At 45.5% G+C, this 256,145-nt stretch overlaps 2 protein-coding genes across 2 annotated transcripts; one reads left to right on the top strand and one right to left on the bottom strand.

Moving 5' to 3' along the window:
* Positions 1–25,413: 25,413 nt before the first annotated feature.
* WDR75 (WD repeat domain 75) lies at positions 25,414–50,721 on the bottom strand. Its single transcript, XM_056861478.1, has 21 exons — positions 50,636–50,721; positions 48,335–48,464; positions 48,085–48,150; positions 46,417–46,516; positions 44,597–44,721; positions 44,163–44,233; positions 43,486–43,602; positions 42,468–42,556; positions 41,686–41,844; positions 40,499–40,558; positions 40,288–40,403; positions 39,512–39,687; positions 38,440–38,603; positions 36,877–37,057; positions 33,524–33,618; positions 31,482–31,577; positions 29,857–30,026; positions 29,503–29,562; positions 27,710–27,850; positions 26,327–26,418; positions 25,414–25,642 (listed from the first exon to the last, which is right to left on the bottom strand). Exons 1-21 carry the CDS (start codon positions 50,719–50,721, stop codon positions 25,432–25,434), a joined length of 2,505 nt encoding a protein of 834 aa, XP_056717456.1. The 3' UTR covers positions 25,414–25,431.
* Positions 50,722–109,877: 59,156 nt separating this feature from the next.
* COL5A2 (collagen type V alpha 2 chain) lies at positions 109,878–255,836 on the top strand. The gene is made up of 54 exons (XM_056861227.1): positions 109,878–109,977; positions 176,582–176,809; positions 177,961–177,974; positions 181,548–181,580; positions 183,766–183,798; positions 184,731–184,784; positions 189,177–189,284; positions 193,662–193,739; positions 195,406–195,450; positions 198,205–198,258; positions 198,520–198,573; positions 201,111–201,164; positions 202,836–202,889; positions 202,989–203,042; positions 203,752–203,796; positions 206,432–206,485; positions 207,465–207,509; positions 209,972–210,025; positions 214,143–214,241; positions 215,247–215,291; positions 215,744–215,842; positions 216,219–216,272; positions 219,281–219,388; positions 220,298–220,351; positions 221,438–221,536; positions 223,265–223,318; positions 226,977–227,075; positions 227,181–227,234; positions 227,339–227,392; positions 227,496–227,549; positions 230,141–230,194; positions 230,815–230,859; positions 231,821–231,919; positions 233,177–233,284; positions 233,395–233,448; positions 234,500–234,553; positions 234,643–234,696; positions 235,713–235,766; positions 236,872–236,979; positions 237,798–237,851; positions 238,062–238,115; positions 240,326–240,487; positions 242,420–242,527; positions 242,757–242,864; positions 243,233–243,286; positions 244,225–244,332; positions 246,746–246,799; positions 247,219–247,326; positions 249,691–249,744; positions 250,200–250,307; positions 251,858–252,149; positions 252,696–252,883; positions 254,914–255,153; positions 255,677–255,836. Exons 1-54 carry the CDS (start codon positions 109,878–109,880, stop codon positions 255,821–255,823), a joined length of 4,503 nt encoding a protein of 1,500 aa, XP_056717205.1. The 3' UTR covers positions 255,824–255,836.
* The last annotated feature ends 309 nt before the right edge of the window (positions 255,837–256,145 follow it).

The raw sequence follows: 256,145 nt of genomic DNA, 5'->3' as shown, positions 1-256,145 counted from the left end.
ATAAGACTGATCCAGAAATGACGGATCGCCCAACGTCCCCCATCCCAGCGCCGCGCCGTTCCCAGCAAAATCGATCGCGGCTGAGCTACCTCCAGGACTTTGTGTGCTCCTAGTGCACAGTGAGGGTCGCTCGGACTTAGGGGGGAGGGGTGTTGTGTATGTATATAGTTGGGGAGTAATCAAGGGAGACTTAGGAGCTTGAGTTCTGCACGAAGGATCCTAAACCCTGCTCACCCTATTGGTCAAGCAAACGGATCCTATTGGCCCTAAGCCAACATGTCCCATTGGTCGCCGAGAGGGTATTCCCCCCTAACACGGATCGGGGGGGGGGAGTGGCCGCAGGCAGCCAGGGGGGCATATAAGCAGGGCACGTTCAGTGTGTGTTCTGTGCTGAAATCAAATAAAGCTGTGTTGTTGAACTCCGTCTCTGATCTCGTGAATCCTTCCCACGCGGACTTAACAATAATGCCTGTCGAAAACAGCCCGATCGCTTGCCTAACATGTTTTCCACAAAGTTCTTGGTATTGCCAATGATTACTTACTGAACTGCACCAGATCTAGGTTATTGACCTAGCGAGGAAAATGCTGTGTTTGCAGGGAAAACGTTATCTGAATTCTAATTTTAGGTTTATATGGGTTGGTTATTCCAGATGTTCAAGGTGGGTTACAACATGTTCGAAATAAGCAATGTATTTTAAAGAATGTATTTAACTGAACGTGTAAAGCCTGTCCCCTTATGAAGGCTTGTGGTGGGTTAGAAGAAGAAGAGTTGGTTTTTATACCCTGCTTTTCTCTACCTTTAAGGAGTCTCAAAGTGACTTACAATCTCCTTCCCTTCCTCTTCCCACCACAGACACCTTGTGAGGTAGACAAGGCTGAGAGAGTTTGGAGAGAAATGTGACTAGCCCAAGGTCACCCAGCAGGTCTCATGTGGAGGAATGGGGAAACCCATCTAGTTCACCAGATTAGAGTCCACCGATCGTGTGGAGGAGTGGGGAATCAAACTTGGTTCTCCAGATTAGAGTCCACAGCTCCTAACCACTACAGAAGAAGAAGAAGAGTTGGTTTTTATCTGCCAAATTTCTCTACCACTTAAGGGAGAATCAAACCGGCTTACAATCACCTTCCCTTCCCCGCCCCACAACAGACACCCTGTGAGGTAGGTGGGGCTGAGAGAGCTCTATGAGAGCTTTGACTGGCTGTGACTGGCCCAAGGTCACCCAGCTGGCTTAATGTGGGGAAACAAATCCAGTTCACCAGATTAGCATCTGCTGCTCATGTGGAGTAATGGGGGATCAAACCCGGTTCTCCAGATCAGAGTCCACCGCTCCAAACCACAGCTCTTAACCACTACACCACAGAAGAAGAAAGAAGGAAGAAGAAGAAGAAGAAGAAGAAGAAGAAGAAGAAGAAGAAGAAGAAGAAGAAGAAGAAGAAGAAGAAGAAGAAGAAGAAGAAGAAGAAGAAGAAGAAGACCAATCTCCCCTTAGAACCCAATCATGCAGTTCAAAAGCATGGAGTACAATCTGGTCCCACCCACATGCATCATTCTGGACCTGCACATGTAGGATGGGATCTGTGACAGGCTATGGTCTGTAGCAGTCCAAGGAACATATCTTTCATATATCAAGCAACGGACTGCTACAGACTACAGCCTGTCACACATTCTTTTTTTCTGCATTTGAAGGGCAACTGCTACTTGAGAGTGTATAGCTTTAACAAGTTTTATGAGCTTCACTCCTTTGTTTATTGAATTGCTAATGCTGTGCTTGGTTGAGAATGTGTATTGGCAAATCTAGCCAAGTTGTTCAAAGAGCCATTGCCTTGTTGTTTCCTTGTTACTTTGTTCAACGTGAAGGTATATTGTTTTTTTCCTCCGTCAGTAGGCTTCCAGCTCTGGATTGGGGAATGCCTGGAGATTTGGGAGGGGGGCAGAGCATGAGGAGGACGGGGTTTGGGCAGGGGAGGGACTTCAATGCCATAGAGTCCAATGGCCAAAGCGGCCATTTTCTCCAGGTGAACTGATCTCTGTCGGCTGGAGATCAGTTGTAATAGCAGGAGATCTCCAGCTAGTACCTGGAGGTTGAATGTGGAGGCAGCACAAGACTCAAAGGTAAATAAAGAGAAAATGTACAAAAATGCCTATTGCAGAATCAATGTCAAAATTTACTATAATATCAATAGAGCAAACAGCAAAGCAAACAGAACATACACTCACAGGTGACGCGTGTACATCCACGGCTGCAAATGCCTCTCAAGGCTTAAAACTGAAAAAAAACCACAACTGGTAAGAAAATGCATAAGGAAACAAATACTGTGCATAGAACAGCCCTAAGGGGCTTGATTTTTACAATTGTGGCAAGCCCCTTAGGGCTGTTCTATGCACAGTATTTGTTTCCTTATACATTTTCTTACCAGTTGTGGTTTTTTTCAGTTTTAAGCCCTGCGAGGCATTTGCAGCCGTGGATGTACACGCGTCACCTGTGAGTGTATGTTCTGTTTGCTTTGTTGTTTGCTCTATTGATATTATAGTAAATTTTGACATTGATTCTGCAATAGGCATTTTTGTACATTTTCTCTTTATTTACCTTTGAGCCTCGTGCTGCCTCCATATTCAGTACCTGGAGGTTGGCAACCCTAGGAATTCTGGTTGTGCTGCCCAAGTCAATTTATAAGTTTCTGGGTTGGGTGAGTTCCAACCACAGCAATGGCTGTGTCCCCCCCCCCCCTCTGAGAAAAGGGTTGGAACAGGGCTCAACAGGGACTCCTGCTTTCAGGGAGTGAATTACGGAAAGCGATGCAGCTTCCTCTCAGTCTAAGCTAGACGTTGCGTTGTTGTCACAACTATAGCAATAATTCATAAGGGATTTCCTTGTTCCTTGTGTCGACATATTGTACAATGAGGTTGTCCAATCTTTTGTGCATCTAGTGTAGGGTTTCCTATTCGGACCAACCTAGCAGAAATCTCTCCCAGCCCTGCTGCTGGAGATGCTGAAGACTGATCCTGGAGCCAGCGTGGTATAGTGGTTAAGAGTGGTGGACTCTGATCTGGAGAACTGGGTTTGATTCGCTATTCCTCCACATGAGCGGCGGAATCTAATCTCATGAACCGGGTTGGTTTCCCCATTCCTACACATGAAGCCAGCTGGGTGACCTTGGACTAGTCACGGTTCTCTCTGAACTCTCTCAGCCCCAACTACCTCACAAGGATTCTGTTGTGGGGAGCGGAAGGGAAGGTGATTGTAAGCCAGTTTGATTCTCCTTAAAAGGTAGAGAATGTCAGCATATAAAACCCAACTCTTCTTCTTCTAATTCAAAGCATGTACTCTTACTTCTTCAATAATCTCATCTACTGGATCGTTACTCATCAATGTCATTGGATTTGAAAAACGTAGCATGGTAGAAAAACCTCTATTGAGAGAACCTATATGTTTTCCACACTACACAAAGAAGACAAATGGCTATTAGATATTGCATTATTTTGATTTTGTAATTCTGCTTCTGTGGTTTAGCATGACAGATCACATTTTTCATAACTTCCCTAACCCATACCATAATTTGCCTTTTCAAACCCATGACCCTGTTGATTTATAACTTTAGTTTGGTGTTCAGTTAAAGTAATTCCAAAAAGCGCTAGGATTGTGCAAAATGATTTTTTTTTTGGTTTAGATTTTTCATATTGGTTTCTTAATTTCTAGTCTATATCTTGGTTAGGGTAATCAAGCTTTTTTCTGCTTAAGTGCTTCCATCCTTTCTATAACAGATTTATTTTGTGATCTGGGAGTCGTGGTTGCAACCAGCGCTGCCAAGAGCCGCCATCGGTCCCCCAGACAAAAATTCTATTTCCCCCTCCCATGACCCTGATTCGAAAGAAATATCATAACAACACAAATCACTTTGCTTTCTGCTACATTGAATAGAGTAATATTGCAGGAAATGTTAAAGGGAAAGGGACAGGATTATTAAAGAACAGGTTTTATTTCACATCAATTGAGAGATCCAAAAGCACTATTGTGTATTCTTATTGCTGCTTCTGGATCTCCCATTGGCTACCACTCTACCTCCATAAGAAAAGCCTTGCTGGATCAGGCCCAGGCCCATCAAGTCCAGCAGTTGGTTCACACACTGGCCAACCAGGTGCCTCTAGGAAGCCCACAAACAAGACGACTGCAGCAGCATTTATCCTGCCCGTGTTCCTCAGCACCCAATATAATAGGCCTGCTCCTCTGGTACTGGAGAGAATAGGTATGCATCATGACTAGTGTCCATTTTGACTACTAGCCACGGATAGCCCTCTCCTCCATGAACATGTCCTCTCCCCTCTTAAAGCCTTCCAAGTTGGGAGCCATCACCACATCCTGGGGCAGGGAGTTCCACAATTTAACTATGTGTTGATCTGGTGCCTAGGAAGTTCAGTAAAGTTCCATCTTGTTTCCCATGTAATTCATAATCTACATGAAACTGCTGGGAGATGCTATCTAGAGATGTGGCATACAGATTCACCCATACGCTGATGACATACCGCTCTTATCTCTCTTTTCCCATCTCATTCCAAGCAGGTGTGTGGAAACCCTTAATTGGTCCTCAGAGGCAGGCCTGATGTGGGCAGACACAGCGAAACTTTATCCAGATAAGAAGCAAGAACTGTTGGCTGAACGAAGAGCCCAATCAAAATTAGGTTTCCAGTTGGTCCAGAACGGGATTGTACTCCCTTTGAAGGATGAAGCCTGTATTATGGGATTGTTTCCAGAGCCAACTATGCTGCTTGAAAAGCAGGTTATGTGAGTGGCCAGGAGTATGTTTTAGCAGCTGGGGATCGTTTTCTAGTTCCAGATGTTCCTGGAAAGGTCAGATCTAACCATGGTCATACTTTCCTTGGAACAAGGATAAGGATAATACAGCCTACATGGAACTGCCTTTGAAAAAATATTTGGCAAACGTAAGCTGGTTAAAAAGTATATGAATGCAAAGGTTGTATTTGTTGTCGCCAAACCTCCATTTAATCGGCCTCTCTCTTTTCCTTTGAGCCTTGTTGGTGAGCTCAGCTTTTCTCTGCCGGCCACAGGGAGCTCCGACAACAATCTTTGGCCCATCTCCAATGCAAAGGTTAAGAGCCAGCGTGGAAAGGTCACAATCAGACATAGTTCTGCATAATCTCATCCTGCTGTATCGAAACAAGGACCTTTCCTTAGAGAGAGAGAAGCCCTCGATCATTAATCAGGACCTCCCGGTAATTACTCAAAGTTTATTTAGTCAAAAAATGATCAAGCCGCATTAACATTCCTGCTAGCAAAGACCTGGACTTAGGCTCCAATTAGACATTGCAGCTTTTAACAAATCGGGCCCAGGTTCCTTTCTAGGGTTGCCAACTTCCAGGTAATAGCTGGAGATTACAACTGACCTCCAGCTGATAGAGATCAGTTCCCCTGGAGAAAATGGCCGCTTTGGCCATTGGACTCTATGGTATTGAAGTCCCTCCCCTCCCCAAACCCTGCCCTCCTCAGGCTCCACCCCAAAAACCTCCTACTGGTGAAGAGGGGGGACCTGGCAATCCTATTCCTTTCTCAGAACAGAGTCGCATTCCTTGTGGTCTCAAAGGAGCTGAATACTTAGGGTTGCCAGCTCCGGGTAGGGAAATACCTGGAGTTTTTTGGGGCGGAGCCTGAAGAGGGCAGTGTTTGAGGAAGGGAGCGACTTCAATGCCATAGAGTCCAATTGCCAAAGCGGCCATTAAAGAGAATCAAACTGGCTTACAATCTCCTTCCCTTCTTCTCCCCACAACAGACACCTAGCGAGGTAGGTGGGGCTGAGAGAGTTCGAAGAGAACTGTGACTAGCCCAAGGTCACCCAGCTGGCTTCATGTGGAGGAGCAGGGAATCAAACCCAGTTCTCCAGATCAGAGTACACTGCTCCTAACCACTACACCACACTGGCTCAAGAAGCTATGGGCAATGGCAAAGATTCCCACTGCGAACACTCTGCTTTGTTCCCACTTCATAGGATTAGGGGCGGCCCCTTTAACTTACTAGGAAAGTTCTCGGTGGGCTGCCGCCCTGGCCAGGGGTGAGTGTGAAACCACTGGCTGCCCACATCTGTAGCTTGCTGAGCAAACCCCATGGTATTCCAACATCCCGCTTGGCTCAGGTTGCTCTACATGGGCTGTTTTAACGTCCAAATCCGCCCCTGCACTGAATTCAACCCAAGGTAACCATAAGTGGAATGGCCCTAAAAGAAAATTACAAGAGATCGCTTTGTGTGTGTGTGTGTTTTAAGGAACCAATGGACCAGAAATTTAGAATTCGCGACCATCTGGCATAAGGAAAGGAGAAATGAATAGAGCCCGAAATGTTCAGTGATTTGTTATACATTTATGGGAGGGGGGTGAATTATGGACATAAACGTCCTGGCATGGTGTCTAAAAATATTGTGTCTGGCAAGCTGACCAAAGCCTGGGAACAGCTTTTGCCAATTAGCTGATTCTGCCCTTTCAGCATTCGGTTTGCTGCGTGTGCATTTCACGTCCGCCCAGCAGGAACCCGAGTCGCGAGTCTTGCAGTTTGTGCACGCCTGCGCGGGCGCCTGCATCCCTAGAAAGCCGGCAGCTTCTTCGCCCTCCTCACTCAGCGTCGTGTGCTTATCGAAGTTTTTTTTAAAACTTCCGTTTTCATTTGTATCGAACATAAATCTAATTCAGAAATTACAGCCTGTTCTCTAGCTACACATACAAGATTATTTTTTAAATTATTCTTACAACTAAAAAAAACAAACTTTTCTCTATCATACCTACATTCTTATTCTTCTACTCTTCAAACCCACAAATCATCAATTGGTTCTTTTCCGTATTATGAAAAAAGTCCATAAATGGTTTCCAATTCTCTACAAACTTAGATAAGTTATTTTCTGTAATCAAAGCAGTCAGTTTGGCCATTTCCACTAATTCCATCTTCTTGACAAGCCATTCTTCTATTGTAGGTATGCTTATCGAAAAGTCTGTCGACTTGGCTCAGGTTTACTGTTAAGAGGCATGCGTTTCTTTTGCTCATACGGTAACATGTTTAGAGAGATTCACAGACTGCATTTTAGTCTTAAGAACATAAGAACATAGGAAAGGCCCTGCTGGATCAGACCAAGTCCCATCGGGTCCAGCAGTCTGTTCGCACCGTGGCCAACCAGGTGCTTCCAAAAAGCCCACAAACAAGACGACTGCAGCAGCATTGTCCTGCCAATGTACGTAATATAATAGGCATGCTCCTCTGATTCTGGAGAGAATAAGTATGTGTCATGACTAGCATCCATTTTGACTACTAGCAATGAATAGCCCTCTCTTCCATGAACATGTCCACTCCAGTCTTAAAGCCTTCCAAGTTGGCAGCCATCACCACATCCTGGGGCAGGGAGTTCCATTTACCTATGCGTTGTGTGAAGAAATACTTCCTTTGATCTGTTTTGAATCTCTCACCTTCCAGCTTCAGGAGATGACCCCGCGTTCTAGTATTATGAGAGGGAGAAAAAGCTTCTCCCTGTCCACTGTCTCCATACCATGCACAATTTTATAGACCTCTATCATGTCTCCCCTTAACCGCCTTCTTTCCAAGCTAAACAGCCCTAATTCTGGAAACAGAGTCTACTGTGGACCTGGATTCCTTTGCAGTTCCAGCCAGCAAATGTAAAAACTGGTGGTGGTGGGAAGTGCCCTCAAGTCACAGCTGACTTATGGCAACCCTGCAGGGTTTTCAAGGCAAGAGACGTTCAGAGGTGGTTTGCCATTGCCTGCCTCTGCTTGGGTTGAGAGAGTTCAGAGAGAGCTGTGACTAGCCCAAGCAGGCTTCTTGTGGAGGAGTGGGGAAATATAACCTGGTTCTCCAGATTAGAGTCCGCTAATCTTAACCACTACACCACACTGGCTCTCTACCATAGCAAAACAGTGCAAAGAGAATTCCCTCTCTCTGGAGATTTCCTGAGATTACAACTGTCTCCAGATGAAAGGGATCAGTTCCCCTGGATAAAATTGCTGCTCTGGAGGGTGGAATCTATGGCATTATTTCCTGCTGAGTTCCCTCCCCAATCCCTGATTTCCCCAGGCTCCACCTCCAAAATCTCCAAGAATTTCCCATCTTAGAGTTGGCAACCCTACATGTTTTAAGCTGAAGGCTACCAACCTGGTTTCACCTTATAAAAATTGCTCCCTAGCACAGAGGATGAATGCTTCATTCATTCCTTTTAAGTATCAAAGATGTATGCAAACCATTTTGACAGGCTAATAAAAGCGAAACTATGTGGTCACTTGAGCATGGTATGGTGGTTAAGAGTGGTGGATTCTAGTCTAGAGAACCGGATTTGATTCCCCGCTCTTCCACATGAGCAGCAGAGGCTAATCTGGTGAAATGGGTTCGGTTCCCCCACACCTACACATGAAGCCAACTAGGTGACCTTGGGCCAGTCACAGTTTTCTTAGAGCTCTCTCAGCTCCACCTACCTCAAAAGGTCTCTGTTGTGGGTAGAGGAAGGGAAGGAGATTGTAAACCAGTCTGAGACTCCTTAATGGTAGAGACAATCAGCATATAAAAACCAACTCCTCCTCCTCCTCCTCCTCCTCCTCCTCCTCCTCCTTCTTCTTCTTCTTCATCACCATCATCATCAGTATCGTGGTCAAACTTTGGGAGGAATGACAACATAAATACCTTCAAAGTTCCAAAATGTTACTTTTCTTATTCAAAACAAGGGCTTTTCTAGGTCCAAGGTCATAGTATTTAAGGATACGCTCTGTTGACACTGCAGAAGGAAATGGATCCCAGGAAAATCTGCTCCTCTAGCAATGCTCGGCTTCATCACAATTACTCACAAAGATTTATTCTATGCAGATGCTGGCAGGTGTGCCTGATTTCTGTAGAGCATCAAGCCTTTTAAAAAAAAGATTTGTAGTCAGCGCTGTTCAATGCACGCTTGCCAATTAAATTACTAATTATTTGTAACAGTTGCTGAGACATTGTAGAGTCTTTTTCTTTCTTTTTCGCAGTGAAATCACTGCCACTTTATGGGAACCCTGTAGGGTTTTCCAGGCAAGAGACTTCAGAAGTGGTGTGCCATTGCCTAGGGCTGCCAACCTCCGGGTACTAGCTGGAGGTCTCCTGCTATTACCACTGATCTCCAGCCGATAGAGATCAGTTCACCTGGAGAAAAATGGCTGCTTTGGCAATTGGACTCTATGGCGCTGAAGTCCCTCCCCTACCCCAAACCTTGCCCTCCTCAGGCTCCGCCCCAAAAAGCCTGAGGAGGGTGGGGTTTGGGGAGGGGAAGGACTTCAGTGCCATACAGTCCAATTGCCAAAGCGGCCATTTTCTTCAGGTGAACTGATCTCTATCGGCTGGAGATCAGTTGTAATAGCAGGAGACCTCCAGCTGCTACCTGGAGGTCTGCAACCTTATGTATTGATAATGTCTTATTACTCCAAAAGGATCTGGAAATAGGGTTGCCAGGTCCCTCTTTGCCACCATTGGGAGGTTTTTGGGGCGGAGCCTGAGGAGAGCAGGGTTTGGGGAGGGACCTCACTTCTATAGAGTCCAATGGCCAATGCAGCCATTTCCTCCAGGGGAACGGATCTCTATCGGCTGGAGATCAGTTGTAATAGCAGGAGATATCCAGCTAATACCTGGAGGTTGGCAACCCTAGGCAACCTATACTTGGTTCCAAAACTTAGGTATAGGTGCAGAGGTGTTTATTTGGTTTGCTTAATACCTGGAGGCTGGCAACCTTATCTGGAAATGTATGCGGGACAAGTAATATATATCTATACAAATTGTTTAAATGCACGTGGAAATGACATATGTTTTGTGTGATACATTGTTTCATGAAATACAGGGAAGCTAACTCTTGCAATCAGACTTAACAAACTTCTTCGAGAAATTTGGTTGACAATCGGTTTCATTTCCCTTAAGCATTCGCTTTACCGTGGCCTAGTTGCTTGAATCTTTGGCACAGGGAAGTCGCTACCATGACAGAGCTGGAGTGAGATAAGTTCAGTTATCACATGAATATCACACTGGATAAGAAACCAAAAGGACAGAACAGGATTGTGAAGTTCAGCGGTGCGAATTATAACCTCAGGGGAAGGGTGGTGTTGGAAGACAACGGGGTTGCCACGTCCCTCTTTGCCATGGGCGAGAGGTTTTGGGGGCGGAGCCTGAGGAAGGTGGGGTTTGGGGAGGGACTTCAGGCTGGGAGGGACTTCAGGTGGCGAAGGTAGACCAGGCAACCTTATTGACAACCTCCAGGTGGTGGCTGGAGATAGGGTTGTCAGGTTCCTCTTCACTACCGGCAGGAGGTTTTGGGGGGCAGAGCCTGAGGAGGGCAGGGTTTGGGGAGGGGACTTCAGTGCCACAGAGTCCAATTGCCAAAGTGCCCATTTTCTCCAGGGGAACTGATCGCTGTCACCTGGAGATCAGCTGTAATAGCAGGAGATCGCCAGCTAGTACCTGGAGGTTGGCAACCCTAGCTGGAGATCTCCTGTCAGGGGAACCCTGCAGCATCACATCTCTGCTGAGCTCCATCCCCAGACTTGCTAGCTGATGAAATGGCGCACCGGTTAATGGAGTCTCTCCCAGAGGTGGCTTGCTTCGTCAGAGTGACTTCACCCACTGCGCTTTTGCATCCAACGCATGTTTGGGCGGGGAGGGAAAACGAGAAAGTACTCCTCAGTTGTCAGGGAAAGGCCTGGAAGCCCTCCCTGGTCACAGGATTCTTAAGTGCTCTCTATGAACCGCTATTGAATGACTCATAACCACGGAAGACCTTGTGGCGTCTCCTGAACGGCCTCGTTGAGCTCGTGTAACAATCTAGTGGGATTTTTAAAAAACCCAATCTCCACAAAGACAGTTGATCAAGTCTAGTTTTGAATCCCATTGGGAGTCGTTGCGATTGAGGGTTGCCTTCCTCCAGGTAATCTGGGTAAAGATAATGGTATCAAGCTCAAAATAGTATGCAAAAGTGATGTATTATTTACAAGTGCAGATATTATACAAAAATACAAAGAATGTGTAGCATATAGCTACTCAAAGAAGGCAAATAAATTTCAAAGGTAAGTACAATGACTAGTGAAATACTTTCAAAGGTAAGTACAATGACTTGTTCATTTTTCTTTACAGAATGAAATAATGGAGCTTGCGAACGACGTAGGCATGCCTCTGCTGGAGCATTTTCCGGATGCTTTGAACGCTTTTGCCATCCAAAGACAGCTTCATCAGCCGGTAGCCTCAAAATGTTGCTCCTTCACAAATTTCTTATTATTCACAATATTTGTATAATCAAAGTCTTATTCTTATATGCACCAGGATGGCTGCCAAAATAAAGTTCCAGGCTTTCTTCCAGGCAGGAGGTTTTGGGGTAGGGTTGCCAACCTCCAGGTATTAGCTGGAGATCTGCTATGACAACTGATCTCCAGCCAATAGAGATCAGTACACCTGGAGAAAATGGCAGCTGTGTAGGGTTTCCAGCTCCGGGTTGGGAAATACTGTAGTGGTCCCAATGAGGAGTTGTGGGCTTCGTCTGCCCCACCTCTAGGGTTGCCAGGTTCCTCTTCGCCACCGCCAGGAGGCTTTTGGGGTGGAGCCTGAGGAAGGCAGGGTTTGGGGAAGGAGAGGGACTTCAACGCCATAGAGTCCAATTGCCAAAGCGGCCATTTTCTCCATGGGAACTGATCTCCATCGGCTGGAGATCAGTTGTTGCGATGGGCAACAAGGCAGGAAAATGGCAGCCACAAAACTTTAATTTTTGTGTGTGATGGCATCGTTTAGCCATTTCTGCTATTTTTGGTTACCCACCTGGAATAACTTTTAAAACAGCAATGCCCTTCCTTATGTGGAATTCCTTAACCGTCCGTATGTTTATGTTAAGTCTCCTCTGGTACTTATAAATAGTGCTGTAGGAAGGTTTTACCCTTAAATTTGAGTCCAGGAGAAACATGTCCTTGTCTACATTTCGACCGTGACAGCAGTTTTGAAATGTGCACAAAACACACATCTAAAATGTCATTCATCTTTGAGGCAAAGGTAGGTTGGCTGGATGGAAGGAAGTCGGGGCTCTTGGTCCTTTTTAAAAAGTGAGTAGAAGAGGAATTTTGGCAAGTGCAGGACTTTAAAAAAAGCTGAGTCTGCTGAAATTATATTCTAGAGAACCATCTAAAATCCAGACGCCTTCCACTCCTTGGCACCTGGTCCCCTTAGGTTGGGGTTCCCAACCTTTTTAAGCCAGTGGGAACCTTTGTGGGTACTCCTCCACTTGAGCGGCGGACTCTAATCTGATGAACCGGGTTTGTTTCCCTGCTCCTCCGCATGAAGCCGGCTGGGTGACATTGGGCTAGTCACAGTTCGAACTCTCTCAGCCCCACCTACCTCCCAGGGTATCTGTGGTGGAGAGAGGAAGGGAAGGAGATTGTAAGCCAGTCTGAGACTCCTTAAAGAGAGAGAAAATCGGGGTATAAAAACCAACTCCTCTTCTCGTGAACTCCTCAGTCTGGTGCAGAGGGTTGGTTTCCCCACTCCGACACATGAAGCCAGCTGGGTGACCTTGGGCTAGTCACAGCTCTCTTCGAGCTCTCTCAGCCCCACCTGCCTCACAGGGTGTCTGTTGTGGGGAGGGGAAGGGAAGGAGATTGTAAGCCGGTTTGATTCTTCCTTAGGTGGTAGAGAAATTAGGCATATAAAACCCAACTCCTCCTCCTCTTCTTCTTCTTCTTCAGAATTCTGACACAAGGTGGTGGGTGAAACCACCATAGGAGGTGGGGCCACACACAAAGGAAGCCTAAGCGCGGGGGAGAGGTGGAGTAATTTTTTTTTAAATACACTGGGATAGAGGAATGAGAGAGAATAAGACCAACGCTGTGAAACATTATTTTAATTTGCACAGACAATCAGATTTCAAATCGTCGATCGGAAGCTCTGCTGGGCAGGATCCTCACCTGGCCCCCACTCACTTTCTAAAAACACTTGGTGGGCACCAGGAAAGGTGTGCGAGAGTGCCATGGTGCCCACGTTGGGGACCCCTGCCTTATATGAAAGTTGTCATGTCCAGATAGGGTTGCTGAAGTGCCTGGATGTCTTATAGAGTCCAATAATAGACAACAAGGAGGAGGTTAAAGTTAAACCCAACAGTTCTTTATTTATGTGTGTGCACGTATGAATACATAGTGTTCTATACCAGCCCTTATATCTGGGCATTACATTGCCAACCTCCAGGTACTAGCTGGAGATCTCCTGCTATTACAACTGATCTCCAGCCGATAGGGATCAGTTCACCTGGAGAAAATGGCCGCTTTGGCAATCAGACTCTATGGCACTAAAGTCCCTCCCCTCCCCAAACCCTGCCTTCTTTAGGCTCTGCCCCCCAAACCTCCCACCGGTGGCGAAGAGGGACCTGCCCATCCTATGTCCAGACCTTGAGTTGGGTTCTGTATATTTAAGGGTTGCATAAAAAAAATCGTTTTGTCAGGCACAGCTTATCATGTTGCATGGCACGAGTCTTCTATGCAGACAATACTTTTTTAGTTGATTATGAAATAATATTTCACAAACTTTTTAAACTTTCTTCGGGGCCTAGCTTGGTGATGTTATTTCAGGAATCATGGACATTAAGCACCGGAAAAAAATTACTTTTTCAGGAACTTCCCACAATGGCAGATCCCTGGGATTAATGCTGGAGCCTGGTGGTTTCATCATCAGCTTGCAGTCTGGGGGAAATGCTGTATGAGGAACGATGACTGCATGTCTGCAGGGTGGGTGATGACTCCCAGGTTAATGTAAGAGAGGACCAAGACAGCTTCCAGTCGAAGAGAACGCATTTCGGGAGTGTCGTTAGTTAAAACAGGGAGGTGCTTTGTGACTAGTTAATTGCTCAACCAATGCCAAAATTGTCTCTAAGAAGTCAGGCTGAACGTCAACAATGGTCGCTTTAGCCTCCTTTATTCCCTGTTTCAGCCAGGATTCAGCCAGGATTGAACGCATGCGTTGTCGCCGAACGTGCGTTCGATCCTGGCTAAATCCTGGCTGAAACAGAGAATAAAGGAGGCTAAAGCGCCCATGCGTTTTTGCCCAACATTATGCACACTTGTCCTCTCACTGGCAGCCTTTAAGCAGAGGCTGGACGGACACTTGTCAGGGATGCTCTAGGCTGATCCTGCATTGAGCAGGGGGTTGGACTAGGTGGCCTCTATTGCCCCTTTAGAGTTGCCAGGTCTGGGTTGGGAAATACCTGGAGATTTTGGGGGTGGAGCCTGAGGAGGGCTGGGTTTGGGGAGGGGTGGGACGTCAATGCCATAGAGTCTAATTGCCAAAGTGGCCATTTTCTCTAGGTGAACTGAGTTATATCGGCTGGTGGATCAGTTGTAATAGCAGATCTCCAGCCACCACTTGGATTTTGGCACCCCTAGGCCCCTTCCAACTCTATGATTCTATGGTCTTTTATGCATGGGCACTTTGACTTACTTTCTCCGCTGGTCCGACTCGGTTTTTCATTGGAGTTATGCGTGTGTTTTCGGTCCCTTAGAGATGACCTCGCACCCAGCCTGCACAAAGTCTGGGTCTTCCTGATCCTGTTGTAATGCTATTCTTTGATCTCCACTGAGATCAGCCCAAGTCAAATTGTCCCCATTTCTATGCATAAGCCAAAGCACGGGAGAGGGGACATGGGGTGTGTGTGTGTGATGTTTTTCTCACAGTAAGCACTACAGCCAACTACAAAGCAGCGTTTCCAAGGGGCGGGGACTCAGACACTTCCGGATTTCTGCTAGTGATTCTGCAGGACTCCGGAAACCCCAGGACTTTCTCCAGGGCAAACAACAACATACATAGCAATTTTAGGATTTGGAATCGGAACAGAAAAGTGTGGGTCAAGAGGCCCTCGAACCCCAGGTAAAACTCCCATGCTATGAGATCTCTAGCCACCACCTGGAGGTCAGGAACCCTATTTAGGACACTAAACTAAACAGTTTTGGAAATGTATTTTTACAAAGAAAGTGGACCCAAATCCTCATACATGCCAAGTACATGCCTGCATGGTGTAGTGGTTAAGAGCAGTGGTTTGGAGCAGTGGACTGTAATCTGGAGAACTGGGTTTGATTCCCCGCTCCTCCACATGAGCGGTGGAGGCTAACCTGGTGAACTGCATTTGTTTCCCCGCTTCTCCACACGAAGCCAGCTGGGTGACCTTGGGCTAGTCACAGTTCAATTAAGAGCTCACTCAGCCCCACCTCCCTCACAGGGTATCTGTTGTGGGGAGGGGAAGACGATCAAACTGGTTTGATTCTTCCTTAAGTGGTAGAGAAAGTCGGCATGTACAAACCAACTCTTCTTCTCCTTAAAAAGATTGCTGAATGGCGCTAGAGAAAAACACACAGGCATCTTTATGCATTATGTGGTCTCCCAACAATGTGAAGATTTTGGGCCTTTCCAAATTATCAGTGTTTTTTGTGTGTTTCCCACTAAAATATCAAACCCACTCAAGCAACTTAGCCTTGTGATAGCTTGTGAGCCAAAAAGGGAACTCCCCAACCACAAGACTTTCTTCAATATCTGAGGGAGAAACAATATGGGACACATAGCAATATGGGAGAAAGAAGCTACTCAAAACGCCATTATAGTTCTGTCACAAGTTTGTGAGAGGAGGGGGAAAGACAGGTGAACATGGTTGTGCTAGATGAGAATTCTTTATATTGTGATTTATCCTTAATGAAATGGAGATTTAATATGAAACTGGACACGTGCCAAAGGAAAGATCTTGGTATGCAAGAAGTTTTTTTTTTAATGTCTTTATTACACTACTAGGAAAAGAACAAACATGCTCCTCCTATCGGTTCTTGTACGGTAGGTTATCCGGGCTGTGTGACCATGGTCTTGGTATCTTCTTTCCTGACATTTCGCCACGGTCACACAGCCCGGATAACCTACCAGAACCGATGAACTCTGACCGTGAAAGCCTTCGACAATATTATGCACCTCCTAACTTACAGCTATTCATTTTTGGTCACAAAAGGAGGGGTTTTTTTTGTTCATCAATTGGTCTTAGACTGGAGTAAGTCTGCATAGAATCGCATCGTAATCTACTCACCCCCAGTAAACCCCCCTTTTATGAAAGCATGGTGTTTCAGAGTTGCAATCCTGTTCCTTTGGAAAATGCCTAAATCTTGGGGCAACAACTGAATGTGAAATAGACACCCCCACCCCAGAAAGTCACGACTCCTGTGTTAATCAATACTTTTGAAAGAAACTGAACACGTTGATGAGTTTATTTTCAGTTCTTAATACTTTGTGGAACATCTTCAGTTTTGTGTGTGTTGAAAATCTGTATAATATAAAAACTCTGCTCATGGAATATTTATATACATACACAAATACATTAAAAAAACAACAATGTGAATGAAGCAGAACTGTTTAAACTGGAGTGGCTAGAAAGACAACAGTCTCACAATCGAGCCAAAGATCTGGAACATAATCAAATGATGGGCAATCCTCAGGTGAAATCTCAAACCAGTCTTGAATTTTTAGAGGGGTGTAAAGGGTTACTTTGCCCTTACTTGGATAGCCCAGGCTATCCCAATCTTACTAGTTCTTTGAAGCTTAGCGTGATGGCCCTGGTTAGTATTTGCTTGGGAGACCACTAGGAAAGTCCAGGGGTGCTACATGAAGGCAGGCCATGTCAAACCACTTCTGGATGTCTTTTGCCTTGAAAAATGCTATGGGGTTGCCATAGTTGGCTGTGACTTGATGGCCCTTTCCACCATCAAGCCTAGGGGAGGGGCTGTGGCTCAGTGGTAGAGCATCTGCTTGGCATGCAGAAGGTCCCAGGTTCAATCCCCGGCGTCTCCAGTTAAAGGGACTAGGCAAGTAGGTGATGTGAAAGACCTCTGCCTGAGACCCTGGAGAGCCGCTGCCGGTCTGAGTAGACAAGACTGACTTTGATGGACCAAGGGTCTGATTCAGTAGAAGGCAGCTTCATGTGTCCACCACCAAAGGGTTACTTTAGTACCAACACTGGGGATAAATAGCTTGCAAATTCCTCAGCGTTCCAGTCAGAACGTTTTAGTACAAAATATATCATTACATAGCATTTAGAGATTACTGTGTGTACTCACGCTGAGATTCCCATTGGTTTACAAAGTTCTTTCTTCATACAAAGTTATACATTGATCAAGCGCAATCTCATTTAAAAGATGACTTTTGGCTTTTGTAAGTATTAAAGGAGATTAGTTCTGTACAAATTCCAACGGAAATATTTTAAGACTGCCTGCCTAAATCTCCTGGCCCATTGCCTCCGGATAAAAGGGGGCATTCTTATTTAAGGGAAACATTTAGAGCCATTCTGGGTGACTATTTATAAAGCACCTTTGCAACTCTAAATGAAAAGGGCTCTGCCTAATGCCTTAGGTGTATTAAGATTAAGAAAGAGAGAAGGAAGCTAACTGAAAATGGTGTCAAGTGATATAACATAAAGATAGACTAAGCAAAGGAAGGACTCGTGAATTGTTTGCTCAACTTGAGTTTGTGGTTGACCAGGAAGATAAAAATTAGAGAGGAGAGAGGTTTTTAAATGTAAGACCGATGAGTAATAGCGAATGCCCGATCTCATCAGAGTAGCCTGATAAGGCAGTGAACTGATGGACATCAGCTTTATTCTGAAGAGTTGACCATTCATGTAGAAGTCTATTTATGTGGAAAAATATACTTCTAGCCTTGAAAGCATTTTCTAGATAACAGAGTGGCTCCTGCCATCTAGAGGTCAACCTCCTCTGATCTAGACATTTCTGGAATAATAAAGAATTAGATCACGAAGAGCCCTGACATAGATGGACCAAACTAGCCTGATCTCATCCGATCTTGGGAATTAAGCAGGGTTGGCTCTGGTTATCCTCGGATGGGAGATCACCAAGGCAATCCAGGGTCTCTACGCAGAGGCAGGCAATGGCAAACCACCTCTGAACATCTCTTGCCTTGAAAACCCCTTTAGGGGGGTCACCATAAGTTGACTCCGACTTGACGGCCTTTTTCCACCATCACCACCAAACATACTAATTCTAATTATTCAGTCATTTGTTTCCAGAAGGTTGGGGTAGCACCCCTGGTTCAAAGTAAGTTAGAATTGCTTGGCTTCTTTGGAGGCTGAAGTTGGTTCCCAGTTCCTTATTCACACTTTCTAATTGCTTCTTTGTTAATCCACTGACAAATATTGAGAACAATTTAAAAGCTCTGCACCCCAAAATAAGGTTTGGAAGAAGAGTTGGTTTTTATACCCAGATTTTCTCTACCTTAAGGAGCCTCAAACCTGGCTTACAATTGCCTTCTCTTCCCCTCCCCACAACAGACACCTTGTGAGGTAGGTGGGGTTGAGAGAGTTTGGAGAGAACGTTGACTGGCCCAAGGTCACCCAGCAAGCTTCATGTGGATGAGTGGGGAAACCAACTAGTTCACCAGATCAGAGTAGGGTTGCAAATCTCCAGGTACTGATATGCCTGGATTACCTCCAATTGTCCCAATAAAGCAATTCAGGAGAGGTTAGCAGAATAAACTATTCTTTTATTGGACCAATAAACAGAAGCGGATGCAAATTGCCCTTAATGAGGCACAGGACAATTCACATAGAGAACAAAGAAAGACAACATCTTTTATAGACTTAGAATAGAGGGCAGGTATTAGGGTTACGTATAACATAAGGACTAATACACAATAGAATAGTATACAGGGTGATTAGCATACCCTATTAGCATGGTCTTGAGGCGTTTACATGGATGGCTACATGATCTGCTAATGAAGAAACGAAACTTAACATTCTTATCTGACACGGCTGGTGTCTTAAATCACTTGCTTAGGCCTCATTAAGGTGGTTAGCCGTACCAGGCTAGTGAAGATGAGCTCACTGGCACCTTCCAGCAATAGCTACATGATCACACATTGGTGAATCTGAACTAAAGATTAATACTTTACCCCTTATACATGGGGCATTTGCCTTTACATATGTGTACATAAGCATATATCTGTGTCTGATGCTAGCCCTTATAGCTGAGCATAGCACCTTATAAGCGTGTGAGTGTACATACATAGAAAAGAACATATATTTCCCTATAAACCCCTTTTTGACTATATATTACTCTTCCAACACACTTGACACTGAGAGACCCTGTCCTTCAGTGTTACTCCTCTGAAGATGCCTGCCACAGCTGCTGGCGAAATGTCAGGAAAGAAAATACCAAGACCACGGTTACACAGCCCGGATAACCTACGAGAACCAATTATTTCATGAAATAGGAAATACCGGATTCCTCTCCGCGGTGGACGGGATCACAATTATTGGACTTTATTGTGGTATAGGAAGATATAACCATTGCACTGTTTTGACCACCTTGTGGTTTGGAGTTGTTTATCCACAGTTATGAACTGTTGAAATCTTATATTTAAGTAATATTGTAATAGGCGTAGAGTGTAACTGTATTGTTTTGATTGAATATATTTTGATATTGGATTCGTTTGGTCATGAGTGCTGCTGTTTTGGTTAACCTTGGATGATCGGCACAAGCATTAATTTTTGATTTACCACCTGGAGGTTGGCAACCCTATCTGTGCCCCAAAATAAAGGTTGGACCACCACACATCATACACGCCTACGTTCAGGGGACTCTGCCCTCCAAGGGGAGGTAGGCTGGTCCCGGGTCCAAAGCCCAGTTCTTGTGTTAATTGGGAACCAGCTTCAGCTGCGTTGGCATCTTTCAAATGGAACTCAGTTTTATGCTTCCTGCCTCAGTGCTGCAGTTTGCAAGTTTTTCTCAGCGTGCTGCTCAGCACAACTCCCAGGCACGCAACAAGGCTATAACCTCCTATAACCCTGCCCCAACGTCCTGTGAGGAACTGGAAAGTACCAGTGGTGGCTAGGTCTTGCTCTCAGCAACACCCAACACTCACACCCTTAAGACAAACAGAAAGGAAGGGAGAAGACAGCACTGTGGCTCTTAGAAGGAAGCAGCAGGGGACTGGCGCTCAGATGCAGTAGTCCAGTCTCTTGGGGGGTGGGACTATAACTAGGGTTGCCAACCTACTGGTACTAGCTGGAGATCTCCCGCTATTACAACTGATCTCCAGCCGACAGAGATCAGTTCACCTGGAGAAAATGGCTGCTATGGCCATTGGACTCTATGGCATTGAAGTCCCTCCCCTCCCTCCTCAGGCTCTGCCCCAAAAACCTCCCATTGATGGCGAGGAGGGACCTGGCAACCCTAACTATAACCGGAGCGTTCTGCAAGGATTTATGGAGGCTTGGATTGAGGAAAACTGTAGCCATTGCCCTCTTAAGTCAAGCAGAAGCTTTTGAAACAAAATGAGTCCGGGTACTTTAAAAAGAGGGTAGAGTCTGCCCGGACCTGGATGTAGGGTTGCCAACCTCCAGGTACTAGCTGGAGATCTCCTGCTGTTACAGCTGATCTCCAGCCGATAGAGATCAGTTCACCTGGAGAAAATGGCCACTTTGGCAATTGGACTCTATGGCACTGAAGTCCCTCCCCAGAACCCGCTCTCCTCAGGCTCCGCCCCAAATCTCCAGGTATTTCCCAACCCAGAGCTGGAAACCCTATTCACTGCTGATTTTTAGGTGTCAGGCAAAGAACGTTTTGATCTTTGTCTGGTTTAGGGTTGCCAACTTCCCAGTACTAGCTGGAGATCTCCTGCTATTACAACTGATCAGCCGTTAAGAGATCAGTTCCCCTGGAGAAAATGGCCGCGTTGGCAATTGGACTCTATGGCATTGAAGCCCCTCCCCAAACCCCACCCTCCTCAGGCTCCACCCCCTCAATCTTCAAGTATTTCCCATCTCGGAGCTGGCAACCCTAGAAAAGGCTAGAAAGCTAATTATGTACGTCTTTCCTGACCTTTAGAAGTCGCTTCGCTCTCTCCCCGCTTTCCCCCCTCATTTTCTGAATGCCCCTAGAAACAGCATCCGGAAAATGCGGGGCGAGAGCAAAATGACTTCTAAAGAACGGAAAAGACATGCATAATGAAAAGGGAACCCCCCCTCCCCAAATAGTCATGTGTGTGTGTGTGTGATCATGATGGAAACAACCCATGAATTTCAAGCTGAATGATTGCAAACTAATATTAGATCTTTGAACTTACAGTAGAAATATAACTTATCATTATATCATACTTATTGATTCAAACCACCTGAGAATCCATCTTCACATAGGGATGAATAGAATTTGTATAATTTGTATTTGTATAATTTGTATAATTTTGGTGATTTGTATAATTTAATCATCTAGCTTATCACTAGGGTTGCCAACCTCTAGATGGTGGCTGGAGATCTCCTGCTATTACAACTAATCTCCAGCCGATAGAGATCAGTTCCCCTGGAGAAAATGGCCCCTTTGGCAATTGGACTCTATGGCACTGAAGGCCCTCCCCTCCTCAAACCCCACTCTCCTCAGGCTCCGCCCCAAAAACCTCTCGCTGGTGGTGAAGAGGGACTTGGCAACCCTACTTATCACATATTGCTTGTACTTGTATTTACTATTGAATTCTGTAACTTTTTCTAAGTTATGTTTCCAATTATATATTATGTTTCCAATTATATATTATATGTTTCCAATTATATATTATGTTTACTGTGTTATCTTCAAAGGAATCCTCGACATGAGCCCTCTTCCACTTCATTTGTAGTCATCTCAGTTCTGTTTGTCTATGTTTTGTTTTTATTATTATATAGTAAAAGGGATAAAACAAGAATCAACCGATAAATAAAAGGACTAAGCGACACGTGGCCTTTCAGCAAAACAGTGCTTCTAAGATATACTAAGCGACATTTCAGTCAGACATTTGGAAAGGTATTGCTTAGATCAAACCGTACCCTCAAAAGGCACTTTTGTTCATGGAAAGGGAGGGGGCTCCACTTATAATAGATTTCCTTTTCTGCTGCCCCCCACCCCCCCATAGACTCCCTACTTTTCCAGAGTGTCTCTCAGCTCTCAGGAGCAGCTGGTTAGGGGCTTCAGCAAGAAGGGCAAGATGGAAAATCCTCCTCCAGAGCACAACTCCTGTGAGTTAGGACTGAAGGTGTCGATGTTTCATTTCTTAAATGCATGTGATGTTTGAGGGGAGGAGAAGAGCACAGAATCATTTTTTTCCAGAGCCAGTTTAAACAAAAAAGGGTGTCCCTCTTGCCGTTGCAGGCTGCCCATTTTTGAGCAACCGCATCATTCCTTACCATCCCACTAAGCAAAGTCTGAAGACTTCTTCAAGCCTAGAGTGAGAGACCCTAGGCATTATACCCCACTAGGGTTGCCAGGTCCCTCTTCGCCAACCCTATACCCCACAATATGGCATTACGTGTGTGTGTAAAGTGCTATCAAGTTGCAGCCAACTTATGGTGACCCCTTATGCGGTTTTCAAGGCAAGAGTCTAACAGAGGTGGTTTGCCATTGCCTTCCTCTGCATAGCAACCCTGGTATTCCTTGGTGGTCTCCCATCCAAAAACGAACCAAGGCTGACTCTGCTTAGTTTCCAGGATGTGACGAGATCAGGCTAGACTGGGCCCTACATAGGGTCGCCAGGTCCTTCTTCGCCACCGGCGGGAGGTTTTTGGGGTGGAGCCTGAGGAGGCCGGGGTTTGAGGAAGGGAGGGACTTCATTGAGTCCAGTGGCCAAAGCGGTCATTTTCTCCAGGTGAACTGATCTCTATCGGCTGGAGATCGGTTGTAATAGCAGGAGATCTCCAGCTACTGAACCCATGAAAATCTTGATGAGGATTCTCCCTATTCATTGTAAACACCCACATGCATGCTTGCGCCAGCGATGTGGTAAAATCCAGGGCCTCCGCTCATCGCAAAGACTTTGAAACTGCATTTCATAAAGGGGGGGTCATCCAAACAAACCCTTCTATTGTGTAGCTGGTGAAGGGACTGAAGCGAGGCAGGCGTGTGCTGGAAAAACAAGTCGATATAGCGAGAGCCATCCTGCAATTAGTTCGAACACAACAGACCCCACCCAGTGCTGTTTCCATCAGCAAACTTGTTAGACGTCCCAGAGTCACTGACGTGATGCCGTTCTCTTAATTGTAATCCCCGTGACAGGCAGCCAGATGGGAAGGTTGCACTAAAGCCCAGGATTTCTTGAGCCTGGGAATTAATTGAAATAACATCACCAGTCCAACTTGTTTCATTGGCTTCTAATGCACAAGAGCAGCACTGGAATTAAATTTGTTATTTTCACTGCAAGAGGCTTGACCGGTTAATAAATGAGCCAGCGTGGCGTAGCGGTTAGAGCAGGGGTGTCAAACATAAGGCCCACGGGCCGGATCTGGCCCCTTGAGAGCTTTTATTCGGCCCACGAGCCAACTGAGGCAGCCCCTCCCCCGTCCCAATCTGGGCTGGCGAGGCATGGCTCAGTCCAAGTGACATTTATGTTATATCCGGCCCTTGTAACAACCGAGTTTGACAATCCTGGGTTAGAGTGCCAGAGCAGGATCTGAAAGACCCAGGTTCGAATCCCTGGTCTGCCAGGGAACTTGCTGGGCCAGTCACACGCTCTCAGCCTTTACCTTGCAGGGCTGTTGTGAGGATAAAATGGCAAAGAGAATGAGGTAAGCTGCTTTGGGTCCCTGTCGAGGAGAAAGGTGGGGTATAGTGAAGGAAGTAAATAGAATAAAACAAACATGCTTGCTGAAGAGTGGAAGGACAGGTGGGCTTAGAGCCGGGGTGTTGAACTCAATTGTTACGAAGGTTGAATAGGACATCAATGTCACTTGGTTGGGTCGGGCCGGGTAACAGCACTGTTTCAAGCAAGAAGCTGGCTGTATATAAATGTACTCATGGTATGCTTAAATAATCTGACACTGGAAACATTTTCTGTGGAGCGGTTTTGAGTTAGCTGCTGCCCCCGGTGCTTTTAAGCCACCTCTTACCTTGTGACCTACCTGACCTCTGCGGTCTGCATTTGACAACAGTGGACAGGCTTGGAGTCTTATCTTTCCAATTCCGCCTCAAGCATTTCTGGACATTTTAAGAATGCAGATTAATGGGTAAGTTTATTACATTCTTCTGCCTTTCTTAGCAGGCAGTTTCCTCATGTGTTTGTGTTAAGTGCTGTCAAGTCGCTTCCAACTCATGGTGACCCTATGAATCCATGTCCTCCAAAACGTCCTATCCTTAACAGCCTTGCTCAGGTCTTGCAAACTGAGGGTTGTGGCTTCCTTCATAGAGTCAATCTATCTCTTGTTGGGTCTTCCTCTTTTCTGGCCGCCTTCAACTTTTCCTAGCATGATGGTCTTTTCCAGTGACTCGTCTTCTCATAATGTGACCAAAGTACGACAGCCTCAGTTTAGTCATTTTAGCTTCTAGGGTCACTTCAGGCTTGATTTGATCTATAACCCACTGATTTTTTTGGGGGGCAGTCCACGGTACCAGTAACACTCTCCTCCAACACCACATTTCAAAGGAATCTACTTTCTTCCTATCAGCTTTCTTCATTGTCCAGCTTTCACACCCATACATAGTAATAGGGAATACGATGGCATGAATTAACTCTTGGTGGCCAGTGACACATCCTTTCACTTAAGAATCTTTTCTAGCTCCTTCATGGCTGCCCTTCCCAGTCTCAGTCTCTTTCTGATTTCTTGGCTGCAGTCTCCCTTTTGGTTGAGAATGCAGCCAAGGAATAGAAAGTCTTGAACAATTTCAATTTCCTCATTGTCAACCTTAAAATTCAATAATTCTCCTGTAGTCAGTTTCCTCATACTAAAGTTTTAAACCAGGGGTGTAGAGCTCATTTGTTACGAGAGCCAGAAATGAAATAAATATCACTTGGTCGGGCCAGTCCATGGGTTCCATAAAATGTAATGCCAGGAACCGGAGATACAAACTTTATCAAAGACATACGCAAAGCCAATTAATGATATTATTTTTTACATAAAATAACATGCTTAAAACAATAATGCTCTTTTATTTAACCGTTTTTGATAACAGCCACCGCGGGGCTGGGGGGTCGGCTGCCTCATGGGCTGGATAAGAGCTCTCAAGGGGCCGAATCCGGCCCACGAGCCTTATGTTTGACACCCCTGTTTTAAACTGATTTTTTAGGGGGGAGGGGAATCTGCTTCTAAAGCAACTTTAAAAGATTAACACTTGGTGGTCTGTTCTGGCCAACCGTCGGGACCTTGCTCAAAATCTAAATTCGGAAGTACTCAGCTCAAAATCAAACCTCGTTTTCCCCACAAGACCAGCTCCATGCAGGCCTACTAAAATATCACCGAAATAACTGCCTCGAATAACTCTCTGCAGGAATACATGATGAATTTGTAACAGAAGATCGCTGATGCATCCTTGAAAACACTGTTTTATTAGCAAAAAATGAAATCTGATTAAATTCTTGGTAACCAATATAAAAACCGGAAGTGCCTAGAAATGTTGTCTGTTTAGAGGGCTGATACCCAGCTGAAGTCCAGTTTTCTTAATTTACGGAGCTCTTTTTCCTGAGCTTTGGACAACTTTGGGGCAATGTCCCCCAGACTCTCCGCTGCCTCTGGCGCCTGGCCGTGAATGTCACTAACTGCCCCCTCCTCTTCAGATTCATTCTCTCCGCTGTCGCTTTCCATTTCCACTTCACCAGGAAGTTCATCGGCATTGCTGGAAAAAACAAAAGAAAGAACAGACAGTAAATAAAAATGTGTGAGGTGCGGTAACAGCCATTTCTTGCTTATTTATTGTGCATCTTGGCGATAACAGAGATGATCCTGTGAGGCACTTTAGTGTTTCAGACAACACTTGGGGCGAATTTAATGAACGCCCCCCCATTAAAATCTGAAAGCTCCACGGGACATGCAAAAAAGAGAAAGGCCCTTGGAGGGTTATAGCCACCCCCCTCTTCCCATTGTGACCTCCCAAAGTCAAGGTGGACAAAAGACCTCAAATCCAGCTGCCACCAGCCAAGGAAATTAGTTCGCTACTGCTATCCAAAACCAGGGACCCACATTTTCTGAAGTATAGTTTTGTTTACAGTCTGCCAGGATGGAACAGCACTGCACACAAACTGTGGGTACGCAGTAAGACACAATACTGGGCACAGCCTAGCTCAGGGGTGTCAAACATACAGCCCGCTGGCTGGATCTGCGGCCCATGAGCCAGCCGAGGCAGCTACCCCCCTACTCCACTCTTGATCTGGGCAGGTGAGGCATGGCCCCAGCCCGACCAAGTGACATTTATGTTATATGTGGCCCTTGCAACAAATGAATTCAACACTCCTGGCCCCGAAAAAGGATTCGTTTAAAAACAACGCAACTTTTTTTGAGAACCGCTTGGCTGGTTTCTTACCTGTCATTTGCTTTGGACACCAGCAGCGAGTTGATAAAAATAGGGCACAGGTAAGAAGCGGATGGCAAGACGTGGGCTGGGGTGTGAAGCAGCTAAAGGAAGGGAGGAAAAAAGAGAAGAGGCTCACCAAAATGGAAATTCTGTCAAGGGGGTCCCATTCAGTATTTATAATTTCCCAGGATGCATTGTGTGTTTATGGGCTGCAACGCCAAAAGAGCTTTTTAGCCACTGAGGCGGCCTGTCCAGCTGCCCTTCACTAGAGAGGAAAAGACTGAACAGTAATAATTAATGGCCAAGTGACTTCAGATTCCATTAAGGGAATAGATGCTGTCAGGTAGTAGATGCTCTCCTTTGGGGGGTTTTAAGCAGAGGCTTGATGGCCATCTGTCAGCGATGCTGATTCTGTGAACTTAGGCAGATCATGAGAGGGAGGGCAGGAAGGGTTGCACCAGTGTTTGGCTCTCGTGGCCCTTTCTGAATGTCCAGAGTAATGCCACCATTCTGAGGTCAGAAAGCAATTTCCCTCCAGGCCAGAGATACTGAAGGGTTTTTTTGGGGGCCATCTTCTGGGCATGAAGTAGGGGTCACTGGGGGTGTGGGGGGGGAGTATTTGTGAATTTCCTGATTTGTGCAGGGGGTTGGACTAGATGACCCTGGTGGTCCCTTCCAACTCCATGATTCTATTCTATGATTCCAGGGGCAGGCAATAACAAAAGTGCTCGGTTTGGCTGTGTGGAATATACAATGGATCAGTTGACCGGAGTTTTTAGACAGTCGGATGATTTTATTGTTAATTATTTACTTGAGGGTAAAGATGCCATTATTTCCTACTCAGTGGCAAAGTTTTGTTATGTAGCCACTAAAATGTGGAGATCTCTGGTTGGGGTAACAAGATTGTAACCTTGTTCTCTATCGATTAATTTCAGGGCTTTTTATCTGCTGGTCAAATGACCGTGAAACTGTGAAAACTGTATCTTTGTTGGCTTCCAGGCCCGATTAAAAACACTTCTAACCCTGACAGGTCTGGCCCCCTGGATACCCCAAGAACCCCTTTTCTGCCATAGGAATGTATCCACTCTTCCTCGGCGGCCCCGCTCTGGACTCAGCAGCAATCAGAGGTACGGAGGTAGTATCTGGGACAGAGGCTTTCCTGCAGTGGCTCCTCCCTCCCAGGGAATCTGGCTTTGCTCCACCTCGCTCAGCCTATTTGCAGATCAGGAAAAGGCATTTTTTTAATTTCACAAGGCTTTTTAGAGGGATCTAGTTATCCTTTCTATAGATTGTCTGCAGCTTATGTTGTTCCCTGCTCTGGTGAAGTAGGATATAACTATTTTACTAAGCAAGCAAACAAACAAAAAACCCCCAGAAGGTTCGTTCTCTTACTTCTTTGACGGCAGGCGAATCTTGCGCCAAGGTCTTTGGGGCAGGGGCCCTCCCACCTTCGGCGGCCTCTTTCGTCTGTTGCTGGTGCTTCCCCAGAAGAAGGTAAAATGGAGTCACGGGGAGGCTCTCCTCCACGGCCAGCTAAGAAGCGACGTACAAACACAGGGAACAAACAGAACCGGCACTTTAAATATAGGCTCTTCAAAAAGTATTAGGGAAAAAAATTATTTACCAATATTTTCAACTACAGGTAGAGTATCCCATAACGGGACTGATCTGAAAACTGATCCTGCCTCACTGAAATGCTTCCCCTCCCGACCCTGGCAACGGCTGGTCTCAACAAGTGTGCTAAGGCCAAACATCCCAATGTATTTATTTTCATGGAACACCACTTGTGCGTGCCTATGTACCAGTAAAACTCAGCATGGATCTTTTAATTTTCCAAATCTGAGCAGGATAACCATTACGTACTATAGGCCTCCCCTCCAACAGGAAATTAATCAACTGGAATGAGAAGAAGCTGAAATGTGCGCTGGTCCATCCGTGTTTTGAGAAGCCGACACAGAGGACTTTAACATAAGTAACACGTATTCTGATAATGTAACCGGTTTATGTTTATATTATTGTTTTAGATATTTTATAAATGTGTTTTAAACTTATATGGATATACATGTTATGTTTTATTCATCAGATCCCACCCCCCAGAAGAAACGTATACGAACTGCGTCGGGGCAACTTAATTATTAAATATTTTCCCCTTAAACCAATTGCTGCTTTTTTTCTCCGTTTGGTTTGGCCCTCTTTTGTTTTGTTTTCTTTAACAAAGAAAGCAAAATTGCTGACAAAGTCATACACGTTGCTGCTTCTTTGACTGGGAGTCCCGGAGAAGTCCCTGACCAGAGTCAACTGTGTGGGTAAAAGTTCTGCTTTCGTATGCGTGAAAACACATGAAACTGCCTTGTCCTGAATCAGACCCTTGGTCCATCAAGGTCAGTATCGTCTACTCAGACCGGCAGCAGCTCTCCAGGGTCTCGGGGGGGGGGGAGGAGATCTTTCATGTCACCTGCTGCTTGGTTCTTTCAACCGGAGATGCTGGGGGTTGAACCGGGAACCTTTTGCAAAGCAGGCGCTCTACCACTGAGCCACAGCCCCTCCCCAACATTGGTCCATCAAGGTCGTTATTGTCTGCTCAGACTGGCAGTGGCTCTCCATAGTCTCAGGTGGAGGCCTTTCACATCTCCTATTGTCTGGTTTGTTTAACTGGGGATTGGACCTGGGACCTTCTGCACACAAGGCAGAGATGCTCCACCACTGAGCCACAGCCCCTCTTCGCGTCTCTGATCTCTCCCTCCAACTCCAAGTCCCTGCACCACACAACATGAAGAGTCCCCCTAGCCTCTACGGCAACGTTTTAATTGTTTTTAGACCCAACACTTTAAAATCGAAAACAGCTCAGGTTAACCCTCTCAAAATGGATCCCCTGGTTCTTTTCGCTGTGCTGTCAGCTCTTCTTTTTAAAACTTTATTTCTTCACAACTCAAAGTGGCAAATAACTTATCTTATTCTACAAACCTTTTTAAAATACGTGGAAAAGGAGGCATCACGAAGTAAACGATGCCCACGAAACTATCGTATGATTTCCATTTAAGTTCTGCTAAGTGAATACAACAAATGGTATGATTTCTGTAAAATGTACTGATGTATAATATTGGAACATATATTGAAATCAAGTATTGAAACATATCTTGACTCCATGATGTTTAACCTACTATCAGCTCTTCTAAAAGCCATACCTGCCTGCTGGAAGGAGTCAGCCTCTCTTCTGGGGTCTTTGTGCTAAAGGTCATCAATTCCTAGACATCCAGAATGAACAAAACCAAGATTACAATGCAACAGACCTCCCAACAGATTTCAATCCATCTTGAAAAGAAAATGACACGCATACCAAACTTTCACTGCCAGGCCAATCACAGGTATGGAGAGGGATGGAGAGTGGGGAATCAAACCCGGTTTTCCAGATCAGAGTCCGCTGCTCCTAACCACTACACCCTGCTGGGCCTCAGAAATGTCTGCCTCTTGCTGTGATGATAAATGGGGGTCATGGTAGCACGATGAAAAGGCCGACAGTTCATTTATTCTTAACTTACCTGCGTTTCAGTCAGAAAGTAGAACTGCGAAAGGCTGAGCCACTGATATTTTTCTGAGGTAATACGCTCGGGCGCATCTCTCGGCACAAAGACCGCCCACTGAACCCGGCCTCGACAGAGTTGTTTCCGGATATACAAAGGGCGTGGCTCGCTTGGTTTAAACACGAACACTGAGGAGAGAAGGGTAGTTAAAAAAAAAAATCGATTGTAAATCTAAACAAGCCTCCACTACAACCTCCCCGCACCCTGGGCAAATTTTGGGGGTGAAGGAGAAAATCATGCTCTGTGGGCGGAAATGCTCTGTTGGCTCGAAGCTATGTGCTTTGAGGGTGTCCCCATCTAAGGTGTCTCGCATTTCCACCTCACTTCTTTGTAGCCCAACAGTAAATTGTTCAGCCTCTACGGCTCATTTCAGGATCCAGCGGTGGGGTTGCATCTCGGCATAGTTTGAGCGCAGAAAGTCCCAGGTTCCATCGCCGGCACCTCCAGTTACAAGGCTCTGCCAGCTTTCTCTGCCCAAGACTTGGGGCGCTTTCACACATGTGGAATGACACACTTTCAATCCACTCTCGCTGAACTCTGCAGCTGGATTTTACTGTGCAAAATGGCAAAACCCACTTGCAAACCATTGTTAAAGTGCATTGAAAGTGGGCTGAAAGTGCATTATTTGGCGTGTGTGAAAGTGCACTAGGAGATGTGGTCCCATTCAGAATAGATAACAGCTGGACTAGATGTCCCCAATGGGGTGCCCATGGGTACCATGGTGCCCGACACCTTTCCTGGCAGCGGTAAAGTGTTTTTAGAAAGTGGGTGGGGCCAGAGGGGGGGCGCTGTCCAGCAGGGCTTCTGATTGGGTGTGCAGATTAAAATGACACAGTTTCAGTGGCAGTAGCCACACACTGTTGTTTTTATTCTCTCTCTCACTCCTCTTTCCCAGTATATTAAAAAAAATTAATCTTCTTGTCCCTTGAACTTGGGCTTCTTCTGTGTGTGTTTGTGTGCCTCTGCTTTCCATGACAGGCAGCATAGTGTAGCGGTTAGGAGTGAGGGTTTGATCCCTCAGTCCTTCACATGAGCGGTGGACTCTAATCTGGTGAACTGGGGGGGGGGTTGATTTCCCCACTCCTCCACATGAGAGGCAGATTCTAATCTGGTGAACCAGGTTGGTTTCCCCACTCCTCCACATGAAGCCAGCTGGGTGACCTTGGGCCAGTCACAGTTCTTGCTGAACTCTCTCAACCCCACCTACCTCACAAGGTGCCTGTTGTGGGGAGGGTTAGACAAAAAGGTAGACAAAATTGGGGTATAAAAGCCAATTCTTCTTCTTTATGGCTGCGTCCACCACACTATGTCAGAATTCCAAAGGTACCCACCGGCTTTAAAAGGCTGGGAACCCCTGAGCTAGAAAAAAATGACACCCAGAGCGTCCTACGGGTGGATGTCCAACTGTGGGAAGAGCGAGGCAATCGGATTCAGATGGTAACAGTTCCCATTTTCTATTTTTAAAAGTGCTGTTTTAAGTGGCTTTCTGCTCTAAGGAAATAAAAATATTTTCCTAGGCTGTACGTATATGCAGCAGCGGGCCCATCGTCTTTGACGCAAATGAAAGGGGCCTTTGTACTCACGGTCCGAGTATTCCGAGAGGCATGAAATCGCAGCGATGTTTTCGGACAGGCTGTCCGGTTGCAGAACCAGGACGTTTAACTGGGCGCTCCATTCCACTGAAGGACAAAAACAACCGGGTATGAACCGGGAGCCAGAGACTCAAGCGAACATTTTACTAGAAAGGAGGGCAAAATACAGGAGACGCTCGCGGAAATGTTAACTGTAGTGGTAGCTATGATATCACTACTCTTTTCTTGCCGAGTTTGCAAGTTAACTGAGAGGTCAAGCACTTTCCAACTGCCAATGAACTTTGTTTGCTTAAAGCTGCTTTCATCTTGAACAGCTAATTTAAACCAGGGGTGTCAAACATAAGGCCCGCAGGCTGGATCCGGACCCTTGAGAGCTCTTATCTGGCCCGCGAGCCAGCCGAGGTAATCACCCACCCATCCACTCTCGATCTGGGATGGCGAGGCATGGCCCGGCCCGACCAAGTGGCATTTATGTCATATCCGGCCCTCGTAAGAATAGAGTTCGACACCCCTGATTTAAACAGTTACATAAGTTAGATTAATTGCTTTTTAATAGGAGTTATGAGTTGAGATTGGTCTTATCTTGCTATATCAGATGTAAGTCATATGCACATGCTGATTGGCTTATTTGCACGTGTTGATTATCTCATATTTAGTTATGAACCAGTTATCTAGATAAGAACATAAGAAAGGCCCTGCTGGATCAGACCAAGGCCCATCAAGTCCAGCAGTCTGTTCACACAGTGCCCAACCAGGTGCCTCTAGGAAGCCACAAACAAGACGACTGCAGCAGCACCATCCTGCCTGTGTTACACAGCACCCAAGATAATAGGCATGCTCCTCTGATCCTGGAGAGAATAGGTATGCAGCATGACTAGTATCCATTTTAACTAATAGCCATGAATACCCCTTTCCTCCATGAATATGTCCACTCCCCTGTTAAAGCCTTCCAACATGACTATGATTTAGGGAAAGATTGATATTTTCCTATAAATATGCACTCCTGTGACAAGCAAATCAGATTCGTCTGGATGGAAGTCTCAGAAGAACACCAGGTGAGATAACTTGGGCTTTTTGATAATCCCTAAAAGCAGTGAGGCCCTGACCTGGATGGGCCAGGCTAGCCCGATCTCGTCAGATTTCAGAAGCTAAGCAGGGTCAGCCCTGGTTATTATTTGGATGGGAGACCACCAAGGAATACCAGGGTTGCTGTGCAGAGGAAGGCACTGGCAAACCACCTCTGTTAGTCTCTTGCCATGAAAATCCCATAAGGGGTCGCCATAAGTTGGCTGCGACTTGACGGCACTTTACACACACACACAAAAGCAGTGAGACAAAAGTTGAAACCTGATTTGTTTTTAAAACTATTGCTTACTTTAATATGATTCAGCAGCACTAGGAACTGTGATAATTTCAGCATTTATCTTATTGGTAATTAATTGTAGGGTTAACTTTTTCGTGCCTGGATATTTTTTTTCTGTCTTGCTCAATAAAAATAATATTTTTCTCTCAAAAAAAAAGATAAATGTTTCTACAGGTGTTCTGTCTGGTTTGCTGGTTAATAGTTCAAAAAATCTGAACTCAACCCCCTTTCTCCTTTGCATTATCAGAATTAAAGGTAGTTAATCACCTTTAACGGATATATCCTGGAGAACTCTTGACGCTAAACAATTTTGCACATGTAAAACCTTTAAAAAATTTTCATATAGGTCCTTTAATAGGATGCAGGAGGGAATCTCTGGTTGTAAAACTGGGAGCCCAAGTCAATTCTTTCAGATAAACTGCTGTTAAAAGAGGAGTTGAACAGCATTCACTAATATATTCTAGAACAAAAACTTGTATCAGGTCCCTGATGATAAAAATGGTTTCTATGCAAAACCATCCTAAACATCACCAAAATACGTCTCCCACAACACACGACAGCTGGCAAGCGAATAATAAAAATTAGAAGCATTTAGTGTTTTGCTGAAATACGACCAATTTTTAGGAAGGAAGAACGAAAAACCTACACAAAGAAAACCAAATAGTCTTACGTGAACAGCTCAGCAGGTTCCAGCAACACAAAAACCCATTATTGGTTGTTCCGAGCAGGTATTTGGAGCAACTTAGCTTCCCGAAGCAGAGGTTTCTGGAAAAATGAATGGCAAAGAAAGTTCTAAGTCGTGTCTGCTATGAAACATCATTGCAAAAATCACCATCTGGGGTCCCTTTTTAGATCCAAATGGCCAGAGCAGGTCATTCTGCAGTGACCTTTCTCCAGCAGGAAAAGGCCGTGGCTCAGTGGTAGAGTGACCGTTTGGCATGCAGAAGGTGCCCGGTTCAATCCCTGCCAATTAAAAAGAATAAGATGGTAGGAGATGCAAAAGACCTCAGCCTGAGACAACTGGAGAAACGCTGACAGTCAGTAGACAATATTGACCCTGATGGAGCATGTGCTATTATATTGCCCATTTTATAAGGACATATGAAGCCGCCTTATAATGAATCAGACCCTTGATCCATCAAAGTCAGTCTTGTCTACTCAGACAGGCAGTGGCTCCCCAGGGTCTCAGCCAGAGGTCTTTCACGTCACCTACTTGCCCAGTCCCTTTAACTGGAGATGCCAGGGATTAAACCTGGGACCTTCTGCATGCCAAGCTGAGGCTCTGCCACTGAGCTACAGTTCCTCTGTGTATCTGACCCCTATTCTATCTAATTTAATTCATGCCACAGTATCCCCTATTACTATGTATGGCTGTGAAACCTTGACAATGAAAACAGCTGACTTTCCCAGTGCTGAGGAAGAGGAGGTCTCAAGAGAGGCCGATGGGCAAGCCAGTGACTCCTGCAGCAGCCAACAACAACCTGGCTGGGATGGCCTGGATCAAGGGCCAACCGGCACCTTGCCAAGAGACAGCTCAGCAGAGACGTCCCATGGAGGCAGGGAAGAGAGCGGGAAGCCTGGAACAGAAGGCAGAAGAGGGACAGGAAGCAGAAGGAAAAACCAGCCGCGTGGATGAGCCCACGGGAGAGCTGCTCCAGCATCCGATCACCTTCGAGAAGGGGGATGGAATGTGGGAGGGAAGCACGGGTGGAGGAAAAAGAGCAGGCAGAGCGAAGGGTACCTCTGCCTGGTAGGGTGGCAGAGGGGTTTAGGCTCTATCTCTGGGAGAGAAGAGAGCGTTGTTAGACCTGTCTCTGGTGATAAGCAGTCCTCCTACCCTTTAGTCTGACTCTGGGGAAAGGGCAGGCCGGTGTGGGTGGAATACTGTTTGTGAGAGAGGATCCAACCTCATGGCTGCTCAGCCACTAGGCCTGTTTGTGCCTGAAAAGATTAAAGGAAAGCCTAACTACTCTCTGAAGTCATAAACAGTTTAAACTTTTGGGTCTCGGCCAGGTTTGTCTACCTGGAGACCTGTGCTGCTGGTTTGTTCCTTTGAAACCAACTTGCACATAAATAAATCTTCTCAGTTGGGTATGTACTAATCCAGCCTCAGTGATCTCCATAATCGCCTCGTGCACCACAGAATTTACCTCACGGCAGCGAACCTAAAGCCTACGCGCTCGCTACCTGTAGAATACCTGGAAACTGAAAGGAAGGTTGATTGTTCAAAACAAACCGAGATCCCAAAAATCTTAGGAGGCTGTGCGCGTTCCCTCAGAAGGGAAAAAAGGCTTGTCACAATGGGGAAGGCAATGAAAGGCAGTTAGGGCAGGGCCAACTTGGCCCTTGTGGGATCTAGGTTAGAACATATGTCCTTATATTCTATCCTTAGGGTTGCCAGGTCCCTCTTTGCCACCGGCGGGAGGTTTATGGGGGTGGAGAGTGAGCAGGGCAGGGGTTTGGGGAGGGACATCAGTGCCATAGAGTCCAATGGCCAAAGCGGCCATTTTCTCCAGGGGAACTGATCTCTATCGGCTGGAGATCAGTTGTAATAGCAGGAGATCTCCAGCCAGTACCTGGAGGTTGGCAACCCTATCTAACCCAGATCCCAAAGATCTTAGAACTAAGATCCTTTCGGGATCTAGGTTAGAACGTATGTTCTTATGTTCTAACCTAAATCCCGAAAATCTTAGGAGGCTGTGGGTGTCCCCTCAGAAGGGAAAAAAAGGCTTGTCACACTGGGGAAGGCAATGGAAGGCAGTAAGGGCAGGGAGGGGGAACTTTTAAGAGGCCGGGAAGGAGAGAGGAGGTGTGGGCCTTCGCCAAAGACCACACTCCTAGGGAGGAAGAGGGCGGACTTGGGTGCTGTAACCCTTCCTCCTACCCATTCTAACCCCATTCTGGGGCTTAGGGAGCCCCCAAAGAGGTAGTGGAGCAGTGAAGCAAAAGGTGGCGGTTCTGGCAAGGGAGGCCCTTTACAGACAAAGGAAGTGGAAGGATTGACCTTTATGTTGAGGCAAATTGGAAATTCAAGAGTTACTGACAGCTTGGCGCCATAGTTAAGACGGGCAGATTTGGAGAACCGGGTTCGATTCCCCTCTCCTCCACATGAAGCCTGCTGGGTGACCCGGGGCCAGTCACAGTTCTCCCTGGAATCTCTCAGCCCCACCTACTTAACAAAGGGGTCTGTTGTGGGGAGAGGAGATTGTAAGCCGGTTTGGGTCTTCTCAAAGGTAGAGAAAAGGTGGGATATAAAATCCAACTCTTCTTCTTCTTCAACGCTTCCTTGTCCCGTCGAGCACCCTTTGCCTTTCTTCCACTATCACAAGCAGCTGCACAGGTAGACTTTGGGACAGGTTCCGTTTTATGACCACACGGTTCTCCGAGTGCATAATTTCCCTCCTCCATCTCAGACAAATGTTTACTCTACAAGTATGGGCTTAACCGGGATCGAGAGAGACGTCCCAGAGACAAACGGAAGAGCGATAAGCTTCCTACCAAACTGTTGTGGCATAATCCGCTTTACGGTATCTCTGGTGGGCACAAGTGTCAAAGGGCGACAAAAATTTCCATGCCTTCCGGAGGTTCTTTGCCTTCCAGACAGGAGAACAAGGTGCCAGGAATTCAGGTAGGGTGGGATTGGGTCTTAAGTCTTTTGGGGGGCAATTGCTGGGCTGTTTGAAGGATGACAAAGGAGGCCGTTCTGTCAAGACTCAGCATGGGATGTTTTAGACACCGAGTCAAGGGAAGGCTCCAAAGATGGCGACCAGCATTCTGCTGTGTTATGTTCTCCTGCCAGAGTTTTAGAGATTTAGCTATTTCCCGACTCCAGAGATCAGTTCCCCTGGAGGAAATGACTCTTTGGAGGATGGACTCGATATACTCGAGTCTAATCTCTCCTCTTCTCAAACCTCACCCTCCTCAGGCTCCTCCCCTCCCAAATCTTCTGGAATTTGCCAATCTGGAGCTGGCAACCCTATAAAAGAGTCAAGTCTGAAAGCAGAAAAGCTCCTGGTGACGCACCGTATTGTTCCTGGAGGGTGGCAAAAAGTGGATTTCAGATCCCACGTTTCGGAGTCCCACACGGTGACTATTGCTTCGAAGCTAACTGCGAGCAAAGAGCCGTCCTCGGAGAAGCAGCAATTTGTTGCCTGGTAGTTGTGATAGCTTCCTACGAAATCACAGGTCCAGCTGGTGCTCCGGCCTGTTAAGAGAAAAACGCTCACCTTTGCAACAGGCTGAAATGTGTTTTGTGACAAGCGGGGAGAAATGAAACGGCACAAGAGCAGATCTGATCAGATTAAGACCCAGGTGGTATGTTAGAATCATAGAATTGGAAGGGACCACCAGGGTCATCTAGTACAACCCCCAATGCAAGGAATTCACAACCACCTCCCCCCCACACCCCCAGTGACCCCTACTCAATGCCCAGAAGATGGCCAAGGTGCCCTCCCTTTCATCATCTGCCTAAGGTCATAGAATCAGCACTGCTGACAGATGGCCATCTAGCCTCTGCGTAAAAACCTCCAGGAAAGGAGCACTTACCACCTCCTGAGGAAGCCTGTTCCACTGAGGAACCGCTCTAACGGTTAGAAAATTCTTCCTAAAGTCTAGATGGAAACTCTTTTGATTTAATTTCAACCTGTTGGTTCTGGTCCGACCTTCTAGGGCAACAGAAAGCAACTCGGCACCCTCCTCCATATGACAACCCTTCAAGTACCTGAAGATGGTTATCATATCACCCCTCAGTCTTCTCCTCTTCAGGCTAAACATACCCAGCTCCTTCAACCTTTCCTCATAGGACTTGGTCTCCAGACCCCTCACCATCTTTGTTGCCCTCCTCTGGACATGTTCCAGCTTGTCTACATCCTCTTTAAATTGTGGTGCCCAAAACTTGACACAATACTCTAGGTGAGGTCTAACCAGAGCAAAGTAAAGCGATACCATCACTTCGAGTGATCTGGGCACTATACTTCTGATGTTCTTGAAAACTTTAATAAAATGAAAGGAGCCTTTTAAAAAATCATTTACTTGTTTACACTGAGCATTTACACCTGGCCCTGCCCACATTCTGAAAACACTTGACAGGGACTAGGAAAGGTGTCGGTGGGTGCCAGGGCGCCCACAGGCACCATGGTGGGGACCACTGCTCTAGGATGAGAGACAGAAACAACGGCGTCCCTTTCCATGACCTCTAGAATCTTCACAAAGGCCACCTTCACCAGAGCCAGTGTGTGGTAGTGGTTAAAGAGCTGTGGACTCGGATGTGATTCTCCGATCCTCCACATGAAACCCACTGGGTGACCTTGGGCCAGTCACAGTTCTCTCTGAGCTCTCTCAGTACCACCTACCTCACAAGCTGTCTGTTGTGGGGAGAGGAAGGGAAGGCAATGGTAAGCCGGTTTGATTCTCCTTAAAAGGTAGAGAATATCGGCATATAAAAACAACTCTTCTTCTTCCTCAAAGATAGCTTTGAAAAGTATCCAAATTGCAATATACAGTACGGAAGGACAGAACCCGCTCCCCTCCGGCTTCTGATTGGCAAAGTCATGAAACTGGATCCCAGAGGAACAAACCCACGCTTACTTTCCTCGTCGTTTTCAGCCAGCAGTACCCAGACTTTAAACCTTCCATCATTGCCGGCCGTTACAACGGTCGAGGGGGTGCTGTCGGGTTCCTCTGTGCCACGGAAGCACAACGCTGTGACATGATCCTCGTGCGGTGTATTTATTCGGGTGTTCAGCGTAAAGCTATGGCGAAGGGAGAAAAGAAAAAAGGAACGTTTTCATGAGAGCAAGGGTGACTTGTCTCTGTAGTCCATGTATGTAATTTCAGACATGGGCATCGGAATGGATTCCCTGCACAGAGCAGGGGTTGGAGCAGATGGCCTCTAAGGCCCCCCTTGGACTCCAGGACTGTGCACCTAATGGACACTTTACTTTCCCCTTTATCTCCAACATGTGTTTATCAAGTGGGAACTACAGCCTAAAATTATCGCTGAACAGTATGGGTTCATTATGTTGTACTGCTAAGCATTTTTAATTGTTCAGGTTGTTCCATCGCTGACCTAAGAGTGGCAGTCCTCAAACAGCGAAGCTTCAAGGGGAGGTTTCAACATGGGATTGCTGAACCTGAGTTCATTCACAAGTTTGGAACAATGGATCCCCCCCATCCTAGAGCTGAATAGGGACATAGAATTCTTATCTCATTACAGAGGCTAATTTCCTGCTCCTAAGCATTTCCCCTCTGCTCCACTCAAGCCAATTACAATGTGCAATGTACCTTTGCATCCTGCGTTCCTTCTTTGCAACACTCCTCCCACCCTCTGATGGAGATACAAAGACTCAAGAGATCTCCCGTCCAACTCTTATCTGACAAAGGGGGCTTTGACTTTTGAATGCTTTCCTCGGCAATTAGGTCGAAATTATTCTGGCCCTGGCCACTTTCTAAAAACACTTGCCGGGCACCAGGAAAGGTGTCGGTGGGCATTGTGGCGCCCATGTTAGGGACTGGGGTTGCCAGGTGGATGGTTTTGGCAGGCAATGTCTACGCAAATGTATCAAAAAGGATCTCAGGACGGACTGGGGCTCTGACATGTAAGGGATACAGGACCAAGACAGCTTTTGGCTGATTTGTTAGGCAACATAAGCACGAGTACCTTTGCTTCTGCTCATCGTAAGCCCAGAGCTTCATCTGTGCCTCAAGTTCGCCACCCTTCTCCTCGCGCTGTTCCACGGTGGCCAGCCAGCTGCCGGCGGAATCGAACGCTGCCTTCACCAGCTCGACCTGGTTCAGGCCATACTGGTGAATGTACTCCTGCTGCACGATATCCAGCTGCAGAATTTTAAGAGGTAAAATAAGCTTCCAGCCTCAGACACAGGGAAGATCTCGTGGAGGTTACAGTGAGAAATAAAACAAAACATGAGGGGGAAAAACAAGAACATAAGAAAGGCCATGCTGGATCAGACCAAGGTCCATGAAGTTCAGCAGTCTGTTTGCACAGTGGCCTATCAGGTGCCTCCAGGAAGCCCACAAACAAGACAACTGGAGAAGCACCATCCTGCCAGGGTACCACAGCACCTAATCTAATAGGCATGCTCCTCTGATCCTGGAGAGAATAGGTATGCATCATGACTAGTATCCATTTGGACTAGTAACCACGAATACTCCTCTCCTCCAGGATCATGTCCACTCCCCTCTTAAAGCCTTCCAAGTTGACAGCCATCACCACATCCTGGGGCAGGGAGTTCCACCAATTTAACTATGTTTTATGTGAAGAAATACATCCTCTTATCTGTTTTTAATTTCATTCCCACTACCAAAACGTCCTGCTGGCACTCAGCCGTCTTTACCACCCCACCCACATCTCTGGAAATGGCCCCACCCTCAAAGTGGCACACGCAATGCACGATTGGGATCATTCGCCTAACTTACGCTGTACAGCTGCTTGTCATTTTGCAGGGAATAGAACTGCAGATGACCCGGTTTGCCGTTCAGAACCAAAGCATTTGTTCTGGGGTCCACCATCAAGCCCGTCTTGACGTCACTGCCTGAAAGGAGAAAGACAGGTCCGAGGAGGAACGTCGTTTCTTCTGCCAAGACGACCCCCCTGCCATGTGTTCCAATTGTGTTTTTAAAAACGTACCTTTGATTAATCCTTGAATTATTGTGGAGACTCTCAAGCTGCTGTGTATGATGGTTATTTCTGTATGTATCAGAATAAAAAAAGAGTTAACAAGAATGAAGGGTTACAAAAGACAAAACCTTCAGTAGGAAGACTGTGCCTAGATGTGAAACGTTTAAAAAGGTTGATATAACAACATAAGAACAGCCATGCTGGATCAAGTCCAGGAGTCTGTTCAAACAACAACCAACCAGGTGCCTCTAGAAAGCCCACAAACAAGACGACTGCAGTAGCATTGTCCTGCCTGCGTTCCACAGCACCTAATATAACAGGCATGCTCCTCGGATCCTGGAGAGAACAGGTGTGCATCATGACTAGTATTCATATCAGAAAAGCCCTGCTGGAACAGACCAAGGTCCATCGAATCCAGCAGTCTGTTCACACAATGGCCAACCAGGTGCCTCTAGGAAGCCCACAAACAAGGTGATTGCAGCAGCATTGTCCTGCCTGGTTCTTGTAGGTTATCCGGGCTGTGTAACCGTGGTCTTGGAATTTTCTTTCCTGACGTTTCGCCAGCAGCTGTGGCAGGCATCTTCAGAGTAGTACTGAAGGACAGTGTCGAGACACTGTCCTTCAGTGTTACTACTCTGAAGATGCCTGCCACAGCTGCTGGCGAAACGTCAGGAAAGAAAATTCCAAGACCACGGTTACACAGCCCGGATAACCTACAAGAACCAATGAACTCTGACCGTGAAAGCCTTCGACAATATTGTCCTGCCTGTTTTCCACAGCACCTAATATAGTAGGCATGCTCCTCTGATACTGTGGAGAATAAGTATGCATCATGACAAACATTCCTTTTGACTATTAGCCCTGGATAGCCCTATCCTCCACGAACATGTCCAATCAACTCTTAAAGCCTTCCACGTTGAAAGCCATCACCACATCCTAAGGCAGGGAGTTCCACGTGTTGTGTGAAGAAATACTTCTTTTACCTGTTTTGAATCTCTCACCCTCCAGCTTCAGCAGACCCTGCGTACCGGTAGTACGAGCTAAGAGGAGCCGTGTTTGCTCGGATACAAATACTTGATCCAACCGGTTTGTAATATTCTTTACATAACGAAGCTTTGTACGAGCTCTTAAAAAAACACACAGACACACAAGCAGCAGGCGATTTTCAGAACCGGAGGAAAACAAACTGCCCTTACTGTTATCTGAATGCGAGGTACAATAGAATGTTCCGTCGGGCGAGGCAGAAATATTCTGGATAGTGGCTCCCAAACGAGGCAAAAACTCCTTCTTCGAGTCCGATCCGTCTCGCCACTGGACGAGTACTGATTCAACCCCACCGCTCAGAAGGCTGGTTCCTGCGCACCCGAACAAAATAAACGCGCTGTATGAACAATTCAACACACAAAGATGTATTTCATGTGTTCCTCAACATACATAAATAGTATCGCAAAGTTTGTCACGTAATGTTATTTTCTGCATTAAAAAAAAGAAATGCTACATAGGCCTTTTGCTTGTGGAAGGGGGGGCTGATTCCCCCATCCCTCAACTCTTGCCCCAGGGACATAGCATGGGAGGGGGAACCGGAGTAAGACAGTAGAATGGGAGAAAACTGCACCCCGCCCCCCAGCAGAAAATTCAGGAAATATTCAAGCCATGGAAATCCACATGCCAAAGTAACCCCACCCTATGAGAACAGCTACACAAACCTTCATAATTATCTTTCTTTTTACTACCTTGTGTAATTTATTCTACTTTTAACTGTCACTTGCAGCGGACTGAACTTGGCTCCCTCTGAACTCTGGGATTTCTCTTGTCCTTGAAATTTCACTGCCAGCCCACACAGATTTCAAATTCAGAGGGTCTGATTCAGTATAAGGCAGCTTCATGTGTTCATGAGTCCTTCGGACGCTAAGACCTGCCCTAAGGCCACCTGGTGAGTTCGTGGCTGAGGGGCGATTGGAACCAGGGACTTCCTTACCTTCTACAGAGAAAGCGAGATCCATCACTTCGTCATGATGCCAGTGTAGTGTGGAGAACGTGTACTCTCTCTTGTGATGGAAGTTTCTCCTATTGAGGGGCAAGAACCGTCATTTAAGGATGAAGCATTCCAAGATCTGCTGTATACTGCATTGGTCAGGCCACACCTGGAGTATTGTGTGCAAAGAATGACATGATATCTAGAGCCAATGTTCACTTGTGGGATTCAAATGCCTCCCGACTCTTCCGCAACTAGTCACAGGTTAACACCTTTGTGCGTAACTGGGATTCAAGTGGCTATCAGAGGAAAATTCAGCGCCGTTTCTTTTACTACTAGCTAAGAGAACAAGCTGAAGGTGTTGCAATATAGTCCTACTGCCAATGCTACGTCACGTAGCTCTGCAAACTGCCTGGATACCTGTGTGGTTCCTCAGCGGAGGTTTTTAAGCACATATGAAGAAGGAGAAGGAAGAAGAGTTGGTCTTTATATGCCGACTTTCTCTACCACTTAAGGGAGACTCAAACTGGCTTACAATTGCCTTCCCTTCCCCACAACAGATACCCCGTGAGGTAGGTGGGGCTGAGAGAGCTCTGAGAGCTGTGACTAGCCCAACGTCACCCAGCTGCCTTCATGCGTAGGAGTGGGGAAACCAGCCTGGTTCCCCAGATTAGACTCCGCCGCTCATGTGCAGGAGTGGGGAATCAAACCCGGCTCTCCAGATGAGTCCACCGCTCCAAACCACTGCTCTTAACCACTACACCAGGCAGGATATAAATGCTTAAATAAATAAATAAAGCTGCTCTACAGAATGGCTGGAAATGATCATGGCCTACCTCTGGCCATAGCCTTTGTCCACTGGACTCAAAAGGCAATTTTGCAAGGTGCTTCGGGGGCGCACGTGTCAATGTTGCGCTCCTACATGGCAGATGCTTTTGATTACTGCAAAGCACGCTGTCCTGTGGTTATCGTGGCTGACACCTGTCGGCACCTGCACCGCGACAAAAACGTTTGGCCTTACCACAGCCGAATCTTGCCGTCTTTGTGTCCGCTGGCTATGCAGTCTTCCTTCGGGTGGCAGGCCACGCATGTGAAGAAGTTGTTGGCTCCTTTGCTGCATTTTGCGCTCAGAGGAAAGCTTCAGAAAGAGAATGGAGGCTGTCGTTAGTTCAGCTGCCAGGGAAAGATTCGCAGATCTCTACCAGTGCCAAATGCAGCCCCAGGGAATCTCACCTCAAGAGAATGAGTCATATTTGACAACATAAAGGAGATTTATTGAAACAAACTTTTTAAAAACAAACAAACGAACACGTGTCTCACAACTTCCTGTCAGGGGCTTGCAGTTCAGGGGGTGCTGGGTCTAGAAACGGTGCAGACTAACATCTGGGCCCTGAACTCGTCCATTTGATTACCGGTATGTAGACCAGGGTGGTTGAACTAAATTGTTATGAGGGCCGGATGAGACATAAATGTCACTTGGTCGGGCAGGGCCAGGCCTCGCGAGCCCAGATTCAGTGGTGGTGGGATGGCTGCCTCGCGGGCCTTATGTTTGACAACCCCTGATGTGGCCAACGCATCAGAAATTAGTGGAGGAGGCTAACATTTCTGTAAAAACCCAGACATTCTTGGCAACCACCGCTACCTAGGCAGCATGCTCCCACATTCCACGATGCCATTAGCTGGTGCTTCTTTCCTTACCTGTGGATCCTTTTCCTCTTGAAGAAATAAACAAAGAGGTGGAGGCCCCAGACGGATGCCACGTATTCACCCTGTCGGCGAAAAAGCACAGTGTAACATTTAGTATTTGCTGCAGTAAGTTTGAGCAAGCTTTTTCCTTTCTTGCTCCCCCCCCCCATTTCCCTTCAGCCCAACTCTTCCTTCTCCCCATTTCCTGAAAGGTTTGCCCTAGAGGTATGTGTGTGGGGAATTCTTCTGCCAATTCCACCTTCTAGCCGTCATGACGCTTGCCAAGTGGTCCCTAAGAATCCTGAGCATCAAAAGTGGCTTTTTGGCAGGTGATAAATCTGCCAAGATTTCTTCCATCAACTTGCTCCAATTGCAGTTCTTTGGGACCCAACCTGCTATCTACGTATTATTATTACAGTGTGTAAAAACATGGAAGGTGAGCATACTTCTCTTCCAAAGGCAGTGCAATTGGGAGACTGGCTGATGCCCTCCAAAACCAATTCCAGCTCGTCAGCATTTATTTCCTGACCAGGTGTCTTCGGCAGTTTCACTGAAACGAGCTGAAATGACCCTGGTGAAAGAAGGATTTCTTGTTAATAAGAAGGGGCCGTGCATTTTATCCACAAAAATATTATACGTGCAGAGACAGGAGACAATGCTTGTATTCTATAAAACGGGAATGGTTTTCAAGCTCCTACTGGAAATAGGTTTTTATATGCCGATTTTCTCTACCTTTTAAGGAGAATCAAACTGGTTTACAATCTCGTTCTTTCATCTCCCCACAACAGACACCTTGTGAGGCAGGTGGGGCTGAGAGAGTTTGGCGAGAACTGTGACTAGCCCAAGGTCACCCAGTTGGCTTCATGTGGAGGAGTGGGGAAACCAACCTGGTTCACCAGTTTAGAGTCCGCCGCTCCTAACCACTACACCACGCTGGCTCTCCAGTACCCCCTTCTTTCCCCATCCGAACTCCACAAGTTATCATTAAGAGCTGTGGTCTCTGTTATGAGGTAAACGTCGGGACCCATCTTTTCACTGTTGTATGCCTAAGATCGCCCATTCCCACACCTTGCTAGTAGCGCCAAATTTCTGGGTGGTGTAGGGGGAAAAAACTTTTTAAAAATACATTTATAAGCAAGCAGCATAGTCACAATTTCAGATGCTTTCTTGTAATTTGACACCTTGGGACTAGGGGAGGCGGCTGTCTCAGCTGGCTCATGGGCCGGATAAGAGCCCTCAAGGGGCCCACGGGCCTTATCTTTGACACCCCTGATCTAAATAGTCTGGTGACAGCCCCTGGCTGGTTATGAAGATGTTAGTGCTAAGTAAGTGAGGGAAAAAATTCGCACTCATGGTTAACTGGAAACATTTTTTAAATGTTATCGTAAGCCACCTTTAACCATGAGGAAAGGCAGGGTATAAATGTTTTAATAAATAAACAAAAGCAAATTACAATTCCTTTAAAAATTCCACGGCAAACCGGTATAAGAAGCTGCCTAGCCGGCGGCTACTCCCCCCGGAACGCCCCCCTGCGCCGGTGTGGCCTCTCTACGCCATGGCCTGTGCCATGGAGGCCGCACCGCCATAGGGGCGAGGCGCGGTACCACGGCGCTCGGACGCTGGCAGGACTGGTCTTGCCGCCAGCGTAAGAGGGTGTAATTCATGTGTTATTCTTTTCTTTGCACAATGGTTTTAGTTTGACTATCCTTAGAAGAATGAATGCAGGTATCTGCACAGATTTGACATCCTGGTGATAAGATTATTTTGATACATCAGTCGCTGTATTCCACTCTTTAACATTTTTCAGACAGGACAGCATTTGGAAGGACTGAGCTTTGGGCTGAGAATGGTTAAAAATTACACCCATATCTGCCCATGATACATTTTCACCTGCTGCTATATTAGTTTTACTTATCTAGTTCACTTATACCCCATCTTTCTCCCTAACGGGAACCCTCAGCAGCTTACATTGTTCTCTTCCCCTTTGTTTTATCCCCACAACAACGCTGAGAGGTAGGTTAGGTGGACAGAGCGTGACTGACCCAAGGCCATCAAGCGAGCGTCAATGGTAGAATGGGGATTCGATCCCAGTCCGACTCTAACCACTACACCACATGTTACGCAAACTATTTCCACTATGACACTATCCTCTTCACCTCCCCTTTTCTTGCAAGGGGGAAAAAGATACAGAAACCATTCCCTGGTTATTTTCTTTTAAAGTGTAAAGATCCGTAACAGCACAAAACAGAAGGAAATTACGCCATACCGAGTCGTTCATCATTGTCCTTTGGAACGATAACAAACGCTGAACCCTCAAAACTTGCAACCGCATAGAATGCAAAGAGTTTGTGCCCAACCACAAATGTCTGAAAGAGAACACACACATTTTAACATCTGTTAAGAGTCAACTTAAAACCAAGCTGAATGCCAACATGGCTGAGAAAAATAATAATCTATTGTGCATAAAAAAACTTCCACTAACAGAGAATCAGCTCCTGGGGAATTGGGCTCTTACTGAACTCCATTAGTGGTGAAATAACACTAGCCTCAGCTATGAAACCTTGACAACAAATACCGTCCACTTTATACCTGAAACAGCACGTCACAGACAAGAAAATGAGACCCTCTGCTTTTTGAAATATTCCACATATGGTTTATGCTAAATTTTAACAAGCTAACGGCTGATATATCTGTGGATTCGGACAGATAGGCGACCTTAAACTTGTCTTTTGTGGGGCAAAATTAAATACCCTCGAATATCATTCCAGGATTATTACTAATTTTGCATGCCATTCTTTTTCATATACCTCGTAAATATATTTATAGAATTAATTCTTCATTTTGGGAATTTGTGTGGGGGTCTTTACTGCCTTGGATTTCTTTAAAGGGGATGCAACTCTTATTCAATGAAGGGGGATTTGGATTCCCTGATCTTAGGTTATATCATCAGGTACACTTGTTAATTGTACTATTTATTGGGAACACTCCTCGCAGTTGGGACTGTCCATCTTGGGTTCTTTTGGAGGCTTCTTGTCTCATGCCCATGGGGAGGTGCCGTGGCTCAGTGGTAGAGCCTCTGCTTGGCATGCAAAAGGTCCCAGTTTCAGTCTCTGGCATCTCCAGTTAAAGGGACTAGGCAGGTAGATGATGTGAATGACCTCTGCCTGAGGCCCTGGAGAGCTGTTGCCGGTCTGAGTAGACAATACTGACTTTGACGGACCAAGGTATAAGGCAGCTTCATGTGTTTCATGTGCCCCTCTCTAAGTAGAATGCATTAGCGTCTACTTATGCTAGAATGGATTCTATTCCTCTTGCAATTTCTGCAGCTAGACAATTACGGTGCATAAAGTCACAACTGCCAGTCTGTGTAGATTGTGTAGACAATATTGACTTTGATGGACCAAGGGTATGATTCAGTATAAGGCAGCTTCATGTGTTCACAATATCAATTTGATCAATTTCACATGCTAAATTAACATTATGGGCCAGTCTAGACCTAAAAATTGAATTAAATTTTTAAAAATATATCCCCTTTTTCTTATTTTATCAGTTGCTGGATTTTGAGGCCCCCCCTTCCTGTTCTTTTCCGTTATTTTTGCAAAGAATAAATTAATTTAAAAAAATTAACCAAACTGCAATGGAACAACATCATGTTCTGCAAAACACCCACTCTGCCTTCTGTGCCCACATGGAATGCGGTCAATTATATCTCGGAAGCTGGCATGGGGGATAGGAGACGATTTACCCACCTAATACCAGCCCTTATTTTATGTCACGCCCCCTCCAAACCTTGCCATTAGAGCTTTTTCTTGCAAATTGAAAGTTCTGGATCGCGACAACTCTTTTCGCACGGAAAAAAAAAATCCACTGTCCAAAACAAGAAGACCGTGACTGCATTTACCAGGATGCACCTTTTTTCCAGTCATTAACTAACCTTAATGAGAATTCCATCCAGAAAATCCCAAAGCTTTATGGTGCCATCTAGAGACCAAGAGTAGAGCTGCAGAGGGGAATTAAAAAAAAAGTGATGCATAACATCCTATTTTGTTTTACTGTTTTACTGAGGGCTGCAACAAATAAATATCTTAAATAAATAAAAAAGTAAAAATACTCATAGGTCCTTCACAAGTTTTTACCACTGAAAGTGAGAACAATTATTCCAATTTATAGATATTGTAATCAACCTGGAGATGATTTTGGGGATTCAACTGGACTCCAGTCACAAGGTTGCTGTGACCCTGTAAGACATGCAGACATTCTTCCGTAGCGGTACTGTAGACTTTTATGTAGTCGCCTGAAGCACACAAAAGGTATCTGTACAGCAACGAAATAAAGATATTAATTATAATTATTTTTAAAACACCTTCAGTACTCGATGCTGACAAACAGTATTAAAAAAAATTATTGAGGGATTAAGACAAATCTATTTCTAGTTTCCGTCTTGCCATTAGGAAGAATTTTCTGACAGTCGGAGTGGTTCCTCAGTGGAACAGGCTTCCTCGGAAAATAGTGAGCTCTCCTTCCCTGGAGGTTTTTAAGCAGAGGCTAGGTGGCCATCTGTCAGCAGTGCTGATTCTATGACATTAAGTAGATGATGAGAGGAAGGGTAGGAAGGGTTGTGCCAGCATTTGGCTCTCATGGCCCTTTCTTACATGCCCAGACTAGTGCCAATTGTCACTTTGGGGTCAGGAAGCAATTTTCCTCCAGGCCAAATCGGCCAGGGATCCTGAAGGGTTTTTTTTTGGGTGGTGGTGGTGGCATCTTCTGGGCATGGAATAGGGGTCACTGGGTGTGTGTGGGAGGAGGCAGTTGTGAATTTCCTGCATTGTGCAGGGGGTTGGACTAGATGACCCTGGTGGTCCCTTCCAACTCTGTGATTCTAACTGCTAAGTGGCAATGTCAATATGGGGATCCAAACTGGAGTACAACATTTTCTTCTCCTTCATTTTATCCCCCCAACAACCCTGCGAGGTGAGTAAAGCTGAAAGTGACTGGCCCAAGGTTACCCAGCAAACTTCCATGGCATGAGTGGAGATTCGAACCTGCATTTCCCAGATCCCAGACTATACTCAGATCTTGCGAGCTCTGGCCTCTGATTTAGACTTACCAACCCCCAGGTGCTCTCCCAGAATTACAGCTGATCTCCATATGACAGAGAAAACGGCAGATTTAGAGGAGGAACACTATAGCATTATACCCTAATGCTGACCCTCCCCAGATGTCACCTCCAAATCTCCAGGAATTTCTTCACCCTGGAGTTGGCAACCCCACCAGTGGCAATTGATTATACTGAGCCTGGGTAAGCAAAGCAAGACGCATGTATGCCCAAGCTACAGCCTGCTTAAGCAAAGCCAGACACATGTACCCAAGAAAGAGCATGGGTAAGAAAAAAAAAAACACATACTACAGGAGAATTACACAAATTTAGGGTTGGCAATGAGGAAATTGAAATTGTTGAAGACTTTCTATTCCTTGGCTCCATCGTCAACCAAAAGGGAGGCTGCAGCCAAGAAACCAGATGGAGACTGGGAAGGGCAGCCATGAAGGAGCTAGGAAAGGTTTTGAAGTGTTAGGATGTGTCGCTGGCCACCAAGATCAGGTTAATTCATAACCATCGTATTCCCGATTACTATGTACGGGTGTGAAAGCTGGACACTGAAGAAAGCTGATGGGAAGAAAGTAGATTCCTTTGAAATGTGGTGCTGGAGGAGAGTGTTATGGATACCCTGGACCACCAAAAAGACAAATCAGTGGGTTCTAGATCAAATCAAGCCTGAACTGACCCTAGAAGCTAAAATGACTCAACTGAGGCTATTGTACTTTGGTCATTGGAAAGGACAACCATGCTAGGAAAAGTTGAAGGCAGCAGGAAAAGAGGAAGACCCAACAAGAGATGGACTGACTCAATAAAGGAAGCCACAGACCTCAGTTGGCAAGATCTGAGCAAGGCTGTCAAAGATAGGACGTTTTGGAGGACTTTCATTCATAGGGTCGCCATGAGTCGGAGGCGACTTGACGGCACTTAACACAAACACAGTGAGTCAAAGCAACCTCCGCATTCTTCTCTGTTTGTGTGTCACGTACAGTTTACTCAGAGAGGGTTACAGACAGGCAACTGTTGTATGAACTCCAGCGTGGTGTAGTGGTTAAGAGCGATGGTTTCTGATCTGGACTCTGATCTGGAGAGCCCGGTTCGATTCCCCACTCCTCCCCATAAGCGGTGGAGGATAATCTGGGGAACTGGAATGGTTTCCCCACTCCTCCACATGAAGCCAGCTGGGTGACCTTGGGCTAGTCACAGCTCTCTCAGCCCCACCTACCTCACAGGGTGTCTGTTGTGGGGAGGGAAGGTGATCGACTTGCCGGCACTGAACACACACAGAAGGAAACGAAGCAGAGGCAGACACGTGCCGCCTCCCCCATGCTGGCAGCCAGCCGGACGGACCCCCCCCCCCAGCCAGGCGCTCCCCGCCCCCGCCACTCACCTGCCGTCGGCGGAGAAAACGGCGCGGCTCCGGCTCAGCGAGCTGCCCCCGCAGCGCACCACGCGCAGCTGCTCCTCCACCACCATCGCTCCCTTCCGGCTCCGGCCGCGGTCGCCGGAAGCGCCGCTCTAGCCGCCCACTTCCGGCAACTCTACCAGCCCTTTTCCACTGTCGACTCCTGCCTCCCTCGAACGCCATAGAGCTCCGGGGGGGAAAGAAAGGCTGTGAGTCCCCGACGCTTCCGGTTGACGGTTGAACCGCCTCTACGCGAACGCCGAGGGGCACGTGACCGAAGGGGCTGGGCGGGGCTTCACTAGGCCTTTATAAGGCCAGGTTGCGGCGTCGTCTCTGGCAGTCGCGCGGCGGGGTGGGGGAATCAGGGGGAGTTTTGTTTGCGGTTCTTCGGGTGGGTAGGCCTGAAATAAAAGGGAAAATAGTAAAGTATATTTAGGGTTGGGTTTCGTGTGCTACTAAAAAAACAAAAAAGGTGTTGCTGAAAAGAGCAACAGTCTAGGGGGCCTTCAAGACTAGCAAAATTACTGGCAGGGTAGCAGCTTCTGTGGGTCTCGGCTCACCTCTTCAGCTATAGAAAAGAGCAAGAATTCAGTATGGCCTTAAAGACTAACAAAATTAAGGCAGGGTGTTGGAGCTTTTGTGTGTCTCAGCTCACCTCTTCAGATAACAAAAGAGCTAGAGTTCAGTATGGCCTTAGAGACTAGCAAAATTTCTGGGAGGGTAGGAGCTTCCAGGGGTCTCAGCTCACCTCTTCAGATATAGAAAAGAGCAAGAATTCAGTATGGCCTTAAAGACTAGCAAAATATCTGGGAGGATAGGAGCTTTCATGGGTCTCAGCTCACCTCTTCAGATATAGAAAAGAGCAAGAGTCCAGTAGGGCCTTAAAGATGAATAACATTTCTGGCTGGGTAGGAGCTTTTGTGGGTCTCAGCTCACCTCTTCAGATAACAAAAGAGCTAGAGTTCAGTATGGCCTTAGAGACTAGCAAAATTTCTGGCAGCGTAGGAGCTTTTGTGGGTCACCTCACCTCTTCAGCTATAGAAAAGAGCAAGAATTCAGTATGGCCTTAAAGACTAACAAAACCTCTGGGAGGGTAGGAGCTTTTGTGGGTCTCAGCTCACCACTTCAGATAACAAAAGAGCTAGAGTCCAGTATGGCCTTAAAGACGAATAACATTTCTGGCTGGGTAGGAGCTTTTGTGGGTCTCAGCTCACCTCTTCAGATAACAAAAGAGCTAGCGTTCAGTAGCACCTTCAAGACTAACAAAATTTCTGGGAGGGTAGGATCTTTGTGGGTCTCAGCTCTCTTCAGATATAGAAAAGAGCAAGAGAGTCCAATAGGGCCTTAAAGACCAATAAAAATTCTGGCAGTGTAGGAGCTTTCGTGAGTCATAGCTCACTTCAGATAAGAAAGGGGGTGTGGGTGCGTGCATGCACACGCAACTAATGTTTTCCAGACTGGATGGCTCATGCATATTAACATATCTTTCTAAATGCTTCTATGGTAGAATTATTAAGCCTTTTCTTTCTTTCTTGGCTAAGCTTTTTTTTCTTATCTCCCTTTTGTTTTAAAATAAAGTGCCCCCTTCCTCCAAAATCAACCACATGAGGTTGTGCTGAAGAAAGAGGTGGAGCTGAGGGCAGGCCTGGTATTTTAGGGCCTTGCTACAACCTCTTACTTGTGTGAGGGGAAATCGGGACCATTGCAAAACCGTATTTTGCTTTATTTTCATATTTATTATCCATGCCATTAAACAAACTGCAGAGTTGCTGTGGTTGTGGGGGGGTTCTTTTCTTTGTGTGTGCTTGCTCAGTTAAATATGGCAACCAAAAGACTGTGTCCATGATCCGACTGCAGGGCACCGTTGACCACACTGGGAGATTTATTGACTTTGTGGTCAGGTGGGCAGGAAGGGCCCATGGCGCGTGTGTCTTCACGCAGTCTGATTTCTGCAGGGCCATGGACAAGGGTGTGTTTGTTCCTGGAAATCCAACCATTAACATGGGTAGACTGTCAGTTTAAGCACTGATCGCGGATGGTGCCTACCCCAAGCGCAGATGGCTAATGAAGCCTTATTTGAGGCCAGCCAACAGAAGGGAGAGGGTATTTAACTGTGCCATCTGCTGTGCTAGAAATGTCATGGAGCGGGCATTTGGACACCTCAAGGCACGTTGGCGTTGTTTGTATGGGCTGCTGTGTTTTGCTCAGTGTAATGCAAACCCAGTCATAGCCGCTTGTGTCACGCTACACAACATCTGTGAATGGAAGGGCCACGAGTTTAGATGTGGTTTTCCAGGCCAAAGGCACATAACAGCTGTGGCGGAGGCACCAGACGTGGTGGTGCGTTGGCTCAATGAGAACTACAATCCAAACGATGAACGTCTCCTTAACATGGGGAAGGAAGTTAGGGAGGTGATAATGACACACATTTTCAGAACCCACCAGGAATGAATCACGTTGTCAGTGTTACCTTGCTTTGCTGTTCCACCGGTGATTGATTGGGCATTGTTTTTTACTGTTGCTGCTCCAATAAAACCATTGTTCAGTTGCATCACCTTTTTGTTTTTTGGTTATTTTTATAACCTTCCACTGGAATGAAGTTATTCTCTCATAGCAAACTACTCTCTCTTAGTTTGAAAAGGTCAATAAATTAGCTATCTTGCAAGTGTTAATTGCTGATGGTCTGTGAGAGAAGGGGACGAAGTTTAGGGGAGAACCTAGAGCGTTGTTTCAGTATGTGCTTTCCATGGGAATGGTCCTTTTCAAAATCACCATAACCTCTAGATATACGTGGTCTGTGTGAAAAGGAGACTAGAAACACCTCTGCCCCTCACCCCACCCATGGTCTTTCCTAACAACCGAAGCAGACTTACGGTTCTTTGGCTTATTAGGCATTTCCCAACCACGTTTTCTCTCATACATCAGAAATTAATGTTCAGAAATCAAATATGCAGAACAACTGTTTATTATATACTGAAGAGTTACAAACCATTGTGATTTAACGAGAAACGTAACCATAAACTGTTTAATATTCAAGTAAGGCGCAACTTTTAACTATTACTTAAATAAACCATATTCTCAGCACAGATTATCGTCCTCTTCCAAAAACATGCTGCTCTAAACGTCGCAATCGCTCTTCCAGTTGGTTAACTGCAGATTGTGGAGAGAAAAGATAAAGGGTGACTCAATAGGAACAGGAGTGCGAGCAATACTCAGCTATGGTGGTTGAAGCGTTACATGGGCGTCGTCTTTCCACTTTCACTGGCATGGCTGGGGCATGGGCAGAGGCATCACGAGGACATGATGTGGGGAGGAGCCATTGATTTCACAGGGAGGTGCGTTCAATCCCCAATATCTATGGAGGCAGAGCTATGGTGGAATAAGGGAGGGGCTCCCCAGATGTTTGGGGGGGAGGTCAACAAATCATCTTCATGTACCTGAAATACAACCTTAACATGTACTTGGAAATGTTACCAGTTTATTAACATTTTGAAAGGGGCATAACAACCAAATTCTCTCCTCAACTCCCATGACCTTTTCTGCTCCTCCGACAGGCTTCCTCTCCTTACGTTTTCCACCCATCCTTCCACATTTTCCTTCAGCTCACCACCGCAAGAGTTGGCAAGTTTTGTTATAATTAGGGCGGAAGTAAGAAGAAGCCCTGTCGGATGGAACTGTAGATGACTTCTGTTGAGTAACTTATGTTTAATGTTTCCTGACAACTCTACAAAAACTTCAGTAACTAGTATGCAGTGTGTAACAAATCTAAAAAGGAGGCTAGGAATACAGTATAAAACCACTGCTATCAGACTGCCCTTTTACTTATCTATGGTTAGAGCACATTTGGAATACTGTGAACAGTTCTGGTCCCCACACTCAGAAAAGGATCTTGCAGAGGTTGATAAGATGTGGAAAAAAGGGACCAAAATTATTTTTGAAATACAGCGGCCGATGTTAACCTTGGATAGACGGCAGATAATGGAATAGAGGCCTGGCTTTGGCTGCACATAAGAAACACTCTTCCCTGAGGAGTGAAGTGTCACAATCCACCTTTGCTTCCCAGATAATAATCCATTGGACTGGTTTAAGATGAGAGCTGGAGGTCAACACCAGAGGTTACGGCCCAAGAAGCATAATTAAGGCAATGCTGCATCAGACCAAGGTCCATCAAGGACAGCAGTATGCACTCTCATTGGCCAACGAGTTGTTTCTTGGGATAGAGCAGATGCAACTATCACAATGTCCTTGAGTGCAGACAATGGCCTGCTGTAAACAGTGGGGGTTAGCAACTGTGGGCATGTAGAAATGTATTTTGATCTTAGTAGCTCAAGACAAATAAATACTAGCAAGAAGGAAAACTTGCCCCAAAGAATCATGGGAATTGTTATGAGACCACAGGCAGGTAGGATGGGAAATGCGCTTCAGTTGCTGTCGAAATTCCTTCCCCTCGAGTGCTTACTGCTTGCCCATGGGGGCACAGCCACAACAGGACAAGTTCAGGGGGAGAAAGAGCCCCTCATCACCCACCCATGCTTAATGCATACATGAACGGATCCAGCGTTCCTCCAGGGCCTGCATGAGATCCAAATAAACCCCGAGTTCTCTTGTGGGTGATGGAGATTCGTCTGGTTCTGGAAACGAGCAAATGCAACATTGGTAATCCACTTGTCCTCAGTGGAGGAATGCATTGGCCACCCCAGAGTCATGCCTGGCCAAAAAGTGGTTGCACAACAACCGTGATGGGCAACATGGGTTTATCACAAACCTTCGGGGCACATCATGCACCAGTTGTGCATGGACGACGACTTCCTTCCTGAACCTCACATGCTGCTCACCCTCAGGGGAAGATGGCACCGGAAAAATGCCATCTTCCCCAGATGGCACATCTTCTAGGCGTAAAAAAAAACTTTTCCGCCCTGCAATATAAAAACCAAGTTTTCAGTGCTAACACAATGCCCTTTGTCAGTTATCTAAACTCTTTGTATGCTCAGAAGTATGCGTAAAAGCATCTCCACAGAGAATTATTCCATGAGATTTTTTTTTGACATTGAGAACTTGGATTTTTTTCACAAGCCTCAAACTATCCTTATTTTAATGTAAAAATGGTCTATTACAAATTTGCATTGTAACATACATAAACGGTGCCATGTGGTGTCGCTAGAGTATCATGTCAGCTACTTAGAATATTAGTATTACATGCCTAAAAGGATGACTTACTAGACCCTGCGGTGTGTCTGCTGACGTAATGGGATGAAGTAATCTCTTTTCTGGGGAAACTTTAAATGTTCCCATGTAGCAGACCTCTCTCAGGATGTTTTTCTATAATATCTTTTTTCTGGACTGGGTATATTTAGTTATCAGCCAAATGCTATAATCCTCTGTGGGTGGATGGTAAACTTGATAGATATGACAAATATAAGCTGGACTAAAATTCATACTGCAAAAAATTTGCAGTCTTTCCCCTCAGAAAAACCTTGGAAAAATAATTTGGGAGCCCTTTGTAAACCACACTCTAATTTAATAAATGTTTAAAATATCCTGAATTGCTGTTTTCCAAGCTACTTAATATTTCCTATAGCAAAGGTATGACTGGGATAGGGAAAAATGCTGCTGTTGTGTCTGGAAAAGGTTCTGTATTTGGGATGAAAGAAAAAGTTTTATAACTTATTTTTTAAAGAACATGCAGTTGATACGTCATAGTTACATTAAGCATATTTGCAAAGCTTTCCATAGCGCTTAAATATGAAAGGAAAATATCAGTGGTTCTTTTTACTGGAAAGGAACCATCTAATTCCTAGTGGTCACCCTAGAGAGAAATGTCATGGTTGAAAGTTATTTTTAATGGAAGGACTGGGGGACTGTTTGTTGTGTTCCTGATTAGTACTCTAGTATAGGGCTTCTTAAACTTTTCCCACTCGCGTCCCCTTTTCGCTCAAGAAATTTTTATGCGACCCCGGGTATATAGGTATATAAAATAGGTATACAAACCAAACATTTACTGATAATAAATGATAAAGAAATTTATTTTAAAACAATTCTTCGGTATACATATAACTTTACCATTTATTAAAGACGAAAGCAAATTTGCATACTAATGGGATGGATCCAAAAGATCTGCAGCCATCCGTCAAGGCCCAGGTGCCAGCCCCAGCCGGACAACCTTGCGTACACACCAGCCCAGTACACAATGCTGTGTCCGCAGATCCAGATGTGTACAAGCCAGGACCCATAAAATTTCCTTACTGGCTCCTGATTTCTTCTCTGGTTTCTGACACCCCCCCCCACCAGCTACACACCCCCAGCCAACTTTCTCAACCCTTTCCTCCCACTGCCAATTCCTTCACTGATCTTTTTCCTTCCACACATACTACTCCCCCTACTACTACTCCCTTTCCCCACATAGACAGCAGCTCCTCTGGGGGAGTTTATCCCCTCCCCATGTTCTGAAGGTGTCTGATTTTTCTGCAAACCTGGGTGATCCTCCAAGTTTGGAGAAAAGCCTCCCTTCGGTCAATGTGGCTCCAATCTGTGGATTTAAGTATCCGCAGATGGGGCCACACTTGGATATAAGGATATATAAGTGGGGGTCTGCGAAACTCGTGGGAATCCCATGTGCCCCCCCCATCATCATCACCGCTGCCCCGGGCCCAGCAAAGCTCCCAGCCTCTGCTGTGGAGCCACTGCAGCTTCCTTTTCCCCCAACTTCACTAGGTTTCCTGCCCCCCTCGCCAACCTGCCCGCAGCCTCCTTGCCTTAATGGTAATTTTAAAAAATGTGGGGATTTAACCCCCCCAAATAAAGACACACACACACACACACACACACACACACACACACACACACACACACACATATATATATATATATATATATATATATGTTTACCCCCGAGTCTGCAGGAAAACCTGTTGGGGGTCAGTCTGCCCCCTATTTGCAGATTTAAGTATCTGCAGGGAGGGGGCAGAGTTGGGAATTAGATATGTAGATGATGTATCTCTGTAGATGGAACATCAGGCTGGGAACAATAGTCTGTTTAAGAAAAGCTCAACATGATGCATGTTTAATGGGATTTATTGAAGTCTGATCTGTGATCTCTGAAGTCTCATTCAAAACAGAAATCAGAAGCTACTCATTCCCTCCCTAATGGAAGTTCGAGCGAGATAAGGAATGCCCATAAGAAAAAATATACTTGAATTAAATAAAGCCAGCGTTCCTAAAAATCTGTAAAAATCAATCCCACACACACACACACAAATAGGTCTTTTTTTTTGTAAGCATGTGTGAGTCATGCCATTTTCATCCACATTCTCCCACTGAGTTAGCAGGCCTGGACCACAGTTTAAAGTTCGTAAAATCCATCCCCCTAGCTTCTTTAGAGTAATTTTCAAAGTTCCTCCATGAAGTCACTGTTGCTAATGAGGTGAAAATGGAAATAAAACTTACATGGCAGAGCGATGTTGACTTTCACAAGGCCCAGTTCTCTGTAGCTAGAAAGAAAAATCATTCAGAAACTTTCCGAAAAATGAGCTGGCATTTTATTTACTCATTTATTTGCTTAATTTGCGAAAGCCAGGGTCAGGGTTGCTCACGTAACAATACATATACAGTAAAATGTCATAAACTTATAAAAGAAAATGAGTTGTTGGTCCATGGCTAACCTTAGAGAGAAGTTTCTATTTCAACCCCAAATAACACACAACTCAACTTTAGAAGAAATAGTTATGGAAGTCAATGGCCACAACTTGGTTATTAACTATTAACAGCTGTAGAACATCAACGCTGCAAACAGGCTGGATCCATGAAGCTCAGCCGACCCCAATGTGGCAGAAGTGAACCCTACTCCAGCAGTCCCGCTGAGAGTAGCTAGAGATGACATTCTCAGGAATCACCTGGGCGTGAGCCACTTGGTGATTCCCTTGCCACCTGGGAAGAGGCCACTCCGATATCCCTCCGAATTGGGCTTGTCTTACCCTGTGCCTCTCCCCCAAATCCCTTATTGGTATCCCCCAAGGCAGAGGAAAAGGGGCTCGCAGGCCCCTTTCCTCTCAAATGAATCCATCCAATGCACACCCCCACCCAAAAGCAGGGAGATCCCATGGATTTGCCTGCTTCTGCCAACACTCTACAGCTGTAGCCATTCCTTAAGGCCCTGCCAAACACTGGACAGCCATAGGTCTGTGCCCCACTCCGACCAATGCACCCCATTGCTCCTAAACGGCCCGCAGTCAGAAAGAAATATCCCAGTGGTGCAAAACCACATCCCCAAATTCCACGACCGTCTGGCCTTGGTCGGCTTACGCCTGGCGACATCCACTTTCTTTGGGGTAGCAGTCCCCCACCAAAAATGCTGTTCTAGCATGTCAGACCAGAAAATTAGTGTCTTGCACCAGCGGGTTGCCATAACCCTTAAATCATAACATGCCACCTCCGACAGTTTCTTTCCTTTTCGGAAGGCCAAGTCATTTTCCCCCAACTGGATCACCAGTGCGTCTGGAGGCCCATATCTGCCCAGCGCATGCCTCTACGATCCATCCAGTATGTCTGCAGTGAATGTCCGAGGCCCAAGTTTCTGCCCCATCCAGATCCTCTGGCATATAGTCCAGCCCAATGGATGATACTGTGGCCACAAATCCATATTCACCTCTGCTGTATTGCTGCAACTCAAAACAGGTTAACATGCATGCAAATGGGGCCTAATGTAACCTTAATAGGCTGTCGACCTCCATCGGCCAATGCCCTGTATTCGTGTGCCTGCTAGGCCCAACCCAGCTGCCACCATTGCTGCCCGAATGCAGAACGAGTGAACCCCAAACTTGTCTGCTGGCAAACCAATGTTTTTCAACCCTTACCTGAAGTCCTGCACAAATTGAAAACAGGTCAAAAATATTCCGTACCTGTGCATCAGTAGCGTCCCCTTTTGTGCAGGCCGAATTCTCAGGTACTGACTCAAGGCTTTTACTGGGCAAGGGGAACCTCTCCTTGCTGACCATAGGCACAAACTGGCTCCTTTTCCTGACTGGTCTGTTTTAGAATGCCGGAGAAATACACGTAGCACCCCCTTGGCTACGGACACATCCTCGATCTGCACAGCCTAACCAGTATGCTTGAAGCCTCCAAGCAAAAATGGGGGAATTAGAGTGCATGGTTTTAAGAGAAAACATAGATATAATGAGCATTACAGAAACCTGGTGGAGGGGAGAGAACCAGTGGGATACAGTCATCCCTGGTTACAAACTGTATAGAAATGACAGGGGAGGGCGTATTGGAGGGGGTATTGCTATGTATATCAAGGAAGGCATAGTGTCTAATAAGCTAGAGACCATAAAAAGGGCAGACTCGTCCACAGAATCCTTACGGGTGACAATTCCGGGCCCCAAAGGAGATTTAGTACTGGGGACGTTCTATCGGCCCTCTGACCAAATGGCTCAGGGTGATCTTGAGATGGAGAATGGAATTAGGGAAGCATGTAAAGGTAATGAAGTAGTAATAATGGGAGACTTCAACTTCCCTCATATTGATTGGATAAATGTATGCTCCAGTCAAGCCAAAGAGATAAAAAATTTAGACATCCTAAATGACTGTGCCCTCGAACAGTTGGTCATGGACGCAACCAGAGGGGAGGCAATCCTGGATTTAATACTCTGTGGTGCTGCCAGTGACTTAGTGCGGGATGTGGATGTAGTTGAGCCAGTTGCCAATAGTGATCACAATGGCATCAAATTTAATTTATATGCAAGTGGGAAAGTGACTGGGAAATCTCACACAATTACCTTTGACTTTAAAAGAGGGAACTTCTCTAAAACGAGAAAACTGGTAAAGTGGAAGTTGAAAGGAACAGTTAGGATGGTTAAATCTCTTGAAAGGGCTTGGGGGTTACTCATGTCCACATTACTAGAGGCTCAGCTAGCTTGTATACCACAGGTCAGGAAAGGTAGTAATAAGTCCAAGATGTCACCACCATGGCTAACGGGTAAGGTGAAGGAAGCAATTAGAGAAAAAAAGTCTTCTTCAGAGACTGGAAGGTTTGTCCAAACGAGGCGAACAGAAGCAAACACAAACTTGCACAAAGGAAATGCAAGCAGATAATTAGAAATGCAAAAAAGGATTTTGAGGGGCATATTGCTAAACACATCAAAACAAATAATAAGAAATTCTTTTAAGTATATTAGGAGTAGGAAACCAGCTAGGGAAGCGGTTGGACCATTGGATGACAATGGGAGTAAAGGAACTCTAAGGGAGGATAAAGCGATTGCTGAAAAACGAAATGAATTCTTCTCATCTGTCATCACTGTTGAAGATACAGGGCAGATTCTTTCTCCTGAACAGAGATTTTGGAGAGGGGAAAATGAGGAACTGAGACAAATAGTGGTAACGAGGCAGGAAGTCCTAGAACGTCTAGACAAACTGCAGACTAACAAGTCACAGGGACCAGACAGTATTCATCCTAGAGTTCTTCAAGAACTCAAATGGGAAATTGCTGAACTTCTAACAAAGATATGTAATATGTCCCTTCGATCAGCCTCTGTACCAGAGGACTGGAGAATGGCCAATGTAACACCCATTTATAAAAAAGGTTCCAGGGGGGACCCAGGAAATTACAGGCCAGTTCCGGGTAAATTAGTTCTGTTACCCGTCTGTTCCGGGTAAATTAGTGGAAAGCATTATTAAAGATAGAATTGTCAAGCATATAGAAGGGCAAGGTCTGCTGGGCAAAACCCAACATGGCTTCTGTAAGGGTAGGTCCTGTCTCACGAACCTATTAGAGTTTTTTTGAAAGCGTCAGTAGGCATGTGGACAGGAATGAGCCTGTGGATATTGTGTATATGGATTTCCAAAAAGCTTTCCACAAAGTCCCCCACCAAAGACTGCTAAGCAAACTTCATAGTCACAGGATAAGAGGACAAGTCCTCTTATAGATTAAGAGCTGGTGAAAAATAGGAAGCAGAGAGTAGGAATCAATGGTCAGTTCTCCCAACGGCGGGATGTGAGCAGTGGGGTGCCTCAGGGATCTGTGTTAGGACTGGTGCTTTTCAACCTGTTCATCAATGACCTGGAGTTGGGGTTAAACAGTGAAGCAGCCAAGTTTGCAGATGACACCAAATTATTTAGGATGGTTAAAACAAAATCGGACTGTGAAGAGCTCCAGAAGGATCTCTGCATACTGGAAGAATGGGTATTAAAATGACAAATGAGATTCAATGTGAGTAAGTGTAAAGTGATGCATATTGGGGCAAAAAATAGTAAAGATCACACATCTCCCAACGGCGCATTTGAGTGTGACATAAGGCTATTCCCGGGCCTGCGGATGAGATGGAAGCGTTCAGGCAGGGTGGAGGAGGGTTCTTTTAAGGTCAACCTACTACCTTATAAAAACATGCTTCAAATTTCCATCAACAAAACAACTGGCGTGCTGCCCTTTTCCAGATAGTTCTGTATCATCTGACCGTCTGAGTCTTCCACACAAAATGTTTTCCCATTAAATCTTCACCGTTGGCAGTCATGCCACCAGCCCTGATTATAAAACCACCCCAACTCCGGTAAAGTAAACAGTCGCCCTACTTTTTATATACTGAAACATGTAATCTTAGCTACTGCCACAGACAGGGTCGTGTTTCTGGAAATTGGCTTGCTGTGGGAATTCCTTCATCCACAAATGTTGATAGCTGTTCAAATCCTTCCTCTTTAACCAGCTAGGCAATCCCACATAGAAGCAGATGGGAGAGACTTGGAGGAATGGAAGGTGTAAAGAAGGAAGTTTTTTTAAAAATAGGCATTTGTTACATTAATGAAAATGTCACAAAGCAGTAAAACAGCGTGCCACCCTCTGGATTGTCTTGTAAGGACATTAGGCAGGCAGCAGGAAAGGCGGCTGTTAGGGTTGCCAGCCTCCAGGTACTAGCTGGAGATCTCCCGCTATTGCAACTGATCTCTAGCGGATCTGGTGAAGTGGGTTTGAATCCCCACTCCTCCACATGAAGCCTTCTGGCTGACCTTGGGCTAGTCACAGTTCTCTCCAAACTCTCAGCCTCATCTCTCTTACAAGATGTCTGTTGTGGAGAGAGGAAAGGAAGGTGATTGTAAGCTAGTTTGAGACTCCTTAAAGGTAGAAAAAATCGGGGTATAAAAACCAACTCTTTTCCTTTTATGTCAGTATGATCATGGTGGACATTGCAGGTATTGATGGGTCTATTCCCTTTTAGTTTTTTATTGTTTTATTAAATTTTACTATTTATCAGATGGTCTATACACATTAAATAAGTTTTAACAGTTTGTAATGGTATTATATTTCTAGTCTGCCCTCTCTGGCCGAAACCAGGCTCAAGAGTCTCAAGCCGTCTGTTCTCCAGTTTAGAGGCCGCCTCTCTTAACCACAACAGCGCACAAGCATTGTCTAATAGATGTTGTTTTAGTCCATTATAAGTCTGTGCTGCTCATGGGTCCATGTATACAACTGGTGTCTCTCCCCATTCCGCACTGGTGGAGCTTCTTCCTATCACAAAGCGAAATGGCTGGGCCCCAAGATGGTCCTAGAATAAAGTGTGTAGAGTAAACTTGCAGTGTGCCCTGAGTCTTTAGCACCATTGGGGATCATGCAAATTGCAAATAGCTTTTGTGTAGGGAGTTACCCAAGAGTCAAAAATGGGAGGGGGGGAATGAAGAAGAAGAGTTTGTTTTTATATGCCGACTTTCTCTACCACTTAAGGGAGAATCAAACTGGCTGGCAATCACCCTCCCCTCCCCACAACAGACACCCTGTGAGGTAGGTGGGGCTGAGAGAGTGTGACTAGCCCAAGGTAACCCAGCTGGCTTCGTGTGTAGGAGTGGGGAATCGAGACCAGTTCGCCCGATTAAAGTCTGCCGCTCAAGTGGAGGAGTGGGGAATCAATCTTGGTTTTCCGGATCAGGGTCCACCTCTCCACACCACCACTCTTTACCACTGTCCCGAGACCGACCCCAGTTGGGTTGGTCCGGGCCTCGACGAGCCTCCCCAGCTCCCTCCCACACTCACTTCGGCAGAGGAAGAAGGAGGGAAGACTAAGAAAAGCGGTGCCAGGGCCGACGCCCCCTCACCGGCAAGTTTTGTCTCCTCTGTAGGAGCCGGGGAAGGAACGATGCCCACCCTGAAGAAGCCCTGTGGCGTCCGGCGCAGTGAAGGGACTGCAGGAGGAAGATGCGCCAAAGCGCGGCCCCAGCCAGGCCCCGCGGACCAGCTGAGAGGCGGGCAGGCGCGTGCAGGGCGAGGTAGAGCATGCGCGGCGTGTGCAGGGGAAATGGGAGGAGTGGGTCAGGGAGAAGCCTTGCCCATGCCCTAATAAGGACTCGGGGGTGGTGCCAAGGGGGAGGGAACCTCGGGCCCAGCCTATATAAAGGGCAGTTGAGCGGAGGCCGAGGAGGAGAATTGCCACAGGCTCCTTGGCTGCGCAAGGGGGAAGCTGGGACCCTGGCATCCTCTGGGGGAGAGAGTTAGTTCCCACTCTCTCTGAGTGGACTGAGGCCGAGGAAGCTCCCTTGGCCCCGACCCATCAGTGCAACGGAAGAGAAAGGGGCAGGGTTCGCGGAGTCTGGTCCACAACCACACTGGCTCTCATGTCTACGCCCACTCCACGTTTGCTTCCCCCTCTAGATTTTCCTTGTGGCAAAGGAGTGCTGAATCAAGGTCAGTGAGCCCAGCCCTGCCGGGGAGGGCGGGATATAAGAGTGATAAATAAAAATAAAATAAATAATTTCCTGAGAACTTCAGAACAGACTTTAAAGGACGAAGAACACAAAACCAGTCGAAGGAGCTAGCTAGTTTAAGGCACTTTGGGAAAGTTCTGCTGCTTTTCGTGGAGTCTAAGAGAGACCCAAGGGTGGAAGTCACAGCTTAGCTTCCTAGCAACGGCTCAACGTTGTAAATTAAAATGCATATTTGGATAGCACATTCCACGCTAGTGGTTACTGCTCTGTCCACCCCCCAGTACATTTATTTAGTAGCTGTCTGGAGAAGCTATACAAGTACTGTGGAAGTTAGATGTGCAATTTGAGAATTTCCTATGGAAAGATACATTATAATTTCCATCGTGTTAATAGACAGTAGAGAGAGAGAAAATTACTCCAACAGGTTCTGGACAAAGAAAATGCTTTATCCTGCAAAAAAATCTCAGGAAACAAGATGTATACAAAGCAAGGTCGCTATACCGGGGTGGGTGGATATCTAGCCTTTCAGTGAACCTATAAAAAAAAAAACCAACCATATTGCTTGATCTTTTGGGCACCAGTACCATTTAACTGCTGGCGTCCTGCAGATTTAGAAAATTTCTTGGTTTGACATGTGTTCTATCCGAAAAACCACCAGGAGGCTCTGCAGCATCTCTTCAGTGGAGCCAGAGAATTAAATGTGCGCTTCATTTCAAACTGTTCTGTGTTTTCGGCGAAAGCCTTCATTTCTTCATATCTGCATCCTTTCTTTCACTTCTTCTGCAGAGAATTTATTGTCTTTTTTGGGTGAGTTGTGTAGATTAGAATCACCGGGCCATCTTTTAATTTTTTCTCTGGCAAATGTGATGTCTTTAAAAAAACAACATTCTGTTAACTGAATCACAATAAACAATATGAAATCTCATATGACAGAAGCGATAACAACAAGAGCAACACCTCCAAAATGCAAAGTTTAAAAAGGCGAGGAGAAGTTGGTCTTTGTATGCCGACTTTCTCTACCATTTAAGGCAGAATCAAACCGGCTTACAATCTCCCTTCCCCTCCCCACAACAAGACACCCTGTGAGGTAGGTGTGGCTGAGAGAGCTTTAAGAGAGCTGTGACTAACCCAAGGTCACCCAGCTGGCTTCATGTGGAGGAGTGGGGAATCAAATCCGGTTGTGCAGATCAGAATCTACCACTCCAAACCACCGGTCTTAACCACTATGCCATGCTGGCTCCCAGTTGCCCAGTTATGGAAGGTGATGGGGTGGTGTCAGGTGGATATCTGGGCCGAGTGAGGGTGTCTATAAGCAGGCTCACACCACAAATTGTTCCAATAGTATAAAAGCACAATGGCTTAATAGACTTTTTCAGGCTGTTCACCAATACAAGCACTAAGTAAACTAATACACAATCCAATTCAGAAATTGTGTAATGATGAAACAATAAAAGGATGATACAATTTAAATCAGTGGGTTCTAGACTGAACCAAACCTGACCAAACTGATGCTATTGTACTTTGGTCACATTATGAGAAGACAAAGAGTCACATGAAGCTGCCTTATACTGAATCAGACCCTTGGTCCATCAAAGTCAGTATTCTCTACTCAGACCGGCAGCGGCTCTGCAGGGTCTCAGATAGAGGTCTTTGCCATCACCTACTTGCCTAGTCCCTTTAACTGGAGATGCTGAGGATTGAACTCGGGACCTTCTGCATGCCAAGCACATGCTCTACCACTAAGCCACAGCCCCTCTCCACAGTCACTGGAAAAGACAATAATACTAGGAAAAATGGAAGGCAGCAGGAAAAGAGGAAGATCCAACAAAAGATGGATTGACTTTTGCTAACGACTCTGTTTGCAAGACCTGAACAAGGCTATTAATGATAGGATGTTTTGGAGGTTGGTATTGCATAGGGTTGCCATATGTTTTTAGCGTGTTTTGCCCATTTTTCGGTGGATACTGTTTTAGTGAGAATCCGGAAAATAAAGGCAAAATGCGCAGTAACGCGTTGGGAGAGCGAGGCAACTTCTGACCGTCGGGAAAGGCATGCTTAATCAAAACAAAGGCTGGAGCAGTCGGCGGGGGTGACCTCGAGGAAACAGCCCTGCATAAATGGCCATAGAGTTGGAAGGAATCATATAGGCCATCTAGTCCCACCTCCTGCTTAATGCAGGACCAGCTTGGAGCATTTTTTAAAAAATACCCTCTACTAATTGCTGTTATACAACAGATGTTTGAAATCCTCAGTGACCTCTTTTACTCCCTTGAGAAATGAGAGGTGATCTTAGATTTATGTCAGTACCAATCACTTTGCGCACAGAATGGATGATTCCCAACTTCACTTTGGATTAAGAATTAACCTGGTGATTATTTACCTGTTTTGGGAGCGCAGTGCATTGTTCAGTATGGGAAAAAAAATGAAAATGTGTTGCCCTAGGGAAGGATTAATTTGATAAAGATGATGAAGCGATAATCTGTTTGAAGTTCCTCTGGAATCTGCCACACCTAAGTTTATACACCATGAACGATGAAAGGGAATTGCCTATGATTATGTTCCAAATCTGCGGTTATACCAGTGCTGACTTCCTAAAGACAAAGCACATATGCTTTGTTGCCGTTAGTTCTAAAATCCAGTTAGTTTTCTGATTCCACAAATGCATATTGGCATAAAGAAACATTTAAATAAACCTCAGTTGGAAATACTAAGAATATCCCTTCTCTTTTATAGGAGTTTAAATTAGAAGAAAAACCTCATTGCGATTGAAAAGACCTCATTGCGATTGAAAAGTGACATGTGTTTTTTGTATATGCATTTTATTTTTTATCATCATCATTATTTATTACAATTTCTAGCCTGCCCTCCCTGGCCAAAGCCAGGCTCAACAATAAAATCAGCATATAAAAGAATAATGAATAATTTAAGTAAATTATATATCGTATGCTAAGAACAGATGAGTTAATATTTGAAATAAACTATTTGTAGTTATCACTTAAAATGTATAGAATATCTTGGAGAAACAATATTGATAGCATAATATAGATACTTAAGAAATGTAGCGGTTGTTACGGCATTAATAAAAAGCTTTTCCTGTATTTCGAGGTAGACATAAATGCAAGTTCAGGTCCGATGGTGTTCACCTATCCGAATGGGGAATGGATGTATGGCTTCATAATGTTCGACAGGGCCTAAAAGATTGGCTATAGCTATAGCTGCATTGGAGGTAGCAGGTCTGGTCCGTGGGGCCTCGCCCTGCTCTTTGGCAGAAAGCATGGGACTGGTTTTAGTTTGGGGAAAAGGTGGACTTCGTGCCCCCTTTCCCTGCATTTCGGGGATCCCAATAAGGGATTTTGAGGGAGGCTGAGATTGGGTCACGCCCAGCTCGGGGGCTGTGCAAGGAGCCTCCTCTCAAGTGGCAGGGGACACCAAGTGGCTCATGCCCAGGTATTATCCCCAAGGACTGCCATCCCGGGCTACTGTCAGCAGGCTTGCTAGAGTAGAAGGTTTACATCGGGGTTTAACGCATGGCCAATTTGTCTCGCCTTTGCGCCTTAAAAGTAGTGAATTCCTGTGGTCTAAACGCATGACCGTCCAAGGGCAGCGCATCGGACCCCCACCTTAGGCGCGATTTAAGCAGAAAAAAAACGGGTTAAGCAATCCCTGGTTTCTAGCGATCTTTTCAGTGCTAAACCGCTATTTTTTTTTTTATTTCGCTACATTACCGGAATGACTAGCTCGCTACTAACCTTTTGTTCAAGCTCCCAGCCCTGACAAACAGCTGTAATGCGGATGAGCAAGGGCGGGGCAGGTGCGAGCCGCGCTGTTGGCTAGGAAGGGAAGTGATGTTTATTTACAGTGTATAAAACACTCCCGGCAATAGCTTCCCGATTACAATACATCCAGCATATATTCCAACAATGAGCTTTACATGCTACTCACTTATATACATATCTACACCCAGATATCTATCAGGCCATATCTGGTTTACTCCAGCTCATACTGCTGCTTCCAGGCTCTTGCAGCCTCTTGCATCAGCACAGATCCTACTTATCTGACAGGTATTTGACAGCTTTACTGACCAGCTGTCTGTCACAATATTATGACATGCTTGTATTTCTGACAGAACGACCCATTCTTACGAATAAACAAAGGGCCATACTGTTCGGGTCTGACTGCCAAAAAGATTTTCGTAGCCCTCACAGGGCAAGGGCCCTTGCTCTGTGCACCCCGCGAGCAGAACAGAGCACCCCTCCCCTTATAATAATGCAAAGCTCCCTCCTTGATAAAGTGACATCACCTAGGCTCAAGGCATTATCAGATTTGTCCCTCTGTGATCCCACAACCAATTTTCCAATCCTCATAGCACCATAAAAGGCAACAGTTAAGGCAGCCTCGAAGAGGGAAACTTCAAAAGGCGACCAACATACCCTCTCCAGACAACCCAGCAGCTCTCCCCAAATGTCCGTGAAGATAGGCCTATGAGTGTCGGGCCGGGGCGAGGACACCTGCCAGCCTTCTATCACCAGTCGTGCAATAAATGAAGCACACGGGTCAATGTGCCCTTGGACCTTACTAAAAAGTGACACTGCTGCCATGTGTACCCTCATGGTTTTGGTTGCACAATCTTTTTCTTTTAGATGGGCCAGATATTGTAAGTCCATGCATTCTGTTGTTGGCCAGTCCTCGTTTCCACCATTCTCCGCTGCAAATGCCAAAAAACTTGAAGCCGCTGCTGAATAGGAACGTAAAGTCACTGGTGCCAAAGAGTCATCCCTTGGGTTGTTTCGCCAAGGGCCCATAAGTCTTTCAGAAACTGCTCTGAGAGGGCATTCACTCCAGGGGCCAAGGCGCGAAATCTCGTCCTGGAGGCAAGACAAAGGATTCGCTATGTCATTTTCCACTCCAGGAACATGGTGTGCTGTCTAGTCTGACAAGCAGACTAGAACAAAGTGCCTGACTAAGCGCATGGCCCTCTCTGATTTTGATGCCTGCCTATTATTGATAATCTGGACAACAGCCTGGTTATCACACCAGAAATGCACTTGTCTATTCCTGAAGTTATCTGCTCAAATTGTCACCCAACACCAATATTGGAAACAATTCCAAAAACATGAGATCCTTTGTAACACTTGTTCCTTTCCAGTGTCCCAGCCATTACTTTGAACACCACCAACCGTCAAAGTATATTCCAAACCCTACACACCCTGATGCATCCAATTTCATCTGCAAGTCCTTTCTGAGGTCCAATGGCTCCTGCCAGATCGTGAAACCATTGAAATTTTCTAAAAAGGTTAACCAGGTCCTCAGATCCTCTTTTAAACCTCTGGTCAAATGGATCCGATGATGAGGTGCCTTGACCTCCGACGTGGCCCTAGCCAGGTGCTTGCAGAAGGCCCTGCCTGGGGAAACCACTCTGCAAGCGAAGTTAAGGTGCTCTATGTCAGATTCCAAACTGAAGAGATTGGGCTGAAAAATGCTAAAATTACAAATATATGAATTTTAATAAGGTGCACAATCAAGTTAAAAACATAAGGCCTCTAGCACAGGCAAGATTTTCACATTCAATATATACAAACATAAACACCTGCGATGTACAATCTTACATTGACTGAAGTAGGATCCAAAGAGGGCCAAATGTGTTTTGGCCTGAAAAGGCCTTCCTCAGTGGTTAGTCATAGAGTTATCATCTAGCACACATCCTAATAATATAATTGTGTCATAATAAACAGTAAAAAATGTACAAAAGCCCTTCTAGTATAATGAAGCTCCCTGTAGGTTTATTTATTCTTTATATACTAGAACATGGCTTCCATGTCTGACCTTCTGTTACATGCTGGGATCTTGAGGATATGTATACATCAAGCAGTGTATTAGGTCTGCTCTGTGGCAAATTGCATTTCCCGCAGTGTGCATTTGCTCTTATTGAGTAAAAGAGAAATCAAAGCAATAAGGGCCAATAACTTTTCTTCCGGCAGTCATGACGTGCCTGCCACAGAGTCAATTTCGATCCCTGGGAAAACCAACCGAGTGGTCAGACTCTGTTTTTTTGTGCACCAAGGGGACTCCCAATTCCCTGAACGAGTCCACAAAAGCCGACATTCAGCCCAAGCGGAACTGCTTGCCGGGCCAACGAAAAGGACACCGTGCAAGTAATGGGTAGTCTGGGTGAAACCTGTCCTCTCTTTTACTGCCCATTCCAAAAACAAACTAAATGTTTCAAAAGCCGCACAGGACACAACAACCCATGGGCATGGCTTTGTCAAAATGAAAGGATCCTTGAAAACTGAAACCCAATAAACAGAAATCTGAAGGATGAACTGGAAACAGCCGGATTGCTGACTGTATGTCGCATTTTGACATCAATGCCCCGTGTCCACAGGAACGTACTATGCCCACCGCATAGTCAAAAGATGCATACTTGACAGAGCAAAGCTCTGTTGGTACGGCCTCACTCACCAATGACCTTTTATGGTACGATAAATGGTGAATCATTCTGAACTCACCCAACGTTTTCTTAGGCACTACACCTAAAGGGGATACTCTTAAATTTGGGAAAGGGGGCCACTTGAAAGGGCCCACAAAAACAAAGTTTTAAATTCTTTTTAGCTTAGGCTGTGCTGTATTGTTCTCTTTATGTTACCAGAACATAATCACCTTCCATAGACCTTTGTTTGCATCTCCAAACAGGAGTATTTTAATAGACCTACAAAACGCGCAGATGGGACTCATTTGCAAATAAATTACTTACTTTGGAAGGAGTGTTCTGTTCTACTTCAAAGACATTCAGGTGTGATCATTCAGTTTACCTTTACTTAGAAGTAGCTGGATAAATCCTAGTTTGTATTCAGACCCCTGGGATCTGCCATTTAAAGATAAGCCTTGCTTCCTGTTGTAATAAATGTTTCTAGGCATCTTTACTTTCACTGTCAATATTTCCAAGCGAGCCGTTGTTTTATGAACCTCTGCCATCTGAATGCAAGCTTTTAAGCATATTTTCCATTCTGGAAATTGTAGGATTCCATACTTCTTCTAAATCCTCTATGCTTTTATCATTTTGATAATAAGTCAATTTAATCAAAACATAGGGCTCTTTTACTTTATTGAACCAACTAAATCCAGTGAGTTTTTCCCTTTCCAACATCTAGCAAAATTTACTCTTGCTATTGTTAACGTGTGGAGGAATATATCGAGATGTTTCTTGTGCATGGTCGGTAAACAGTTTAATAAAATTGTTTCTGGTTTTTTATTTTATTTCCAGACCTTTGGATATAATATTAATCACTTTCCCCCCCAATAAACTGTAGCTCTGATACATTCCCACCACAAATGATTAAAAAATCTGCCTTGTCCAGTTTACAGAACCAACATTTACTTGCATCCTCATTTAAATTCTTCATTTCCTGTAGTCTACAGGAGATAAATGCCACATATAGACCATTTTACATAGATTTTCTAGAAATGATAAACTTATTCACTGAAGGTTTAAATTTTACAATATGAACAGCCCTCCGTCTTTTCTGTTCCCCTCGTTTTTGCTATTTCCTCATCCCTGATCCTCACCTCCAGCTGAGATGAATCAGAGTTAGAACTCTGCAGCTCGGCGATCCAGTCCTGCCCAATGCCTCTCCACTGCTTGCATGTTCATGGGAGGACTTCTGTGCCTGCCCAACTGAGAGTTTGCAGCTGAAGTAGAGGACACGCCGTTTCCCATCCTCCCACATCTGCATTAGCACAGCCTCCAAACCAATACGAGAGGCATCCGTCTGTACAATAAAAACGAGGGGAATCTCCATTGTCAGTGAGAGCCAAGAAACGTATGCACCGTCAATATGATAACCACTGTAAAACTTGCTAAGTGTGGACATAGCCCATGTGAGTGACATAATGATCAATTAGATAAACAATAAATTATTTTCTCTGCCACTAGACGTGGATTTAGGCGAGCCAAGATAACAGGAATCTGGCTCTAGGTTCCTGATAAATGGAATAGAATGAGACGTAATGGGGAAAGTCCTCCAGTTCTGGGGCACCAAAGTACATAGGTGCCGGGCACCAGGTGTTTTCCTGTATCAGCTCGATAACAAGGCCATTGGTGGTGTTTGAAAATGGATGGCTGTAAAAGCAACTCTGAGTTTGTGAAAGGTAATGCTAGATAGATTAAAAAAACTCTGATATGATCCCTCTTAGGTCGTTCATGCATGGGAGTTGTACCTGAGGTTTGTTGCTCGCTGGACCCACACTTTCCTGTTGGGAGTCTATGCACCAGCAGTCTCCAAGCTCGAATCAAGAAGCATTTCAGTCCCTGCCCCTTGAAATGGTGCTTTGTAATTGGCTGTAGTGACAGAAAAGTCCGCCCCCTGAAACCAAATGGCTGCATTAAAAAGCATTTTAAGAACAAAAGCAAAAAAAGCGGGGAGAAACCCAACCCTCATTTTAAAAAGACTTTCGTTTGCTCAGAAAGAACTCCGAGGAAGCAGGAAGCATTTTAATGCCCACCCGTTGACACACTGCTTTGTGATTGGATGTAGTTCTGTCTGTGAGAGAAACTAAGCTTACATGTCCTGTGCTTTGCCTTATGCTTATGCTCCCTAGGCTGAGCTCAGGGGAGAAGAATTGGGTTAACAGAGGGATGGGAAGTCCTGGGATTTGTGAGGGCTGGCAGCTAGGTGATCTCTAATAAACGGAAAATTCATGCAGAACTCCAGGGAGCAACTGAGACAGACCAGGAGCGAACATGAGTGAAAGTACCCATGCATAAACAACCTTAATCAATCTTAAACCATGGGTAAAATAAGGAGCTGGATGCGCTATGTCTGTCTGACACAGTTTCAAAACTGAACATTCACTTGAGATTTAGAACTGTCCAGAGGGCTAGCCTGGGATTCAGCCAATAACAAATAATGATAAAGGATTGTATTATAACCTGCACCTCAGGAAGTGCCATTGTGCATCAAACCGTGCCTTAAAAGTCAGCTTGTTGGAAAATACTTCAGTTTTTCTCCAATACTTGATTAAGGCCACATGTACTCCGGCCCTAATTGAAGGAAGGCTGAGTTTGGCCCGCATCAAGGCATCTGGAGTACCCCTAGGCACAACTAGGATCTTTTTTATTTTGGAATTTTGGACAGCCTCCAGGGTTGTAACTAATCCATCATCCCAGCTTCAGGTTTCTGTTCCAAATAGTAGTTGGGCTATAGTCTTCCTCCAAAACAATTTCAGGGGAGCCACCAGTAAAAAATGACAGTAACCCTAATTGTTTTCCAGACTAAAGATTTCATTATCAGCTGGGCATTCCAAAAAAGGGTTTCACTGAATGTTGCCCCAAGATACTTAAAACAGGTACACTGATTGGAACGCAGTGTATGAACCACCGGGATTTATGGAGCTTCTTCCCCAAACCCATCACCTTAGTCTTGGCCCAATTAATGCTTAAAGCAGGTGTGTTGAAATAATTTGTTGCATCCCTACGGCTACGACGCAGGAAGCTTCGGTCTTAATAACCACATAACAATGTAAGTAGTAACAAAACTTTATATATGGTTTAAAGAGAATATTTTTTAAGTGGAATGTAATCAGCCACAACTTTTAACTTTACAACAAAAGTTATGAAACATTGGCTTTAGCATATGGGCTGGAATCCTGTACATCAGCCGGCCTGATGCGGCCTGATGTGCTGCCCCACCCAAAGGGACGATATTACCAGGGATCACCAGGGCATGTGCCTCTTGGTGATCCCCTGCCGCCTAGGAAGTAGCATACTGTGATCCACCCTCACGCTGGGCCTTGTGGCCTGCCACTTCTTAATCCCTTATTGGGACCCCAACCATGGTAAAGGAAGGTTTGCAGACCACCTTATCCAAAATGATCCAGCCCAAATGCTTCCTCCCGCCAAAAAGCAGGGTGGTTGGGGCCATGCCCCCCCACCTGCTCTCGCCAATACCTCATAGCTGCAGCCATGCCGATAGGCCCTGCTGAATGCTAAATAACCAGAGATCGTTACCCCATTCCTACAGGTGTACCCCATCCCGTTGGAACAATGCCAGCTGCTTAAATGAAATAACCTAGTGGGGAAAAATCGCTCCCCCCAAGTTAAGGACTGTCCGCCTGATTGCTGTGATAGCCTTTCGTCTTGCCAAGTCAACCTTACTTGGGTTAAACGCCCCCCTCCAACAACGTCGTTCCAACATGTCGGACCAGAAGAGCAATGTCGTAGAAAATAGTTCTGCCAATGTCTGGAAACCTGCTATGGCCGCTTCAGATAAATTTTTTCCCTTCCGCTGGGTCAAGTCGTTTTCCCCCAGGTGGACAACCAGTGCATCGGGAATGCCATGCCTCTGGGCCGCTGCTAGCAGTTTTGGGAGCAATGCCATCCAGAGCATGCCCCCCTGCCCCATCCAGAAAATACACAATTCTTCGTCAAGGCCCAAATTGTGGCCCTAGCGAGATGCCAATGCGTACCTCCTGGCCCAACGTACAATGCTGTGGCCCATCATCCATATCCGTTTTCTGCGCCCGGCTGTAACTTAAAGGACAAACAGTTAATATACCCCAAGGTGGGGTCGGATATAACCCCTGTATGCACCGGAGCGCCACCTGCCGATGTCCTGGTTCCACTCAGCTGGCAGCCCCCACTCTGCTGCCTCCGTGGACAAATGGGCTCCAAATTCCAAGGCGGGCAGACCCATACACTCCAGGCCCCTGCGGAACACCTGCACAAATTGGTAGTGGGTTAGGAATGACGAAGTTAAGGATCTCTTAACCTGGTTTCAATATTATAAAATAAAATTGGTTTTCTTTCAAGACCAGAAAACAGGATTTTCTAAAAGTAAATCCCTTTTTCAAAAACTTATATTGGATACAAATGATCACTTAATATCTAAGATGTACAAGTTATTGCTGGAACGTTACTGTGAGCAAGAGCGAATAAAACCTACAATGGTCAGTTGGGCACAGATGTTAGGTCATGATATAATGTTACATAAATTGGAAAGAGTTTGGTCCCGAGATATGAAATCCATATTTTCTCAATCATTAAGAGAGAATATTTATAAAATGATGTAACGTTGGTATTTAACACCGAAAAAACTTGCAATGACCTACAAATCACTGTCACCGAAATGTTGGAAATGTAATAAGGAAACAGGTTCATTTCATCATATGTGGTGGACCTGTGAAAAAGCTAGAAAAAAATTGGGATATGATATATAATGAAATCAGGATGATTCTACAGAACAACGTCCCTAAAACACGTGAAATGATGTTATTGAGTATGGTACCAGATGTTATACTTACCCAAAGAAAACAGAGTTGCACTTACCTGTAACTGCTGTTCATTGATGTCTTCGGTGCAGACACACATGTGGGACTGTGCCTGTGCGCAGGCCTGCCGCCGGAAAAAACTTATTAGCCTTAAGCCTCAGACTGGGGGTGCCCCTCCCACCGCAGGCGGGGCCGGCCTTCGCGCCAGAATCGCCCGCATGCTGCTGGGCGGGGCATCCCCCTCCCTCCTCAGTTCCTTGCCCGCCGCCGACCAAAGCCAAAGCAGGTAAGAAAGATGAACATGTACTAATATCTCTTATCTCCTTATCTATTTTCTTTTCTTTTCTTTTCTTCTTTTTTTTTAGGTCGACAGCGGGGTTGGATGGGAGGGATGTGTGTCTGCACCGAAGACATCAATGAACAGCAGTTACAGGTAAGTGCAACTCTGTTTTCATCTTCTGTCTTCGGTGCAGCCCCACATGTGAGGAGGTGGGGTCGACTATGAGAATAACGACTGAAGAACTGCTCTGCCCACTGCTGCATCCTTTTTGGCTTGCAGATCGAGTGCGTAGTGCTTCACAAATGTGTCCTCACTCGCCCACGTAGCTGCTTTACAGATCTCACCAATTGGGATCCTTCTGTGGAGAGCGGCAGACGAACCTTGTGCCCTAGTGGAATGAGCCCTGATCTCTAGGGGACATGGGAGTTGTGCTTGAGAGTAGGCAATCTTGATGGCAGAGACCACCCATCATGCTATGGATTGGGCAGATGCTGGGGAGCCCTTCTTGGGGCCTTGATAACAGACAAACAGTGTCTTGGACTTCCTAAAATGTTTAGTTCTGTCAATGTAATAAAGAACGGCTCTTTTCAAATCCAGTGTGTGGAGTGTCTTTTCAGCCCGGGAAGTTGGGAAGGGAAAAAAGACTGGCAGGATCAAATCCTGAGCCAAGTGGAAAGCAGAGATGACTTTAGGTCTGAACCTGATACTGGGGTGAAGGACGACCTTGTCTGAGTAGATTCTGAGGAAAGGGTCATCCATACGCAAAGCCGCCAACTCTCCCACTCTTCTAGTAGAGGTGACCGCAATCAGGAAAGCTACCTTTGCGGATAGGAAGGAGAGATGAACCTGGCCTAAGGGTTCAAAGGGGTTCAACAAAAGCTTTGCTAAAACCAATGACAACGACCATTGTGGGGTCAACTTGGGAGTTGGAGGAAACAAGTTAGTAAGGCCCTTTAAGAACTGCTTGGACAAGGGGTGAGAAAAGGTAGTATAGCCCTCTACCCTGTCATGGAAGGCTGAAATGGCTGCGAGATGGACCCGCACCAAGGAGACTGAGAGGCCTCTCGTGGTCAACTCTAAAAGATAGTCGAGAACCTTAGGGAGTGGGCACAGAAAAGGTGAATAACCCTTAGATTCTGACCATGTCCGAAATCTTTCCCATTTTATATCGTAAGAGTAACGTGTCGAGGGTCTCCGAGCCTGCAGGATGACTTCTTGAACCGATTGGGAAAGGCCTATATGAGAGTGGGACGTACCCTCCATGCTGTAAGATGGAGTTGCTCCACGTCGTGGTGGGACAGGTCCCCCCATCGAAGGAGATCTGGATAGTAAGGCAGGGTCCTGAAATTTCCCTTGGCTAGGTGTGTTAGCTGGGTAAACCAGATTTGACGCGGCCACCGAGGGGCTATTAAGATGCAGTCGGTGTTGTCCGCTATCAATTTTCCCAAGACTCTCGCTAGAAGAGGAAAAGGAGGGAAGGCATAGAACAGGGAGTTGGTCCAGGTGATTTGGAAGGCATCTCCCAATGAATCCGGATCTCTCCCTGCCAGAGAGCAAAATCTCTCTGCCTTCTTGTTGTCTCTGGTGGCAAAAAGGTCGACCTGAGGGAAACCCCAGGATTGGAAAATGGGCTGTAGGAAAACGTCCTGTATTTCCCACTCGTGATTGGTAAGAAATTCCCTGCTGAGGGAGTCTGCTCACGTGTTGTGTATGCCAGCTATGTGAATGGCTCGTAGGTGTATGTCGTTTGCTAGGGCTAGCCCCCAGACCCTCTGGGATGGAGCCTGTCCCCACTTGCTTGTTGACGTAGAACACCGTACAGGAATTGTCTGACTGCAGGAGTGTTCTGGAGCCACGAAGGATATCTGTAAAGAAGGTAAGTACGTAACGTACAGCTCTTAATTCCAGCATGTTAATATGCAGAGAGGATTCCCTAACGCTCCATCTTCCCTGGATGGAGTGGTCACCACAGTGTCCCCCCCAGCCCTCCAAGGAGGCATCAGTCGTGAGGGTAAACTCAGGAGTCCAATAGCCCAGGGGTACACCCTTCAACAGGTTAGGTTCAGAGAGCCACCATTGTAGCGACCTAAGAATTGTTCTCGGGACCGAGAGTCTATGCCACTTGGAGTGACGGGAGAAATCATATGCCCTTATGAATCAATTTTGTAAATCTCTCGTGTAGACAAGCGAAGGGGGTGGTCGACGCCAAGAGTCCCAACAGTCTCTGGATAGAGACCACGGGTTGATGTCTGCACCTCATGAAGTGGTGAGTCAGACTCTTGATGGCCAGTACCCTCTCGTGGGGGAGGAAAGCTCTACCTGCGGAGGAGTCTAATACTGCTCCAATGAACTGGGCTTTTGGGGAGGGATCCAACCTAGACTTTTTCAGGTTGACCTTAAGGCCCAGCTTGACACAAGTGTTCAGAACCAACTGTAAATTGATGGAAAGGGCATCTGGGTCTGTGGCCGTGAGGAGCCAGTCGTCGAGGTAAGGGTAGATAGTACAACCCTGGTTCCTAAAATGAGACATAACCACTGCAATACATTTCGTGAAGGCCCTGGGGGCTGTAGCAAGACCAAATGGGAGGACAGAGTATTGGAAAAATTCGGAACCATAGCAGAACATGAGGAATTTTCTATGGTCAGGGTGGATGGATATGTGAAAATATGCGTCCTTGAGGTCTAGGAATGCAAACCAGGTGTCAGGTGTGATAAGCTCCATAACAGAGGGTAAGGAGACCATCCTGAATTTTGAAATCCTTAAACATTTATTTAACAACCTGAGGTCACTAATGGGTCTGGACCCTCCATCTTTCTTCTCTACCATGAAAATACGTGAGAAGAAGCCAGAACATGGTGGGATAACTCTTTGGACTGCACCCTTTTGGAGGAGTTCCTCAAGTTGGGGCGCGAACTCAGGAAACGGGTTATCGCCTGCCAACAAGGCAGGGGAACAAACTGGGGTAAACTTGAATTCAAGGAGATAGCCTTCAGAAATAACTTTTAGAACCCAGGAGTCTGAGCATATAGTACTCCAGGCCTCCTGGAACTTAGCCAGCCTGTCCAGGAAAGGCAGTTCCTCTGGGCAGGTCTGGGGAGATAGTCAGAATTTTTGACCAGATTGCCTCTGGTCCTTGTGCTGCACATTGGGGTTGGGCCGTGGTTTGAAGGGCTGTTTGCGCTGGCTCTGTTGTCCGGACTGATGAAACTTTCCGAGTAGGATACGGCTGGAAACGTTGGTATCTGGGGAAGGAGGACGAGCTGAAGGTCTGCTGTCTGAACTGGGTCCTCTCCCGTTGCTGGAACTGGAAGGGTTGGGCTACTCCCAGGGATCTAGCCGTCTGGCGATCTTTCTTCAGGTTGGTGAGGAACTCATTGGTGGAGGACGCGAAGAGGGTGGTACCTTCAAAGGGGAGGTCCTCAATGATGGATCTTGTGTCCAATGGGAGAGCTGTGAAGCGGAGCCATGCATGTCGCCTCAGAGTAATGGCCGAAGCCATGGTTCTGGCTGCTACATCCGCAGCGTGCTTGCCTGCATTTATCTCTTGCCTTGATAAACGAGTAGCCTCAGACTGGATGAGGCGTAGGGCATTTCTGGACTCTTCCAGAAGACGTTCGATGTGAGGGGCTGACTTTTCCCATAGGAAGAGTTGTTACCCCCCCATAATGGTTTGGTAATTAGCAATACGGAAGCTTAGGGCTGAAGAGGTGTAGGTTCTTCTCCCTAGTTGATCTAAGCGCATGCTCTCTTTGTCTGCTGGTGTGGAATGCAGGCCTTGTCTTTGCTTGGATTGCATTTCGCTTGCTACTATGGAGGAAGGAGGGGGGTGAACCAGGAGAAACTCAGCTGCTTCCGGCATCTATCCTGTAGAGATTTTCAATCTTCTTTGAAGACATGGGAGTCTGAGGCTTAAGGCTAATAAGTTTTTTCTGGCGGCAGGCCTGCGCGCAGGCGCAGTCCCACATGTGGGGCTGCACCGAAGACAGAAGATGAACATTTTTGATATACGCCACCACTGCAGCAAGATCGGTACATGCAACTAAATGGAAAATGGCGGAAATACCAGATAAAAAAGATTGGATACAAAAGATGCGGGAACTGATGGAAATGGCGAAACTTACAGCATTAATAAATAAAGACAATGCACAATTTTTGGAGGAATGGGAGGCATGGAAAACTTACTGTGAAAATGAATTGGCTTCCTGTCCTGAAAACCTCCAGACTAACAAAGACTACAGTCCACAATAGCCATGCAGATTAGCTTTGGATTTCACACATTAACAGATCACTTCAGGATACATTAGCACATTATCTTGATACTTACAGGACAATGATTAGCACATTACCTTTGATACTTTTTGCAGGACAATGATTCAGCTCAAACCCAACCCCTTTCTGACTATATATTACTCTTCCTACACACTTGACACTGAGAGACCCTGTCCTTCAGTGTTACTCCTCTGAAGATGCCTGCCACAGCTGCTGGCGAAACGTCAGGAAAGAAAATACCAAGACCACGGTCACACAGCCTGGATAACCTACAAGAATCAAATGGGGATGTTTAAAGGTTATTCGTTGATCTAATCCTTGTGTTTTTTTTTATAAACTTTTTATTATCAGGTAATAGGTAAGTTTATAACAATCAATTATATGCTTCAAAGGAATATAAGTATAATCTAAGTGAGTTATGTATTGATAGTATTCTATTATGTAATGGGTTTATGAAGTGATAGTATTTTACCATACAATATGATATGGGGATTTGTATTGACATGCAAAAGAGTATTACATTTATTATCAGATGGGAAGGGGTGAGGGGAGGTCAACTGTTGCTTAATTTAAATTTACAATGTATCATCAACAATGTTATTTACTTTTAAAAAAAAATGTTGATAGAATTTTCTTAAATTGTTGAAAAATTGGATTAAGATATTGAGAAAATAATAAAAAATTTCAAAAAAAAATATTTGTATGCTTAAAGGACAGTCTGAACCGGTCCTAGTTCCACATACATTGTGGGGCTCACAGTGCATATCACAAACGGCTTTTCACACTCACGAGAACTTTAAAGCAATATGTTGTGCGTTTTTTTTTAAATTTTATTTTAAGGAATGAAAATCGCATTGGATGTCCACTGGCCCATCTGCGTACCTAAATGAAGGACTCTTATGGCCGTTGTTTTCTATAGTATTCAGCTCTGGCTATAATCATAATACTTAAGGAAAACTCCCAACACAAAATGCCTGGCCTGCAATAGCTATAATTACCCAACTAGCATTTACTGGACACATGTCCATGTTACTGTGTAATTGTGAAAATCGAGCATGGTTATTAGTGCTGGCTGAATTGGAACAGCGGCGAAAAAATATGATTCATTTTCAGGACACGCCCTTTCCCCCCCTGAAGCAATGAGAATTATCTGGTATAGGAATGCAGTCCTAAACAGTTATACCTTTAATAACTGTATTGAAATCAATAGGATTAGAAGGGTATAACTGCCCTCTTAAACACCCGTTGTGTTATTTCAGCAAAGGGTATTCTTTTCTACTGACAGCTGAGAGATTTTCCAATCCCCCCCTATATGATCAGGAGAAAGCAAAATTATTTATATCACTCAGATATTTCTAGACTGCTATTCCATGCCGTTTTTCTGTTGCAAGACACAAATATACAGATGTATAAAATAGAGAAAATTCAGCAGAGCAAGTTACCATCAAGAGAAGGAGGCTGACAGCTGAGCTCTACAGCAAAGAAACCATAAATGCTAACATACATTTTAAATTCGTCATGTTTAAGTGTTTGCCTGGACTGAAACATTTTCTTTTAAATTTTTTATTTTAATACATAGTAATAGACATGAAAACTTACAGAAAATAAATCTAATTCAGAAAATACAAAAAGATTACAAAAAGAAAGACAAATAGATATGCTAGACCAGGGATGTCAAACATGCGGCCCCCGGGCCGGATCCGGCCCCCGGAGGGCTTTTGTCCGGCCCGCGAGCCGAGGCTGCCCAGCCCCCACTCCCCCTCTCTTTATTGGGTTTACAGGGTCCCCGCTCTGCTAGCCAGCGACCCTCCCCCACCCCATTCCGGGCTCAGCAAAGCTGCTCCAGCCTCGCTCATGCAGCCAGCAACCTCCCCCCGTCATTTCTGGGCTCAGCGAGGCCCCTCAGCCCTCTTGCGCCCACCCATCTCCATACCTTTCCGGGTGCATTGAGGCCCCTTGGCCCTCGTGCGCCCACTCACCCACCCATCTCCCCCTGTACCTTTCCAGGTGCAGCAGACACCTTGTGAGGTAGGTGGGGCTGAGAGAGTTCTGAAAAAACTGTGCCTAGCCCAAGGTCACCCAGCAGGATTCATGTGGGGGAGTGGGGAATTGAACCCAGTTCTCCAGATTAGAGTCGCTCATGTAGAGGAGTGGGGAATCAAACCCAGTTCTCCAGGTTAGAGTCTGCCTCTCTTAACCGCTACACCACGCTGGCTGTCAATATGGTTATGTTACAGGATAAACTATTTTAACCTGTGAAAGCTGATCCCCCCCACCCCTAAAATGGTTTAATGGGTTATTATGATTCAGCATTTAGGATTGTGTATGAGTGCCACAAGATGTTTCCCCATGTTTTGCGTTAGAATTTTTATTTTAATGTCTTCACTGCCTGTTCCAACCAGAAGCATTTCTGTGGAATTTAGCAAAGATTAGATCTGGTTAATAATGAGTCATTAGTGTAACAATTGGAACAAGTACACATACCATTTTATCAACAGATAATCTTTCGGAAACTAAGGGATCAAATTCGGATCCCAGAACATCCAGTTCATTAACCTTTAAAGAGTAGAAATTTCCATCAGCTTTTGGATCTGACAGATCAGCCCACCATACCTAATTGGTTTGTGTGTGTGTGGTGCAATGCCACAATATCTGTAACTGCACTCGATTTTCAGTTTCCATTTTTGGTTTGAACTGCTATAATTTTTCACCTTTTGTAAAAAGCATGTGTGTGTGTGTTGTCAAGTCGCTTCCGACTCATAGCGACCCTATGAATCAATGTTCTCCAAAATGTCCTATCTTTGACAGCCTTGCTCAGGTCTTGCAAATTTAGGGCTGTGGCTTCCTTTATTGAGTCGATCCATCTCTTGCTGGGTCTTTCTCTTTTCCTGCTGCCCTCAACTTTTCCTAGCATGATGGTCTTTTCCAGTGACTCTTGTCGTCTCATGACATGACCAAAATACGACAACCTCAGTTTAGTCATTTTAGCTTCGAGGGTCAGTTCAGGCTTGATTTGATCTATAGCCCACTGATTGGTTTTTTTGGGCAGTCCAGGGTATCTGTAACACTCTCCTCCAACACCACATTTCAAAGGAATTTACTTTCTTCCTATCAGCTTTCTTCACTGTCTCGCTTTCACACCCATACATAGTAATAGAGAATATGATGGCATGAATTAACTTAATTAAAGATACATGTCTTTTACTGGCTTATGCTGTATCAATAAATCTGAATCTGACTTACAATGTAAATAAAACAACAATTATTTAAAAACGCACATAAAATACTACAATTGAAAATCTCAGTTAGGATGGCCAATAAATTAAAACTAAATTAGTCAACTGCAGTCCTAAATAAAACGGTCTTTAACTGCCTCCCGAAGTTTGGAAGTGAGGGGACCAGCTACATCTCCCTGGGGAAGGTTGTTTCATAATTGTGGGGCTGCCGCTGAAAATGCCCTGTCGTATGTACCCACCAGACTAGCTTCTTTGCTTGGTGGGGCAGTTAGGAGGGCCTCTCATAGTCCTCGGTTGGGGAATGCCTGTGCATGACATTTCCCCCAAAATGTTTGGTAGACCGGGAAAAAAGTTGTACGCGGGAATGTGTTTTCTATAGAAATAAATGGAAACTACTACTCGGTTGACTAATCTTGAGCACACGTGGCATAGCTGTTATTAAAGAATCCAAGGGCGAAAACGCATGGTCACTTTATCCTCCTTTAATCCCAGTTTCATCCAGGATTCAGCCAGGATCGAATGCATGCGTTTCACCTAATGTGGGTTTGATCCTGACTAAAACAGGGATTAAAGGAGGATGAAGCGACCATGCGTTTTCGCCCCAAGTAACTTTGTCATTGAGTGAAAGGAACTCAACCTGAACAAAATTTCTTTCTCAATCTCTGTTTTTCAACTGAGCTTTGCATTGAGTTGCAGCGTTCAGATTAAAGACTAATAGGAAACTGAATGCGCGAGGGCATCTTTCGGATGGAAACGGCAAACTCATTCTGCCGGTCTTTCTCTCTAAAGCCTCCACTTGAAGCCAGCTGAGTGACCTTGGTCTAATCACAGCTCTCTTAAAGCTCTCCCAGCCCCACCTCCCTCACAGGGTGTCTGTTGTGGGGAGGGGAAGGGAAGGGAAGGTGATTGTAAGCTGGTTTGATTCTTCCTTAAGTGGTAGAGAAAGTCGGCATATAAAAACCAAGTCCTCCTCTTCTTCTTCTCCGTCTCCCCCCCCCAAAAATCTCCCCAAGTATTTCTCAACCCGGAGCTGGCAACCCAGCTGATCTTACCTGTTTGCAGGGTGGCACCTTCAGAAGGCTTTCACAGAGGAGCACGGAAGAGGCAGGAATGTATCATGTTAAAGCATGTATTCCTCTGCTAGAACAGTTTATTCTGCATGCTTTCTTCAGGAGGGGGGGGGTGTAACGCAGTGTCCTAATGCATTCTGCAGGATGCCTGTCCTGCATTGTTTGCTCTAAACTAGATCACCATGTAGATAATTTGCACTGGTGTTTAAAAAAAAAAACCTCCAGCAATGCTGTCTGTATTCCGTTTGCTGCACGGCCTACTGCATTTCCAACAGCTGCCTGTCCAGATTTTTGGCGAACTCTACCTCCACGGGCAAAGTAGTCAGTTATTTCCTTCCCTGAGCTGAAAACCTCAAGTGCCCCACTAAAGCATGAAAGCAGGCGGGTTTGCCTTGGGCCTCAGCCATGTCTTCTGTGGCACACTTTCAAACCCGCAAAATGCTTTTTCAAGCGCTCTGTCACCGGCTCCCAAAGGAACTCCTTCAGTCTGGAATGGAAACAAAAATCACCGGACAGCTTCCTCGGCCGCGTTAACATATCACACAGCTGCTTCCTCACGTTATACACAGGAGAAGAAGAAGAGTTGTTTTTTTATATGCCAACTTTCTCTACCACTTAAGGAAGAGTCAAACCAGCTTACAATCGCCTTCCCTTCCCCTCCCACAACAAACACCCTGTGAGGTAGGTGGGGCTGAGAGTTCAGAGAGAACTGTGACTAGACCAAGGTCACCCAGCTGGCTTCATGTGGATGAGTTGGGAATCAAACCCAGCTCACCAGATTAGCCTCCGCCGCTCATGTGGAGGAGTGGGGGACCTGTTTTTGGCCCTCCAGAGGAATTGGCTGGCCACTGTGAGAAAGGATGCTGGACTGGATGGACCGCTGGTCTGATCCAGCAGGGCTCTTCTTATGTTCTTAAATAAGGATGTATTTAAGCCTGGCTTTTCTCAGATGCAAGCCACAGTAGCCAGCAATTCTATCAAACGATTCTCAAGGAGATCGAACGCAGCCTGCCAATATTGGCTTGGAAGTTGCCCGCACTACTCTTTTCACTTAATTATTTGAATATTTATCCCCTGCTTCCCTCCTTACAATCGACACCCAAAGCAGTTTGTGTGTGTTAAGTGCCATCAAGTAGCTTCCGACTCAGGGCGACTCTATGAATCAATGTCCTCCAAAATGTCCTATCTTTGACAGCCTTGCTCAGATCTTGCAAATTGAGGGCTGTGGCTTCCTTTATTGAGTCAATCCATCTCTTGTTGGGTCTTCCTCTTTTCTTGCTGCCCTCAACTTTTCCTAGCATGGCTGTCTTTTCCAGTGACTCTCGTCTTCTCATAATATGATAAAGTACAACAGCCTCAGTTTAGACATTTTAGCTTCTAAAAGCAGTTTACAACTATATTTTCTCCTCTTCCATTGTATCCTCACAGCAACAACCCTATGAGATAGGTTAGGCTGAGGGAAACTGACTGGCCCAAGTGAATTCACCTAGTGAATTTCTTAGCAGTGTGGAGATTTGAACCCGGGTCTCTCATAACTTTGCCTGATGCTCTAATCACTGGACCATGTTGGCTACCTTCTGGTCACAGGTGGGATGGAGACACTTTCTACCTGCACTGTTAGACGACTGCTGTGGTTCTCATGGCAGCTGTCCCCAGTTCTATGGCTGGGGCAGTGAGCCCAAGAAGAATGGAGCTCAGGGGCCACTCCTGAGGCGGTCCTGCTCCACTTCCTCCAGGGTTGCCAACCTCCAGGTGGTAGAGCAAGCCAAAACAAACACCTCTGCACTGATACCAATGGTAAGGAAGATAGTGCAGGAATTCTTAGGCAATGATAAATACAAATCCAACTACTGAAACATCAAAGTGTATTCAGTGCATATAAAAGTGAAAAGGACTAACAAATATTTACAAAAATATTTTCTGATAATCCACAAAGGTACACTGATCCAAGGAAAACTCTTGTGCTGGTTGCATGAACTCAGCAAACATGTAGAAAGATAGTAGTAGCTAGGAAGACGATTGTTTCTTTCTTCATCAGTTCTGTTCCTGTATCAAATATTATTAATTAAAAATATATCTAGATATAATTTCTATGATGTATGTAAAAGATCACAATATTAAGAGTCAATGTACTTACAATTAGCTTCATTCAACATGCACATCAATATATCCAAATAATTTTACTCCTTCCCATTCGGAATAGATTCTCCAACTATATCACTTGCAATAACTGTATTCCATAATGAATTTCATATCTCAAAGATATAGTTGTACAGACATCTTTGCAAAGTTGACCGTTCCCAATGGGATACAACGACTATACAGTCGGCTGCTAGTTACATACACTTAAATGAGTTGCAGGTGACGCATGTTTCAGTTTCTTAAAGCAACAGTGTCAAAGCACGATAGATCATTTTCAACATTTAATCCATGGGGTTCTAGAGAATGAAATAAATTAATAAAGTAAGCCTCTTTCTGTCTCAAAAGACGTTCGTTGTTACTTTTATCAAAACAATTTACCCTTGAGACGCCAAACCACAAAGAAACGAAGTTCATTCTCATTATGGCGAGCTTTGAGAAAGTGATCAACTACGGGAGCAGAATAAATCCCCGCTCTAATTCTGGATTTGTGCTCTAAAATTCTGGTTTTTATAGGACGAATACTGGAACCAACATAAATCAATTGGCAGGAGCAAATTAAACAATAAACGCAAAATTTGGTATTGCAATTGGAAAAACTATTTAACTTAAATGTAAAGTTGCTATCTGTTAGTTTAAACTCTTTTACTTCCAATACTAAATTACACGCGAGGCATTTATTACATCGGTAGTGGCCTTTGATGTTTGTATCATTTTCATTGTTATAAATTATGTCAGTATGAACCAACTTGTTACGAATGGACAAGGTTCTGCTGTAACCTATTTTGGGGATTTGTTGGCAACCTGGAACATTGGAAAGAAGGTGCCAATGATCGCGGATGATGGCGGTAATATGACTGGAAAGGTGATTGAAACTAAAAGCAAAAGTGGACGGTTTGTAACATCTCCTTTTTGTTTGCTATTGTAAAGAAATTCTTCCCTATTTCTTATATCAGTTCTGCATCTAGCTTGTTCAACGATACGGGTGGGATAGCCTCGGTCCCTTAAAGATGACGTCAATGCCTGTGCTGCTGAAGAGTAGTCTTTTTCTGTAGTGTTATTTCTTTTTAGCCTAATAAATTGGCTATATGGTAGATTGTCCCGAAGATGTTTAGGATGATGGGAATTGTATTGCAATAAAGCATTACGGTCAGAAGGTTTTTTATACGATTAGACTCTCAACTTACTAAAAGTATCACGGTATACTATGGTGTCAAGAAGCGGCAACTGGGAAGGATCGTTGACTCCTGTGAAGCGTATGGAGGCTCGTGAATTTAACCAGTTTAGGAACGAATCAAAATCAAAATCTTTAGTTACAAAATAAATCATGTCATCTATATAACGTCTGTACCTGAGTATCTGACCAGAGTAAGGATTGTTATTGTATATATGTGATCTTTCGAATTCAGCCATAAAAATATTAGCAATGGTAGGCGCTATAGCAGAGCCCATCGCAATACCATATTTCTGTAAGTAGATGTTGTCTTCAAACCGGAAAAAATTATTGTAAAAAACTAATTTAAGCAATTGCATGAGAAATTCTGTGGGGGGATTAGGATCTATTCTAGACCTTAATAATGAATAAATAATATTTAAAGATTCCTCTAGTGGCACATTTGTATATAGCGAGGTGACATCTATAGTTGCTAACATACAGTCCTGGCGAATATCCAAGTTTTCAACATACCTAATAAAGTCCCTGGTGTCTTGTAGAAATGATGGAGTGTCTACTGAAAACTGCCGGAGAAAGTGATCAAGATATTTAGCTACCGGCTCCAACAGGCTACCTGACGCCGATACAATGGGGCGGCCAGGTGGAATGAGCCCTGGTTTATGGATTTTTGGAAGTATATATAGAATGGGCATAAGTGTATATCTATTAATAAGGAATTCAGCTGTAGATTTCATGACTTGATTAGTGGGGTCATGAATAAGTAATTGGTAATAAGTAGTTTGATTAAGTTGTCGCATGGCCTCAACGATATAATGTTCACGGTCCTGAAGCACCGTAGCTCCGCCCTTGTCAGCTGGTTTGATAATTAAAGAGGGATCGTTAGCTAAACTATCTAAGGCTACTTTTTGTTCCCTGGTAAGATTGTGTACTTGGTATTCTACTCTGTTCTACTTTTTTATGTCCCTCATGATAGCTGTGTGAAACGCCGTGATCATGGGATTATTGGTTGATGGATTAAATTTAGATTTGGAACGAAAAGGATTGTCACTAGAAAATGGGGTTTTGAAGTAGTCTTTCAATTTAATGATACGCATCATTTTGTATACATCAACCTCTGTTTGGAAGGAGGAATATGATGGTGTTAACACATATCCCAATCCTAAATTTAACACTGACAATTCTACAGGTGTAAGTACTCGAGACGAGAGGTTGACCACTAGGTATTCTTTTTCTTGTTGTAGGGGCGTTTCTCGGAAAAACTTGGTCTGTAGTTTTTAGGACGTAGACCATAACCCCTACTGGAAATAGAGCTGGCTGCTGAATCCCTATAAGATTCTCCCTCGGTAGAATAATCTTTGTTTCTGTTATAAGATTTCTTTTTGAACCACTCTCTAGGTTTTCTAATTTTTCTCTTTGTTCATTAGAATAATACCAAGTATACGCTTTCTTATTAGCGTAATCATCAACATCTCTTTTGTATTTATTAGCTTTATACATCTTAACGTCATCACTGAACGCTTTCAATTCATTGGCCGTTTTAGAAGGGGGGCTGTATGGCATTATATCCCATTGAAGTCTCTCCCCTCCCAAAACCCCGCCTTCCTCATGCTCCACCCCCAAATCTGCAGGTATTACCCATCCTGGAACTGGCAACCCTAACCTCCTCCTACCCCCTGTGCTACATCAAATTTTGCATGATGTGTGTGCAGAATTAAAAAGCTTCCAGGGCCATTCCTGGATTTCTCCTCAACACCCATGTGTGCAGAGCAATTAATCTGTTCCCCCCTCCCACTTCACCCCCCCATAGTGAATGCATGGAAGGAAACTGGCCAGAGAAATGGAAACTGCATCTTGCTTTTATTAAAAAAATCCTCATCTGGCACCCCCCTCCAAAGAAGGAAAAAATAGTCAAGCTGGTTTTAAAAAAGCTGTCTGTTGGCAACTCTACTAAAGTGTCTGGAACACCTCGTAGGCGGCTTGGAGTATTTCCCGTTTCATTTCCCTGGCTGATAGTGTTTGGTGGCGGTGGGGAGATTTTCCTCTCCAAAATGTCTTAATGGGGGGGACATTCACCTTTGGGGTGTTTAAATGCCTTTGTTTACCTTTCTAGAACTGATTTGGTGGTGTTTTCTCTCCTTATGATTATGCTGTTTTGTTGTCTTTGGGAATAGGGTAAAGGAAAAAAAAAAGATAAAACAGATAAAGTCCCCTGTGCAAGCACCAGATCATTACTGACCCATGGGGTGATGTCACATCACGACTTTTACTAGGCAGACTTTGTTTATGGAGTGGCTTGCCATTGCCTTCCCCAGTCTTCTACACTTGACCCCCAGCAAGCCAGGTACTCATTTGACCGACTTCGGAAGGATGGAAGGCTGAGTCGACCTTGAGCCGGCTACCTGAAACCCACTTCTGTTGGGATCGAACTCACATTGTGAGCAGAGCTTTTGATTGCAGTACTGTAGCTTACCACTCTGCGCCGCAGGGGTATAGAGAGACTCACATAAGAACATAAGAAAGGCCCTGCTGGATCAGACCAAGGCCCATCAAGTCCAGCAGTCTGTTCACACAGTGGCCAACTAGGGGCCTCTAGGAAGCCCACAAACAAGAAGACTGCAGCAGCACCATCCTGCCTGTGTTCCACAGCACCCAAAATAATAGGCATGCTCCTCTGATACTAGAGAGAATAGGTATGCAGTATGACCAGTATCCATTCTAACTAATAGCCATAAATACCCCTCTCCTCCATGAATATGTCCACTCCCCTCTTAAAGCCCTCCAAGCCGGCAGCCATCACCACATCCTGGGGCAGGGAGTTCCACAATTTAACTATGCGTTGTGTTAAAAAATATTTCCTTTTATCTGTTTTGAATCTCTCGCCCTCCAGCTGTAGCAGATGACCCCGTGTTCTAATATTATGGAAGAGGGAGAAAAACCTCTCCATGTCCACTCTCTCCAAACCATGCATAATTTTATAGACCTCTATCATGTCTCCCCTCCTCCGCCTTCTTTCCAAGCTAAACAGCCCTAAGCGTCTTAACCGCTCCCCATAGGACAGTTGCTCTAGTCCCCTAATCATTTTGGTTGCTCTTTTCTGCACCTTCTCAAGCTCTGTAATATCCTTTTTTAGGTGTGGTGACCAGAACTGTACATGGTATTCCAAGTGCGGTCTCACCATGTGGTGCATGGCACAAAGTCGGTGTTTTGATGTTAGCGAAAGGAAAGGCAGACCAGAAAGATCTGCCCTTGTTCTGACACTCAACCTATCATGAAGCAGTAGCAGAAGACTCACGTAGAGTAGGAACATCCCTTTTTTTGGCATAGTGTAGGGTTGCCAACTCTGGGTTGGGAAATTCCAGGAGATTTGGTAGTGGAGCCTGAGAAATGCAGGATCTGAGGAGGGTGTTATGCAGGTTTTATGAAGTTAGAATGGTGATATAGTTATTTGAACATTTCCATCACTACGGAGTCCTAAGCTCTTGTTTGCTCACACAACAAATCTCAGGATGGGATTGTCAGCGAACAAGGATTTGTTCAAAATAAATTTTGGTCCACAATGAATGAAAACAATTGCCATGTCAGGAAGTCGAAAGTGAGAGCAGTCTAAGCAGAGTGGAAATTGCCTGTTTTATTTTCCGCCTAGCAAAACTGCAGCTGCTCTGCCTTTCTGAGCTTGCAGAGTACATCAGCAGAAGCTTAGAAATGCAGGAAAAGATGAATAGGGTAGATCATTACTGTGGGGTCAGAAAATCCGCTGCTGGAAGAAAAAGCAAATGGTGATCATACAAGGGTGGTATAAGCTGTCAAATGGCAGCTGTGGATTACACGTGAAGCCGTAAAGCAGAGAGAGGAGTAAAGAGAATGCAGTCTGTGTTTTTACTTTGCCATAAAAAGACTATTCTTGGATTTACATGTAATAGGTCTTGGAATGCAGTACAATCCCCAACCGGTATGAAAATTATATTCTAGAAGCCAGATGCTTTCATAAGGAAGACGTAGTTTTCCAGTCTGTCTCAGCAGTAGGAATAAGTAGTAGGAATAAGACTCCAGCCTGTTTTAAGCAGCCATAATCACATGTACTCTAACTATAAATATTATATCTAATAGTGGGGAGGGGCTGTACTGGTTGGGGATTGTACTGCATTCCAAGACCTATTACATGTAAATCCAGTGATTGGGGCCATGAACAGTCAACATTGGCTCTTCTACCGGTAGTCTTAAGGTTGAGAAAGTTTGTGATCCAACTAAGAGCACACCACAAATGTCTTCTAGTTGCATTACACTGCCCTTACAACAACAACAAGAAGAATTGGTTTTTATACCCTGCTTTTCTCTACCTTTAAGGAGTCTCAAAGTGGTTTACAATCACCTTTCTTTCTCCTCCTCGCAACAGGCACCTTGTGAGGTAAGTGGGGCTGAGACAGTTCGGAGAAAACTGACTAGCACAAGGTCAACCAGCAGACTTCATGTGTAGAAGTGGGGAAACCAACCCAGTCCACCAAATTAGAATCTGCCGCTCATGTGGAGGAGCAGGGAATCAAACCCAGTTCTCTAGATTAGAGTCCGCTACTTTTAACCATGACACCACACTTGCTCTCTACATCATTGCTTTCCATTCTCTTCATTCACAGATATCTCCATCTCATTACTGCTTTTCAGAGAAATTATCTCCCTCACAACTATCAATGATGTCAACTTTTTGAAGGATTTTTATCTCTTGCAGTTAGTAAACTGGGAAGAATCAAGTTGGCCATCTGCCTTTTGCTGTTCTTGGAATACATGTGTTATGTCTGCCCGCAGGCCCATTAACACAACTTACGGTGTCCATGTATTGATAAGGCGGTTAAAAGGTGTTGTGTGTGTGTGTGTGTGTGTGTTAAGTGCCGTCAAGTCGCTTCCGACTCATGGCGACCCTATGAATGAAAGTCCTCCAAAATGTCCTATCTTTGACAGCCTTGCTCAGATCTTGCAAACTGAAGGCTGTGGCTTCCTTTATTGAGTCAATCCATCTCTTGTTGGGTCTTCCTCTTTTCCTGCTGCCCTCAACGTTTCCTATCATGACGGTCTTTTCCAGTGACTCTTGTCATCTCATGACGTGACCAAAATACCAGTTTAGTCATTTTAGCTTCTAGGGTCAGTTCAGGCTTGATTTGATCTATAACCCACTGATTTGTCTTTTTGGAGGTCCAGGGTATCCGTAACACTCTCCTCCAACACCACATTTCAAAGGAATCTTATTTTCTTCCTATCAGCTTTCTTCACTGTCCAGCTTTCAAGGTGCTGTGTCTTCCTTTATTTGAACTGAAATGGGATGGGGAGGAGGCAAGCATTCACACATGCACCCATCCCCAGAGCAGGCAGTGTCCAGACTCTGGGGGGCAGGATTGAAATGGGCCTGGTGGATGGTAAGAAGGAACCTACCTCTTATCCTCTAGAATACCAACTTTGAATGGAGGCAGGTGATGCTCTATATCCACAGTTTCTTTGGTCTTATCATAGAGACTATGGTCAAGTCATAGAGTGTCACCATAATCTTTTCTCCAACTGGACAAGGGATGGGCTAATGGCCGGAGATTGCCCGCCACTTCCAGGAAAATGGGAGCCCTAGACGTGATGGCACAGAGCCTGCTCCGCAAAGCTGTCATTTCCTCCAGAGGAACTGATTTATATGGCCTAGAGATCTGATCTCTATGGTCTAGAGAACAGTTTTGGGAGAACTCCAGGCCCCATGTTTGGATAACCCTAATTTTGTATTGAAATTAAACTGCTCCCAGACTTAAGTCTGTCATAGATTAAGCCCATGCATGACATGTTCTGAGAAAATGGGGTATTTGTGTGATGCAGAGAGGCAGCGGACACTCCCCTAGCACTGCTTGATGAACAGTTTTGCCTTTGAGTCCAAGTAAGGGTGAGTTAATGTATCACTGGGTTCAGATGAGGAAACACTCATGCCTATAAATGCAACTTTCCCCCCTGGAAAACAGAAAAAAGAATGTTAAAGGAGCTACTGTCTGAACCAAATTTAGACAGTTGTCAGTCCAGGATTACACTAATGTTTCTTATTGATGCATTAAAATGACTTTCAGTGCAATTGTGAGTGGGGGAATAGTTGGGTCGGTCCCGGGGATGGTGTAACTGCGCCGTCTCCTGAGCAGCTTGCTGGCCCAAAATTACAGATAAATTACAGATAGGGTTGTGCAAAATTCTGGGTTCAGGTTTATTGGGCCCGTTTTTGCCCAGTAAACCCGAAAAAAAGCCAAATACCCATACTGGTAAATATGGGTATTTGGCTTATTTCCGGGTTTAATGAAAAAATTCGGGCCCATTTACGGGGATTTTTTAAAGCTCCTGTGGGTGCATTTTTCAAGGCAGAGCCCCTAAATTCACAGCGTAGTTTGAAAGGACACTCCTTGCATGACCCCTGAAGTTTGGTAAAGATTGGGTCAGGGGGTCTGATTTTATGGGGTCCAGAAGGGGTCGCTCCCTCCATAGAGGAACATTGTGAACTTTGCAGTGTTTCTATGCTGCAAACTTGGGGACTCTACCTCCCAAAACTCCTCCCCCAGCCAAACCTGAAAAGCCGAATAATTATTTGGCTTATTTGAGAATTGCCTATTCAGCTCAGCTAATTCCCTTGGGGTTTTTTCCCTGGTAAAGCCAAACACCGAAATTAGCCGTAACTGATTTTCGGGTTTATTTTTGACTCGGGTTTACCGATATGCACAAGCCTAATTACCGGTTAAAAAAATAATTTTTGAAAAACCCTGTGAAACTCCTCCCTAGAGTTTCACAGAGCTGCACCTGCCTTTTTGCTGGTGCAAGTTTTCACCTGCTAAAGGGGGCGTTCCTGGTACGAAAGGGCCTTGGGACCTGACTAAAGTCAGCCCTGCCCCAGGAACACCCCCTTTGGCACCAGTGTGAGCTCTTGCGCCGGCAAAACGCTGCTGGCAAGGCTGCACTGTGCCCGTGACTTGTGATGCCATGCTGCCCCCCCGAGACAGCGTAAGTGTGCTTGCAGCAACGTAAGTGCCAGTACATGCAAGCGGCATGTACACTGCTGAAGAGTCACACCAACTTCTTAAGAGCTTTCACCTCCCACTTCGGGATTGCTCTGCCCGACATCTACAATTGATTTCTAAAAAATTCTTTACTGAATACCTTAGCTTCACAAAGTTACTATTCATCAAGAATGTAATTTGGCTTATTTGTTAATACACTTAAAGTCAGCTACTGGCCATTTTTAAGGGGAAGATTTCGTTTTAGACACTTGAAACAGAATTCACATGCTCAGCACTAAACTGCTCTAACTTTCACACTTGCAGTGCATGGGATTGGAACTGTTTTTCATCCCTTTTGAAGCATTTTCACATTGCCGTATACAATTAATTTACTTCTGAGCCATCAACTGCATTCACCGAGGGATTTAGAAGCTGGGCGTCCCGGCATACAGGTGCTCCAAGAAATCCTTCTGCCATCTGTCAAAACTGGCAGCCCTCCTTCACTCAACTGCCAGTTATGTTTCCCCCGTGTTGTTCTGGTCCGTAGTATGCCGATGAGCTCATACAAGCTTGGAACTGTGTCTTTTCACAGGACTCTGGTTTCTCAGCAGAAACCATCCATCATGTGGGAGTTAATAGAGCTTCTTTCCTTGGCTTCTTTTCAGCTCTGTTTGCCATTTCTCGCAGTGCATATCCTACGCTGTCACAGGCAATTGGGATATACTTTTGGAAGCGACCGTTGTTTTATTGAAAAATCAGCTGTGTTGCAGAGCGGAGATGCTGCTATTGAAAAGCAATTGTCATATAAATGTCTTTGATCAGTTCTGTGCAGTTCCTGGATAATCTTCTCTGCCTGTACTTGGACTGTGGGCGCACAGCATCAGCGCCAGATACGTTTTTCAGTCTGGCTGGCCTACGGCGTCCTCTGCATAGCATGAGACTTGGGTTTCCAGCTGCGGAAATACCTGGAGATTTTGGGGGTGGAGCCTGGGGTGGATGGGGTTTGGGGAAGGGAGGGACTTCAGCAGGGTACAATGCCATAGAGCCCGCCTTCCAAAGCAGCCATTTTCTCCAGGGGACCTGATCTCTATTGCCTGGGGAGCAGTAGTAATTCTGCTTGATGATCAGGGGTCTGGAGACCAAGTAGGCCACCGGTGGGAGTTTTTTTTTGGATGGAGCCTGAGGAGGGTGGGGTTTAAGGAGGGGAGGGACTTAAATGCCAAAGAGTCCAATTACCAAAGTGGCCATTTTCTCCAGGTGGCTGATCTCTATCGGCTGGAGATCAGTTGTCATAGCAGGAGATCTCCAGCTAGTACCTGGAGGATGGCAACCCTAAGACCAAGCCCTGTGAGGAAAGGCTGAGGGAGTTGGGAATGTTTAGTCTGGAGAAGAGGAGGTTGATGGGGGACATGATTGCTCTCTTTAAGTATTTGAAGGACTGTCACTTAGAGGAGAGCAGGGAGCTGTTCTACTTGGCAGCAGAGGGGAGGACTCACAATAATGGGTTTAAATTGCAGGAAGAAAGGTACTGGCTGGCTATTAGAATTTTTTTTTTCCAGTAAAAGTTGTTCGACAGTGGAATCAGCTCCTAGGGAGATGGCGAGCTCCCCCTCACTGGCAGTATTTAAGCAGAGACTGGACAATCACTTGTCAGGGATGCTCTAGGCTGATCCTGCATTAAGCAGGGGGTTGGACTAGATGGCCTCCAACTCTATGATTCTGAGATCTCCAGGTATCACCTGGAGGTTGGCAACCCTACATGCCACTCAAGGGTTGCCACAGATGAGACCAAGACAAATGGTGGGCCCTCCGTGGCCCATTTGTGTGGGCCTTTCATGGTGAATCAAAATATGGAGTCAAATGACACATGTGGATGGTGGACATGATTGACTCCCCTGGCATTTTTCTTTTTCTTGTTTGCCATTTAGAAAGCAGCCGTGTATTTTCCCCGTGTTTTCTGGATGCTGGCTAAACATGAATCCAGAAAACGCAGGGAGAGCGAAGAGACCTCTGAGGGTCAGAAAGTGCAAGCATAAGCAAAAGGGGATGGGCCGTGGCTCAGTGATAGAGCATCTACTTGGCATGCAGAAGGTCCCAGGTTCAATCCCCAGCATCTCCAGTTAAAGGGACTAGGCAGGTAGGTGATGTGAAAGACCTCTGCCTGAGACCCTGGAGAGCCGCTGCCGGTCTGAGTAGACAATACTGACTTTGATGGACCAAGGGTCTGATTCAGTATAAGGCAGCTTCATGTGTTCATGTGTTCATAAAATGGCCATTGCCTCTTGCTTTTGACATGTAGACTGAGCCAGTCTGATCTGAGGCCAAGCCCGCAACCCTATCCTTCTTTCTCCATGCTTTCTGACTGTAAGTCAGCCTGTTATAATTTTTGGAACCTTCTCTCATTTTGTTAGCTGTGAAAACCCTTTCTTTTTTTAGTCTTTTTCTCGAACTAAGCAAGTCGATTTCAGCGAGCCGCAGTTAATGAGATGTGCTAACGTTCAAAAGGTAGCCCAAAGCTTGTTCATATGGTTTCCGTCAGAGATATTTCAGCTCATTATGATCGTTTTCTCAGACGTTTCTTCAGATGAGGGATACCTAGCCAGTGAGTCAGTACCTCACCACATTTGGCCTTTTCGGTTCCTTTCAGCCATCAGGGGCTGACTGTATTTTATTCAGACTGCGCAAAATGTTAAAAATTTTAATCAAGGGAGCACAGTCTGAAAAGTGACTCATCCCCCAGTAGTCTGGGATTCGGTTTTGCTGATGTCACTTTAGACCCAGCATCCCAAACGGTTGTGATAAATCAAAGATGATAACTTTGGCTTTGTTAAGCTAAAATAATATTTTATAATGGAATAGGCGGGGAGCATTTTTGCGAGTGAGCTACTGCACTTTGCCTCACAATCCTTTCACCCTTTCAACGATAAATGCCTCTCTTTGAATAGCTTTCCTTCTTTCCCTACAGAGGAGAGCTCGCTGCAGATTGTGCTCCTGCTTCTGAAGCAAATGCCGAGGAGAAAATGCTGCGGTTCGGAATAGATTTGACACGAGGGAGGCTCCTGGCAGGATTTAGGGTGGATTCTGCTTTGCTTCTGATTTAATTTCATACGAGGCAGAGTTCATTGGTCTGAATGGCAGCGCAGAGTAGCCTCTAACAAATGCCGGAGACTTTCCCCCACGGTTAAATTGCCAGAACTGCCCACACATCTGGGACAAAGGAAGAAGAGCTTCCAGGGCATAGAATGTAATTTCCTGGCAGGCTGGGCTCCAGTGCTTCTCATTTTAGAAACGAAGCACTGCTTTTAGCTAGTTATAAATTGTGGGTTTTCCAACCGGCTCCAAGAAAAGTCATCTAAATCGCCAATATCCTTTGAGCTTTCTATCAGATACGGATGTAAATTTTATCTTATCTTTTGTTTTAGGTAACATTGGGTAACTGGACCAAAGTGGCATGGTTGATATGAAAGGGAGGAGATGCTGCAAAATGGGGGGGGCAGGTCCCCCAGTATTGGCCCCCTGGTTCCCACCGCCGCTTCATAGGCCACCAAGGGGGGGGGATGGGTGTGCTCACTGGTGTTGTGCTGACAAGTGATGTCACTTCCGGCACAAAACCGGAAGTCACATCATCACGCCAGGGCTGGCGCTCTAGGACTCAGCCAAAACTCTATGGTTTGAACTCAAAGTGAATCCATTAAGTTGTGGTGACACCAGTGCACCTGTCACTGCCTCCCCCATTTTTTCCTGTCTCCCGATTTCTCGATTAGTATTATTGTTATTGTTGTTATTAAAATACCAGCACCATATGGTGAACCATTAGGGCTGACAGGTCCCTCTTCGCCAGCGGCGGGAGATTTTTGTGTGTGGAGCCTAAGGAAGGATGGGTTTGGGATGGGGAGGGACTTCAAGGCCATAAAGTCCAATGGCCAAAACAGCGATTTTCTCCGGGTGAAGTGATCTCCATCAGCTGGAGATCAGTTGTAATAGCAGGAGATCTCCAGCTAGTACCTGGAGGCTGGCAACCGTAATTGGGACGAGAGCAGGCAGCTCTACTTGCTGATTTCTCAAGAAGTTATCCCAGCGCTGGGAAAGTGTTGAAAGGAGAATGAAGCACCTGTGAATTATGCCCTGATTTGTATGCTGAACAATATGGCTTCTTGGCTGACCAGGAGTAATCACAAAGACATCAGTCAGCGCCAGATGAAATGGGGAACGTTTTGAAAAATGATGAATCTTAAAAACAAAACAAAAAACTCCAAGAGATCTTTCAAGACAGGACCTTTGAGGAATGATATATTTAAAGTTAAATTAAAAGCACACAACTCCTGAAATAAAGTATCATCTGTCTACCTGAATTTTGCGTTCTAGGTTTTCTTCCATTCTCCTTTGTAATTTTGAGCAACCTTCTTTTGACTCCAACTCAGCAATTTCACATATTGTAGACAGCTCGAAGGGCAACCGCGTTCCTGTTCGTAGAGTCTGAACCCTCTGCCAAAGACAACATTCATCGGCTTCTCTATAATTTACCATCCCACCGAAAGGCTTCCTGCAGTTATACAGCGGGTGAGTGAAGTGCTGCTCATTCTTTGGTCCTCCTCTTACAACGTACCCTTGCACTGAATTTCTCTTTGCTTTTGTGACACTTCTCGGTTTATTCACACCACAGCAGAGAAATGTGAATCATATCATCCTCAAAAAGTAAGATGTTCATTTCCTCTCCCAGTGTATTGTGGGGTCCACACAGCTAGACTTTCCCCTAACACCAGCATGGTGCAGTGGTTAAGACCGGTGGTTTGGAGCGGTGGACTCTAATCTGGAGTTTTGATTCTCTTCTCCTCCACATGAGCGGCGGAGGCTAATCTGGTGAACTGGATTGGTTTCCCCACTCCTCCACACAAAGCCAGCTGGGTGACCTTGGGCTAGTCACAGCTCTCTCAGCCCCACCTACCTCACAGGGTTTCTGTTGTGAGAAGGGGAAGGGAAGGTGCTTGTAAGCCGGTTTGATTCTCCTGTAAGTGGTAGAGAAAGTCGGCATATCAAAACCAACTCTTCTTCTTTTTCTGCAGAATCAAAACTACCCTGAGATAAGAGAGCCATGAAATAGTACCGTTAATAGCACCTCTGGCCCCTCCCCCGAAGAGTTCTCGTTCAGAGTTGTCTGGCAGATGGGAAATTCAACCTGTACAGCGGCCCGGAGATGCGGCAGCAGGCAAGAGTTTCAGCAGTCAAAGTTATGCAGCTTTTGAAGATGCCAAAGTTTTCCTAGGGGGGGAAATAACAGCTGCATCTGAGAAACATTACTTGGGTTTAAAGACCCATGATGCAGACAAATTTACAGAATTCCAACGCTCTCCCTTCCCCCCTTCCACCAGCAAAACGTGCAGAGGAGACCAGGAAACGTGTTTCTTCCATGCTTCTCTTCCAGTATCTGCAGTGCAAATTCTTAGCAACCGGTGTGCCTGATTATCAAAACAGTTAAAAATCCAGTGTTGTCTCTTGGTGGGCTCTGGGCAGCTGCCAACGTTCCAGTTATACGAGAGATGGAAACAAGTCTCTTCAACGGCTGGAGTTCTCTCCCCTTGATCATTGTCTGAACTTTTCTTCAGTGGTTGTAGCATGTTAGGAAAAAAAAACTCTGAAATCAGTACCGACATATATGTTTATACTCTACTGACAAAACAGATGGGTCAGCTGCTACTGGATTTATTTTTAGTTGTATGAACCCAAGAGAAAAGTAAAGAAGAAGAGTTGCTTTTTTTAATGCTGACTTTCTCTACTACTTAAGGAAGAATCAAACCGGCTTACAATCACCTTCCCTTCTCCTCCCCACAGCACACACCCTGTGAGGTAGGTGGGGCTGAGAGAGCTCTAAGAGAGCTGTGACCAGCTCAAGGTCACCCAGCTGGCTTCATGTAGAGGAGTGGGGAAACCAACCCAGTTCACCAGATTAGCGTTTGCCGCTTCAAAGAATTGCTCTTAACCACTACACCATGCTGGCTCTCAATGCAATGTTTCATATGAAAAATAAAGGTTGTTTATTGTGGGAACTGCATGGCGCTCACTGTACTTGCAGAGGGAATTCTGTAGACAGTGGGAATCTTTGAACAGAGGACTGAAATATGGGATATATTGTAGCTCACTTTCTGCTATCACAGCATTTCAATAAAGCGTTCTAGCAAAACTTCTCGATCAGTCCCAGATGCCTATAAAATATTTCTCCAGAAGGCAGGAAGAGAAGAAGAAAAGTTGGTTTTTATACCCCACTTTTCTGCACCTTTAATCATAGAAGGGACCACCAGGGTCATCTAGTCCAGCTCTCTGCACAATGCAGGAAATTCACAACTACCTCCCCCCCCACACACAGTGACCCCTACTCCATGCCCAGAAGATGGCCAAGATGCCCTCCCTCTCATGAACTGCCTAAGAATCAGCATATTCTGCAGAGAATAATTGCCAAGAGCAGTTAAACTGAGCACTTGTGTGGTGAAGTGGCAGACTAGGGCCTGGGAGACTCAGGTTTGAATCTCCTCTCTGCCATGGAAGCTCACTGGATGTCCTTGGGCCAGACATATACTATCAGCCTAACATACCTCAACCAAGGAAGAAGAAGAGTTGCTTTTTAGATGTCGACTTTCTCTACCACTTAAGGAAGAATCAAACCGGCTTACAATCACCTCCCCCTCCCCATAATAGACACCCTGTGAGGTAGGTGGGGCGGAGAGAGTGTGACTAGCCCAAGGTCACCCAGCTGGCTTCCTGTGTAGGAGTGGGGAAACCAACCCAGTTCACCAGATTAGAGTCCACCACTCCTGTGGAGGAGTGGGGAAACAAATCCAGTTCACCAGATTAGCGTCCACCGCTCATGTGGAGGAGTGGGGAATCAAACCCGGTTCTCCAGATCAGAGTCCACTGCTCCAAACCACTGCTCTTAACCACTACACCATGCTGGCTGTCGTGGAGCACTCCTATGGGGTGTCTACTCAGAAGTAAGCGCACGTGGGAGGTGGTTGATAAATTTTTATCAAGTGCGTCCAGTATTTGTTGAAACAGTCTGGCAACTCTGGACTTGAATTAAGAGATCACTGGTTCAAAGCAACGTGACTTAAGAAGAAATATCTACCTTAATGATAAAATAAAAAGGAGATCGAAATCCAAGACAACAAACAATATCCCAAGCAATATTTCATTTAATCATGTCCTCCAGAGAGGGCAGTCGGAGCTCTTGTGCTCAAATGGAGGGACGCAAATGAAGAACATATTTTTCAGACACTCCATTCTGTGAATCCAATATCCTTGCCGTTGTCTCGCAGCAAAGTTCTGAATTGTAATTCTCAAGCGTTCCTTTTGAAGGTATCGCAAACATTCCTTTCTGGGGCAAGGACCATGAGGTCAAGGAGAGTAATAATTCTGAGGAAACTGCTGACTTTCCCCATGAAGTTGATTCACAATCCCCGGGAGCCTGGTTTTACCTACTCTGGTATCTTGCAGAGTTCCAGGTGTTTTCTTGTGTCAGAGTGGTGGCAAATGTGGCAGAACTGGACCTGCAGGTCTTCTGTCTCTGGCTTCTACAAAGCCTCTGTTCTTCCCTTACCAGATTCTGTTCTGAACGAATCTTGCTTCCAAGCCTTAGTCCTCAATGAGCCAACACACTTGGTATAAAGGAAAATCTGAAGCAAATTGTAGCAATTGCCCTGTGGCAATTAGAAGACTTCATGAAATTTGTGAAATTTCTCTGCATTCTGCTAGTGAAGCTTGTGTGTTTAAGCAGCCTCATACATACCTAAGTGCTATCTAGTCTCAACCGGCTTGGGGCGATGCCAGCGAGGGGCTTTCGAGGCCAGTGAGAAGCAGAGGTGGTCTGTCATTGCCTTCCTCTGCAGAGCCTTCTTTGGTGGTCTCCCATGCAAGTACCGACCCTGCTTAGTTTCTGAGATCTGAGAAGCAGAGGTGGTTTGCCATTGCCTTCCTCTGCAGAACCTTCCTTGGTGGTCTCCAACCAAATACCAACCCTGCTTACTTTCTGAGATCTGATGATACTGAGCTATACCATGTCACCTTCCCTCCCAAGCAGCTTCATACATGGGGTATGTCCGCGATGGGTCCCTCCTCAGGCAATGGGTCCCTCCTCCAGCAGCCAGCCCGTAGCCAGCCTGAAACGCCACCACGCCAACCAGCAAGCCTGCCGATCAGCTGACTGTCGGGTGGACTAGGGGAGGGCAGGGCCGCAGTGAACGCTGACCTGGGGAAGCAGCCCACGTGGGTGTGAGGGCTGGAGCAAGCCCCACGGCAGCCCTTTTATGGCTTGGGGAGGGGAGGAGCTGGGGACGGGACCAAGGGAGAGGACTGGGTGGAAACTAAAAAGTCAGACATGAGTGGAGGCCGGGGAGGAGAGCCACAGTTCAGGCTGCCTACCGGAAAGCCTAGAACCCTGGCAGCGTCTAAGGGAGAGGACAGCTCAGACTCTTCCTTAGAGTGGCCTGAGGCTGAAGAAACTCCTCTGGCTCAGCTTCTCAGAAGGGCCTGAGGGGCTGAACCGGCAGAACCTCGAGGCGCCGGGTCACAAGATAAAATTGGGGTTTATGCCTGAAATGCAGTAGGTGTCCTGAACATACTCCTACCTCCCTTTCCTGCAGTCTTCAGGGGAGGCGTCATACTACATTCTGTTTTACATCTCACTTGAAAATGAGAACAGGCATCAAAATACTAGGGGTATGCATATTGATATACCAAAAAAACAAACAAAAAAAAAACAAACCTTTTTGGTAATTTGGGTTTTCTTCTTTTTACCAGTATGGAGAAAAGGCGGTAATAAAGGGAGCTGAAATGGCGGATACCGAACAATGCTGAATTTTTCTGAATTTTTCAAAGAAAATAAACTTCTGGGTTTTATAAACCTGAAAAATACTGAAATAACTGGTGCATGCCCCTACAAAATATAGCCAGTCACACACACACCAACTTTTATTGTGAGGTCTCAAAGTTCCAGGCAGATCTTTAGTCTTCCTTGGCCTTCAAGGGAAAGACTTTGTCGAAGCCCCTCACAAAAGATTCCTTAGTAGACACGTGGTAAAGACCTCTTATGGTTCAGAAACTGGCTTAACGAAAGGAAACCGAAAGGAAGACTAAATGTTCTCATAATGGAGGAGTGTAATCTCAGTTACCAGTAAGATTTGTACTGGGACCAGTGCTGTAATGTGTCCTGACCTACCAAATAAAGGCCTCAAAGATATTCACAAAATAATCAGGCGTCCCATAAAGAAAACAACTTACTTTACTGACATCTCTGAAAACCTCAGCAGAGAAGGCAACTGAACAGAATCAGCCAGCCAACGACGATAACTGAGTGCAAAGAAATAATTAAGATAATAAATACTCTGCAGGTCGCTGAGAGATGGCCTCTACATTCAGCCTATTTCTGAGCCTTCGGCGGCCGGGGATGCCTTCGGTGCCCGCTGATTTCTGAGCCTTCGGTGCCCGCTGCGGCACCTCCGAAGCCGTTCCCCGGCCGCACAAAAGGCTTTAAAAAGCCTTTTGGAGGCTTTTAATTTTTTAAATGGGGCATTTTGCCCCACTGAGAACAGCGAGGCTGCACCAGCAACAAGCTGGCGCACCAGCGCTATTCTCCCCATTGGCATACCCGGGCCCAAAGGGGACAGGAAACTGCCTACTGGCAGCTCTGCCCCCAGCACGCCCCAGGAACACCCCCCGGGATGCTGCCGTGGGGCTTTGCGCTGGTGGGATGCCGGCAGAAGGCCCTGCTGGAGTCCCTGGAAGGCGCTGCCACAGCAGTGCCGGGAGACTGGTGTCTGGGTCCCTCGCTGGCATCCATGCCAACCTGGACAGCATAAGCGGCACATCCTCTGTAGAGGTGAGCTTCCACCAAAACAAGAATGAGGGGTACATGGTGAAGCTTAGTCCAAATTACTCAGCACGGATGGATTAAGCATAGGACACAAATTCAGAGCTGTTCTCAGAATGCATTCACTTCTCTAAGCAACCAAGAGGACCCTCATGGAATAAAGACACTTATTACCATTGGAGGCACTAAGGGCCAAATCCGGACAATAGAGAATCCTTCTACATGGTGAGAAGCAGATGACACACCTTACATTCCACATCCCGCCACTGCCTTCAGCACCAGTAAGGATCCACACATGGGCATCTTTGGCATTTAAGAACACCCTGTGTGTGTGTTAAGTGCCATCAAGTCGTTTCCGACTCATGGCGACCTTATGAATCCATGTCCTCCAAAATGTCCTATTTTTAACAGCCTTGTTCAGGTCTTGCAAATTGAGTACTGTGGCTTCCTTTATAGCGTCAATCCATCCCTTGTCTGGGTCTTCCTCTTTTCCTGCTGCCTTCAACTTTTCCTAGCATGATTGTCTTCACCAGTGACCTTGTCTTCTCATAATGTGACCAAAGTACGACAGCCTCAGTTAAGTCATTTTAGGTTCTAGGGCCAATTCAGGCTTGATTTGATGTAGAACCCACTGATTTGTGTTTTTGGCAGTTCACGGTATCTGTAACACTCTCCTCTCACACCATATTTCAAAGGAATCTGTTTTCTTCCCATCAGCTTTCTTCATTGCCCACCTTTCTCACCCCTACATAGTAATAGGGAATCCGCTTCCCCTACTGGGGAGTTCACGGAGGGGAACCAGCCAGCATGTAGCCCCTACTTCTAATACCAGTGGGCATTGTACTTTGCACAGTCACCCACATACATAGAGTGACTGTGTATACAGCTGGACTTTAATCAAGGGTTTAATATTGCATAGGGTGCGAAGGGCAGCCATGAAGGAGCTAGAAAAGATTCTTAAGTGTAAGGATGTGTCACTGGCAACCAAGATCAAGTTAATTCATGCCATCGTATTCTCTTGTCATGGGCAGGTCATTACCTACTGGGAGTGTAGACTTACACGGGTGCACAAAGTGAAGCAGCGTTTATTTAGACTAACTGTTACTTTGCTATAGGATGTGACATCAATAATGATTTACTGAGGGCCTACATTTAGCTCCATACTTTATGGTTGTGTCAGTGGGGGAGGCATATTTGAGAGTGGTCAGTGAACACTGTAATTGGAGTAATTTTATGTATTTTTCTTCAATCAGACAACGAAGGGAAGAATGGGTACCGAACACAGACCGAGTTTATAGTGATGAAAGTGGAAGGCAGGAAGTAATTTGCAAAGGGAAAGGGATGTAACCAACATTGCTCATTTTGGGAAAACAGGAATTGGGCAGAAAGCCAGAATAAGGTTTGAATCTAAGAGCTAACTTTTGACTAGTTATATATCAGCGTCCTGCATTAGTTTTGGTGAATTCGCCAATGGAAGGATAGCTCAGCCTAACAACATTACATAGAATTGCAAAGTGTTATAAAATAAAAAGCAGATTTATTAAAAAAAGAATTATTTCGTTTCCTTTCTAATCCTCCATTTTCTTTCCGCATTCTCTCCCCCCCCCACCCCGTTTTAAAGTGTTTTACGTTGTTTGGGATTGAATACCCATGCAATGCAGAATTTTATATGCTAATACGAGAGCTAGATTTGTCACCAGTGATTGGAGAGAGCACTTCAAAGCCTCAAATCGGGAAGGGAAGGGAGAGAGAAGAAGGATAGCCCAGAAGAAGAAGAAGAGTTGGGTTTTATACCATGATTTTCTCTACCTTTTAAGGAATCTCAAACCAGTTTACAATCACCTTCCCTTACTATCTCCTCAGCAGATACCTTGTGAGGTAGGTGGGGCTGAGAGAGTTCAGAGAGAGCTGTGACTAGACCAAGGTCACCCAGCGGGCTTCATGCAGAGGAGTGGGGAAACCAACCCAGTTCACCAGATCAGAGTCCGCCACTCATGTGGAGAAGTGGAGAATCAAACCCCGGCTCAACAGATTAGAGTCTGACGCTCATGTGGAAGAGTGGGGAATCAAGCCCAGTTCTCCAACTGCACCCGTTGAGTCTGCCGTCTGCTGGGCGGCTCCCTTCACCCTGTGATCACCCTGAGACTGCCCTTCCGAGACAGAAGCATTCCCAACCTTCCCCTCCTTGCTCTGAGGTTGCTGGGGGAGGCCCTCAATGACGGCCAGCATTGCAGAATTAATTCTATGGCAGATCTAAGTGATGGGTTGTAGCTTTGTCTGGTCCCGCCTGGTAACTGGTGGGGGAGCCACTTACCAGTGGTGTGGGGGAGATCTAGGCTGGTGAAGTCACTTTCAGCATGCACCAGAAGTGACATCATTGCATAGCCGTGACGCGGGATGCTATGGTGTTTGGGCAACAGCTCGGTTGACACCCTTTTTACCATAGAGTTTTTCCTCAAATACAAAAACATCCTGTACCGCCAGTAAATCCCCCCCACCAGCCAGCTGATCAGTGGCAGGGGGTGGCAGGTGGGGTTTACCCCAGCCCCTAGCGGGGACCGGACACCCTTATTGACAGCCACAGCGTTAATACATGTGTAACAGTATCTCTGTACTTCATTTCTATAAACTCAAAGAAGGAACCTGGGGAGCCTGTATTTTTGGATGAGCTCTGATGGTGCATGATGCTGTGGTGTAGTCAGCGTGGTGTAGTGGTTAAGAGCAGTGGTTTGGAGCGGTGGACTCCGATCTGGAGAACCGGGTTTGGTTCCCCACTCTTCCACATGAGCGGCGGACGCTAATCTGGTGAACCGGGTTGGTTTCCCCACTCCTCCATGGAGCCAGCTGGATGACCTTGGGCTAGTCACACTCTCTCAGTCCCACCTACCTCGTAGTGTGTGTATTGTGGGGAGTGGAAGGCTATTGTAAGCTGGTTTGATTCTTCCTTAAGTGGTAGAGAAAGTTGGCATATAAAAACCAACTCTTCTTCTTCTACACCTCTGCCACTTCAGCTGCCGTTACCAGATTCACAGCAGAAGAATCAGCTTTGTCGAAAAACGGTGTGACCTGTGGCGTCCTTCTGTGTTCTTTCTCTGCTTCTTTGCGCTGTACGCTGTCTGCATCATTTAAGGCACCCTTTCCCCTCGTATTGTAGAGAAATCCTTCTGGGAGTCCAGGTATATTGTCCAGTCACTAAGTCTGTGTGCTGAAGCCAGTTTGTAAACTGGATTGCCGACCTAGCACCAACTTGGGGAGTGCCGATAGCCGGCCACCTAAACCCAAACCCTGTTGGGCTTTGTTTCCACATGTACTACCTTCTCCCCCTCATCAGTAAACCCCGAGCATGCAACTGAAGTCACAGAAACTGTAGCTGGATGAAAATGGCCGCAACAACTTTATTGGTTACAGCAACAAAGTATTGGCATGGCATAGGGGCATGATACATGGATATGGGCCAGTCCATGCACTGGCCGCTGGTAAATTTTACTCCCAGCCCTTTCACAATTTTTTGCACTTTCCTTTTGAACAAACAAGTCAGAAATGAAAAATAGTGTTGTAAAAAGCAAGGTATGAACGAAAACAATAACACCAGGCTAAAGAATGGAACAGTATATAACAAAATACACAAAATACTGCAATGTATAGCAATCTATATAGTGTCTAAACAAACATACAGACAAACATTACAGTCCAACCTCACACAGGGGTGAGTAAGACAGAGAAATCCAACAAGACGTGAAGAATACTGGTAGTCAGGTAAGTGTGGATGCTGAACAATGATCCAAAATGGATCAAAAAGGTCCAAAAAAGATCAAAGAAGGAAATGGTTGTTCAGGATACACACATTAGAAGTTCGTTTCTGCCAAAGGTTTCATCAGTCATTTGATCTCAGAAGAGTCTATAAATATTCAATAACATTCATTCCACATTGGTCATTGGACAAAGCATCATTAACTTCAGGGCACTTTCCCTCAGCCCAAATAATGCACTTTCAATCCTCTTTCAATGCACTTTGAAAGTGGATTTTACTGTGTGAACTGGCAAAATCTCTTCCGCTTGGGAAGGGGGTGCAGTGAAAGTGGACTGAAAGTGCATTATTTGGGTGGTGTGAAAGTGCCTATAGCCATGATTAGCTACAGGGATATTGCAACCCACATCAAAAATAAAGAAAACATAGTTGCACTTACCTGTAACTGGTGTTCATCTAGGTCCTCGTGCAGTCACACATGATATTCCATTTGAAATATCTCTTCAGTTTCATTTGAAAGGTGTTTTAATGGTGCAGTCCTGGTTGAAACCGTGCTTTCCATTGTATCTCTTTTCCCCTTCCATGCTGCTCTTAGAAAAACAATAGGATATCACTGAATGTTAGGGTTGGGAATTACCTGGAGATTTGGGGGGTGTAGCCTGAGGAGGGTGGGGTTTGGGGAGGGGAGGGACTTCAATGGTGTATAATGCCATTGAGTCCTCCTTCAAAGTAGGGTTGTCAGCTCCAGGTGAACTGATCTCTATCGGCTGGAGATCAGTTGTAATAAAAAGAGATTACCAGCTAGTACCTGGAGGTTGGCAACCCTATCAGGGTAATGCTGATCGCCACTTTGGGATCAGGAGCAACTTTCCTCCAGGCCAGATTGGCCAGGGATCCTAGAGGTTTTTTTGCCATCTTCTGGGCATGGATTTGGGGCCACTGTGGGTGTCGGTGGGGTGAGGTAGTTGTGCATGTCTTGCATTGTGCAGGGGGTTGGACTAGATGACCCTGGTGGTCCCTTCCAACTCTACGATTCTATGATTCTAAGACCTTTTCCTGAACAAGAGCTGCCAGAAAAAGGAGGGGACCTTCCCCTCTTCCCTACAAAAACAGAAAAGAAAGATCTGTGCATGTCAAAGTGAAGCTCGCCCTGATTCGATTGTTTACCATCAATCACGCTATTCCTTCCCAGGGACTGGATGATTGTGAGCCTGAAGGAGCTGAAAAGGGGCAGGAAAAAGAAGTGGAGGCAGCATTCTTCCTATTTAAAGCTGCCTCGCTTGGAGGAAAGAGGGAAAAAAAGAGGCATCGCAGACTGTGCAGCGGTCTAGGGCTGGGAAAAGAAAGAGAGACAGACACAGCTGGGAGAACTTGCTGAGTTTTTGTCCCAAGTGGAGAGAGGCAAAGAAGAGGCGTCTTCATGGTGTTCAGATAACTTTTCCGTGGCTTTTTTTTGGGTGTGTCTTCACTTTTTCCTGGCCTAAGAGGAGGGGATGCTTGTCTGACATTTAGACATGATGGCAACCTGGTCCCGGAGGAGAACGTTTGTCTTTCTTCTGGCTTTCCTGGGACATTTGGGAAGGATAGGAGCCCAACAAGAGGAAGACTTTGAAGGGGGTGAGTTGTTTTCTTTGTAGTGCCGGAGCATCGCTCGTGAAAGTGGATCGGGGAGCCCCAGGGGATGCCTAGTGATTTGTATGCTTCAATGCTAAGAAATAGAGTTGGGGCTGTGTGTGGGAGGGTGAGGCAGAGAAGGGGCTTTGGAAACGGAGCAGAAGAAAGAAAAGGGGAGGGGGAGATGTAGTAACAAACTGGAGATTTTTTATTATTATTATTATTTTGCCTTCTGCGTATTGTTCTGCAAATTCAGAAGACCAGAGAAGAACAATGAACTGTAGGGGAAGAAGAGAAGAAGAAAAAAAACCACCCTCTGTAGCAATAAATCCCGTTGTTTGGCATGGTTTGCTGGTGTGAGAGAGTGGAAAGTTTGCAACAAAAGAAAGTGCCGGAGACGAAAAGCTGAAAGGCAAGCTCTTGGAGCTGGAGTCTAGCCTGGACGGTCTGAGCTGAGAGAGAAAGGGAGAAGTAAACACAAGCGCTTTGGAAGGGTGGAGTCCTTTTTGCACTGCCCCAAAGACATTAATTGGGTTCTGTTCTTTGGGGGATTGCGTCCCAACTTCCTTCGCTTTTTTGGAGCGCTGCTTTCTCTGTCCTCCTCTCTCTTCTCTCCCCCCACCCCGTACCCAGGCTTGATGGAATCCAGACTTCTCCCTCTGGCATTCCCTTTCCTCCACCCTTCTGCCTGTTATCTGGGCGCAGTGGTATTGTGTTCCTTGATGTCTGAGGACAGGAAGTCAAGCCTTGCGGCTGTCTTCGTGGCATGTCGGTCGATTCCCGTTAGCCAGCATGTGGACTGTCCATTAATATCCATTCGGATCCAGGAAAGGGGGGAGGGAGGGCGGGAGAGGGGAGGGGGCTTGAGGGTAACACCCAGCCCGTTCCAGATGTCTTCATTTGCTCTGGCCAGGCTGAAAGTCATATGGAACAGCAAGAGTCTTCCTTCCGTGGACTGGTGTTAGCATAAGAACGTAAGAAAGGCCCTGCTGGATCAGACCAACACCCACTGAGTCCAGCAGTCTGTTCACACAGTGGCCAACCAGATGCCTCTAGGAAGCCTGCAAACAAGACGACTGCAGCAGCATCGTCCTGCCTGTGTTCCAAAGCATTTACTATAATAGGCATGCTCCTCTGATCTTGGAGAGAATAGGTATGCATCATGACTAATATCCATTTTGACTAGTAGCCATGAACAGCCCTCTCCTCCATGAACAGGTCCACTCCCCTCTTAAAGCCTTCCAAGTTGGCAGCCATCACCACATCCTGGGGCAGGGAGTTCCACTATTTATGAGTTGTGTGAAGAAAGATTTCCTTTCATCTGTTTTGAATCTCTCACCCTCCAGCTTCAGCAGATGACCCCACGTTCTGGTATCATGAGAGAGGGTGAAAACCTTCTCCCTGTCCCCACTCTCCATAGCATGCATAATTTTATAGATCTCTATCATGTCTCCCCTCAGCTGCCTTCTTTCCAAGCTAAACAGTCCTAAGCGTTTTAACTGCTCCTTATAGGGCAGTTGCTCTAGTCCCCTGGTCGTTTCGGTTGCTCTTTTCTGCACCTTCTCAAGCTCTGCAGTATCCTTTTTTAGGTGTGGTGACCAGAACTGGACACAGTAGTCCAAGTGTGGTCTCACCAGAGATTTAATCATGATGGGTTAAATCTAGGGTTGCCAGGTCCCTCTTCACTACCGGTGGGAGGTTTTTGGGGCGGAGCCTGAGGAGGGCAGAGTTTGGGGAGGGACTTCAATGCCATAGAGTCCAATTGCCAAAGCGCCATTTTCTCCAGGTGAACTGATCTCTGTCGGCTGGAGATCAGTTGAAATAGCAGGAGATCTCATGCTACTACCAGGTGGTTGGCAACCCTAGTTAAATCTATGATTTAAGCATGATGGGTAGCCGTGTTAGTCTGTCTGTAGCCGTAGAAAAGAGAAAGAGTCCAGTAGCACCTTAAAGGCTAACACAATTTCTGACGTTTGATTTAAAATATAGTACAGGTTAATCGCAAGTAATGGCGGGATCCTCCCCGAAGAGAACTGGGCTGGGTTGGGCTTTCTAAAAAATGTTTTTTGGCGCATTTTTGTCTCTCTGCAAGCTGCAAAGAAATGCTGAGAAATGCAGCCTGCTCAACGCACGCCAGGTCAAAGTGACTGTAAAGGAAAACGAGAATGTGTCCATCCCCCCCCCCCCCACACACACACTGTTCTCATCTTTGTGCAAGAAGACCCGTAGAGGGTGTGCTTTTATGTAATCTGGAATGTGTGTTTCGCACCAGGCTTGCTTCAGATAGCTCGGTTTGGAAATGGGAAGACGGGACCCGACCGTGGAAACACAATGTCAGTTTATGGAAAGAAGGAAATGGGATCTGGAGCGCAAGAATGCCGTGCAAAGTAAATAAAAGAAAGCATGCGGCCAGTGGGGTGTCTTGAAGGGTTAGGTTAGTACATGTCAGTTGTCGGGTTGTTTCTGTTAATGGAAACCCCGGGGCGAGCCAGTAACCTTGTGACATGGATTCCAGTGGAACTTATGTGCAGAGAGATTTCTAACTGAGCAAATAACATGGGTTATTTGACAGGGCAGAATTTGTGTTATTTTGTGGCATGGTTGTAGGTTGTGCGCTCGGTTGTTCTCTCCTCTCCTGAGCAGTTTCCTTAAGTTCTTAGAATCACAGAGTTGGAAGGGACCACCAGGGCCATCTAGGCCCAAGCCCCCTGCACAATGCAGGACATTCACAACTACCTCCCCCCAAACCCTCAGTGACCCCTACTCCATGCCCAGAAGATGGGAAGGGGGACCCTCCAAGATCTCAGGCCTGGGGGAAAATTGCTTGCTGACCCCAAAGTGGTGACTGGCATTTCCCTGGGCATGTAATTCCTCCTGCCCTCCCTCTCACGGAGGGATAATATTAGTTCACGATCTTTCATACCCTATTCTAATCTCTTAGAACATAACTCACTGTTAAATGGGGGGTTATGCTATAGAATCATAGAGCTGGAAGGGAGCACATGGGTCATCTAGTCCACCCCCCTGCACAATGCAGGAAATTCACAACTGCCTCCCCCCCCACACCCCCAGTGACCTCTATTCCATGCCCAGAAGATAGCAAAAAAGAAACCTCCAGGATCCCTGTCCAAACTGGCCTGAAGGAAAATTGCTTCCTGACCCTAAAGTGGCATTACCCTGGGCCTGTAAGAAAGGACCACGAGAGCCAAGCACCAGCTCAGCCCTTCCTGCCCTCCCTCTCATGATCTGCCTACGTCCACAGAATCAGCACTGCTGGCAGGCGGCCGTCTTGTTGTGTTTGAAGCGGCTCAGGCTAATTCTGTGACTCCCAGTAGGCACAGCTGCAGGGCCAGATGCAGGTTGTGGGGGCCCTGGACAAGCTGTGCCCTGGTACCCCCATCTGCCCAACACCAGGGACCCATTGATGCCCTCCTTTTAACCCCACACCTGCATGCCTCACCCCACCCCACATTTGCATGCCTTTGCATGTAAGTCCTGCAAATCCGCTCACTGTCCTTGTCTCTGTTGCCTGCGCCAAGAGGAGGAAGAAGAAGAGTTGTTTTTTATATGCTGACTTTCAAGAATGTACTATATCTTATTACTAACAGTTATTCCTCAGGGTTATATCCTCGGAGAAGAAGTAGAAGAGTTGGTTTTTATATGCTGACTTTCTCTACCACTTAAGGGAGACTCAAACCGGCTCGCAATCACCTTCCCTTCCCCTCCCCACAACAGACACCCTGTGAGTAGGTGGGGCTGAGAGAGCTCCAAGAGAGCTGTGACTAGCCCAAGGTCACCCAGCTGGCTTCGTGTGTAGGAGTGGGGAATCAAACCCGGTTCTCCAGATTAGAGTGTGCCGCTCATGTGGAGGAGTGGGGAATCAAACCCGGTTCTCCAGATTAAAGCCCACCGCTGCAAACCATTAGTCTTAACCACTCTACCACGCTGGCTTTCCCGTTGCCACCCAGAGTGCCCCCCTGTGCACATGCCATTCCTCAGTGACTCTAGGCAGTTGGGGAGCACAGGTACAGACAGGTAGCCGGGGAGGGGTGTGAGTGAAGGTCCGCAGCAGAAGTCCTGGGCCCTGGCAGCTGCCCCCGCCTCAGAGTATGCTGACGCTGGCCCTGTACAGCTGTCTCCTCGCTTTCCATAGGGATGCCAGCTGTTTTTTAGGGGAGGGGATGATTATCCAAGGATGTGATTCACTGTTCACACAGCATCAGTTTCATGGTTGGTCATAATGCCTTTATGTAATGTGGGATTGTGCCCACCTGCCAAAGCATGGGGGCATTGAACAGCCAACTGCTGGGAGCTGACTATTTCTTCCCTGGCCACTCCTAACAGGAACCTCTGTTGTGTGTGGGGGGCAGCCACGGAGACAGTTAGTGTGATAATCTGAGAGTATATTTGAGCCAGGATCTCACTGGAAATTCGAATTCCTTAAGCCTTTTTCCTGACCTGGCCTGGATAGCCCAGGCTAGCCGATCTCATCAGATCTCGGAAGCTAAGCAGGGTCAGCGGTGGGTTAGTATTTAGATGGGAGACCGGCAAGGAAGTCCAGGGTCATGAGGCAGAGGCAGGCAATGGCAAACCACCTCTGAATGTCTCTTGTCTTGAAAATCCTAGGGCAGGGGCGACGAACTCATTTGTTACAAGGGTTGGATATGACATAAATGTCACTTGGTAGGGCCGGGCCATGCCTCGCCAGCCCAAATTGAGACTGGGGGCATGGCTGGTTCACGGGCGAGAGAAGAGCTCTCAAAGTGCCGGATCCAGCCCATGGGCCGTATGTTTGACACCCTTGCCCTACAGGGGGTCTCTATAAGTTGGCTGTGACTTGTCAGTGCTTTCCATCACCACCAAGCTTCGTTCCTGACTCACAGATTGGCAGCTCCAGCTAGTACCTGGAGGTTGGCAACCCTAGTTGCCAGGCAATGCTCATTAACTGGCAGAAGGGTTGTGGGAGGGGGTCAGCATCCTGGGGGAAAGAATTAAAAAGAAAAATAAAGCCTTGCCTACTTGCAGGAAGTTCCCTAGAGCTACTTGGAAGTGACAAGGGTAGCTCTGGGAATTGCCAGACACTATAGTCAGAACTTACTGTAAGTAGACAAGGTCTTATTTTTAATTTTCTTTTTGCCAAGAATGATCGTGTCCATCCCCCAACTGGACCGCAAGCGGGCAAATGGGAACCCTAGGGTATGACCAGGAAGACCCAGGTTCAAAACCCTGCTTGCCACAAAATTTAACTTGGTTGCCTTGAACCAGTCATTCTCTCTCAGTCTAAGCTACCTCACAGGATAAAATGGACAAGTGTTGTTGCCAGGTCCCTCTTCACCACCGGCGGGCGGTTTTTGGGGCGGAGCTTGAGGGTGGGGTTTAGGGAGGGGAGGGACTTCAATGCTATAGAGTCCAATGGCCAAAGTGGCCATTTTCTCCAAGGGAACTGATCTCTATCGGTTAGAGATTAGTTGTAATAGCAGGAGATCTCTAGCTATTACCTGGAGGTTGGCAGCCCTATGGACAAGGGATAGGGGTGCTAGCCTCCAGGTGGGACCTGGGGATCCTCTGGAATTACAGCTGATCTCCAGACTAGAGAGATCAGTTCCCCTGGAGAAAATGGATGCTTTGGAGGGTTGAGTCGATAGCATTACACCTCACTGAGTTCCTTGTCCTCCCTAGTCTCCATCCCCAAATCTGCAGGAGTTTCCCAACCTGGATCTGGCAAATCTACCTCCCCCCATCCCCCGCTGATGGCTAGGGGGGACTTGCAACCCTAACAAGGGAGATCCTTGTACACCACCTTGGAGGAAAGGCTGGATAAAAATACAGTCAATTTTTTAAAAGCTACAGCTTGGAACCCAGATAAACTGGAACTTTTCCTATGTCGCAGCCAGGTTACGGACTCCCCACTATAGAGAGAATACAGAAATACCACTGAGAAATTTGGCCAACCGTTGCACCAGATGATGGCTTCTACTGATGATTTCCAGACTTGACAAAGAGAAGAGGGAGTTGGAAAAAGATGCAGTTCCTGCTTTCTCAGACAATAACTCTTCTGTCTGATCTTTTCCCCCATGGAAAATCATGCTGCAACTAGGAATGCATTTGTAAATGTGCAAGAAACAAGGGTTGAACCGACATGTTGGGTAAATGGTTGGTTCGATTAACTAACCCCGCAATGAACTATATCATAGGTCCCATATCTGTGTCCTATTCCCTGCCCAGAAGAAGAAGGCTTACAACTTGTACAGGTATACACAGGGTTCAGTCTTCCCTTCCTTCCACATCCTGCCAAGGTAGAGGCCTTCCATCTCTAGACATTTCTGTTAATTGTTGCTGTGGCAGAACCTCTGATGGCTTTGGTCCATGTAGCCAGAGAGGGAGAAATTAACCTGCTTCCTGCTAGTTGCTCTATGTAGCACTTCTTCACATGCACTCAGTAGACATGTTCATGGAGGAGAGGGATATTCATGGCTACTAGTAAAAATTGATACTAGTCATGGTAAAGGTAAAGGTCCCCTGTGCAAGCACCGGGTCATTCCTGACCCATGGGGCGACATCACATCCCAACATTTCCTAGGTAGACTTTGTTTACGGGGTGGTTTGCCAGTGTCTTCCCAGGTCATCTTCCCTTTACCTCCAGAGAGCCGGGTACTCCTTTTACTGACCTTGAAAGGATGGAAGGCTGAGTCAACCTCGAGGCGGCTACCTGAAACCAACTTCCATTGGGATTGAACTCAGGTTGTGAGCAGAGCTTGGACTGCAGTACTGCAGCTTACCACTCTGCGCCACGGGGCTCCTCACTAGCCATGATGCATACCTATTATCTCCAGAATCACAGGAGCATGCCTGTTATATTAGGTGCTGTGGAACACAGGCAGGATGCTGCTGCTAGTGGGTGGGTAAGGTACTTGGATGGATGGAATTAGCTGATCCTCTCGTTGACTCACTAGGAGGGTTCTCACCACTTTTTGAGGCCGCTGATGCACACCAGGCCAAAGTCTAGGTTTGCCAAAGTCCAAATGGGGCCTAAAGATCTCCCAGATCTCTGGGCTACAAAGCTCAGTTCCCCTTGAGACTATGGCTGCTTTGGAGGGTGGACTCTACTGTGCTATACCCTGCTGAGTCCCCCCCCCGGCCCTACCCTCAAATCTCCAGGCATTTCCCAACCTGGAGTTGGCAACCCAATCAAAATCTGTATGAGATAAAATGTTAGAGCAGTCCGACGGGTTGATAATTTGTTTTCCTTCGACAACCACCTTTAAAAAAAAAGAGAAGTAGTGGGTTCAGTGGTTAAGAGCGGTGGTTTGGAGCAGTGGCCTCTGATTCCCCACTCCTCCACATGAGCGGCGGACGCTAATCTGGTGGACTGGATTTGTTTCCCCACTCCTACACATGAAGCCAGCTGGGTGACCTTGGGCAAGTTACAGTTCTCTTAGAGCTCTCTCAGCCCCACCTACCTCACAGAGTGTCTGTTGTGGGGAGGGGAAGGTGATTGTAAGCTGGTTTGATGCTTCCTTAAGTGGTAGAGAAAGTCGGCATATAAAAACCAACTCTTCTACTTCTTCTCCGAGGATATAACCCTGAGGAATAACTGTTAGTAATAAGATATAGTACATTCTTGTGTGAACTGCAGGTGGGGGCAGGGAATTTTTTTTATATATCTGGAGGATATTCAGTCGTGCGAGGGTCCACTTGCAAATCTGAAGTGGTACAGTCCACACACTGGCTTACTGCTTCATCAGCTCTTCCTCAGAACCAGGTGTAAAAGTTTTCTCTTTTCACTGTATCCGTCATGCACCAATAGTCTAGGACAGTGATGGCGAACCTTTTAGAGAGCGAGTGCCCAAACTGCAACCCCAAACCCACTTATTTATCGCAAAGTGCCAACACGGCAATTTAATCTGAATACTGAGGTTTTAGTTTAGAAAAAACAACACATACATTATTAACATCTTTTGCCTTAAAAGAAAAACACAATAACAGAGCTTTCAATGATACAAACAACGTTTTATTGAAAGGTAAAAGTTTGCATTTGGCATGCTTTTGAACAATTAATGTTTGTTCAAAGCCCCTAAGCTGGGCAGCGGGGAGTCCAGGGAAGGCAGACGCGACGGCTGCTCAACTTACCTGCGCGTGCCCACAGAGAGGGCTCGGTGTGCCAAGTCCAGCACGCGTGCCATAGGTTAGCCAACGCGGGTCTAGGAAGAACTTTCCCTACAGTTATGACCTGTGCAGAGAAAGGAGGGCACAAGACAGTGAGAGATTTCACCGCAAGTGAACATTTCTGGAAGACCATGAACCATTGGAAAAGAAGAAATTGTAACGCAGTAACTGAACGAGAGTATATTGGCTTGGAATATGGTGGCTTTCCTCTAAAGCACTGGTTCCCAACTGGGTGTCCATGGACCCCCAGGGGTCTGCGAGAACTAAATTAAGGTCCGCGAAACAAAGTTATAAACCCATAATTTAATATTTTCAATTAAAAGTTCTCTATTATAAAAAATATATATTCAAATATTATTCTAAGTTTAATGTTTAACTAACAGTTATGATTAAAGTTTATTTTCAAATTCTCGGAATTTTTATTTTGAACCTTGGGGTCCCTGCACCGAACAAAAAAGTCCTAGTGGTCCCTGGTCAAAAAAAGGTTGGGAACCACTGCTCTAAAGGAACATGGGGTGGGTTTTCATGGGCTACCCTTTCCCACTGCAGACCCTGAATTTGCCCCGCATACTGTTCCTGGGGGATTCCAGTTCCCTGGAGCCTCATTTTGGGATGCAGTTGAAGGAACGAGGTATAGAACGATTGCTCCACAGTCCAGTCCCACTCGTGGATATTTGACTGCAACATCCAAGCTATCATTCCAAGCAGTGTGAATTCCTCTTTAAAGTCCAGGAGAACTAAAAGAATTAGGGAACTGCTGCTAGAAAACGTTCTTGCAAAGCATCACGTGAGCCAGCGTGGTGTGGTGATTAAGAGCAGCGGACTCTAATCTGGAGAACTGGGTTTGATTCCCCTCTCCTCCACATGCAGCCTGCTCGGTGACCTTGGGCTAGTCACAGTTCTCTCAGAATTCTCTCAGCCCCACCTACCTCACAAGGTACCTGTTGTGTGTGTGTGTGTGGGGGGGATGGAATTTATAAGCCGCTTTGAGACTCCATTCGGCCGAGAAAAGCAGGGTGTAAAAACCAACTCCTCCTCCTCCTCTTCACTGCAGTACCTGATAGGAGTCGTTTTCCAGGAACTCCAGTGGACAGAGAAGCTGTTTCCAGTCATCCATATATCTGCGCCACTTGGTGTTTTGGAAGGACTATTTAAGCGCTAACCTTTGCGAAGCATCTCCTTAAACGCTCCCCCCCCGCTTATTAATATTGGCATAATGATGTGTACGTTAACAATAGTTGGTGAAATCTCATCCCAACACAAAAACGATGACTGCAACATTACGCGGATCGAAATAGATAAAAGGGGAGATTGTGAAAAGGCTGCACGAAAGGCAAATGCGATCTTGGGCTGTATCAACAGAAGTATAGTGTCCAGATCACGCAAAGTGATGGTATCGCTTTGCTCTGGTTAGACCTCACCTAGAGTATTGTGTTCAGTTTTGGACACCGCAGTTTAAGAAAGATGTAGATAAGCTGGAACGTGTCCAGAGGAGGGCAACAAAGATGGTGAGGGATCTGGAGACCAAGTCCAATGAGGAAAGGTTGAAGGAGCTGGGTATGTTTAGCCTGAAGAGGAGAAGACTGAGGGGTGATATGATAGCCATCTTCAAGTACTTGAAGGGTGGTCATATAGAGGATAGTGCCAAGTTGTTTTCTGTTGCTCCAGAAGGTCAGAGCAGAACCAACAGGTTGAAATTAAATTAAAAGAGTTTCTGTCTAGACATTAAGAAGAATTTTCTAACAGTTGGAGCGGTTCCTCAGTGGAACAGGCTTCCTCAGGAGGTGGTGAGCTCTCCTTCCCTGGAGGTTTTAAAGAAGAGGTTAGATGGCCATCTGTCAGCAATGCTGACTCTAGGACCTTAAGCAGATGATGAGAGGGAGGGCATCTTGGCTGTCTTCTGGGCATGGAGTAGGGGTCACTGTGTGTGTGTGTAGGGAGGTAGTTGTGAATTTCCTGAATTGTGCAGGGGGTTGGATTAGATGACCCTGGTGGTCCCTTCCAACTCTATGATTCTTTGAAAGCTTCTTCGTGCTGTTTTCGCGCCGAAATGGGTATGAAATCTGGTTAAGAGAAGCATAAGCCATGCATTAAATATCTTGCTGTGTCCTTTAATAGGACTGGGAAAAGATTAAAGGTCACGTCTAGGTCAAGTGAAACCTCACTCAGTATCCTGAAAAGATAAGGGGGCATTATGGAAAAATGCAGCCTTGCTGTGTTCAAAAGACTGTAAGCTCTAATCAGATGCCAGGAAGGATGAAGGAGGGGCGTGCCAGATGTGGCTATAGGACATACTATAAAGAATTCGCCCTGTAAAAGAAACCCAGATGGTTAAAATAAGCAGATGGTGTCCCACATATTGAGGCAGGCGAAATTCTGGGATCTCTTCCTGATATCACTCGAATCTCCGAAGCTGGCACAAACAATTCTGCCTCTGCCAACTTTCTCAACAGCTGGAGAGGAGCCAGCTTTCTCACTTTTTCTGACCAATCAGGCAACAGAACAGGGGGGACTGCCCATAAATGCCCATGATGCAGCAGTGAACGCTGTTAAATATGTTGGAGTATGTGCAATCCGACAGTACCATCAGATTGTAACGCATTTTCTTACTATCAGTTTAGCAATATGGTTTGATAGGGATTTCCATTTTTATAAATTGTCGGGTGTTCCCTTGTCTGGCAAGGGAACACAAAAAAAGTGTGAAGGATCTCTTATAGTGTGACCCTCTGAATGAACTTTTTGCGTATATGTGATGCTTTGTGGCACAAATAGTATTGCACTGAAGATCATGTTGTGTACTTGGATAATGGAAGCAGAGGAGCTTTACGGCCCACCTTATTGCCACTGTGGTGCACTTTAAGGCTCTCCTGGCAGATTCCCTCATGTTATTTGCAGCGCCATTTGATTCCCTTGACAAGTTCAGCTGTGTCCCATTGAGTTCTGTGTAAAAGGGAAGGGGAAAATGGGCAGGTAAAGCTGTGCCAGGGGCAACTGTGGCATCTAAATGGGACTTGGGTCTCAGTATTGTAGAGAGTAGAGACAACATAGTGTAGTAGTAAAGGTGTCGGACTAGGACCTGGGAAACCCGGGTTTGAATTGCCACTATGCCATGAAATAGAGTTGTTTTTTATATGCCGACTTTCTCTACCACTTAAGGCAGAATCAAACCGGCTTACAATCACCTTTCCTCCCCCTCCTACAACAGACACTCTGTGAGGTAGGTGGGGCTGACAGAGCTCTAAGAGAGCTGTGACTAGTCCAAGGTCACCCAGCTGGCTTCATGTGTAGGAGTGGGGAAACCAACCCAGTTCACCAGATTAGTCTCCACTGCTCATGTGGAGGAGTGAGGAAGTAACCCTGGTTCCCCAGATCAGAGTCCACTGCTCCAAACCACCGTTCTTAGCCACTACACCATGCTGGCTTTGGAAAACTTGTTGGGTGACCTTGGACAAGTCTCACACTCTCAGCCCTCACTGTGGCAAGTATTTAGATGGAAGACTTCCAAGGAATACCAGGGGTGTGATGTGGAGGCAGGTAATAACAAACCACCTCTGAACATCTCTTGCCTTGAAACCCCTACCGCAGGGGTGGGGAACCTTTTTTCTGCCAAGGGCCATTTGGATATTTATAACGTCATTTGCGGGCCATACAAAATTATCAACTTAAAAATTAGCTGACCAAGCCCCAAGCAGGCAGCTGCCCGAGATGACCCCCCCCCCCCGCTCGCGGGCAAGCAGGCAGGCATCCAAGCAACCGGTGGTGCACTCGCCCACCTTGTGGCACAGGATGATCTGTTGCACCGGCTGGGCATAGCTGTCCAGCTGCACGCCAGAGTTGCTCCTGCTCCGCATGGTCGGGGCCAGATTCTACAGCCGGCTCCCGCTTCCTCCGCCGGCAGGGATGAAATCAGGACACACTGGCTAAGAACTCACCCCACCCCCCATGCATTCTGGCCCTGCCCCCTTTAGCCCCTCCATTGTCGCCACTTCCACCCCCAGCCCTCTTATAGTACAGAGGGAATACGTTTCTCCACGGCCTGGGTGGGAAAGGGTTAACACAGTTTCTTGGGTGGTCCTAGCAACTCCATAGCTAACGACTCTTCTGCAAGGGGGGAAAAGGGTTCAATTTCTTGGCAAAACAAACTCACATCTGCCTTGAATGAGGCTATTCCTGTCCACAGGAGGGGGCGGATCACCAGTCTTAGATCCTTCTGAGCTAGAGATCTGCCAGGACCCATGAAGGGCCAGACCAAATGATTTTGCGGGCTTTAAACAGCCCCGCGCCTGACGTTCCCCACCCTTGCCCTACCAGATCGCCACAAATCAGCTGTGACTTGACGGCAACCCCCCCAAACTATGAAGAAAGGATCTATTCTGCTAGTTGCAGTGAAGTGCTTTTCTAGTGCCCTTTCACATGTAACAAAGTCCTCGGTGACCACCACATGGCCACCAAAAGAACTTTGAATTAGACATGCACTGGGAGATCCATGCTTGGAGTTTATGTCCCTGACATGTGCAGGCCCCATTCGGATTGGGACCGTAGTACAAAGGGACAGGTCTTCTTGCCTGTACCATTTGCCTAACCCTGGGGGGGTTACTATTTGCCCCGTTGAGGAAAGGTATGCATGCATGCAAGTTTCTCCAGTGACTGAATGCTGGCTTCCTGGGGTTATCTCAGGTGGGCAAATCCCATAATACCTTCGTCCAATTCTAATTGATCTTCCACATGCTTGGGATTTACGTTCCAAGCACAGAACCTGTCTGTCAAAAGTCCACATGGGGATCATGGGGATTTAGTAATGTACAAATTTTCTGTCACTGGATCCAGTTGTTAGTCTTCTGAGGTCTTTTATGCATGGGTACTTTCACTCACATTTGCCCTTGGAGTTATGCATGAGTTTTCCCTCCGTTAGAGATGACCTCGCTGCCAGCCCTCACAATGTCCGGGTCTTCTCATTCTTCTGTTAACCTGACTCTTCCATCTTCCCTGAGCAAAGTCCAGGTGAAATCCCCATGCATAAGGCAAAGCGCAGGACACACAAGCTTGGTTTTGCTCATGGCCAGTTACAAAGCAGCATGTCCAGAGGGGAGGATTGAAATGCTTCCTGCTTCCTTCTTCCTCTGAGCTCTTTCTGAGCAAAAGAAAAGCTTTTTAAAACTGAGGCTTGGATTTCTCCTCCCCCCTTTCAGATTGCTCTGTTTTTGTTGTTTTTCTTCCTAATTTTTTTATTATGTGGCAAGTGGGTTTGGGGGGAATTTTCTCTCACAGTAAGCTCTACACAGGAAAAGACAATCATGCTAGGAAAAGTTGAGGGCAGCAGGAAAAGAGGAAGACCCAACAAGAGACAGATTGGCTCAGTAAAGGAAGCCACAGCCCTCAGTTTGCAAGATCTGAGCAAGGCTGTCAAAGATAGGACAGTTTGGAGGACACTGATTCATAGGGTCGCCATGAGTCTGAAGTGACTTGACGGCACGTAACACACACACGCAAGATCTACAAAGTAAGCCTATTACAAAGCAGCATTTCAAGGGGCGGGGACTTGATTTGAGCTTGGAGACTGCTGGTGCATAGACTCCTAACAGGAAAGTGTGGGTCCAGCGAGCAACAAACCTTAGGTAAAACTCCCATGCATAAACAACCTTAGTATATAATCTCCATCCATATTTTCCTTGCACGATACACAATAGCGGATGGGAGAATAATTGATACCCTTACCCTTCTTCAGATCCATGCCACAGCTTAGTTAATGGGAATGGAATTCCTTTATATTCCTTTCCGATTTCATGCTCTCGATGAACATACCGTTTTATTAGCATGAAATTGTGCTGGGCCTTGCGACAGTATTTCAAAACGCACTGTTTCGTTTTTGCATTCTTTCCTGTACAAAAACTGGAAAAACCAAAAGGCTGCCAAAAGGCAGCTATGCGGCTGTGCATTTACCTAGGAAAACTCAGCTCAGAGGTAGCATCTGGTTTTAAGCGGGACCCGCCCAAATTTCCAGCTGAGCTAACTGAGCTACACGAGGTTAAACGGCTTAGCCATGATAGGGATTAGGAGCTTTAGAGCTGCTTGTTTTCTCTCTCTTGGATGCCTGAATGATTGGACCACACAGGAATTGTTGCTTTGTGAGACATTGTATGCGGTGGATTGTCTGAAGGCGGGAATAATACAGATTGGCCAAGCCCCCAACACTGAGCCTTTCTCTTCCTTTACCTGGTGGCATTGGAGAGGAATCTTTGTGGGGGCCTCCGTTACGTCTTCCATTATTTTCCCTGGTTCTAGAATCACCGGAGAGAGCCAGCATGGTGCAGTGGTTAAAGTGTTGGACTAGGATCTTGGAAACCCACTCTGCCATGGAAACTTGCTGGGTGACCTTGGGCCAGTCATATACCTTCAGCCTCGACCCTGGCAAGTATTTGGATGGCAGTCCTCCCAAGGAATGGGTGACCTTGGGCTAGTCTCAGCTCTCTCCGAACTCTCTCAGCCCTACTAGGTGTCTGTTGTGGGAAGGGGAGGGGAAGGTGATTGAAAGCTGGTTTGATTTTTCCTTAAGTGGTAGAGAAAGTCGGCATATAAAAACCTCTTCTTCTTCTTCTTCTTCTTCTTCTTCTTCTTCTTCTTCTTCTTCTTCTTCTTCTTCTTCTTCTTCTTCCTCCTCCTCCTCCTCCTCCTCCTCCTCCTCCTCCTCCTCCTCCTCCTCCTCCTCCTCTTCTTCTTCTTCTTCTTCTTCTTCTTCTTCTTCTTCTTCTAAATAGCACTTCCAAGATATTCTTTTTTTTTAATCGTCAGTATTCTTTCATCTGGGAGTTTAAATGCTTCTCATGCTCTTAAACATGCCAGGTGACAGATTTTAAAAAAACAGACGTACCTGTCTCCAATTCATCTTTCAAAAGCATTTTCTCTTTTCCAGCTTTGGACGTGTGTGTGTGTGTGGGGGGGGGGAACAGAGGGGTTGCTTTATCCTGCTATGTTTCCACATCTCTTGAATGGTATCTTAGAGATGCCATTTCCTGTAGTGGCACACTGGTCATGAGACTTCGCAATCAAAGCGCTACATATGTTCGGTTAACAATATCTTGAGGCATGCACATTAAGTGTTACTGAAGCGCAAGCATTTTGCTATGTGCTCCAGGCTGTGATGGATAATTAATGTTCCTCAAGTACAGCGTGTCATGTCTTTAATGTGAACTGTTATTTTAAGAAAGCAAGTTATCTTGCTCGGTGATTTTCCAAAGCAAACTTCTAAAACCAGTCATTGAGCTTCTTTGTCTGATGTTTTCCCCTTCCCACAATAGGCACCTTGTGAGGTAGGTGGGGCTGAGAGAGTTCCAAGAGAACTGTGACTGGCCCAAGGTCACCCAGCAGGCTTCGTGTGGAGGAGTGGGGAAGCCAACCCGGTTCATCAGATTAGAGCCCGCCGCTCATGAGGAGGAGCGGGGAATCCAACCCGGTTCTCCAGATTAGAGTCCACCGCTCTTAACCACTATACCACGCTGGTTCTCAAGCTGGGCCTGTCCATCTAACACAGTGGTTCCCAACCTTTTTTTGACCAGGGACCACTAGGACTTTTTTGTTCGGTGCAGGGACCCCAAGGTTCAAAATAAAAATTCTGGGAATTTGAAAATAAACTTTAATCATAACTGTTAGTTAAACATTAAACTTAGAATAATATTTGAATATATATTTTTATAATAGAGAACTTTTAATTGAAAATATTAATGTATTATGGGTTTATAACTTTGTTTCGTGGACCTTAATTTAGTTCTCGCGGACCCCTGGGGGTCCACGGACCCCTGGTTGGGAACCAGTGATCTAACAGGAGGATTGGAGTCACTGGCTCTCTGTAGGCAGTACTGGGCTAGATAGACAAATGGTTGTAAGGCTGTTTCGTGAGTTTATATGTAGAAACCTCTGTGCTGCAGAATGTTTAGTTTTGTTTAGTTTCTCTGAAAAGAGAAACAAGAGGCATGAATTTGCTATGACCTTGCAGTCCAATACTAGAGGAATTTCTCAGTGAAGGTTAATGCTTCGGTTAAATTTCCTCATTTTCGGGACTATGTTTACCTTAACAAACAGACGCATTTGAAAAAGGCTTACCCCATGGGCTGCTTTCAATGTTAGAACTTCCCATGTGGGAACTGTGGGTCATTTCAGCTGTTCTTCTGGTTGGACTTTTGCCCAACCAGGGGTTCTAGCCAGAAGATCGCCTTGTCACAAAAAATATAGTTGATTAAGAAGAAGAGCTGGTTTTTATATGCCGACGTTCCCTACCACTTAAGGAAGAATCAAACCAGCTTTCAATCTCCTTCCCTTCCCCTCCCCACAACAGACACCCTGTGAGGGAGGTGGGGCTGAGAGTGTGACTAGCCCAAGGTCACCCAGCTGGCTTCGTGTGGAGGAGTGAGGAAACAAATCCAGTTCACCAGATTAGCGACTCCTGCTCATGTGGAGGAGTGGGGAATCAAACCCGGTTCTCCAGATCAGAGTCCACTGCTCCAAACCACCGCTCTTTACCACTAAAATGTAGTTTAGGTTGTTTGCATGTGTTTTCTTTCTCCTTCTTACTCTTGTGTTTGGTTGTGGAAGATCCTGAAGAGTGAAGCTTGGATCCTAAGCACCAAGGATGCAGTTGCACCAGAGAAAGGCCAGTTCTGCACCTTTCCCTTCTAGGCTTCCCAACTCCAGGCTGGGTAATTCCTGGAGATTGGGGGGGAGGGGTAGAGCCTGGAGAGAGGGTAGGGTTTGAGGAAAGGTATATTGCCATAGACTCCACTCTCCAAAGTAACCATTTTCTCCAGGGGAACCGATCTCTGTTGTCTGGAGTTCAGTAGTAATTCCAGGAGATCTCCAGGCTGCTACCTAATAAAAGCAGATTTCATTAATATTTTTGTTTGCGCCTTCCACTTTTCTGAGTGGCGAGTAGTTCCAGGGCCAGCACTTAATTTGCCTGGGTTCCCTTTGGAGGAGATTGGTAGCATTTTTATGATACTTGTTTGGGGCGTCAGCATGGTGTAGCGGTTAAGAGCAGTGGACTCTAACCTGGAGAACCGAGTTTGATTCCTCGCTCCTCCACATGAGCAGCAGACTCTAATCAGGTGAACCTGGTTCGAGTCCCCACTCCTCCACACGAAGCCTGCTGGGTGACCTTGGGCCAGTCACAGTTCTCTCCGAACTCTCTCAGCCCCACCTACCTCACAAGGTGTCTGTTGTGGGGAGGGGAACAGAAGGCGATAGTAAGCCGCTTTGAGGCTCCTTAAAGGTAGAGAAAAGCGGGGGGTATAAAAACCAACTCTTCTCTTTCTTCTGCTTCTTCACAGAGCAGGTGGCTAAAGTTACCCAGACGGCAATCTTTTAGTTTCCCAGGTAGATTTCCCAGCTTCATGTGTATGTTCTCTGACTTTTTCATCTTGCAATCTCAAGATTTCTTCTAACTATTGCCAGTGGCTTGCATTTTGGTTCCAAACATTCCAACGTGGCCTCATATTCATATGAAACTGATGACAACTCTGTTTTGGATATACCATGGGAGATGACAGTTCTTGTAAAATATGTTTTCCTTTCCTTTGTGAACTGTCATATCCTTTGATTAAGAGCAAAAGGTAGCATGTGATACAAAGGCTCCAATATGATATACACACAACACAAAATGAAAAGGGGATGGAAGAGGGAAACAAAGCAGATTTAAGTGCTCGCTCTCTGATAATAATAATTCCCAAATAGGGTTACCATCTCCAGGTGGTGGCTGGAGATCTCCTGCTGTTACAACTGATCTCCAGGTGACAGAGATCAGTTCTTCTGTAGAAAATGGCTGCTTTGGAAGGTGGATTCCCCTATCCAGACCCCACCCTCCTCAGGCTCCACCCCCAAAATCTCCAGGTATTTCCCAACCCGGAGCTGGCAACTCTATTTGCAAATGACCAGATTGAATGGCTCTGCAGAAGTAGAAGAAGAAGACTTGGTTTTTATATGCCAACTTTCTCTACCACTTAAGGAAGAATCAAACCAGCTTACAGTCACCTTCCCTTCCCTTTCCCACAGCAGACACCCTGTGAGGTAGGATGGGCTGAGAGAGTGTGACTAGCCTGAGGTCACCCAGCTGGCTTTACGTAGAGGAGTGGGGAGGCAAGGGAGAGACATCTGTGAAACAAGGAAGCCTGGTGGCCATTGAATAGGGTTTCCCACTAATGGCAAGAGATCTCCAGGCAATTGTGTCCTTTGCCTGCCAATGCTCTGCTGATCGACAGGCGGAAACTGGGGCCAAAAGGATGATTGTCTTGGGGAGGAAAATAAAAAATAAAAATAAGGCCTTGGCTACTTCCCGGCTGTTCTGACCATAGAATTCCTGATGATTCTTCAAGCTACTCAGAAGTGTTTAAAAAGGCTTGGGATTTACACACACTCACTAAAGAAAGATAGGCAGATATTCTAACCAGGAGCAGAAGTGTAAATCTTTTGCAAAATAATTTCATAAACATCCGCTTTATAAATACACCCGGTGCCATTCAAACGTTCCTTTTTATGATGTGATCCTGCATGACTTGGATTGTATTTGAATGATGTAATATGGGGGGTGTTACCATATAGTGTGGGTCATGCCTGTGCAATTAGCATTTGCAGCACCAACTTTTGTGGGGGGGGGGGGAAGACAGGAGATCTGCTCTGCCATGTTGGATTCTGTGTGAACGACACAGCAGCCACTTAATAGGACCAGATCAAAGACACACACACCCCTCCTCCTCTTGTAGCTTCCTTGGACATTTGATATGGTTGTGTCACTTTTACCAAAGCGGTCAGAAACAGTAACTTAATTCAAGCGTAGTGCTTTCCTGGTGTCAACTATGACACTTCCCCCCTTTTTAAGAGTTTTCTTGAAAGCCTTTCATTCGGATAACTTCTTACATGCCTTATCTTAAAAAAAATATTTAAAAAAACACACACACATCAAAATTAAATTAATAAGAAGTTAATGCTTGGAGTTCTCAGTGGCCCATATTGTAAGCTCCTGACCCTTCGAACCAGAAATCACCACAGAGTCGTATAGAATCCAAGCAGATGGCTTTTACTGGTCAAAAAGGCAATACAGTGCATACAGGGAACTATGGCAGCTATGAGAGTCTTACTAGCCAAACGATAATATAAGGCAGTAAATGGCGGGAGATTATACAACATCAGCATACACAGACAGAGGCAACTTTCCCAGGAGCAGTATTCCCAGGCCTTGGTATGTGTGGTCAGCCTTGAGGCTAGACAGTACAGTACCGACACAGAAACAATACTGAAACCGAGATAGCAGCCTGACATCCTGCTCCCCTTAAGGCCCCCTCCCAGTCGGCAAGGGGGATGGTCTGTCCGTGAAAGGCATCAATTAGTTTGGGGGCGGAGACATCTCGTGCACGAACCCACTCGTCGAGGGCAGGGGGGAAGTGCTTCCAACGGACCAAGTACTGTAGGTTGCCATGGTGAACACGGGAGTCAAGGATTTTGGAGACTTTGAAGTGCTCTTCCCCCCCCACCATAATGGGCTGTTCGGGGGGCGGATCGGGATGCCATTGTGGAGAGGCCGTATGGGGCTTCAGGAGGCTAATGTGGAAAACGGGATGCACACGCCTCAGAGTCTTCGGGAGAGCTAATTCCACCGTGACAGGATTTATGACCCGTGTGATTGGGAAAGGGCCAATGAATTTAGCATTGAGTTTAAGGCACGGACGGGTGGAACGTAGGTTTTTGGTGGAAAGATAGACCAATTTACCCACTCGCAGTTCGCCCCCGGGGGAACGATGCTTATCAGCTTGTGCTTTGTATTTGCGCTTGGCTCGGTCGAGATTGCTAACGAGCCAAGGCCAAGTGGTACGGAGGGTGTGTGCCCAGGAAGCAACGTCAGGATCTCCCTCCCCCTCCACATTATTTTTGGGCGTAACAGGACCGAAATCCTGTCCATACACTGCATAGAATGGGCTAAAACCTGTAGATTGATGTACAGCATTATTGTAGGCATATTCTGCAAAAGGTAACAGTTCTACCCAGTTATCTTGGTGGTAGTTTACATAACAGCGTAAATAACATTCAAGGACAGCATTTACACGTTCAGTTTGACCATCGGTTTGAGGATGGTATGCAGTAGACAATCCTTGTTCAACCCCCACCAACTTGAGGAATGCTTTCCAAAACTTGGAAACAAAGCCACTGCCGCGGTCACAGATTATTTTGCGCGGAAACGAATGTAATTTGAAGATATGTGTAACGAAGAGGCGGGCCATTTTTTGAGCAGAGGGGATCCCTGCGCATGGAACTAAATGGATTTGCTTGGAAAACAAATCAGTAACAACCCATAACACAGTTTTTCCCCCGCTGAGAGGGAGATCAGTCATAAAGTCCATAGCAATCACTTCCCATGGTCTGGTGGGTGTTTCTAGAGGTTGCAGTAGCCCCGGGGGTTTGCCTTGTGATCGCTTCACTGTGGCGCAAACAGGGCAGCTGCGAATAAAAGAGTCAACGTCGGAACGCATTCCCCCCCACCAAAATTGTCTGCGCAATAAGTGGAGAGTTTTTAGGAATCCAAAGTGTCCAGCTGTTTTTACTCCATGAGCTAAGTGTAAGACTTCTTTTCGAAGTGCCTTGGGTACATACAATTTAGAGTCTTTGTACCATGAGCCTCCTTGTTCTATTACCCCAGGGGGTAGGGTGTGAGTGGAGCGTTCAGAGAGGCAGTGGTTCCGAAGGGTATTTAAAAAGGATTCGGAGATGGGAACCTTGGTGGGAACCCCCCCCCCCCGGCTATAGTAGTCTGAGGACCCGCTATGGGGGTAGTGCTTACGTGCGGTGGTGCGCAGATTGTAGGCGGTAGGGCAGCCGGTGGGGTTGGAGGAGTGGAACCGTCGGTTCGTTGTTGTTGCGAGGGCGGTTGGGTAGCCGCTCGGGTTGGAGGTGCTGGAGAACTGGATCTGGGGTGCTGTTGCTGAGATCGGGTTTGCACGGCCAGTACAGGAAGGGTTCCCCTTTGCGTAGGGGTGAACAGAGAGTCAGTTGGTCTCTCGAGTTTTACCGGGTATTGTGGCAACCGGGAGAGGGCATCTGCGAGAACGTTTTGTTTCCCAGGAACATGTTTTAGGACGAAACGAAACTGAGCGAAGAATTCAGCCCAACGTTGTTGTTTTGCTGATAGTTTGTGGGACCCCGTGAGGGCAGCTAGATTCTTGTGATCGGTCCAAACCTCGAAGGGGATATTGGACCCCTCTAAGAATTGTCTCCATAGAGTCAGGGCATGGTGAACGGCCGCTGCCTCTTTTTCCCAAATGGGCCAGTTCAATTGTGCGTGCGCAAATTTTCTCGAAAAGTAAGCGCACGGGTGAAGGAGGCCATCCGGACCTTTTTGGAGGAGGGCCCCTCCCATAGCTACATCGGAGGCATCGACTTGCACAATAAACATTTGGTTTGGGTCCGGGTGCTGTAGTACGGGTTCGGATGTGAAGAGGCGTTTGAGAGCCACAAACGCGGCTTGGCATTGATCAGTCCACAGGATTTTTGCGGAGGGTAAGGTAGCTGTGTTTGCTTTCCCTTTGGTTTTTAGTAGATCAGTAATGGGTAGGGCCACTTGTGCGAAGTTAGGAATGAATCCTCAATAAAAGTTTGCAAATCCCAAAAACTGTTGCACTTGCTTGCGGTTGGTGGGAGGATTCCAATCGAGAACGGCTTGGACTTTGACAGGGTCCATGCGAAGACCTTGGTGGGAGATTATGTATCCTAAAAATGTGAGCTGGCTTTGATGAAACTCGCATTTAGCCAGTTTTGCAAAGAGTTGGTGGTCGCGCAGGCGCTGCAGAACTTCTCGAACTAGAGTTACATGCTCTTCCATGGTTTTTGAATAAATAAGAATGTCGTCTAAGTAAACCACCACCCCGCGATACAGCAAGTCATGAAGGATTTCGTTGATGAGTTGCATAAAGACCCCCGGGGCCCCTTTCAATCCGAACGGCATCACGAGGAATTCATACATACCGAAACAGCTAGAGAAGGCAGTGAGGTGCTCATCTCCTTCGCGGATGCGGACTCGGTAGTAGGCTTCCACCAAGTCCAACTTGGAGAACACCCGGCCCTCCTGTAATTGTCCCAAAATATCAGATATTAATGGGATAGGATAGGCGTTGGTTTGGGTAACCGCATTGAGTTTTCTGAAGTCAATGCATAAACGAAGGTCGCCCTCTTTTTTCCGGACAAAAAACGCGGGGGCCGAGTTTGGGGCATTCGATGGGCGAATGAACCCTCTGGCGAGGTTTTTGTCAAGGAAGTCCCGGAGAACAGTGCGCTCGGAAGCGCTCATAGGGTAAATCTTACTTTTGGTTAAGGTGCAGTCCTTGACCACCTCAATTGTACAGTCGGAGGCCCGGTGGGGGGGTAAGGTATCACATTCTTTAAGGTCGAAGACATCCGCAAAGTCTCGATACACATTAGGTAGGACTGGAAGTGCTGGGACATCGGAGGCCAGTGCTGGTACGGGCGGATATAATAATGCAAAGTTCTGCCGGTGCTGATTGCACATGGGGCTGGCGAAGGAGATAGTGTTTGTTTCCCAGTTAATACTGGGACTATGTCCTTTAATCCAGTTAATACCCAAGACCACTTCAAAACGGATAGGGGCTATAGTGAAGTCTATTTGCTCCCAGTGGGAGCCAATTCCCATTGCTACCCCTACGGTGCGGTGATCAACTGGACCCCCCTGGAAATGGCTCCCGTCCATTTGGGCAAATTGGACGGGGGTGGGTAGAGCCTCAGATTCGGCTCTGAGTGCAGCAAAAGTGGCTTCGCTTATGAGAGTGCGACAGCAACCGGAGTCGATTAGTGCTTTGACGGGTAGTTGTGGGCCACCGTTAGTGTGTTGTAAAACTGCATCTACGTAGACGGTGGAGTCCACTTCTTTGATTTTGGTAGGAGCATTCGGTTTAACAGGAGGATCCTGAGAGGTCTGTGGAGACGCTCCATTCACCACAGACCGGAGCCGTTTTTTGATAAGTCGAGGGGAGATTCCAGGTTTAAGGCTAGAGAATTCCAAGGATTTTCCTCATCCGAAGAGGGAAAGTTGTCCCCCAATGGGGCACTTGTAATCCGAGACCCGGAGGGGTCGTTGGTAGTAGGCAGGGAGGCTGGGTCTCCGGCATGGAGTGCAGAGGGTGTGGGTCTTCCCGGAGCTGCGCTGCGGGTGGCCGCGGTGCCTCTGCGTGGTGGACGACCTCTGGCGCGGGTCGTCGTGCTGGGACGAAATAATTCATGGCGGTGCGGGCAAACAGCTGCAAAGTGGCCCATTTCTCCGCAAGTAAGACAGGCACCCCTCTGAAATCGGACTTCACGTTCCTGGGGCGGACGTGGAGGATTTCGTGGGACGGGCGGTGGTGCCTTGGATTGCGGCTTTTGGGTGCCTTTTTCCTTGTGCTTTTGACGGACTAGGGAAATAAAGCGTCGGCGGCTTTCCACTTCCTCGGCCAATAGAATCCAGTCTTCAAGGGTATCGGGATCGCCCCGCATGTATGACCAGTTCAGAACGTCAGGGTGCAAGGCTTCCCTGAAATGATGAATTAGAGTGGTTTCGGGCCAGCCTACAATTTTGCTTGCCAGTCGTTGAAATTCATCGGCAAATTCTCGAACTGTAGCAGAGCCTTGTTTGAGTTGTAAGAGTTCCGTTTTGGCTCTTTCCCCCAGGAAGGGGTCTTCAAACCTCTTTCTTAGAGCAGTCATGAAGTTGTTGAGGGAACGAATAGCTCGAGAGCGGGTGTCAAACTGGAGGACCATCCAGTCAGCTGCTTTATCTGTCAGAAGGGAAGCTACATAACGCACCCGGCTATCTTCCGTGGGGAAAAGTTGTCCTTGTTCTCGCATATAACTGTCCACTTGATGCAAGAAACAAGGCAAAGTCTCGAGAGATCCGTCGTACGTAGTCCTCAATTTAAGTTGCTTCCAAGGGCCGGGCGCAGGTTGGGCCGGTTGCACGGGTGGTCCGGGCGGAGGAACAACGGGAGCTCCGGGAGGCAAGGGTGGAGCAGGCACATTAGCGGGTGGTTGGGGTGGCTGGATGGGCACCCCCTGACCCGGTATCGGAACAGGCTGTGCTTGGGCTATCAGGGTTTGTTGTAATTGCCTGTTATCCTGAAGCATACGTTCCATTAGTTCTTGGAGTTGATCAACACGGTCGGAGAGCTCCCGATTCTGGGCTCGTAAGAGGTGAACCTCCTCACTTGGGCCACCAGTGAGATGAGGCTTACTGGTCCGGAAGCTCGTGGCCCATTGAGAGCTATCTCCATAAAGATCCTCGTCTTCAGACTCTCCTGAGTCTAGACGTCGGTCAGCCAAACGGCGTGCGCGTTGGGTCGCGCGCGACGGGACAAACGCCGGGTAAAAAGACAGACCTGATAGCCCTTGTACAGTGCCCTTGGGGCGCGTATCCGTTCTCGCCCGATCCCTCACCCTTGCTGCTGCCGCCTTGGCTGCGTCAGCAGCCTCTCTCTCTCTGGCGACCTTAGCCGCTTCGGCGGCATCCTTATCCGCAAGAACTTTGGCGTTCTCGAGTCTTAGGGCAGCCTCCGCCGTAATGCGCGGTAAAAGTTCTGTTTCCAGGAGTGAGAGTATGGGGTCGGACTCCCCGCCCAGCAAGGGTTGTATTCGAACCGCCAGTGCAGGTGCATCGGCTCCAAAAGTCGAGGTCAAAGCCTGCGCCAAGGTGGCGACCGGGGTGTCCTTTGTACATTCCACAAGGAGAAGAGCAGTGTGAATAGCGATTCGCTTGGCTTCAGCCTGACAGCTGGCCGCATCCGGGATCAGGGAAAAACCCTCCGGCGGGGCTCCTGCCATGATAGAACTAGAGGAAAGAGTCTCTCGAGAAATAAGATTATCCAAAAGTCCAGTTAGTACTTGTAAATCTTCAGTTTCCAACCGGGCATCGTCCAGTAATTGATCCAAGACCTGAAGATCTAAACGAGTATCAGTATCCTCCGACGTCAACATCCAGAGAGTCCCTTTAAGAGATTGCCACTGCTCCTGTACCAGTTCCCTCAAGCGGCAAACCTCTAGGGTAGTTCTGAAGAGTTCAGCGACTATGTCCTGTAACAGGGTGGGATCCTTCCGAGAGGAATCCAGGATAGTAGGTCACTCGGAGAGCTTCTCAGCTCCCATCCAAGCGGCAGGCGAACCCCCCTGGGCTCCAGCCTGACTAGTAGTATAATAAAGAAGATGAAAGATAGCTGCCATAATGTAAGCTCCTGACCCTTCGAACCAGAAATCACCACAGAGTCGTATAGAATCCAAGCAGATGGCTTTTACTGGTCAAAAAGGCAATACAGTGCATACAGGGAACTATGGCAGCTATGAGAGTCTTACTAGCCGAACGATAATATAAGGCAGTAAATGGCGGGAGATTATACAACATCAGCATACACAGACAGAGGCAACTTTCCCAGGAGCAGTATTCCCAGGCCTTGGTATGTATGGTCGGCCTTGAGGCTAGACAGTACAGTACCGACACAGAAACAATACTGAAACCGAGATAGCAGCCTGACACATATGGCCGCAGAATATGCTCAGTGGTAGCCATAGCTTCATTGGTCATGTTGTCTCTGGGTTGGTAGGTTCTCACCTTGGCTTTTTGCCATGTAACGTGGTACCTTGGCAGTGATTATGCAAAGGATTTAGAGGTTGTTTGCCATCTCCTGTCCCTGGGTAGTGACCCTGGACTTCCTTGGTGGTCTCTCTAACCAGGGCCAACCCTGGTTAGCTTCCAAGATCTGACGAGATCAGGCTAGCTTGGGCCATCAAGGTCAGGGCATAATTAAGTGCTGTCAAGTCGAAGGTGATTTATGGTGACCCTGTAAGGTTTTCAAGGCAAGAGACAAACGGAGATGGTTTGCCATTGCCTTCCTCTGCATAGCAACCCTGGACTTCCCTCGTGGTCTCCCATCCAAATACTAACCAGGGCCAACACTGCTTAACTTCCAAGTTCTGACGAGATCAGGTTAGCCTGGGCCAACCAGGACAGGGCAGGACACACTCAAAATCAGTCATGATCACCTGATCGACATGACTGACTTGGAAATATATGTGCTAATATTTATTGTATATTATAACCTTACTACAATATATAACTCTTTGGCAAAGTGAATTGACTGAAATATGATTCCCATCATATATAGCAGCCATACGATAATACATTTTTGGCCTTAATTGTGAGCGTGTTCTGTGGAATTTCCTATTACATTTTGTGAAAGCTATGCCGAAATTACAAAGTTCTGGAATTTCTATCTCATTTTCAAAAGTGCACCCTGTGTTGAAGCTTCTCACAGCTTTTAGAGTCTGGAAAGGACAAGAGATTCAAATATTAAGATAAAGGGGAACCATCATTAGATTTATGCTGTGGATTGGATGGGAATATTTTCATCACTGCTCCGATGAATTTGCTGACCAACATATAGGCCAAATGCCCCTATTTTCGGATATAGTGGGAAAGTATTGGGTCTATTTGTGAAACCCTGACATTGTTGATATTTTTGCACCACACTAATGTTTCCTTGGTCCATGAAGCTTGGAATGATTCAGTTGTATATGCTGCCTTAATTAATTTTCATCTCAGGGGTACACAAACATGGGCCATAATGATTGTTTTCAGATGGGTGGATGGTAGGGTTGCCAGGTCCCTCTTCAACACTGGCAGGAGGTTTTGGGGGCGGAGCCTGAGGAGGGTGGGGTTTGGAAAAGGTCCAGGTGGACCCACTCTGTCTACTGACTGGGTTTGTCTCAGGCAGAGCAGATTTCTGCATGGATATGATTAGTTAAATGGAGATCCCAAGACTGAACCTGGGAATTTTGGCAAGAAAGTAATGCTCCCTTATTGTGCTTTGTCTCCTTCCCATTAACGATGTTAAGATGATGGTCCAGTGTGTGGTTGTAAAGTGCCATCAAGCGTGTAATGTGCCATCAAGTGTGTAAATTGCCATTAAGTCACAGCTGACTTATGGCGACCTCATAGGGTTTTCAAGGCGATGAACAGAGGTGTTTTGCCATCACCTGCCACTTCATAGCAATCCTGGATTTCATTGCTGATCATCCTGACCCTGCTTAGCTTCTGAGATCAGATGAGATCAGGCTAGCCTGGACCATCCAGGTCAGGGCAAAACGATGGTCCTCTATTAGTGAAATCTTACCACACTGTGGACGACCATCAAAATAAATGCTGCACATAGCCAGTGAAAGGAAAGGAGGAACACAAAATGTCAGCCTTGAGTGTTGACTCACAAAATCTCGACAGCTCAGCTGGTCCCACAACAGCCTGTTTTGTTTTTTAGGTAAGGGGGGGGGAATTTGGCCACGGCGATTTGTTCCAGGAGATCATTAAATTGCCTGTTCTAAATGTTGGCCTCTGCCAGACTTCTCTTATATAGACTTCAGTTTCCTTTCTGAGTGGAGAGGCATCTGGTCCTACTCAGCTCCAACTGCGGTATCCTTCCTCCACGTCAGCAGGGCAGGCTTCCAGCTTCAACTAGTCAATGTCAGCGGTATGCTGCTCGCAGGCTTTTTGTTTAAACATACCAGTGGGGCTGGGTGGAAAAGAACGCTTCAGAACTCCACGCTCCTGAAACGGAGTTCAGCCTCAGATGTTACCTCATGAGGGACTCACGCACCTGCTGATGCTGTGAGAGGTGCAAGGTCCGCGCGGGGAACCACTGGTGTGCAACTCAGAGGCAATGGATGCAGGAGCTCCGCTGCAGATAATGCAAAATACAGGCTGTCCGCAAGCTACCTGTGTCGGGTTTCTCTACACTAGATAACCAGTGCCCTCACCTGCATGGCCCAGGCTAGCCCAATCTCATTAGATACTGGAAACTAAGCAGGGTTGACCCGGGTTAGCACTTGGATGGGAGACCACCAAGGAAGTCCAGGAGTGCTACGCAGAGGCAGGCAATGGCAAACCACCTCTGTTTGTCTCTTGCCTTGAAAACCCCATAAGGGGTTGCCATAAGTCACATGCAACTTGAAGGCATTTCACATGCGCGCACACACACACAGTCTAGGAGCATGCCTATTATATTGGGTGCTGTGGAGCACAGGCCGGGTAATGCTGCAGTCATGTTGCTTGTGTGCTTCCTAGAGGCACCTGGTTGGCCACTGTGTGAACAGACTGCTGGACTTGATGGGTCTGATCCAGCATAGCGTTTCTTATGTTCTTATTTTATAACTGATATATATGTAGCCTGTATCCAGCCCCTGTGTTTTTAACAACTTTACTGTGTGCACCTTGAAATAAATGTAATTATTTTGCTATATTGCTTAGTTTGTAGCTCAACCTTTTAAGCTTTGTATACTTACACGTCCACCTGAGGACTGTAGTTCATCATGTACCTGGATGGGAGACCACTAAGGAAGTCCAGAGCACTACGTGGAGGCAAGCCATGGCAAACCATCTGTGTTATCTCTTTCCTTGAAAACCCTATGGGGTCACCATAAAGTTGGCTGCGACTTGACAGCACTTTCCTTCACCACCACCAGATAAAAAATATGAAATTCTAATCTACATACAGTTTAGAGAACTACAAAGCAGTTACAATCTGTTTCGAGTATGGTTTAATCTAGATTTGAAATCTCTCTTGTAACCACATGAAAAGGGAGACGGATGTCTCAGTTAAAGATTGCCCCAAGCCTTGGAAAATGTGTCTCAAAGTCCTGTACTATTATGTTCCTCAAGAAGATCTAATATCAGTGCTGTTTGTTCTCATCTGTATGCCTGTCCACATTTATTCTTCACCGTTCACTTCCAGGCCCATTAAGTTTCTCACCTGGATGAACTTTCACCCTTTGCTTAATACGCTGTACAGGGTTGAGATGAGACTGGTGATGTTTCATAGGCACGGTCTTCCCACATAGTGGGGGAAATGCAGTACTCCAGAGCAGTGGTTCCCACCTACAGTATTGTGTTCACACCTAGAGTATTGTGTTCATTTTTGGGCACTGCAATTCAAGAAGGATGTAGACAAGCTGGAACGTGTCCAGAGCAGGGCAACAAAGATGGTGAGGGGTCTGGAGACTAAGTCCTATGAAGAAAGGTTGAAGGAGCTGGGTATGTTTAGCCTGAAGAGGAGAAGACTGAGAGGGGATATGATAACCATCTTCAAGGACTTGAGGGGCTGTCATAGAGAGGAGGGTGCCGAGTTGTTTTCTGTTTCTCCAGCAGGTCGGACCAGAACCAACAGGTTGAAATTAAATCAAAAGAGTTTCCATCTAGACATTAAGAAGAATTTTCTAACAGTTAGAGCAGTTCCTCAGCGGAACAGGCTCCCTCGGAAGGTGGTGAGCTCTCCTTCCCTGGACTGTTTTAAGAGGCTAGATGGCCATCTGTCAGCAATGCTGATTCTATGACCTTGGGCAGATCATGAGATGGAGGGCATCTTGACCATCTTCTGGGCATGGAGTATGGGTCACTGGGGGTGTGGCGGGGGGAGGTAGTTGTGAATTTCCTGCATTGTGCAGGGGGTTGGACTAGATGACCCTGGTGGTCCTTTCCAACTCTATGATTCTATGAACTGTGGTCCACGGAGCATTTGATTCTTCGCAAAACATCTCCTGGTGCTACGTGAAGAGATTGGAAAGAAAAATACTACTGTCATTCGGTTTAGTATATAGGTGCTAGGTGAAAATTAGTGCTCCGTTATGAATTTCTCTCCTCTCTCCATGATGAATTTCCCCATGACTCAAAATGTTTGGGAACTGCTGCTCTAGAGAGTCCAAGCAGAAGGGTTGCCAGGTGGCTTGGAATGGCAATCCCATCACTTCCAGTTTACCTTGAAATGCTGGCTGGAGATCAGTTGTAATAGCAGGACATCTCCTGCTACCACCTGGAGGTTGGGAGCCCTAGTAACAAACGAGTTCGACCCCTGCTATTGTAATGCCCAGATATAAGGGCTGGTTTAGAACACTATGTATTCATACGCACACACATGGAAGCTTTGGGAACGTTGGCATCCACAACTATAAGAGGCCAACAGATTACATTGCTTGCCTGGTACGGCCTTTCACCAGTAGAGAAAACAGTGTCTTTGAATTACCTTCATCTTTAGGAATGTGGTTTCTAGTTACTAAGATCACAAGACCTAGCACTTGCTTAGAGACGCCTCCAGGCAATATCTATAGGCTATTCTAATTAGAGTGTAGACACCTAATGTGCATTGGTGCTTTTGTGTATCAATCTGCTTGTCAGCAGCCATGGGCCTGCCCCATGCGAATGCATAAATGATACTAAGCTTCCTTTGTTTCTCTGGTGAGCAACTCTGCATCTTATTTGTGGGTTATTTCACCCCAGGTCTGTGTTTAGCTAAACAAGGAACTGTTGCCTTTAGCCTCCTCCTAGTTGTCTTTATTGGACTCTATAAGACAACCAGGCACTTCACTATACACAGTGGCATAGACTGCAGTCCCTGTCTTCCACCCGGAAAATGTACCACTACCATCAGTTCAATATGCTAGACAGATGACCTAAGAGAGAGCCTTCTTGGTTATATCACTTAAAAACTCCTTCCCTACGGATGTTTGTCTGCCCTTTTCTATCCCTGTTTTCTGCCAGCAGGTCAAGACATTTCTTGTTCTACCTGCTGCTTGCTCATTGATCCCTCCTTCCTGCGTTACTTACTTTATTTATTATTTATTCAAAACATTGAATAAATGCTTTCTATCTCTCTGCCTTACAGAACTCAAGGCAGCTTGTAATATAAACAGAGGAACCCCCTCCCACAAACAAAAATGCATTAAAAGCCTTGAATTAAAATCACAATTTGCAAACTGCCAATAGGTTGAACAAACTAAATTAATCAAATGCTGCCCTGAATAAAACCATCTTAAGCTGTCTCCTAAAGATCAAAAGTCAGTGTGTGGTGCGGGGAGGTGCACCTTCCTGGGAAGGTTGTTCCATAACTGTGGGGCTGCCACTGAAAAGACCGTCTCTTGCATTTCCCCAGACAAGCTTCTTTGGTTAATGGAACAGTCAAGGCGGCCTCTCCCCGTGATCATAATTCCCAGGTAGGAATGTATGGAATAAACACTTCTTCAAACAGCCTAGTCTATGGTTGCCAGCTCCGGTTTGGGAAATACCTGGAGATTTGGGGGGTGGAGCCCGAGGAAGGCAGGGTTTGGAGAGGGGAGGGACTTCAATGCCATAGAGTCCAATTGCCAAAGTGGCCATTTCCTCCAGGTTAACTGATCGCTATCTGGTGGAGAGCAGTTGTAACCCCTTGGAGGCTGGGAAACCTAGCCTAGTCCAAAGCCATGTGGGGCTTTAAAGGAGAAACACCAAGACCTTGAATGGGGCTCAGGAGCGGATTGGTAGCCTGTGTAATTGCTGTAATGTTGGGGTCACATGCTCCTGGTAGCTGACCCTGAGCAGTAGTCTAGCTGCAACGTTATCTAAGAACTGCAGCTTCTGCACACTCTTCAAGGGTAGCCCCAAGCAGAGCGCATTGCAGTAGTCCAGTCTAGATATAACTAAAGCGTAGATCACTGTGGCTAGATCTGACTGAACCAGGAACAGGCACAGCTGACGCAGTAGCTGAAGTTTTATGTTTTCATTGAATTGAATTTATGTTTACATTTGCTGTTTGGGGTTTTATATTTAGTATGTTTTTAGCTGTTTAATGACATATTTTTATTATGCTTTTTCTAATTTTTTACTTGCCTTGGTGGCCCTGATCAGGCAGAAAGGTGGGATATAAATGTAAATAAATACAATTAATGTGTTGCTGCACCCAGGAGACAAAATTCCTTCGTAACTAGGGATGTTTGAACATCTGCCGATTTGGCTCACATTCTGTTCAGCGGTCACAAACAGGAAGGTTTTTTCAACAGTCAGTTTGGCTGTTCACAAAACAGTTCAAGCCAGTACCAGCCAGACAGTACAATACAGCAAACGCACTAGAACAGTGAAATATTTTGCACAGAGAAATACACCAAGATGCCTCCCTATTGTGTTTTTCAGTGCTTTGGCCAATGTCCACACACACCCCGCCCCAAAAAAGCGGGGTATTTATTAGAATATTTGTATTCCTCCTTATCCCTTCAGATTCAAGGCAGCTAACAAAGCAGCGAATGCTGCAAGAACCCAAAACCATCATCAGTATCTGTGTGCGCGTGTAAAGTGCCGTCAAATCGCAGCCGACTTATCGACTGCCCCAAAAACCTCTCGCCGGTGGTGAAGAGGGACCTGGCAACCCTATGCAAAGTGTGCAACATATACAAAAAAGAAAAGAAAAGAGCAGAACAGAACGCAGAATGGAGACTTGCGTGGAACAGAAGTATTGGGGAAAAAAACATGCCTTTTGGAAAGGATTAACTTTCAAATAAAAAAAAAGCGTGAGGTCCACTTTGAAAGATTACGGAGCAACGTGTTTATACTGTTTTGCGTGATTGTTTTCTGTTTGGAGTAATTCGAGGCACGTCGAATTCTCCCCTTGCGGCCAAGTTCCTAGACATATGTAACAAAAGGCTGCTAAGAAAGACAACTCAGCGTTGTGCCATCTGGTTCGAATAAAGAACACTGGGGTTTCTAGTAGGCTCTGTTTATGTGGAGAAAATACACAGAGATTGTAATATCTGACACAGCTGCCAGTGGCTTCTGTTAATAATAATAATAATAATTATTATTATTATTAATAATAATTTTTATTTGCGGCTAGTATGCCAGATAAAACACGTAAAGCAGAAACTGACCATTAGATGTTTACAACCAAGGCCAACAAAATTAGGAATCACCTAATAATCATAACAACAACAAGACTATCTTCTAATGTCTGCATTCATCTAAAATTTAATAAACAGTATCCCTTGTTCCAGCCAAAATTGTGTGGACTGCAGGGAGTCCCAAGTCTTCCAACGGGAGGACATACTGCAAAGAAACACAACCAATTGGGGGGTTACTCCACTCCATTACGTGTACCTGGGAGAGCCAGCATGGTGTAGTGGTTAAGGATGGTGGACTCTAATCTGGAGAAATGGGTTTGATTCCCCACACCTCCGCATGAAGCCAGCTGGGTGACCTTGGGCTAATCACAGTTCTCTTAGAGCTCTCTCCGCCTCACCTTCCTCACAAGGCATCTGAGGAAGGGAAGGAGATTGTAAGCCGGTCTGATTATCCTTTAAAAAGGTAGAGAAAATAGGCATATGAAAACCAACTCCTCCTCCTCCTCCTCCTCTTCTTCTGCTTCTAACTACATGCAACACTACTCCATGTTTTTAGGATGTGTCACACTGTCTCCTAAGAGCTGTGGTGTCCCACATTCTCACAGATGTGGAGGAGGGGAACCCCTAACTATTGATGAGATATGCCGTATACAGCCAATTTTCCAGAAGTCCGGTCGTCTAAATGCAGTTGACGGATTTTTGGGGAAGCTTAAGGAAAAGGGTTCGCCACTGGGAAAAGGCAGATTGCTAGAGCATCTTGTGTGATGTCATAGCCCTTTGCTGATCGCTATGGAAATACATGTGCAATCAATTAAAGATTCGTCGCCAGCAAGAGAAAAAGAACATTCCAAAATGGAAAGCTCGAGCAAAATAGACACCAAAGGCAACGTTCAGTGTTGATGATCGCAAGTACATTTAGATGATGTAACTGAATTGAATTACTGTCGATGCCCGGTGGCTCGCTATTGGAAGAGAGTCCCGTCGATCTGGTGCATGCGGAGCCTCGGCTACCAGCCGCCCATTAGGAAATTAGAAGCATGACTGGAGGAGGCAGCTAGTGCCAAAGAATAGCTGTTATTAAGACCATATTTTAGTGTTTTCGTACATTTATGAAACTTCCAGGGAACAGTACATTGAATCCAGCCAATGTGGAGAAACATGTTCCTTCTCGAGGCACACATCATGCATACAATAATGAAGCAATGGCGACAGATCCCCTCTCATTAATGGGAACAGTTTTCACAGTTCTAATGCAAATTTGGAGGGAAACCCTCTTAAATCCTTTTTTTATGAGTACATGACTTAGCATCGTTCTGTTAAGGGAAAACAAGTTGTACAATTAGAACAGCGGCGCATAGGCTGTAATTTATTTATTTTTATTTATTTGCTGGATTTATATCCCACCCTCTGTCCTGGCCAAGGCCGGGCTTGGGGCGGGTAGCAACAACAACATATCATAAAAGTACAATAAAATACAATAAAACATTCAAATTCATATGATATTAATTAAAATCAAACAATGTTCAATTTAAGACACAGTTTAAAATAGGGCAGATGGCACTCAAATTTGGCCCACAGGGTAGGGTTGCCAGGTCCCTCTTCTCCACCGGTGGGAGGTTTTTGGGGCGGAGCCTGAGGAGGACAGGGTTTGGGGAGGGGAGGGACTTCGATGCCATAGAGTCCAATGGCCAAAGTGGCCATTTTCTCCAGGGGAACTTATCTCTATCAGCTGGGGATTAGTTGTAATAGCAGGGGATCTCCAGCTAGTACCCTGGAGGTTGGCAACCCTAGCCAGGGCAAAAAAAGCCTTGGCCTTGGTTGAGGACCGCCAAACACTTCTCCTGCCAGGGACCACTAGTAAGTTGGTATCTGCTGAGCATAGTGCTTTCTGAGGGCGTATCGGGAAATTAGGATTGTCTGCTCTTGGTTGGGAAATTCCTAGAGGTTTGGAGGGTGGAACTTGGGCTGGGGGGGGGGCGTTGAGGAGAGGAGGGACCTCAGCTGAGTAGATTACCGCAGAGCCCCCACCCTCCAAGTGAGTCATTTTCTCCTGGGGAAATGATCTCTGTTGTCCAGGAGTTCTCCAGGCCCCACCAGGGAGCTGGACTTTCTGGCTTCTCCTTCATGCTGCAGGCTATTGAACCCCTAATTTTTTTCCTGTGGGTCACTGGACCCTCTGGAACAACAAAGGGAGAAATGGCAGTATGAGTGGGAGGGAAGAACTGGTGGGATCACTCCCCCCTCCAAAAACCTAAATGGGTTTTTGGGATGAATATATGTCAGTGTTGTTTCCCAAGGAGCGGATGCAGAATCTGATTTTAAACTCCCGTCTTTATTCACCCATTTATTTAAAACATTTGTCAGCTGCCTTTCAACCTTACGGAACTGAAGGTGGCTTACAGTGTCACCAAAGCAGCGTAAAAGAAGTCTTACTTGTTGTAGACTTTTCGGATTCTCTGGCTGTTAATGCATGGCTAGGTCGTCATTTGTTTGTCCCTGTTCTGTTGCATGCTTTTTGATCCCACGGTCAAAAAACTGAGCACATGGGTCAATGAAGAAGGGGCGCCCGAAGGAGCTGCCGCCTCTCTGCCTCTGATGGTGGGGCTTCGTGCACTCCTCCACCCCGCCAAGCACTTGCTATTAAAGTGAGTATTTTAAGTCAGGACAATCCCAGTGGATTATAAACCAGGTAAAGTTTATAATCCAGGTAAAGTTTATAAAGTTTCGCAAGGCATGTGGGTTGGTGCCGCAGGAGGGAGACGACCGTGAGTTTGGCCAACAGAGATTGGCTACTTTCGCAGGAGACTCAGAAGACAAAACAGCCATGCATTTTCACCCTCTGTTAACCTTTTAATTGATGCATTTATTTAAAACTTGTTTGCCTACTTTTTTTTCTGGGGTAGCTATCGATAATAGTGAAAGCAACCGCTTTGAATAACACCATGAAGCGACTGCTGTAACTCAGTTACCTACTTCCCTGTATATTTAAAGAGTCAGAACCATCCTGGTATATTCAAGCAGGCCTTTCTACAATCTGGCACTGCTGTGGTTGTAGTTGTGTAGCTGTCGTACAAGCTTATTTATGGTGACCCTGGAGAGTTTTCAGGGCAAGAGACCAACGGAGATGGTTTGCTATTGCCTGCCTCTGCATAGCGACCCTGGACTTCCTTGGTGGTCTCCCATCCAAGTACTAACCAGGGCTGGCCCTGCTTAGCTTTCAAGAACTGGCTAGCCTGGGCCATCCAGGTCAGGAACCCCTCCTCATTAGCTTCCCTTTAAAAAAGATCTGATAGTATGTATAACTAGCCACTTAATTTATTTCTATTCAGGGAGGATTTTGGTGTGGTTAGGGGGGTGGACTCTAATCTGGAGAATCGGGTTTGATTCCCCACTCCTCTACATAAGTGGTGGGCTTTAATCTGGTGAACTGCACTGGTTTCCCCACTCCTCCCCATGAAGCCTGCTGGGTGACCTTGGGCCAGGCACAGTTCTTTCCAAACTCTCTCAGCCCCACCTACCTCACAATGTGTCTATAGTGGGGAGAGGAAGGGAAGGCAATTGTAAACCGGTTTTGGACTCCTTAAAAGGTAGAGAAAATTGTGATACACAAACCAACTCTTCTTCTTCCTCCTCCTCTTCCTCCTCCTGCCTCTGAATACCTTCAGAAGATTCCCCTCAGTAAGGGAAACACTGATAATTTTCATTAGGGGCTTCCTCACCTGAGTCCACAAGATTTTTTAACCCAGGAGGGATAAGGATCTAAGCTGTATATGTAGGCCTTCATGAACACCAGAACCCTGTCAACAAAATTCTGGGAAACGCAAATGAAACTGCCCATTTAAAAGAAAAAAAGAACTAAATGCTGCTTAAAACGCCTCTATACCTGATCTAAGAGCCAATGTGGTATAGTGGTTAAGAGTGGCGGAATCTATCTTTAAACTGTTTAGACACTTCTCCGGAAGCCTGGTGATGGGTCACTTTTTTGGTGGGTGGTGGGTCAAAAGGATATTTTGAATTTTGTAATTTTGCAATTTTGATTGTATTAAGTAGATCATATAATTGATATTCTTTTGTATTTTTTATTACTGTATTTGTTTGTTTTGTTCTATGTGTTTATGTTACTATGTGTGTGTGTGTGTGTGTGTGTGTGTGTGTGTGTGTGTGTATATATATATATATATATATATATATATATATATATATATATATATATATATATATATATATATATAAAAGAGTGGCGGAATCTAATCTGGAGAACTGGGTTCAATTCCCTGTTCCTCCACATAAAGCTTGCTGGGTGACCTTGGGCCAGTCACAGTTCTCTCTGAACTCTCTCAGCTCATGCGGAGGCAGGCAATGGCAAACCACTTCTGAACGTTTTGTGCCTTGCAAACCCTACGGGGTCGCCATAAGTCAGCTGTGAATGGATGGCACTTGGCACACTGCTAATAGCCAATTCCCTATCTCTCTGAAACTCCACCCCTGGCATTATCTTTACAATTATTTGTTTAGAATATTTATACACCCGCCTTTCTCCTGAGCATCTCAGGACTCAGGGCAGGTCCCACAATCGTCATTGAGCTGGATGTGATTCAGCTGATTAGAGGGTAGCGAGGAAGTATTTCTTCTTGTCTCTGATCGCTTTCCAATTCCTTCTGTGACATCTTCTGCCAGAGTCTGCCCAACTTCTTTGCCCACAGTGGTCCGGATAACTCCCAGGCCTTTTCAATGCCTCCAGCTCTGTTATAAACTGGTTTCCTTTCTGTGGGTGGAAGAGGCTGCCCAGAGTGAGGGGGGAATCTATTCCCTCAAGGAACCTAGCATTCCTGGAAGGGTAGCAAGAGGTATCACAGGTCCTATAATAGAAGAGGAGGAGGAGGAGGAGGAAGAGTTGGTTTTTATATGCCGACTTTCTCTATCGCTTAAGGGAGACTCAAAACAGCTTACAATCACCTTCTCTTCCCCTCCCCACATCGGATACCCTGTGAAGTAGGTGGAGCTGAGAGAGCTCTAAGAGAACTGTGACTAGCCCAAGGTCACCCAGCTGGCTTTGTGTGTAGGAGTGGGGAAACCAACCCGGTTCACCAGATTAGCGCCCGCCGCTCATGTGGAGGAGCGGGGAATCAAACCCAATTCTCCAGATCAGAGTCCACCGCTCCAAATCTCTTAACCACTACACCACGCTGGCATAATTAAATACCCAAAGGTTAAGAGAAAAACCAGCAGCCAAGGTAAAGGCTATACCAATACAAAATATGTATATATTTATTAGAAGCTAAAATCAATAACATATATAAGGCCCTGCAATAGCCTGCCGAACCAACATGTTCATGTAAACATACAACACAAATAGACAAAAATAAAATCACAGAAATATACTTTGACCAAACACGTTTGGGCCAAATGGCCTTCTTCAGTGGTCAAAACAATCACATTTCCAGACTAAAAATATCCATGACTTTCTAAAAAGTCTTTATGACTGTAGGTATGTTGTGTTCTGAAAAAATAAAAATAAAAAGATATAAAATATTAATTAAACACTTATCCTGTACGTGTGTGTGCGTTAAGTGCCGTCAAGTCGCCTCCGACTCATGGCTACCCTATGAATCAAAGTCCTCTAAAAGGTCCTATCCTTAACAGCCTCGCTCACGTCTTGCAAATTGAGGGCCGTGGCTTCCTTTATTGAGTCAATCCTTCTCTTGTTGGGTCTTCCTCTTTTCCTGCTGCCCTCAACTTTTCCTATCATGATTGCCTTCTCCAGTGACTCCTGTATGCATAACTGCATAAATGTAGAAGGAGGTGAAACTATTGGAAACTTCACATATCGCCCTAGGCTTTGGGAAATGGATTTTGGGGTGGAATCGCTCCTTGGGGCCTCTGCGCATCTCCAGAAACCACTTTGACCTGAGCAGTTGCAGCACAAATTGTACACCAAGCCGCCTGCAGTCTCACAACATTTTAACTAATATTTGCATCTCCAACTATCTTGGCATCACATCAGGTGTTGCATTTCAGGTTGCCGTCCATCCAGAAGCCTCAAAGGGCCCGCTTACGGAGGTCTGAAAATGCGGCCTGGAGTTCTTTTTATTTAAAGAAGAGCGTTGAAAGAAATGGTTTAATTTTCAGGTTAAATTCATCCCTGTGGCCCTTTGCTCTTTCTTTGCTTTTTGGGGAAAATACCCAATGAATGTAGCATGTGCTTCTTCAAATACAAGGGGGGAAAACCTTTCCTAAGAGAATAATTTGAGGAACTCTTGTTAATGGCTTCATCCTTTTTATCTTAATTTTTCCTTCTTTTATTTTCTTGCCGTATTAAGCTCTGCAAGTAGGGTTGCCAACCTCCAGGTCGTAGCTGGAGATCTGCTATTACAACTGATCTCCAGCCGACAGAGATCCGTTCACCTGGAGAAAATGGCCACTTTGGCAATTGGACTCTATGGCATTGAAGTCCCTCCCCTCTAAGGTTGCCAGGTCCCTCTTTGCCACCGGCGGGAGATTTTGGGGGCAGAGTCTGAGGAGAGCGGGGTTTTGGGAGGGGAGGGGCTTCAATGCCATAGAGTTCAATTGCCAAAGCGGCCATTTCTCTCCAGGTGATCTGATCTCTATCGGCTGGAGATCAGTTGTATTAGCAGGAGATCTCCTGCTACTACCTGGCAGTTGGCAACCCTACTCCCCTCCCAAACCCCACCCTCCTCAGGCTCCCCCCCAAAAACCTCCCGCCAGTGGCGAAGAGGGACCTGGCCACCCTATCTGCAAGTGAGGCTCTGTACAGCACCTAGGTTGCTGAGGCACTTGTAAAAATATTGTTAGTGTTACGATGATTTTCATGCCATGCATGTTAAATCGCCATGTGTTTTTCAAGACTTTCAAGCCTGAAAACTCATTGCAAAACAAGTAATTTAGGTCAAGAAAAGTCATGGTGTCTCATTACTGGACTGCAGGGTTCCTCCAGGAGAAAAGCAACAGAGGATATTTTGAAGCGGGAGAGGAAGTCCAGTTGACTTCAAGCATGAATCTGAGTATGTCCTCTGGGCTCCGGCTTAGTTTTAAACACTTCAGTTTGCTAATACTTTTGATGCCTTTTTGTACACAACAGGAAAGTGTGTTAATATTACAGCGGTGTATGGCATATATTCTGAAATGGTCGGGCCTTGCAAAAGGTAACAGGAGACCACACGAATCCTCTGCCGTGGATTTCTACATCTGTGGCCATATTAGGAGATTGGAACCAAATGTCTGCCTGTGCTTCAGCTGTCCGAAATGGAAGCTACCCAGCATTGGCTTCATGGCTCAAAGGACAAAATTGTTCAGAACAAATTGAGTTTGTTCCAATCCCACAATTAATAGGGTTGCCAACCTCCAGGCCGTGCAAAATCCCTAAGGAAAATAATTCTCAGTACACAGCCACTATGAACCTGAGTGTATTCAATATGTCAGATTCTACCACATAAACATCAACGTGTACAAGTCTTTACATACGTTACCAATTGTAAAAAATAAGTTTTTTAAACTTGACTCTTGGGTTTAGAACGCATAATACAAGGTGACCCTGTAATACAGAAAACACCTCTGGTAACTAATAAACCCCCCAGGGAAAAATGTCCATACGTCCGGCAGCAAAATCCTTCATGCTGTAATGAAAAGATGCACTCGATGTTGCGGTCAGCTGGTCGGCGCTGGCCAGTTGCGCTGCTTGAATCTCGCGACTGCTGAATTGACTGGCAAGCTTGAATCTCGCGGCTGCTGGATCAGCTAGCGTTGTTTTTGCTGGCTGCTAATGCTATGCGTTATAAGTTGTAATATTTGCACATAGAAATTACAAGATCCCAGTTGTTTCTTGTTTCGCGTTGAAGTTCAGCTTGCTTCCTCAGATTGTGCAATTTATTCTGACTGCAGATTTGCTGTTCATAAGAATGACTCCGAGTCTGTTGTGGGGAGGGGAAGGCGATTGTAAGCCGGTTTGATTCTTCCTTATGGAGTAGAGAAACTCCGCATATAAAAACCAACTCTTTTTCTCTTGTTCTCTAAGCAGCCATGACAATGACAACTTCAAACCTAATTGGTAGGACTGGGGTCCAGTTTTATGGAGCATACTTCTCAAAAGAGCAAAGATAGTTTCTTCCTCCTTGGAAATATACTTCGGATTCCGTGAAGACATATTTTAAATCTAGTGTGGTGTAGTGGTTAAGGTGTCAGACTAGGATCTGGGAGACCCAGGTTCGAATCTCCACTCTGCCATGGAAACTTGCTGGTTGACCTTGGGCCAGCCCCATACTTAGGGTCGACAGCTCTGGGTTGGATACCTGGAGATTTTGGGGGCAGAGCCTGAGGAGGGCGGGGTTTGGGGTGGGATTTCAGTGGCATAGAGTCCAGTTGCCAAAGCGGCCATTGTCTCCAGGGGAACTGATCTCTATAGGCTGGAAGTCAGTTGTAGTAGCGGGAGATCTCCAGCTACTTCCTAGAGGTTGGCAACCCTAAACTTTCTTCCTGTGATGTATTGTAGGAACGTGGCCTGAAAGTGGCAGACTTACAACTCCAGAGAAATAAGTAGGGTTGCCAGGTCCCTCTTCGCCACCGGTGGGAGGTTTTTGGGGCGGAGCCTGAGGACGGCGGGGTTTGGGGAGGGACTTCATTGCCCTAGTGGCCATTTTCTCCAGATGGTCTGATCTCTATCAGCTGGAGCTCAGTTGTAATAGCAGGAGATCTCCAGCTAATACCTGGAGGTTGGAAACCCTAGAAATAAAAATGATAAGTTTTGAATCCCTAAATGTATAATAAATCCACTAGAAACACTGCTGGGTTATGTGCGTGGTTGCAGTTCTTAAACCGAAGAGCATTCTGAATCCTATAATTTTAGGTTGGAAAATTCTGAGAAAAACAAGCGTAGCAGCTTTTCATATGGTCAGGGCTTCTATGATCTTTTTTGTGTGTGAAAAAAAAATGAAACACTGCAAGAAAACCACAATTCCTCCTTTGCCTGTCAAATGCTTTACAAGAAGGAGGACTAGCAACTGTGGGTGGATGCGGCAGGAAACTGCCACTTATATCCCAAAGAACAGCACTTTTATTCTTCAGAAATAGAAGCGCAACGTGGCACAAAGACCTGTTTGTATCGCACGGCCGGCATATTTGCTGGAGGAGGGGACAATTGACACAATGGGCTTATCTGAGGAAGGGGCAAACATTCTTTAAACAGGAACCCGAGCACTAAAATGCATAGTGGTTTTGAAGCTGCAAAAAATAATTCAGTATGGCATGTGAATGATACCCCCCTACCCACACTTAAAACCATTCTTCATGTAAAAAGTGAAAACGACAGGATATTTTTTCTCCAAGCAGTTGACAATACATAGGGTTGCCAACCGCCAGGTGGTGGCTGGCGATCTCCTGCTATTACAACTGATCTCCAGCTGATAGAGATCAGTTCACCTGGCCACTTTGGCCATTGGACTCTGGCATTGAACTCCCTCCCCAAACCTCGCCCTCCTCAGGCTCCACCCCAAAAACCTCCCACCGGTGGTGAAGAGGGACCTGGCAACCCTAGCTGTAATAGCAGCAGATCTCCAGCCACCACCTGGAGGTTGGCAACCTTATTACTACCCTAGGTGACAAACCCAGCACAGTTCTACAATAGAAAAGGAGACTGGAAATAGGGTGCCGGGGGGGAGGGAGTCTTACCTTTTTTACTTTCTTTTTTCCAAAACAGTTTTGTGTAATTAAGGACCCACAGATGTTTCCCTGGTAAGCCAGATGTGCATGGCTAAGTGACTTCATACTTTTGTCACTCTCCACGGCCACTTCATTTATAAACTCGGTTGTCACATGGCCTCCATGCTGGCTTTTATATATAGCGATCCTATTAGAATAAAAATCTGGCTTGTGCGCTTTAATTGCCCCTGTTCTGCAAAATATCAAAATAAATGAGTTCATGCGCGGGGCGACATGGCAGAAATGCTCTGGAATGTCTCAGTGGAAGAACTAGGGAGGATTTTTTTTAAAAAAGCAAGCCACAGTGAGCATTAATTTCTGAACTGCAATGCATCAGTTACAACTCATTATAATACAAGGACTCCTATTTTGCTTTGATTCTGTCAACTTCTTAATGGGCGTGATGTCGCCTTTGGAAGACAAGTCAGCAAAAACAGTCTAAACCAGATCCTCTGCAAACTGTGCAAAAATTGCAATGGACATTTTAACTTGTTTGTAGGGTTGCCAACCTCCAGGTGGTGGCTGGAGATCTCCCGCTACTACAACTGATCTCCAGGTGACAGAGGTCAGTTCCCCTGGAGAAAATGGCTGCTTCGTAGGGTTGCCAGGTCCCTATTTGCCACTGGTGGGAGGTTTTGGGGGCTGAGCCTAAGGAGGGCACAGTTTGGGGAGGGGAGGGCCTTCAATGTCATAAGAGTCCAATTGCCAAAGTGGCCATTTTCTCCAGGTGAACTGATCTCTATCAGCTGGAGATCAGTTGTAATACCAGGAGATCTCCAGCTATTTCCTGGAGGTTGGCAAACCTACTGCTTTGGCAATTGGACTCTACGGCATTGAAGTCCCTCTCCTCCAAATCCTGCCCTTCTCAGGCTCAGCCCCCCCCCCCAAAAAAAAAATCCCCAGGTATTTCCCAACCCAGAGCTGGCCACCTTACTTGTTTGTCTTGTTTGTCTTCCTACTTCATGGAGTGCCTATGCAGCTTTCAGTGTAGGGTTGCCAGCTCCGTGTGTTCTGCACATGCATGTAAGCAAACATGCACGGCACAATTCCGGCACTTCTGGGTTTACCCCGAAAGTGCACGAATTGCACAGGGTTCCTTCCAAAACCTCTATGCAAATCACAGAGTTTTTTTTTGGGGGGGGGTGCTAGAGCATGGCTGGCACTTATGGGGTGAACCCAGAAGTACTATAATTGCGCCACACGCGCACTGTACATGCGGAGGGCCCCCCTCTTTAACTGGCCTACTTTCGCCTGCCAGCCAGCCGAGGGGCAGCAGGAAATCCTGTGAGTTGGTAAGCAATTGGCCACCATCACCAGGCAGTTGGGAACTACATATCCATCACATGAACACATACACATGAAGCTGCCTTATACTGAATCACATCCTTGATCCATCAAAGTCAGTATTGTCTATTCAGACCAACAGCGGCTCTCCAGGGTCTCAGGCTGAGGTCTTTCACATCAACTACCTGCCTAGTCCCTTTAACTGGAGATACCAGGGATTGAACCTGGGACCTTCTGAATGCCAGGCAAATGCTCTACTACTGAGCCACAGCCCCTCACTGTCCCTCATAACAAATGAGTTTGACAACCTGGATCTCGGTTAAAAGTGGGACCCAAGTCTCTATAAGGTTAAAGAACACCACTTTGTGATGTCTGTTTTATTACTTTCTGGTATTTCTTTTTCTTTTATTGATTGGCGATTTGGTTTATTTTTAAAGCTGTGCCAGCTCAGCTTTTAAATTTTTGTCATGATGATAATGGGGCTGCTAATGACCAATCAACTTACGTTGTGTGGTTTTGTCTGCCACCCCTTGGGGTGGATACCCTTGTGATCCGTAATAACATTTTAAAGTAAATCCAGTATACTACATTACATGGATTGTTCACAGTGTAGAAAAGGGTTTCACTAAGCAAAGAGTTACATCATTTAAGAAATGAGATTATGCAGGGTTGGATCCAACCTGCTTTGGTGCTGGTGAAAAAAGGAGACGGGCGTCTCCTTTGCCGACTTGTTTATGCCGGGATCAAGGGACCGGCATGGCTAAAATCCATGTGGGACTACGATTGTAATATGGAGAAGAATTGGTTGAGGCTGTGTAAAAGGGCTACCAGGATCCAACTCATAGGTCGCTTATGCATGGGAGTTTTACCTGAGGTTCGTTGCTCGCTGGACCCACACTTTCTCGCGAAGCTATGCACCAGCAGTCTCCAAGCTCAAAACAAGAAGCTGGTGATTCCTCACCCCTTGAAATGCCGCTTTGTAATTGGCTGTAGTGCTCACAAGTCCCCCTCCCCCAGAAACCCAAGTGCCCGGTCAAAAAGCATTTTCAAAAACAAAACGGAGCTCCCTGAAAGGAATGGGAGCGGGAGGGGGAGAAACCAAGCCTCGTTTCTAAATGCCTTTCTTCTGCATAGAAAGAAATCCCAGGAAGCATTTGAATCCCCGCCTCTTGACATGCTGCTTTGTAATTGGCTGTAGTTCTTTCTGTAAGAGAAACGTCCCTCCCCCAAGCTTCCATGTCCCACACTTTGCCTTATGCATCGGGATTTCGCCCAGGCTGAGCTCAGGGGAGATGGAAGAGTTGGGTTAATAGGGAGACGGGAAGTCCCGGGATTTGTGAGGGCTGGCAGTGAGGTCATCTCTAATGGACGGAAAACTCATGCATAACTCCAAGGAACAACTGAGACAGACTGAGGATGAACATGAGTGAAAGTACCCACTCGTAAACAACCATGTTCTCTGCTGGATTTCAGCCACTACCTATGCTAGTTTAGTTTAGTGGCAATGACGGGTGGTATTTGTTTACCGTACATATACTATAGAAACAGAAAATACCCTGCTTTACTTGTTAAGCTGTCACTGTTCAATGCAGATGTCATGTACTCACACAAAAAACAGACCCTTCAGTTAACTGCTGCAGAAAACAAATGTTCAGGTTAAACCTTCGGTGCCTGCCCGAAAAAATAAAATTAATGCCAGATGTAGCCAATGAGAAAGTACAAGAGGCTGCCCACAGAGGTTATTACCAAGTTGGTTAACATTAAAAAAAAAGAAATTGATTTCTTAAAGAGATAGAGAATGTCATTGGAACATTCATTCTTCATGGGAGGTAAGGTTGCCAACCTCCAGGTGGTGGCTGGAGATCTCCCACTGTTACAACTGATCTCCAAGCGACAGAAGCAGTTCACCTGGAGAAAAGGACGATTTTAGAAGCTGGATTCTATGGCACTGAAGTCCCCCTTCCCCATTGAAGCCCCCCTGCCCCCCTCAGGCTCCACCCCCAATATCTCCAGGCATTTTCCAACCTGGAGCTGGCAACCCTAATGGGAAGGGAGACCCTGTGCCCACAAGGGAAACTTGAACAAGGGCCCATCACAGAGAAAGCCCTGCATGTTTGGTAGAGTGCCTCCAGCGATTAAATTTATTTTCTTGACTAATTTGAATACACAATTCTGAGACAAATTTCTTTTGCCATCTCTGAAAATGGAACCTGTTCAAAAGAGGAGAATATTGACCATATTTTTGCAGCATACAAACCTTTCTTTGCACACCGTCTGTTTTCAGGTTCTTTGGTTTGTGCGTGTGCACACACATGCGCACGAACAAACACACACAAGTTCAAATTCCATCCCCCAGAATCCTGTTTATTCAGTGTTTTCCGAGTATATCATTCCTGGAGTGAGAACTTGTTGGTAAGATGTAGGAATTGTTGCTGCCAATTTTTGAGAGCACTGAAAGGAGGATTCTTATTCCAGAAGAGCTGACATAGCTTTACCTATAATAGAGCAACCCAAGACATCTGTTTTCAATAAGATTTTTGTTATCCTTACTTTGCGGCTTAGATCGTGATGTTATTTTTCTCTGCCCTTTCACGTATAACATTTAGAGACAATTCAAATGTTGGGGAGGGGGAATAAGGGGACATGCCATTGGTTACTTGAGACTTCTACTATTTCAAAATGAAGAGGGGAGATCACTTGTTAAGAACCTCACTCACGTCACAAACTCCCTGCATGAAGAAAACTTGGCAATTTATGCATGGGAGTTTTACCTGAGGTTCATTGCTCGCCGGACCCGCACTTTCCTGTTGGGAATCTATGCACCAGCAGTCTCCAAGGTCAAACCAAGTCCCCGCCCCTTGAAATGCTTTGTAACTGGCTTACTTTGTAGTGCTTACTGTGCGAGAAAAATCCCCCCTCGATCCAATTGCCACATAAAAAAGCATTTTAAGAACAACAACATAAAAAACGGAGCTATTTGAAAGGGGGGAGGAGAAATCCAAGCCTGGGTTTTAAAAAGATTTTCTTCTGCTCAGAAAGAGCTCCGAGGAAGCAGGAAGTATTTCAGTCCCCGCCTCTGGACATGCTGCTTTGTAATTGCTGTGAGGGAAACCAAACTTGCGTGCCCAGCACTTTGCCTTAAGCATGGGGATTTCACCCAGGCTTTGCTCAGGGAAGATGGAAGAGTCAGGTTAACAGAGGAATGGGAAGACCTGGACATTGCGAGGGCTGGCCGCAAGGTCATCTCTAATGCGTGGAATACTCATGCATAACTCCAAGGAACAACCATGACAGACCAGGGGCAAAAATGAGTGAAAGTTCCCATGCATAAACAACCTTGGTTTCTAGCCTACTCTAACAAGGTAGCATTGAACGTGCAGATGTGTTCAGCATCAGGAATCATTAGAAATGTATGATTTTCTATTTCTGATCCTATTTCCTCAGTGGAACAGGCTTCCTTGGGAGGTGGTGGGCTCTCCTTTGGAGGTTTTAAGCAGAGGCTAGATGGCTATCAGACAGCCATGCTGATTATGTGAATTTAGGCAGAACATGAGAAGGAGGGCAGGAAGGGTTGCATCAGTGTTGGGAAATACCTGGAGATTTTGGAGGCGGAGCCTGAGGAGGACAGGATTTGGAGAGGGGAAGGACTTCAATGCCATAGAGTCCAATTGCCAAAGTGGCCATTTTCTCCAGGGGAACTGATCTCTTATCGGCTGGAGATCAGTTGTAGTAGCGGGAGATCTCCAGCCACCACCTGGAGGTTTGGCAAACAAACAGCAGAGTCGGATAATAAACACACAAAATAGTAACAATGCAAAAAACGGTGTAATGCAAATCTAGTGGTCCAAATATACAAAACATACAAGCCCGTAGCAGTGACTGCTACAGGCTTGTATGTTTTGTATATTTGGACCACTGGATTTGCATTACACCGTTTTTTGCATTGTTACTATTCTGTGTGTTTATTAGCCGATTCTGCTGTTTGTTTGCCATACCTCCCATTACAGCAGGCTAATCTTTATTTTTAGTGTTGACCACTTGGCGGTTGGCAACCCTCTTGACTGCACTTTCCACACACACCCCACAGTGGTCCCTCTCTTTTCCAAACCCACCCCAGGCTCCACCCCCAAATCTCCAGGAATTTCCCAACTCAGAGTTCATAACCTTATACCACACGCTCCTTCAAAGGTACAACGTGGAATGGTTTTGATTCACCTTTGATGGAAGCAACTAACGAATGTCGCTGATTGGCAGCTAGTGGTGATATATATGGCAGGGAGTTCTAACGTGATGTGTGTTGTTTTATGTTTTTCAACTAGGTTTTTAAAGTTTTACTGTCTATGGGCACCATGCCCCGCTGACCTCTTTCTTGGTGCCTGCCAAGTGTTTTTAGAAAGTGGGTGAGAACGGGGGGGGGGGGGGGCGGGTTTGCCCAGCAGGGCTTCTGATTGGCCACTAGAGATTTGATTGACTGTGCAGATTTTTTAAAAATGTGATAGACGACAAGCTGTGCGTAAATTAGAAAATACTTCTAAACAATATGCTCATTTTAAAAGATGTCCAATTAAACAGAGCTACTGCCTGAAGATTTTGAAGATTTGCTATTAGTTCTGTGTAATTGCCCAGGCAGCAGGAAAAGAGGAAGACCCAACAAGAGATGGATTGACTCAATAAAGGAAGCCACAGCCTTCAATTTGCAAGATCTGAGCAAGGCTGTCAAAGATAGGACATTTTGGAGGACTTTCATTCATAGGGTCGCCATGAGTCGGAAGCGACACACACACAATTTCCCTCCCTGACACATTGTGTCTGGCTCCACCTCCTGCTGCAGCCATTTTGTGGTTGCTGCCACCACCCTGTGTCAGAATTCCAAAGGTGACCACAGGCTCAAAAAGGTTGGGGACCCCTGGACCATTATATTACATAAGTCCCCTTGGGCATTATGGAAAAGTGGGATATAAATATTTTAAAATCAGTTAAAGGCTCAGTCTGCCTCTAACCTCTTGACTTTCAGTGGGTTCTGGGTTCCAGGTTCCCCCCCAAAAATTGGGGGGTAATTTGAGGAGATGCAAAGTCTTCATTGACTTGTAAACGCAACAGAAACTTTGCTGTAATAAAAAAAAATCAGGAAGTAATAAAACCAGTTTGAGATTCAGCTGCAGCAATAAAACCAAGAACATGAATGATTTTTTCTTTTTATTATCTATCTATCTATCTATCTATCTATCTATCTATCTATCTATCTATCTATCTATCTATCTATCTATCTATCTATCTATCTATCTATCTATCTATCTATCTATCTATCGACTTTGCCCCCAAATCGTTTTATAATTTCAGAGTTGACAACTGGCTTTCAACACCTGAATACCAGTTAGCATTCCTCTTCTTTTAGGATTACCGTTTCTAGGACACAGGAAATGAAAGAAAGGTTTTTACTGGAGGCCACAGGGCACAGATTATTTACATGTGGCTCCTTGCTTTGGGATCGGATATTATTAACTTCTGCACTGCTTCGAGCAGAGAGTTGACATGAAGCAGCTTTATCTGAATCACAATTCGGGGGAGGACGCAGGCCTCGAAACAAATCAGCAGTCGCCATCTCCAGCTACAATGTGTTTGGCAGTTCGTCCACCACCTGCATCCTCTTCACGAAAGGCGGTGTTTTGTCTGCCGCGAGCACGTGATACAGAGTTTAATCCTTTTGAAAGCCGTGGGACAGATTTCTTGCAGGACGTGTGAGCCGTTGTGACTCTTCGCCATATGTTAAGTAATGGAGTTCTTTCTACTGTTGTTTGTGGGTTTTTTAAAATAGCTGCAAGAAACGTTCCCTGTATTCTGGCTGCACATTTTCTGTTATGTCATCTGTTTAAGCAATTAAGATCGTTCCAGCGAAAGAAACTTCTTTTTGAATAGTTCTGCAGCGGACGGTTCCATTTTGAGGTCTTCAGAGACACCAGGAGCTTAATAAGAATTTTTCTATTGTCAAGCTTTTTGTGCAGTTTTTCAAAGCTATCAAAGGCCTTGGAGATCTCTGAATTTGCTTTCCAGTTGGAAGAACCGGAGCCTTTTATGCAGGGATGTTCCCCCTGTGGTCACCCCCTCCGACTGCTTCAGGGCTTCCTTTTGATTATGCATGCCTTCCCGCCCTTCAGAGGTCGCCTTGCTTTCCCTACGCGATTTGCCTGTGTTTTTTCAGATCCTGATTTGGCCAGAAACCCCCCAAAAACCTCCTGCCAGTGGAGAGGGGGGGAAGTGGCAACTAGAGTAGCCAGGTCCCTCTTTGCCTCTTAGCCAGGTCCCTCTTTGCAGGAGAGTTTTGGGGTGGAGCCTGAGAAGGGCAAGGTTTAGGGAGGGGAGGGGCTTCAATGCCATAGAGTCCAATTGCCAAAGCAGCCACTTTCTCCAAGTGAACTGATCTCTATCGACTGGAGATCAGTTGTAATATCAGGAGATCTCCAGCCACCACCTGGAGGCTGGCAAACCTAGTGGCAACCCTACTAGGAAACAATAGTGAACAGCCTTTGAATGGAAAAACTGATTGCAACCCTCCACTGAGTAACCTGGAAATTACGTTGGCCACGTCCCGCAAAGCAGAGGGACCTGGCAACCCTACCCTTAGGGTTGACATGTCCCTCTTCTCCACTCGCAGGAGGTTTTTGGGGCAAAGTCTGAGGAGGGACTTCAATGTCATAGAGTCCAATGGCCAAAGCGGCCATTTCCTCCAGGTTAACTGATGTCTATCGGCTGGAGATCAGATGTAATAGCAGGAGATCTCCAGCTAGTTCCTGGAGGTTGGCAACCCTTCCTACCCTGCACGCATGAACGGTTGGTGCCCAGTAGCATTTTACATATTCTTGAACAGAGCCAGCATGGTGTAGGGGTTAAGAGCGGTGGTTTGGAGCGGTAGAGTCTGTTCTGGAGAACTAGGTTTGATTCCCCATCCTCCACATGAGCGGCGAGGCTAATCTGATGAACTGGATTTGTTTCCCCACTCCTTCACATAAAGCCAGCTGGGTGACCTTGCGCTAGTCACACACTCTCAGCCTCACCTACCTCACAGGGTGTGTGTTGTGGGGAGGGGAAGGTGATTGTAAGCTAGTTTGATTCTCCCGTAAGTGGTAGAGAAAGTCGGCATATAAAAACCAACTCTCCTCCTCCTCCTCCTCCTCCTCCTCCTTCTGTGCCAAGTCCCCTCTGGCCAACAGAGGGGAGGAGGGGGTAGGGCTTCCAGATTGAGAAACTCCTGGAGATTTGGGGATGGAGCCTGGGGAGGACAGGGACCTCAGTGGGGTACAGTGCGATAGACTCCACCCTCCAAATAGGGTTGCCAGGTCCCTCTTCACCACCAGTGGGAAGTTAGCAGGAGATCTCTAGCTAGTACCTGGAGGTTGGCAACCCTACCTCCCGAGCATCCATTTTCTCCAGGGGAACTGATCTCTGCAGTCTGGAGATGAGCTGTAATTCCAGGGGATCCCCAGGTCCCACCTGGAGGCTGGCATCCCTGCATTCAGCCCTGTGGAGTTGTTCTCCTTGATACCATTTTAGCAGTCGGAGTCCAGCTGCTGGCCAGATTGAAATCTAAACATGCTGACTGTGAGTTGGGCGAACAGGAAATGGAGAGCCCGAGTCAGTCCTGTTGGCACTGATGCTAGTTTTCCCGCAGGCCTTTCTTAATTTCCCACAGGCCCAGCCTTGCGTTAGAGGAATACTTTTGTTGTGCAGTCAGAACATTCTTCATGTGGCTTTCGAGCCAGAGCTAAAGCGGCCCTGCAATTTGCTCTTCAGCTGAGCATGCTTGGGTGTGAATCAAAACCATCTTCTCTTGAAAGGAGACAGAACTTTCCAATTAAGAGGCCATATTTTAGAAAATGCAATTGGGGTGGGGGGGGGCAGGATCAAATGATCCAGGGTCCAGTCGTAGTCTGATTTTAAACCTTCTATCTAGAGTTGCCACTTTCCAGGTGAGGCTAGAATTCTCCTGGGATTCAAGCTGATCTACACAGGCACCACCCCAAATCTCTAGGAAACTCCCATGCCAGAGTTGGCAATACTATCTCCTGGAATTACAAGGGACTAATATTCATAAGAACATAATAAAAGCCATGCTGGATCAGACCAGGGCCATCAAGTCCAGCAGACTGTTCACACAGTGGCCAACCAGGTGGCTCTAGGAAGCCCACAAACAAGACGACTGCAGCAGCACCATCCTGACTGTGTTCCACGGCACCTAAGATGATAGGTATGCTCCTCTGATCCTGGAGAGAATAGGTATACATCTAGTATCCATTTTAACTAGTAGCCATTAATACCCCTCTCCTCCATGAACATGTCCACTCCCCTCTTAAAGCCTTCAAAGTTGGTATCCATCACCACATCCTGGGGCAGGGAGTTCCACCATTTAACTCTGTGTCATGTGAAGAAATACTTCCTTTTCTCTGTTTTGAATCTCTCACCCTCCAGCTTCAGCAGATGACCTTGTGTTCTGGTATTATGAGAGAGGGAGAAAAACTTCTCTCTGTCCACTCTCGCCATACCATGCATAATTTTATAGACCTCTATCATATCTGCCCTTACTTGCCTTCTTTCTAAGCTAAACAGCCCTAAGCGTTTCAACATCTCCTCATAGGGCAGTTGCTGTAGCCCCCTGATCACGAGGATTGATGGTTTGGGTGTCCAGGTGCCCACGAGCAACCTTTGTTGTCCTCCATCACTGGTGGTCTAGCAGTCTGGGCAGCCATGACTCTTGATGGCCATGCCTCATTGAGGAAGATGCTATGATTCCTGTAGGCACAGTGCCCTGTTTCCTGCTGACACAGTTCAAAATCAGGCCAGAACCACTGGCTCATGCGTCTAGCAGGCTTTGGGCTTTTGTAAAGCTGGAGGAGCAAATATTTAGTAAGATCATTCCCAGCTGGCCCCAAACCTCTCTTGATGGTTGATCGGCAAAATGCAAATATGAATTTTGAGTTCGGAATAGGGTTGCCAAGCTATGTGTGGCAACCAGTGGAAAGAGTTGGGAGGGGGAGGGGGCTGCGACGTCATCTGTACCACTACATCGCTGGAAACCCCGGGTAGCTCTAGGAATTGCCAGAAACTGTTCTCCAAAGTGACATGGCGATGTGGACGACGGTGAGGGTTTTGCACCCCACGTTTAGAAACAATATAAACACAAAGTTGAAAATGTGGCCAATGTTTATATTTTTGAACCTCTTGAGTTCTGGTTGCTTCTGATACTTTGTAGAAGTTCTCTGAGAAAATGATTCTAAGGAGACAGAAAGAGATTCAACTGCTAGCCATTTGGGAATACGTTTCATTCTCCCCTACTGAAATCAATGGGGTTTGCAAGTGCTTAATTGTGAGGGAATTGTACTTGGTTTCACTATATCCTTATTCATCAGTTACCAGTTGTCTTTGCCTTGACCTGGATGGTCCAGGCTGGCTTGATCTCAACAGATCTTGCAAGCTAAGCAGGGTTGGCCCTGGTTAGTACTTGGAAGGGAGACAGCTAAGGAGGTTCAGGGTTGCTATGCAAAGATAGGGAATGGCAAACCACCTCTGTTAGTCTCTTGCCTTGAAAGCCCCTTAAGAGGTCTCCATAAGTCGTCTGTGACTTGAAGCACTCTACACACACATTTATAGGATGATTTGAAGGGAAGAAATCTCTTAATTCACGCAACCCGCACAGTGCTCATGGACCAAATTATATCAATGTATCTTTCATAGACTCATAGAGTTGGAAGGGACCACCAGGGTCATCAAGTCCAACCTGCTGCACAATTCAGGAAAATCACAACTACCTCTCCCCATACACCCCCAGCGACCCCTACTCCATGCCCAGAAGATGGCCAAGGTGCCCTCCCTCTCATGATGAGCCTAAGGTCATAGAATGAGCATTGCTGACAGATGGCCATCCAGCCTCTGCCTAAAAACCTCCAGGGAAGGAGAGTTTACCACCTCCCGGGGAAGCTTGTTCCACTGGGAAACCACTCAAACTGTTAGAAAAATTCTTCGTAATATCTAGATGGAAACTCTTTTAATTTCAACTGTTGGTTCTGGTCCGACCTTCTGGGGCAACAGAAAACAACTCGGCACCATCCTCTATATGACAGCCCTTCAAGTACTTGAAGATGGTTATCGTATCACCTCTCAGTCTTCTCCTCTTCAGGGTAAACATATCTTTGTCAAAGAAAACAAGTGTTCAAGTAAAGGAATCCATGGAGATATAGAAGCAGCAATATTATTTCCATATTGTTTGTTTAAGAAGAAGAAGAGTTGGTTTTTATACCCCATTTTCTCTCCCGTAAGGAGTCTCAAACCAGCTTACAATCTCCTTCCCTTCTTCTCTCCACAACAGATACCTTGTGAGGAAGGTGGGGCTGAGTGAGTTTGGAGAGAACTGGGACTGCCCCAAGGTCACCCAGCAGGCTTCATGTGGAGGAGTGGGGGAATCAACCTGGCAGACGCAGTTCTCCAGATTAGAGTCCACCGCTCAGGTGGAGGAGTTGGGAATCAAACCCGGTTCACCAGATTAAAGTCCACCGCTCTTAACCACTACACCACTCTGGCTCTCTATGCTACCTTGAACGAAAAAGATCTTAAAAGGGCTTTTCTGGGATTCTAGATGGTTACATCATTTTGGGTGAGTCCTGATCTGAATTGCCCAGGCTCCCCTGATCTCATTGATTTTGGGAGCTAATAAGGCTTGGCCCTGGTCAGTATTTAGAGGGGAGACCACCAAGGAAGTCCAGGGTTACGACGCTGCGGAAGGCAATGGCAAAGCGCCTCTTGAAAAACATATGGGATTACCATGAGTCAGCAGCGACTAGACAGCACTTTACACACAGCATGGTGTAGTGATTAAAAGCGGTGGTTTGGAGCAGTGGACTCTGATCTGGAGAACCGGGGTTGATTCCCCGCTCCTCCACATGAGCGCCGGAGGCTAATCTGGTGAACTGGATTTGTTTCCCCACTCCTCCACATGAAGCCAGCTGGGTGACCTTGGGCTAGTCACAGCTCTCTCAGCCCCACCTACCTCACAGGGTGCCTGTTGTGGGGAGGGGAAGGGCAGGTGATTGTAAGCCGGTGTGATACTCCCTTAAGTGGTAGAGAAAGTCAGCATATAAAAACCAACTCTTCTTCTTCTTCTTCTTTGCCCTTACCTCTTACCTTGGGTGTGCCTTGGGGGTCTGACAGTACTGCCAAGAGTGGGAGTGTCTCTTTTGTACAGCTGCTCGCTGTTGGGTCTCAGATCAAACCTTTCTTGTTGATTTATTTCTGCCTTTCTGGTTTGATCATCACAAAGATTAGTTCATTGGCACTATTCACTTGAACCTCAGAGAGGGGGGGAAAGTGAAATATCTTCCATTTACCTGTTTTACTTGTGCTGGTCATTGACTGTAATAAAATTTCTATTTGAAGTATCTTCCAGGCAGAGAAGCACTTCTAGAAATGGAACACATGAACACATGAAGTTGCCAGCATGGTGTAGTGGTTAAGAGCCGTGGTTTAGAAGAAGAGTTGGTTTTTATATGCCGACTTTCTCTACCACTTAAGGAAGAATCAAACCGGCTTACAATAATCTTCCCTTCCCCTCCCCACAACAGACACCCTGTGAGGTAGGTGGGGCTGACAGAGCTCTAACAGAGCTGTGAATTGCCCAAGGTCACTCAGCTGGCTTTGTGTGTAGGAGCGGGGAAACATCCACGTCACCAGATTAGCCTCCGCCGCTCATGTGGAGGAGTGGGGAATCCAACCCAGTTCTCCAGATCAGAGTCCACCGCTCCAAACCACCGCTCTTAACCACTACACCACGCTGGTTTAGAGCGGCGAACTCTGATTTGGAGAACTGGCTTTGATTCACCACTCTACATGAGTGGCGGAGGCTAATCTGGTGAAGTGGATATGTTTCTCCACTCCTTCACATGAAGCCAGCTAGGTGACCTTGTGCTAGTCACATTCTCTCAGTCCCACCTACCTAACAGGGTGTCTGTTGTGGGGAGGGGAAGGTGATTGTAAGCCAGTTTGATGCTTCCTTAACTGGTAGAAAAAGTCAATATATAAAAGCGAATTCTTCTTTTACTGAATCAGACCCTTGGTCCATCAAAGTCAGTATTGTCTACTCAGACCTGCAGCAACTCACCAGGGTCTCACGTAGAGATCTTTCACATCACCTACCTGCCTAGTCCCTTTAACTGGAGATGCCAGGGATTGAACCTGGGACCTTCTGCATGCCAAGCAGATGCTCTGCCACTGAGCCACAGCCCCTCCCTGCACATTCATTCCTTAAAATATGTTTGATTAGTAATGGACTCTTTAAGAAGAAATTATTTCAAGCTTCTTTTCCTGCCCCATCTTAAGCAATGTAGCATCTTTGGTGGTGGAAAGTGCCATCAAGTCACATCCGACTTATGGGGTTTTCAAGGCAAGAGATGGTCAGAGGTGGTTTGCCATTGCCTGCCTCTGTGTAGTGACCCTGGTCTTCCTTGGTGGTCTCCCATCCAAATACTAGCCAGGGCCAACCCTGCTTAGCTTCCGAGATCTGACGAGATGGGACTATCCAGGTCTTCTTACTTTCTTCTTATCCTCTTCTGTCTTCTCATGTGTGTGTGTGTGTGTTAAGTACCGTCAAGTCGCTTCCGACTCAATGTCCTCCAAAGTGTCCTATCCTTAACAGCCTTGCTCAGATCTTGCAAAGTGAGGGCCGTGGCTTCCTTTATCGAGTCAATCCATCTCTTGTTGGGTTTTCTTCTTTTCCTGCTGCCCTCAACTTTTCCTAGAATGATTGTCTTTTCCAGTGACTCTTGTCTTCTCATAACGTGACTAAAGTACGACAGCCTCAGTTGAGTCATTTTAGCTTCTAGGGTCAGTTCAGGCTTGATTTGATCTAGAACCCACTGATTTGTTGTTTTGGCGGTACGCGGTATCCATAAAGCTCTCCTCCAACACCACATTTCAAAGGAATATACTTTCTTTCCATCAGCTTTCCTCGTTGTCCAGCTTTCACACGTATCTTCTTACCCTCTTCTATTTCTAACAATAACTTTGTTCAGTAGGCTGGACCCATCTGTGCAGAGGTGGATTCATGTTTACTCCCAAACGCACTACATGGGACCCCCCTTTGGATTTGTCCCTAATTCATGTGTTTGTATTGCAGCCTCTTTGCATCTCTCACCTAGGGTTGCTAACCTCCAGGTGGGGCCTGGAGATCTCCCAGGGTTACAACTGGTCTCTAGGCTACAGAGATCAGTCCCCCTGGAGAAAATGGCTGCTTTGGAGGGCGGGGGTCTATGGAATGAGACCCTGCTGATGTCCCTGCACAAACCCTGAGGCTCCACCTCCAAATCGCCAGAAATTTCCCAGCCTGGAGTTGGCAACCCTACTCTCACCTCCTACTTTTTTCTTTATCTGTGTCCATGTTCGGGATGAGCCGGCGCCCCCCGCCCCCATTTTTTAAAGGATTTATTTCTGTCTGTGTATTGTTCTGGTCCTTTACTTTTTTACAGTTTCTTTTGTAGAGTTGTTTGTACTGTGTACATAAGCAGTTTCATAGGCACCATATATGGTGTTTATAATAGAATGTACGTGATTTATACAAAAACTATATGTGGTGTAGTGGTTAAGAGCTGTGGTTTGGAGCGACAGACTCTCATTTGGAGAACCGTGTTTGATTCCCCACTCCTACACACGAAGCCAGCTGGGTGACCTTGGGCTAGTCACAGCTCTCTTAGAGCTGTCTCAGCCCCACCTACCTCACAGGGTGTCTGCTGTGGAGAGTGGGGGGAGGTGATTGTAAGCCGGTTTGATTCTCCCTTAAGTGGTAGAGAAAGTCATCATATAAAAACCAACTCTTCTTCTTCTTCTTCTTCTTCTTCTTCTTCTTCTTCTTCTTCTTCTTCTTCTTCTTCTTCTTCTTCTTCTTCTTCTTCTTCTGTGTGGTGCATAATGAACTGCGCAGAAATGGCATTCCAAAGGTGTCCGTTTCCTGAGGGAAATGGGATGCAAGGGAACAGAAAATGGTGGGAAAACAGAGACTTGTGGGTTTGTTTTGCACAAAATGGAAAAAAGGGCCTGCCAAGTCAATACTGCTCTTAATGGACCAAGGGTCTGATTCAGTATCCGGCAGCTTTGTCTGTTTGTGCAGATGCAAAAACAGCAGGGGTGAAGATGCTAAAGCAGCTCCCCCCGCCTGCTTTTGGTTGCAAACAGCAGTGGAAAGGCAATTGAAGAGTAACGGAATACAGCAGACAGCAAGCAGAATCCAACCTTTGGCGACGTGAAATAATGGTTGAAGGGCTGCTGTTTCCGTGGCCGTCCTCCCTCTGAAAATAAAGGGGGTTGCAGCCTATTTTCATCTGTCAAATTTGGGAGGTTAACATAGTCTGATCCTTCTTTCTTTCTTTCTTTCTTTCTTTCTTTCTTTCTTTCTTTCTTTCTTTCTTTCTTTCTTTCTTTCTTTCTTTCTTTCTTTCTTTCTTTCTTTCTTTCTTTCTTTCTTTCTCTTCCCATTACTTTGAACATCATTTGAGAAGTGAACCTGGGAAGATAGCAGGGGTTCTTGAAACATAGAGGGAGGTTCCTTGGAGAGAAATCTCCCTTATAAGTTTCGTTTGCCAGTAATCTGACTTCAGCTCCATTCTTTGATCAGTCTGAACCCCTCCTTTCCGCCTCCTCCTCCTCTTCTTCTTCCTTCATTTTTTGTTAATCCTTAAACACTTCCAACAATGGTCTTCAGAAGGAAAGAGATATTATGAAATGTCCATTCCTCTGGGTATCCCGCCTGCATCAAGGGAGTTCCCTTTTTCCATATATGGCAAAATGATTGAGCAACTGAGATGAAAGGGAGACATTCCTTCTCTCATAATCCTAGAACACGGGGGCTTCTGCTGAAGCTGGAGGGGGAGAGATTCAAAACAGAGAAAAGGAAGTATTTCTTCACACAATGCCTAGTTAAATTGTGGAACTCCCTGCCCCAGGAGGTAGTGATGGCTGCCAACTTGGAAGGCTTTAACAGGAGAGTGGACATGTTCATGGAGGATAGGACTATCCATGGCTACTGGTAAAATGGATACTATCCTCAAAGGAGCATGCCTTTTATATGAGGGGCTGTGGAATACAGGCAGGATAGTGCTGCTGCAGCCGTCTTGTTTGTGGGCTTCCTAGAGGCACCTGGTTGGCCACGGTGTGAACAGACTGCTGGACTTGATGGACCTTGGTCTAATCCAGCATGGCCTTTCTTATGTTCTTATGAATACTAGTCATGATGGATACGTATTCTCTCCAGGATCAGGGGAGCATGCCTATGATATTAGGTGCCGTGGAGTGCAGGCAGGATGGTGCTGCTGCAGTCGTCTTGCTTGTGGGCTTCCTAGAGGCACCTGGTTGGCCACTGTGTGAACAGACTGCTGGACTCGATGGGCCTCGGTCTGATCCAGCGTGGTTTTTCTTATGTTCCATTGTGCCTTCAGGGCTCAAATGTTTTCAGTGAGAAGCTGTCGAGGGGCTTTAGGTCAAACAAGGGGGCTGCAAAATACAAGAATGTGGCGGGGGGGGGGGGAGTATTTCCTTCCAGTGGACTCAAAGGTTCTCTTGACCGCAAAGAAGTATTTTCTTGCAAAATGTCAGGATGAGTCAGAGGGATCGGGGATGTGACTCAAGGGTCATTTCATGTTGCATGCGCGGTGGCTGTTTAGATTTACTTAGGCCACGTGAAAGGCATTCTGGGTCTAGTTCAAGGACTCCCAGGTGCTTTCTTAAAGAGAGCTTCGCCCTTGTAAACCCTTTGACTTCTAAGTCGAATGAAGGCTGCAACTCTACTTTGCGCAGTGCTGTAAAAATATTGGCTGCTTTTCCAGTGCGAGAAGAAAAAAAGGAAGCACACCCCAAACTGTGTTGTGTGTACGAAATTTCATACGTGCACAAGACTGAATTTTCATTGGCGATCTCAGTCCTGATGAAACAACATGACAGTGCTATCAAGAAACTCACAAGGACAGAGAGAGAAAGAGAGAAGTGTTAAAAAGACATTATTATTACAATATCCTGCTGCTGGAGAATGTTCTCAAGAAGAGAATCCGCCCTGGGAATTCTGTTCTCCTCTCTCCTCCATTCCTCATCTGCACAGCAATTTTCACGAGCTGCGATTTAGTCATCTTGGTAAAAAGCCAGCGGGTAGGACTCCGAGGGAGTGGATGTGGATTTTCCAATGTCAAATTCGTTCACCAGCGCAAGTATAAAGGTGCCGCTGCAGGGTCTATTTTAAAACCGCAGGCACACTACTTATTTTCCTTCTGCAGAGATGAGAAGAAAATTTACTCAGAGAAATTCCTTTGGTGGGGTGTCAGAATCCAAGACAAACCTGATCCCAAATAAGTCCAAGCGAATGAAATCCTGGGGTCTTACTTTGTTAGCTGGGCGAGGATAATATCTGGGAATTAGGTGACTTTGTCTGCCATCTACTGGTTACGCATTGAATTTTTTTACATCGCTGTCAAAGTATCCACAAAGTGATTCCCTGAGACTGAGCTCACTTATTTGAATCATGAATATTAACCTTTTGCTTTCAAAAGGAGCTAATGTTGCCAGTTGTAACAGCCTCGTACGAGGGGAAATGATGAGCTCGCTCGTTTTTTTTACATACATATTTTTAATGTTTTAATTGTTCTTACACGTGACTGGTTGCTGGAACTATAAAACGTCACATACTTTGTATACCTTTATCTTGCAAGGAGAAATAAAACGGCCGCACCAGTCACTAGGAGATAAAAATAAGACCCAGGCCGATGGTGCGGAATAAAGTAAAAATTTATTACTACGTTAAAATTCCCCAAATTCTCTATGTGTGGCTACTGATCTTGTACTCTTTTTGGAAGATCACAACAAGACTAACGGATTCCTCTGAACAAGCCTCTTGGTGAAATACATAGGGAATTTTAAGGATTTAAACTGAGTAATAAAATCTATTTTTGCTTTATTCTGCACCATCAGACATTTTTTATCTTGCCTCTGTTTCTAAAGCAAAAAGGAAGATTACCACTTAACTCGACTGTACTCAAATGGTATAGTTACTTTATACACCCCTTCTGGAGTCAGCGTTGCATAGTGGTTAAGAGTGTTGGAATAAGATCTGGGAGTCCTAGGTTCAAATCCCTGGTCTGCCAGGTAGAACCATATGCTGCATGTCTGGGGAAAGAGGCTGCTGATGCCTTTCAGACAGTGTGTTATGTCAGGCGCATAAAGGAGCCGTGAGTAGCTTTCACACTATTCCAAGTATGTGTCACACAGTGGGCCTGTCTTCCTTTCATGCTGGCAACATTTCCCCCTAAGGTGTAGAGGCAAACCACACTTTTTTCAACTCATTTTAAGCCCCAAAACCTTAAACAATGAGGCTAGAAGATCAATGTTGTTTCAGGAACCAGAGAGGAGAGTGCCGGTAGGTAACAGTTAATGCCACATCTGTTTCCTTTCTCTTTGCTTTGACATTGGCAGAATAACTTTTCTTGAATTGAGACGCAAAGTTGAAATCTTCCCTCGTGCTCATGCACAATGCTTGCATGACTCTCTCCACATCTGGTTTGCATTACGAGTCAGCTGACACCGTGTCATGTTTCGTGATCTTTAAACTTCCTCGTCTTGCAGTATAGGGCCTCAGTCCAGGGAATGGTAGGGCAGCCTCAGGACTTCCTCGGGCGTTTACTATCCCTGTGAGAAGAGAATAGACCCAAGGCCTTGCATGTTCCCCTCCTCGATCTCCTCACTGCATGGGAGGAGCGAAAGCACAAGCCAGAAGATCCTGCAGTCATTCCAATCCTGGCTCTTTTCTGCTTTAACTTCCCAGAGTGAGGAGAGGATCGTGTTGAAATAACATTGGAAAATCCCTTATGTATTCCTCCTGGCGAGGAGATCGGGATGAGTGGAGAAGAGGAACGAATTCCTGCTTTGTCTCTGAGAAGAAAGTACATGGTGAACAAGCATCAGGTCCCATGGAAATTGATGAGGGGTCAAAGCATGTAACATTCTGGGTAGTGTCCATTAAAATATTTTTTGGGGAAATGTCCACCCTGGTTGCACTTTTCTTTAGAATAATGTGCAGAAAAGTAGCTCTCACCCTTTCATTTTCACCTGGTGTTAGTAAATATTGTCCCTCCAAATGTAGCCATTTACCACTAACCGTTTTGCTTCTGGGAATATTTTACATTTTCAGTTAGTTTCCTGAAGGGTAACATATATTCATGTTATGCTAGGAAAAGCTGAAGGCAGCAGGAAAAGAGGAAGACCCAACAACAGATAGATTGACTATAAAGGAAGCCACAGCCTTCAGTTTGCAAGATCTGAGCAAGGCTGTTAAAGATAGAACGTACTGGAGGACATTGATTCATAGGGTCGCCATGAGTCAGAAGCTATTTGACGGCACTTAACACATACAACATATATTCTATTTGTTCTGGATTTGAAAGGAATCTGTTTTCTCCCCTGTATATGTGAATGCTTTTGTTTGGATGCCTTGTTTGGTAAATTGTTTAAATGAATTTGTCCAAGTAATCAATTTTTGGAATTGGTGCAATCCAGTGGTTAGAAGGTAGAATGGGAGATGGAAGTCAGTCAGGGTTCCAATTCTGTTTGATCTTGTGAAATCACTGCATTTCAATTTTCCGATTGTAAAAATGCACTTATTGTTAGTAATAATAATTGTTGCAGGTGTGTGTGTTGGGGAGGGCAGAGCCAGAACTGTTGGGAACCTTGAAGCCCTGCATGCAACCAGCAATTCATATGCAATTTCCTACAAACATGTCAGGTGCACCCATGAGATGGGGCATCCGGAATCACACACTTTATATCACCTTGCATATTTAAGAAAGATGTAGACACGCTGGAACGTGTGCAGAGGAGGGCAACAAAGATGGTGAGGGGGCTGGAGACCAAGTCCTATGAGGCAAGGTTGAAGGAGCTGGGTACGTTTAGCCTGAAGAGGAGAAGATTGAGAGGGGATATGATAACCATCTTCAAATACTTGAAGGGCTGTCATATAGAGGAGGGTGCTGAGCTGTTTTCTGTTGCCCCAGAAGGTCAGACCAGAACCAGCCGGTTGAAATTAAATCAAAAGAGTTTCCATCTAGACATTAGGAAGAATTTTCTAACAGGTAGAGCGGTTCCTCAGTGGAACAGGCTTCCTCGGGAGGTGGTAAGTGCTTTTTCTCTGGAGGTTTTTAAGCAGAGGCTAGATAGCCATCTGTCACCAATGCTAATTCTATGACCCTAGGCAGATGATTAGAGGGAGGGCATCTTGGCCATCTTCTGGGCATGGAGTAGGGGTCACTGTGTGTGTGGGTGGGAGGTAGTTGTGAATTACCTGCATTACCTGTGCAGGGGGCTGGACTAGGTGACCATTGTGGCCCCTTCCAACTCTATGATTCTATGCATCTCAACATTGGCATTGTGTCTCAAACATAAGTTTTCCTTTCAGCGAGTTGTTGAATGAAAAGCCATAAAATGAAATATATTAATGTCTGACTCGAAGGACCACAAACCAATGAAACATGGCATTGCGTATAAAACCATACATATGTTTATTACAAACGAAGCTACAAAACCAAGCATGAAATGCAGAGAACCGAAACAGCAGTCCAAATACAATGGAGTGTAAAAAGAAACAAAATCCTTACTTTGGGGCAGAAGCCCCCGCTAGATGTTTGCCATAATATCAACACAGTCGATGCACGTAAAATCATTTCTATAGGTTGCGTGCTACTGGCTTTGAGGTACTCCAAGTTCCAACAAAAGAAATTAAAATAAAAGCACTGCATAGGTTTTGATTGGCTGTTCGGATAGTGACTCAATTTGTACTATATTTGCATGATTATCAACGTGTTTTGAAGAACAGAGACTTAATGATGTGGGTACCCAAACTGACTTTATTGTTAAAGTTGCTGATTGTGGATTTGGGAGCTTTCCCTCACTATACCCCCAAGGGTAAGAGCTTGAAGGAAAACTGCCATAGGTCTCTAGGACTCAGATCAAGCCCGATGGGATCTCTATGCTGGAGGTTGTAGTGGAATCCATTGCCCATTAAATGATTCCACCAGCTTAATCAGGAAACTGTTTGTATGCTCTGTTTGACCAGAATTGTGTGCTGTTTATATGACTGGATTCTCTCTCAGGAAACTTTGTAAGATTTATTTGCACACCTCATTTCTACCGCTCCATTGCCCAAGGGGTTTGGTATTTGTACGCTAAGGAAAATGGTTCATCGGTGTGCAGGAGAAAACTGTGCTGGGCCACTTGTGCAGACGAGAGCATCACAGGTACATCGGGGTGCTGTGTGCCCCCCCCCCCAGATGCTGCCCTGATTCCAATTTGAAGTACTGACTATAGGGTTTCCAGCTCTGGCCTGGGAAATTCCTGGAGATTTGGGAGCGGAGCTTGGGGAGGGCAGAGTTCAAGGAGGGGAGGGACCTCAGAGGGGATGTGATGGCAAAGAGTCCACCCTCCAAATCTACCACATTCTCCAGATGAACTGATCTCTATACTCTGGAGATCAGCTGAAATACCAGGAGAACCCTTGGCCCTACCTGAAGGATGGCAACCCTAGCTAAACAAAGTCTTTGAAATAGCACCTTATCAGTTGTGTATAAGGCTGTGCACTGATTTTTTCCAGTATTTTTTCGAGTTCAGGTTTATTAAACCTGAAAATTTTCAAAAAAAATATCCAGAAAACCCGGATTTTTCAAAAGGTTTTGGGTTAATAAACCCAAACCCAAAAAATGCCAATTTTTTTTTAGCACAGATAGGAAGGCAGCGAAGTGTTCTGTTCGCTGCCCGCATGGATCTTATTGAAGTCCTCCCTGTGCAGCTTCCTGACCACCCTGCAGAGCTCAGATTTAAAGGGGAATAGCCAAACCCAAAAAAACCGAACATCTATTCGGGTTGGTTCTTGTAGGTTATCTGGGCTGTATGACCGTGGTCTTGGTATTTTCTTTCCTGACGTTTCACCCGCAGCTGTGGCAGGCATCTTCAGAGGAGTAACACTGAAGGACAGTGTCTCTCAGTGTCAAGTCTGTAGGAAGAGTAATATATAGTCAGAAGGGGGGGTTGGGTTTGAGCTGAGTCATTGTCCTGCAAAGTATTAAAGGTAATGTGCAAATCATTGTCCTGTAAGTATCAAGATAATGTGCTAATGAGGGTGTGGTATGTTAATGTGGAACCATTGTATCCTGAAGTGATCTGTTAACGTGTGTAATCCAAGGCTAATCTGCATGGCTATTGTGGACTGTATTTGGGTTATTCGGGAAGTGGCTACCTGGCTTTGCAGAGATTCCCCTTTTCCCCATTCAGCTGAAATTAAACCCAGGAAAAGCTGAAGCGGCTTATTTTGGGTTTATTTTCAGCTCGGTAAAGCCTATATGTATAGCCCTAGCTGTGAATTGCTCCAGCAGAAAATAGCAAAAATAACACTCCATTGATAACTGGTAACCCTTCTCCAGAATGCTAAGATCACCCAATAAACCTCCTCTGCTTCAGACACTAGACTGGTTTCCACAAGTATCAGGACCTTTTGAGTTATGCTTCTAGAGTTCTGGGCTGCTTCTTTCTCAAGCAGCATCCCTCATTATTCAATTGTTCTTTTTGATTATAACCTTCCTCTACTAGGTTGCCCTTGCTTTAAACCAACCCCAAAGAATAGCAACATTCACTTTTAAATTGTTCCCCCACCCCCAGAAAATGTTCTAAATTTATTGAGCATACCCAGCATTGCAAATAAACAAATGACTTCTAAAGCATTGGTTTTTTTGGGGAGGGGGTTCACAAGCTCTTTGTATCAAATGTCATACTTATTTGTTGATTTTGGTTGTGAATAATCTGCCTTTCTCTCTGAAACTCAAGGGGAATTATGTAGTGTAAACCAAATGCAATCAACAGGATGGGACATCTGATGAACAGTACAATAGGGTTTGGGCTACAGAAATCTGAAAACGAATTTCAAACAGAGCTGAAACTACGCATGAGCCTTCAAATATGAATCCACCTCGTGTCCCAGTGAGAAAGGCGGACTATAAATAACACAAATAAATAAATAAATAAATAAATAAGTGGTGTAGAAACTACCTACTCTGCGGCATACTTATAATGATAGGTAATCGGACCAGAACCAACGGGTTGAAATTAAAAGAGTTTCTGGCTAAACATTAAGAAGAACTTTCTGACAGAGCGGTTCTTCAGTGGAACTGGCTTCCTCAGGAGGTGGTCGACTCTCCTTTGGAGGTTTTGAAGCAGAGGCTAAAGGGCCATCTGACAGCAATGCTGATTCTGTGAACTTAGGCAGATCTTGAGAGGAAGGGCAGGAAGGGTTGTGCCGGTGTTTGGCTCTCGTGGCCCTTTCTTATATTCCCAAAGTGGCCGATCGCCACTTTGGGGTCAGGAAGCAATTTTCTTCCAAGCTAGATTGGCCCAGAGATCCTGGAAGATTAGTTTTTGCCATCTTCTGGGCATGGAGTAGGGGGTCACTGGGTGTGTGTGGGGACCATTGTGAATTTCCTGCATTGTGCAGGGGGCTGGACTAGATGACCCTGTTGGGCCCTTCCAACTCTATGATTCTAGTAATACAGGAGTATAGGCCAGTCTCTATCCTTGACCAATGCAGCGTTCTAATCATTTTATGACCATGCAGTCCTGTTTACCTGAGCAAAAAGCTTTCTTGAATAATTCCCACATGAAGGCATTTACATGATTCTTCTCTGCTGTTCCCCCCCCCTTCCAGAACTTGATGTCGAAGACGTTGCCTGCACTCAGAATGGAAACGTGTACCTGAACCGGGACATATGGAAACCATCGCCATGCCAGATTTGTGTTTGCGACAGCGGAGCCATTCTGTGCGATGAGATCCAATGTCCCGACGTTTTGGAATGTGAAAGCCCCCAGGTGCCCCCTGGAGAATGCTGCCCAGTGTGCCCGAACAGTGCCCGAAATGGTTTCGAAGGTGCCATTGGTAAGAGTGCGTCGAAGTGCTAACAGAACAAGGGGTAAAAATAAATCCATAATAGCCTATTTTGGGTTGACACAATTGTCGGAATGACACCAATGCTGGGCCTCCTCCCCTGCGTTTCCCTGCTTTTTGCCCTCGTTTCCAAATTTGAAATAAAACAGGTCTCAGAAAACATAAGCAAAACATGGGAAAACAGGTGGAGAGCGAGGTGACCTCTGATGGTCGAAAACAGCATGCATAATCAACACAAAAACCCAGAGTCATTGGAGGGGCACAAAAGACCTATAATGCTTTGAACCAAATTCATTCACTTCCAGAGCCAGAAGGATGTAGTGTACTAGGGGTGGCCCCTAATCTTGAAGCTCATGTAGTGGACAAGCGGCTTCCTCTCAGGCTAAGCTAAATCACATGATTGTTGTAATGATAAAGGACAGTACCATTATGTAAACAGCCCCTGAACCCCTTGGAGGAATGATAGGGATCAAAGCTAGTAAGCAAAAACATGATCGATATATGAATGTCACCACTGGTGAAGCCCATCTTCACACTACTGATAGTGCTTTTCCTCAGTGTGGTCCCTGTGGCATACTCTCCTCTGCCTGACCTTAATACAGGGTTGCCAGATCCTTCCTGGCCTTGGGAGCTTAATCTCTGCGGGGCCGAGGAGCGGCGTGATAGCACCACTTCCGGGTTTACCCCATAAGTGCCATGCGAGCGCGGGTCTAGGATGCTCTAGCAGTTCCCTCTGAAAACTCTAGGGGGGATTTCTAGAGTGCCGCCAGCACATCTGGGGTAACCCAGAAGCGATGGTGGCGTGGCGTACATTCGTGGCACATGTAGATTGCCACCCCCCCTCCCCAGCTGGTCTACTTCTGCTCGCCAGCCAGCTAGAGGGCGGCGGTTAGCCCAATGAGTTGGCAGGCAATTGCCCATTGTCAGTGGGCAGTTGGGAACTCTATTTTAATAAGAACGGAGAGGCACAGAATCACCCTCTGCTGGCATGGCTAACGGTCACTTTGTATGTGATACCATTCTAAATAATGCGTTAATGTTGTGCTCTGTGTCACGAGACAATTCCTCTTGCATGCTGTGTGTACGAGCGGTAGGAAACTTCTGCGCTCATTGATCTTGTTGCTTTGTTCTTCTTTTTGCAGGTAGAGGAAGGAAGGTGAGTTCGATAATTTTTTATTTAGTGTCCTCTGTCAGTCCCATAAATGAGTTTCCATCCGTTATTAGATGCCCTTTACAAAGCATGGCAAAGATGCTCCAGGAGGCCGTTAAAGGTGACATAAATATCCCTCCTCTGACTTTATGTGACAGATTCACCATACTGGACAAACAAAGGCCAGAAATGTCCTAAATCTTTTTCAGTAGCTTCAAAACAATAACAGAGGCTTCTTAGAGAAAAATTGTCAGTAGCCTCCAGCGTAGGGTTACCAACCTCTAGGTGGGGCCTGGAGAACTCCCAAAATTACAACTGATCTCCAGACTACAAAGGTCAATCCCCCTGGACGAAATGGCAGCTTTGCAGGGTGGACTCTGCCGTCGCATCTCAGCTGAGCTCCACCCCCTCCCCAAATTTCACCTGCCCCAAGCTCTTCCCCCCCAAATCTCCAGGAATTTACCAAACTGGAGTTGGCAATCCTAGTCCATGGAAGTGACCGCCCCTCCCAATAGTGTAATACCTATTTATGAGTAGGGTTGCCAGCTCCAGGTAGGGAAATACCTGGAGATTTTGGGGGTGGAGCCTGTGAAGGGCGGGCTTTGGAGGGGGGAGAGACTTCAATGGGGTACAAGGCCATAAAGTCCACCTTCCAAAGCCACCATTTTCTCCAGGGGAACTGATCTCTGTTGCCTGGACATCAGTTGTACTCCCAGGAGATCTCCAGCCACCACCTGGAGTTTGCGAAAACAATCCACACAAGGCTCGGTTCTATACATATATTCAAAAGGAGATAGTCAATACAAAACGTGGTGCAAGCAATATCTATAGGTGAATGACAGTCAAACGAGAACATTATACAAAAATATCAAAAGACAAGTCAAAGAACAATATATACAACAAATCTATGTCTAATGTTTCTCTTTGAGTCTTAAAGACTTTCCAGTATAATTTCAGTCTTTGTAAGAGCTGGTCCCGAAAGTGGAAAGAATTCCTACAGATTTTCCAAGAGTCCGAGTGGGAAATCAGACTTTTATATCCACTGGCTATGTGTATATTTTGTATAATGTTCTCTTGTTTGACTGTCGCTCACCTATAGATATTGCTTGCACCACGTTTTGTATTGACTATCTCCTTTTGAATATATGTATAGAACCGAGCCTTGTGTGGATTGTTTTTGCATTGCATTACCTGGACTTTGGCAACTCTATTTATGAGGACCAACCAAAACATCATAAAATAGTGAATGCGAGTTTTTGAGTTTCCCACAACACCTCACGAGACAGGGGGTTATGTAGAGAAAAGGAACGGAGGGAGGAAAAGTTGTTTTAGGGCATGTTGGAAGATCCCAAATTCTGCCAACAACCCCAGTGAAAGGCCCAGTGCTGTGGTGATGCTAGGATTGTGCCCAACAATCTCTGTGAGTTTGAAAACTTTCTCCACATCAGCTTCCATGTTGCAGAGGGCTATCGACTCCTCCCTGCTCAAGCTAGCAGTTCAGTTATCAGGAATCCATATTTCCCAGCATTCAAAGTAAAGAGGGCTGCCCATCTAAGGATACCTTATTAAGTATGGGGAAAAGAGAATATATTAACCATAGAGAATTATATTAAAAATTAGATTATTCCAGTTTTCTAATGCTTGCTCGGAGAGTATGCACTGCCCAATTTTCGGGTATCTTTCCATTTCTGCAAACCCCAGCTTATTTTAGCAATCGAACAGTCCCTTGTTATCACAGAGCTTCTATGCTCACTCGTTTGAACGCCGCTCCTTCAGGGGCATGAAATGGAAGATACAATAACTTATCTTACTGAGATAAACTTTGTCCATGTGATCTGAAGAGAGTTGATGTACTGTTGCATATGATGTTGGGATGTCCCCAATACCGTTCTTATGGCGATCAATGGATTACCCCTGTTTTAATTAAATTATCTGCCAACGTAACAAAAATAAAATAAAACAGTCCCCTTTTTGCTGGTGGATAGGGATCCCGGAACAACACTGGCGGTGGCCAAGTATCTCTCCACCATATTTTCCTTAAAACAGTAAAGGCTCCCCATTTACCGCTCAAGACTTTTGGGTCATGGGAGCTTGAAAAGAAAAGAGGGCTAAGGCCGCCAGCTCTTCTCTCATGATTCTGACTTGTGTTTTGCTCCCATTCTGTTCTCTTGGTGCCTGCACCATTTGGAAGACTAAAGATCTTTTCCGTTTTCTTGTCAAGTGGAGGATGAATGGGCTTGTTCCTGCCAGAGTGCTCATTGACTGTTTTTAACCACGGATGCCACCGATCTCCTCTTAGCATTGTGTTTTTAAGGTGGACGTGGCTGAGAAATCAAGTCTCTCTTTATGTATAACTTTGCCACCACGATTGTTGCCACCGGTGGCGAAGAGGGACCTGGCAACCCTAGGAACTGATCTCTGTCGCCTGGAGTTCAGTTGTAATAGCAGGAGATCTCCAGCCACCTCCTGCAGGTTGGCAACCCTACACAAGACTCCTGTTTCTTTATGCTGATAGGGGGTCTTCTGGTAGGCTGTGTGTTCCCTGTGGAACAGAGTTACATTGCAAGATTCTTTTTAGAAGTGAAAAAAAGTGGCAGCAAAACTACTTGTGCTGACACCGAGACACAGGAAGTTGTACCCCTGGGCCAAATGGGCCCTTTTTTATGTAGTTGCTTTCTGATATTTGAGTAGGGTTGCCAGGTCCCCCCTTGCTACCAGAGGGAGCTTTGTTTTGATGGAGCTGGGGTGGATGGGTGATCCACGCATAACGTCACTTCTGGGTTTACCCCGGAAGTGACGGGAATGCTCTAGCACATTCCTCCAAAAACTCTATGGTTTCCATAGAGTTTTTGGAGGAATGTGCTAGAACGTCCTCATTACTTCTGGGGTAGACCCAGGAGTGACGTTAATCCCCACCTTCAGCTGGCCTGATGAGGGGTGCCCAACGGCCAGCTGAGGGGCGGTGGGCAACCCACCTTTAATTGGCGAGCAATTGCCTGCCATTACTGGGCATCTGGCAACCTTATATCTGAGGGTTTTCTAACTAATCATTAAGTGCCGTCAAGTTGCAACCAATTTGTAGTGACCACAGGCAAGAGATGTTCAGAGGTGGTTCGCCATTGCCTGCCTCTGCATAGCAACCCTGGACTTCCTTGGTAGTATCCCATCCAAGTACTGGCCAGGGCTGACCCTGTTTAGCTCCTTAGCTCTGACAAGTTAGGCAAGTCTGGGCTATTCAGGCCGTGGAAGGTTTTTTAAGCACCTTGAAAGTCCCTTTGCTTCTTAGCTCTTGTAAAGTCAACTGTGTCCTACTAGATTGTCCACGGACAAAAGAGAGAGGAAGCCACAAAAAGGATCTGCTGGGGATTGGGTGGGTCAGAGCCACGAGGGACAGTGTCAAAAGAGAGAAGGAGAAGTGGACGAGATCAAGTGGAAAAGCCAGCAGGATCCAACCCAGTTTTGTTATTTGCTTTATGTGGAATGCAAATTCCTGAAGGGCACTTTCTTAGCAAATGTTCATTAATACGATACGATATTCTGTTCTGCCATCCCAGATAACCTTTCTTCTCTATCCTGCAGGGTCAAAAAGGCGAACCTGGAATTGTGCCAGCGGTAAGTTTTTGTGTATGATTTGTTCTTTGCTTACGGGTGTGAATGTGTGTATGTATTTAATATAGTATATAACGTGACAGCTAGTCACATAGTGTGAATTTTAGCAGCATTAGATTTTTACCAGTTTCAAATAGCAGCGAGGATTCAGGATTGTCACGATATTGCTGAGCTATTTTCTGAGAAGGGATTCTGCAGAATGGAAGACGTCCTTTTATGGACGTTTTCGACAGAATAAGGGATTGTGTCTACGCAGCCCTTCTGCTTCTTGAACTGTTTCTGGAGCTACATTTCCCCTCCCTGATTCTCCTCTGAGGTAACACAAACAGCTGCACATAACCGTAGTTCCACACCTGGTAAGAGGAGACGAAGGTTGCTGTGAGGGTAAAATAAAGGAGGGGAGTACAATGTATAACACAGTGAGTTCCTTAGAGGAAGGGTGTAGTGAAAAAGTACAAAATAAATGAATAAGAGGGGCCATGGCTCAGTGGCAGAGCCTCCGCTTGGCATGCACAAAGTCCCAGGTTCAATCCCCAGCATCTCCAGTTAAAGGGACTAGGCAAGTAGGTGATGTGAAAGACCTCTGCCTGAGACCCTGGAGAGCCGCTGCCGGTCTGAGTAGACAATATTGATCTTGATGGACCAAGGGTCTGATTCAGTAGAAGACAGCTCCATGTGTTCATGTGTTTATGTGTATAAGAGAAGAACACCGATCTTGTGAAGATTTAAAGCGGTCAGTGCTTGTAAAAATCCATATTTATTGCGAAGGGTGCACTGTTCACTTAGTGATCCTCTCTAGGTGCCCACAGCCAGCTGTGTTATTCTGTTTTCCATTCCTGCGAAACACATTGCTGGAGCATTTCTTACATTATGCTGCAGAAGGTCTGGGTGCGCCGCTAAGAATGCACTCCGCAAGCTCTCTGACAACTGAGTTTGCAAGATATACGTTCAAAGAAACACTTATTTGTCACATTCATGGTTTACACTGGAAAAACCCAAAAGGGCTGAGCGTAAAGGGAGGAGGCGGGGGAAGAGATTTGGGGTTTGCTATGCCGTTTTTGGTATTAACTGAACGTGTTTTTAACTATAATTGTAAGCAGCCTCGAACCTCTGAGGAAAGGCGGGATATAAACGTTTTAATAAAATTAATTACTAAATAAACGTGTGAAGAGGCCCTAAATCTGCAGACTTCTCAAGGGACTTCTTACAAACACTCTGATGCCCTCGTACGGTTGGGTGGGGAAGTCCAAGGATGAGGAACAAATTAGGCGCACAGTGTGAGGTCCTTGTTGTGTGTGTGAGAAGGAGATTGATGTGGCATTGGGGAAGAAAAATAGACTTTTAAAAACCCCAATCATTAGCACAGGTTTTCATTTTCCCATGGCCCCTTCCAGCGCTTCTTTCTCAGAGCCAAACTAGACAGCATCGCGTCTCTGAGTCCACCACAGGGACACAATGCCATTTTAGAGCTTATTTTTGAATTTTTGAAAATGTTGCAGGGGGGACAGATCCAGCTGTGGTGTGTGGGATGGAGGGGGGCTCATATTCTCCCCCACATCATTTTCCAGCTCTTGAGAACAGCATGGGGGAAGAGGAGCCACAGTCCCCTGCAGAATCTGCCCCCCATGGCATTTGCAAAAGTTATAACTCCCATGGCAGACTCGGAGATGCAGTTTGACAGTGTGGAAGCTGTCACAGATAGACAGATTCTTGAGGACCAACACATTTGACAAGTTATTAGGGTTGCCAGGTCCCTCCTCAGAACCGGTGGGAGGTTTAGGGAGTCGGGGCTGGGGGGCTGCGACTGGCATCATCTACACAATGATGTCTCTTCTGGTTTATGCGAAAGTGCCAGCGTTGCGCTGCAGGGATGCTCTAGCACTCACGAAAAACTCTTATGGTTTCCACTATGGCTTCCATAGTTTTTTTTTTCACGAGTGCTAGAGCATCCCCCCCCCCCAGCAGGATGCTGGCACTTCCGCATAAACCGGAAGTGACGTCAATGCGTAGATGACGCCGATCGGTCCCCCTGTCTTCCCTGGGCCTGCTTCCGCCCGCTGACCAGCTGAGGGGCGGCGAGCAGCCCAGTTAATTGGTGAGCAATTACCCGCCATAACTGGGCAAATGGGAACCCTACACGTTATTGAGCCCTGGTGTGTTGTTAACGCATTCTTTCTTCTCTCTGTAGGTTACGGGTATAAGAGGACGGGCGGGACCAGCTGTAAGTAATCGCTACCTCATTGAAAAATGCCGAAGATGCTTCTAGCCCTGAGCCACATTTTTGCAGCTCCTTTAGCCTCCGTTTTCCAGATCTGTCTGCAGCAGTTGGTTATTGCTACATTCTTCTGCTACTGCAGAGCGAATGTCAACGGGATGATCATTTTTGGTTTCTACACGGGGGACCTTTCGTACAGCATGCCCGTTCTTTCTTCGTTTCTTACTGTTTGTCCTTCAACTTTTATCCGGGAAGACGTAGTTTTCTGGGAGTTTCTGTTTCTTGTGGCTTCCCCCCTTGGAAGGGTTCCAAGTGTATGTTTGGAAGGAGGAACACACATCTGGAACCCCACTGGATGCTTGAGGTTATGATAGCAGCTTATGGGAGAACTACAGTAGAAAAGGGAAAATGGGAAGTCCTTTCTGTACCCCCTTCCAATGCTCCTGCTCCTCTTGAGGTGGCTTTTCTCGGACAAAGGCAGCCGTCTGGATTTTGTTACGCATGCCTGCATGTAATTTTTTGTCCCACCTGAAAGTGGCGAATGCTGATTTAATCACAGATGATCTAAAGTTCAGTAACAGGGGAAGAATAGCTTTCCACGTGGGCTTTTAAGCACATGCAAAAGAAATATGAAAGATGGCAAAAAATAGTAAATCCTCAGTTCTTCTCATTAAATGAGCTCTGCTCCAGAGGTACCTAAATTAACCCCAAAGATGCTGGCACCCAAAGTAAATACTGAATATATATGGATTTTGACACATTAGCACACTTGTCCCCAAACCCTCTCTGAGCCCCAGCTTGCTGGGAAGGAGGGTGGGCTATAAATGTAATAAATAAATAAAAACTTTGAATGCCTCCACCTGAATTTTTAAATACAAACTGTGACTTTGCAGCATTTCAGAACAGTGTGTGAATGTATGTTCTAATTGTTGACCCAGGGCCCACCAGGATCACAGGGACCGAGAGGATCGAGAGGACCCAAAGGAAGACCTGTAAGTTGTTAAAAGATTCTGTTGGAAACCTGACTTGAAACATAGATACTGGGCATTTCCAAAAAATTTAATTTTTTTAGAGTGGCTATAATATTTTCTGCATTAGGCCTCCTCCATTTCCCCTGCAGTTATATCCTGGAACATAGTTTGTAAGCTTGTAGGTGCATTCCAACAACATGCATCCACATGTTGATTTGTGCTTGGTGATTTGTTATTTCTAAAGATGGAACCATCTTAAAAGGTGGCCCTATGGAAGCAGACTCTGGTGGTAAGGGTGCCCCTTAAGTATCCCAGAAGGCTATTCAGTGAAAAGAGAGAAGAAATCACCTAGATTACTGTGTTCAGTTTTGGGCACTGCAATCGAAGGAGGATGTAGACAAGCTGGAATGTGCCCAGAGGAGGCACCTGGTTGGCCACTGTGTGAACCGACTGCTGGACTTGATGGGCCTTGGTCTGATCCAGCAGGGCCTTTCTTATGTTCTTATGAGGGCAACAAAGATGGTGAGGGGTCTGGAGACCAAGTCCTATGAGGAAAGGTTGAAGGAGCTGGGTATGTTTAGTCTGGAGAGGAGAAGACTGAGAGGGGATATGATAACCATCTTCAAGTACTTGAAGGGCTGTCATATAGAGGAGGGTGCCGAGTTGTTTTCTGTTGCCCCAGAAGGTCAGACCAGAACCAACGGGTTGAAATTAAATCAAAAGAGTTTCCGTCTAGACATTAGGAAGAACTTTCTAACAGTTAGAGCAGTTCCTCAGTGGAACAGGCTTCCTTGGGAGGTGGTAAGCTCTCCTTCCCTGGAGGTTTTTAGGCAGAGGCTGGATGGCCATCTGTCAGCAATGCTGATTCTATGACCTTAGGTGGATCATGAGAGGGAGGGCACCTTGGCCATTTTCTGGGCATGAAGTAGGGGTCACTGGGTGTGTGTGGTTGGGAGGTAGTTGTGAATTTCCTGCATTGTACAGGGGGTGGTCCCATCCAACTCTATGATTCTATAAAATGCAGTTATGCCATATTTTTAATTATGAAAACAATTTAACTCAAAGTCTTAAGCATATATCCTTTGAATAAATCCTATGGAAATTGATTGGCCTGGTGTCAAAGTAAACCTGGTGAGGCAGTAAAAGCAGTAAGGGTCATTGCTGGTCAAGTTCTTTATAGTTTTCTCATACCTGGCAACTAAGGTTGCCACTCTCCAGGTAGTAGCTGGAGATCTCCTGGGATTACTACTGATCTCCAGCCAATAGAGATCCAGCCAATAGAGATCAGTTCCCCTGGAGAAAATGGCCACTTTGGAAGGTGGGATCTATGGCATTCTACCCTGCTGAAGTCCCTCCCCTCCCCTCCCCAAACCCTGCCCTTCTAAGGCTAATCTCTGTCACCTGGTGATCAGTTGCAATAGTTGGAGATCTCTGGCCACCACCTGGAGATTGGCAACCCTAGTTGAAGTTCATATATTGATCTGAGCAAATCAGCCAGTGACTTGGTTTGGTGCTAGGGTTGCCAGTTCAGGCTGAGAAATGCCTGGAGATTTTGGGGAGGAGCCTGAGAAGAGCCGTGTTTGGAGAGGGCAGGGACTTCAATGGGGTATAATGCTAAAAATAGTCTATCTTCCAAAGCAGCCATTTTCTCCAGGGTAACTGATCGCTTATCGTCTCGAGATCAGTTGTAATTCCAAGAGACCTCCAGCCACCACCTGGAGGTTGGCAACCCTTTTTGGGGCTGCTAATAACAGTAACATTTCCCGGATCTGTTTTAGGCATAAAGTGAACAAGGAACTAATGCAAGAACAGCGGTGCGCTCTGCTGCCACCTTGTGACTCTATTTAGCACTGACTTATTTAAAATGTGTGTTACATTGTTGGAGAAGCTGACATAAGAAACCACAAGGTTTCCAGCAATGCTGTTGTGATATAGATATAGCTATAGGTAGATAGATTTAGATATAGATATATAGATGGATGTAGAGATATAGATATAGATAGATAGATAGATAGATAGATAGATAGATAGATAGATAGATAGATATATAGTCAAAAAGGGCAAGAGTCCAGTAGCACCTTAAAGACTAACAAAAATATTTTCTGGTAGGGTATGAGCTTTCGTGAGCCACAGCTCACTTCTTCAGATACAGCTAGAATGTGAATCCATAGATAGATAGATAGATAGATAGATAGATAGATAGATAGATATATGTAGATATAGATATATGTATAGATAGAGATAGAGATAGATAGATAGACAGACAGACAGACAGACAGACATAGATGTAGATATATGTATAGATAGAGATAGACAGATAGATATAGATGTAGAGATAGATAGATAGATAGATAGATAGATAGATAGATAGATAGATAGATAGATTTGTACCAAGGACCGCCAGTGTCTTTTGCAATAAAGTTCTGTTATTTTTCATTTCACATCCAACAATGCTCTTTCTTGCAGCACGATACTAGCCCAGTTCACAAGTTGTTTCTCTATGGAGGGAGGCAACCCCTTCCAGACCCCATAAAATTGTATCCCCTTACCCACTCTTCACCAAACTTTGGGGGTCGTGCAACAAGAGTCCCTTCAAGCTACACTGTGAATTTGGGGGCTCTACCTCCAAAAATGCCCCCCCCCCGGAGCTTTAAAAAAAAAACTGTAAATGGGCCGGAATTCTTCCTGTAAACCCGGAAATAAGCCGAATACCCATATTTACCGGTATGGGTATATGACTTATTTCGGGTTTACCAAAAACAAATCGGGCCCAATAAACCCAATAACCCCTCCCTTCCCTTCAAGCTCCTGCCTAAATTTCTTCCTCCCCTTCAGGTCCTGTTGAAGAATTCTTTATTCTTCTCCTGCTCTTATGTCTTCATCCACTGACTCATGCACTCAAAGTCAGAGTTGCTGATCAGTGCCATAAATGCATGAGGCTATAAAACCCAGTCATGTTGGATTTCGCAGACAGATCCATGAAATATTCCTACTGTATTTCCTCCTCCCCATCCCCATTTTGGTTGTCTTCCAAAGCCTCTTTTGCTTTTTAATATATATGACTCATGAGAAACTCTTGTGCAAAATGATGCCAGTATAAATCTGGGATGGCGTCCTCTGGAATTCGAGAAGTCCCTCTGAATTTGTGCCAGCATAACTGAAAATAGAAACTGGTGTGTGTCTATCCCTGCCCCTGAGGATTTAGGAAAAACTGGCAAATTAGTTTGCGGGCAATCATCAAAGAAATGTGAAATCCACTGTATGCATTTCCCAAAGTGATGAATCAGCAATTTCATCTGCGACATCTTTTTTGCATATCCGTTCCATGAATTGCTAACCATTTCTCATTCCATAATAAAAAGTTCCTAGAACATGTTGTAATTCTGTTGTTGTCCTGAAGACTCTTACTGTAAATGTAAGGACTGAGAGCCTGTGTGGTATAGTGGTTAAAAGTGGTGGTTTGGAGCAGTGGCCCCCACTCACTATCTAAAAACACTTGGTGGGTGCCAAGAAAATGTCAATGGGCACCAAGGCGCCCATGAGCATCACGTTGGGGACCCCTGGTCCAGAGCAGTAAGCCAAATGAATTACCATGTAAGGGAGACAATTTCCATGTCACCTCGAAACGTTGCTGGCAGCAGTGTGGCAAACCCCCATTCGTATGATGCACTGCGATATGCCTTTCGGGTGCCTTATAGCACAGCTTCCGTGTGGCAGATGTAAGGAGCACACTGTCTTTAGATGCTGGTCCACCATTTTTTCTCGCCCTTCTAAAGGCATTTTTCTCTGCCCTTCTAAAGGCAGAGAGCAAAATATTGTAGGACAGGACATTATTGCATGGGCAACCTCAAGAATAATATGTCCATTTATGCATGTAAGGCTGCATGTAAGGCTGTTTCCTTGCGGTCACCCCGACGACTACTATGCAGCTTTGCTTTGATTATGCTTGCATTTTCCGACTGTCAGAGGTCACCTTGCTCTCCCCATGGGTTTCCCCTGCATTTTCTGGATGCTGGCTAAACACATATCCAGAAAAATGGGGAAAACACTCGGAAACACGCGGGGAGAGTCAGAGGTCACCTCACTCACCCCGTGGGTTTCCCCTGCATTTTCTGGATGCTGGCTAAACACATATCCAGAAAAGTGGGGAAAACGCTCGGAAACACGCAGGGAGGGTGAGGCAACCTCTGACGGTCGGAAAATGTAAGCATAATTGAAGCAAAGCCCCAGAGTAATGGGTGGGGTGATCGTGAGGAAACAGCCATGCATATATAACCAAACAGTGTTTTTTTTGCAGCGGTTGTACATCTGCTGACTGCCATATTTGAATTGCTTCGATTATTTGAGAATCTCTCTTCTTTATGTAGAGGTTGTGTAAGCACCTGTGTTGATTCACGTGACCTCTTCCTTTAGGGTGCCCGCGGACCTCCCGGAATCGATGGGGAACCTGGTATACCTGGACAACCTGGTGATCCCGGCCCTCCCGGGCAGCCATCCACGGGTCCCGACGGAATGACCAGAGTAAGTGACCTTCCTTACGGGTATGAGAAGAAGGCTGGTGGGCTTACAATCGAGATTGGGAACAGTTCCAGCAAAGCACCACATTCCTTACGAAAGGAAGATCAAACACACAGACAGACATAAGAGATAGACATGGTAGATTTTGATCCTGTGGGCACCTCTGGAATTCTGACCCAGCAAGGTGGGCACAGCCCCAAAATGGCTGCTGCAAAATGGCTGCTACAGGAGGTGTGGCCAGCCACAAAATGGCTACCACGGGAGGCAGAGCCAACCGCACACCCAGAGGAAGCCCAAGTGCAGGGCCAAAGAGGGGTAGTTAAAAAAATACTGGGGAAGAGGAATAAGAGAGATTGACCCTCGGTGGATCGACCCTCATAATCTAGCCTTGAATGGTTTGTCGTGTTCTACCTCTTGCTAATATGGATAACATACAGGCTCATAGGCATTTGACGGCAACATCCTCCCTCCCTAATATGTCCTACCCCCCCAAATTCACATGCTTTCTTCCGGCCTTTTCATTGTGGAGATACAAGGGGAAAGGTGCAAACAATTTTTGTTCCTATTTCCCTAAGAAGGAGGGAGGGAAAGCTACAAGTGTTCTGCAGCTGTCACTTCACTCTTTCCTGACCAACTGCATTCTTGTTTGATCTGTCCCATGTGTTTTTCCTGCCTTTTGCTTCTTTCTTTGTTGTTGTTGTTTTTTGCTCCCATTCATTTCCACAGTGATAAATGAGACCATGTTTTTAATCGGGCAAAATAGCCCATCTCTTCAAGGCCGTATGATTGTGACGATACACAGATACCATGTGGAACTGTGTGGAAGTCAGACAGGCCATTCAGAAGCAGGAAAAACCCCCGCTATTATGAAATTAATAACCAACATAAAATCTCAGCATACATTGGTCATTCTAATATAGCTATCAGTTTAAGGGTTAGAATCCAAGTAGATTATACATAGGACATTAACTCAGCCTGTGTTTTCATGACTGAGAACAGAAACTTAGTCACAGATACAGCAGTTCTTTGGTCAGTCCCTGCCAGTAAGATTTTGAGTGGCCTTTTATACAGGGACGTTTCCCCATGGTCACCCCGCTTCCTTTTGATTATGCATGGCTTTTCTGCCCATTAGAGGTCACTTCGCTCTCCACGCGCGTTTTGCCCGTGTTTTCCGGATGCCGTTTTAGCTAGAATCTGCTAAACGCGGGCAAAACGCACGGGGAGAGCGAGGCGACCTCTGATGGGGGGTTGAAAAGGCGTGCATAATCAAAAGGAAGCGGGGTGACCATGGGGAAACGTCCCTGTATAAAAGGCCACTCAAAATCTTACTGGTGTGCATAATCAAAATCAGCTCCAAAGCAGTCGGCAGGGGTGACTGCGGGGAAATTTCCCTGCATAAAAGGCCAGAGTCTTCTGCTCAGAGAACGTTTTTTATCAGCCAACATAGGTTCCAATAAATGGACATGTGCCTGTAGATGAAACCTACAGTGGAAGCTGAATGGTAAGAGATTCAGAACTGATAAAAGGAAGTATTTCTTCACACAAGGCATAGTTAAATTGTGGAACTCCCTGCCCCAGGATGTGGTGATGGCTGCCAACTTGGAAGGCTTGAAGAGGGGAGTGGACATGTTCATGGAGGAGAGGGCTATCCATGGCTCCTAGTTAAAATGGATACTAGTCATGATGCATACCTATTCTCTCCAGGATCAGAGGAGCATGCCTATTATATTTGGTGCTTTGGGACACAGACAGGATGCTGCTGCTGCAGTTGTCTTGTTTGTGGGCTTCCTAGAGGCACCAGGTTGGCCACCGTGTGAACAGACTGCTGGACTTGATGGGCCTGGGTCTGATCTAGCATGGCTTTTCGTATGTTCTTATATTCTTAAAACACGTGAACCAAAGTTTCCGTCAGGTCCGCAGAGCAAGAACAAAATCGACGATTAGAGGGAATGTTTTTGTATCTTCGTGTCACAAGTGCAGATGGGAGCACTCAATCCCAGCGATATGAGCGTCCTCACAAACTTCAGAAACTCATGATTACTGAGGCTGAAGTGCTACCTCCCTTACGATTGCAGAATATATTTCTGCCGTCCATTAAGTTTAAAGACCGCCGACTCATCGGGGAAACTTTCTGAGTCAAGAGGAGATTGGAACAGCCAGGCTGACAGCAGTTTTGCAGATTGAACTATTTACATATATTGATATTTACCTCGGACACTTGTGACTTGCATGAAATTTAATCAGCGGTAGGTTAATTATCAATTGTCCCTTTTTAATTAAGGATGAAATTATTCTCGCTCATTATTCGTGGCGTTGCCTTGAAAGAGGACAGGGCTGTGATTCCCGGGGGCGAAGAGTTTTGTTTTTGTTTTTTAAAAGGGCCCAAGATAATTTAATTCCCGCTCGTCTTTCAAACTCTTGAACGCTTGGAGCTTAATGAGAGAATAAGACATTTTCCTTTTAATTAAACTTGGCGTACCTTTGGTGGAAAAATGGATTTTGAGCGCAAATGATTAATGGAGTTTGGAATCGATGCCCTTTAAAGACAGTCTTCAAATAACTGAGTTTGTGGTATTTAACAGTGACCGAATTTAGGTGTCGGTCCAAAAGCCGTTCAAATCAATGGAAATCTTTTGGCTGATTTCAGTGTAACATTGGCGGACTGCACAAGTGAGACAGAGAGTAATGCTAAGCAGGCCTCCTCAGAGACCTGCTCCATTTTGTTCTTTGGGGCTTACTCCTAGGAAAGTGTCTTTAGGTTGGCACTGACAGAAATCTAAAATGTTGAGTATAGAATATATAGAAATGAAAAACAAAAATTCATGGGTGGGGGGGAATTGAACTGTGTGCACAGGGTTGCCAAGCCCGGGTTGGAAAATTCCTGGAGAATTTGGGTGGAGCCTGGAAAGGGCAGGGTTTGGGGAGGATAGGGACCTCAGTGGGGTACAATACCATAGAGCCCACCCTCCAAAGCAGCCATTTTCTCCAGGGGAACTGATCTCTGTCGCTTGGAGATGAGCAGTGATTCGAGGAGATCTCCAGGCCCCACCTGGCAAATGGCAACCCTATGCCTGGTCTGATATTGGTAGGGTGGCCAACCTCCAGGTGGTAGTATTCAAAATTTAACAGCTAATAAGTGCTTGCAGGAGTGTGGAATTCAAAATATAGCACTTAAACAAAATTATCCAATTCAGGAAAATTTACAATGCAAAACTTGCAGTGAGAATAATGTATTAGAACATTAGAAACAGAACCACTTCTAACACAACAATTATAACATTAGAACAATTATAACATTAGAACAAAGTGGCAATGGAAGTCCGGTATTCAAAGTTTGAAGGAGGCGTCTTACTTTTGTCGTCCTAAGAAAAAGGAAAGGCACACTCCTTCAAACTTTGAATGAAAGTTGCACGGAACAATCTAAAGGCTTGAGAAAGTCTATACGAAATGGAATTTTACCGGACTTCCATTGCCACTCAACTCATGGTTCCTGGTGCTGTATGATGTGACTGTAAAATATACCACAGACTACGAACTGAATTTAGCTGAGCTCTGCCAGCATAAGCTACAATTTGTATTTGTCTTGGAACTTTGTTCTAATGTTATAATTGTTGTGTTAGAAGTGGTTCTGTTTCTAATGTTCTAATACATTATTCTCACTGCAAGTTTTGCATTGTAAATTTTCCTGAATTGGATAATTTTGTTTAAGTGCTATATTTTGAATTCCAACCTCCAGGTGGTGGCTGGAGATCTCCCACTATTACAACTGATCTCAGGCGATAAAAATCAGTCCCCCTGGAGAAAACGGCTGCTTGGGCAATTGGACTCTATGACATTGAAACCCCTCCCCCTCCAAACCCCTCCATCCTCAGACTCCACTCCCAAAATCTCCAGGAACTTCCCCCGGAGAAAATGGCCACTTTGGCAATTGGACTCTATGGCATTGAAATCCCTCCCCTCGCCAAAGCCCACCCTCCTCAGACTCCACCCCCAAAATCTCCAGGTATTTCTCAACCCAGAGCTGGCAACCCAAGGGTAGATTGTGTTTATCTGTTGGTTATTTGTATTAGCTGTTTCTTATTTTATGGACATGGATGGATTTGCCCTAAGTTATTTTTTAGCAATAACTCGGTCTACAGTTTTATCGACTGCTGGCTTGCTTATATTGATGTGGATATTAGAATCATGTTGTATTATTGCTCATTATTCAGCGGAGAGGTACTATATGCATATTTAAAAATATTTAAAGAAATGCATAACATAGAAGTTCATCGCCTTGTTTCATATATGCCTCGCAAAAAAGTTTCACCCCCTAAATGACAACAAAAATGTGCCCACGTAGCATTTTCTCAAAGGCTAATAAAATTCTAATGTTTGCAGCCCTTCACATCTCAGATGGCAGGACTGGACGAGAAAGCCGGACTCGCCGGCCAAATGGGATTTATGCCTGGCGCTGTGGTAAGAATTCGCAGATCATTACTCAGGGCAATACCGTTTTAGAGAACAACCCTAAGCAGGTCTACTCAGAATCCTACTCAGGTCTCTTCAATGGGGCTTACTCCCAGGAAAGTGTACTTAGGAGAGCAGTTTGTAGTGGGCCTGGTGAGCCTAGGGCTTGTAGAGGACCTAGGAACCTGAAATGGGATTGACCCGAGTTTTCTTCATGATTACCTTATATACAAGCACTGACATGGGTTCCTGTTATGTTTGCTGCTAGTAATGTCAGCTGTGCAAGTATTAGCTGTGCAAGTGGAGAGACAACCTGTTTTGTAAAGGACCCCCACACACTTTGGGACAGAGTGAGGATGCTCAATTTCCTCTTGATCTGTCTGCCTGTCTTTCCTATTAGTGAACATTGATGCCTCATGTCTATATAGGGTTGCCAGTTCACTCCTCGCCACCAGTGGGAGCTTTGCGGGGTATGTGGCTGGCAGCTGTGACCGGGGTGTGCACAACCCGCAGAAAATGCCAGCGTCACTTCCAACACCGACATGCTAGCAGTCACTTCCGAAACTCTATGGTTTCCACAGTGTTTCGGAGGCGATTGCTAGAGTGTCCACATTGTGTTCCCCCTCTGCTGGCCCTCTTCTGCCCGCCAACCAGTGGAGGGACAGTGGGCAGCCTGGTGGATTGGCGGGCTTTTGCTTGCCTTCACCGGGCAGTTGGCAAGCCTACGTCTATAGATTATTCACTTTAGACTATGAATGTTTTAGGGGCTTAAAAATGGACGAAACAATAGATGAAGATTGATGGGATGGGGGAAAATGCAAGAAAAATGTATTAAGAACTGGCTCGCTCAACTGATATTTTTGCACAGTTGAGCTATTTGACTGCAGCTTGGGAACAGCTGATGCACCGAACTGCTGGGTGTTCAATCACCTCCCTCCTTTGTGTGCCCTGCCTGTATATGCGAATTGTTGTGTGGGCAGGCCTTCTGTATGGTCATTTATGCATGGAAGTTTTACCTAAGGTTTGTTGCTCACTGGATCCACACTTTCCTGTGGGGAATCTCTGCACCAGCAGTCTCCAAGCTCAAATCAAGTCCCTTAAATGCTGCTTTGTAATTGGCTTACTTGTAGAACTTACTGTGAGTGAAAATTCCCCCTCAAAACCTAATTGCCACATAAAAAAGCATTTTAAGAACAATAACAACAAAAAAACCCCAGAGCAATCTGAAAGGAGGGGGGAGAGAGAAATCCAAGCCTTGGTTTTATAAAGCTTTTCTTCTGCTCAGAAAGAGCTCCGAGGAAACAGGAAGCATTTGAATCCCCATCTCTTTACACACTGCTTTGTAATTGGCTGTGAGAGAAACCAAGCTCCTGTGTCCTGTGCTTTGCCTTATGCACGTGGATTTCACCTGGGCTGAGCTCAGGGGAGAAGCCCCAGGATTTGCGAGGGCTGGCAGCGAGGTCATCTCTAATGGATGGAAAACTCATGCATAACTCCGTGGAACAACCGATTCGGACTGGGGGTGAATGTGAGTGAAAGTACCCATGCATAAACAACCTATGAGAGAATCGGTCTGTCCTGGGATAGAATGTTTGTCCTCAGGGACATTGTACAGATTCCTGTTTGATTCACTTTCTGAACCAACCTGTGTAATAAGGGTTTGTTTCCTCTCCAGGGTCCTGTCGGTCCAAGGGGTCCCCAAGGCTTGCAAGGACAACCAGTAAGTAGTTATTTAAGACTTGTGCACCAAATTTAAAGCCTATACTAGGTTAGATCTATATCAAGAAACGTTGGGACGTCTCAGTCTCCGATATGTCACCCAGAAATAGTTTGTTTCAATAAGATTGTTTTGCCCAGTTCTCCTATTCCCCCACAAAGCACACAATTTAACTTTAACACCCATTTCATTGTGACACATGAGTTAATTTTCTCATCTGAGTGTGTCATTGATTTCATGTTCTTTTATTTATTATTATTTATTAGTTTACAAAATTTGTTTCCCACCTTTTCTGCTTTCACAAGGGCTGCCAAGGCAGGAAAGAATTTAAAACAGACATGATAAAATTACATTATTTAAAAAGATTAAAATCAACAGCCCCTCCCAAACATACATCAGTTTTGAAAGGAGTTAAAAATACATACAAAAGAGTTAAAACACGTACAAAACATAAAAACATTGGTTTGGGAGGTGGGAACACTGAGGGAATGTCAAACAAAAAATAAAAGTCTTCATCTGGTGGCAGAAGATGGCAATAAAAGGGGTCAGAAGACTCTCTCTGGGGAGAGAGTTCTGGAGCTTTGGGGCTGTAACCAAGAAGGCCCTGTCCTGGGTTGCCATTTGCCTAATCTCAGAAGGTGGGAGGTAGCCCTTGAATCAGGGCCTCCAAAGGTGACTGTAATGGTTGGGTGGATTCATATGGGATTAGGCTTTATGGTTAGGGATTGTGACCCTTATATGTATTCTTTTTCTTCAGGAGGTTTAGAGCAGCTTCTAGGCTCACATCCAGCCTAAAGCTAAGCATTGCTCAAAAGCATCACATGCTCTCAGGTCTGCTTCTCTAAACCACCCAACCAATGCAGATACCTCAAAATAGGTGCCCTGGTTTCAGACCTTCCAAACTTGTATGGAGAACAGGCAAGCCAAGACTGCAGTTTGTACTTGGGCCTTTCCCCAAAGAATATGGGAACGTTTCCTTAGAACAACATAATCTTGATGCAGGCTGTGCTTGAACTTGATTTCTTAGCTTGCATCTATTAATGGCTAGATTTGAATCTTGAGGCTCAATCATGTAACACCAAACCATGATTCGGCTTTCCATGCAAAACAAGTGAATATTTCTCTCCAGGATCAGAGGAGCATGCCTATTCTATGAGGTGCTGTGGAGCACAGGCAGGAAAATGCTGCTGCAGTCGTCTTGTTTGTGGCTTCCTAGAGGCACCTGGTTGGCCACTGTGTAAGCAGACTGCTGGACTTGATGGACCTTTGTCTGATCCAGCAGGGCCTTTCTTATGTTCTTATTTCCTTGGGACATTGAGATCATCAGCATGCAATCTGACACACATATTCAGAACACAATATTACTTTTCTAATTAAAAAAAAACTTCTTAAATCCTGTCAAATCAGTTTTCAAATGGAGAGGATGGTACATTGGGCCAGATCCGGTACAGCCTTTCTGCAGGTGTTGAGTACTTCTGCCCATGGAGTACAACTTTTGTAGTTCCCCCTCCTACATCAGCCCAAAATGCCTCCTGAAATCTTGTTCCTGGAGGTCCCCTCTCCCCCCAGGAGCAGGATTTTGGGGAAAAACATTTGGGGTTGCTGTAGTCACTCCCCCTCAGATGAAAGTCTTTGTGCCCATGGAAGTGCCTCACTGGATCCAACCTAGTGTCATGTGATATTGATATTTAGAGAGACATGATAGAGGCCTATAAAATTATGCATAGTATGGAGAGAGTGGACAGGGAGAAGCTTTTCTCCCTCTCTCATAATACCAGAATGCGGGGTCATCTGCTGAAGCTGGAGGGTGAGAGATTCAAAACACGTAAAAGGAAGTATTTCTTCACACAGCACATAGTTAAATTGTGGAACTCCCTGCCCCAGGATGTGGTGATGGCTGCCAAATTGGAAGGCTTTAAGAGGGGAGTGGACATGTTCGTGGAGGGTAGGACTATTCATGGCTGTTAGTAAAAATGGATGCTAGTCATGATGCATACCTATTTTCTCCCGTCTCAGATGGGCATGCCTATTATAGTAGGTGTGTTGGAACACAAACAGGATAATGCTGCTTCAGTCTTGTTTGTGGGCTTCCTAGAAGCACCTGGTTGGCCACTGTGTAAACAAACTGCTGGACTTAATGGGCCTTGGTCTGATCCAGCATGGCCTTTCTTATGTTCTTAAAGTCAGTGTGCACATTGAGGACATAACTCTGCACTTCAGATCTGAACTCCAGCTTGACCCCCCTCCCCATACCCATTTGCAAGGAAGTAATGCCAAAAGCATTCACCTTGCAGACGGGGATACCAGGACAAATGATCAAAACACAATTCTACTTTTCTAATTTAGAGTCAAAGCTCCCTTCATCAGACATCGTATCTGATGAAGGGAGCTTGGATTTTCAAAAGCATATACCCCCAAAATCTTGTTGGTCTCTAAGGTGCTACTGGACTAAAATCTAGCTCTTCTACGGCTGACAAACATGGCTGCCCTCTGAAACTATTAATTGCTGTACACCCTAATGCTATCAAATAGCTCTGATAACGCAAGTTTACCCTGTACCACAAATGGATAAAGTCTTTTATTAATTGTTTTATTTTAAAATTGTAAAACTGCTTATGTTCTGTTTCTCTGTTCTTTATACTATGAATGCTTAAGACTCTGTCAATCAGCAATAGAGATTTGATTGATTCACTGCTGTATCTTATTCTTTTCCTAACATTTCCCCAAATTTCTAATCTATTATGTACCCCATTTTAGGGTTCTACCGGCCCAGCAGGCCCTCCAGGTGAACATGGGGACCCGGGATCAATGGTAAGACCCCTCATATACACATTTAGCCTAATATTAAATTTTTCTGTATATAAAAAGAGTGCAAATAGAAATGTGTAGTATTCATTTAGATTATGCCTTATTTATGTAGGCTAAATCTGTGTGCCAGTCTTCCTAACAAGATGTTAACTGACCTGGCTGCTTATGCATTTTATCCAGTTGTCAATTATTGTTATTTTTTGCTGGAGTGACCCTCATTTTTGTTAATTTGCTGACTTCAGGTTGTATCATTTCTCTTTCTAGGGACCTGCTGGTGCCCGGGGCCCAGAAGGCCCTCCAGGAAAACCCGGTGAAGATGTAAGTTTTACCATTTTTGTCCTCTCAGACTAGCCGATAATATGATCTCTGGTCAAGTGTCCCATATGAGGTCACACAACACGACACTCATCTTAAAAACAATGCAAAACCAGACCCAGTTCAAACAGCCATGTCCCTGATGATAGACACCGACCAATTGAGGTCTTCTTCAGAAAGGTCTTTATCAGAGTTTGTAAAGGGTTAAAGAACCAGCAAGACAGGGATTCCTGGTCAGGGAATTCCAGATGGAGAGAACCATCACAGATAAAACTGCTGGTTCATCTCCTCATGTTAACTGTAAAAGGTTTGTTTTGCTTAAATACAGTTGTGTCTTTATGGCTTGGTAGGGTTGCCAGGTCCTCTGTTGCACCTGCAGGAGCTTCATTGTGGTGGGGCTGTGGGGGGGTGGTGATTGGTGCAATAACGTCACTTCCGGGTTTACCCCAGAAGTGACAGGGATGCTCTAGTACATTCATCCAAAAACTGTGGAAACCATAGAGTTTCCATATGGTTTCCATAGAGTTTTTGGAGGAATGTACTAGAGCGTCCCTGGTCACTTCCAGGGTAAACCCAGAAGTGACATTATTGCACCAATCACCCCCCACCAGCCCCACCACAATGAAGCTCCTGCAGGTGGCAACAGAGGACCTGGCAACCCTACCAAGCCATAAAGACACAACTGTATCGTGCTGAGAGTGTCCGCACGGGGGTGGGGTTGCTCTCCCCTTCCTGCTTCTGCCCACTGATCATCAGCTGGTCAGCAGGCAGCCCAGTTGATTGGTGGTCAATTGCCCACCACAACTGGGCAGTTGGGAACCCTACTAATATGTATTTTGTTTTTGCTGTCCAGGAAAGCTAGTAGTGCAGAAAACTTATAGCGCAATTCTAAACAGAGATTATATCCTTCAAAGCTCAATGAAATAGAAGGCTTTAAAAAGGTTAACTGTTTAGTATGCCACCATTAAACCCCCTCCAGGAAGTCCAGATCAACACTTCTCTGGCTTCCTGGTAACCAGGCATTGTCCGTGTATTTTTAAGATTGCTGCTGCATTCATAATGACTAGAATGTACGTTTTTTTAATGAAAGCTGAATTTTGTGCTAGGTAGGCAATGCCATTTTTGTGTTGTGATTCACAGAATACGCACAATGCTGAGTTGTACAAAGAATATGTCCATATTTAGTGTGTAGAGCAGAGTTTCTCAACCTTTTTACCCATGTGGAAGCCTTGCAATAATATTCATCTCTCAGGGAACCCCTACATATGATTACATATGATTTACATATGAGTAGTCTATTCATTACTATTTCTCACAGAATCCCTAACAATTTCTTGCAGAACACCAAACGATTTCTCGCAGAACCCTATGGTTCCAGGGAACTCTGGTTGAGAAACGCTGCGAGGATTGAATGCACTATTTCCCATTGCACCAAACTCTCCCTGGTTGTTACACAGTGGAAAGCTTTACAACAATATATTGTGCCCTGGATTCCAGGTGCATTTTGAACCAGAATCGTCTTAATTAATCAGTCAGGCCCCCTGGCCCTGGTAGCAGTCTTCATCCACTGCTAGGGATAAAAAGAACCCCTACTGATTGGTCCCTGACTGTGGGACCAAATTGAGAAACTTCCCATTGAAATGTTGCTGTTAACCGAATCGCCAGTTCAAAAGATGGCAGAAGTCCTTTCATTCTACAGGCCTCAAGTGTTGCAGAAATATTTATTTTATTTAAAACATTTTTATGTCACCTTTCCACCCAGTCAGGGTCCCCAAGGCAGCGAACATAAAACGATTAAAACACTTGAACAATTAAAAATGACAATGAAAATTAATTCAATAAAAACACAAACTGACAACACCAGAACTAGGTAAACAGGCTATGGCAGGGGTGTCCAACTCAATTGTTACAAGGGCCGGATGTAACATAAATGTCACTTGGTCGGGCTGGGCCATGCCCCGCCAGCCCAGATCAAGAGTGGGAGGGGTGGCTGCCTTGGCTGGCTTGCGGGCTGGATAAGAGCAGGCCTTATGTTTGACCCCCCTGGGCTATGGAGTTGCTAATTCATTAAAAATTACGTGCTCTTACAGTTATCATCAAAACATTATACTGCGTTCCTGTAGAATGGAGTGGCAAAAGAAAATCTAGGCAGATGATGAGAGGGAGGGCATCTTGGCCATCTTCTGGTCACTAGGGGTGTGGAGGGGGGAGGTAGTTGTGAATTTCCTGCATTGTGCAGGGGGTTGGACTAGATGACCCTGGTGGTCCCTTCCAACTCTATGATTCTAAGGAAAAGTATCGAGGGGCAAAGGAAGAGTTTTCCAAGGAGTAAGGCACCTTCTTATTGAATTGTAGCAACGGCTAAACATTTCAGAGGGCGGGGGGAAAGAGATCCAGGCACAGATTTATTATGTCACATGCCATCATGTTAGGATATATAATTATTGATGTATGAATGATTTCTTGTGTGTGTGTGTGTAATACATGAATATTAACATAACATTGCAAGACTTACTGAATGTGTTTCTTCTTCTTCTTAGGGTGAATCTGGCCGAGCAGGGCAGCCAGGAGAAGTTGGTTTTCCAGGATCCCCAGTACGTTCACTATCAATTATACGCCCCAAATTCTTCCGGCACTGGGAGAGTGTCCAGGAGTTAGGGTCTTGAAACTGTTTTGAAGGGAGGCGATAGAGGTAGAGGAAAAAAACCTCTTTATCTATTTTAATTTTTTCGATTTCTGACTCACCCTCCCTGGCAAAGTCAGGCTTTTTTGCTTTGTTTCCTTTAAACAAAAATTATTTGTTTGATGTAAGGCTGACCAGAGGGAGGATGTAGCACTAAACCATTTACACCATGGTAAGTTAGAGCCACCGCCTGTTCTACCGCTCCACTGAGCAAAGTTTGTTAATTTATTTATTCATTTATGTAAACTCGGCAGTTCCTTGTGGTGGTAGTTAGAAGCCTTCCTCCAATCTAAGGGGACTTCCTCCAACTTAAGTGGCTCTTCCACTGGTGGAAGGGCCACTTAAGTTGGCGGAAGCCATACTTAGGATAGAGGAAGGCTTCTCGGAGGACAGTTGGATTCCCCCTCCCCCGAAAAAAAGCATTTTTTTTAGGAATCTGAAAATTATACTAATTGGTATTATTTCCTAACGATTAGGTGCTCAATGAATTAACTAGAAATAACTCCCTTTGGTCATGTCAAAGGCATCCTTTCCTTTTGGCAATGCCATTGTTTGTACTAAATGGCCAGCTCAGGATGGAAGATTAGTAGCTCTACCGTGTAAATCCTCTTTGTGACCTTCAGTTCTAGAAATGAGTGTTTAGAAGACACGTTTAACTAAAGAGCAGTAGCCTGTCTTGTTGACAATGAAAAGTCTGTTGTCCCAGCTTATGTAAAGTGGTTTAATTAGAGTTAGTTTTTGCATGTATAGAACCATATTCAGATATTGAAGGCAACATTAGGGGACTGAATCTTGAACTGCACTTTCTCCCCCCCCCCAAGCACACACCCAAGAAGTTCACAGCCGAATAATTTAGAAATACGCGTCATTTCAAAAACACAAAATCTGCCATTTTCACGATGCTGCCGGGAATGAATTATTACACCTTGTGATAGTAGACATGGGGTACACCCCCTTGGTACTCTAGTTTGCAAGAAATATGGAAAAGAGCTTTTATTTTCAGCTACTCAAGGTGTTTGTGTTTTTATGCCGTGGCTGGGTCTGTAACGCTGGGTTTTAATTAACTATGCCAGTGCAACGTAGTGGTTTAGAGCAGCGGACTCTAAACTGGAGAACCGGGTTCGATTCCCTGCTCCTCCACATGCAGCCTGCTGGGTGACCTTGGGCCAGTCACAGTTCTCTCAGAACTCTGTCAGCCCCACCTACCTCACATGGTGTCTGTTGTGGGGAGGAGAAGATGACTATAAGCCAGTTTGAGACTCCTCCTCCTCCTCCTCCTCCTCCTCCTCCTCCTCCTCCTCCTCCTCCTCCTCCTCCTCCTCCTCCTTCTTCTTCTTCTTCTTCTTCTTCTTCTTCTTCTTCTTCTTCTTCTTCTTCTTCTTCTGTTTTATTTTGTTAGCCACCTCAGACAGGTGCCCTGGAGAGGTGGCAAAAATGTGCTCAATCAATCAATCAATCAATCAATACAGATCTGGATTCCGGGCCATTGATCCTTCATGTGATGTGAGACGTTACTTTATGAATTCAAATAGTGTGTTCTATAAGAGCTGTATCACGTTACCGGTGTGTTCTCATGTTTCAGGGTGCTCGAGGTTTCCCTGGGGCTCCAGGTCAGCCAGGTTTAAAGGGCCACAGGGTAAGTGAAAACACGGTGCATTTGTTTCTCAGTGGGTTCCATTATACCATTCGGGTGTTGGGAGCTACTTAATCTATGTATCCTTTTTTTTCTTCAAAGGGCCATAAAGGGCTTGAGGGCCCTAAAGGTGAAATTGGAGCCACTGGATCTAAGGTATTATACACTCTGCATTTTTCTTTCAACTGTTAGGGATTTGGAACTGCAAAACTTCATGAATATAGTTGCAATGAATTGTGACACCTTGTTCTGCCCATGATACATTTGATAGCCTCTCCGCTTTTTTTTAGTCTTACAGAGTAACCAAGAGCATACAAAGAACTCATCTATTTTTGTCCTCTAAATGCTCGAAGGAACAGACAGGCAATTTCTTCCTCTCATCCATCTCTTCCCCCTCCCCCTCTTTCTTTAATAAGACACCATAGAACCAGTTTCAGGAAGGGTAGCAGGAACTGTGCAAGGGAAAGAGGAATAAAACAGCCCTCCAAGGCTGAGTTACATCTTACAGTTGGCTTCTTACACTTGGAGAGCCAGAATGGTGTAGTGGTTAAGAGCGGTGGTTTGGAGTGGTGGACTCTAATCTGGAGAACCGGGTTCAATTCCCCACTCCTCCACATGAGTGGCGGAGCCTAATCTGGTGAACTGGATTTCCCCCCCACTCCTACACATGAAGCCAGCTGGGTGACCTTCAGCGAGTCTGGTTTTTGGATCAGCCTGGATATCAGATATCCGGATAAGGGATACCCAGCCCGTATTACTATTTTAAAATCAAAATTTTCCTACATGTTCGCTTACGTATCCACGGTATTCATTAGTTGAGCATACTTTCACTTAACATATGTATGCATTTCCGTTGCTTTCCTAGGGTGAACCTGGCGCATTAGGTCAGATGGGACCAACGGGACCTTTGGTGAGTGTCATTTCATATCTAACAGCTCTTTCCCGAGCTGCGTGGTGGCCAGGGACGACGCAGCCGAGGCACTGATGCAGCGCCTCCAAGGAAGTTCCCTGGCTGCCTCAAGGCTTCAAAAAACCTTTTAAAAAGGTTTTAAAAGAAAATGGGCCTTTCCCCCCACATAGCAAACAGCAATGCTGAGCGAGGTAAAACCTGATGCAGCAACGCTGTCGCTGGAGGGGGCCTTCCTGGTTTGGAGGGGCTTTGGAAACTGACTACTCTCAGCTCTGCCCCCAGGAACGCCCTCCCCCCATGCTGGCGCCGCATTTCTCTTCCGAGAAATGTCCCGGAGAGATTGTGGTGTAGGAGGGGCGGCATGCAGTTCTGTGGCCAGTGTAAGTGCCTTATTCCATGATAAGAGGCCACTTACGCTGGCGGCGGGGTCACGCCACCTCCAGAGAACTTTTGGCCCCCTACCTCAGGAATGCACTGCAAGTATATGTTAGCTTCCCCCCCCCCATTGAGAAAATAGGAAAATATAAAAGTTGAAAATAGGAAGCATCAACATTATAGTGAACCAAAATAATTTTTATTATCTTGGCTAGGAATCAGCATGTTAGTTAGGACTGACACTCATTTGCTGGAGAAGGGCCCTCTCTAGCAATGTCATTATAATACCAACAATGCGCTGACATCAGTTCTGGCATCACTGGAAGTGAATGATAGAGAGTTGCCTCAACAACGTGGTTTGTGCTGGAAGTGGCGTTGCTGCCGTTTCCTCCCCATGTCCCCCCCCCCACAGCCCACCAAGTGGCAGTCCTAGATTTAGTCCAGCTGAGAGCCAGCATGGTGTAGTGGTTAAGAGCGGTGGACTCTCATCTGGAGAACCGGGTTTGATTCCCCGTTCCGCCACACGAGTGGCGGACTCTAATCTGGTCAAAAGGGTTGGTTTCCCCGCTCCTCCACATGAAGCCAGCTGGGTGACCTTGGGTCAGTCACAGTTCTCTTAGAGCTCTCTCAGCCTCACCTGCTTCACAAGGGCCATTCACACATGGCTAGGATGTCATTGGTTTGTCCCTCTCGTGTCTCACACTTTTCTATCCTGAGTTCAAAAAATTTAATGCATGGTGAACTCCACCCTCCATCAATCCCGTAAAAGATCAGGGAGGAATGTTCTCATGTGCAGCTCTGCAGGATAGTAGGGTCTCAGGCAGAGGCCTTTCACGTCACCTACTTGCCTAGTCCCTTTAACTGGAGATGCCTAGGATTGAACCTGGGACCTTTTACATGGCAAGCAGATGCTCTACCACTAAGCTACAGCTCCTCCACTTGACTTAATGCTGAGGGTTTCAATTTTTTTTTTAAATACCAGCATGCTGGTATACCATTGTATCAGCATTAAACTCCCTCAGTTTTAGACCTCCCCCATACTCTCTGCCTTTGCAAAAAAAAAAACCCAGCAAGGCAGGCGGGCGGGTGCTGGTTCCCCTGAGCAGTGAAAGAGCTCCCATGGCAGGGGGGAGGGTTCCCACAGACCTATTCAGTGACTTGAATAGATAGGCAAATTCACCATTTGTCCCTGTGAATCACACAAAAAGAAGGAAAGAATCTCCGTGGTTGGACACACACTGCTGAAAATCACTAAAATAGACGCCTCTTTCTCTGTGCCCCCTCACTGTGTTTTTTTTTAATCCTGCCACTCCAATGGAATACTGATATATCATCATATCATCCAAAATACTATTAAAAATCACAGAGAGCCAGCGGAGGCTTCCATGGGTAAGTCATCAGCCAAATGGGGGCATGGGAGAGCGAACGTATGATCCTAGTCTCCGCTGGCACTCTATGTGATTTTTAATAATGTTTTGCGTGATATGATGATATATTGGTATTCCATCGAAGTATCAGAAAAAAAATGTGGCGAGGGGGCAGGGCACAGAGAATGAACTGACCATGGCCACCTCCATCTCCGTCTCCAATATGGCTTCCTGGGGCATTGCAGAGGGGATGGCTGAAGGATGGCTGAAAAAGTTGGAGGAGGGGTGTGGAGATAAGCTCTGAAGTAAACTTATTTTAGGGATAAAACAGGGATTGGAAAACCTGGGGAAATCGCAGAACAGAAGTGAGCTGAGCGCCAAGGGAGGGGAATGTCATGCATAATCCCCACGGAGAATTGGGACATTCGTAGGAGAATTGCAAGACAAACCAGCCATGTGTAGTCGACCCATGTCTAATTGTGGTTCCACAAGAGCCAGTGAGGAAGTCATTGTCAGTTGGATGAGCCGCCTTTCCCCACAGTGCTCAGGGCCCACCCACTGTCATGCCCTGCTGAAGATAACTGCTACCCTCCTGGTAGGCAACCTGAGCAGGCGCTAGATGATTGGGCTCGGGGGTTGGCTGGGGTAGGGTGCACTGCCAGTAGGGCGTCGGCAGGGCAATCTCCCCCATTGTGGGCGTGTTGAACATGCTGTACATCTGAAATCAGAAAAAAAAATCCCTTATCGGAAACATTTCTGGTCCCAAGCATTTCGGATAAGGGATACTTAACCTGTATTACGTACACATGAAAGGAAAAACAACAACTTTCTCACACTACCTGAGTTATAATCAAAATTCATCACTGCTTTCCATTTAACTTTGTTGGCTGCAGGGTCCCCGTGGGATGCCAGGAGAAAGAGGAAGACTTGGACCGCAGGGGACTCCAGTAAGTGGTTTTTTATATTGGGCTAACTTGTACAAATCCGGCACATCTAATCTGTATTGCTAGCTAAGCCATGCCTTGTTTTGTTTCTTAGTTTAAATGGGTACGCCTCTCAGTGGTTACTTCTCAGTGGCTACATAGGTGTTTTGCCATTTCCTGCTTTTGCGTAGCAACCCTGGATTTTCTTGGTGGTCCTCCATCCAAGTATTAAGCAGGATCAACCCTGCTTAGCTTCTGACATCTGATGAGTTCGGGCTAGCCTGGGACATCCAGGTCAGGGCATAAGCCAGTTAGGGATCATAAGAACATAAGAAAAGCCCTGCTGGATCAGACCAAGGTCCAACAAGTCCAGCAGTCTGTTCACACGGTGGCCAACCAGGTGCCTCTAGGAAGCCCACAAACAAGACGACCGCAACAGCATCCTGCCTCTGTTCCAATCCACCTAATATAATAGGCATGCTAATCTGATCCTGGAGAGAATAGATATGTATCAAGACAAATATCCATTTTTACTAGTATCTGGGGATAGCCCTCTCCTCCGTGAACATGTCCACTCCCCTCTTAGAGCCTTCCAAGGTGGCAGCCATCACCACATCCTGGGGCAGGGAGTTCCACAATTTAACTGTGCATGGTGTGAAGAAAGACTGTCTTTTATCAGTTTTGACTCTCTAACCCTCCAGCTTCAGCAGAGACCCCATGTTCTAGTATGATGACCCCACTCTCTCCAAACCATGCATAATTTTATACACCTCTATCATGTCTCCCCTTAACTGCCCTTTTCCCTGTCTTATTCCATTTACTCCTCCTAAGTCCAAGGGGAACACAACTGGCTCATCCTAGTGAAGTATAGCAAAGCTCCATCCTTGTATGTCAAGCCAAGCTCCCCCTTCAGAAAGGGCCGGACATCTGTCAGAACCCCTTCTTTAATCAACACATGATTCCCCAGAAATGTACCTTGTCTTTTGTTTTTCTTTCTTTTCAGGGAGCTCGTGGGCCACATGGTATGCCAGGAAAGCCAGGGGCATCCGTAAGTACCTCTCCATTCCCTGTCCCCCCCTTTTTGCGCCCACTTATTTGCTTTCCGTGAGCTTCAATTTCATCTGAGTTAGCCTCAAACAAATAGGGTTGCCAGCTCCAGGTTGAGAAATACCTGGAGATTTTGGGGGTGGAGCCTGAGAAGGGTGGGGTTTAGTGAGAGGAGGAACGTCAATGGGGTATAATGCCATAGCATCCAATTGAAAAAGTGGCCATTTTCTCCAGGGGAACTGTCGCCTGAAGATCAATTGTAATAGCGAGAGATCTCCAGCCACCACCTGGAGGTTGGCAGCTCTAGTGACAAATTCAATTATACACAATTCATAGTATTGTTGCTGATGTGTCCATCATGACTATTCACCAATGTTTTCTGGAAAATAAGCTGCCTAGCTCTGTTGACGCTTGGCTTCCACATGTGGCTGGGGCAGCAGGAATTTGTGGTAAAGCCAGACATGGGCAGGAGGGCTCTAGGCTAGAGGGCCCTAGAATGAAATTCATGCCACTGCTGTAAATCTTTCTAGGCAAAGACAGCAACTGCCTGTGTTATTGAAATTTAAAAAAAAATCTTTACACAAGGACCTATTTGCTCATATAATACAGTGGCTCTGCCCCAAAAATCTCTGGGTATTTCCCAACCTGGAGCTGGCAACACTAAACCCAGGGGCAAATACATCTTCACATGTCAAATGCATCTTCATATGTCCAGCTGATGTCCAACAAAATAATATGATTACTCTGGATTATTTCCAGGAACGGCTTTAGGCAAGTCCACCCACCATTAACATTCAGTGCATAAACAGTGTGCTATTTGTTTGCTACAACGATAACTTTTGCAGTACAGTAAATTTGACATCCTAAAAAAACCCTCCAAACAAGTAAACTGGAACCAAATCGGGGTGAAAGGGGAATTCTCACTATTATTAGCAAATGACTAGATCATTCTAGATTAAGTCTGACAGTTTCCATCTGTTTCTAACATTCGTCAAAGTGAATTCGGCATGACTTCTAGTTGGCTGAAACATTTGGTCTGTTCCCTGACCATGTCAGGAGGGAGCTTGAACATCCCATTCGAAACATGTACTGGCTGGATTTGGACGATATCTCAGCAAGGGAGCCAGTAAGAGGAGGTTTGCCCTGGTTGTTGGATTTACCCTTGAAACAAGCAAGAGAGAGAGAGAGAAAACTGGCAGGATGATATTCATGTTGTTACATAATTGGATGTGCAGATCTTCATAAATATATTCCGAGTGCTGTTGCGCTTGACGCTTCAGTCAATTTCGGTGCAAGGTCACAGGCCAAATTATGTTCTCCGTAATTCATAGTTTCTGGAACAGACCGCTCTCTTGCTTCTTGGCTCTCAAAAACTACCTTGCCTACAAGGCATTATTTCACCATGTGCATCTTGTTCCACAAGAGGGTGCCAAGCTTGCAAAAGGCAAAGAGAAGGAAATCATTGCAGAACGGCTGGATATCTTGCAGTTGCAGTGAATATTTATGACTGCTGTGTTCTGCGCCCCCAGGATTGTTTAGGAAATTTATTTAGCTTGCGGAAAATAAAAGGCATTACGTAGGCCTATAAAAGTATCTGTACTGTATTTTAATCATATAGGACAAATGAATCCATAGTTTCCTAGCAGGGCAATAGTTTCATTTTCTCTGGTCCCAGCTCCAGGTTGGGAAATACCTGGAGGTTTGGGGGGGTGGAGCCTGAGGAGGGCGGGGGTTGCAGAGGGGAGGGACTTCAATGCCATAGAGTCCAATTGCCGAAGTGGCCGTTTTCTCCAGAGGAACTGATCTCTGTCGCCTGGAGATCAGTTGTAATAGCAGGAGACTGGAGGCTGGCGACCCTAAGTGCAAGGCAGACCACCGTTTTTGCTGATCGGATTGGGTCACCGTACTTCTTGTCAAGTACAGCACACCTGAGGTCCATTCACACATGCAAGAATAGACCCTGTTTGAAAGTACAGCACTTGGGAGGAAATGAGATGACTTGAAAGGTTCACCAGTGGTGTCTGATCTATGATCATTTCTTCAGGTGTGCACATGGTGTGTGTGAACTGCCCCACTTATCCATGTGTCTTACAAACGCTGGACAGTAAACTCAGTCCTCATTGTTAAGAAAAGTGGAGGTTTCATTTTTAGAAAAGTAGCCATTATTGATGGACCCCCAAGCGAGAAAGCATTAATTCAGTACTTTCAAATGTTTAGCTGTAGATTTCTGTATAGGGATTCCTCAACCCTTGTGTCAAACATTCCTTCATATGGATGTGAACAGCGACTCCCTTGTGCAAACAGAGGCTTTGTAGGCATGGATTTGTATTCTATTCCCTTTTATGTACATTATGTCATTCATCTGCCTCCTGAACTAGGAAGCTGCATCCCATCAACTTTATGTTGTTTTATAAGGAGGGTAGGAATAGTTGCTCACCTACTTTCCCTGTCTCATTCTTGTAGGGTCCACTTGGTATATCTGGATCCCCAGGTTTTCCAGGGATTCCGGGCATGAAGGTAAGTGACATTTGTTTGATTCTTTTAGGGTTATATGTTATGTTCTTTTGTGTGGTGGCAGCAGAAATTGCCGTCAAGTTGCAGCCAACTTATGGCAGCCCTGTAGTATTTTCAAGGCAAGAGACTGACAGAGGTGGTTTGCCATTGTCTAACTCTGCAAGGAGCCCCGTGGCGCAGAGTGGTAAGCTGCAGTACTGCAGTCAAAAGCTCTGCTCATGTCCTGAGTTCGATCCCGACGGAAGTCGGTTTCAGGTAGCCGGCTCAAGGTTGACTCAGCCTTTCATCCTTCCAAGGTCGGTAAAATGAGCACCCAGCTTGCTCATGGGATGACTGGGGAAGGCACGGGCAAACCACCCCGCAAACAAAGTCTGCATAGTAAACGTTGGGATGTGACGTCACCCCATGGGTCAGGAATGACCCGGTGCTGGCACAGGGGACCTTTACCTTTAACTCTGCATAGTGACCCTGGAGTTCTGTGGTGGTCTCCCATCCAAGTACTAACCAGGGCCTAGATCTGATGAGATTGGGCTAGCCTGGGGCATCCAGGTCAGGGTATATTCTTTCATATCCATGTTTTATGAAAAGGAGTAGCTCATTTTTACCACTTTATTCTGTTTGGTTGACCCTAATCTTAAATAAGGGAAAGAGAAGAACAGCAACAGCAAACTTCCCACTGAAATGACTGTGGTGAACAGAAAGAACATAAGAAGAGCCCTGTTTGATCAGACCAATGGTGCATCTAGTCCAGCATCCTGTCTCACACAGTGGCCAACTAGTTCCACATTTTCATTATTTTAATCACAGTACATTCACAGTACATTCCCAAAATATCCACGGGTAGATTGCTTGAGAGCCAGCATGGTGTAGTGGTTAAGAGTGGTGTAGTGGTTAAGAGAAGCGGGTTTGATTCCTTGCTCCTCCACATGAGCAGTGGATTCTAATCTGGTGAACCGGGTTGGTTTCCCCACTCCTCCACATGAAGCTAGCTGGATGACCTTGGGCCAGTCACAGTTCTCTCTGAGCTCTCTCAGCCCCACCTACCTCACAAGGTGCCTGTTGTGGGGAGAGGAAGGGCAGGTGATTGTAAACCGCTCTGAGACTCCTTAAAAGTAGAGAAAATTAGGGTAAAAAACCAAATCTTCTTCTTGAAAAAGGAACATGCAAATACAAGCAGAGAGACAACCGACCACACGCCATTTTCAATGGAAGCAGCTAGTTTTGAAGTAACCACGACAGCATGTTTCTAAAAACTCAAAATGGATTACCAAGCAGAACAAAGTTAACTCCCCAAGAGCGTCCTTTACAAGACTTCAGCGATAATCTCTAAGCTTGGGACATTCGCCATCTGGATCAATCTGGTGGCAGCATCCCTCAGGAAACGGAAGCAGCTGGGAGCACAGTTCTTTTTAATATGGACTGGCAAAACACCTGGGTGACTCTGCTACAGAATAATGAACAGTGGAGAAATCTTAGTGTCTGGGATGTCTGCTCAGTTCTGTGGTGTCCTAAGGTGGTCTTGGTCTCAGGCCAAGTTGCTTTTACCTCCTTTCTTTTCAGAAATTAAAACAACAACAACAGCAATCATGTGCCTTAAAGGATTAGAGTAGAGAAACCGCACCCGTCTTTACAATGAGGAGGAGGTTCATTTTAATGATTTGGAAGGTTTCAAAAGTTAGTCAGAAAGCTAAAGTAAAGTCCTCTTCTTTCATTCTTGTTTGGCTGCAAAGAAGAGCCCATTCCTGAGGTGGAGGGCCGAAACTGCTCAGGAGGCAGAGTGATAAGAGGCACTTACGCTGGCGGGGGGCAGTTCCGTTGGCGCCTGGGCACTGCGGAGCTGCACGTCACTCCACCAGCAGTGTAGTCTCTCCAGGACCTAAATCCCAGAAAAGACATGCAGCGCCTGCATGGGGGGGGGGCCTTCCCAGGGGCGGAGCTGACATAAGTCAGCTTCCAAAGCCCCTCCAGGCAGCCAGGAAAAACCTGGCGCAGTCTCAGTGTTCTCAATGGGGACAAATGCCCCATTTTTGAGATTTTAAATTTAAGAAGGCTCTTCAGAGGTGCCGTGGTGGCGCCTTGGCCACACCATCCCCAGCTGCCAAAAGCCTCAGGAATGGGCTGCCCATGTGCTTACATCCACCCTCCCTTGTGGTTTTCCCCCCAGTATTGCTTTTTTCCAGTCTTCTTGGAAAAAGGGGATGATTTCTAAGGCCATTGGGAAGAGTCACAGCTATGTTCTTGTGTGCCTCCATTTCAGGTCAGGAGATCTGCTGGATTTGGATACTTTCAGGAGGGTAGCTGAGTTGGCCTGCAGTAGAAGAGCAAGATTTGAGTCAAGCAGCACCTTAGAAACCAACAAGATTTTGGGGGTATAAGCTTACGAGGTATAAGCTCCCTGCATCAGATACAACAAAGATCTGACAAAGGGAGCTTAGCCTCCTGTAAGATTATACCCGCCCAAATCTTGTTGGTAGGGTTGTGCATATCGATAAACCCGAACTGAAAAGAAACCCGAAATTAGCCGTTTTGGCAATATTTGGGTTTTGGTTTTACTGAATACCAAAACATGGGAATAAAGCCGAAACCGGATAGCTGATCGCCGAATCAGCCAAATAGATATTCAGCTTTTTTCGGCTTTAGCTTTCCCCAGGTTTTCCCTATGGGAATTTTTTTATGAGCTCTAGGGGAGGCATTTTTCGAGGAAGAGTTCCCAAATTTTCAGGGTAGCTTCAAGGGACTATCCTTGCATGAACCCCAAAGTGTGGTGAAGATTGGATCAGGGGGGTCTGATTTTATGGGGTCTGGAAAGGGTCACCCCTTCTCCATAGAGAAGCATTGTAAAGTTCTCTACTGTCCTCTTTTTTCCTCTGCTCCCTGCAACAACCCCCCTGAGGTTGTCCCCCCTGAGGAAGCCCCTGATCCTAATCTGATGCTGTAACTACTGCACCACACTGGCACCTATTGTCTGTTCCTTCCCCATCTGCACTGAGAGCTTTCTAGCACATTGAGTGAGGAATGAAGGGCTGTTCAGCTGAAGCGGCTCTGTGTTGCACTAGAGGTTGAACTGGTGAACTTTTCTCTGCCGTGATGCTTCAAGAGCCCCGTCAGAGCAAACATCTGGTAACCACGTCCTTGGAGAGAAAGAGCAGAAGGGCTGATCAGTCCAGCAGATGTTTGTGTTGTATCTGCAGTTGGCAATGCTCAGTCAAACAATAAACAGACATGAGACAATGAAGTAATTTAGAGGATTAAAAATAATCCCTCTAATGCATGGGAATGAAACAGGCCTAGGGCTCAACAAACATTTGAACGATGTGCAGAAGATAGAGGGAAAGAAAGACATTTCTGGATTTATTTATTTTTGCTTTAAACACAGGGCAAGTAATGATCCTTGTTTACACCAAGGGCACATCCAGGGCCCATAATATTCCAGCGTGGTGTAGTGGTTAAGAGGGGTGGTTTGGACCAGTGGACTCTGATCCGGAGGACCATGTTTGATTCCGCACTCTTCCACATGAAGTCAGCTGGGTGACCTTGGGCTAGTCATAGCTCTCTCAGAGCTCTCTCAGCCCCATCTACCTCACAGGGTGTCTGTTGTGGGGAGGGGAAGGGAAGGTGATTGTAAGCTGGTTTGAGTCTTCCTTAAGTGGTAGAGAAAGTCGGCATATAAAAACCAACTCTTCTTCTTCTTCTTCTTCTTCTTCTAATTAACATATAAATTGCACGTACTTATGATGAATGAAGGATTATTTTTTTAGATAATGAGGGCTGGTGTGGAGGGCTGGTTAAGAGTGTCGGACTAGTATCTAGGAAATCTGAGTTTGAAGATCCGAGAGGAGAATGATATAAGCTGCTTTGGATCCCCAGTGGGTTGGGGGTGGACCCTGAGGAGGGTGGGGTTTGGGGAAGGTAGGGACTTCAGTGCAGCATAATTCCATAGAGCCCACCTTCCAAAGTGGATTCTTTGCAGTTGAATTCAAAAGTCACCAACAGTAGAATTCATCCAGGAAGATGTGTTTAATGGAGTCCTCAGTTGCCGTAAATGTTGATTGCACTCCCTTCCAGACTCTGTAGTACAAAATGTCCAACTATCGGTTTTCTTTCTGACCTGAAAATTCAGGGTGAAGCAGGCCCAACAGGTGCACGCGGTCCAGAAGGCCCTCAGGGACAACGAGGAGAAACGGGTCTACAGGGTCCGGCAGGGTCATCTGGCCTTCCTGTAAGTCCATCAGTCCTTCCTTGATTAAAGATGTGAGCCATGAATTCCTTTATTTCTAAGTTCTCCTTGAGGCAGCTCGATCCCTCCTCCCCGTCATCTGGCTTCCTTTGTGCGTGGAATATTCAGCCACTCCCTGCAGTTCGAAGTGGTACAGCCCAGACACAGCATTACCAATATAGTGAGAACTTCAGCTAAGCTGTACACACCCAGATACATGCCTTGTTCATTTTGACTTTGCTACTAGAATTGTGTGTGTGTGTGTGTTAAGTGCTGTCAAGTCGCTTTGGACCTATGATGACCCTATGAATGTTGTCCCATCATAGGGTTTTCGAGGTAAGCGTTGGTCAGAAGTGGTTTACCATTGGCTTCTTCTGCGCAGTACTAACCAGGGTTAGCTGAAGCTTCACTGCCGTTGTCTATGAAAGATCCTCTGCCATTATCATCTTCCAGCTTGGTGTAGTGGTTAGGAGTGGTGGACTCTGATCTGGAGAACCAGGTTTGATTCCCCACTCCTCCACATGAGCGGTGGACTCTAATCGGGTGGATCGGGTTGGTTTCCCCACTCCTCCACATGAAGCCAACTGGTTGACCTTGGGCTAGTCACAGTTCTCTCTGAACTCTCTGATATTTCCATCAGTTTCCTGCCATCCCCCCGCCCCCGGCCAGCCCTGATATATATACACACGTGCACACACACACAAAAACTGTTAATTATTTACAGTACACAGATATTGTGTGTGTAGAACTTCATAGCCCATGTCTCTCTGGCTTTGGATTTTATTTACAGATAGAGGGATGGAGTTGTCTGTTCAGTATAAGCATAAATTTAAACACATACACCCCCCGAGTTTGGAAATGTTGGCAATGGATGCACAGAAACGGAACTTTCTGCACTTTTTGTTTCATTGAAAGAAATGGCATAGGAAAGGCTGAAAACATTTGTGGTGTTGTGTTTAAACCTGAACTGAAACTTGCTAATAATGATCTGCATTATGCTGTTTCTAGGGTGCTCTTGGTACAGATGGTTCCCCGGGCACAAAAGGACCATCGGTAAGTATCTTCTTCGTTTATTACATTGATGTCCCACCCTTCTTCCTAGGAACTCATCAGATCCAGACTTACTTCACTACAGCACGGTTTCTCCATTGGGTGCTTTCAGATCATATCCTAGGACCACCAATCAAATTGGTGTTGGAAAGGGCCATCAAGTCACCACTGATTCATGGTGACCTTGTTGGGTTTTCAAGGCAAGAGATGAGCAGAGGTGGTTTGTCATTGCCTGCCTTTGTTTATCCACCCTAGACTTCCTTGTTGGTGGGCGGGGTTTGGGGAGGGGAAGGACTTCAGTGCCATAGAGTCCAACTGACATAGCGAGATCTGACAAGATCGAGCTAGCCTGGGCCATTCAGGTCTGGGCCTAATTGTATTAGACATACAAATAGTTCTTTTACTATTCTGTCTTCCACTCTGAGGATCTGATCAGCCATATATCTGTTTTGTAGGGATCTCCGGGTACTTCAGGGCCACCTGGATCACCAGGCCCGCTCGGCTCCCCAGGACCACAAGGCAGTACTGGCCCTCCCGGCATTCGAGGACAAATGGTAAGGTGCCTATCATACTGGAGAGGGCAGAGATTAGCAACAAAAATTTAAACACCAATTAAATTGAAGGAATTATGAAATGACATTAGTTCAGGCCATTCTTAGGCATTCTCCCTTTAGGGGACCTAACAGAACAACAGAAACACAATTGCTAAATACACAAGTGCATTAATTTACAACTAAAAATATTATATACACCATAAATATACTAAGGCAATAGCCTTTGGCTTTGCCTATAATTTTTTTTTTTTGGCTACTGACCAGCAAGATTAGTTTATGCCCCACAGATACTGGACATCAGTCATAGAAATCATTTAATTAAGAGAAATCAGGTGTGCTTACCATTGCTGTTTTAATGGATAATATTTACTCTCAGGGAGACCCAGGAGTTCCTGGTTTCAAAGGAGAAGCAGGACCCAAAGGAGAACCTGTAAGTGTTAAAAATACGTGACCAATAACGCTTCTTTTCTTTTGTTAAAAAAAGCGTATTTCCTTTTACATGTTTTCATTTCAATTTCTGTCATTCATTTGACTTTATAATTTTCTTAGTAAAGCAAATATAAGCAAAGCAATTTTTAAACAATTAATGTTGAGGTTGCTGTTGTAGTTTTTAATGTCTTGAAGGAATCTGCCTTACTTGGAAGGGATGGGTAGACCAAAACATACAACCTCTCGAGGATTGTTGCAGAAATAGAGTTGCTAGTGCATTGTCCGACCAAAATTGAAAGGCAGAGGAGTGCTGACTTACACTTCCCCCATAACATTAAAAAAAGGATACTTTTCAGAGTAACTCAGTAAAAATATTGCATTCATTATTATAATTTGTAGCTGTATTGCATAGTTCCTTTTGCATTTCACTTTCCTTTAAGTGTTATGGAAGGCCTTGAACATAAAAAAAGAACGGATGCTTGTGGGACAAATAAAAAAATAAATACAAGACTAGGACTACATTCCTGAGCGTCCGGAAAGAAAAGAAAGTCTTGTGGAGGTCACCTTTTAAATCAGCTTCTGTAGAATTGGGTTGAACCTTCATTAATCTTACATATGGATATATTTAATAAATGTACAACAACACTGTATCACTTGTATACATGATAGTGCTTGCCATCAACAATCTAATCATGTCCTCCCATTAGTGATGATACTTAAGTTACTTCGTTTATCACCTTTCTCATTGAGACTCAAGGTGAATTACAAAAAAGCTATTCAGTAACGATCACTATAGTGCATACAATAAACAACACAATAAAACTGGAATGCACCATTAGAGGAGAGTAAAATAGATTGATTGCCAAACTGCATGATACACTTGCCACGGGGTCAGGAGAACTTGCTTTCCCTGCTGCTGCACAGCTGCTGTGGGGAACTTACACCCCCAAGCACTGGAGGGCCTTGAGGGGGGCACGTTTTGCCCCAGCATTCGATGCATGTGCAGCCCCACAAAAGGGCAAATAGCATTCCCGGGACCTAGGGTTGCCAACCTCCAGGTCCTAGTTGGCAATCTCCTGCTATTACAACTGATCTCCAGCCGATAGAGATCAGTTCACCTGGAGAAAATGGCTGCTTTGGCAATTTGACTCTATGGCATTGAAGCCCATCCCCAAATCCCGCCGTCCTCAAGCTCCTCCCCAAAACCTCCCGCTGGTGGTGAAGAGGGACCTGGCAACCCTACTGGGGCCTTTTGGGCTCAGGAGAACAGCATAGAGCAGGGGTGTTGAACTCAATTGTTACAAGGGCCAGATATGACATAAATGTCACTTGGTCAGGCTGGGCCATGCCTCGCCAGCCTAGATCAAGAGTGGCGGTGTGGCTGCCTTGGCTGGCTCGCAGGCCGGATAAGAGCTCTCAAGGGGCCAGATCCGCCCCACGGGCCTTATGTTTGACACCCCTGCAACAGAGAAAAGACAGGAGCTCCTCCTCTCCTGGAGCGGTGGTCCCCATTCGAATTTGTCCCTGCTAGAGAAGTAAGTTTCAATAGAGACTGAAAGGGTTCCTCCAACCCGACTTTTGGCTAAATATATTGTGTACCCAAATGGGCCATGCCCAGTGTTGCCAGCTCCCCACTTACCTCGGGTGGGGGCTTCTTATGTGCAGGGCTGGGTGGAGGGCTTGGTGCACCCTTCCGATGCTACTTCTGGTTTCCTAGTCCCACTGCGTGCATGCTCTGTGGAGTCAGAGCACACACACAGCAGGGCTAGCAGGAAGGCTCTCGTGGCCGTCTCCAAGCTGCAAGCCAGACCAGGACCGATCTGGCATGCAGTTTGGAAAGGGAGGCTGGAGCATTCCCTGGAGTGCACCGGGGGGGGGATCGCTCCCCTTTCTGCTTCCGCCTGCTGACCAACAGGTGGTCAGTGGGCATCCCAGTTGATTGACTGGCAATTGACCACCACAACCGGGCTGTTGGCAACCCTAGGTATGCAGAAGGCCACACTGAAAGCTTTCTGGTCCAAATCTAACATCCTATCCACTGACTATCACTTGCATCTTGGTGCTTTGGGTCAGTTCTAACTACCCACCTATAATTCCAGGACATTCTGTTGCAGATTTAAGAGTAGCAGTTCTCTTACAAAGGAATTTCAAAGGGAGATTGGAAAGAGAAACTGCTGAATTACAGTTGATATTCAAACTAAAGACAATGCATTTACCTGGACTGAATAAAGACCTTGCATTCATGGCTCATTACCGATGCTGATTTCTCCACACCCATCTCTCCCCTGGACATCACAGACTCTTCTGCATACCACACCTAATCCCATCACGCCTGCTATTCACATTATATACTGTTAACATTTACATACTAATACTTGTCTGAATTCACTCTCCTCTACTTAAAGACAGATGGATTCACATTCTAGATGTATCTGAAGAAGTGAGCTGTGGCTCACGAAAGCTCATACCCTGCCAGAAAATATTTTTGTTAGTCTTTAAGGTGCTACTGGACTCTTGCTTTTTTCTACTACCCACCTATAAACCAGTTGGAGCTGTTTTGTAGGGAATTGATGGCATGGAAAAGCTGAAGAGTCGAGTCCCGTTCTTTGCAGATGTTTTCTGTTAATTCAATATGGATATACAAGGCCCTGAGTTTCAAAAACACAGTTGAACTATTAGTTGGGTTTGTGTATACAGGAACATCTGATTTGTCAGAAGGAAAATATATGCTCATATCACACCAGTGAATTATTACAAAATAACTCTCTGGCCAGCGCTCCAGATGGACTGAATCCATGCCAGTAAACAAGGATAAAGAATGGTTGCAGAATGCTAACCGTTCAGCCATTGCTACTTCGTGAAATATTATCTAATGAAAAATACAAAAAAGAAAGCAAACTGCATTTTAAAAAATTGTTGTGATTTCTGACCTTTGTCTTGTGAACTCCGGTGCGACTGAATCATGGCCATTTGCTTTTATATGATATGCATATTATTGTTTTACTCTAGGGTCCACATGGCCCTCAGGGTCCAATTGGACCTGTGGGTGAAGAAGGAAAAAGAGGTCACCGTGGAGATCCAGGAGCGGTTGGTCCTCAAGGAACGGTGGGAGAAAGGGTAAGGGTTACAGGAAAAGCCACAATCTTACAAAGGGGGATTTCACTGGGATGCTTCAAGATGCCTGGTTGCCTGAAGCGGAAAATCCAAATGGGCCATTCTACACACGCACATGCATGGGTGCTACTGAGAGCCAGCGTGGTGTCGTGGTGAAGAGCGGTGGACTCTAATCTGGAGAACCGGGTTCCCCCTTTAATGATGTCCACAAATATGCTGCTTTGGGTGGGATAGCTCATGTTCCCCGATGTTAGGAATGGTTCTGGGCTATCCATGGTATAGCAGAGGACTGTCGTCAACTGAAACAAAATTTCTGTGAAGATTGAAATAGGAAACTATCTCCTGTGAAAGCACACATGAATAATTGATTGTATAGACCATTTTATTGAAGTGATCAAATGGGGGAGTTCGGGGTTAGGGTTCTCTGGTTTCTCAGATGGCCCCATATGGCTAAAATAAGCCAAAGAGGAGCACCATTTTGTTTGCATCATATTTTACCAAAATGGACACAGGGTTCCTGTCCTGTTTCGTTTATTTGTTTTGTTTATTTGTTTTGTTTTAATTAAGGAAGGAGTTTGAAATGTGTTTCCCCCCCTTGCTTAGTTCAACATATGAAATAATATAGCTATTTTGTAAATATATCATATTTGCTGTATGGCTTAAGTCAAAATAAACAGCCCTAAGTGTTTTAACCGGTCCTCATAGGGCAGTTGCTCTAGCCCCCTGATCATTTTGGTTGCTCCTTTCTGCACCTTCTCAAGCTCTGAAGTATCCTTTTTTAGGTGTGGTGACCAGAACTGTAATTAGCCACGATCATCACGTATCTGTCCAATTATCCGGTTGCACATGTCCTGTGTTTTGAATTGGCATGCAATTTTGTGCAGATAGATCATCTATCCTTTGGTTCTACAGGGTCCTCCCGGAAATCGTGGTTTTCCAGGTTCTGATGGCTTGCCAGGACCAAAGGTAAGTGAACACAAAGCAGGGAAACATGTGCACAGACGTTTGTAAAAATAAAAAAGGGGAAACTGATATAAGAGGCCCTTTTTTTATATGAGCTCCTGGAAATTCTTTTGCGCAATTGGTAGAACGTGTTAGTATTAAAGTTGTGCAAAAAAACAACAACGATAAATTTCAGGTTCGGATATATTGGGCCCGATTTTTTCCAGTAAACCCAGAATAAGCCAACTACCTATACTGGTAAATATGGTATTTCCAGGTTTACCAAAAAATTCAGGTGGGTCTATGGGGATTTTTTTGAACCTCCTGTGGGGTCATTTTTTGAGGTAGAGATCCCAAATTCTCAGGGAAGCTTCAAGGGACCCCCTGACCTAATCATCATCTAACTTTGGGGTTCATGCAAGGAGGGTCCCTTGAAGCTACCTTGATTATTTGGGAACTCTACCTCCAAATATGCCTCCCCCAGAGCTCATTAAATAAACTCCCATAGGGAAAAGCCTGGGGAAAGCTGAAGCCGAAAAAAGCCGAATACTTATTTGGCTGATTCGGGTATTGCTTATTCAACTTTGGGCTGATTCCCAGGTTTTGGCATTGCCGAAACGGCTAATTCCAGGTTTACTTTTGGTTTGGGTTTATCGATATGCACAACCCTAGTTAGAATGTATAGAGATTTGCTGCGCTGCATAGGGCGGCCAGCCTCCAAGTAGAACCTGGATATCTCCCAGAATTAGAACTGATTCCCAAACTCTAGCAATCAGTTTCCCTGGAGAAAATGGCTGCTTTGGAGGGTGGACTCCACTAAGGCTTTTCCCCTCCCCTAACCCCATCCTTTCCAGGCTCCAACCCCAAATCTTTAGGATTTTTCCAACATGGAGTGTGCTACCTTAGCATTGTATCAGTACACTTTCTGATTTGTTGGCTGGTCGCCTTTTATATATATTTTTAGGAAAACAGGTCAACTTGAAAGTTGTGATGGATTGTTTTGCCAGATCTGTTTTGAACATGGGTACCGGGAATAAAAGTCCAGTTATGTTAATGTGAACGTCTTAGTTTGAGAGAGCACTTCCTAATATTTCACTGCTTTCTTTGTAGGGATCTCAAGGAGAGCGTGGTCCTGCAGGGGCTTCAGGCCCAAAAGGAAGCCAGGGGGATCCTGGTCGCACTGGTGAACCTGGTCTTCCGGGTGCCAGGGTAAGGCTACAACGCCATTTGAGAACATTGTCCAGATTTAACACATGTTGTGAAGTTGTGAAAGTACTGCCGATTTCACTCACAGTGTAATCTTAAACAGAATTACACTAAACAGAATTCTAAGGGTATAACTCTGTTTAGGTTTGTATTGTGAGATGAAGAACAAAAGAGGGGGGAAATCCCAGATATTGATATCAAGCTTTCTGCACATGGAGATATTCAGAACACAGTAGTTATACTGCATTTCCCCCCCAAAAAAATATTTTGCTTAAAGGGGATACAGAAAAGAGGGGAAGGGAAAAAATAAAAATGCATGATCTTCCGAGCTTCCACATAGAATTGAATTTAAGAAATAAAAAGAGGACTTTTCCAAATATTGTATTACTCAAAACCTACACAATCTCAAGATTCTTTAAAAGGTGTATTTCATCCACTAAGCCTCTACATCGACTAAACTTGTAGAAATCTAATACCATATCTTCTATTGCATATCTTAAACAAATAAATGTATCTTGTGTACCTCTGTAATTTTTCTTTTATATTATGTTCTACCGTATAAAATAGTCTATTTGCCACCTAAATAATAGTCATAGAAAGGTTGCCATCTCAACACAAATTCATCTATTGATTTCATATTAACCAGTTGCGTTAGTTTAGCCATCAATGCAAAATCGGAAAGTTTATTGTTCCACTCTTTGATATCGGGAATTATGTTGGATTTCCAGTATTTGGCGTATACAATTCTGGCAGCTTAGGTTGCATACTGATACAGCTCTTTGTGGACAGAGTTCAATTGAGGGGGAGTAATTCCCAACAGCATATATTTGGGTTCTCATGCAAAGTTAATCTGAAACATTTTCTGTAGTGGTTGATGAATCATTCGCCAATATTTTTTACTTTTTGTACACGTCCACCACTGGTGAAAAAAGGTCTCTTCTGAGTCTGTACTGCATTTTTTAAGTTGGTAAACGTTGGAGAGCAGTAAGCAATAGCTGTAGGCTAAATACTAAGGCAATGCTTTAGAAATGTCAGCATTCACCTTTTGAATACAGGTTGAGTATCCCTTATCCAGACTGCTTGGGACCAGAAGTGGTTCGTATTTCAGATATTTCCATATTTTGCAATACGGAATTTCTGTATTTTGGAATTTTTGCATATACATAATGAGATATCTTGGGGATGGGACCGAAATTCATTTTTGTGTTAGATATGTTTTACATGCACTTTCTACACATAGCCTGAATGTAATTTTAAACAATGTTTTTAATAATTTTGTGCACAATGAACCCTCAGAAAGCAAAAGTGTAACTATCTCATCAGACTTTGGAGAAGCCGGACAGCGTGGATGTGAGTGAGATCCATGCTGCCCGGCCACTCCGAAGTCAGGAGAAGCTGGGTGGCATAGATCTACCTGCATGCTGGCTCGAAAGGTGTGGTTTTTTGGATCAGTCCAGATATCGGATATCCGGATAAGGGATAAGGGATACTCAACCTGTATATAGATTCGAGTCCAGGATCCCCTTAGAAACCAACAAGATTTTCAAGGTATGAGTTTTCGAGTGTCAGTGCTCCCTTTGCCAGATACTTGATACTTGACGAAGCATCTACTCTACTGCAGACCAACACGGCTACCTTCTGAATATCTTTTGAATATATGTGAATTTTTGCTGCATGTAGCAGCTAAGCACTAAAACTACTCTTATTTTGTAACATCTAAATGTCTTACAGGGTCTCACAGGAAATCCGGGTGTTTCAGGTCCAGAAGGCAAATCCGGTCCCTTGGTAAGTAAGTACAGAACGTGTGGGAGAATAAGGGTTCAACTTTTACAGTGCATTCCTGAGCAGAATGCCTGCGCCGGGCATAGGAGGCAACGTGGCTGTGCTGCCTCCAAAGGAGGATTTGGCCCTGCCGAAATCTCCTCCCGGCGCAAAAAATCAGTGCAAACCTCATAGGGTTGCACAGGAGATATGCTACCTAAAAGGTGGTGTATCTCACCAAAAATAAAAAGGGCATTCCTGGGCTGAAACGATTTCAGAGGCTGCCTAAAGGTGGCCTCGCCCCCATGCCTGTACCATAACATCCCGGGAATGCCTCCCGGGACGCCGTTATGCCCTGGGAATACCTCCTGGGACACCGGCGCGGCCTGTGACATTGAATGAATGAATGAATGAAACCTTTAATGGCATAAGTAATATTACAATTGTTACAGAAAGTACATAAAATATGCAGTCATTAAGTTAAAAACATAGGCCAGAAAGTTCCAAAAATAGAAATTACAAATGTTGGGCTTTTTGAACTTTCATCACATCCACTAGAAAGTTGGCAACATCTACAGTAACCTCCGGATTGGAATCATTTAATAAAAATTGACGTTTTGCTTGGGTAGATAGGAGATATTTTGAAAGAAGCCAATTTTTTAACCATTTCCCACGGGGTGTTTCATATAGAGGGCAGACCAACAGAATATGATCAATTGAGTCCAGGGAATGGGTATCACAGGGACAAGTCCTTTCCTGGATTGGTATTTGTTGATACCTTCCATATAACATCCTTGAAGGAAAGGCATTAACCCTAGCGAGAGAGAAGGCTCTGCGAAGGGGTGGGATGTCCAGAGTGTGAAAATAATGGGGAATATTGTTGGTTAAATTCTTGAGACCCAACATTGCAGGGGAACAGACCAAGGGTTGAGTGGGGAGTAACGTCTGACGCTCCATATCCAAGAAACGCTGTTTAACAATTTTAAAAATATGGGCCTCAGTAGTTAAAGCCAGGTCTTCCACAGAGATTCCAGATGATCTTATTTTAGACAGAATTAGACAATCCCAGGAGGTATTATGAAGTTCTTTTAGCAGCAGGGACATCAGAGAACCACGCTCTGTTCTAAAAAACAGTTTAAGCCAATAACGAATGGTTAGCAGCCATGCCTTGGTTTCACACAAGCTTTGACCAAGTTCAGAGGTAATAGCATAATAAGAGACACAGCGAGGGAGACCAAGAATTTTTCTAAAAAAGTTAGCTTGAATGGATTCTAAGTCCCGATTGAACGCATTGGCCCAGATAAGTACACCGTACAGAATCTGGGGTAAGATTTTGGAGTTGAATACCTTAACTGCAGTGGGGACATACTGGTTACCCTTATAAAGAAAGAAGGACATCAGTTGGTTTGAAGAGAGTCTCCCTAGTTGGCCTGTGACATTGTTCGGATGCCGCTGGAAGGCCCATCGGCATCCTGGGCCGGCACCTCTGCGGCAGCGCTTTGCGACCAGCATCTGGGCCTTTCCACTGGTGTTCAGGCCGCTAACGCTGGCATTAGCTGCCTAAATGCCGGTGTGGGGGTCCTGGATGCTGGTGCAGCGCCTTCCTGGCCTTCTAAGGGCTTTTGCTCTGGAGGCTCAGGAATGCGCTGTTAGATGAGCTTGATTCGAGTCCGGTACACCTTAGAGACCAACAAAAAAAGAATGGTAGTCTTTAAAGTGATACTGAACTTGAATCTGGCTATTATGCTGCAGACCAACATGGCTACCTGCTGAATTTTTTCAGTTGACACTTTTCATCTTGGAACATCAACTTCTCAACACTTAAGTTATACGTTTCAGAGATCACTTAACTTTTTCAATTTGCTTTTAGAATTTTCAGAGATTTGTTTGAGTTTTAGCTTAAATTCCTCTTGCGGCATTTTCTTATACCTGTTGTCTTGCAGTGCTTAGGTCGAGTTTTGTCACAGCACCAAAATATCCTATGGGAATGTTTCCCTATGTTATGTTATTTGGGGGATTAGGGGGTTGCTCACTGTCCTCTGGGCTGAGTTGCATCACACTTTCCATAATAGTCATGTTTCCATACCTTAAGGATCGCCTTCTCCCATATAAACCTACCTTTACACTCTGGTCATCTTTGGAGGCCTTGCCTTGGTTGTCCCTTCTATCTGAAGCTAGACAGGGGGCAACCCAAACTCCGAGGCCTTTTCGGTTGTGGCACCGAAATTTTGCGACTCTCACCCCAGGGAGATTTGCCTGTCTCCTTCTACCGGTGTCTTTTGCCAGCAAGTGAAGACTTTTTTTTTTCATCTTACATAACCCCAATAATGGTTATTGACCTTCCGTCTGGTGTTGTTTGTTTATGTGTTTGAATTGAATTATGTTATAATTTAAAATGTATTTTAATTGCTCATATGCTTTAATTATTTTTATGTCCGCTGCCTTGTGGACCCTGATCAAGTGGAAAGGCAGCATAAAAATGGTTTAAACAAACAAACAAATGTTTTCTGCAGTTTCAGCTCACCAATGTGCTCCAATGTGTTTCACTTATGAGGCTGGCACTGACTCATCAGGATTGATGGAAATTAATTTGGGTCCTAATTGTTTTCTCACTCTTATCTTCATTCCACACTGCTCAAGGACACCTTAACTAATTAATTTTGCTACATGTTTTGACAAGAAGCACTATACAAGACTTGTAATTAAAAGTTATAACTATTTTGTACATTGCTAAAGTGCCCCCCTAAATCCTACTCCTAACATTTAGGGTCCTGTCCAATTTTATTTTTAGCAGTAAAAGAACCATTGTTAATGAAGCTGAGCCTGCTTATTAATGTTAGGGGTCTGGGGTCACATTAGCTTTGCCGACTCCAGGTAGGGCCTGGAGTTCTCCCAGAATTGCAACCGATCACCAGATTACAGGGGAGGGGCCACGGATCAGTGATAGAGCATCTGCTTGGCATGCAGAAGGTCCCAGGGTCAATCCCCAGCCCCTCTAGCAGCCACAAGGGATAGCTCATTTGATTAGGTGCTTGGGGAAAAAGTGTTTTAACTCTCTTCCACATCATTTCCCCAATCTGAATCCCACCCACCCTGGAAGCCTTTATTGGCCCCATAAGGGAGACATACTGGTTAGGTATTGTAACACCACCACTACGTGGTTTGCCTGCTTATACCTACTAGACAATCCCTCGTCTCTCTAGAGCCTTCTTTCTAGCCAGATTAAACGCTAACCCTTCTATGGTTATGCAAGGCAGAATCGAATTTACCATATTCGGAAAGGACTTGTTCCTGCTCTTCTGGCTGCATCGACTCATTAGCTCAGGTGCTCTTGAAATGTCGTTTCTGTGAGGTTCTTAGATCATGATATATTTCTCCTCTCAATACATAAATCCAACGCCTCAGTGTCTGATATAATGCCTTTTTTAATTAAGTGACAGGGATCCCGAGGCCACATTGGCAGTGGCAAGATTTATCTCAGTCCTTACATCCCTCGAACATTAGATTTAAAACTACGCTGCTCAAGATCCATGGGTCATGGGGCTTCTAAGGGATAAAGGAAAGGAAAGGTTAGGTATTGTTCTGAAACAAATGACACATGGTTTATTCTGAGGGGGGTGTGGAAGACTACTGAGACCAAAATATTTACAATGTTCAGAGTTTAAAATTGGATATTTTATAGGGTGCGGCAGGAGAAGATGGCCGACCAGGCCCAGCGGGTTCCATAGGGATTAGAGGCCAGCCAGGGAGTATGGGTCTTCCTGGGCCGAAGGGCAGTAGTGTAAGTAACATGTCTAAAAATTGTTATTTATTTATCAAATGAGCGATATTTTGCTTTATAAGGACAGTGGTGCAAGGTAACTAGTATACACTTTTTGCAAACTAGGGGGACCCCGGAAAACCTGGAGAAGCCGGCAACGCGGGTGTCCCGGGGCAGAGAGTGAGTTTTTTCAAAATACGTTTTCCTGTATAAACAACACAGAATGTTCCTCTTGTATGTGTGTGGGTTTGCTAAATCAATTTACTTTCATTCTGTCATTTTAGGGAGCTCCTGGTAAAGATGGTGAAGTTGGCCCGGCTGGTCCAGTTGGTCCCCCTGTAAGTTGTCAAACAAAATACACTAATTCTTTCATATTACTACATTCAAAATATAAAAATGAACATAAGGTATTATATCATAAATGTATTTTTTTTTTTTTAGGGACTGGCGGGAGAAAGAGGAGAGCAAGGACCCCCTGGTCCGACAGGATTTCAGGCAAGTTGTTATCAAATGTATTCTGAATTTGATGTTTTATCCCAAGGGCTTTGGGGTACATTTTGTACTGAAACCAAACAACAGATTGATGTACCCACTGGAATAGTTTTTTTTTTTTAAATGTGGTCAAACGATCCACTTCTTGGCTGACCTTGAGTTTGTAGGAGTGCACTGGAAAGACTTGGTCCTATTTCTAGAAGATACCAAGCCTCAACCTTCGGGAAGTCCTTTATAAAAGAGCAGGGAGTTAGAAAGAATACAAGTCTGGGTTCCCTTGTGACATACCCCTTGGTTGGCAGATGGAATTAGCCAGAAGAACCCTTGACTGATCATAGTTATTGCAGTAGGGTAAAGGAAAGGAGAGCCCTGACCTGAATAGCCCAGGATAGCCCAACCTCATCAGATCTTGGAAGCTAAGCAGGATTGGCCCTGTTTAGGATGGGAGACCACCAAGGAGTACCGGGGTCACTATGGCGAGACAGGCAATGGTAAATCACCTCTGTTTGTCTGTTGCATTGAGAACTCTATGATGGATCACCACAAGTCAGCTGCGACTTTCCACTGCCACCATCGGAAGAGAAAGGGCTTCTGGATTGTTCCTAAAAAGCTGTTGAGAGCCAGACCAGACAAATGGGACACAGATGCATTGAGCTCCCATTGACCTTCTTTTCCTGATACTTTCCACCACCAACCTAGGAAGGGAGAGGGCTTCAAACCCTTTAGGATTATATATCTCACCATCAGCACCATGCATTGCCCCTAGAAAGCTGTTGAGAGCCAGACCAGACAAATGGAACATAGACGCATTGAGTTCTCATTGCTGTTCTGTTCCTGAATTTTCCTAATGTTCTTCATGGCCACTTTGGCCATTGGACTCTATGGCACTGAAGTCCCTCCCAAACCCTTCCCCCCTCAGGCTCTGCCCCAAAAATCTCCAGGTATTTTCCAACCTGGAGCTGGCAACCCTATGCCAGTGACTTTACTGGAAGAAGGCACTTAAAGAAGCTTGTAGAGCAGCTTTTTTGAGGGGAAGGACCTCTGAGACCAGAAATCTTTCATGGATCCTAATCAGCCATCTTCCATGAGTTTCCCCCTCTGATAACCACATTTCTTAGACAAATATACCTCTTTCGTTCGTGAGTAGTTTAATTTGCATTTCAGATGGCTCAGGTAAGACACGATCAATTGCAACTTTAACAACATCCATATTTTTTCTGCTAAATAAAATAGAGCTGCCAACCATGTAAAAGGTTTTCTAGATTGTACTGTTTAACTAGTTAATCAATTTAATTGGCTCTTATTTAAACAGGTCTGCATATTAACCCAAACTTCAATGAGATATTGAAGGATCTGTGTAATAATTTACAATTTAATGAACAAAAGCTGCATTCAGATAAGGGGGAAAATAATTTGTTTCTTTTTTATTACCCACTAAATAGCCGAGGTTCATCCCCTTCCCCCCCCCCAAAAAAGATTAAGATTGGTACTCAGTGATCAATCATTTAAACATTAAAAACCCATTAAACTTAAATTTGTAGCCTTATTATAAAAATACACTTGGTCAAAAATGGAAGCGGCTGGTAAGTTCTGTCACCTAATAGTAAATAGGGTTTATTACCTTCCACAACATAGTTACAGCATCCTTCTGAGTTAAGGGCCCCATGCAATTTGCCTGTTTGTTGCAAGCATGTAAGTAACTTCTGCTGAGGTTGAAGTACCACATGATGTTTGGTACTATGAAGGAATACCAGAGATGTGATCATTCACCCCTTTGTGACCTGTGGCTTCCATAGATTGGGGGGGGGCATGGGGAGTGGTCATTGGCAACAGCATGATGCTACTGTCAGAAAAGTCCTGGCATGCCTTTCTAGGAATTGATACCATAAAGTTTACCATAGAGTTTCCAGCGATTCCTAGAGAGGCGTGATGTCATACCATAAGCCTGACAGCCATTTTTAATATTATTTATCTCCCTCTGCCTTTTGAAAAATGGGAGCTGGGGATCTGCTGCCCCCACCAGTGGACTGGCAACTTAAAGTATCTCTTGTCCCACCACGAACTCTGCGTCAGCTTAGGTTGTCCATCAGTATGTGTTAGTTGGACTCTCCCAAGGCAGGTACAAACATTTTCTGAGGGGCTTTTCTGTGGAGGCTCATCCCTCTGGATTAGTCTCCTAAGTTGGGTTGCCAACCTCCAGGTGGCGGCTGGAGATCTCCCGCTATTACAACTGACCTCCAGGCAACAGAGATCAGTTCACCTGGAGAAAATGGCAGCTTTGGAAGGTGGACTCTATGGCAATATAACACATTGAAGTGCCTCCCCGCACTAAACCCAACCCTGTTCAGGCTCGACCTCCAAAATCTCCAGGTATTTACCAACCCAGAGCTGGTGAGGGACATGCAAAAGTCTCCCTGCCTGGCTGTTTTTTTTAAGAGTCCCAGCAAAACGTTTTCATTAGTGTTCTACAAGGCCTTTCCAGATTGATCCTGTTGGATTGTTTTTGGGTTGTTTGTTGGACAGTGTCCTTATCGGATGAGTTTACTGTTTTGGATTGTACTACATTGTTTTTAATTTTGAATTCTGTTTTCCAGGGCTTACCTGGGCCTCCAGGTCCTCCGGGGGAAGGAGGGAAGCCAGGTGATCAGGTAAACACTTCTTGACTCGGGCTTCACAGTTTGTGTTTGCCTCTGTTGTCATTCTACTTGTGTATTATTGTAATATCTCCCATGTGTATTATTGTAATATCTCCCTTGTTTACAAAGAACATGGCGACACATACCAACCATTACTTTTCCCCCAAAGAGTTTTGCCAGCATGGCCTGGCCTGACCAAGTGACATTTATGTCATATCCGGCCCTTGTAACAATTGAGTTTGACATGCCGTCCTAGAGCTTCCGTTGAGATGACTAAAGGACTGCCGTCATGTGGGTGGAACCAGTTACACTGGGCCTTGCCACCGGATCACTGAGGAACCGCTCTAACTGTTAGAAAATTCTTCCTAATGTCTAGATGGAAACTCGTTTGACTTAATGTCAACTCGTTGGTTCTGGTCCGACTTTCTTGGGCAACAGAAAACAACTCGACACCCTCCTCTATATGATAGCCCTTCAAGTACTTGTAGTGTTTGTTTGCACGTGCATGCAACTTCACCAAAGCAATGACTAATAGTCAGCCTAATAAAGATGACAAGTAGGGGAGAGTTTGCCTGGATTTTTAGGTGACAGTGCATGTTGTTGGTAACGATTTCCTATTTCCCCCCTCACAGGGTGTTCCTGGAGATCCTGGATCCCAGGGTCCCTTAGGACCAAGGGTAAGTTTTGTCTTTCACTTCTAGCATTTCATGGAATCATAGAGTTGACAGGGACCATAGGGTCATCTAGTCCAACCCCCTGCACAATGTAGGGAATTTACAACTACCTGCTCTCATTTCATAGCAATCTTCCAGGCTATTTTTTATATCTAAAGATGGAACACACACAACCCTGTATTTAAATGCTACAGTGCAGAAACATTAAAAAAAAACAACCCAAAACGACAAGCTTCCAACATTGCAATCTGAATTTCTCTGCTTTGTTCAGTCATAGATACTGTTTTCCTTTTCCAGTGTATCATGAAAGGAACCCCCCCATCCCACGTTTTTGCCACTTTGAAAACTGTGTTTTGGAGAATGCCAAACTACTCATGCAGAATATTTTGAATCTTTGATTTTTCTCTCTCATTCAATTACAATTGTGTTCATTCTGTGATCTTGGAGCACATCATGTTTCAGTTTGTCCTCTAGTTATTTGTTTGTATGATCTTACATTGCCAAGCCATACTTCCCCATGGAGCTCAGAGTGAGCTATATACAGTCTCCAGGTGGCTCCACAGTCAGCTATTTTCTGCATGGCTTTAGCAATGGAAGTATAGGGAAGGGGCTGTGGCTCAGTGGTAGAGCATCTGCTTATCATGCAGAAGGTCCCAGGTTCAATCCCCAGCATCTGGAGGATGGTTTCCCCACTCCTCCACATGAAGCCAGCTGGGTACCTTGGGTTATTCACTGTTCTCTCATAACTCTCTCAGCCCCACCTACCTCATAAGCTGTCTGATGGGAGGGGAAGGGAAGGGGATTGTAAGCCGATTCTTCTTTTTCCTCTTCATCATCATCATCATCATCATCATCATCATCATCATACATCCATGTTTGGCTTATCCCACTGTAATAAGTGTGAACTTTTCTGTTAGCACCTTCTCCGAACTCTCTAGATGACTTCCAGTTCATTTCTTTGCAGGGTGAACGTGGCCATCCGGGAGAAAGAGGCAACCCAGGGGCGCCTGGTCTTCTGGGGGAAAAGGGCATGGCTGGTGGGCAGGGCCCGGATGGTCCCAAGGTAAGATTTATGCACACAGTCTCACAAACTATGTATGAAATATTAATTTGGGGGAGCGTTCATCTAGTCAAAACGACTGAAGGCTGAACCAGCAAGGAAGAGGACAAGATGCATTTCATATATTCTATAAAAATCATGAAGGTCAGTCATATATGGTAAACTTATCAAATTTCAGTAAGTAACTGAGCCAGTCCAGGACACAAACTTATAATTAATGGCTTGCTTAATTTAATTAAGGGTTCGTTTTGTTCATATCATTGCCCTGAATTAGTCTGTTGCCTAGGGTTGCTAGCTTATATACGAGACCAAAGCTCTAGTCACACATTTGTATAGATTTTATGACAAGATCAGGTCTGAACAATTATTATCCCACACAGCCAAATACAATCTGCCGACCGTGTATTGCAGCCTGTGAGGAGTGCAAGAAACCCACCTCAATCTAGGGTTGCCAATTCCAGCTTTGGAAATTCCTGGAGATTTGAGGGTAGAGTTGGGGAGGGGACAGGAGCTCAACAGGAATGTGCTGCTCTAGAGTTAGTCTTCTAAAACTGCCATTTCTTCCAGGAGAACTCATTTTTGTAGTCAGGGTTAGATCAGTTGCAATTCTGGGAGAACTGTAGGCCTCACCTGGAGGTTGGTCACCCTTCTTCATTCCTGTTTATGGAGCACACAGGTAGGGTTGCCAGGTCCTCCCACTGCACTGGTGGGAGGTTTGGGGGGCGGGATTGGGTGGCCACACGCGGCATGTTTACGTCACTGCTGGGTTTACTCCTGGAAGCGACACATCGCAACAGGATGCTTTACCACTCAAACCCCCATGGTAAAGCATCCCGTCGCAATGCGGCACTTCCGGGAGTAAACCCAACAGTGATGTAAGCACGTCACATACAGCTGCGCATGCAGCCACCACTCCGAACAGCCTGTTGGATTGGCGGGCAATTGCCTGCCAGTCCCAGCAACTGGGCAACCCTACAGTCAGGCAAGTTTCCCCCACAACAATTCAACAGCAGATCATAAATTGTGCGGGAATATAATAGAACCAGATGTAGGCGAAATGTGTTGAGTGTACCTCAGAATGCAAACGAGGCCCGTGACGAGATCTATGCTTGAAACAAATTATGAGCATCCAGATCTTCAGCAGAAGAAGATGACAAAACAAAAAGTGGTCCCATTAAAATACGCGTTTTGATCAGAAGCTCTCTTAATTTCTGTTTTGTAACTGAAGAAGCCACAATTTCTTTTTCTTTTTCCTGACAGGGCAATCCAGGTCCCTCTGGAACTCCTGGAGATCAAGGACCACCAGGTCTTCAAGGGATGCCTGGAGAAAGAGGTATTGCTGGCACGCCTGGACCCAAAGGAGACAGGGTATGTCTCTTCAATGATTTCTGCTTCAAGTCTTAAGAACAGTTGTCTTTCTCTCAGTGACCCCTCTCTCTGTTTACAAGCAGCTTCAGTTTTTCTTATACTTCCTCTAGGGCAGCCTAGGAGAAAAGGGATCTGAAGGTACGGCTGGTAACGATGGTGCAAGAGTGAGTGAATTTATTGTTTCCCTTATTAAAAGTTTCCCCACAATACCCTTGACAATCCTTTTTTTTTGGTTACTGAAATGCTCAAGAAACTATAGTTACCAGAAATGAATCCTGCATATTTGCATATGGAGACATGGCACTGAAAAACTCTTATGAAATTGGAGTCGATTTGTGGGACCAATTTGAGATGAACATTTCTGGCCTCTTCATACTATAAAAAGTAAAGGTCCCCTGTGCAAGCACCGGGTCATTCCTGACCCATGGGGTGACGTCACATCCTGACGTTTTCTAGGCAGACTTTGTTTTATGGGGTGGTTTGCCAGTGCCTTCCCCAGTCATCTTCCCTTTAGCCCCAGCAAGCTGGGTGCTCATTTTACCGACCTTGGAAGGATGGAAGGTTGAGTCGACCTTGAGCCGGCTACCTGAAACCAACTTTCCATTGGGATCGAACTCAGGTTGTGAGCAGAGCTTGGACTGCAGTAGTGCAGCTTACCACTCGGCACTTCATGCTGTAGGGGGAGTTCATGCTGTAGGGGGGGCTCTTCACTTCATGCTGTAGGGGGAGTTTATTTTAAAGGTTAAATTATCTACACCAGGGGTCTCCTTTTTTGCTGAGCCTGTGGTGATGTTTTGAATTTTGAGAACAGGTGGTGGGCACCACCACAAAATGGTTGCATTGGGAGCAGTGCATCTGGTCACAAAATGGCAAGTAGGGCCAATCCCAGTACGCTGGGAGGTCTCAAGTCCCATGGTCTCCTACAGTGCAGGTAGTTGTTTCCAGATGGTTCCTCCCTGAAGACACAAAAGTGCAGGAAAGTTAGAATTGGCTCTTTACTGTAGGGCAGGGGTCCCCAGCCTTTTTGAGCATGTGGGCATGTTTGGAATTTTTAGAGGGTGGGGAGCATTACCCCCAAATGGCTGCCACAGGAGGCAGAGCCATACCCAAAAGGGCTGCCTGAGGAGGTGGAGCCAAATGGAATACCTCCCTCCTCACACATAAATCTTTGTGCAAAGTACCCTTCTCTTACTGATACTTGTTGTTATTGAATAGGGTCTCCCAGGTCCATTAGGTCCCGTCGGCCCTGCAGGCCCTGCTGGTGAAAAGGTAAAAAGATTTTGAATATTGCCATTAAATTGCCTCTGATACTTTCAGAACTGGATACAATAACTTTTTGTAAACTTTTTTTTTGGAAGGGTGAACCAGGTCCTCGGGGATTAGTTGGTCCTCCAGGTTCTCGTGGAACTCCTGTAAGTAGATCATCCCATTAATTTTCTAACTACAACGTAATTTGTTTTCTAACACACGAGGTGTTTGTTTTCCACTGTGTCCACTTTCCTTTCATCCATCATCTATCCTACCTTATCTACCTTGCTTCTAAAGATAAAATGCGCTGTCAAGTTGCAGCCAACTCAGCTCAAGTTGCAACCAACTCAACTCAAGTTGCAACCATGGTGACCCCGTGAAGTTCCACCTCATGGGGTTTTCAAGGCAAGAGCTGAGCAGAGGTGGTTTGTCATTGTCCTCCTTTGCATAGCAACCCCTGTCTTCCGTGTTGGTCTCCCATCCAAATACTAACCATGGCTGACCCTGCTTAGCTTCCAAGCTCTGATAAGATCGATCTAGTCAGGGCCGTTCAGGCTGCTTTTGACTATTCTAGTTATTTATTATTAGCAGTCTGATTAGTCACTTTCTATTATTACGAGAGTCCACGTTGCATAGTGGTTAAGAGCGGCGGACTCTAATCTGGTGAACCGGGTTTGATTCCCCACTCTTCCACATGAACGGTGGACTCTAACCTGGAGAACTGGGTTTGATTCCCCACTCCTCCACATGAGCGACACACTCTAATCTGGTGAACTGAGTTGGTTTCCCCACTCCTACACATGAAGCCAGCTGGATGACCTTGGGCTAGTCATAGTTCTCTCAGAACTCTCTCAGCCTAGCCTACCTCACAGGGTGTCTATTGTAGGGAGGGGAAGGGAAGGCGATTGTAAGCTGGATTGATTCTTCCTTAAGTGGTAGAGAAAGTCGGCATATTTCTTAACGTTATTTCGAACTGAAAGTTCCTTGGTTCATTTCTGTTTTGCTCATGATAATAAAGTACAGAGATGTCACTGTAACCCCCATCCCGCTCATCCTTTATTTTATGTTCATCCTTCTTTTTTGGAAAATAAAAAAAATGGAGATGTATCCTTGGAAGCAAGTTTTAATTATCGTTTCATAGAAAAACAGACACCTTTCTTTCCCTAAATTTCTTCTTCAGGGTTCCCGTGGTGAAAATGGCCCGACTGGCCCAGTTGGTTTTGCTGGTCCTCCGGTAGGTGAATCTTGTTCCTTCGCATGCATTTCTTTCAATCAATACCTCTCGTTACATAATGTTTTTAGGGTTGCCCACTCCGGGGTTGGGAAATCCCTGGCAATTTGGGGTGGAACCTGGGAGGGGCAGGGCTTGGGAAGGGGCAGGACCTCAGCGGGATATAATGCCATGCAGTCCACCCTCCAAATAGAGTTTCCAACTTCCAGGCTATGGCTGGAGATCTCCTGCTATTACAACTAATCTCCAGAGATCAGTTCACTTGGAGAAAATGGCTGCTTTGGCAATTGGACTCTGTGGCATTGAAATCCCTCCCCCTCCAAACCCCGCCCTCCTCAGGCTCCAACCCCAAAATTTCTGGGTATTTCCCAACCCGGTGCTGGCAACCGTGTCTCCAAAGATGTAGGGTTGTCAACCTCCAGGTACTAGCTGGAGATCTCTTGTTCTTACGAGTGAATTCCAGCCGATAGAGATTAGTTCATTTGGAGAACATAGCCACTTTGGCAATTGGACTCTATGGCATTGAAGTCCTTCCCCCCCAAACCCTGTCCTTTTTAGGTTCCGCCCTAAAAACCTCCCACCTTTGGTGAAGAGGGACCTGGCAACCCTACCTACAAAGCTGCCATTTTCTGTAGGCTGAAAATCAGTTGTGATTCTGGGGGATCTCCAGGCTCTACCTGGAGGTTGGAAACTCTATTTTTTCATCTCATAACAACATACTAAACTGCTTTGTAAGATTTTTAAAGCATAAGTTTTGGCAAGAGCAGGTCACAGAAAAAAGCAACGTTGTGCTAAGAAGCGGGTTTTCAAAATGATTTATGTGGCATCATTTTTCATTCTGTGAATACTTTGCCTCGAAGGGCAGCATGCTGGGCCATCCCTTGGCCACGAAATTCGTATGATTAATTCACAAAGAACCATGTCCCAAAAGTGAAAACAAAATAAAGAAATCGCTAAGTTTGGCCACATTTTGGCTCCGTGCCTTGTGTTGAAGTGCTTCTTAAAGATGTCGCTTACACAGCGCGTTGAAGAGCTTATTAGTTGTCCTTCGAATGGTGGAATCGAAATCTTTAATGATCCATAATTTGATGCGTCTTGCAACTAACAGGGCCCTGATGGTCAGCCAGGTGTGAAAGGTGAACCTGGGGAGCCGGGGCAGAAAGGAGATGCTGGATCCCCAGGACCTCAGGGGCTTGCAGGTTCCCCTGGGCCCCCGGTAAGTATAAATCAAATCAAATAACACAAACACTGGTTTGTATCAATTTAAACATAAGAACATAAGAAAAGCCCTGCTGGACTAAACCAAGGCCCACCAAGTCCAGCAGTCTGTTCACCCAGTGGCCAACCAGGTGTCTCTAGGAAGCCCACAAACAACATGACTGCAGCAGCATTTATCCTGCCTGTGTTCCACAACCCCTAAAATAATAGACATGCTCCTCTGATCCTGGAAAGAATAGGGATGCATCATGACTAGGATCCATTTTTACTAGTATCCATGAATACCCCTCTCCTCCATGAACATGTTCACTTCCCTCTTAAAGCCTTCCAAGTTGGCAGCCATCACCACATCCTGGAGCAGGGAGTTCCACAGTTTAACTATGCGTTGTGTGAAGAAATACTTCCTTTTATCTGTTTTGAATCTCTCACCCTCCAGCTTCAGCTTCCTTTCTTTTTTTAGTTTAACGTTTTATTAATAAAAATGGACAGTCAACAGTAAATATATACGTAAACTAAAAACAAATAGTCACATAATCACATGTCACATAAAATAGTTTTCAACCCTGCATCCGTAGCCCCTTCTCGCTTAACCGAAACTATGTCTTATTATAAAATGGACATTTCCATTCTTTGAATGGTTCTTGTCCATAACAGGTTTACACTATTAGCATCACTATTTTTTTGATAAGTGGTTAGCTTCACTAAAATATAAACCTCTTTCATTTTCTCGGCCTTTTCGGCTAAGATCAAGTGTAGTATCAATTTCATTAACTGAATATTTCTCCTTATTTGATTGTCTTTCTCGTTTCTGCTTAGGGTCCTTCCGGGGTACCTGGACTAAAAGGTGGCCGAGGTACAAAAGGTCCCCCAGTAAGTAGAATACCTGTCTAGGATTTAAATATTACCTGGAACTGCTATCCGCTTGAAACTGTCTTCTGAGCTTTATTCTGATTGCATGGTTTATTTCTTGATTATCATAAATCTGCATTTCACACCTGATCATTAAATGGGTTAGGTTACATGATTGATGATACAATGGGAAAGCATTGCCAAACTCTATGTGCATGTATATTTTTTCAGGGTGCTACAGGATTCCCTGGATCTGCTGGAAGAGTTGGACCCCCAGGGCCGACTGTAAGTTGAAAGCTTATTTGAGAAAAAAACTTATTAAGGAACATACATTCTGAATTAAAGCTAAAGTTTTGTAGATTCAGTTATTTTATTATCAGTAGTCTGAGCTTTAAAGCATTTATATTCCACCTCCTCCTGCACCCCAAAAAGTGTTCAAGGTGCCTAGCAATGTAGTATAAAACAATGTAGCTTCAATATCAATATGGGGTAGTAAACAGAGTTGTATCCAGACTGTGGAGATCAGGTTCAAATCCCTGCTGATGCTGACTGAGTGACTCTGGTTTAGTTACTATTTCGCACCTAACTCTCATAGGGTTGCCAGCACTGCCAGCAGATTTTGGACGCAGTGCCTGGGGAGAGGGGAGTTTGGGGAAAGATGTGACATCACTTCTGGGCGACGCTCTAGGAATTTCCCCCAATCTCTATGGTAAATACCATAGAGACTTGGGAGATTGCTAGATTGTCACTTTCCTGCCATTTTTTCTAATGATTTTAGTTGGGGGTCAAGGGTAAGAATTTATCCACCATGGACAGGCATATGGCAAGCCCAGCTTCACAGGGTAAGGATAAAATGGTATACGTAGGGTGGGGAAAAAGAAAATTGTGTCACTTCAAGCTCCTTGGAAGAAAGGAATAACAAATACTATATTGCTTACTAGAAACATCTCCTAAGGCTGTATCTCAGAACTGGGGTGGATTTTTAAGAAGATAAATTACAACCAAGGTCATGAGTTACATTTCTCCTCCTTGATTAGGAGTAGTGTAATCATTAAAATTTGGCCTAGTGCAGGAAATCATCTTGTACTTACTCCGGAGGTTGGTTTGCCATTGATGGGATCTTGCTTGATTGACGAGGACGGGAAGTTCATTCGACATTTATTACAATCAAGAGATCCGTCAACAACAATTTAACAGCACAGTTCACGTACAAATGTAAAAGTAATGTACAGAATTAAAATTCACAGCCTTATTGTGCTGTAATTAATTATACGTAAAGGTTATTAAAACATTTGGAATATCTGCTTCCTTATGGGGAAAGTCTCAGCACAGAATTTTGCCCCTTTAGAAGTGGTCTCATTGGAGCGAGGTATGTGTAGATTTTTCAGATCTTCCTGGGAACTTGGATAGAGGTGAGATATCTGGAACAGATGTCCTTCTAAAATGGAGAATATAACAACACGTGTTCCACTGTTTTGACTGCGTTCAATTGGCAGGAACACAGACATTTAGAGTAGTGGATACGCAAATATCTCCCTTTCACTAGTGCTGAGGGCAGGCAATTAAAACGGGCTAAGGGGAAAGCTCTGCGGTATCCCTGCTGGGATGTAGCCCTGCTCCAAAGATGTGCTGGACCACAGTTCCTCTCAGTCCTGTGACTCTGAGGGGAACAAAAAGAACGAGGCCTTTGAATTCAAAAAGCCGATGCGGCCTGCTTCTCGTAGCTCTCTGCAGGACTCTTCCCTTGAAGGTGAACAAGACACTTTAGGGCTAAGGCAAAACTCTGCCCCAGGGTTTATGCTTCGTAGCGGAGGGCAGGAAGTTGAAGGTAACCAACTCACACATGCATAAATAAATTCTGATTTACAAGCATAGAATAAACATTTGTGCAATGGAAATTACGTTTCTTTACCTGCTTAAAAAAATAACAGTGGATGATTGAGTCTGTTTACAAAAGTTTTGAAATGGCTATATATTTCATAAAGAAACAGCTCGTAAGCAGGTGGTTTATCATACTTTAATAATACTGGTTGAATACCCCTTATCCGAAATGCTTGGGACCAGAAGTGTTCTGTATTTCAGATCTTTCTGTATTTTGGAATATTTGCGTATATGTAATAAGATATCTTGGGGATGGGACCCAAGTCTAAACACTAAATTTGTGTATGTTTTATATACACCTTATATACATAGCCTGAAGGTAATTTTATACAATATTTTTGATAATTGTGTGCATGTGGGGCATTGTGGGGAACCTGCCGTTGGTGCAACTGGCCTGCACACATGCCATTTTATTACCCTTTGTGGGCACTCAAAAGGTTTTGGATTTGGGAGTATTTTGGATATCAGATTTCCAGATAAGGGATACTCAATCTGTAGTGTGGTTATAGTTTATGGTTCCTCCTTTGCACTTACTTCTATTTAAGGGCAGGGCTCTCAGTGCTGTGCTGCAGTAACTGACTCATGGGTTGATCTAATCAGGACTTCCATTTTAGGGAGCTCCTGGTCCAGCTGGGCCTATTGGGGAGCCAGGCAAAGAAGGTCCTCCAGGTGTTCGGGGAGATCCTGGTGCTCATGGCCGTGTAGGAGACCGAGGTCCAGCTGGGCCATCTGGTACTCCTGGAGATAAAGGAGACCCAGGAGACGATGGACAAACGGTAATGTGGAGGCGGGAGGAAGGGTTACCTTTGCAATGTGTTTCTCCATGGGGTGAAACCTTCTCTTCCCTAATGTATTTATTTGACTGGAAGAGTCAACTGTTAATCTTCCATAAACATGACAAGGACCTACAACCAATATGGTGGGTCACAAACCCACATAATATGCAGGAGGTATTGAAAAGATCTCTAGGAACCTGTAAATTATCTAATGGCCAAGCGGGAGTCTTGCATGACTCTACTACCAGATCAGCTCCTCCCTTCTACAATGTGGCAGCTGTTTTTCCTTCCTGACCTTACTTGGTGTCTTTGGCTTCATCTCTCACCGCTTTTCTTTTCTTGCTGAAGCTTCTCCCACTTCCTGTCTCCACCTTCCATAAGATACCAACTTCCCTTTCGCAGCCTTGCTTACAATTGTCAGGGATCGAGCCCCAAAGGAGGGTGTCATACTTTGTCACTCTAATGGCTCCTTTGTTCCTGGAATGCTTTTTTAGAATGGTTCATAGCAAGTCTTGATTTCATCTATGGAGCAAATGTCACAGAAATATCACAGCCGGTACCTCTCCAGTTTCATCATGTTTGAGCCTATTATTTACATTTCCCCCATCTCCTCTCCTCTCCTCTCCTCTTCTCTTCTCTTCTCTTCTCTTCTCTTCTCTTCTCTTCTCTTCTCTTCTCTTCTCTTCTCTTCTCTTCTCTTCTCTTCTTCTGCTAACTGATGTCATACTTCATGCATCGAATGAAGTGGGCCAGTCCACAAAAGCTCATTCCAGAATCAATTGGTCTTTAAGACATCACAATACTCTTTTGTGTTTGTGGTCACTGATTTATTTTTTTGCATAAAAGACTTAAAACGTTAGGTCTTTTATTTTCTTATTCAAACCGGACATTTCGATGCAATCGCAATTCTTTGCTTGTCCATCTAATTCTGCCCTATTTCCAGGTCAAAAGTGTTTAAAGCCCAATACCAAATTGTGGCACTTTGTAACTTTAGGGAAAATATGACCCATACATGCCAGGTGAAGTTAGAACTTACAATCATGTACAAACATACCTCGGAGATATTGCAGGTTCGGTTCCAGACCACCGCAATAAAGCGAGCCACACAATTTATTTTTTTGCAGTGCATATAAAAGTTACGTTCACACTATACTGTGGGGCTATTAAGCGTGCAATAGCATTATGTCTAAAAAAAGTACTGTAATAATATAAAAAAATTAAAATATTGTGAGAATTACTAAAATGGGACACAGAGACATGGAGTGAGCACATGCTGTTAGAAGAATGGAGCTGATAGACTTGCTCAAAAACATGATTTCTGTGAGGTGCAGTAAAGGGAGGTATGCCTGAATTACTGTTACTAGTATCTAAAGAGCCAGCATGGTGTAGTGGTTAAGAGCGGTGGTTTGGAGCAGTGGACTCTGATCTGGAGAACTGGGTTCGATTCCCCACTCCTCCACATGAGAGGCGGAGGCTAATCTGGTGAACTGGATTTGTTTCCCCACTCCTACACACGAAGCCAGCTGGGTGACCTTGGGTCAGTCACACTCTCTCAGCCCCACCTACCTCGCAGGGTGTCTGTTGTGGGGAGGGGAAGGGATGGCGATTGTAAGCCAGTTTGAGTCTCCCTTAAGTGATAGAGAAAGCCGACATATAAAAAGCAACTCTTCTTCTTCTTCTAAAGGTAAAGTGTGCCAACCAGTCGCAACTAACACATGGCGACCCCATGAAATTCCACCTCATGGGGTTTTGAAAGCATGAGATGAGTAGAGGTGGTTTGCTATTGCCTCCCTATGCATAGCAGCCCTGGATTTCTTTGGTGGTACCCCATCCAAGTATCTACCCTGCTTAGCTTCTGAGCTCTGATGAGATCAGGCTAGGCTGGGCTATTAGGGCTGCCAGTAAATCCATTTGGTTTCTTGTCTATTCCAGGGTCCAGATGGCCCCCCAGGTCCAGCTGGAACTACTGGTCAGAGAGGCATTGTGGGTATGCCAGGTCAACGTGGAGAGAGGGGCATGCCCGGACTGCCCGGTCCAGCTGTGAGTATTTTTGGTGTTGGTATTTCAGATAGGAGTACAGTTGCTTCTCTATCATCTTTGGTTGAACCTGAAAACTGTGTACCTGCAATGCCTCTTTATTTACCGCAACATTCACTTCTGCATTTATATTTCAAATGCTATCTCTGATAAGTATTTTAAATTCCACACTGATGAGGATCGATGCTTAGAAGAATGGCAAATACTGATGAGATATTTCTCATCATTCCAGGGTACACCAGGAAAACAAGGTCCAACAGGTCCACCGGGAGACAAAGGTCCTTCTGGGCCTGTAGGTCCTCCAGGTGCTCACGGTCCCGCAGGTGAAGCAGGCCCAGAAGTAAGTGTCTTTTTTCCCCCTAGACCACACAACGGGTTGCCGGCCTCCAGGTGGGCCCTGGAGATCTCCTGGAATTTACAGCTCCTCTCAAGATGACAGAGATCAGTTCCCCGGGAGAAAATGGCTGCTTCGGAGGGTGGACTGAATGGGCTTATAATCCACTGAGGTCCTTCCCTTCCCCAAGACCCATCCTCCCCAGGCTCCACCCCCAGATCTCCAGGAATTTCCCGACCTGCAGCTGGCAACCTTTGTTATTACAATATAGAAATTTTTTAGCAGTGTTGTATATGTTTACATAATATACCTGTTGTCACACCCCTTTGCAAATCCAATTCTGCAGTCAATATATGCTTTCACTCAAAATACAGGGACCTGCTGGTAATGATGGTACTCCAGGACGAGACGGAGCTGTTGGAGAACAGGTAAGAATATGCAGCATTACCACCGACAATTTAATAAACTATTTTCTTGCTGTACAGTAAACTTCTTTGGTGTCTTTATATCTTGGTCTTGGGGCAAAAGTCACACTGAAAACCTCCCAGTCTGAACCGATGGCCTGTTTCAAAGCTGAAGAACAACAGAGAAGAAAGTCCAGGACAAAAAAACTGGAAGGGGGGGGGAGATGGGTACAGACTTGTTTAAGGGAATGGGAAATGAGGGGGTTGTGATTCACTCCATCCTGCCCAATCTGGGATGTCGTGGAAGATGTGGCCGTAGCTGTCAGTCTCAGTTGGAGAAGATAGTTCCAGTCATTTTTCTTTGCTGTGTGAGGGCAGCCCATCATGGAGAACTAGTGATACTGATCTTCTATGTCTGATGTAAGCATCTGATGAATTTGCGTCAAAAAAAAATCTGTTGGTGCAGTTCATCATTTAGATAACTCCAGTGCCTGCTTTTATGCATGGCACACCTTTCTCCTTGGGCCTAAAACTGTTTCTCATGTAGTCCTACAGTTCAGGGAGTGGGAAGATGATGGTTAAGAACAGTGGTTAAGAACGGTGGACACTAATCTGGAAAACCGGGTTTGATTCCTCACTCCTCCACATGAAGCCTGCTGGGGGACTTTGGGCTAGTCACAGTTATCTCCAAACTCTCTCAGCCCCACCTACCTCACAGGGTGTCTGTTGTTGGGGGGGAGGCAATTGTAAGCTGGTTTGAGTCTATTTTTAAAAGGTAGAGAAAATTGGGGTATAAAAACCAACTCTTCTTCTCTTCTTCTTCCTTCCTCATAGTAGTTAACCCAGTGTCCTGGCACTTGTGGGTTAAAAACAATCTTTTAATAAATTCATATGTATGTTGTACTAATTAATCTTAAAACTTGAAATGAGTTTTTAAAGATTTGGAATCAAACTTACCGCAGGGTCAACGTGGAGAACCAGGGCCGGCAGGCCTTCCTGGTTCCTTAGGCGCTCCAGGAACTCCAGGACCAGTTGGAGTTCCAGGTGATGCAGGACAAAGAGGTGAACCAGTAAGTATAGCCATTTCCTTGTTTTTTTAAAAGCATTAAACAGCTTTGATGGACAGCCAGTATGGCAGAGTGATTAAGAGCGACAGACTCTAATCTGGAGAACTGGGTTTGATTCCCCACTTCTCCACAGAAACCCTGCTGGGTGACCTTGGGCTAATCACAGTTCTCTCCGAACTCTCTCAGCTTCACCTACCTCACAGGGTGTCTGTTGTGGGGAGGGGAAGGGAAGGAGATAGAGTTGCCAGATCCCTCTTCGCCACCTGCGGGAAGATTTTTGGGCAGAGCGAGAGGAGGGTGGGGATGGGGAGGGACTTCAATGCCATAGAGTCCAATTGCCAAAGTGGCCATTTTCTCCAGGTGATCGGATCTCTATCGCTTGGAGATCAGTTGTAATAGCAGATATCCAGCTAGTATCTGGAGGTTGGCAACCCTAGAAGGCAATTGTAAGCCACTTTGAGACTCCTTAATGGTAGAGAAAAAGCGAGGTATAAAAACCAACTTTTCTTCTTGATTTTCTGCCTATTATTGTGATAAAGACCATACAAAGGATGATACAGTTAATGTTTGGAAGAGAGGCCAACTGCCTCATGGTGGGGTCTAGGGTTGCCAACCTCCAGGTGGCAGCTATCTCCTGCTATTACAACTGATCTCCAGCCGATGGAGATCAGTTCACCTGAAGAAAATGGCCGCTTTCGCAGTTGGACTCTATGGCATTGAAGTCCGTCCCCTCCCCAACCCCGCCCTCCTCAGGCTCTGCCCCCAAAACCTCCAGGTATTTCCCAACCCAGAGCTGGCAACCCTACTGATCTGGTCAGATCTTGGATGCTAAGCAGGGTCGGCCCTGATCAGTACTTGGATGGGAGACCACCAAGGAAGTCAAGGGTTGCTACACAGAGACAGGCAATGGCAAACCTCCTCTGAACGTATCCTGCCTTGAAAACCCTATGGCAGGGGTGTCAAACATATGGCCTGCGGGCTGGATCCGGCCCCTTGAGAGCTTTTATCCGGCCTGCGAGTCAACCAAGGCAGCCACCCCATCCCCCAGTCCTGATCTGGGCTTGCGAGGCCTGGCCTGGCCCAATCAAGTGACGTTTATGTCATATCTGGCCCTTGTAACAAGCTCGACACCCCCTGCCCTACACAGTCATCACAAGTGAGCTGTGACTTGACGGCGTTTTCCACCACCCCCAGAGTAGCTGCAGTTAGGGCTTTTAGGGCCAAGTTGTATAATATGTCAGTAAACCTGCTGAGTTCCTTCACAAGTGACTGGGATCAATTGTTTGGAGAACCTGGAGTTATCTACTAGAATTAGGGTTGCCAACCTCCAGGTACAAGCTGGAGATCTGCTATTACAACTGATCTCCAGCCAATAGAGATCAGATCACCTGGAGAAAATGCCCACTTTGGCAACTGAACTCTATGGCATTGAAGTCCCTCTTCTCCCCAAACCCCGCCCTCCTCAGGCTCTGTCCCAAAAATCTCCAGGTATTTTCTAACCCTGAGCTGGCAACCCTACGGTACACGCCCCCCCAAAGAGCATTGCTCTCTACGGATAGCAACCTTTGGTGGTCCCTGGCCCAAGGAGTGTGTGGCTGTCCTCGACAAGGGCCAGGGCTTTCTCAGCCCTGGCCCCGGCCTGGTGGAACCCCCTTCCTAGTAACGTCAGGGCCCTGTGGGACCCGCTAGCAAGCGGGAGTTGCTCCACTTGGCCTGCAATTGAGGGCAGCCACAGTTTGTCATCTGTACTAGCCTTACTACCTATCCCCCTACTTCTTTGGGTTATGTGGGGGACGCTGTGTGCTCCATTGGTCTTCATAGTATCTGATATGCTCTGAATGAGCGCCATTTTGTTGTATTGGATATATTTATTAACTAAGAGCCAGCGTGGTGTAGTGGTTAAGAGTGGTGGTTTGGAGCGGTGAGCTCTGATCTGGAGAACCGGGTTTGATTCCCCACTCCTCCACATGAGCGGCGGAGGCTAATCTGGTGAACTGGGTTGGTTTCCCCACTCCTACCTATGAAGCCATCTCGGTGATCTTGGGCTAGTTACACTCTCTTAGCCCCACCTACCTCACAGGGTGTCTGTTGTGGGGAGGGGAAGGGAAGGTGATTGTAAGCCGGTTTGATTCTCCCTTAAATGGTAGAGAAAGTCTTCATATAAAAACCCACTCTTCTCCTCCTCCTCCTCGTCCTTGTCCTCTTCCTCATCCTCCTTCTTCTTCTTGGTCTTTTAATAATATTAATGTAGACGTAATGTATTTTATGGTTTTATTATATGTGTGTTATTGAATTCTGTTGTTACCTGTCCTGAGCCTGGCCTTGACTGGGGATTGAGGGCGGGATAGAAATTGAACAACTAAATAATAAAATAAAACAATAAAGTTTCACAGAACCACTTTTCATTCCTTTTCAGGGATCTCGGGGTCCAATGGGGCCTTCTGGTCGTGCCGGAAAACGTGGTTTGCCTGTACGTTCTGCATGAATTCTTTTAATTCGCCACCGTGGTTTCTTTTATAACTATGTTTGTACAAATCTCTGCTTAACGAGACGCTAATCTGGTGAACCGGGTTTGATTCCCCACTCCTCCACATGAGTGGTGGATGCTAATCTGGTGAACCGGGTTGGTTTCCCCACTCCTACATGTGAAGCCAGCTGGGTGACCTTGGGCTAGTCACACTCTCTCAGCCCCACCCACCTCACAGGGTGTCTGATGTGGGAGGGGAAGGGAAGGTGATTGTAAGCTGGTTTGATTCTTCCTTAAGTGGTAGTGAAATTCAGTATAAAAACCAACTCTTCTTCTCATGTGTAAAAATGCCCTGAAATCAACAAGACGGAAATGTGCTTAACACTGGTTGTATTGTTGGCTTTGATTTTTCCTGTTGGCAGGGCCCTCAAGGACCTCAGGGAGACAAAGGGGACAATGGAGATCGAGGTGACAGAGGCCAGAAAGGTCACAGAGGTTTCACCGGCCTTCAAGGTCTCCCTGGACCTCCTGTAAGTTGTTCTTTCTAAATTTGTTGCGTCTATATTTGCGTATTCCATTAACATCTCATTTCCCATGATTTTGAGAGAGGGTTGCCAACCTCCAGTTAGTTATACAATTCAAAAATCATCCCTCGTGCTATAATAACAGAGTAATGCTACAAGCCTTCCTCATGACAGATGTGATATTATTCACTGGCATTTGAGTCAAATATACTAGCTCAAGCCACCTTAAGCCCGATGGACAAAGCATCAGCGAAATAGGAAAATACCGGAATCCTATTTCGGGCTTAAAATATTCTAAGGAAATTCTCCTCAAAGTAAAGGGCAATTTAGCCCCAATTTTTGTTACAATTTACTTTAAAATCAAGTTTTGGCTCAAAATTCTTCGGCTACATACAGCCAATATCGATCTGTAACTACCTTTGCCTGCGGTACCTGTTTCATCTGCGGCTTTGCATGCCGCTAGTGCTGCCCTAGTGAACGGATCTCCAGCCTTCACCTGGAACTTGGCAACCGGGAGACCTCACCTGGCGAAAATTATTTTCACCACGGGACTTTGTTTGCTTCTGTTTCACTGTATAAGGTTTGATTTTTATGACTGAATTATAAAAAGTCTTATTGATGTTTCCAGTAGCCATCAGTGCTTGTTATTTTCCTTCAACCTCCAGTTAGTGGCTGGAGATCTGCTATTATGACTGATCTCCAGGCGACAGAGATCAATTCCTCTGGAGAAAATGGCCACTTTGGAAGGTGGACCTCTGTGGCATTATACCCCATTGAAGTCCCTCCCCCCAAAAAAATCTGCCCTCCTCAGACTCCACCCCTAAATTCTCCAGGTATTTCCCAACCCAGAGCTGGCAACCCTATTTAGAGACCTTAATGCGTGCACCATTAAGTATAAGGGGTGCTTCTGCTCATCCACGGCCTCCATTCATTCCTTCAAAAAAAATTTTTTTTTATTTTCTTTTTAAGTCACATACAATTTCAATATTGTCATCTTCAGAGTTACATAAAATAAAACAATTTCGAACTAATCAGCCTAATCAGTATTGACTTTTTCTGACTTCCCCTCTCCCCTCTATCAAATTAATATCTATATAATTCCCTCTGTATTTGTTTTCTAATTCATTATAATTCATTGTATCGTTTCAATAAATTACATCTTATCATCCTATATACTTTAATTGTTGGCCTCCATTCATTCCAATGGAAGAGTCCCTCCACCGAAATTAAGAGAGAAGCCCTTGTGGGTGTTATCTGCGCTTATCTTTCAGAATCCCCTTTCCCAAAAGAAATTCCCGGATTATGGCAAGGCCAGCCTTGGAAATAAACTGACAGAAGCTACTGGCCTGTAAAATCTTTCCTAACCCAGGGGTCCCCAATCTTTTTGTACTGGCAAGTGCCTTTGGGATTCTGACACAGCATGGCGGGCACAAAATGGCTTCCCCAAAATGGCCACCACAGGAGGCAGAGCCAGCCCCCAAAATAGCTGCCGCATCTCACCTTCAGCTACACAGTGAAGATCTTTGTGCTGTGGTGGCCGCTGCTGCCAAAACAACGTTTTTTTTAAAAAAAATCTGCACAGCCAAAGAAATCTCCAATGGGCAATCAGAAGTCTAGCTGGCTAAAAGCCCCACCTGGCCATGCCCACTTTCTCAAAACACTTGGTGGGCACCAGGAAAGGTATTGGCAGGTACCATGGCACCTGGGGGCACCACATTGGGAACCCCTGTCCTAGCCAGTCGGTCCAAACACACCAACGCAAGTCCTTTTCACCTCATCAACAGCCTGAAGGACCAAAATACCATTTCTGTACTAATTTACCAAATATTTTCTGCTTAGTTGCTTTGAACTACAAGCAAATAGGTGGTGGGTGATTTTTTTGCAAACTGGAAGGTTATGATGTGCAATGTAGTAAGGTAGCCACACTTTTCAGATAATTCCTCTTTGCATCCCTTATGAGGAACTGCATGGTATATAAATCCCTGCTAAAAACTTAAATATAAATGCAGTGTGAAAGTACCAAAAGTCGTTTTCCTTTTTGGTTTAATTCCAAGCGAAAGTGATTCCTTTATATAGGGCAGTGATGTTCCATTCCTGTGATCTTACTCACGGGACTGTGTATAGTTTTTTTTTAAAGTGTGTGTTAATTATCTACATGATGATAGATATTGCTACTGTGTTAGATGAAAGAAATTGACTTCTTTCTGAGACTTATAAATGAATGTATACCTGGGGCACATGTTGGAACATTTCATATATTTCCACAGATAATGTACCACAGATAATGTTCCACAGATAAATGAATGTATTTCCTTTTGTGGAGTTAATAGGATGCTGAACCCCAATAAACCTGTGTCATTTCATGTGTAGGGTCCTATTGGCGAGCCAGGCAGTTCTGGGATTCCAGGTCCATTTGGCCCTAGGGTGAGTATCCCAGCTATGGAAAACAAATATGGAAACAATTTCGTTTGCTGTTGTGCAGATGGTGTTTGTTGATTTCAGAGTAAGAATGCATGGGATTTCCATGCACTGTCATTAAGCAAGGTTACGCTGAATTATAATGGAAGATTTCTCAAGATGTGGATGTCCTTCCTCAGTTGGAGTTAGGGTTGCCATCCTGCAAGTGGGTTTGGAGAACTCCTGGATTGACAACTGATCTCCAGATTACAGAGATCAGTTCCCCTGAAGAAAATGGCTGCTTTGGAGGGTTGCATCTACCCTCGCATCTCCAGGAATTCTCTGATCCTGACTTGGCAACCCTAGTAGGAGCTGATAGCTATCATGCACGACAAGTCTTAGAGCTCAATCAGGGTCATTCTGTGGAAGGTTGAGAATAGAAAAACTGTTGTTATCGATGTGGACATTCTCTCACAATACAGGGCCCTCCCGGTCCCGTTGGACCTTCAGGTAAAGAAGGAAATTTTGGACCACTTGGACCAGTTGGACCTCCGGGTGTAAGAGGAACTGTAGGAGAAGCAGGGCCTGAGGTAAACAATGGGGATTTTCTGTGGGGCTGGAGGGATTTCAATGTTCTGTACAGCATCAAAATGGTGATACAGGGAAGTTAGGTATTGGACATCACTGTGCATGTTCTCATGCATTAAAATTATAGGGGACTAGAAACTCTCTTTGGAAGACTTTCAGAGAATAAAAAGACTCTCTGGCCATTTATGCTTGGTAATTAGCAGCGTGTTCCAGGCTGAAGTGGCCCACATATTTTTTTGATTTCTTCATGCTGAACCGTCATTCCAGCCATCACTACGAAGCCAGCACATACCTGCTTTGCATTTCTTAAGAGCCCCTTTAATGCAACCTTTTGCATTTGCTCCACTCCTGCATTGAAGCATTCACTGAAGGAAGCATGCAGAATCCTAGCTGCGGCTTAGCTATGCAAACAACCATTGCTAATGGCTCTGCAAATGAAGGAACGAAGGAGCAGGCAAGTGTGTGGGGGGGAATTTTTTTTATTTTCTCCTCTTGCATCGGGACCATGAATAGTCATTTTAAAGGTCGGATTTAAAAAAGGAGCTTTGAGCGAGCATCAAAATCGACCCTGCGTAAATGGCCTCTGCTTTAGGTTGAAAGAAATAAAAGATAGTAAATGAAAGTCTTGCGTTGATATAGCTTTAAACCTTTCGACTGTATTTTCCATTTAGATTTGTTACGAATCATTTCGAGTGCCTGGGGCAGAAAAATGAGCTTTGTGTTTATATGTTTAATATAAATAAGTAAACCTGATGTCCTGTTCTGTATCAAGGGGGCGGAGGACTCTCTGAGACTCTCGGGTTCCTTTTCCAATAATCCCTGGAGGCAGGAAGTTGATAGTACTTCAAGGAGAGGAGTTCTCCCATCAGTCTTTTTCCTGCGTCCCCTTGTGAGAGCAGTAGATTTAGAGAGCTCCTGAGATTTTCCTTCTAGGAGCTCATTGGTTGCACTTTGTCTCCCCCGCCCCCACTTGTGTGCCTTCTGGTGTGCTTTGTTAAAAAAAGAGATCTTTCATTTGAGGAGACCCAGGCAGTTACCACACTAGGTATTCCCAGCAATGTATCAAGCGTTTGGAAATGTTATAAAAAACATCGCTTTAAAAGGGTTTTTGGATGCCACGGCTAAAAAATGGTTGGAAGACGTCTTCACAGCTAAAGGGGCCAAACAAAGTGCGAACAGTATTTTTTATAACAGTTTCAAACTCTTAATACATCGCTGGGAATACCTAGTGCGGTAACAGTTCAAGTCTGACTGAGTTCTCTGAGGCTTAAGCTTGCATACGATTATGCCCAAAAAGTATCTTACTCAGCAGATATCTTCTCATAACTTAAAATGAAAATGCCATTTTCCTCCATCCAGCAAACACATTTATTGTGTTACGGAGCGTCAAACACACAATTTCCTCTGCCGCCTTCCACTAGTAGTAACATAGTGACGTAATAATTGAATAGTAATAATTGTTTCGAGCATATCATTCTTTGTACGCTTTTGTTCCAGATATGTAATTGTGCAACCATGTGTAAAGTCTTTCTCTTACTGCTTGGATTTTTAGGGACCCCCAGGGGAAACGGGGCCGCCAGGGCCCCCAGGGCCCCCTGGTCACCTCACAGCTGCCATTGGGGACATTTTGGGGCATTATGATGACGGTCTTGCTGACCCGCTGCCAGAATTCTCAGAAGACGAAGCTGCCCTCGATGATAACAACAAAACTGATCCGGGAGTCCATGCTACACTGAAGTCACTTAGTAGCCAAATTGAAACGATGCGTAGTCCAGATGGCACCAAGAAACACCCAGCACGGACTTGTGATGACCTGAGGCTGTGCCATCCATCCAAAAAGAGTGGTAGGTATTTAAAAAAAGGATTAGTCATTGCTCAAGCTGAAAATGCATCCATGAGCAGGCACTAGAGTAGAAGACTGGTGCTAGGGACAGCGGGGTGCAAAGCCATGTTTTGCCATGGAAGTTTTCCCAGGGGATAGGGTTGCCAGGTCCTCCCTTGCCATCGGCGGGAGCTTTGGTGGTGGTGGGGAATTTGCCAGCGCGCAAATTATGTATTTTATTTTATGTACATTATCTATGTTGTAAGCTGCCTGGAGCTCCATAAGGAAGAGAGGCAGCCAATAAATGTTTTAAATAAATAACATGAATGGCCTGTATGTAATGGTGGTCCACAAAAAAAAGGGAAACCAGAGGTGTAGTCCGTAAGACAAGAATATTTAAGGGGATTTGGCCATGGTTCTCCCACACACAGTGTAGTTTTGCTCTGTTTACTCCTTTTTTTTAACTTGAATGATAACAAGCTTATGTAATAATTACATCCTACCTGCTGAATCTAGATTCAAACTGGATTGTCTCCTTTCTCTCAAATATCTTACTTTTTCGTTGCAGGAGAATATTGGGTTGACCCTAACCAAGGTTGTGTGGAAGATGCCATCAAAGTATTCTGCAACATGGAAACTGGAGAGACATGTATTTCTGCAAACCCGGCTAGTATCCCCCGCAAAACATGGTGGACGAGTCGGTCGGCTGAACTAAAGCCTATATGGTATGGGCTGGACATGAACAGGGGTTCACAGGTAACTACATTTCGTGTCAAGATTTCCTTTAGACATTTCCTTCATTTCATAATAAATTCTGTTTGTGAAAGGAACATATGGCCAGTTCAAACCTGAGTACCCATTCAGTTGTTCGTTGTATGTGATTTTAATGCAGTGTGCTGTGTGGATCATAGATTTATAAAGCAGTAATTCTCCAGATGTCAATTAATACATGAACTGTACATCTTCACTGTTATGCTTTGTGTTTTTTTTTAATTATTTATTTATTTAGAAGATTTCGACTCAGCCTCTCCCAAGGTCTGCTCAAGTAAAAGCAAAAAACAAAAAACAAAACACACAATAACACTATAAAAACACCCTAATTTATCAAACAAGCCATTAAAACCACACAGTTAAAACCAAGCCAGTGAAAACAGCCGCTGATAATGCTAACAATATCTGTAGAATGGGCCTCAGACCAGAAACAGATCATAAAATAGTGAAAAATATAAAAACCCCTTAATTAAAAGACTGAGTAACAAGATATGTTTTGGCCTAGTGCCTAAGGGACTTGTGTGGTCATTGCATCTCAAGCAGGAGGTGGGGTAGTTGAGAGCTATAGTTTCAACAAATAATTGTTTGGAAAGATTCAACAGGAACTTAAAAGAATAATATTACTTGTGGGAAGTAATGAATCTGATACAATCTTTAAATCATTCTGTAGACATTTTAAATGACAATGAGACAGAAAGTAAGATATTTTATTCCTGATTATTATTCTGTACCATGTTGGATTTTAATTCAATCTATAACAATAATGTGTCTTTATTTTATACTGAAGATAAACGATGCTGCTAAAAAAGAAGCAACTTTGACAGGTTTTGATACCTTTGTAGGATTAAAACCAAGGACATAGTAAAGAAATATATCATCATTCTTCTCCTCCAGGACTCTGGGCCAATCCTTGTGATTGTCATGTGATTGTCAGCCAATCAGAGCCCATGGAACCCCAACGGATGGGAGGGGCTGAGCCAGCCTCCGTTTTAAAAGGGGGCGGAAAAAACCTTCTTCCCTCAGATTCTCTGGATAACGGTGTCAGTTTGGCCAATGTTTTATTTGGCTTTTAGTAGGATTTGGGTAGGCTGAGGGAAGAAATATTATTTTTAGGTGATTTTTAGGTGGTCAAAGCCAGAAGCACCCAATATACCTGGGCATTTTCCGAGAACCAGGGACTGTGAGGTGAAAAGGGAAACCAACCCCTTTGAGGGGACCTGTTTTTAGGAACCAGGTCCCGTAAATCTCCCTACCTGAGGTGAAAGGAAGCCATAATCTCACCTCAGTGTTTATTTACTGTCCTTTAGTTGGTATTCAATCCCTTAAGGGGAGGGGGGAGGTTGTAACAGCTGGGTCACAGATGAGAGTCATTTTACCCATTTGAGATGAAATATTCCACATATAATGCTTACTCTGTCAAATACCTATTTTTTCCTGTTAAATAAAACACGTTATTTGGCCTTCACCTGTGTCTTGTCTGCCCAGTCAAATATTTAGTAATAAGGGGATTAAAATTTACCTCATGAGTACATCCAATATTGATATAAAAGACCTGTGGGGGACACACAGTTGACATGCTACCAAGACTTCATCATAAACTCATGTCACCTGTTGCCATGAATGTGGGTTATTGAAGATTTTGAGGCCTTTTGTGCACAGGTTGGTACTGTGGCGATCACCCCCCGACTTCTTGGGGACTTCATTTTCATTATGCATATCTTTTCTGACCTTTAGAAATCACTTTGGTCTCTCCTCGCGTTTTCTGGATGCTGTTTCTGGCGGCATCCAGAAAACATGGGGAAAATGTGGGGAGAGAGCGACGTCACTTCTAAAGGTCGGGAAAGACGGGCATAATGAAAACAAAGACCCCAAGTAGCCGGGAGGGTGATCACGATGGAAACAACCCATGCATAAAAGGCCAAAGATAGAGGTAAGTGTGAGGAAAGAGCCATTTTGGAATGATTACAAGGAACTACAGAGGGCGTGTAAATTCATACTTCTTTGCACTGTTGCAGTTTGTCTACGGTGATAGTCAGTCACCCAACACTGCCGTCACGCAAATGACGTTCCTGCGTCTTTTGTCCAAAGAAGCCTCTCAGAATATCACCTACCATTGCAAGAACAGTGTGGGCTACATGGATGACCAAGCCAAGAACCTGAAGAAAGCCGTGGTTTTGAAGGGGTCAAATGACCTTGAGATCAAAGCAGAAGGAAACAGCCGCTTTAGATACACCGTCCTTCACGACAGCTGCAATGTAAGGATTTTTTTCATTGTTGCCGTGGCAGAGCTGAATTTATCATGGAGTGTAGAGAAGGAAACAAGAAGGCATGGCATTGAGGTTTACATGTTCCAGATTTACGACAGTTTAGGGGGCAGCCCAGATTGGCCAGGGGAGGGGCTGTGGCTCAGTGGTAGAGCATCTGCTTGGCATGCAGAAGATCCCAGGTTCAATTTCTGGCATCTCCAGTTAAAGGAACCAGGCAAGTAGGTGATGTGAAATACCTCTACCTGAGACCCTGGAGAGCCACTGCTAGTCTGAGTAGACAATACTGACTTTGATGGACCAAGGGTCTGATTCAGTAGAAGGCAGCTTCATGTATGTTCATGTATGGGGTGGGTGGGTTTGCCTTGGATAAGTCTGGATAAGGGGCCGGATCCCGCCCACAGGCCTTCTTCTTGACCCCTGTTGGAAACAAATGGATCAACGTGGTACATAGAGAATTTGATGAGTAACCTTGAACTCTTGTCTCTCTCCTGTTTCTCTCCCCTTCACCCAGAAACGCAATGGGAACGTGGGCCAAACTGTTTTTGAGTACAAAACACAGAACGTGGCACGCTTACCAATCATCGATATTGCCCCTGTGGACATTGGAAGTGCAGACCAAGAGTTTGGAATAGAGATTGGGCCAGTTTGTTTTGTGTAAAAAGGAAAGAAAAGAAGAAGAAAAGGGAAATAAAAAAAGAGGGAAACACCGTACCAATTCAAAAGCTTCGGGAATCAACAGCAACAAAACACAAGAACTTAGACGGAGTGAAGTTAATCCTGAGACTCTTGAAGTAGTGGCTGACGACGGATCAGCATTGTACATAACAGGTCTTTCTCATCCCCCGGCCTTCTTTAGAATATTTATTTTACTTTTGCAAGCCTTCAGTCTAATTGTCCCCTAGCCAACATTTTAACGAGATAGTATAATTTTACAAGGACAAATGACCCCCCCTTTGACATGAAACCCACTAACATGACAC

The sequence above is a fragment of the Euleptes europaea genome, chromosome 15 (assembly GCF_029931775.1).
Source record: "Euleptes europaea isolate rEulEur1 chromosome 15, rEulEur1.hap1, whole genome shotgun sequence".
NCBI lineage: Eukaryota > Metazoa > Chordata > Lepidosauria > Squamata > Sphaerodactylidae > Euleptes > Euleptes europaea.
The sequence above is the reverse complement of the archived record's forward strand: the minus strand, read 5'-3'. Positions and strand labels throughout refer to the sequence as shown.

What these genes read in the sequence shown, in the direction of transcription:
- COL5A2 (XM_056861227.1), top strand. Translation starts at nt 109,878, where the DNA reads ATGGCAACCTGGTCCCGGAGGAGAACGTTTGTCTTTCTTCTGGCTTTC. An exon ending in CAGGGTCATCTGGCCTTCCT is followed by an intron (nt 214,242 to 215,246) that starts GTAAGTCCATCA and finishes TGCTGTTTCTAG; the next exon opens with GGTGCTCTTGGTACAGATGG. An exon ending in CCGGAAAACGTGGTTTGCCT is followed by an intron (nt 246,800 to 247,218) that starts GTACGTTCTGCA and finishes TCCTGTTGGCAG; the next exon opens with GGCCCTCAAGGACCTCAGGG.
- WDR75 (XM_056861478.1), bottom strand. Translation starts at nt 50,721, where the DNA reads ATGGTGGTGGAGGAGCAGCTGCGCGTGGTGCGCTGCGGGGGCAGCTCG. An exon ending in GCACTGCCTTTGGAAGAGAA is followed by an intron (nt 44,234 to 44,596) that starts GTATGCTCACCT and finishes TTTCGCCGACAG; the next exon opens with GGTGAATACGTGGCATCCGT. An exon ending in TACGATGAGCAGAAGCAAAG is followed by an intron (nt 38,604 to 39,511) that starts GTACTCGTGCTT and finishes CCTTCGCCATAG; the next exon opens with CTTTACGCTGAACACCCGAA.